This window comes from Clarias gariepinus, chromosome 7 (assembly GCF_024256425.1).
Source record: "Clarias gariepinus isolate MV-2021 ecotype Netherlands chromosome 7, CGAR_prim_01v2, whole genome shotgun sequence".
NCBI classification, from domain to species: domain Eukaryota; kingdom Metazoa; phylum Chordata; class Actinopteri; order Siluriformes; family Clariidae; genus Clarias; species Clarias gariepinus.
The window spans coordinates 20,327,680-20,569,262 of record NC_071106.1 but is presented as its reverse complement, the minus strand read 5'-3'; the positions used below and the strand labels follow the sequence as shown (position 1 = coordinate 20,569,262).

The 241,583-nt window shown below is 40.3% G+C and overlaps 1 protein-coding gene across 1 annotated transcript; it reads right to left on the bottom strand.

Annotated features, from left to right (window-relative positions):
* Positions 1-9,563: 9,563 nt before the first annotated feature.
* LOC128527483 (hydrocephalus-inducing protein-like) lies at positions 9,564-234,470 on the bottom strand. Its single transcript, XM_053499884.1, has 84 exons — positions 234,433-234,470; positions 224,886-225,029; positions 222,059-222,184; positions 221,636-221,755; positions 219,442-219,576; positions 217,376-217,575; positions 217,150-217,274; positions 213,158-213,359; positions 211,096-211,279; positions 209,643-209,742; positions 199,709-199,827; positions 196,547-196,770; positions 196,055-196,122; positions 195,717-195,952; positions 191,555-191,655; positions 191,325-191,460; positions 191,025-191,189; positions 190,691-190,843; positions 188,892-189,130; positions 188,202-188,469; positions 186,478-186,621; positions 186,073-186,216; positions 167,741-168,054; positions 125,544-125,811; positions 124,318-124,527; positions 124,096-124,236; positions 123,629-123,803; positions 117,765-117,874; positions 112,480-112,619; positions 112,267-112,403; positions 112,020-112,147; positions 93,804-93,995; positions 92,625-92,774; positions 88,891-89,130; positions 85,238-85,367; positions 82,363-82,527; positions 81,034-81,204; positions 80,676-80,869; positions 72,394-72,510; positions 72,036-72,219; positions 71,690-71,831; positions 71,463-71,607; positions 71,177-71,380; positions 66,242-66,643; positions 65,049-65,267; positions 64,778-64,914; positions 64,700-64,714; positions 64,189-64,371; positions 63,939-64,058; positions 62,394-62,553; positions 44,663-44,835; positions 41,608-41,806; positions 40,949-41,048; positions 40,745-40,844; positions 40,479-40,647; positions 40,141-40,382; positions 39,974-40,064; positions 37,780-37,984; positions 26,862-27,097; positions 26,625-26,776; positions 23,659-23,836; positions 23,465-23,570; positions 21,544-21,786; positions 20,989-21,350; positions 20,489-20,649; positions 19,834-19,928; positions 19,503-19,716; positions 18,439-18,660; positions 18,226-18,352; positions 17,941-18,106; positions 16,444-16,591; positions 16,130-16,337; positions 15,646-15,867; positions 15,377-15,546; positions 15,069-15,267; positions 14,287-14,445; positions 13,772-14,052; positions 12,922-13,141; positions 12,614-12,826; positions 12,082-12,245; positions 11,701-11,851; positions 11,265-11,495; positions 10,935-11,159; positions 9,564-10,573 (listed from the first exon to the last, which is right to left on the bottom strand). Exons 2-84 carry the CDS (start codon positions 225,015-225,017, stop codon positions 10,061-10,063), a joined length of 14,859 nt encoding a protein of 4,952 aa, XP_053355859.1. The 5' UTR covers positions 225,018-225,029; positions 234,433-234,470; the 3' UTR covers positions 9,564-10,060.
* Positions 234,471-241,583: the final 7,113 nt, after the last annotated feature.

Below are 241,583 nucleotides of genomic sequence, written 5' to 3'. Positions count from 1 at the left end.
TAGTCTCTATTATCAAATGAGATTATATCCTTAAACTTATTAAAACTTGTTTTCCTTCCTTTCTTTTTTGTAATACAGTAGGTGTATGCAGTGTCATACAGAGGCGATAATTATATTGTTGCAGGGGTGCTGTAAAACATGTTTCCAGCTTTATGAAAGCCCCTCATGATAATTATAAGCTTGCTGCCCAATAGAAAACAAATTTTTTTTTTTTACAAAATATTAATTGAGAACTTATTATATATTGAGATATTATTAACATATAATTGCAAGTATTGTCTTTTAAATGTATTACTGCATCATGTACATTGCTAACAGGTTGACAATTCGAAGTAAGTCTTTTTTGAGAAAATGCATTAAAAGATGAGACTTTTTTTTTATAAAGCCAACATGTTTGAAACAGAGATTTAAAAAATATATGTATTGAAAATATAAAAATGTCCTTAAAAAGTCCAAGCATTCACTGAGAATACTAATAGTAGCCATTGGGAATGTCATAATCTAAAAGCAGCAAGAGGAGACCAGAGCCAAATGACTTGGGCCATTCTAAGCCTTAAAGTACAGATTATTTTTAAATGGCAGGAGTTTTAAAACGTGTTGCAGTACTAACACCACCAACAGAAGTGTGTGAAAAAGATCCATGTAGGAACTAAAAAGCATGTAAATTGTAACAATCAGTGTTTTGAGATCCTGGTCACTAAATAATAAGCAGAATAAATCAGAAATGATTGCCACTTACTGCATGGGTGGAACATGTGACTATTCGAAAAAGGTCCAAAACAGCTTTTGAGCTATCAAGACTGCTTTACATGATAGTTATTAAAATGAAACCCTGCTGAGATTCATCACAGTGAAAAGACTGGAGACTCAGGAGATACATGGAAAGCTGTAACCACCTCCAACCATGCGAATAACAGCACAAGGGTAGAAATTAATTGTCAGGAGCACTATCAAGATGAAGTGGGGGGGCAAGTGAATTACTGTATGTATGAATCTAGAAAATGGGCCTAGAACTTTTCAACAACTCTAACAAACTATAAGAGACTTTTGGAGTGGGTGGGTGGAATTCCCATAGTAAATTTAACTCTGTAAACAGTGTTAAAAGTACTCAGATAAGAACAAAACTTTGGTGTGATTTTGGACAAGCAATCATATTTCACCCCACAGCAGCCACTTAGATGCATGTTCAGTGCCTTGACATTTTGAAAGTAACTACTGGATCTCACTCCTGGCAGATCTTTTCATGCATGCATGCATGGGCTGCAGTCATCTCCTTTATATAATATTAAATGTTAAGGTTAGTAATACTAGTTGATGAAAATTGCTACCTGTCATAGTCTGGTTATTCTACAGATAAATTATATATATATATACTAACTAATTAACTAATAAATCAGTGAGACTGGAGCAATTTATATAGCTCAACACAACTTTTACTGTTTACTATAACAAGTGCACTCTTTAAAAGGGGCCATTTGTGGTCAATTTGTAGAAACCAGTGGTTCTCCAAATTAAACACAAATGGCCCCTTTTAAAGATTACTGTTTTAGAATTATTCAACCCCCTCCCACCTTCCAACCTCTTGAATAAAATCCCACATTTCCAAAAATTCACAAATTTGTAGATCAAGTGTTGTATCAACCATTAGATGCCTCAGGGGTACTTGATTTAAAACACATCAAATACCTGGACTTTCTATAGATTTGTTTATGGAGATGTTTGACTGCATGTCAGAAATGGCTAAGTCAAGAGAGTTGTACATGAAGTTAGGAGAAGAAATTAGTGTCTTGTACATTTAGGCATTTGGCAGACGCTCTTATTCAGAGCGACTTACATTTTTATCTTATTATACATCTGAGCAGTTGAGGGCCTTGCTCAAGGGCCCAACAGTGGCAATTTGGTGGTTGTGGGGTTTGAACCTGAGATCTTCTGAACCGTAGTCCAATGCCTTATCCACTGAGCTACCCCTTGTACAAACAAGGGTATAAAAAATAGCAAAGGTACTATATGTTTCTATAAATACAGTAGGAAGTCCATTTTGCAAGTTCAATGGTAAAGTAACAGTGCCTACACTACCTGGAAATGGCAGAAAGAGTTATGTCTTTTCAAGTATCCTTAAAGAAAACATCAAGCCACCCGTGAGGTAGCTGAAACTTCTGTGTCATTGGATCTTCCAACAGGACAATGATCCCAAGCATACTTCAAAATCCACCAAAGCTTGGTTTCAAGTTTTTAAGTCCTGGAGGGTTCTAGAGTGGCCATCACAGTCGCCTGACTTCTTCTGACAAATAGGCCACAGCGGACCATTTGTCTCCATCTACCTCTGTCCACTATACCTTCTGCATTTCCTCCCTTCTCTTGAGGCCTTCCTCTTGTCCTTCTGCTTGGCAGCTCCATCTCTAACACTCTCCTCCTGATATGCCAGTCATCTTTCCTCTGTAAATGTCCAAACCATCTTAATCTGGCCTCTGTAACTTTGTCCCCAAACCATCCTACCTGCACTGTGACTCTAATATACTCATTCCTAATCCTTTCCATTCTTGTTACTCCCAAAGCAAATCGCAGCAATATTCTCACAACATTGATTCTACATCAACATTCTCAAAGTAAACACAGCATCTGTGGTGTTCTTTTTTGGCATGAAGCCATACTGCTGCCCACACATTGTCATCTCTCTTCTCACCCTAGCTTCCACTACTCTTTCCCATAACTTCATAGTGTGGCTTATCAGCTTTATACCTGAGTAGTTGCTGCAGCTCTGCACATCACCCTTGTTCTTTAAAATTGAAACAAAATTCTCTAACTTTCTAAGATTTTGTTAAGTAATCTAGTAAGCAACTTTACTACCATCTCCCCTACTTCCATGCCTTTACTGGAATGTCTCCTCTTTAGCCTGAAGGTGTGTCCATGATTTCCAACAAGAATGTCAAATTTGGAGTTATCTGATCATAGAGCACTGTTTCACTTGAAACAGTCCAATTTAAATGAGCCTTGGCTCACAGGACATGACAGTGCTTCTGGACCATGTTTACATATGGCTTCCATTTTGCATGATAGAGCTTTAGTTGGAACCACTGTTTACTGACAGTGGTTTTGAGACGTATACCTGGGACCATTTAATAATGTCAATGACACAGTCATGCTGATACTGTAAGTGATGCAGTTTTATCTCAGGGCCCGAAGACCACAAGGTCTTCGGCCTTGTCCTTGTCCCTTACACATAAAGGTTCCTTCAGTTTCTCCGAATCTTTTGATAATTTTATACACTGTTTTACTGATGTTATGGGTTTTACAAAGAATGTTTCATTTACTAATTTTTCCTTTTTTATTTGATTATATAAAACTTATGCTAATTGGATGTAAATGACTGGCCAATAAGATGGCATAAAAATCCTTTTTTTTCAAGTTCCCTGTCACTAAGTTAATTCTGAACAAATCTAGACGTATTTGGCTGATGAATTGTTTATGGAAAATGTATCTTTCTAAGGCTGTCTTTGTATCTAACTTAGCAGGTATAATAGCAGGAGCCTGAATTTTGCTGAAGCCACTTCATTTAGTACAGTATGTGTGTCAACCTGTTTCATTAATTAAATGAATTACCTAATCTAATCTCATCTAATATAGGTGGCATGGTGGTAGTCGTTAGCACTGCCACCTTGCACCTCAATGCCTCTGGTCTGTGCACATGGGAGTTTTCCTGCTCTATGCTTGGTGCATTTTCATCTAGGTACTCTGGATTCATTCCACATTCCACATGATCAGATGCCATCATCTTTGTGTAAATTACACACAAACGTAATTATATATTATATTATATTATATTATATTATATTATATTATATTATATTATATTATATTATATTATATTATATGCATCGTTATATAATTATGTAACTTAATTTAAAAAAATAATAATATAAGAGTGTTTCAAGAGCTTTACTGTTTAATTGTACGCTGGAGCTTTAAGAACAGCTGATTTGTATAAGAAGTGATTTTTTATTTTATTTTTAAAAATGTTCCAGGCTCTGCTGCTTGGCATCTGCTGGGTATAGGCAAAAATAACCTGACCACCAGCATCACCATAGAGATAACACATCGTATCTCGTTGTCTCATAGTCGGATGTCTAGCGTTGTCCAGAAAATGTTGACTGGTTGCTTATGCTGCTACTTAAGTTTGGAGACATGAATTTTTCATGTTTTTATACACATTCACATTTCATACAACCAATAATTCTTTTGTGTAAATTGTGTAAATCTGATTTGCGACAGTGTCAATTGTTAAAAGTGCTACACAAATGCAATTGAATTGAATTGGGAATTTGAGGTCATGTCAAATTATGCCTAAATTTAAACCATGAAAAGACCGACCCAGCCAATGATTTCTGCTGTGGTAAAGTATTTTAAATATAATATAATTAGCAGTAACATAACAAGCTGCATTTTACTTGTTGTGTAAACTTTACAAGAGAGAGAATTAGCATGAACTAACCTATTTTATTGATATTCTAAAACATTAAATGTGACTACACATTTATTAGGCTGTGTATTAATAAAATAAAAGAATGTTTCGAATGTTTGCTTTGGTATGAGAGAAACCATGCTTAATATACAGTGGTGTAAAAAAACTATTTGCCCCCTTCCTGATTTCTTATTCTTTTGCATGTTTGTCACACTTAAATGTTTCTGCTCATCAAAAACCGTTAACTATTAGTCAAAGATAACATAATTGAACACAAAATGCAGTTTTTAAATGAAGGTTTACGTTATTAAGGGAGAAAAAAAACTCCAAATCTACATGGCCCTGTGTGAAAAAGTGATTGCCCCCCCTTGTTAAAAAATAACTTAACTTAACTGTGGTTTATCACAACTGAGTTCAATTTCTGTAGTCACCCCCAGGCCTGATTACTGCCACACCTGTTTCAATCAAGAAATCACTTAAATAGGAGCTACCTGACACAGAGAAGTAGACCAAAAGCACCTCAAAAGCTAGACATCATGCCAAGATCCAAAGAAATTCAGGAACAAATGAGAACAAAAGTAATTGAGATCTATCAGTCTGGTAAAGGTTATAAAGCCATTTCTAAAGCTTTGGGCCTCCAGCGAACCACAGTGAGAGCCATTATCCACAAATGGCAAAAACATGTAACAGTGGTGAACCTTCCCAGGAGTGGCCGGCCGACCAAAATTACCCCAAGTGCGCAGAGACAACTCATCCGAGAGGCCACAAAAGACCCCAGGACAACATCTAAAGAACTGCAGGCCTCACTTGCCTCAATTAAGGTCAGTGTTCATGACTCCACCATAAGAAAGAGACTGGGCAAAAACGGCCTGCATGGCAGATTTCCAAGGCGCAAACCACTTTTAGGCAAAAAAAACATTAAGGCTTGTCTCAATTTTGCTAAAAAACATCTCAATGATTGCCAAGACTTTTGGGAAAATACCTTGTGGACCGACGAGACAAAAGTTGAACTTTTTGGAAGGTGCGTGTCCCGTTACATCTGGCGTGAATGTAACACAGCATTTCGGAAAAAGAACATCATACCAACAGTAAAATATGGTGGTGGTAGTGTGATGGTCTGGGGTTGTTTTGCTGCTTCAGGACCTGGAAGGCTTGCTGTGATAGATGGAACCATGAATTCTACTGTCTACCAAAAAATCCTGAAGGAGAATGTCCTGCCATCTGTTCGTCAACACAAGCTGAAGCGATCTTGGGTGCTGCAGCAGGACAATGACCCAAAACACACCAACAAATCCACCTCTGAATGGCTGAAGAAAAACAAAATGAAGACTTTGGAGTGGCCTAGTCAAAGTCCTGACCTGAATCCTATTGAGATGTTGTGGCATGACCTTAAAAAGGCGGTTCATGCTAGAAAACCCTCAAATAAAGCTGAATTACAACAATTCTGCAAAGATAAGTGGGCCAAAATTCCTCCAGAGCGCTGTAAAAGACTCGTTGCAAGTTATCGCAAACGCTTGATTGCAGTTATTGCTGCTAAGGGTGGCCCAACCAGTTATTAGGTTCAGGGGGCAATTACTTTTTCACACAGGGCCATGTAGGTTTGGATTTTTTTTTCTCCCTAAATAATAAAAACCATCATTTAAAAACTGCATTTTGTGTTTACTTGTGTTATTTTTGACTAATAGTTAAAATGTGTTTGATGATCAGAAACATTTTGTGTGACAAACATGCAAAAGAATAAGAAATCAGGAAGGGGGCAAATAGTTTTTCACACCACTGTTTATATATATATATATATATACATAATAGTGTGCATTATATATATTTATAAGGTAACTAGCTCAGGAAAACATACGGGAAGATAACACATCCAAACATGAGAGGAAAAAAATAAACAAAATAAACACAAATCAAACTAACAAACAAATAAGCAATATTCTGCAGAAGGTTAAAACATCCCGGTTTTTCCCTTTGATAAAGGTAATTAATATATTTGGGCTAAAAGGCCCAGTTATCTAATTGGAACTAGGTACAATTTTGCCACATGGACAGTTTGTGATCCTATAGTGAGGGATTGAAGAGAAAAATATGGCTACTACCTACAGTCTGATTGGCAGCAAAGATATTTCAGATTTTTCTCCTAAAGTTGGTCTTGGGTTTTTTGACAAGCAATAATCTCTTATATCTCTACATACTCTCCATCTGTTGTGGCTCAGTGGTGTACAGTACCTATGGAGACGAGAAACCTTTAACTGGAGTGGTTGCTCAGGATATTAGTGCTATAGGCTCATCACCCCCCTCCTGTGGCTTTGTCATGCTCTGTGAGGCATCTTCTGTGCTCACTAATAGATGAACGGGTTGGCATTCAGCCCCACTGGAGCTGCTGTATGACAGTACTTTCACCAAAATGCCACTTCATTTTGAATGTTCTCAAATTGGCTAATGAGCACAAACACAGGCTCATATACAGTAGATCCTTTAAATGTAAGTCAGGCTTCTCTGTCTATCTGCAGATCAGTGAAGGGTCTCAGACCTGATTAATGTAAACATACACATGCACTATTACCTTGTGAATATGATAAGAAACTGCGAAGCTGTCATCACGGCTGGATGTAGCTATTTTAGACAATCTAAAATATAAAACATATTCTACAGTAGATTGTTTAACACTTTTTTTATTTTCTACATAATTACATAATGCATCTTTCATAGTTTAGATGTCTTCAGTTTTACTGTCCAAAATAATATAAATAAAGAATAAACACTGAGGAAGAAGGTGTGTATAACCTTTTAAGGTGGTGTGTGTGTCTCTCTTTCTCTCTCTCGCTCTCTCAATCACACACACACACACACACACACACACACACACACACACACACACACACACGTTTGGATACACCTTCTAATTCACCTTTAAATTCTGTGATTTTTGTTTAGTGATTTATTTTTTATGTTATAGAATAACACTACTAGAAAACTATTAAATGACACAAATTGAGTTATGTACTTAAGTAACAACCACCACGACAACAGTTAATTGTTATTTTAAGACATGAAGGTCAGCTGTTCTGCAACAGTTCTTGCAAGAACAATATTGTTAAGTGCATTTGTAAAATCCATCAAGCACTATGATAAAACTGGCTCTTTTGAAGACCATTCCAGGGAAGCAAGAAGAATGAACCTCAAAGGAGTTATGCAGCAAAGGAGAAATTTAATGAGTTTCCAGCCTTGGAATTCACCAATTAACAGCAACTCAGATTATAGCCACATTTATGAAGGCTAAACATAGTATAAGTAGCAGACAGATCTCAAAATCAACTGCAACTGTTTAAAGGAGATTAAGTAGAGAAATAAAAATCAAGAAACACCATGGAATTAGAAGGTGTGTCCGAACTTTTGACTGGTACAGTATGTATGTATATATACTGTGTGTATGTACAGTGGTGTGAAAAACTATTTGCCCCCTTCCTGATTTCTTATTCTTTTGCATGTTTGTCACACAAAATGTTTCTGATCATCAAACACATTTAACTATTAGTCAAAGATAACACAAGTAAACACAAAATGCAGTTTTTAAATGATGGTTTTTATTATTTAGGGAGAAAAAAAATCCAAACCTACATGGCCCTGTGTGAAAAAGTAATTGCCCCCTGAACCTAATAACTGGTTGGGCCACCCTTAGCAGCAATAAATGCAATCGTTTGCGATAACTTGCAACGAGTCTTTTACAGCGCTCTGGAGGAATTTTGGCCCACTCATCTTTGCAGAATTGTTGTAATTCAGCTTTATTTGAGGGTTTTTTAGCATGAATCGCCTTTTTAAGGTCATGCCACAACATCTCAATAGGATTCAGGTCAGGACTTTGACTAGGCCACTCCAAAGTCTTCATTTTGTTTTTCTTCAGCCATTCAGAGGTGGATTTGCTGGTGTGTTATGGGTCATTGTCCTGCTGCAGCACCCAAGATCGCTTCAGCTTGAGTTGACGAACAGATGGCCGGACATTCTCCTTCAGGATTTTTTGGTAGACAGTAGAATTCATGGTTCCATCTATCACAGCAAGCCTTCCAGGTCCTGAAGCAGCAAAACAACCCCAGACCATCACACTACCACCACCATATTTTACTGTTGGTATGATGTTCTTTTTCTGAAATGCTGTGTTACTTTTACGCCAGATGTAACGGGACACGCACCTTCCAAAAAGTTCAACTTTTGTCTCTTCGGTCCACAAGGTATTTTCCCAAAAGTCTTGGCAATCATTGAGATGTTTTTTAGCAAAATTGAGACGAGCCTTAATGTTCTTTTTGCTTAAGTGGTTTGCGCCTTGGAAATCTGCCATGCAGGCCGTTTTTGCCCAGTCTCTTTCTTATGGTGGAGTCATGAACACTGACCTTAATTGAGGCAAGTGAGGCCTGCAGTTCTTTAGATGTTGTCCTGGGGTCTTTTGTGGCCTCTCGGATGAGTTGTCTCTGCGCACTTGGGGTAATTTTGGTTGGCCAGCCACTCCTGGGAAGGTTCACCACTGTTCCATGTTTTTGCCATTTGTGGATAATGGTTCTCACTGTGGTTCGCTGGAGTCCCAAAGCTTTAGAAATGGTTTTATAACCTTTACCAGACTGATAGATCTCAATTACTTTTGTTCTCATTTGTTCCTGAATTTCTTTGGATCTTGGCATGATGTCTAGCTTTTGAGGTGCTTTTGGTCTACTTCTCTGTGTCAGGTAGCTCCTATTTAAGTGATTTCTTGATTGAAACAGGTGTGGCAGTAATCAGGCCTGGGGGTGACTACAGAAATTGAACTCAGGTATGATAAACCACAGTTAAGTTATTTTTTAACAAGGGGGGCAATCACTTTTTCACACAGGGCCATGTAGGTTTGGATTTTTTTTCTCCCTAAATAATAAAAACCATCATTTAAAAACTGCATTTTGTGTTCAATTATGTTATCTTTGACTAATAGTTAAATGTGTTTGATGATCAGAAACATTTTGTGTGACAAGCATGCAAAAGAATAAGAAATCAGGAAGGGGGCAAATAGTTTTTCACACCACTGTATGTGACTGGAACTAAAGTATATATCATATTGCTAGTTGACCTACTGGAGCTTAAGAGAATATTTGTAAAAGAGCAATTGAAAAAAATAAGAGGCACTTTAAACTGTACACCTATGAGAACTGCAGCCTAATGTCATGCTGCCCTTGCTTTAACTTCTCGCCCACTCTCTCATTAAAGTACTCCTACACACTATGAAATGTCTTGCCAGACTATTAAAACCATAAAAATATTTCATATTGAATAAACTGGAAACAAGTCTTAATGTTTGTATTTAAATTTATATTGCATACAGTAAAAGCAAATAATTTATAAAGAAAGACACACATCATCTACCAGAGACGTCTACAGTTGAAATTAACTAATAACTTAAATCTAGTTATGCTTATATAACTGTAGGTAAAAATATTATTTAATCTTATAAGGGTTTGAAACAGCTGTGCAAGGCAAAAAAGTGACCATTGCAAAAATATAGTTTTATTAGGAAACTACAGCTGTGTGTGATTTTTAAGTGTGACACTAAAACTATGTCCTCTGGACCCTGGCAGCATTTCATGACATCTTTTCTCTCTGATGCTGCTCAGGGGAGATGCCCTTTAGATAATATACCCAGAAGAGACCCTGGCCTTGGCCCTCTGTGCGTGGACTGGAGATGACAAGTTTTCCTGTGCATGGTATCTTTGAGCTTGACTGTGGGCTCTCGAAGTTCACCAGGATTTGGTGAGTCTTCTTTGAGCGAAGGCTGTCCATCCCCTTTATGATGAAGGCCGGGTTGTCCACTTGGCAAGTGAAGGCTGTGGTCTCCATAAAGACATTCTTGAAGGGAATGGAGATGCTGGAGCCAGCACGAATCACCATGGGTCCCTGAGCTTTGGGAGGTGTGCATGTTCCATACAGAGGGAACACATAATCCCCTCCAGTACTGGATGAAACAGTCAACAGGCCTCGTACCTCACCTAATTGGCACGGCTCAAAATATACCTCCACACTGACATCAGTGCCTGCTTGGGAGCTTGCCGCTACGGGCATTGAATTTTTTTCCACAGTGAAGTCTGGATGGTCTATCTGAGGAGGAATTAATTAGATTACTAGGACCTGTTAAAATATGTTTAGTAACTACATTAGGTATATACTGCCCTTGAACTAACTTTCTTCCTATTTTATAGCTACTGTAAAAATATTAAAAACAATTTAATATACAGTATACAATACTTGTTCCTTTCAGTTATAATTAAAGTAAACAACATATGAAATTGACAAAACCTTGACCAAGCATAGGAAGAGTTCTGAAACTTTTATGTGAGTGACGTGAACTAAAGTAATCTTTTTGTCATGAAATTTTCAGGCATAACATTTTTAATGAAAGTTCTTCTGAAATGAATACGGGATACATAGTTTAAATATTGTAATTTCAATAAAGCTATACCTTGCAGGTGTATTCAGCCTTGACCCGGGAGTAGCTGGTGAACTTGGCTGTGAGGTATTGCCCACAGCCCAGTGGTGCTCTGAAGCATAGTGGTTTCTCAGGAGGAGCAGGAAGCGCACGGAGCAAAAGCTCATAGTGGAAATAACCCAGTTCATTGTTATACAGTATGAGCCGTGCTGTAGTCTCACCTGAACGCAAAGGCTGGTATTCAAACCTTAAAGTTTCCTGGGATATGAGAGAGAGAGAGAGAGAGAGAGAGAGAGAGAGATTAACAAGAACTTCTTTGAAAAAGACAACTTTTTTAAAAAAAATATCTGAAACAAGTAATACCGTGGAGAGTGCAGGCACTGAGAACTGAGGCTGCACATTTATGTCTGTACTGCGGCACTCAGTCGTGAACAAAAGGTTTGTGGGTAAAGGATTTTCCAAGCTCACAGAACCTAAAGTGATCTGTCTCACCACTGTCATCATCTCAATTGTGTTGATCACTCCAGGAGGTGTGGCTTTAAATGTCAGGTAGTAGAACTGGTATTCACCTGTGGCCTCATTTTTAAAGGTCAGCTGTGGACATTTATTCATAGGTATAAAGTTGCTTATGAAAATATTTAACAAAGTTTAAAACATGAATTTAATTATTATTAAATTATTATGAATAGTGATGGATGCCAGTTATTAGCATTAGCATAGATACAATTGTTGGGTATTGCATTAATTTGCATATTTCTAAGAAATTCATGTAAGTAGTAAAGAATGTAGATTGGACTACTTTGGCATTGCACTGGCACTCCTTGTAGCTGAAGAAGGAGATTTTGTAGTCTCGTTTAGTCAAAGCTGACACCTCCACATAATCAAGCCCCTTCAGTGAGACTGTGCTGTCAGGACGTTCAGGTTTAATCATCTCCACTATAGCACGGAATCTGCACAGCAGGAGAACAGTGTATATTACACAACTAGAGTGTATATTAAACAACAGCAATACAATCTAAAGGCAGCACGATACAATATTGTGAGTATATATAATATATAGAGTGTGCAACTTTTTTTGGCCAGACATTGTACATAAGAACATTCAGTTAGACCTACATTATGTATCTTATCTTGTGCAACTAATACAGTAAGTCTGTCTGTGAGAGTTTGTGTGTAGTACCTCTGAGGTTTGGGCAACCAGTTATGAACAGGCACAATTTCTGTGTAGGATGTCTTGCAAGGTACTTCACGGCTGATTGTGGTTAATGCTTTAGGTGGCTCTGCCGTACCCTGTAAGGTGTACAGCATCCCTGAGCCATCAGGGAGGGAGAAAAACACTGAGCCCTAGACCAAAAATAAAAGCACATTCACACTCGACATTTTGCATCAAGATCCATTAAAACAGAAGTCTTGGATGAAGGAAGTGCAATATTTTAGGATTTTTCTTACATACTTTTCAGTCTATACAAGTAAAATATGTATAGACTGAAGTGAATTTCAAAATGAAGTAAATTTAAAACTGTGTGATGATTTGTGCAAGGACTATGTAAAGACAATTGACATTAATTAATTCTCATTTAATATTAAACTCTCATTAATGTGAGAGTGATTAAAAATTAATCAAACTATCAAACAGAGATGTCACACTTGTTTATGTTCTATAAGGGTATTAAAACCAAACAAACTGATTTTTTAGTAAAAAAGAGATTTACCAAGTGCTTTTTGCCATCTATGGTCATAGCCATGGGCTTATAGGTGATCTCGTAGGCTTTATTTTGCTGGTAGGGCTCAATGATAAGGGACAGTAGAGCACTCCAATATTCACCCTCTATGACGGGTTTCAGGCACCAGCGCTGGTTAGTATTATTAGACAGAGTCACAGACTGAGTGCACTGACTACGAACATGGCACACAAAATTTAACACCTGTCGCAGGTGAAAGAGAAAGTATAAGCATAGAGGTCACAGAACAACAAAAGACAAGTAATACCTATGATAATCACACATAGATAATGTTTTACCTGACTAACAACTGGAAGAACAATGCAGGATCCAGCAAGGGTAAGCGTTACAGGCTTACCCCCCTCTATAGAGCAAATAAGATTATCATAGCACAGTTCCTGCTTGACCTCCACAGGAGCAAACGTTACCACCAAAGACACCTCCATCCCTGGGCAGATATAACCTTCAGCAGGACAGATACTGAAATCTGGAGCAAAAGCCTTTGTATCCCATTTAAATCTAATACAAAAATACACACAGGAGTTTTTAATAAGTATGCAAAGTAAGAATCCAAAATTCTTGAAACGCCAAGGCAGACTCATTTCTGTAATAAAAACATATAAAGCCCAATAATACAGAAAACAAATTATAAAGCTAGCTTGTACTTAACTAATAAATCAGGTAAATCATCATCTGTAAAGACAGAACTTTATTAAATATATTCAGATAATCGTAAAAGAACTATTATTTAATGGTTTATTCACGGGTGAAGGGAATTGTGAACAGGAACCAAAAGTACAGCAAACAAATAGTGGATCTTATTTAATTTTCAACAGTCACAGATTTCAGTACTATTTTTTTTCTTTTTTTTTTAAATGGGACAAATTCTGCATTATAATTAACAAAATGTGCTGATGCTGTTATGATTTTACTACTCCCAACAAATGTCTGTTAATTAAAATCTTGAACTGTGCAAAAGGGTTTATTAGCTGATGAGCTTAATCAGGCATGATAATAACATAGAATTCTGAGCATGTATCAATCTTGTCTTTCAAGATTAGAAAGTGACACCCCTGCTCTAGTGCACATATCATGTGTTTATGCACAAGATGATGGATATGAATACTGTATGTGTACATATATATTCACCTAGCCCCAATGTCTCCTGTATTTTGCAGCATAATATTGCGTGTGGTTTGGCAGTGCAGGGCCACAGCTCCAAAGGACAAGTAGTTCCGGTCCAGTGAGACCTCGACACCCTGGCAAGAACCTTTTAGTACTAGTAGGGGTCGGATGGTGCCCAAACATTTCAACTGCAACTCCTCGTTGAATGGAAGCATGCGTTCGAGTGGGCTGAAGAGCACCTCCACCACACACTTTCCCCCTCCACCCTTCAGTGTCACCTCCCTACTTGGATTCACTGACAGGACCTAAAGAACACATACAGGGGAGTGGCACCACATATTGTGAGAAGGGATAGATTGTTTACATAACTGATTTGTTTGTATGTGAGGTTGTGTGTGTTCATAAAAGCATAAATCAATCTTCAGTGCTTCGTGTATAATAAAGTCTATTATTCATTTATCATGGATAGAACAGTTTTATTATTATTATTATTATGTATTATAAATATTATATTATAAAGTGTATGTTATGTGTCCTACCTTAGAGTTTAGTAGTTTCTGAGTAGAGGGTGTAAAGAAGAAAGAGAAGGTCAGGGAAGATGAACTATTGTTGATCAGGGGGATGAGCTTTCTGTTCTTTTGGCCCACCTGCAGATTTCCGAGTTTCACAGTCCTTAATTTTGGATCCTCTACATCAATCTAGGAAAAGCAGAAGCTGATAAGAATACTTTACACAATCGTCTTAATGGGATGCATGATGTGTCATGCAATAGAACCAAAAAAAAAACAAAAAAACAAAAAGTGACATACTGTAACATCCTTTAAATTAGCTAAAAAGGTAAAAGTTCCCACAGTAAGTTACATTTTGAGCTACGTTCTCTTAATTCACAAATTAGATGACTTCTGCCTGCCCTGCACCTTTTGCTAGAAATGGATGCTTTAAATGAGGCTTCATTTGATCAGCACAAGTGAAAAAATTAAAAACTAGTCATTCAATTACTCATTCTTTATCTATATTGCTTAATGCCATGCTAATTACAAACTAATATCTACAGTATTGCACAATACTATACTAAGCTCAATGTTTGGCTTACTGCCGCATAATATTCTAAACATGATAAAACTTTTCATTAAGTCAGTCTAACTTTTGATTTAATGACTAATGAACATAAACTTGCCACTGTACAGTAGGAACAGGGTTTACATAGCCCTTACATAGGCCACAAATCCACTTTGGATGTGGACACATGAGCATCATAAGTGCGCTTCAGGACTTAAACAAACAGGACCACTTCTCTGATATTAGTTTTTTCCTTTCTCACCTTCATCTCAATTCCTTGCCCCATGATCTCCACTACCTGCATGGAGCACTGATTTATCTCAAAAGCCACCTTTTCGTGGTAGCGTATTGCTTCTCGAGGGTAGAATGTGATAGGCACCTCCACGCTACCACTAGGGGGCAACACATCAGGAATGAAGCTCACTTCCAGGAATGGGGTGTTGGAGAATAAACAGTTTACACTATAATAAATGAAAAATAAAAATATTATTTAAAATCTCAATAATATTTGCCAAAATATTAACCTAAAAATTTGACTTGAATTTATGTATGTTAAGCCCCACCATTTACCTGATTCCCCTTTCTCCTTTGTTGCTGATAAGCAGTGTGCATATTGCAGGCACCATGCCAGCAGAGTAAATAAATGTCTTGCCAAAGTTGTATTTAAGAAAGGAAAACTCCAGGCCCCCACTGGTGGTAGAACCCAGCAGACTGCAATGGAAAACTGGGCCATCCTTTACCTACAGAGTAGCATGAATCAAAATAATTAATCATAAGACCTCACAAATAAATGTAAATTCACAATTAAAAATGTGAAAAAGAGAAAAAAAAGAGAATGCCTTTATTAAGAAGCCCATATCTTTGAGGTCACACTTCTTCAGGGGTAAGAAGCTTAGAATGCAATAATTTTGTTGTCCTACTGGCACCATAGCTGTTTTGGGTTCCACCTGAAGGTGGCACTGCAGCTCCTCAGGCCCTGTTATCTCATACTGCACATCCACATTAAATCTCCCTAAGTTAGAAGCCACAAATGCACATGTGGACTTGCTGCTTAGCTCCACCTGTCCAAAAGAAAAGGACGAAAACAAAGTACACAGATAAACATTTTGTACTAACTGCTTTCTCAAACAAGCCAAGTCTAACCGTACTGCAATATAAGACAAACCAATTATAGAACAGATCTAAAAATTACTCAATATTTTCTCCCTGCTAAATGTAAATAATATTTAGGACATTTTACTAAAATTAATTATCTATCCAATTATATCTCAAAAACCTGTTTGAAGGTGACTTATAATGCACATAACTTGTATCATAGATCACCTGTTTGAAGTCTATAAGATGGACATTAGAAGCAGAGAGTTCAGTCATGGCCCCTTCTGGACTCTCATATTGGACACAAACATTAACACTGTAGCCATCTGCCTTCACATTCATTTTGAGTGGCTGAACTTTTCCTCTGATCACAATTCGTAGGTTAAATGTCACCACACCCTCCTGAGTGGGTATGTAGGATATAGCAACTGGGAACCTGATAGACAAATAACATGTCCATACCTAGTGACTGTTTTGTCCTCATTACTGGCAGTAGGATTTTTTTTCCTTTTATAAAAAATATGTTGCTGAGAGGGCCTTACTTGTCTCTGGGAGGTACTGTTCCTTGCATGGGCCTCAGTATCAGGCTATCTCTGGAAGTCTTTGAGTGTCGAGAGACCTCCTCAACGGCAAAGTGAAAAGGTTTGTCTTCTCTATTCACCACATACACAATTTTTTTGGCCTCACGACCTATATGTGTGCACATTCATGCATAGTACATACAGTAATATGAAAATTCCACATACTTACTAATTATTTTAGTATAATATGCATACGGCCGCTATAAATAATATGGAAAATATCATCATGTAGGGATGCCTCTAATTTTTACTGACTGGTTGTCTCTTAACTGGCTGATCACATAAACCAATATTATTGTGATGGCTCAAAATACTAATACTACATGTGGCATGTTGATGACAGCCACATTAACATGACAACACCAGTCTGGGAATATTACAAAGTCTCAAGAGATGTTACATTTTTAATACCTTCATGGAAAAGTTGAAAATGAAAAGTTGTCTGCAAAGGCAGCATCCAAATTTTGTAAATTCTTTAAAATCTTCGAAATCTTACCATTTCAGCATTTGAAAGCCCCTTGATGCTAGTTAAGGAAAGGATTTTTTTACTTCAAAAATAGTAAATAAATAAAACACACAATGAATAGAAATTGTGTAGTTTTATTTATTTACTACTTATATGGAAGATTTCAATAACCCTCACAAACCTGTGATCAGCAAATGGTGACTGGTGATATCTGTGATTTTGGTGATCAGCCCAAAATACCTTAATAGGAGCACCTCTACTATCATGTTTATATATATATACACGCACGTGTACACGCACACACACACTACCATTCAAAAGTTTGGGGTCACTTTATAACTCCATGATTTACATTGTAAAGGAATGCTGAAGGTGTTAAAAATGCATTAATCTCCTTTGAACAGTTAATAGAGAGATGTGTCTGCTACTTATGCTCTGTAAAAACTTCATAACGCCTCCAATCTGAGGTGCTGTTAATTAGTCATTTTTCAGGCTGATAAGTATATAATTGGTTAAAAAAAAAAAAAAAAAAAAAAAAAAATATATATATATATATATATATATATATATATATTTTTTTTTTAACAATTATTTATCAATGATAAAGCTATTCTTTTATTATGAATTTTCATTATAACTATGGTACCTGGTGTTTTTTTTTTTATTTTTATTATTGTACTGTATATTCCTTATTATTTTAATGCCTTGCCATATGTTAAAAAGTGGAACGATGGTATTCTAAAAAGAAAGTTGAGCCTCCTTTTGGATTTACTCAGTTTTTTTATGTAGCTGCTGATCAGACCTTTAAAACAGTGAGATTTAAATTTGAATTTGAAGTGTTTGTATTTCTTCCTAAACAACTATTTCAGCTTGGTGGGGGTCATTTAATATTTTTAGCATACAATTGACTGTCATACTTATTTTCACTTTATAAATTCTGTCAACTACTGTAACTTCTGCCAAAACTCAACTGGATTTTTTTCTGATCTTACCAATAAGTAGACCACCTAGATTAAGATGAGCAGTATCAATGTACACCACTGGATCTTTTGCTGTGCCCACCAGCAGAAAGGGCACAGAGAAGTTGTGCTCAGGGATTAAGAAGGTCCAGAAAGATTCCACCAAATCCAGCTCTTGCGCATGGTATTTAAATGAGACCTGAGGTGGATTTTTTTAAGGTTAATATGAATAATATTAACAGCAGGCTAATTTAAACATACCAATATTCGTCTACATAAAAAAAAAACATCTAATGAGTATTATATGCAGTTAGTTACCTCCACTTTCTTGCCAGGCTGAATGAAGTCCTTTGGTGTGAGGCAGGTAAAGGGTTTAACCTCGGAGTCTTCACATCTCCACAATAATGAGTATGCCTTGTTGGTGGGATTTACTACACTAAAGGTCCTGCAAAATCAATAAAGTATGCAAATGATTAACACAATTACGGCATAAATTATGATCACATTATATAAATATAATTGATTCCTCACCTGCAAATGTATGTACCAACCCCTGTGGATGTGAATTCTATAACTTTGGTGTTGGGATCCAGAGTTCCCCTGAGTTTGGCCCCCGGGGGGCTGGAGAGCTCAATGTTCCGTCTGTCATTAGGAAGATATTCTGAGTCTTCCAGGTGGAAATGGCAGTAAGGCATCACACTGCAACCATTCACTGCTATTATTGGACCTTGCTTGTCCTTCACATTAGGAATGCTGCCAACATATACAGGAAATTGCACAAAATGCAACATAAACTCAGAGGTTTGACCAGTACTAGGAGCATTCATTCAAAACTGAAAGACACACTTTAAAGTGAATTAGAAATAATTGCCTAACCAACAATAGGCCTCATTTATTGACTTGGATATGAATAGATTTTATGTAAACTGCAAGTATACCAGTTTACATAATGAATTTTTTAGTTCATTTATTTATTTTATTGAAGTTGTAAAAACATGGTATTCTACACCTGCTCGAGTGTGTGTGCGTGTGTGTACATTTAACATGTAAAAAGATAAACTAAAGCTCACAATTTTTCTGTATTTAAAGCTTTACCTTAATTGCTTGTTTCACAGTCCCAGCTGTTTGTGCACTTTATTTTAATTTTGAGCTATTTGTGCACAAAATAAAAATGCAAAATTCACACAAAACTTTTGTGTATTTGCACTTTTATAGAGTTTTTGTCATTATTTTATGCAAATGAGCTGCACTGGGAACAGACTTTGCTTGTTACAGGTGATCAACATATACCGTACACTTGAAGAAGACTAGTGCTTCCTAAACTTCGGTAAATCCAGTGGAAACATTCTGGTAATGTTTGGTTATTTATTATTTGTTTTTTTATTATTGAATAAATCATGAATAAATGAGACCCATTAAAAGAATAATTGTGAGAAGCCATAAACATGGTAAGTCTGGGTTCCTATTAACATATGTAACAAATGAAATGGATGCAAATCCGCATAAAAAAAGACTATTTTTCTTCGTAAAAATATTTTATATTGAGAAACAATATACTGAGCAAAAGAACGAGCAGATGTGTTTAATTTGCAGACCTGCAGACAAGCCTGGCCTCATACTGGGCTACTTCCAGAGGTGAGAAGCGAATATGAAATGTCTGATTGTTCCCAGGCAGGATGAGCCCCATACTAGGCTCCACAGTGAATGGAGGAATCTCTGGATCTCCTAACAGTAAAGTGGACAAGCTCCTTAAATTGCTGGCTGGTCTCAACCCTGTCTGACAGCCCTCGGAAGAATTAGGGATCCTGTCTGTAAACATAAATTTGCACTTAAATACACTTAATTTACATTCTTCTCAAAAGTAGCACTAGTAAGCAAATAAATAACATCCAAACTGCGGATGCTAGATTTTGTCATTACACATACCTCCATGAGTAAAGCACAGAGTCTTCTTAAAGGTCTCCATCATAACCTGCCAGGAGTACTCAAGCTTTACAGTGCCTTTGTTGTCCACCTGCAGTCTGAAAACATATACAGTACTGTGCAAATAACTGCAGTAGAGCAAAAACATTTATGTATGTTAAAAATACTGTAAATATCAATTTAAGAACAAAGTAAATAATAGTTGTGATGTTTTTTTTGCTTAAAAAAAATAGCCCCAGGAACAATATGTGCAGCTTTATAAGAAAATTAGATGTTTCGTTTTACAGAACATCCTGCAGAATTAGCCATATTCCTAAAGTTTTTGTCGCACCTGCTTCTTTTTTTTCCCCATAGAATTATTATTATTTTATTTATTTATTTTTTTGTGCCAGAATACTAAAGTTTGGAAAATGAAAAAATCTTATTTTGTACTAACTTAATAATGAAGTCATAAATTAAATATGTAAAACAAAGTTTGTACAATACGAAATATTTTTGCATTATATAATATATATTCTACTCACATTTTAACATAGGTATTAAATAAATATTCAGTATAGTATTAAAAATAAATAATACACAATTTATAGCTTTTAGTGAAACAAGAATTATGAGTACATATTACAAAATATGGAGGCAAAGAATCGATGATACATACTGGAAGACTCTGGTTTGAAAGAGCATGGTGTCTTTAAAATTGATAGGTTCAGCAACACACTCAAACTTGGCATAATCACACACAGCACTAATCCTTAGCTCTAGCTCCCTAAAAGAGTTTTCCACCAGTGAATAGACAGGCTCTGGATCAGTCTCTACCACCTAGACACAGGACACAACAGCAGTTACTTCTATTACATATTTCTGATGTGTATCTAATAAGAATTTAAAAAGTGTATTTTTTAACTATTTGCTATTATTGCTGTTATTACTATATTGCTAATTCATTTGAGTTATTAAAGTTGCCTATAAAGATTGTTACAATTGCATTAGTTTTCAATAAAACAAGATTAACTTGGTATAAATGCACATCTTGTACCAATGAGAATGTCACACATTAGCCATTGGCATTTTTGAAATGACAGAAGTACATTTTTTACATTCTTATTGATTTAGCATGTTTAGAAATGAACATTGTCTGCTTTACCACAGCCATCTGACCTTTTTCTTGGCTGGTCTCTGAGGTGAGAGTGGCTCTTCCACATCCACCCACTTGACTGTCCGATGACGGTCATCCCAATCTAGCACTTGGTCGACAGGGTGCTGGAAGGTTATCTGGCAGAGATTACATTTCACTATCTGTGCATTCATCATTATGGGTTGCTCTGAGCTGAAGCTTACTGTCACCTCCTTGGTGCACCCAGCATGGAGGTGGCCTACATGAGGTGAGAACTGCAGATGTGGCTCACTCTGAGGCCACTCAAAGCGCAGAGCCACTAAGTTGCTGTGATTGGTCATGGTGAAAGTTTTGTGGTAAAGATGACCCACGTGACAGTCTCCAAAATGCACAATATCTAATATAGCTGTAGGGGGTTGAGCAGAGGAGGACAGAGTTGCAAATTACATATTTTGCCTTTTTTTTTTTGGGCTAAAAATGTTAACAATGCTAAGAGACAATCCAATCAATTTATACACATTCTGGTTAGAATTAGTCAAGCAAAGTCTTTCAACCGCCAAAATTTTTTTTGTGTTTAGATACATAAGGTCTGTATTTACTTTCTGTAGTATCCTGGTCCTGAGGAACATTGCTGCTATCCAAAGAGATGTCCAAAGAGATGATGTCACGGTAGCCCTCTCCCAAGAGCTGTATTAGTGTCTTTTCATACTGGTTGTCTTTTATCAACAGCTGCATGGTGGCTTCAAAAATCTGAGGCACTGAGGGATGAAACTCTACCTCAAACTCTGCTTGCTGTCCAGACTTTAGAGTCAGGAATGCCAAATGAGCCATGTGGTTTTCTTCTGTAAAGAATTTAATATTTTATATTTTGAGGGATTATTTGAGATATTTTATATTTTGAAGGATAGTTTTTTTTACTAATCAAAATGACAGAATGCTTAAATATTACTTTTTTAATAATTAAGCTATGGCTAACACCACCTGTTATGTAGTTTTTCTTTTGCACAATGGCTACCAAACAGAAAGGAGGTAAAACGAACATAGTTCCTCAGACAAAATGTAAGCTTTCCACTGCATTGGTTAATGGTTTTTAATGTTTAATGAATAGACTATATACTCTTTGGTTGTTATCATTACTTATAAGGTATCCATTGTGGATTACTTATTCACAATTTGTCAGCTTTTGATACAGTAGGAGACCATTTCATGTGAATAGGTGTGTAGAATCTTTATCCACTGTACCATATTTAAATGTATTAAATCACTAATTGCAACTGGGTAACTCAACAACCTACACAGAATGAAACAATGGTACAGAGCAAGGAAAAAAAGTTTTCATGGTTATTCAAGTAAGTATAAAAACATTTATTATATTCACTAACCTGCAGATCAAATTATTGTGATGGTGTACTATAGTGTATATTCCAGCCTTATGCCCAGTGTTCCCAAATTAACTTGGGATTCAAAACTGATCAAGATAAAATGGGCTACCAAATATAAATCAAAGAATATTTTTAAGGAAAAAAAGACTTTTAAGTAAGGTTTGAATTGGGGGAGTTCATATGTGGTTGAAGTCTTTGCAGGAGCAATGGACTGTATTCAGATCTTGTCACTTGATAACCACTGAAATAAACATCTGATAGGATATATAGTGGAACCTTGGATTACAAGCATAATTCGTTCCGGAAGCGGGCACATATTCCAAAACACTACTAAAGCAAATCTAATTTTCCCAAAAGAAATAATGGAAACTCAAATTATTTGTTCCACAGCCCCAAAAAATAAATACATAAAAATAATTAACACAAAAAAATAAAGTAAAAATAAAACAAATAAACCTGCACTTTACCTTTAAAAAAAAGGTACAAATAAATCCCGACAGTTAAGTGTTTCATGCAGGCACTGTGTATGTGTGTGTGTATGTGTGTAAAGCTAAAGTAAGGAGCCCCTCCCCCTCTCCCCTTACACAGTTACCCTTCCTTCACTCTTTTCACACACACAACGGAAACACTGTTTTATCTGAAAAAAATAAACAAGAAATCTCTCTAATGACACTCGATTGAGCGACACACTAAGGGAATCACCGAATTTTAAAAAATTTTAAAAAAATTCGCGCCTGAGCAGTGTTTCTGTGTAGAGCAGAGAGAAGAGTGTGTGTGTGTCTGTGAAGACGAAAGTAGGAGGGGTCTGTGTATGTGTGTGGCACGGTGTCCAATGATGCGCGCACACACAGACACAAAGAGCAGGCTGATACAGAGAAAGAAAATGTATCTTTAACCTCTCTAATGAGACTTGCTTTTGCTTTACACGTGCGCTGTACACACACATGTACAGACACAAAATAAAATATGTTAAATGCACACACATGTGGTCACAATGTTATAGTAAACAGAGCATATGTGCACGGATGTTGATTATACCATTAAGAGATGCGCACTAAGACCCAGCAGGTAAGACGTTTACCCACAATTCCGCAGCGCAAGAGAGAGAAAAGAGAGAGAATCAGGCTTCAATACTGACCTGTTCCAGGTTCACTTGCTATGTGTGAAGAGGAGATGTTGCATACAGTCCCAGGAGCTGCCCTCAATGCAAATACTCCAATCTTGTCAAGCAGATCAATGCTAACCTGTAAAAGTAATAAAAGTAGATATACCTCTGATATGGTGAGATTACACCCCACAAACTAAACTTCTTACACTGTTTATTCATCTTACCTCTGCAGTTATGCTGCTAATGTTCTTCAAGACAAGAGGAAGGATTTGTCTCTTGTTTACCAGCAATCGCTTGAACTGCAGAACTAGCTGTCCATGGTTGGTCCTCTGGACTGGTTTTATAATATTTATACTGGGCAAATTACCCTCTCCAACCAAATCAAACACCAACAACTTGCTCCTACCCAAAGTGAACACATAACAATAAAGAAAATAAAAACAAAATACTACCTTTTACCTGTGTCTATAGTAAAAGGGGATCTTGAGAGATGGAAAAGCAAGGACATTGGTGGACCAAAGTAGGTAAAATAAACTTGTACATAACCAAAACAGGCCTGCATTAATAATAAGACTGGGGAGAGGGAAGTGCCAAAAGTGTCAAGTACACACAGTCAGTGATGGTCTGGGGTGCCATGTCAGCTGCTAGTGTTGGTCCACTGTGTTTTATCAAGGGCATGGTCAATGCAGCTAGCTATCAGGAGATTTTGGAGCACTTCATGCCTACATCTGCTGAAAAGCTTTATGGAGATGAAGATTTCATTTTTTAGCACGAACTGGCACCTGCTCACAGTGCCAAAACCACTGGTAAATGGTTTACTGACCATGGTACTACTGTGCTCAATTGGCCTGCCAACTCTCCTGACCTGAACCTCATAGAGAATCTGTGGGATATTGTAAAGAGAAATTTGAGAGACGCAAGACCCAACACTCTGGATGAGCTTAAGGCCGCTATCGAAGCATCCTGGGCCTCCATAACACCTCAGCAGTGCCACAGGCTGATTGCCTCCATGCCACGCCGCATTAAAGCAGTCATTTCTGCAAAAGGATTCCCGACCAAGTATTGAGTGCATAACTGAACATAATTATTTGAAGGTTGACTTTTTTTTGTATTAAAAACACTTTTCTTTTATTGGTCGGATGAAATATGCTAAGTTTTTCAATATTACATCAATATTAAAACAATAAAAGGCTTGAACTACTTCAGTTGTGTGTAATGAATCTAAACTATATGAAAGTCTAATGTTTATCAGTACATTACAGAAAATAATGAACTTTATCACAATATGCTATTTTTTTAAGAGACCTGTGTGTGTGTATATATATATATATATATAATTTATTTTTTAATAATCACTTGGATTAATCATTCATTCTGACAGCACTAATGTTTATTGTAGACAACCATACAAGGGTAATTGTTACTAAGCCTGCCCTGGGTACACTATTTTTCTTGTATGTTGCACACACAGATTTCTGCAGCTAAGCTTGGATGTACATTTACATTCCAGTAAAGGTTACTGATGACATGCCTCTGAAGTTTGACTTTTTGCACCATTAAAATACTTATAGGCAACTAGTTATCATATCTTCTTCTCTATAAAACATGTTAATGCTCAGTAGTACACATATATGATTCTTTAATGTATTTGCTTTGTACTAAAATGCATTCTTTTTCAATTGCTATATACAGTATCCCAAATCACTATGGCCGTTTAAAAAAACAACAAAAAACAACAAAAAACAAAATTTTTTTTAATTTATTTTTTTATGAGGTGTTAATGCAGTATATAGGCCCGTGGCACAGCCTAAGCTTTTATCCTTAATGCTTCCCCCCCCCTCCCCCCCCCGTTAAATTAAATTTTATTTTTTAAGTAGTTTTGAAATCAGTACTTTTACACTTTTACTTTTTGATACTTCAACTTCCAAAGAAGTCATTTTAAACCCTAGTATCTATACTTCTTCTCAAGTAATTAATGTGAACACTTTTGACACCACTGCCTGTACACAACTTTATGCCAGAGGCATAATAACAGTGACTGGCCACCTACAGTTAATTGGCTGCTTTAATTGCACTACCAGGAACTGAAATGCTCCAGCTTTTTAAATGATTACAGTAGCTCCACCTGATTGAGTTAATAAGTCATTTATAGCAGAGGGTGATCCTTTTCCAAATCAGCGATTCAGTTATTTCTCCTGACATGTTGATGTAACATCTTTCACTTATATGTTAAAAGTTGCACTGAGAATATACGGCTAGTTAAAACGAAACTGTCCCTTTTTTCAGGCTGCAAAGCAACAAAAAAAACGGGTTGATCCTTTTCTATACCCACTTTGTGTAATATATATACTGAACAAAAATATAAACGCAATACTTTAGTTTTTTTCATGAATATTGCACAGGTGTGCCTTAGACTGGCCACCTGTAAAAGGCCACTTTGAAAGGTTCAGTTGAATCACACAGCACAATGCCACAGATGTCACAAGTTTTGAGGGAGCGTGCAATTGGCATGCTGACAGCAGGAATGTCCACCAGAGCTGTTGCTCTTGAATTGAATGTTCATTTCTCTACCATAAGCCGTCTCCAAAGGTGTTTCAGAGGATTTGGCAGTACATCCAACCAGCCTCACAACCTCAGACGACGTGTAACCACACCAGCCCAGGTCCTCCACATCCCTCATGTTCACCTCCAAGATCGTCTGAGACCAGCCACTCAGACAGCTGCTGAAACAATCGGAGTGCATAACCAAAGAATGTTTGCACAAACTGTCAGAAACCGTCTCAGGGAAGCTTATCTGTATGCTTGTCGTCCTCATTGGGGTCTCGACTTGACTCCAGTTCTTCATCGTAACGGATTTGTGAACAATATTTGAGAGATATGGTTATTTTGTTTATGTAGAAAACGTTTCAGATCTTTAAGTTCATCTCATTCAAAATGGGAGCAAAAACAAAAGTGTTGCGTTTATATTTTTGTTCAGTATATATATATATATATATATATATATATATATATATATATATATATATATATATATATATATATATACTGTATATACACACACACACAAAATCACATGAAATTCACACTGACATGACCAAAATATTTTATTATTTGTGCTTTTTAACACTCTTGCAATCTGTCTATCCAACTTTATGTTCATCTATCTATCTATCTATCTGTTTATACTTACCCAGTTGCACCTTCCAGAGATGCCTCAAACACACCGTGGTAGGTCTGCATGATCTGAGGAGTAAATGTAATTGTAGCATAGGCATGTGAATGACTGGGGATACTCATGTGAGTAGGGCTCAGCTCAAACACCTCAGCGCTTCGCGTTGACACCTGAAACAGCCGTATTCCATAATTACAATTAAAATCTTTAAACATGGCATGTTTGCAGTAGCAGCAGTTACACACATGAGCACACCTTGCTGAGGACAGTTTTCACCTGCAAACTAAGTGTACAGGGTATTTTGCCAGGGTTGGTAAGACGGAAGCGGGCTTTGGCTGACTGGCCAACCAACACGTTGTTGAAGACAAATTTGTTCTCATCCTGGACATAGATACCCATAGCCTCCTGATACTGCTCACATTGTAGCATGTTACTATTCTTGCACAATCTGTGTTCTTCAAAGATGGAAGCAGTATCTTTATGTGCTATTCCTACACAGAAAAAAGTGAAATACACTGAAATTTTAATATACAATTTTTTTTCAGTGTTACTATTAGCTTTATAAATAATTTTTTTATTTACACAAAAAAAAACTGGTGACCGTGAGTCCACTGCAAATGTGTTTGGGATCCAATCATCAGCTAATAAGTGGAATGTGTTGCAGGACTGCTTAAAAACTGATCCTACCATCAAACATGTTTATTATTTATTCTATCCTTAGGATTCAATAAATAAACCAGTCGCAGTTTAAAACACATGATTATATTTAATGCTACAAAGGCATCATAGTAAATGTACTTAAAATAATTGTTATACTTTGTTGTTATGAAATGTCAACACTGAAAATCAGTGATTTTTTTTTTTTTCAAAACAGAACATCCCCATCTTCAGACCTATAGTAAATTATTCCCACAAAGCTGGGAGCATGTGGTTGTCCAAAATGTCTGTTTATGCTTGATTTATATATTTTCATGTTAACAATTGAAAAAAAAAAAAAAAACATTTTACAGGTAAAACTCGAAAAATTACAATATCCTGCAACAGTTCATTTATTTCAGTAATGCAACTTAAAAGGTTAAACTAATATATGAGATAGACTCATTACATGCAAAGCAAGATAGTTCGAGCTGTGATTTGTCATAATTGAGATGATCATGGCTTACTCAAAAAATTAGAATATTGTGAAAAAGGTCAATATTCTAGTCTTAAAGTGTCCCACTCTATTCAGCTAATTAAGCCACAACACCTGCAAAGGGTTCCTTAGCCTTTAAATGGTCTCTTTAGTTTGGTTCAGTAGGAAGCACAATCATGGGAAAGACTGCTGACCTAACAGAAAACCAACATTGACATCCTCCATAAGGAGGGAAAGCCTCAAAAGGTAATTGCAAAAGAAGTTGGATGTTCCCAAATTGCTGTATTAAAGCACATTAATAGAAAGTTATGTGGAAGGAAAAAGTGTGGGAAAAAAAGGATTACCGCAGCCTGGAGAGGATTATCAGGAAAAGGCCATTTAAAAGTGTTTCCTTTCACAAGGAGTGGACTGAGGCTGGAGTCATCAAGAGCATCAAGAGCCACCATACACAGACGGATCCTGGACATGGGCTTCAAATGTCGTATTCCTCTTGTCAAGCCTCTCCTGAACAACAAACAACGTCAGAAGCGTCTTACCTGGGCTAAAGAAAAAAATAACTGGTCTGTTGCTCAGTGGTCCAAAGTCCTCTTTTCTGATGAGAGCAACTTTTGCATCTCATTTAAAAACAAAGGACCCAGAGTCTGGAGGAAAAATGGAGAGGCACACATTGCAAGATGCTTGAAGTCCAGTGTAAAGTTTTTACAGTCTGCGTTGATTTTGGGAGCCATGTCATCTGCTGGTGTTGGTCCACTGTGCTTCATTAAGTCCAGGGTCAACGCAGCCGTCTTCCAGGAGATTTTGGAACACTTCATGCTTCCTTCCACAGACGAGCTTTTTGGGGATGCTGACTTCATTTTCCAGCAGGACTTGGCACCTGCCCACACTGCCAAAAGCACCAAAACCTGGTTCAATGACCGTGGGATTACTATGCTTGATTGGCCAGTAAACTTGCCTGACCTGAACCCGATAGAGAATCTATGGGGCTTTGCCAAGAGAAAGATAGACCAAACCAAGACATGAGACCGAACAATGCAGAAGAGCTATAAGCCGCTATTAAGGCATCCTGGTCTTTCATAATACCTCAGCAGTGCCACAGGCTGATAGCTTCTATGCCATGCCACATTAAGGCAGTAATTGCTGCAAAAGGCACCCAAACCAAGTACTGAGCTCATACTGTATGCATACTTATACTTTTAGGAGCTCCGATATGTTCTATGTACAATACTTGTTTTATTGATTGCATGTAATATTCAATTTCTTTTTAGGATTGTGGATTTAGGGTTTTCATGAGCTGTATGCCATAATAATCTCATTTATGATAAATTACGGGTTGAACTATCTTGCTTTGCATTTAATGAGTCTCTCTCATATATTAGTTTCACCTTTTAAGTTGCATTACTAAAATAAATGAACTTTAAAGTTGCATTAAAAAGTTAACATTTCAATATTAAAATTTTTCGAGTTCCTTCCTTTAGAAGTTTTGGCAAAACATGATGGCAAAAAAATGTCCAAAATGTTTTTGTATTCTTGGTATATAGTTTTCATTTTAACATACAAAACCCCACTATATAAAGATATGGATGGGCAAGTTTGGTGTGGAAGAACTTGACTGGCCTGACTTTTCACAATACGCAAAGATTCTCTGTGGGGTTAAGGTCTGGTGAGTTTGCTGGCCAATCAAGCAAAGAGATATCATGGTCCTTAAACTGGCAGTGCAGGTGCCAAGTCCTGCTGGAAAATGAAATCAGCATGACCATAAAGCTGGTCAGAAGAGGAAAGCATGAAGTGCTCTAAAACCTCCTGGTAGATGGGTGTGCTGACCTTGGACCTGAAAAAAGAAAACAGTGAACCAACACCAACAAGTGACATGGCTCCACTGACTGTGCAAACTTTATACTGGACCTCAAGCAACTTGGATTCTGTATCTCTTCTCTCTTCCTCCAGCCTCTCGGACCTTGAATTCCAAATAAATGGCAAAATTTACTTTCAACTGAAAAGAGGACTTTAGCCCACTGAGCAACAGTCCAGTCCTTTTTGTCCTAAACCCAGGTAAGACGCCTCTGACGTTGTCTCTCGTCCAGTATATGGTGACTCTCTTGAAACAATGACTCAAGCTGCAGTCTTGTGCAGTTGTGCACCTTTTTACTGTGCAGTGTGCCAATGATTGTCTCCTGGACAACTTTCAATTCAGGAGTCAGCATGATTGTGTAGGCCACTGAACCAGACTGAGAGACCATTTAAAGGGATAAGAAACCTTTGTGTTTGGATTTAATAAGCTGATTAGAGTGTGACACCACAAGCCTCCAATATTAAACTTATTATATATATTCTAATTTTTTAAACAATATTCTGATCTTTTGAGACATTGAATTTTGGGATTTCATTGGCTTTAAGTTTAATTTTTTAATTACTGAAATAATTTTTTTTTATGATTTTATTTAATGATATTCTAATTATTTAAAATGCACATATATATATATATATATATGTGTGTGTGTGTGTGTGTGTGTGTGTGTGTATGTGTGTACACTTCATATCAAAGCAAATTTCCCCACAAAGATTAATCAAAACTCAGATGTGTAGGATGACGTTCTCTCTTACAAACACACATACACTCACACTAATTGAATCCCTACTTTTTGACAGAGAGTCTCTGTCGGTAAACCTCTTTAACTAGGAGCCTCTCTCTAATAACACTTACTTTTACCTCATTTTTAGGATTCGTGGAAATGTGACATTTTGTAGCAATCTTTTTTTTCTTCACAGGGAAGTTGTTGCAGTACAGCTACTAAAGAACAGTCACTACACTCAAACAAAAAAAGTGCATTTAAAAAAGAACCCTTGCGCAAAGCAGATGCGTACTACTCGTATTCCAAGACCTTGCTGGTTTATCAAGATAAAATTTCTAAAGATTTTTTGCTTGTCTTGCAAAACACTTGCCGACCAAGTTACTCTCAATCCAAGATTCCACTGTGTATATATATATTTATATATATATTAGGGATGCACCGAAATTTCGGCCGCCGAAAATTTTTGGCCGAAATAGCATTATCGGTTTCGGCCGAAACAAAAGAAAGCGCGGAAAATAAAAGCCGAAATTGTTGCCACGCCTCTCCCATCCTCCCGTCTCGTTCGCGCTGTCATTACGCATCAAACACGGAGTATGTCGGCGGTTTGGAAGCACTTCAAAGTTTCAGATGAGGACAGCAAAGTTGCAATATGCAACATTTTTTTAATACAAACAAAAAAAAAATATTTTAAACGTTTTTTAATGAAGCCATTTTCGGTTTCGGTATCGGTTTTCGGCCAAGTGCATCCAAAAATTTCGGTTTCGTTTTCGGCCCAGAATTTTCATTTCGGTGCATCCCTAATATATATATATATATACACACACACATATATATATATATATACAGTGGTGTGAAAAACTATTTGCCCCCTTCCTGATTTCTTATTCTTTTGCATGTTTGTCACACTTAAATGTTTCTGCTCATCAAAAACCGTTAACTATTAGTCAAAGATAACATAATTGAACACAAAATGCAGTTTTTAAATGAAGATTATGTTAAGTGAGAAAAAAAACTCCAAATCTACATGGCCCTGTGTGAAAAAGTAATTGCCCCCCCTTGTTAAAAAATAACTTAACTGTGGTTTATCACAGTTAAAAGTTCAATTTCTGTAGTCACTCCCAGGCCTGATTACTGCCACACCTGTTTCAATCAAAAAATCACTTAAATAGGAGCTACCTGACACAGAGAAGTAGACCAAAAGCACCTCAAAAGCTAGACATTATGCCAAGATCCAAAGAAATTCAGAAAAAAATGAGAACAAAAGTAATTGAGATCTATCAGGCTGGTAAAGGTTATAAAGCCATTTCCAAAGCCTTGGGACTCCAGCGAACCACAGTGAGAGTCATTATCCACAAATGGCAAAAACATGAAACAGTGGTGAACCTTCCCAGGAGAGGCCGGCCGACCAAAATTACCCCAAGAGCGCAGAGACAACTCATCCGAGAGGCCACAAAAGACTCCAGGACAACATCTAAAGAACTGCAGGCCTCACTTGCCTCAATTAAGGTCAGTGTTCACGACTCCACCATAAGAAAGAGACTGGGCAAAAACGGCCTGCATGGCAGATTTCCAAGGCACAAACCACTTAAGCAAAAAGAACATTAAGGCTCGTCTCAATTTTGCTAAAAAACATCTCAATGATTGCCAAGACCTTTGGGAAAATACCCTGTGGACCGACGAGACAAAAGTTTAACTTTTTGGAAGGTGCGTGTCCCGTTACATCTGGCGTAAAAGTAACACAGCATTTCAGAAAAAGAACACCATACCAACAGTAAAATATGGGGGTGGTAGTGTGATGGTCTGGGGTTGTTTTGCTGCTTCAGGACCTGGAAGGCTTGCTGTGATAGATGGAACCATGAATTCTACTGTCTACCAAAAAATCCTGAAGGAGAATGTCCGGCCATCTGTTCGTCAACTCAAGCTGAAGCGATCTTGGGTGCTGCAGCAGGACAATGACCCAAAACACACCAGCAAATCCACCTCTGAATGGCTAAAGAAAAACAAAATGAAGACTTTGGAGTGGCCCAGTCAAAGTCCTGACCTGAATCCTATTGAGATGTTGTGGCATGACCTTAAAAAGGCGGTTCATGCTAGAAAACCCTCAAATAAAGCTGAATTACAACAATTCTGCAAAGATGAGTGGGCCAAAATTCCTCCAGAGCTCTGTAAAAGACTCGTTGCAAGTTATCGCAAACACTTGATTGCAGTTATTGCTGCTAAGGGTGGCCCAATCAGTTATTAGGTTCAGGGGGCAATTACTTTTTCACACAGGGCCATGTAAGTTTGGATTTTTTTTCTCCCTAAATAATAAAAACCATCATTTAAAAACTGCATTTTGTGTTTACTTGTGTTATCTTTGACTAATAGTTAAATGTGTTTGATGATCAGAAACATTTAAGTGTGACAAACATGCAAAAGAATAAGAAATCAGGAAGGGGGCAAATAGTTTTTCACACCACTGTATATATATATATACACACACATATATATACTGAATACACATTTATACATTTATTTCTACATGCATGACATTTAGGCAATTAGATGTGTCTGCTACTTAAAGCCTTCATAATGACTCTAGTCTAAGATGCTATATTTCTCCTCTGTTTTGGTCTTGCTTTCTGGGATGGTCTTTGTTACGGCGTGCACCTGTGATGGCGCTACTATCGCACTCCGCTTACTTTGTAAGCTCCTTAGATAGGCTTCTGCAGGTATGCAAAGGAATGGAGCTGCCTATTCGGGCCGGCTGGCGATAATTAACATTAATAGGATCTCGGGCTTGCTCCATGTTATAAACGCAAGGCGCAGAGTTTATTCCAAGGTCCGGGAAGTGTGTAATGCGGTGGTGTAGGAGAGAGTGGCAAGCAAGAGGGGCGCCCTGGGGACTTTAAAGAGGAGCCTGGAATTCTGTCCTTTAATCTGGTCGAGGACGACTGTGTTAGAGCCCACGATCCCAGCCGGGAAAGCCGCCCACCCGACGGACGTCAGCGAGGATTCCCGCCTGAGGCTGCACCCAGAGAGAGCTGAGAGGAGCCGATCTTGGCTCGTGACAGCAGGAGAACGGTTAAGGGAGCGTGCAGGAGCACTGCCTCCGCGTGCCTCGTTCTGCCACTCTGCCCACTGCCACCTATCGCCAGCTGTGTGCCTGCATGGTAGCGGGGCACTGCCCCCGGACCTGCACGTGCACCTTTCATGTCATTCCATACCTTTATTTCCATGCTCCCTCCTTTAACCCTTTCCTTCCCCATTTTTCCTAAATAAATTATCTTTTTTCCCGTAAGCCCTCGCCTCCTGTCCGTGCTTCATGGTGCCGCCCGTGCACATAGGCCGTTACAGTCTTCATGAGAATCCGTTTCATCATGGTGCTTCATGGGTTTTGCAAATGCACTTGCCAATACTGTTCTTTCAAGAACTATTCATGATCAGCTGACCTGCATTAAAATAACAACTTACTGTTGTCGTTACTTAATTACCTTGTGCTATATGTGTATTTTTCTCTGGAAAAAAAAACAAAAAAACAGTATTGCTGGAAAATAAATCAATTCAACATTTGACTGGTACCGTATACAGTATACTGTTAAAATAAATTGCAAGTGTCAAAAAATAACCCCCTTAGAACAGTTCACAGTGCCCTAATTCACCCTTTTGTTTAGATATTTTAAGCTTATTTACCAATAACCAATAGCCAATAGCACATTTGCCAAAACTGTGATGGTAAACAACAGCATTTTACAGCAAAATGAGTGCATAAATAAAGAGCCGATTACATTGTTTCTTTCATGAATATAATAGTTAAAGTAAAACGCTTGTCTGTTAAAAATGTCAGCTGCCACAATTAAATAAATGTGTTGATGGACATTTAAAGAATGTTGAAAACCTGTACAGCCAACGGAATTTTCCCAGCAGTCATGATACATATTACACAGTAATAATGTACGCACAGCGCCGCGGTACCGTATGAAACGTACATTCACATCAACTACCAAACAGAGTTTTATCAGTAATCTCCCAGAGTTCTCAACTTCGATTAGATCACCGTCTGACCCCACAGAACTCGATCAGGCGACTGAATATTTAGAGTCGACATTTTGCTATACCTTAGATAATGTAGCTCCAGTTAAAAAAAAAATTATTAGAGATAAGACACTTGCTCCCTGGTATAACGATCACACGCGCACTTTAAAACAGACCGCTCGGAAATTAGAACGTAAATGGCGTCAAACTAAATTGTTAGTATTTCAAATGGCATGAAAGGAGAGCATCCTGGACTATCGAAAAGCTCTTAGTGTAGCTAGATCAACATATCTCTCCACTCTTATAGAAAATAACAAAAATTATTCTAGATTTTTATTTAATGCTGTAGCCAAATTAACCAGAAATAAGACCACTGCAGAAATCTCCACAACAACATCATGCAATAGTGAGGACTTAGGCCTCATCACAGCACAGAGACAGCACTCACTAAAGTAGAAAATGACCTCCTATTGGCCTCTGATCAGGGTTGTGTAACTATGCTTGTATTACTTGACCTCAGTGCAGCTTTTGGCACCATTGATCATGCTATTCTTCTTCACAGATTAGAAAATGTGGTAGGAATTAAGGGTACAGTCCTCTCCTGGCTCAGATCCTATCTGACCCATCATTATCAGTATGTAGACTTAAATGGTGATTATTCTGCATGTTTTCTAGTGGAGTTTGGCATTCCACAGGGTTCAGTTTTAGGTCCACTGCTTTTTTCCCTTTACATGCTTTCTCTGGACAAAATAATCCGTAAGCATGGTATTAGTTTTCATTGTTATGCTGATGACACACAGTTATATGTCTCAGCAAAACCTGATGAGAAAAAACTGCTTACTTAAGTTGAGCAATGTGTGCAGGACATAAGAAATTGGATGCTAATTAACTTCCTTATGCTTAATCCAGATAAGACAGAAGTTCTAGTCATAGGACCGCATACAGCTAGGAGTAAAATTTTAGATCACACTGTAACTTTAGATGACCTTTCTGTTCCATCAAGTGCAACAGTGAAAGACCTTGGTGTGATTATAGATTCCAGCCTTTCATTTGAAGCTCATGTACATTATATTACCAGGATAGCATTCTTTCACCTCAGAAATATTGCCAGGATAAGAAATATATTGTCGCTAACCAATGCAGAAAAACTAGTTCATGCTTTTATTACCTCTAGGTTGAACTATTGTAATGCCTTACTGTCTGGTTGTTCAGCTAGGTGCATAAATAAGCTTCAGCTAGTCCAGAATGCAGCAGCGAGAGTCCTTACTAGAACCAGAAGATATGAGCACATCACCCCTATCTTATCTTCACATCTACATCTAAGCATTTGGCAGACGCCCTTATCCAGAGCAACTTACATTTTTATCTCATTACACATCTGAGCAGTTGAGGGTTAAGGACCTTGCTCAAGGGCCCAACAGTGGCAACATGGTGGTTGTGGGGTTTGAACCTGGGATCTTCTGAACCGTAGTCCAATGCCTTAACCACTGAGCTACCCTTGGCCCCCAAGTGCATTGGCTCCCTGTGAAATTTCGCATTGATTTTCAAATACTACTCTTGACATATAAAGCATTAAATGGTCTCGCGCCGCAGTACCTGAGCGAACTGCTAGTGTCTTACGACCGCCACGCCTACTTCGATCAAAGGATGCAGGCTGCTTGTCAGTACCGCGTATTATGAAAAATACACCTGGGGGCAGAGCTTTTTCTTACAAAGCCCCAAAATTATGGAATAGTCTTCCAAATAGTGTTCGGGACTCAAACACAGTCTTAGTGTTTAAATCCAGGCTAAAAACCTATTTATTTAGCGAAGCATTTTTATAAATAGATGTGCCTTAGGTAAAGGAGCAGATCTGGGGGACTCATGGACGTAGAGTATTATGGTGAACTGGTATGTTTAGATGCTGTCTTCCTCACTCTCATTGATCACTCAGGTTTGCTGATGGTGAGGTGATTGTTTGCTTTACATCTCAGGAAGCCCTCGTGTTTGTGTTTCCTTCTGGCTCTCCCTTTTAGTTATGCTGTCATAGTTAGTCCTGTCGGAGTCTCTGCTTGCACTCACAGTTACAGTTAATATACATTCACATTATACATTGTGTGACTGTGACCATACCTAACTGCCGTCTCTCCTCTTCTTCTCTTTCTCCCCCTCTTCCTCTTTCCTCCCTCCCCTGTCTCCCCCTTTCACTCTTTCTTTCTCTCTGTCGAGCTACACATGTCGTTCCTGAGTTGCCAGTGATCCAGACTCCCTTTGCCCTTCGGACCTGTCTGACCCATCCTGGTGCCCCGCTTCTGGTTGGAGATCTCATCACATGGATGCCCCGTGTGTCTCTTTGGAATGCGTCTGGTGTCTGGGGATGATTCTCTGTGTACCTAGAAGATGGTTCTGGCCTCAACTGGTGTTGGCAACTGTTCCTCTGGAGACTTGACAGTTCGATAGTTCAGGACTGGAACTTCCTACAAGTCTACCTGGGTCTTCAATAACTACCTGGACTCCATATTAACATAAATTAACATGCTACCTAACACACTGTATAAATGCAGATCATTTACTGCTTTCTGTTTCACCCAAATGAGGATGGGTTCCCTGTTGAGTCTGGTTCCGTTCTTTCTATTACCATCTCAGGGAGTTTTTCCTTGCCACTGTCGCCCTCGGCTTGCTCACCAGGGACAAACTGACCATTTTGATTCATAAACATTCACATTTCATACAAACTTAAATAATTCTTTTGATTGTGTAAAGCTGCTTTGCGGCAATGACAATTGCTAAAAGCGCTATACAAATAAAATTGAATTGAATTAAATGATATGATTAGGAATTATCAGCTTCAGAAGTGATAATAAAGTTAACTTAAAACTGGTATAGCAGGGGGCTGATATAAATCAGCATCATAAATAAAAGATTTTGTATTGTTTTTAATGTTTCTCATGATCCACAATTTTTGTCACTAAAACGTTTTTTTGAGTAGATCTCAACACTTTTTTCTTGTTCCAATTTGCTGTTTGACTCCCTAAAAAAACACAAAGCATGCATATAAAAAAATAAACTCTATCACCAGTGTTCATACTAAATTGCATAGTTACATTGCCACAAACACAATTTAAGGTTTATCAATTGTGACAAAACTGTGGAATGTGCGGTTATAGTGCAAAATCATTTTCAAAAATCAGACTGATATACCCACAGCAATTTTGAGATACTATTTTGTCATTTATACCTTTTAATACCCTTGTGACTCAAGGAAACCATGTAAAAACCATGAAAAAAATAATGTAATAATTACCCCATACCCTTATTTATGTTGAAGTTTTACAGGTAAAACTTCTCATGTACCTGATTGTTAAAAAAACATTGATTGGACAAACACAAATGATATTTCCTTAAATTAACATTCTTTAAAACAAAATTACTTTTTTGACTTTTCCTAGATTGTGAATGTTTTTAGAAACTCACAAACCTGGCATGCAAACTTCTGCAAGCAGATTGTAGAGAATTCCTTCTGGGCTATCAAAAGGATCTCGGTCAGTGATGTCCACCACCAGGGACTCTTGCCAACAGCCTACCTGTTCTGCCACACAGTCCACAGTTACCACCTGCTGGGCACCGGGGGGAAGGACGCCAAAGCATGGAGACAAGGAAAACAACCCCATAGGCAAACGTGTCTGCAAAATTGAGTAGGAAATATAAACAAACCAATTAATAAATAAATTAGGTACTTTTTTATTATTTGTTATTTTGGAACAAAGACAATTTTTTTTTGGCATTTGGCCTTTGTACACCACAACACAGCATTTGAAATAAAACACTCAAGATGTGAGCAAAGTCAAAATTTTCAGCTTTAATCCAGGTGGTTTGGCATTAACCATTTAGAAAATACAGCCATTTTCATACGCACACACCCATTTGTTTGGGGGTTATCAATAATGGAACAAATGGCTGACAAGCAGTTGTATGGCTAGGTGAAGCCTGTGTCTTTGTTACTTCATGACAAATAAACCACATAGAAAGCAGAAAGAACAACAAACAAGCAGCAAGTGAAGGCAGCTGCAGTAAAAGCCTGCAAGTGGCTGTCTTGTCATTAAATTTGCGAACGATACAGCTATTGTGTCCCTCTTCACTAGTGACAACCCCCTAAAATAGTCACGTATTCTTCAATTCTATTGATGCGTGTAAATCTCCCTTTTTAAAAAATTAATGTGTTGTAAATTAATGTTTTGATTTAATTAAAGACTAAGGGCTGTTTCCCCTGTGGAAAACAGGTACGTTTATCGTAAGCTTTAGAATTTAATGTTAGTTCTATGTTTATGAAATTGGTTTATATTTGTTTTATTGAATCTGATTTTACTTTTTCTTTTTTCTGCTGGTACGGGTTACTTTCTGTCAAACAGAAGAATCAGTTTCAGGATATTGTGAAGGTGTGGGTCAAAATCACTGGTATATCCTTAAAACCTGAAGAAAGCTTGATCAATATTGGTAATTGGTAACTGGTAATAAATATTTTTTTATTATAAACAGGTAAACCTCAGATTACAAGTAACGGGATTTGCGAGTGTTCCACAAGATTTTTAATACATTTTAAATTGAAAAATAAGCAAGTCTTGGTTTACGAGTGCCGAGTATCATGTATCACGCATGCGCTTCTTGTTTTGACGCCGAACGTCACATGATCACAACTGAGCCAGTGGTTTTTCTCTTTCTTGCGCTGTGGAATTGTGGTTAAATCGTCTCCCCTGCTGGGTCTTCATGCTTGTCTCTCAACATCCATGCACGCATGTACTGTTTACTGTAACACTGTGTCCACGTGTGTGTGTAAAACACATTTTATTTTGTGAGCGTGCGTGTACTGTTTTTTACTACACACGTGTTTGCGTGCGTGTAAAGCAAAAAAAAAAAAAAAGTTTCATTAGAGGTTAAAAAATCATTTTCTCTTCCAGCCTCTCTGTTTCAGCCTGCGTGAGCTTATGTGTGCGCGCGCGTAACTTGACACCGTGCCGGGTCTCTCTCTCACACTCTCTCTCTCGCACCTTAAGTGTGTGTGTGTGTGTGTATGTGGAAAGCACCCCCTCTCTGCTTCACACACACACACACAAACACACTCTCTGCTCTTCACAGAAACTCTGCTCTGTCGCGATTCTTTTCAAAGGTAAAGTGTCGGTTCATTTGTTTGTTTGTTTTAATTTACAGCAGTGATTCTGTTATTAGGCACTCACACGAGTGTGATTAGCGATGTTCCTTGCTAATTTTTCCGACAAAACTGAAAAGTCTTTTCGTGTGTTTATGTAAAATTTTAATAAGAAAGGTTAACTGTGTAATAAAGGTTTATTAGAAGTTGAAAAATCTATTTTCTCCCTCAGCCTCTGTTATGACACACACATACAGCGCACACACTTATCTGTCGGAATTTATTTTTAAATTTGTGCAGGTTAATTTGTTTTATTTTTACTTAATTTTTTGTGTTAATTATTTTTATGTATTTAGTTTTTTGGGGGGCTGTGAAATTAAATTGTGTTGACTGCAATACTGCAGTAAAATAAAAAGATCAGACATGCTTTATCTGGTTTACTTTTTTACATCTTAAAACAAGAAATTTGAAAAGGGATGAAACACATTGAAATGTCATAATAACATGAAAAGCAAAGGCTGTCTATTACCTGTGAAGGTATGGTGTCAGACTGGCGTTGTTTATTAGCAGAGGATATTCTTTTTGCAGAGTTACTCTCTGCTGAAGATTTTTTGCCTATGCTATAAGAAATAGAGTTTGCAATAAGAGAGGCTCATTTCTGAAGGAAAATAGTAAAGTTTTTAGCAATGTTTGTACCATTTCTTCTGTTCTGCCACTGGAGGATTTTTTGACATTCTGGATATGGTGAAACAGATCTCAAATTCACCCATATTTTCTAGAGTAATTGTCTCTGTTTTGCGGGAACCATGGGCAACTGAGCCAAAGTTAATATCTTTTGCAGGGTGGATGCTGTACTTGGAATAGAGACACTGTACAGACACTTTGATGGGTATAATCTTAATGGTTTCTTTATCATCAACAATATTTGGCTCAATGACCTAAAAAAAAAAAAGAAAGAAAAAGCAATCACCAAAATTATTTTGCACATGAAACAGAGCTTAAATAAAATTTACATGAGGGGGTTTGCTTCTGACCTGGCAGTGTAAAATGGGCTGCTGTCTAATAGACACCTGCTTGTTGCAGCAGAAGGTAACTTGAACACATGTGGGCCGGTCAGTGGGATGAAGATAGCCTTTTTGAGGTGAAATAGTAAAGACTGAGTTGAGATTAGGCATTTCAGTGTCAGTAGACTCCAGGATAAACCTTAAAGAGAAATATAATTGCACATTAACACTTCTATGCCTTAAATGATGATAAAATATATTGGATGCTTATGCAGCAAATGTGGGTGTGAACATACTTATAGACGATATCATGTTTTCCCTTGTTTTTTAAGTTAACTGATAACTTCACTTCTTCTGATACTTTAATTTTGCCAAAGTCCAGACTATTGTCCGTACCTAACATAGTTAATAGCAAGGAAAAATGCAAACAAATTATGATTTTTGAAAAAAAAAAAAAAAAAAAAAAGATTTGGTGAATATACATGAGGAATTACAACTACCTTTGGGAAATGTAATTTCCAGGGCCACATCATAAGCCTCTGCCACAATATTAATGTTTTCCGTATGGACCACACCAAGAATATTCTCCACATCCAACACCTGACCAGGGTACACACACACGCGCGCACACATACAAACTCACAATTTACAGTAGATGCAAATATAAATTTAAAAGCAAATCTCACTGATCTGAATACATTTTCACAACCATGAACCAAGGGCACCTCCCCAAAATGACACCATTTCAGAAGGTTTAAATTATTGGGCTGCATCTAGCAAATAAAACAATTAAGGACATTTGAAATTACTGAATCTGGGTTACGAACCCCTCAACACATTTTCAAAACCTGTAATGATAGTGCTGAACTGTTAACTTTGTAAAAGAATTGTGGTCAGGAAAAATGATGAAAGGAGATCACCAAAGCACTACGTGAAATTGCATGGTAAAAACTCAATAGTAAGAACCATAGCTATGTTTAAGAGTGTACACTTACAACTTACAGTGTGATGAGAACTGGAATGGGACTAAACAGCTGTTTGGTCATAAGAAAACTACTTGTCAGTGAGACTAATCAGAAAAAAAATGGCTGATCTGAATGTACTGTATTGAATGACTAGCTTATCTATCCTATAGTTGAGCTACTGGCCAGCACCTTACCTCCAATCTTATGATTTTCTTCAGGATAATAGGCTTCATTGCTTGAAAATGCATAAGCAAGGAAAACACAGAATGTGGCATGATGATGCCACGGTCTTGGGAAATGCTGAACTCCTCACCGAGCCCCTCAAGGCCACTCAGTCTCCAGGCAACTGGAAGTGCAGTGGGGTTACGCAAGCACAGACTGCGCGTTTCCCCCCTGAAGGACCACAGGCAAGGGAAAGATGAACACATTAGATGACCTTTAACACAGGGTAATAAAATTTGGAATACACTATATTAAAATATTTAATCAGCATGTTATATTTTTAGTAACAATTCTTGTCCTACAGACTGTTACGATATTGGATTTATTTGTTTTGTGTGTCTGGTTATGCTTGCTTTGTCCCTATGTCTCTGCTGGTGGTGGGATAGGGTGTGTCATCCCTTGTTGTTTCAGGGCCCACCCTCTTCAGTGTGCCTGTAAATCTACTGGTTGCTGCTCTGCCTGTTCTTTGTTGTTCCGGCCTCCTGCCAGATGATTGATCCACCAAGCAACTTAGAGGCCTACTTAAGGCCTACAGACTGCCATGCTACAGACTGTGTTTTTGCTCACTGTTTATCCTATGCTTGATCCTGAAAGCTATTCTGTGTATGACCCCTTTGCTACGTTTCTGACTACTCTTAGACTTTCCCCTTTTGATAGTTGCTTGGTTTTTGTTTGCCCATTCCGTGTATGACCCTTTTTGCTTGTTTTGACTACGCTTTTGTGGTTGCTCTCTTTACTTTGTTGGTTGGCTTGTAAATACTTTTGTATATATTTGTATTTAATTCATTATTGAGTGGCTTAGTAAGGAGTCTACGCCATTTTGTTTGCCCTTTTGTTTTTTCTTGGTTTGTGGTTAGTTAGGGAGTAAGGAAAGAATTTTGTATTTCTGTTTCTTTGTTTTTGTTTCACTTTGGTACTAGGTAGAGGGAATTTTGTTTATTGTTTTGGCCTTGTCGGCTTCTGAAGCTTACAGACATATTTTGGGGATTTGCTAATTCACCTTTTTGTAAAATAAACACTAAGCAAACGCACTTGGTCTCACCCCCTTTTTTTTTCCTTTTCACTCCTGTTACGGCCCGACCTAGACCGGGGCACCCAGTATTTGAAGATGAGAATTTGTCTTCCAGTCCACTTCTTTCACCGGAGGATACGGCCTCCTCCGTACAAGATGATGTCGCTACATGGGGCATTGGGCGAGAGCAGTTTGTTGCTGCTCAGAAATCTGACGCGTCTCTCTCTCTCGTTGTATTGCTGCAGCTGTAGGTAGTGCTGAGTTACCTCAACATTCAATGGCATATTTTTTGATAATGATGTTTTAATGCGAAAGGGGTCACCCTCTGATGTTAAGCATAAGTCAAGGGCTGTTTTCCAGGTTGTGGTTCCAAAACCATATAGAACACACGTTTTGCGTATTGCCCATGACCATGATCTTGCTGGTCACCTTGGTGTAAGGTAGACCTACCTCTGTGTTTTAAAACATTTCTTTTGGCCAGTCATTAAGTCTGATGTTGCTAAGTACTGTCGATCTTGTCATTTTTGTCAAATTGCAGGAAAACCTAATCAGGTTATTCCCCCTGCTCCACTTCAACCTATCCCTGTTCTGGGAGAGCCTTTTGAGAGACTTTTGTTAGATTGTTGGTCCCCTTCCTCGAACTAAGTCTGGTAATGTGTATATGCTAACCCTGATGTGTGCGGCTACTAGATATCCTGAAGCCAAACCTCTGCGTAGCATCAAATCTCGATGCCATGGTTATAATTGTGAACAGGATGTTCACTCTTAAGTAAGGGGGTGTTACGTTATTAGATTTATTTGTTTTGTGTGTCTGGTTATGCTTGCTTTGTCTCTATGTCTCTGCTGGTGGTGGGATAGGGTGTGTCACCTTATTGTTTCAGGTCCCACCCTCTTCAGTGTGCCTGTAAATCTACTGGTTGCTGCTCTGCCTGTTCTTTGTTGTTCCCGCCTCCTGCCAGATGATTGGTCCTCCCGGCAACCCAGAGGCCTACTTAAGGCCTTCAGACCACCATGCTACAGACCGTGTTTTTGCTCACTGTTTATCCTATGCTTGATCCTGAATGCTATTCTGTGTATGACCCCTTTGCTATGTTTCTGACTACTTTTAGACTTTCCCCTTTTGATGGTTGCTTGGTTTTTGTTTGCCCATTCCGTGTATGACCCTTTTTGCTTGTTTTGACTACGCTTTTGTGTTTGCCCTCTTTGTTTTGTTGTTTTGGCTTGTAAATACTTTTGTATATATATTTGTATTTAATTCGTTATTAAATGGCTTAGTAAGGAGTCGACGCCCTTTTGTTTGGTGAAGGTTAGTTGTTTCACTTTGGTACTAGTTAGAGGGAATTTTGTTTATTGTTTTGGCCTTGTCGGCTTCTGAAGCTGACAGCCACCTTTTGGGGATTTGGGGGGTAACAAGACTAATTAATGGCCAAAATTGAAAAAAGTATATATATTTAAAGAATAACACATGAACAAAACACATAATTATGCAACAAAGTTAGACTGCTGAAAATACTGCAGCACCCTTGATTTTTAGGATTCCTTTGGCTGTAACTTCTATAATAATAATAATAATAATAATAATAATAATAATGTAATAATAAAATCTGAATTTATTGAAAACAAATTAAATAGCTTGAAAACATTGAAAAAAAGTCTAATGAAAGTCTGACATACAAAAGTTGCAAAGCTAATAGGATACCACCTCATATTGCACATGGATATTGAGAAATAAGATTTTTCACACATGAATCTGGCCGAGCCAGTTACCTGGTCTCCACCCAACAGAGCAGGCTTTTCACTTACTGAGGGCAAGACTAAAAAGAGAAATGCCCACAAAACAAGCAGTAGTTGAAGGCAACTGCAGTAAATCTTGAGGGAGGAAACTCATTGGTCATCCAAGTATGAAAAACAATCCTTATGCTTATAAATATGCTAGTATTTTCTCATTATTTATGGTGTATTATTGTAGTAGTGTGTATGGTGTATGACATTAAGTAGTGCATAATTGTTCTGACCTGTCCAGAACAATCTTATCAAAATTAAGTTGCTTCCGCTCCACTTCCAGTTCTGGTCGGACTGCACTGCAAGAGATGTGGAAGATGGCAGGTTCTGGGTTCTCCTTAATACAGCACACCACACTGTCTTCTATAAAACCTGGAGTTGTGGGATATGCCCATACTCTGAGCTCCTGGGGAAAAAACAAAACAAAAAAAAAATACTTCATATGGGATCGCCACTGCTTTTCTTCCCCTCCCTTGTATGCATAGATGCCTATGCATATGTTCTGATCACGGTGATCTTTCTGGGGGATTATTTTACAGTCCTCCTGTTTTAGTGGTTGGTGTGAGTTGCTTTTCCCTTTTAATATATGGCTATAAATATTTTGTCATGGAACGTTAATGGGTTAAATAGCCCTGTTAAGCGAACCAAATGCTTAGATTACCTAAGACGCAAAAAGGTCTCTATTGCCCTTATCCAAGAGTCACATCTGAAATCCGTGGATGTGCATCGCTTTCAAAATAGATATTTTAAAATGATATCTGCCTCTTCGGTATTAACAAAACTAAAGGCGTGCTGATAGTTATTTAATTTAATAGTGGTTTTTTAATTATAAGAACCCGTGGAGATACAGAAGGCCGAATCACTTATGCTGTTGTTTCCTTAAATAATACTAATCATGCTTTTATGTCTGTATATGCACCCACCAAGAGTGATTCCTCTTTTTTCAAGAATTATTACGTTTAGTTGTGAGTTTAGAGGACTGTCTTGTGGTGCTGGATCTCCAGTTTGATAGATCTCATGTCTCTAAGTCTGATTTAGTAATCTCTGGATGTTTTAGTTAATTTTTGCGACACTCCAATATTGGTAAACGTTTGGCATTTACAAAATGACAGTGCTAGGGATTATACATTCTTTTCAGCTTGTCATAAGAGTTATTTAAGGATTGATTATCTACTTATCTCCCCTTCACTGATTCCATATATTAGTAAAGTTAATTTTCTACCAATTCTTTTATCTGATCATTCTCCGATAATTACATCTTTACCCCCGCATCATTGGGCACTAAATGCTTTTTGACAGAGTTTTTACAGATTAACAGAGATTCCACCTCTGACCCCCAAGTATTATTGGAAACCACCAAATGTTTTATTAGGGGTTAATGTATAAAATTTTCATCCTTTAATAAAAAGCGTAAAAAGAGCCGTAAATGTGAATTAGAAAACCAAATTGGTCTATTAGAAAATAAAATAAAAGATAACTTTTGTGAGATTAAAGCCAAAATAGCAAATGTCCATCCAAAATTCATATATTTACATAGATGCATAGACATGAGGGCTTAGTATATACTCAACCTAAAGATGTAAATAGGGTATTTGGAAACTACTACCAACATTTGTATACTTCAGAATCCAACTCTGACCCAAAAAATTTGTATCAATTCCTTAAACATTTAAATTTACCCAAATTAAGTGACTCTCAGCGCAACATATTAGATAGCCCTTTGACAATCAAGGAATTAAAATCCACCCTGGATTGCTTGAATAGTAATAAAGCCCCTGGGCTAGATGGGATTCTCCCAGAGTTACTGAAGATAATATGGGACATAATAGCACCTTTGATTCTCAATTCTCTTAACTTTGCGTTAGAAAAGGGGGCTTTACAAAAAGACCAAACTTCAGCTTTAATAAATTTGCTGCTAAAGAAAGGTAAGAAACCACTTGAATGCTCTAGTTACAGGCTAGATTGGTTACAGGCCAATTAGCCTTCTATTCACAGATTCAAAGCTTTTGGCAAAGGTCCTGGCCTTGAGATTGGATCGATGTATAGGAGACTTGATTACCTACTGTATGATCAATCAAGTTTTTTAAGGGGGAGATTCGCTGCAGACAATATACGTAGACTTCTGCATATTCATATACAGCTTCCTCAGGGCTGTAGTGGTGAAACATGAAGACATGGGGGGAGGGGGGTGGGTGGGCGACAGAAAAGGAATATGACTGTCTTTGGGGTAATTCTAATAAGGCTATGAAAGTCTTAAAAGATAAGCTAACGACTTATCTTCTCGCACGTCAACAAACTAGTCAGGTAGTCAGCTATCACAGGTAACTAATTGTAGACAAGAAATAAGTAAGACTAGGTCCAAGTTTCTCGAGAGGTTTCGAGAGACCTGGACCCTCTTGGGTGGTATGCCCCAACCTGAGGCAAACCCTAACCCATTTTTCCTTACCACCTTCTTAAATACTTGTGGACCAGAAATCATGAATTTTAAAGTTTAAATTGTCAGATCTTTCTGCAATGACTATTAATAGATTAGGCGAGCGTGCGAGAACAATGAAAGGGGATAGTATTTTAGAAATCAAACAGGGTTAAGGGCCTTGCTCAAGGGCCCAACAGTGGCAACTTGGTGGTTAGGGGGTTTGAACCTGGGATCTTCCAAATTGTAGTCCAATGCCTTAACCACTGAGCTACCACTTGCCCACAGAGGTGGAAAAAGTGGAGGTAGAGGAGGTTAAGAAGCTTGCAGGGTCAGAGTGCGGCCCGTAGATCTGGTAATTGTTATTATTGTATAAAAAAAGGACATTGGGCTTGTGCATTTCGCAAGGAGGCCTGATATGAGGGACGTGGTGAACAAAAAAATGTGTATGACCAGTTGAATGATGGTCAGTAGCATAATGCTAATGAAGTGTTTTCTCTTAATCCTCCCCAGCAGCTGCCGCAGCGAGAGCAACAAAAACAACATCCATAGGCCCAATCCTGTCTCAGAGCTGTGGCTGCCTGTGCGGTGATAGTACAAGATGCTAAGAGGATTGTTCTCTCTCATCCTTTAATTTTGTATTCATCAGGGTAAATAAGTGCTACCGTCAAACACAACATATGACGGCTCAGAAACGGTCTGGGTAATAGATTATCCAATGTTCTACAAGTAACTTAGAGATAAAATCCACCTCTTCTTTGACACCCTCGGATATGCTCTGGCACGCTTGATCAATGCACAGAATGACACGATAGTGGATAAAGATCATGACTCCAATACCCACACATTCTTTTAATGTGGGGGATACTGTTCTGATAAAATCTTTGACCCACAGAAAATTGGGAGATTGAAAAATATGATGCACCAGCAGAAATAATCGCAATCACTCGTACTCTTGTTTTAACTAATCTTTTTCCACAGTGGATCCATGCTACTAGGCTGAAGAGATGTCCTGTCGGCGTGAGATCAAAAGAGGAATAAATGCTTGTGTATTATTATTTCTCTCTGTGATTTCTTTGTTTCCTGGATGAAAGACGTGCTGCAGTGACGACCAACCCATGATGTGACACAGAGGGGGTGACGTGACAGAAGGAAATGTCTTGGGTTGTTATGCGACGACTTCAACTCTGCTATTAGTGTACTATCAAGAAAGGCAATAGTTCACCACTAGTAGTTATTTATGAGTCAGACCTGTTGTGTCTTTCTGGTCCATGCATTCTTCGTTGTGTGCAAAATCTTTGAATGAGTATGTTTCAGGTTATGTTCCTGTGCCACGTCCGATGACCTATTATCCGCCGGCGACTTCTGGAAAGCTCTGAGTTTGATTCAACGATGTTTCTTATGAATAAAAGGGGGAATTGTAGGGAATATTTTATTTAGTTTAGTGTGTTTCATGATATTATGTGTGCATGAGATCAGAGTGTTTCCTTTCCTTTTGACCTCGACACGCTGTGTTATCTGCAAACACATTCCTTAGTATAATCTATGTTCAGGGTCGTAAAACTCCTGAAGGCTGATAATTGCAAAACTGTTCCCAAGCTTCTGTTCTTCTCCCTGTATCTTTTATAAACATTCCAGACCAGCTGTACCCATTCCTGCACCCCTCCTTTTTGGTACTTTTTGTGTGTGTGCATATATATATATATATATATATATATATATATATATATATATATATACTCCTGTGTAGGAAATATTAAATTTCTAGTGTGTTTCATGATATTCTGTGAGCGTGAGAATAGATTGTCTTTCTTTTACCACGACACAAGCTGCACTTTCAATAAACAGATTCTATAGTAGTTTATGTTAAAGGTTGTAAAACTGTTGAATGCTCGTAAATGCAGAGCTACTCCTAAATTTATGTTCTTTCTTACCTTATCTTTTAAGAGCATTCCAGACTGGATGTAAACATTCCCACATCCACCTTTTCTTTGGTTCTTTGTGTGTGTGCGTATATATACTCCTGTCTCCCACAATAAACTTTGAACGTCTCACTGAACACTGACTTGTGTGCTTCATTGAGGGGTTCCCAGAGCTCAGGCGGGACAGCAGAATACAGGCGGAGCACTGAGTAGACCAAAGGGGGTCTACCAAAATTCAAGAAATCCTTACAATTTGGGGGCTCGTCCGGGATACCTCTAATCAGGTGAGTGCTGCTTTAAAAAAAAAAATTCTCTATAAGCATAGAGCAAGCACACTCCCTGGGTTTTTGGTATCTGGACCATATACAGTACGGGGGAGGATTGTCTTGGGGCTTTTACGCCTGTTTAGCGCGCGCTCGCTTCTGAAAGGTTCCTTGAACTGAAGCATAAGTGTGGAAGCTGTATTCTGTTGCCTGCTACTTGTCTTTGTGTGTTGTTTGTTGAAGATATTGGTTATTTCTGTCGCGGGTTAATTCACATTTATAAAATGGGTAATAAGACCACAACTATTTATCTGAAATCCTTTTGTGAGCTGCTCATCTGTGCCTGTCTTCCCCGTACCCACAAAACCATGCTCACCTTCGTCGGAAGTGTGTGCCTCAGGAAAGGGAAAGACTCCCAAGAAGGTGTCAGGACGAACTTCTGACAGCCCTCTATCGGATGATCCCGAGGATACTGATGGTGAGGATGATGATAATTCGGACGATGAAGGTCCGGAGGAGAGGTCTCGCCCCAAACCTCGACAAGAAAGCACTGTGTTTGTTTTCTCTATGGGACCAAAGCGTCCAAAAAATCCTTCCACCATCCGTAAGCACGCTGAAGGACATTATTAGGATGCTCCCTTCTCCCAACAAACCTTTGAATTTTGTTGATATGCTGATAAAGGCTTCTAGGCACTGTCAGCCCGTGGGTGCGGATTATCGCTTTATTTTGCAATCGGTTTTGGGAGATGGGTACGATGAGGCTGATTTGATAAAAACGGTAAAATGCTTAGACTCTAAAACAGACAAATTGGCTGTAGTGGAAAAAGAAGAAATATGACTTTCTTTGAGGTAATTCTAATGAGGCTATGAAACTCTTAAAAGATGAGCTAACTACTTATTTTCTTGCATGTCAGCAAGCTAGTCAAGATCTGTCACAGGTAACTAATTGTAGACAAGAAAAGAAAAAGTTTCTTGAGAGGTTTCGAGAGACCTGGACCCTTTTGGATGGTATGCCCCTGCCTGAAGAAAACCCTAACTCACTTTTCCTTACCACCTTCTTGAATAATTGTCGACCAGAAATCATGAAAATTTTAAAGTTTCAATTGTCAGATGGTTCTACAATGACTATTAAAAAATTAGGTGAGCGTGTAAGAACAAAGAAAGGAGATGGTATTTTAGAAAATAAACAAGTGGCATGTTTGTCTGTGGAGAGTGAAGGATACAGAGGTAGAGGAGGTCTGCAGGGTCAGAGTACAGCCCGTAGGTCTGGTAATTTTTATTACTGTCATAAATAAGGTCATTGGGCTTGTGAATGTTGCATAAAGGCCTGAGATGAGGAACGTAGTGGACAAAATATGTATAATCGATTAAATGATGGTCAGTGGCATGATGCCCAGCAGCCGCCGTAGAGAGTGCAAAAACAACAGCAATATAGACCCAATCCCTTGTCAGGGATGCAGGTAGGAGCATATGATGCATAGGGATGCCCTCAGAGTTCCAGCCCCGCGATGTTACTTCGTACTTTCGAGTTACCTCAGGAATAGATAAAATTTTAAGCTCACTGCTCAAGCAGGGTGTTGTTAAACCATGTGTAAGTTCTTATAACACACCTGTTAATCCAGTACTGAAACCTGATGGTATGTGGAGATTTACAAAAGATCTGAGAAAAATAAATGGCATAATTATCCCTGTTGCACCTGTTGTGCCTGATGTGCTGTCCATTGTTTTCTCTAGACCTTGTCATCATTTGCATTTTTCTGTTATTAACCTTTGTTCTGCCTTCTTCAGTGTTCCTGTGGAAGGGCAGACACAGCCATTGTTCGCCTTCACCCACAGAGGGCGTCAGTTCACCTGGTCTCGTCTTCTGCAGGGTTAATTGACTACCCAAATGTTTTTTCGGCTGTAGTAAGAGATGCACTTGGTGATCTAACTCTCTCCACTGATTCTGTTGTCCTATTGCACGCAGATGTTTTACTGGTGTCCGCCGCTGCGAAGAAGCCACCACTTGTCTCCTGAAACACCTGGCAAAGAAGGGTTTCAAGGTATCTAAGACTAAATTACAGTTTTGCAGAGACATTGTAAAATACCTGGGCTTTGAACTCTCCCAAGGTCAAAGAAGGCTCTTAAAGGAACGAATTCAGCTTATCATCGACACTAAACGTCCGAGCACTAAACATGCTTTCATGGCTTTTCCGGGACTGGTCAACTACTGTCGTCAGTGGGTTCCTGACTGCTTATTCTACGATAAATGCATCAGGAGTGTCATCTCACACAACGATCCGCTCCAACAGCCTCTGACATTGACTGCTGAACTGGAAAAGGCCCTATGTTCCGCTCCAGCACTGGGCCTGCCTAACTATCAGAAAACGTTCCATCTATATGCGTGTGAGCACGGGGGCACCGCTATTGCTGTATTGGCACAGGAACATGGGGGGGAGAGTGAGACCATGTGCTTTCTTATCTAAAACTTTAGATGCTGTGGCACAAGGTTTGCCTGCCTGTCTCAGGGCTGTGGCCACCTGTGCGGTGATGGTACAAGATGCTGAGAAGATTGTTCTCTCTCATCCTTTAATTTTGTATTCTCTATATCAGGTTAAACAAGTGCTACAGAACCTTCAAACACAACATATGAAGGCTTAGATCTGGGTATGAGATTATCCTTTGTCCTACAAGTAACTTAGAGATAAAATCCACCTCTTCTTTTGACACCCTCAGATATGCTCTAGCACGCTTGATCAATGCACAGGATGATAGGCTAGTAGAAAGAGATCATAACTGCTGCTTAGAGATTGTTCACTCCACTAGTATACGTCCTGATATGTCTTCTACATCAACAACTGGTGAATCTATGGATGTCCAAGGTAATACGCTAGCTTATAGTGTTGCTAAAGAAGCAGCCTGAAAAGAGATTTTCTTTCCTGACTCTGGTTCTGATTTGATCAATACATCCTTTCTTGCTAGCTCTTTGATTCCTGATGTAGATTTATTGTCTTTACAAGCTTCAGCCACGCTGAATGATTCCTCTTTTTGGCAAGCTCACGGTGCCTACGTTGTTTCTGATAGTTTATGGTATTGTGCTGATGGTCGTTTGTGCCTGCCATCTCATTGTCTTCCGTTTCTCGTGCGTGAGTTCTATGGTGTTACACATCGCGCGCGAAGGGGGGTTAAGGAAGATATGAAAAAACTCTTTTACATAGCTAACATGCTTGGAACAATTGATTCATTAATATCTAGATGTTTGGTGTGTGCTCAGAATAACGTGACAAAGGGTTTAAGTAAACACGAAAGTCTTCCATTACCTACTGCCCCATTTGCAAAGTGGCAAATTGATTTTACGCATATGCCTGCATGTGGCACATTCAAATATCTTTTGGTTTTGGTAGACAAGTTTTCTAGGTGGGTGGAAGCTTTTCCGTGTGCTCGAGAGAATGCAAAGGTGGAGTCCTAGTGAAAGAAATAATATCTCGTTATGGCGTGCCTTATGCTATTGACTCAGATAAAGGAACACCTTTTACATCACAGGTAACACAGAATTTGTGTAAATATCTTTCACTGTCCTGGTATTCTCACATTCCTTATCATCCACAGTGATCAGGTATAGTAGAAAGAACAAATAGGACACTGGAAAGAAAAATTGACTAAAGCAATGCGAACTGTGGGGAGTAAAAACTGGGTTGATCTGTTACCTGCTGTTCTAGCTGAAATAAGAATGACACCATTAAAAGACGTGCACATGTCACCATATGAAGTTATATTTGGCAGACCCTTTCCCGTGCCATGGAGGAAAGGTAAACCCGCGATAGGAACAACTGATCTTGATGTACATATTGCTGAATATTCTGCTGCTCTAATAGATACTCTAACTAAACATTATGAACAAATTGCTGATGTGACTTTAATACCCTCAACAAAACCCACACATCCTTTTAATGTGGGAGATACTGTTCTGGTAAAATCTTTGACCCCAGAAACTGGGAGATTGTAAATATGACGGACCAGCAGAAATAATCGCAATTACTCGTATTGCTATCCTAACTGATCTTTTTCCACAGTGGATTCATGCTACTAGGCTGAAGAGATGTCCTGTCGGCGTGAGACCAAAAGATGAATAAATGCGTGTGTATTATTATCTTTCTGTCTCTGTGATTTTTGTTTCCTAGACTAAAGACGTGCTGCAGTGATGTCCAACCCATGACGTGACCTTGATGGAGTGACGTGACACAGAGGGATCACCTTGGATTGCCACGGGTCGACTTTACTTTTGCTATTAGTGTACCATTCCTGGTGGTGTCTTAGCGCCTCGTGAGGTGGGACGAGTGCAGATTAGGCGTGCCCGCACTCTGAGCACTGTAGCGTCAAGAAAGGCAATAGTTCACCACTAGTAGTTATTTATGAATTTGACATTGTGAACAAGGTTTTTGACACACACGAGTTTGCACTCAACCTGTCATGTTTCTGTGTATTTTTCGCTGTGTGCAAAATTCTTTGTATGAGTATGTTTCAGGGTATGTTCCTGCGCCGCGTCCGATGGCCTATTATCCGCCGGCGACTTCTTAAAAGCTCTGAGTTTTATTCAACGATGTTTCTTATGAATAAAAGGCGGGAATTGTAGGAAATATTTAATTCTTAGTGTGTTTCATGATATTCTGTGTGCGTGAGAACAGATTGTCTTTCTTTTACCACGACACAAGCTGCACTTTCAATAAACAGATTCTATAGTAGTTTATGTTAAAGGTCGTAAAACTGTTGAACGCTCGTAAATGCAGAGCTACTCCTAAATTTATGTTCTTCCTTACCTTATCTTTTAAGAGCATTCCAGACTGGATGTAAACATTCCCACATCCACCTTTTCTTTGGTTCTTTGTGTGTGTGCGTATATATACTCCTGTCTCCCACAATAAACTTTGAACGTCTCACTGAACACTGACTTGTGTGCTTCATTGAGGGGTTCCCTGAGCTCAGGCGGGACAGCAGAATACAGGCGGAGCACTGAGTAGACCAAAGGGGGTCTACCAAAATTCAAGAAATCCTTACATCCTGTCTTCCACAATAACATTTCAAAGAGCACGAACTTGTGTGTTTCATTGAGGGCTTCCCTGGATCCAGGTGGGACATGCAGAATACAAGCTGAGCAGTGAGCAGATAAAAGGGGGTCTACCAAAATTCAAAAAGTCCTTACAACCATTTACTTTATTTCCAGCTGCAGAACAACCTTTCGCACTGGTCTATCAAGATAAACTGGCTTAGAAGTGTGTTTTCCCCTTTTATCTGAAGTTAAATCACTAATCAACGGTTTTACTTTCCTGACACTTCTATCAGCACTAGGATAAACTTCTGTAACTCTTGCTAGTCTCCATTGATTTCTAGGGGCACCATTCTCTTCAGAATGAAACATCATCAACCTTTGTATTTCTTTCATCCCTTTGCCAGATTTGTCTTTACTGAAGATTAAGTAAATACTCCATTTTCCACCTTGTCCAGAATTAATTTGCCAAGAACTGGACCTGATGCCATCTCATACGAAGGTACAGATCTTGACTTACAAACTGACCAAGGGGAGGTAAAATCACACTAGACTTCATCAGAAGAATGTAATTTGGCGTAAGAGGTTTGAGACTTGATGGGTCATTCAAAAGCTCTATTGTCAGAGGCCTGCTATTTATAATAGCCATGACTTCATACAAAAAGGTTCTTAGTGATGCACTGTCAAGTCTTTTAGCAGACCAATTGCTGTCAGAACACTTCTGATTGTCTTGATTTGTCTCTTCAATATGCCTCCCCTATGGCTTGATGATGGGACGTTCATTATGAACTCACAGCCATACTCTTTCCACTGTTCATGATTCAGATCTTTCACTGCATCCATAAACTCTCTTTTAGAGTTCACATCTTAACTGTCTTACATTTCCGCGTATTGCGATGAATGCACGCAATGCATTCATGAACGCATCTGATATAAGATCATCAAGCATTTAAATATGTATGGCTCTTGAACACATGTAGGTGAAAAGAATACCATACTTGTTTGGTTCCTTTTTTGCCTCCATTACACAGAATGGTTCGAAGCAAACTATGCCACAATATGTAAGCGGAGGTGTCATTTTCATTCTCTCTTCTGGCAAATCTGCCATTTTTGGATCTTGTGTGTTCTTTCTGTACTTTCTGCAACTTGTACACTTGTAGATGTGAAAGGCAACTGCATTGCTGCATCCTATGATCCATATTCTATCGGACTGTAGCTCATTTAGTCATACCTTCTTCTTGATGATGCACTTTCTCATGATAATGTTTTATAAGTAAAGTGGACACATGACTTGTCTTTGGCAAAATGGCAGGATGTTTAAAATGAGTATGAGGACCAGATCTTGTCAACCGTTCTCCTACTCTAAGCACACCACATTCATCTATAAATGGACTCAACTGGTATAGCTTGTTTCCCTTGTTTTTACATTTTATCTCTTTGTATTGGTATGTATTGTTTATTTTACTGCTAAAGCTTCTCTTTAAACCAACCTGATTATGAACAACTCTGCTTCTTGTCTTTCCTCAACAGTTAAAGCTTCATTTAGTTTAGCTTTAAGACCCTTGATTTGTTTAGCATAGGGCTTAATACAAGCAATGGCTTTAACTGCTCTTTTCCGGGCAGAAAATTTTGTCTGGCGGTCCACCAATGTTACCTCTTTTCTTGGACTATAGTGAAACACCTGGATTTTCCTAAGTCCAGGATCGTTTTCACTGATCTCTCCCACCTAGAACTTTGTTTTTGTACAGGTAATTCCCTTTCCTCTAAAAAGTCTGGGCCTGTAAACTAATTTAAAGCAACAAGTTGATCAGCTGTTAAACCCCCGGAGGGATGATCAGCAGGTGCCACTGCTTGGGATCTGTGGTAGATTTGATTTTTTGGATTATGTTTGCCACAAACATATAAAAAAACAACTGCCATCATTGTTTATGCATCCAAGAACTACCTTCGAGTCGGTCCAAAAATACTCCTGAAGATCATCTATTTTTAGCTCATTCCTTAGTACAGTACTTATCTTTGCTGCTATCACTGCTGCACACAGCTTAAGCCGTGGTACTGAGGTTACCTTAGTTGGGGCAACATAAGCCTTTACCACGACAAGTGAACAATGAACGTCACTATTGATGTTGACTACTCTGAGATAAGTACATTCTCCGTAACCCGTGACACTGGCATCTGAGAAGTGCTTATCCTGCTTGACATCTTTGAAGATTGTTGGTATGTAACATCTTTAGATTTTCACATCGGACAAGGATATTAGGTTATCTATCCATGTTTCCCACTGTGGTATTAATTCTTCTGGGAGTGGCTCATCCTAACCAATTTTATCTTGGCACAATTGTTGCAAGATTAGCTTTCCACAAAGAATAAAGGGTGCTAAAAAGCCCAAAGGGTCATGGATGGAAGCTACTGTGGACAGTACACCTCTTATGTTTAATGCATGTTTCTTGACAATAACTCTGAACTGAAAGTTATCAAAGGATACTGTATACACCACCTAACACCAACAGCTCTCTCCATAACTGGTTCCCCTTAACTGATATCCAGTTCTTTAACCCTTTCAGCACACTCTTCATCTGGTATTGTATCCAAAACTTTCTTGATGTTAGAAATGAACTTATTTAGTCTGAGCTTACCAGTAGCACACAGTTTTCTTGGTTCCTTAACAAGATGCTTCAGCATCAGATGTTACACTCACCAGTCCATCCAGATGGATGGAAATTCTGTTCAGTGCACGTTCCTTGACAAAGGAAGAGTCCATCATTGTTCCTGTCCTGAAGAAACCACATCCTGCTTCTCTCAATGACTATCACCCTGTAGCCCTCACCTCAATAGTGATGAAGTGCTTTGAACGCCTGGTCAAGGACTTTATCATTTCATCTCTATCAGACACACTGGACCCTCTACAGTTCGCTTACCATCCAAACCGTTCTACTGATGATGCCATCTCTCATCTCCTCCACACATCACTTACTCACTTGGACACTAGAAGGGGGAATTATGTTAAAATGCTCTTCATCGACTACAGCTCAGCATTTAATACCATAATTCTCTCCACACTCACCACCAAGCTGGAGCACCTGGGACTCAGCTCATCTCTGTGCCAGTGGATCTCTAATTTTCTAACTGGCAGACCACAGGCAGTAAGGATGGGCAGACATGTCTCAGCCTCCATCACTCTAAGCACTGGAGCCCCCCAGTGTTGTGAGCCCACTGCTGTACTCTTTGTACACATATGACTGTGCGGCCACTTCCAGCTTCACCACCATCATTAAGTTTGCTGATGACACAGTCGTGGTGGGCCTGATCTCTGACAATGGCGAGTCGGCCTTCCTGAAGAAGATTGGGAATCTGGAGAACTGGTGCCAGAGGAACAATCTCCTCCTGAACGTCACAAGACAAAGGAGCTGATGGTGGACTTCAGCGCTAAGCAGAAGGGGAACTACAAGACCCCCATCATCAACGAGAGCCCAGTGGAGAGAGTGATGAGCTTTAAATACCTCGGTGTTCACTTCACACAGGACCTGTAATTGTCCTGTCACATCAACACCGTGGTGAAAAAGGCCCGACAGTGTCTCTACCACCTCAGATGCTTGAGAGACCTCTGACTGCCCTCCAAGGTGCTCAGGAACTTTTACTCCTGCACCATAGAGAGCATCCTGACGGGAAGCATCTCAACCTGGTTCGGGAACAGCACCATACAGGACAGACGAGCTCTCCAGAGGGTGGTGCGATTAGCTGAGCGCATCATCCGCACCGAGCTCCCTGACCTGCACTTAAAGGTCCTACACATTATATTTTTCATTAAATGTTAATATGATCTTTAGGGCCCTAATGAAAAGTTTGTATTATACGTTAATTAAAAATTCAAAAGGATTGTGTAAAAAAACCACTACTTTTACCTGGTAAAAACTAGCTCTGTTCTCAGCAACCTGTTTCAGTACATGCTAATTTAAATGCTCATGACCTCTGCTGAGACCGCCCCCCCCCCCCGTTCTGTGGGGCGTGACACGTGGGGTATAGCGACGGAAGTGTAGTCCAGTGCGGGCAATGCTTTGGACTGCATTACCCACAAAGCATTGCCACAACGCAGTGCTTTGTGGGTAATGCAGTCCAAACTGGAAAACTATGGAATATGGAGCCCGAGTCTGTTTTCTTCAGGCGTTTTTGTTTTGATTTAAGTACGGAACCTACGCGGAAGTTTGTAAAATCGCTGGACAACGCAGAAATGATCGACTCGATTTCTCTTTCTCATCACTGCATGTGCATGAATTAACGGGCTGTTGCGCTGCCGCGAGCAACAACAACAACAAAAGCGGAGAAACTTACTGAGAGAGATACGGACGCGATGTGTTTACTGATGTGTTTACATGACTTCTTAATCTTCGACAGACATCGTTATAAACCATCTAACGTTACAAAGGTAAGCATAATATAGTTTTCCGACTACGTACACAGTTTGCAACTAGACAATCACCTCAATGCATTGTTTATTATAAACGGGCGATTAGGGATTATATAGGGACAGATGTACATAGAGAAGAAGCCATAACCATGTTCTATGAGAGTGTAAGTTAACTTACACTCCGCATTTATCGTGATTATTAGAAAAGGCGATCTGCAAAGAGTCATAGTAAAATAAATCACACTCACCGAGCCTGGTGAAGATGAAGCAGGAACACGAAGCGTTAGTACAGATCCGATTTTTAGGAGCAACTTCCTAGTAAAACCTGCTTTATATTGACCCGCATTTATAAAGCAGTCTGGTGAAAAATGAGTAGTGCAAACATGAACGCATTTAGGTAAATCAGCGGGGACGTTAGCTTTAAAAACTAAATTCAGCCACTGCGTCCTCAGCGGCTCAGATGTCGGTAGTAAATGCCGACTGCTGTGTTCGCTATTACACCCAACAACTGTACACAACACTCGCTTAGGCGTCATTTTGCTCCAGCAGCGAAAAAACAATGGCCGACAGCGTCTTCTCACTCGGGGCGGGTCTTTGCTAAAACACCAGTGTCAATTAACTTGTGTAGGAACGCCCTCTTGTGGTGTGGCGTCACAAGGCAAGGCTTTTGCGATTGGCCTGATTTCAGAAGGGGGATGTTACTGTAATAAACGAAAAGAAAACCACTGGGCGGCTCTTTATCATCGTAGAGTGGTTGTGTACGCACTCTCCTAACACACAGTTTAGTCCAAACAGCTTAAAATAGTGCATGTAGTGCTGTATGACCCCTTTAATCTACAGCAAGCGGTGCTGAACCAAGGCCAGGAAGATTGTGAAGGACCTCAGCCATCCCAACAATGGACTGTTCTCCCTGTTGAGGTCAGGAAAGCGATTCCGCTCCCTGAAGACCAACACAGAGAGACTGAGGAGGAGCTTCATCCCGCAGGCGATATGGTCTCTTAATCAGTACACCACACAGTACTGATCCATTTCGCACATCCACACACATGGTTTTTGCCCTAACCCTGACCATGGTTTTAACCCTAACCCTAACCCAAAATATTTGAACACCTCTTCTGTTGAAGACAGAGAACTTGCCATGTTCTATTTGGTATTGTGTGGCTTTTCGGTTCCAACCACTGGTACTTAACCAGTCAGGTAACTTGGCAGTAACCTTTTGATTCTCGATAGCATGATTGAGATCATGTAAACTCTCATTGTGAGCCATCGCACATTCACAACTGCATAAAAAATCTACAAACTTTCCTAAATCAGCACTCTCTCTAGCTGAAATGTTTGTCAGGAAAGTGGTTTGTCTCGAAAGCCTTTGGCGATTACAAAAGACTGGCCATATCGCTCATTCAGAAGATTCCAGGCTGCAGCATATGAATATTCACATATTGCACTTCACACTGCCCTCTCCCACCTGGACCAGAGGAACACATACGTGCGGATGCTGTTCATCGATTATAGCTCTGCTTTCAACACCATCATACCATCCAGACTGGTCATGAAACTCCGCGACCTGAGCATCACTTCCTCCCTGTGCAGCTGGATCCTGGACTTCCTGACAGACAGACCTCAGGTGGTTCGGATCGGCAACATCACCTTATCCTTACGAACACTCAGCATCGGTGTCCCTCAGGGATGTGTGCTTAGCCGCCTACTGTACACCCTGTTCTCCCACAACTGTACAGCAACATATAGCTCCAACACCATCATCAAATTGGCAGACGACACCACCATCATCGGCTGCATTTATGATGGAGATGAGGCGGCATACAGGGCAGAGGTGAGAGCCCTCACATCATGGTGCCACGACAACAACCTGCTACTCAATGTCAGCAAGACTAAGGAGCTCATTGTGGACTACAGGAGACTACAGGGAGGAAGCCACACCCCCATCCACATCGAGGGAGCAGTGGTGGAGAGAATCAGCTGCTTCAGATTCCTGGGCATAAATATCAGCGAGGATCTGAGTTGGTCACACCACATTGGTGTGATCACTAAAGTGGCAAGACAGCGGCTCTTCTTCCTGCGGCGCCTGAGGAGGATTGGCATGGACCCCTTTAGATCACAAAGCTCTGCAGAGGGTGGTGAGATCAGCACAGCGCATCACCAGGACTGAATTGCCAGCCATGCCGTACCTCTACAGTAAGCGCTGTAGGAGGAAGACGCGGCGGATCCTCTCTGACCCCAGCCACCCCAGCCACAGATTTTTCACGCTCCTGCCGTCGGGCAGGCGGTACAGGAGCATCAAGACCTGTACCAGCAGATACAGAGATATTTTCTATCCACAAGCCACCAGGCTTCTGAACTGCTGACATTCTGCACACACCAATATACTGTGCACTCACCACAACCACTGGACTCTTAACAATGTCACTTTAAACAATGCCACTTTAAATATATATTCAAAATACTTCATTGCATCTTGCACTGTTATATGTAAATACTAAATTATCTTTAGCTTACTTGCACATACACATACCTTTGAAATAATGTTTTTTTTTCACTCTTCTATATTTTTATATTTTTATGTTTATGTAAAGTTGGGGAACACGGATCTAAGAATTTCATTACGGTAATGATGCCTCATTGTTATCTGTATATGACAGTAGAAACTTGAATATTCAGAACCTATCATGACCTTCCAAAGCCTCTTTAGCAGCTCCTCCAACATTGTGAAGAAAAAATAATTTCTCTGAGGTTGGAATATTTTTCCTTTCGATTAATGTCTCAAAGGATGTCTTCCAATATTCAACCTAAGTCAATCCCCACTAAAGATTGTAGGTTCAGGAATCGATAGTCTGTTTGCTCACATAGCCCCAGCCAAGACTTTAACAAGCTCTTGTGGTTCACTAGGTGCATATGGGCATTGGTGCTCAGCATTTACCAGAGTGGCTGTCTGCATAACTGCAAATAGCTTAATGCACTGTGGAGCATGCTGCTGAACAGAAAGATGCTCTTTTCCACCATAAACCTAAATTTTTGTCCCAGCTGCATTTATTCTTTTCAATTCTTCCAAACGCTCAAGCTCTCTTTTCAGGTTTTCTATTGACTTTCTTCCTGCAGCACTTTCCCTTTGCTGTTTCTTAAGGTGAGCAGCCTCTTGTTTTTCTTCTTTCTAACATGCATTTTGTCTGTTCCCTTTTTTCTTGAACATGACGAGCTGTTGCAGCTGCTGCTTGGTCTGCAATTATATCATCCGTCTGACTGGATATTCCGCTGTGGCGACCCGTCGCCGAGTGCAGCCCGACCAACAGCAACCCCTGGTCTACACTAACAGCGATTTACTTCAGTGAAAACAAAGACCAACAGCAACCCCTGGTCTACACTAACAGTGATTTACTTCAGTGAAAACATTGGGGCCAGGCCCCCTGGTATACACTAACAGCGATTTACTTCAGTGAAAACATTGGGGCCAGGACGTGCTGCTTCTGATCCCGGGAGAAACAGGTCTACTCTGTACACTGCTCTGGCCCCAGGTTACACAACTTGCCTTGTTAAGGTTCTTTTTTTTCTTTTTTACACCTGTTAACCCTTTCTTTTGCTCAGTTCATATATTCCTTAAGTAAGTACCAAGCCACTAGGTCTTTGCCTTTATCTTACTAATAATTTAGCTTTGCTTTGAGTGATTAATAATGTTTGGACTTCATCTGTTTAATGGTTGAATTGTTAAAATTATGCCATTTGGCAGATAACCTTCTCCAGAACAGAAGTGCTTTAAGGTCTCTATAAATACATTCTTAAACTGGTTTATTAGGTCTTTGACTAAGAGTATTAACAGTCAAGCTATGTTAGGGATTGGAAAGCTTTTAAAAAAAATAAAAATAAGTACAACATTTTTCTATAATGAAACATTATTATGTTTTGAAATTTTGTGTTAAAAGACATACCTTTCTTTCATTCGGCTTAAGAACCATGCTGAGAGGGTCCAGGATGAATGTAGTGGATTTTGTGTCCCGATTAAGGTAGAAATTAACCTCTGCTTCCATGGGGGAGTTGTTGTGTATAACTAATCTTTCAGTATTTTCTGGGTACTTCTTTTCCTTGTTCCTATGTAAAGAGTTACAGCGTTACAACTTAGTAATTTATTATATATTTTAATTTGCAAAATTATGCTTTTCACATATTATTTAAATAATTTCAAAAGTTAGTGCCTGTGTTATTAGTTCTATGTTTTTTTGTGGGTAAACACATAATAACTCTAGATTGTAAACTGTCTCAGTATTAGGTAAATACAACCTCAGATAATATACAGTATAACGTTTTCAACCCATTACTTAAGTAATTTTTTTTTTTTGTATGAGTTTTAAGTCTCTCACACGGTTGGCGCATCCTTCTTTACAAGCTTCAGTTCATTAAGGTTTTGTCATTGAGGTTGCCACAGCATTTCAGTTGGAATGAGGTCTGAATTTTGACTAGGCCATTCCAAAACCTTGATTCTCATCAAGATTTACTAGTGTGCTTTAGATAATTGTCCTGTTGCGTGACCCAATTTTGTCCAAGCTTCAGATGTTGGGTAGATGGCCTCATATTTGCCTCTAGAATACTTTCGTATTATACAGAGAATAATACGAAATAATACCTTAATCGGGACACAAAATTATACAGAGAAGTTCATGGTTAGGTCAATGACTGCAAGGTGCCTTGGTGCTGTGACTGCAAAACAAGCCCAAATCATCTTACCCCCCCACTGCCATGCTTGACAATGGGTGTTTTTTTGCTAAAATGCTTTTTGTTTTTTGACAAACAAGGCGCTGAGCCTTAATGCAAAACAGCTCAACCTTGGGGTCATTTGTCTATAGGACATCGTTACAGAATCTTGTGGTTTGTTCAAATACAGTTTTGCAAACTGCAGTTATGCTTAGACAAAAGAGGTTTTCTCCTGACACCCTCAAAACAAACTGTATTTGTTCAGTCTTCTTTAAACTGTGCTGGCATGAAATTTATTTTAACATTTGTGCGCGCACGTGCACCTGTGTGTAAAAGTCATCCTACACAGTAGCCCCCTACCTCCTCCTCTCCTCGCTTGTTTTTTCGAAGTTTTCGAAGTTTTCAAAGTTTTATTTTTACTTTATATTTTGTATTGTTTTTTTTATATGAATATTTTTAGGTTGTGGAATGAATCATGGGAGTTGACAATATTTACTGTATTAAGGGGAAATTCACTTTGATATACGAGTGCTTTGATATACTGTACAAGCACGCTATAGAAACAAATTATGCTCACAATCCAAGGTTTAACAGTATTTCTCTTTGCATTGTATTGTCTAACCTTGGGGTAAAGATTAGCAACTGTCTTAAATACTTCCCACTTGTTGATAATCTTTCTTAATGTAAGAGGTTAACTTCCAAATTTTTGGGAAATGGTTTTGCAACCCTTGTAGATTTATTAGGTAATTTATATTTAAATTGTAAACTTAAGAAAACTACAACACCTGTCTCTAGCTTTTCCACAAAGTAGTGGCCCGAAGTCATATAGGCCTGAGTGGATGATGTATGTCTTCTGTAAGCCTTTGTCTTTTTCCATGGCCTTTTTGCAGTAAGCAAACACCACCCTATTGCAGAGACAAACAAACAAACAAAAGCAGAAAAACAACATATATAGGTAAACATATTTAATATGTCTAATCATGGGCTTACTGTCTGTTTTCCAGATCTTTAATGTAAAATGAGTAATATAATTACTTATGGTCTTTGTTGATGGATGGCAGAGCACAGATTCCTCTGCAGTTTAGCTGATAGCAGCGCCTGGTCCCCATCACTTCAAAACTCAAAGTCTGTTTAAAATCACCAGGCACAGACGAGTGAAACCATAGTTTCAGGGTCAGTTCTCCATTTGCCGGCACAACCCAGCGGAAATGAGTGAGCCTTCGCAAACATCAATAACAAAGCAAAATCAATATACATTACAAATGCAAGCATGAAAAACCTTGGCCGTTGTACTATTCATAATGAATGCACACATACTGTAAGTAATAAACAGAAAGCAGGTGATACAGATAAAAATTTCTACATCCTATTGTATTAGATGTTTGCAGTACTTCAATGCTTTTAATGCCACACCAAAATAGCATTAACTATTATTAAAATCATAATGTTCTTAATCTTAAATCCTAAACTGAGTATAGCACACAAAAGGAAAGGTTAAGATGGGTTATTTTTTCCTCAAAAAGCAAAACATAGAATGTGTGTTCACCTCTGATTGTGCTCTGTAAGACAATCCTCCAGAGATTTGTTATGGTCAGTTTCAGATAAGGAGGTGACCGTGTTTAATGGAGGTGAGCGAGAGTCTATGTTCTTGGTGGCTTTTTTCGTAGGAAATCTACGCTTATCTTTTGGGGTCCCTTTTACTGATTCCTCTTTCACTGGGGCCCTTTTCCCTTTCCCTTTGTTTAGGGATCCAACATCCTCCTAAGCACACAAAGCAACAATTAATGTAACAATTATTATGAAATTGGGATTTGAACTTGTAATCTCCCAAAAATAAGAAAAATATTTTCTGTTCTGCCATTTTGGAGCCCCATGTTGGAAAATAATCGATGTACCTTTGAAGAAACAGTGGGGCTTGGAGCTTCTGTCTCCACATCAACTTCCCGCTTCTCCTCAACTGGGTCTTCCAGAGTTGAGGGCATCAAGAAGGTGAAGCAGCCAGGAGTAAGGTTGGAGCTGGACACCACTCTCTTTTTGGGGTATGGGACTATTGAGAAAAGCATGGGAGGTGGAATGGGTGGACCTGTGGGACCAAGCCCTAATCCATCCAAAACCTAGGAATATTAAAGAATGTGTCATCAGTTTCTGGATATGCAGTGTGTATGTATGTATGTATGAACAGTATGTCAGTCTCTTAGACCTTTCCATCTCTTAGACCTTTCCACTGCAACCAGTGGCTGGGGTCTGGGCATTGGGTGGGAATTCAACCCGGGCCTTTCGTGTGTGTGTGTGTGTGTGTGTGTGTGTGTGTGTGTATGAGCCTATACAAAAGTCTTAGGTCCCCATGTTACTTTAAGATACAAACTCTACCTTGTCTGCATTATTATGTAAAAAAAAACATTCAAACAAATGTTTTCAAACCAAAAAACTAAGTTTTTCTGGCAACATTGTCATACTTGCTCCTTTCTATTTTTATGCAAAACCCATGAGCTTTCATTAGTTTTTGTTTCTACCTGAAAACTGGTCTGCCATGCAAATATATGCAAATATGCTTCTTTAATATTATTTATTTATTAATTAATTGAGGAGTTTGTCACACATGCTTCGTTTTGCATGCATGTAAAACCCAGAGGCTTTTTAAAAAATGGTACAGTATGCTGCTTACTTTTTTGGTCTACATATAGTTTCCTTTAAGATTATTATTATATTACTTCTGGAATACTAATGTTTGGAAATCCGATGTGTTCTGTTTCTGGAAATGACAGACACAAACACAAACACACACACTATTTTTTTTTAAATATATAATTTATATACTGTTGGTATATAAGGTGGTTTGAACATGTGAATGGTGGTGAATATATCATATATAATATAAAAGGATGCTGAGGTTTGAACTTCCAGGAAGGAGATCTAGAGGAAGACCAAAGAGGAGATTTATGGATGCAGTGAGAGAGGACATAAAGTTGGTGTGAGAGAAGAGGAGGCAGAGGATAGGGTTAGATGAAGGCAGATGATTCGCTGTGGCGACCCCTAAAAGGGAACAGCCGAAAGACAAAAAAGAAGACTGTAAACCATCCAGCAGTACCTCATTCAGTGATGGCAGCTTTAAATTCTCAATCAGTTCTCCTATGCTTGCATCCTTCTTTTTCCTAACAGAGATGCAGATGTGGGGGATAAATTTTATCGCCTGCTCATTTTCTGCACCCTCTGTGCCACTGGACAACAGATGAGTCTGGCTGGGGGTTGGAGAGAGCAGATTAGGATCAACAGTGTCTCTTTTCATCTTCTCTTTCTCCCGCTCCTTCTTGGTCCTCTTGCTGGGTATCTTATGTTGTTCTGTGGATTCCTCAGGCTGCTCCAATGAAGGAAGAGAATTTAGCAGGAGGCCCTGAGTCCTATCCCAGTTCTGCAGCATGTGCTGGATCAGTGTTTGGCTTTGCTCATACAGACGGAAACGGGAAAACAGCTGCCTTTGTGCCTCACTTATCTAGAAACATCACAATCAGAAAAATTTTGGAATTAGGCAAGAGTATTTGATGTTGCAAAATGTTACAAACTAAGAAGGTTTCAGCTTTCTTTTTTCGTATGAAAGAATGAAAATGTTGAATAAAAATGACAAAAACCATTCCCTCTGTAAAAAATCCTCTTCAGATTAATAATGCTGTGTATTATGTAATATTTCTCATGAAAATTTAATATTAACACTCTCTATGTATAATAATTTTTAAACTTATAACGGCGATTAGCCAATCAGAATTCAATATTGTAACGCACTGCTCACAAGCTTACGCGAGTTTGCGTCATTTTTTGCGTTGTCCGCATTTTCGTAATGGACAAGAAAACAGTTCAAGCACAGCTTTGGTATTTCAAAAAGAACAGAACTTGAAGGTATGATATATACGCACAAATCTTCTCAGCAGAGACACGATGAAAACAAAAAATTAAGTTTAACACAGAAGTTTTAAAAATAATTAACAGCTTTAATGATTATTGAAGACAAGTTCTTAAGCCAATTTGTGTCATTTTATTCACAATTTAAAGAAGAGCCTCATTAGACTCTGTGGCTTCACCTACAGTACATGCTTAGGTGCAAAGGGGGTCAAAAATAAAAAATTTTAATGCCATAATAATAATTAGATAATTTGTCTGCATGTGTATTGTGGCGTGGGCGGAGCGGCAGCTGACAACCATCATGCATTGCGGGAGGTTTCAATGTGTTCACCCTGTTGGGGAAGGGTGTTTGGGTTAGTGGCTTCGGCCATGTTGTGTGAGTTAAGTATGCATGTGACCTGTTGAATGTGCTCTGGTTCATGCTTAGGCTGAATTGGATGTGGTTTCATGTGAATGTGTTGCTCATGATATACAAGTGCTGTGTTAAATAAAGTACTCCCAGCCATTGCATTGGACAGCAATTAAGCTCCCTCATCTCTCCAACATCCTTTCCGGCAGTAAAACGCTACAGTATCTTTGTGTGTGTGTGTGAGAGAGAGAGAGGTGTGTAGTACACAACTACAATATTATTAAATTACACTCAACAAAAATATAAACGCAACACCTTTGTTTCTGCTCCGATTTTTCATGAGATGGACTTACAGATCTAAAACTCATTCCAGATACACAATATTACCATTTCTCTCAAACATTGTTCACAAATCAGTCTAAATGTGTGATAGTGAGCACTTCTGCTTTGCTGAGATAATCCATCCCACCTCACAGGTGTGCCACATCAAGATGCTGATCTGACATCATGAGTAGTGCACAGGTGTACCTTATACTGCCCACAATAAAAGGCCACCCTGGAATGTGCAGTTTTGTCTCACAGCAAAATGCCACAAGCATTGAGGGAGCGTGCAATTGGCATGCTGACAACAGGAATGTCAACCAGATCTGTTGCTCGTGCATTAAATGTTCATTTTCCCACCATAAGCCGTCTCCAAAGGCGTTTCAGAGAATATGGCAGTACATCCAACCGGCCTCACAACTGCAGACCACGTGTAACCACACCAGCCCAGGACCTCCACATCCAGCAGGTTCACCTCCAAGATCGTCTGAGACCAGCCACTCAGACAGCTGCTAAAACAATTGGTTTGCATAACCAAACAATTTCTGCACAAACTGTCAGAAACCGTCTCAGGGAAGCTCAACTGCATGCTCGTCGTCCACATTGGGGTCTTGACCTAACTCCAGCTCATCGCCGTAACAGACTTGAGTGGGCAAATGCTCACATTCGATGGCGTCTGGCACGTTGGAGAGGTGTTCTCTTCACGAATGAATCTTGGTTTACATTGTTCAGGGCAGATGGCAGACAGCGTGTGTGGCGTCGTGTGGGTAAGCGCTTTGCTGATGTCAATGTTGTGGATCGAGTGGCCCATGGTGGTGGTGGGGTTATGGTACAGTATGGGCAGGCATCTGTTATGGACGAAGAACACAGGAACATTTTATTGATGGCATTTTGAATGCACAGAGATACCGTGATGAGATCCTGAGGCCCATTGTTGTGCCATACATCCATGAACATCACCTCATGTTTCAGCAAGATAATGCACGGCCCCATGTTGCAAGGATCGGTACACAGTTCTTGGAAGCTGAAAATGTCCCAGTTCTTGCATTGCCAGCATACTCCCCGGACATGTCACCCGTTGAGCATGTTTGGGATGTGCTTGACCGGCGTATACGACAGCAAGGACCAGTTCCCACTAATATCCAACAACTTCGCACAGCCATTGAAGAGGAGTGGACCAACATTCCACAGGCCACAATTGACAATCTAATAAACTCTATGCGAAGATGTGTTGCACTGCATGAGGCAAATGGTGGTCACACCAGATACTGACCGGTTCTGAGTCCCCAGACCCCCAATAAAGCAAAAACTGCACATTCCATGGATTATCTCAGCAAAGCAGAAGTGCTCACTATCACACATTTAGTCTGATTTGTGAACAATGTTTGAGAGAAATGGTAATATTGTGTATCTGGAATGAATTTTAGATCTTTAAGTCCATCTCATGAAAAATCGGAGCAGAAACAAAGGTGTTGCGTTTATATTTGTGTTGAGTGTATTTTCATACTAATGTTTATGTAGATTTTTATTGCACTCTTATAATCATCCCCAGATTAAAGCCATGGAAAGGATCAAATGATAGTTTTGACAGTTGCATGTTTAAATGCATGTGTTCTGTTTTGATGGCTCCAAATTGATTTAATTAAACTTATATTTTTTTAATAAAACTGTTTGTAAAAATTTACATATTTTACAATCATTTTGTATGATTAGTTAGAGTCCCCCCACAACATACTTGACCACACCTCCCTCCTTGATTTTTTATTTTATTTTATTTTTTACAATTTGACCACTGTTTACAGTGGTGTGAAAAACTATTTGCCCCTTCCTGATTTCTTATTCTTTTGCATGTTTGTTACACTTAAATGTTTCTGCTCATCAATAACCGTTGACTATTAGTCAAAGATAACATAAATAAACACAAAATGCAGTTTTTAAATAAAGGTTTACGTTTTTAAGAGATTAAAAAAAAAACCTCCAAATCTACATGGCCCTGTGTGAAAAAGTGATTGCCCCCCTTGTTAAAAAATAACTTAACTGTGGTTTATCACACCTGAGTTCAATTTCTGTAGTCACCCCCAGGCCTGCCACACCTGTTTCAATCAAGAAATCACTTAAATAGGAGCTAGCTGACACAGAGAAGTAGACCAAAAGCACCTCAAAAGCTAGACATCATGCCAAGATCCAAAGAAATTCAGGAACAAATGAGAACAAAAGTAATTGAGATCTATCAGTCTGGTAAAGGTTATAAAGCCATTTCTAAAGCTTTGGGACCTCAGCGAACCACAGTGAGAGCCATTATCCAGAAATGGCAAAAACATGGAACAGTGGTGAACCTTCCCAGGAGTGGCCGGCCGACCAAAATTACCCCAAGAGCGCAGAGACAACTCATCCGAGAGGCCACAAAAGACCCCAGGACAACATCTAAAAAACTGCAGGCCTCACTTGCCTCAATTAAGGTCAATGTTCACGACTCCACCATAAGAAAGAGACTGGGCAAAAATGGCCTGCATGGCAGATTTCCAAGGCGCAAACCACTTTTAAGCAAAAAGAACATTAAGGCTTGTCTCAATTTTGCTAAAAAACATCTCAATGATTGGCAAGACTTTTGGAAAAATACCTTGTGGACCGACGAGACAAAAGTTGAAGGTGCGTGTCCCGTTACATCTGGCATAAAAGTAACACAGCATTTCAGAAAAAGAACATCATACCAACAGTAAAATATGGTGGTGGTAGTGTAATGGTCTGGGGTTGTTATGCTGCTTCAGGACCTGGAAGGCTTGCTGTGATAGATTTAACCATGAATTCTACTGTCTACCAAAAAATCCTGAAGGAGAATGTCCGGCCATCTGTTCGTCAACTCAAGCTGAAGCGATCTTGGGTGCTGCAGCAGGACAATAACCCAAAACACACCAGCAAATCCACCTCTGAATGGCTGAAGAAAAACAAAATGAAGACTTTTGGCCTAGTCAAAGTCCTGACCTGAATTCTATTGAGATGTTGTGGCATGACTTTAAAAATGCGGTTCATGCTAGAAAACCCTCAAATAAAGCTAAATTACAACAATTCTGCAAAGATGAGAGGGCCAAAATTCCTCTAGAGCGCTGTAAAAGACTCGTTGCAAGTTATCGCAAACGCTTGATTGCAGTTACTGCTGCTAAGGGTGGCCCAACCAGTTATTAGGTTCAGGGGGCAATTACTTTTTCACACAGGGCCATGTAGATTTGGATTTTTTTTCTCCCTAAAAAATAAAAAAAAACATCATTTAAAAAACTGCATTTTGTGTTTACTTGTGTTATCTTTGACTAATAGTCAAATGTGTTTGATGATAAGAAACATTTTGTGTGACAAACATGCAAAAGAATAAGAAATCAGGAAGGGGGCAAATAGTTTTTCACACCACTGTATACTTGATTTTATACAGTTAGTATAGATTTGAAAATGGCTTAAACTGCTGACCAGCTCTTCTTCCAGTTCATCCAGTGGCAGTGAGGAATTATCATGGCCAGTTGGCTTGCTGTCTTTGCCATCTTTCACTTTCGTTCCTTCCTCAAGTTCTCTGGCACTCTCTAAAAGTGAGTCTTTGGCTTCTGTGCAGGAAGACATCTTTCCACCCACTTTAGCCTGTTCCAGTCCAGTATCAGATTGTAGTGCTAAAACAGACTATATAGAGGAAGAATATCAGACCATATAAATAATGACGTTATTTCTAGCAATATAATAAGATGGTTTTGCAGCTCCTGACCTTGGCAACTTCCAACTGACTTCTTCTTTCACTTAAATCCTCTGTAAGTACTTCCTTTTTCCCTCTCTTGTTCTTTTTCTTCATCTCCTCCTCCTCTCTGAGCTTCTCCTCCTGCTGCCTCTTCTCCTGTTCCCTCTCTTGCTTGCTACAGTAATTCCATAATTAAATAAAACTGCATACCATTATTATTACATATTTTATGAAAATATCCATGGAGTTTAAGATACCTGTACATATGTTCCTTTAGCATCTCCAAGTGCTGAAGATCTACACGTGCTTTCTCTTCCTCAGATAGGGTTTCATATACATCCTCATCCATCTCCTGCACATGTAGCTTTTCTTTTTCAGTTTTTTCCCTTTGTAAGGCTTCTGATCACATACAAACAGGTTTTGGAAACTCTACTATTTACTATAACAGTTTACTGTTTTATTAATCTTTCCAATTCTGTACATGTACAGTACTGTATGTATTCATTAATATAACTTTTTTTTCACTTAACTTCCTTCTCTCTTTTTTATTTACACATTGTCATTATCTTCTTTTCTCTTGTTCCCTTTTTTCTAAACCATTACCTGTCATCTCCATTTGAGCTCGGTCTCTGGATTTGAATTCAAAGTAGCTGTCAGTGAGGTTGATAACATAGATGTACTGGCGGTTGTTGAAGGCTTTGATGATGATGTGTAATGCAGTGCTCGGAAAGCGGCAGTACAGTGTCTCCAAGCCATCAATCACGACTCCTCGCTTGCAATCACTAAGCTATAGCACATTGGAAATTCATAACTGGCATACATCAAAGTGAAGAAGCATTTTGTGCAATAAAAAAAGACATGTAACAGAAAAAAAGAATGATGAACACAAGGTATGTAAAATGATGCATTCAAATTTGTATGTGGATCATTTTACATTGGCCAAAATAGTATAGGTCCTTACCAGTAGTCTCTCTGACAGTATCTTTACCAGGAGATCATCAGGCAGTAATTCGTTCATGCTTGTCAGCTCAACCATCGGATTCACACTCTCACTTGGGAGCCCATGAGTCAGACCAGCCTGCACGTTACCAATAAACTGTAATTATTCAGGCTAATTCTCAGAGTCTCATAGGACTACAGCAGTCATGAATCCTTTCCAGTACAATCCAACGTGTAAATCATATTTTACAGTTTTACTTATTCAAGACAACATGATTTAGCCATGGTAATGTCAATGTGTTAAAATATGATACAATGCAATGCCATTAAATGTTTAAATATAATTACAGCAATTATATATATATATATATATATATATATATATATATATATATACAGTAATTTATCAGTGAAACAAGAACAGTTGAAACAGCCTAACACAACTAATATAACAGTGGTTTCTCCAAATTTAACACAAATGGTTAATTTTAATAATTAATAATAGAATAATAAAAATGATAACGATAAAATCCCTCATTAAAGCACAAATTTGCAAATCTGGTGTTGTCTTAATTACATATTAGATGCCTCAGGTGTACTTCATTTAGAATACATTAAATACGTAGTCTTTTTGGAGATCCAGATACCTGAACCTGGAGATTGATGGAGGTTTGTTGATGGAGATGTTAGGAATGCAGGACGAGATGGTTCCAAGTGCAGTGGCGCAACTCCTATGAATTTATTATGTTATAAACCGCCGGACGTGAGATTGGAAACTGGCTGGCAGCGAGGTTTCTTGACGACTGTGATTGTAGCTGTGGCGCTCGCTCCTCTGTGTCGGGAAGCTGCGTGTGCAAAGAGAGCGAGAGGCGCGGGAATGCGGAAGCCGGAGTGAGAGCTCTGTGTGTGACGTGAGCCTGGGAGGAATGCCGAAGTGCCGTGAGCCTGGGAGGAATGCGGAAGTTCCCGTGAGCCGGCGAGAGCGCCCTGTGTGTCCCGCGCAGGCATGCGGAAGTGCAAAGAGCCGGTGCAAAGGACTTTGTTTGTAGCGTGACTTGTGCCGGGATGCAAAGATGTGGAGAGCCGGTGAGAGAATGACGAAATCGCGCAGGTTGGTGGCCGGTTTCGTTGAGCTTACTCGTGGTCGAGGGAGAGTTCAGAGTCAAAAAGACGAGAGAAAAGTCCGTGATCCAAGTTCGTAGTCGTTGAAACAATCCCAATGGTCGGTAACAAAGTCCGTGAGCGTGGAAGTCCAATACGTGAGACAAAAAGAAAAACGAAGCGTGGTCGGTAGCGAAGAGTCAAGGCATGGAACAAACGCCGGAGAATTGGGCTATGGAAGGCACACAATAATCTGGCAATGAGGTGGTGTCAGTGTGTGGTTTAAATAGGTAAGGGGATGATTACAGATGCCGCACAGGTGTGTGGCGAGCGGAAGGTGAGGCAGTGAGATGTAAGGAGTGATTGGGAACGTGGAACAGGAGTGCCAACCGGACAGATCATGGGTTGATAACACAAGTAATTGTAAACGGACCAATGAACCTTGGCGAGAGCTTCCTAGAGGTGGTCTTGAGGGGAAGGTCGCGAGTGGATAACATGACCCTTTGGCCGACGTGATATCTGGGAGCTGCCAAACGGCGGCGGTTAGCCTGATGCTGGAAGGAGCTGACAGTGCGTTGAAATTGGACACGAGCCCGCTGCCAAGTTCTCTTGCAGCGGCGGATGAAGGCTTGGGCAGAGGGAACTGCAGCCTCCTCCTCCTGGGAGGGAAATAACGGTGGCTGATACCCAAGGCAGCAGTGGAACGGGGACAACCCTGTGGCAGATGTGGGGAGCGAGTTGTGTGCGTATTCCACCCAGGGTAGGAAGCGCCTCCAGGAAGCTGTGTCCCGAGAGGCCATGCACCTTAATGTCTTTTCCAGTTCCTGGTTCATGCGTTCGGTTTGTCCATTGGTCTGGGGGTGAAAACCAGATGAGAGGCTGGGGGTGGCGCCAATAAGGCCACAAAATGCCTTCCAGAAACGAGCTGAGAATTGAGGCCCTCTGTCAGAAACGATGTCCAGCGGAAGTCCATGGAGACGAAAAACATGGTCAACCAGAAGTTCGGCTGTTTCCTTGGCGGACAAAAGCTTGGGTAACGGAATGAAATGGGCTGATTTGGAAAACCGGTCTACAATGGTCAAGATGCATGTGTTATTGTCGGATGGTGGCAGTCCAGTGACAAAATCAATAGAGATGTGAGACCAGGGCCGATGGGGAATGGGTCTTAGGAGGCCCTCGGGGGGGGGGGGGGGGGGGTTGTCTTGTTTCTAGAACAGATGTCACAGGCAGCTACAAACTCCTTGACATCTTCTTTCATAGTAGACCACCAGAACCGTTGTTGTAGGAGTGAAAGTGTGCGTGTCACCCCAGGGTGACAAGCCAACCTAGAGCTGTGGGCCCAGTCAAGTACTTGAGGTCTCACTGATGCAGGGACAAAAAGCATCCTGGGGGGAACATTACTTGGGCCTGGGTGCTGGTCGAGGGTCCGCTGGACCAGGTTTTCTACTTCCAGCCGCATAGTAGCCACAAGACATGGAGGGGGAAGGATGGTTTCAGCAGTGGGAGTGTGCTGGGAAGTAGAGAATTGCCGAGAGAGGGCGTCGGGTTTATTGTTCTTAGAGCCTGGCCGATATGATAGTGTGAAACGAAAGCGAGAGAAGAAAAGTGACCACCGCGCCTGACGAGAATTAAGTCTCTTGGCTGACTTTAAATACTCGAGGTTTTTATGGTCCGTCCATACAAGAAAAGGGTGTTCCTGCCAGGGGGTTCCAGTGAAACGGGGTCTTCGTCGACGTGAGTGAGGTGAGTGGGGATGCCACCATACTGTAATTTTTAATAAAGCGGCGATAAAAATTGGCAAATCCCAGGAAGCGCTGAAGATCACGTCTGGAAGATGGTAGTGGCCAGTCAGTTACCGCCTTAACCTTGGTGGGGTCCATCTGGATGCCAGATGGTGAGATAAAAAAGCCAAGAAAAGAGGTGGAGGTGCAGTGGAATTCACACTTTTCTGCCTTGATATATAGCTTGTTTTCTAGCAGACGTTGCAGAACTTGACGGACGTGGAGCTTGTGTTCCTCTTCCGAACGTGAAAAGATTAAAATGTCGTCGAGGTAAGCGAACACGAAGACGTTGAGGAAGTCTCTCAGGACGTCATTGATGAGTGCCTGGAAAACTGCTGGGGCATTGGTTAGGCCAAACAGGACGACCAGGTATTCATAATGGCCAGTAGGGGTATTGAAGGCGGTCTTCCATTCATCGCCCTCCCTTATTCGAACCAGATGGTAGGCGTTCCTTAGGTCAAGCTTGGTAAACATGCGGGCATCCTGGAGCAGTTCAAAGGCAGACGACATTAGTGGAATGGGGTAGCGATTCTTGACCGTGATCTCGTTTAATCCCCTGTAATCGATGCAGGGCCTGAGGGACTTGTCTCTTTTCTCCACAAAAAAGAATCCTGCCCCTGCAGGTGAGGACGAGGAGCGAATTATGCCTGCTGCGAGTGACTCGCTAATATATTGCTCCATAGCTTCTCTCTCTGGACGAGAGAGAGAATATAATCGGCCCTTAGGAGGGGAAGTGCCAGGGAGAAGGTTAATAGCACAATCATAGGGGCGGTGAGGGGGTAGAGAGACAGTTTGTGATTTGCTAAAGACCTGTCGGAGATCATGATATTCAGTGGGTACTTTGTTCAGGTCAGGGATCTCCTCTTGGAAGGTGGGAGAGATTCGCCCCGTGGTAGCAGAGCGCAAACATGACGTGAGGCAGGTGGGACTCCAGCCCAGGATGCTTTGTTTCTGCCAATCTATGTGAGGGTTATGTAGTCCATTGAGAAAACAATCAAAAAGGGCCCTTTCATCCCAGCCACAGGAGGGCGCCAGCGTCCGAAAATCAATAGCGTAGTTGGAAACAGAGCTTGATCCCTGACGTAATAGACGTATCTGTCCTGCCGCCTGGTGTCCTGAGAACGAACGGTCGAAAACCCTCCTCATCTCATCAGTAAATGTCTTGTAAGTAAAGCAGCAAGGGACCTGGGCATCCCATAATGCTGTTCCCCACTCCCTTGCTTTCCCTGAGAGGAGCGTGATTATATAAGCCACCTTGGATCGTTCATTGGGGAATGAAGCGGCCTGCAGTTCAAGAACGAGGGAACACTGTGACAGGAAAGAGCGACAGGTAGAAGGGTCACCATTCAATTCAATTCAATTCAATTTTATTTGTATAGCGCTTTTAGCAATTTTCATTGCCGCAAAGCAGCTTTACATAGTCAAAAGAATTATTTAGGTTTGTATGAAATGTGAATTTGTATGAATCAAAATGGTCAGTTTGTCCCTGGTGAGCAAGCCGAGGGCGACAGTGGCAAGGAAAAACTTCCTGAGATGGTAAGAGGAAGAAACCTTGAGAGGAACCAGACTCAACAGGGAACCCATCCTCATTTGGGTGAAACAAAAAGCAGTAAATGATCTGCATTTATACAGTGTGTAGGGTGGGAGGCAGTTCAGCTATAATAGCTGATGTTAATTGATGTTAATATGGAGTCCAGGTAGTTATTGAAGACCCAGGTAGACTTGTAAGAAGTTCCAGTCATGAACTATCGAACTGTCAAGTCCCCAGAGAAACAGTTGCCAACACCAGTCAAGGCCAGAACCATTTTCTAGGTAGAGAGAATCATTCCCAGACACCAGACGCATCCCAGAGAGACACACGGGGCATCCATGTGACGAGATCTTCAGCCAGAAGCGGGGCACCAGGATGGGTCAGACAGGTCCGGAGGGCAGAGGGAGTCTGGATCACTGGCAGCTCAGGAACGACATGTGTAGCTCGACAGAGAGAGAGAGAAAGAGTGAAAGGGGGGGACAGGAGGAGAGAGGAAAAAGAAAGAGGGGGGGAAAGAGAAGAAGAGGAGAGATGGCAGTTAGGTATGGTATGACCATCATAAGTGGGTGAGGCAGGTAGGCGTGGTTCATGACCAGTGGCATGTGAAGGAAAAGAAGACTGAGGAATAGGTGCTGGGGGTGCTTGTGTTTGCTGTAGCAGAGTGGTAAGTGACGCTAAGGTTCCTGTGATGGTTTGAAGGGTGTAGGTGATCTGCCTGATCTCTTGTTGGTGATTGCCTAGGAGGACTCCCTGGCTCTCCAGTGCCCCCCTCAGGTGAACTGCCACTGCTGGATCCATATATGGCCAGATTATACTGTTAGGAATGCAGGACGAGATGGTTCCAAGTGCAGTGGCGCAACTCCTATGAATTTATTATGTTATAAACCGCCGGACGTGAGATTGGAAACTGGCTGGCAGCGAGGTTTCTTGACGACTGTGATTGTAGCTGGGGCGCTCGCTCCTCTGTGTCGGGAAGCTGCGTGTGCAGAGAGAGCGAGAGGCGCGGGAATGCGGAAGCCAGAGTGAGAGCTCTGTGTGTGACGTGAGCCTGGGAGGAATGCCGAAGTGCCGTGAGCCTGGGAGGAATGCGGAAGTGCCGTGAGCCGGCGAGAGCGCCCTGTGTGTCCCGCGCAGGAATGCGGAAGTGCAAAGAGCCGGTGCAAAAGACTTTGTTTGTAACGTGACTTGTGCCGGGATGCAAAGATGTGGAGAGCCGGTGAGAGAATGACGAAATCGCGCAGATTGGTGGTCGGTTTTGTTGAGCTTACTCGTGGTCGAGGGAGAGCAGAGTTCAGAGTCAAAAAGACGAGAGAAAAGTCCGTGATCCAAGTTCGTAGTCGTTGAAACAATCCCAATGGTCGGTAACAAAGTCCGTGAGCGTGGAAGTCCAATACGTGAGACAAAAAGAAAAACGAAGCGTGGTCGGTAGCGAAGAGTCAAGGCATGGAACAAACGCCGGAGAATTGGGCTATGGAAGGCACACAATAATCTGGCAATGAGGTGGTGTCAGTGTGTGGTTTAAATAGGTAAGGGGATGATTACAGATGCCGCACAGGTGTGTGGCGAGCGGAAGGTGAGGCAGTGAGATGTAAGGAGTGATTGGGAACGTGGAACAGGAGTGCTTCAGACATTATGGCAGTGCTGTGGCTTGGCGGTTCGTGACAGGAGATGTTTATTTGCACAACAGAAATGCCTAAAGTCAAAAAAGTTGTCCATAAAGTTAAGAGAAGGTATTATTGCTTTGCACAAACAAGGACAAGGACATACTATAGAAAAGGTACTAAATGTTAAAAAAAAAAAAAAAAAACAATAGAAAGCATATTTTGCAAATTCAAAGTTATAGGAATAGTGGCTACCCTCCCTGGATGTGGCAGAAATACATATACACCTGCTGCTGCCAGATTCCTGAGAAAGAAGAAGTGTTGACGATTGACTGGAAAGGACCTTTAGAAACATTTTGTGGTAACAGGCACTGAAGATTTACTTTGCACTATAAGACGCATACTGAGGGACACTGATGGTGATCCTGGTACTGATGGTACCCTGCTACTGGTCGTCAAACACAAGAAAAGTCAACGCAATATGGTAAAAAAAAAAATTTTTTTTAAGATACTGAAGTTTGGGAAGTGATGAAACCAACTTTTTGGGCCTATGAATCAGCAGTATGTTTGGAGGAAAAAGAATGAAGCATATGCAGAAAAGTGCACCCTGCCTACAGTGAAGCATGGTGATGGCTTGGTGATACTCTGGGGCTGTCCACGAAGGCTTGGTTTCACATAAAGTGCTGGGGGGGCTAGAGTGGTCATTACAGTCACCTGACTTAAATCCAATGAAAAAAATTCTATCAAGTACTGAAGATGTTTCTCATCAAGAGGTTGAATAATTTTGATAGTGTAGTAGTCATTAAAAATTTCATTTCATGTTGAGTTTGGAGAAACTACTTGTTATATTAGTTGTGTTGAGATATTTAAATTGCTCCTGTTTCACTGATTTACAGCTGCAAGTTATTAATTTGCCTGAAACAGCATGAAAGGAAAGAAACGTGACACAAAAAGAAATCTAGGATTGTATTTACAGTAATTGGTTATATTAGTATATTATATATAGTCTATAAGTATATTACTATTAGTAAGTTTCTATTGGCAAACACAAATAAATAATTTAAGATTCTCCTTCCCCCAGGTCTTTAACTCACTGTAATTTTTCAATTAGCATTTAGTTTAGTGCAGCAGATCAAATCAGTGATGGTTTATATACAGTCGTGCGTAAACGTTAGTGCCTGCATGTGTTAAAAAATTACCTGATTATAGCAAGTCTTAGTATTATGCAAATACAACTTCTGATGAACAACAATGTATAACTTTTTAACCATGCCATTATTTATTTATTTAACAAAAATGAAGCCAGAAATGAGGATACTAACTACTCCCATGATTCATTGCAATAACTTGAAGTGATAATTTCTTTTTCGAGTTTATCAGTCCCTCACATCATTGTGGAATAATTTTAGGCCATTCTTCTTCACAACACTGCTTAAGTTCATTAAGGCTTTTGGGCATTCACTTATGCACAGCTCTCTTAAAGTCCTGCCACAGCATTTCAGGAGGTTAAGGACTTAAACTTGGCCATTACAAAACCTTGATTTTTAAGTTTTTTTTTTTAATTTTTTTTTTTACAGCCATTCTGATGTAGATTTACCTGTGTGCTTTGGATTGTTGTATGACCCAATTTAGACAAAGCTTTAACAGTGGCACAGATGGCCTTACATCTGCCATGCTTGACAGTGGGTTGTTTTTGCTAAAATGCTGTTTGGTTTTCACCAAAAACGATGCTGGTCATTAAGGTAAAACAACTCCACTTCGGTTAAATTTTTCTATAGGAAACATGTTTTGTGTTTTTTTTTTTTTTATTCAGTTTTGCAAACCTCAGTCGTGCTTCCATGTTCTGTTTAGACAGAAGTAGCTTTGTCCTGAGATGTGGATAATTTTTTTCATTGCATGGTCTAACCTTGGCAAACTGCCAAAACTTAAACAGGTCTGCTTACCTGCTGATGATCAGTTAATCAAGGGCTGATGATTAGCAGCATCTTGCTACAATGTTCCCTTCTAAATCATGTGTAAGCAGTAAGGGTATACCTATTATTGTCCACATGTTTTTTGTTTTTTATTTAATTTTTATGAAATGAATAATGGCACAGCAAAAAAAAAAAATAAATTACACATTGTTTTTCATCTGAGGTTGTATTTTTCTAATACCAAGTATCCACACAACAATCAAAATTTTTATGTTTTTACACAAAACACAAATAATTAAAAGTAGGGGCACTATCTTTTACACATTACTGTAGTTGTGTGTATTATGCACTGTGGTTAACTATTTAAAAAAGAATACCACTGAAGCAGTGGGATTGGACCCATTATTTTTCTTGGCTCCCATGGTGCTGGTTTTATCAATTGTTGAAATAGTTCTATTGGGGGCTTTGGAGTCAGTCTCCTGAACACTCTCAGCAGTGTGATTGGCTAATGCCTCAACACTGAGAATGCCTACAGTCTGATCATCAGTCATCACATCCAATGCAGATGGGGCTAAAAACAATCAGACACACATACAAATATACTTAAAACATAAGAAACATAATATATTTATTTAAAAAAAAACTTTCAGTTCTTATGTAATACATTTTCATATAAAAGTTGGAAAACTGTAAAAAAAAAAAAAAAAAAAAAGTACCAGGAACCTGTATATTTACCAATATTATTTGCTGTTTCTGGCACAGATTCCATCGCAGCTCGAAAGAGGTCTTTGACCTGCTGGCTTGCAGGGAAAGTTTCAGACGACAAAGCCTCTTGGACCACTGAGTCTATGTTCAAACATGCAACTCCATAGTACCTTGCCAAGTTCACTGCCAAAGCTGTCTTACCTGCACAGACATCATGCACAGAATCATGTTACAAGTATCAAAGGTTAAACCAAGGACCATGGAAATTATGGATACAGTTTATGGCCATGCAGGCATGAATTAAAAAAAAAAATTCTTTATTTAAAAAATAGTTTTTATTATTTTTATTTATTTATTAATAAAGAGTTAAATTTTAGTGAAGTACAAATACCTTTAAACAACCATATCGCATAGCTTAATTCCATATTTCTACACAGTATATATCTTATTGGGTATTATTAGGAATGCTATCTGTGTTGTCCTAAATGATAATTTAAATTAAGTACAGTGAAACCTTGGATTGCAAGTAACTTGGTCTGCGAGTGTTCTTAAGTCGAGTGAAAATTCTAAATAAATTTTATAGTACGTACACGCTTTGTCTGCCGAGGATCACGTGATCAAAACTGAGTGGTTTTCCTCTCCCTCACGCTGCAGGATTGTGGGTCTTATCTCCCTTTTTTTTTTGCTCAGCTGCAGTGCGTAGCGTCACTCGTATACTGTAGTTGCGTGAGTGTACTGTTTACTATAACATTGTGACCATGTGTATGTGCATGTGCATGACGCTTTTTTTGTGTGTCCAAGTGTAGTGACTGTTCTTTCGTAACTGTGAAAAAAAAACATAAAAAGGCTATAGCAGTTCAGGAGATAAATCTATTTAACGACAATGCAATGTCACATTTAAGCGAAATCCCCAAAAGGGGAGGTTCCAGACAGACTCTGTTAGAAAGGATTGATTCCGTTTGTGTGTGTGTGTGTGTGTGTGTGTGTGGGTGCAAAAGCCCCCTCCTCCTCCCAACACCAGTTATGATTCTTTTGAAAGGTAAAGTGCAGGTTAATTTGTTTCATTTTCATTTTATATTTTGAATTAATTATTTTTAAATAAATCTTTTTGGCCTGTAAAAGAATCATTGGAGTTTCCATTATTTATTATGGAAAAAAAATTCGCTTTGATGTACTGTACAGTACAAGCACGCCTCCAGAATAATTTACGCTCGCAATCCAAGGTTTAACTGTATGTTGTTTCCTCTTAAGTTAGAGTAGTAACCGGATTGATAAATAGTATTTTTTAATACAACACATAATGTGGTTTGAAAGTGTCTTTTATTATTTAACCCAGACATTCAGAGATCAGCAGCCTACCTGAGAGTGGAGCACCATGAACTACAATGGCTATGCCTTTGCACTTGTAAGCAGTTTGGCTGGCTGAGGGCAAATCTATACCACTGTAAAGAGCAAAAGCACTAGAAACTGGGTTCACCTCCAGATCCCCTTTCCTGTTCGTCAAGATGTTGTCTTTGATCACATCTGCAAGGAAAACAAAGCTTCCTCATTTTTGACTGTCATTTGACCAATGTACTGTACATGATAATAAACTCATTAATAATAATAATAATAATAATAATAATAATAAATACTGCAGCATATTGAGCATTAAGTCATGCACAATCAATATTTAAGGAGATTATTTCATTAACACTGTGCACTTTCAAGCATTAACACTGTGCACTTTCAAGCATACCCGCACCCATGAATGTGTGATATTTAGATAGTATCTGCCTTACCCCTGTCTAGAGGGCATTCTTCAACCGAAGCATTGGACAAGTTTTCCTTCTGCCCTGCATACTTTTCCTTCTCCCTGGCTCCAGGAGACTCAACATCTTTGTGAGAGTCAGTGTTGAATGCTAAAGCACAGAGGGTGTGTGAATGTTGCACAGGTTTGGAACAACCTTGAAAGTTTCTTGAAGTAAAGAACAATTATAAACCTTTTTTTTTATAAATCTGAGAGCCTTGGTCAGCATGAGTCAAAACTTGTTATACAAAAAGACAGTTGTACATGGCAACCAAAGTCGAATCAGTACATCAAGGTGGAATGAGTACAACAAAGTGAAAATCAATGTTGATTAGTTTTACAAAAACAGAAACCACGCAATTATAATGTTTTTACAGAATATAACTGTCAAGGTCTAGCCCAAAAATACCATGCATAAAACGTTTCTGTCACACAGGTTTGGTATCAATCTTTCCACATTTCCGCTAGTGTTTTTTGAAAATTATTATTATTGTATTATCAGGCAGGAAGGCAGCTCTGCAGATGCAGAGACTTCACCATGGTACATGTTTTGCCTATGACTACGCTATAAAATTCTGCATGCTAGCATGCTAGCAGCCTCTTGTGTATTAGCCGATTGTGCCTTATTTAATACATCATTTCGAATGTAGTAAAGATTGATTTAGTCTTTCATGAATCCCCCATGAACTCCAGGATCTCATAGACCTAGCAGATTGTATTGACTCACGCATCTGATTTGGATGGTAGGAACAAGCTCAACTTTATGTGGAAACAAGACCATCTACCCCTCCATGAACCATTTTCAATCATATTTAGACCATATTCAACACTCCCACAGGCCACTATAACCTTGTGGTCCCATTCAGGATGACCAACGCTCCCGCTGTCTTTCAAGCCTTGATACTGTAAATGATGTCCTGGGAAACATTTTTTATATCTTTGTCTTCGTCTATTAAGAAAATAGATAAATTTTTTCTAAATCTCTAGAGGAGCCTAAGCCGCATGTGGAACAGGTCTTACAGAGGTTTCTAGAGGACAAATCATATATCAAGGTCAAAGAATGGGAATTCCATCGAGACTGTATCATTCATCAGGTTGTTACAAAGTTCACCCAACAATAACAAACTACACTCCTTTTTTTCTCCAATTATCACCCCAGCTCCTTTTTCTCTTTCACCTCTACCCTGCTATGCTATGGTCCAGAAGAGAGTTTCTGGGTACCTGCCAGGTTCATTGTAGATCCGACCTTTATCTCGGACTTTCATCGACAGCGCTTGGATGCACCAGCCATGATGTCCAGTAGGGCCCATAGAAGTGGGTACTGTTATAGTCTAGCCCAAAAATGCCTTGCCTTAAGATTCTATCACACAGGTTTGGTGAAAACCCCTACACATTCCACCCGTTTTTAAATTCTCTGCATCTGCATTACATTCATTCAGCTCCTACCTACCTAATTCCACCTTACCCAGTGAGCATGTTGGATTACATACAGTATGTATGCTCTATATTTATTCATCTTTGATCATTTACATTTCTGTGGATTACAAGACTCTAGAGAACTAGTGAACTTGATTTATGAACTTTTGATTTTCCACTTTTCCACTTCCAAACTTCCACTTTGTTCGATTAAATGTGCTGCTCTGCTCTAGATATATTAACCTTAGATCTTTCGTGGTCCTATAAATTACAAGGCTCTTTAGTGAGCTGGATCTACCGACAAGCACTCTTCATGAACTGTGTCTATGTGTATTACACCCAGTTGTTACACCCCCAGCATGCAATGTTTTTGACTTTTACTTTAGATGGATATTAAGACTTCATTTTCACAATAGTCCATCTGACGCTTGGTCGCTGATCCTTGTGAAGTTTAAGTCTTTATTATTAATTTGCGCTTGCTTGGACTTAATATCATGATCTCAGATGCCCACTGTATCTTATTAACTTTGAGTTTACTGTGTTTCATTGCTTTAAACAAAACATTGCTCACAATCAGCTCCCAGACGGTCTGGGAATTTGTCATTAAAGGAAGCAAATTTCATTTTATTGGTGTGTGTCTGCTTCTGGGTCCTATCAGTTTGCCCGGCTTGACCGGGCCCTAATAAGAACAGCTCCAATCAACAACAGACCAACCAATTTCTTTTAAAAATGTTTGTAAATGTTAAGTGTATTTTGATTAGAGTAATCTCTCTGAATAAAAACTACATTTTAGATTTCTTGGTGTATTTTTGTTTACTGTAATTGTCTGTAATAATCTGTGCATATTTTGGTGCAAACATAGCCTGACAACTCTATTGCATAGTACTTAGATAAATACACCAAAGCATGATCAGTATTGTGCGCTAAACCTCTGCAAACAAGGCAATGCTAACTGTTCTTAAACATTATTATTATTTCTTCGTTTTTTTTTAAACTATCCTTTATTGAAAGCAAGAGAGAAAATATTACCTGTTTCAGAATTCCAGGATCTGTGCTCATGGTAGGATTCCAAGAGTTCAACAGGCAGAGGCTCACCAGGGGCTCGAGGGGGCAGCAGCAATATATTATGCGCATCATATCCTTTTATCATCTGCAGGATCTGGAAAGACAGATGTATTAATTAAACAATATTACACAAAAGGGAATGCTGATTTGCATGAATATCAGCATAACTGTGATCGCCATAATAACCCAAATAGTGTTGAACAGAAACCTACTGCACTATGGTGTATAATCCTTTGTTCCACACACCAAGTAGTGAACTTGATCAGGGGTTAGAGCGGAAATTGGAATTCAGCCTTGTTTTAGGAGCTAGTTATCTTCGTAGACATAAATACCAGATGTATTTTCTTGCTGAAAATAATTCTGTAACTTGTTTTGAATAGGTTATGGCAGGCAGCTGCTCTGCACTATTCACCCACGATGGTGAGTGTTAGATTAATTAATAATTATTAGAACACCTGGAACACAGAGTGATACATATAAATAACTCAGTGTTGTTACCACCTATTACAGTATCAGCAACTGTGGAATTCAGCTCATCCAATCAGATTACTTGGTCAGAATTAACTGTTGTAAACACTGAAATGTCTAAAGATAGCTAACTGGTTCAAATAAATTAACATGGTGATGTGTTTGCTAAGATTCAAAAGGTTTGGTGCTGCCAGACCAGATGCCATTAACTCTTCTGATAACTAAACAAAATTAGCTAACTCAATTATATCCATTACTGTATATCCAATAACTGTGTATTCATTACAGATATTCCCTGTTTCGTTCTGGGCGCACGTTCGTGAGTCCAATTTGTTCATAAGTCCGACAAAGTCAATGACGAGTGGGAATTAGTTACAAATAAATTAGGGAGAAAATCTGAAAAAAAAGTATACCAATCCACTTGACTAAATCTGTCCCCTTTCCCCACACTGTCGTCATGTGTCTAAAAACCGTTATTGTGCCGGTTAATGGGTTTTCCACTGTATTGGCCTATAAATTCTGTTTTGTTGAGAGTTTTCCGAAATTAGGATTATTCACTATCAGGACAGCTTTACAGCTGACATTTTATATCATCGTGCTTCTGGACTAACTCATTACAACCAGTTAGGCCAACTCATTTCTCACGAACACACAAACAATATATATCCGGACTTTGAACATTTTATACATTTACTTACACACTGAAAATATTGTACAGTGGTGTGAAAAACTATTTGCCCCCTTCCTGATTTCTTATTCTTTTGCATGTTTGTCACACTTAAATGTTTCTGCTCATCAAAAACCGTTAACTATTAGTCAAAGATAACATAATTGAACACAAAATGCAGTTTTTAAATGAAGATTATGTTATTAAGGGAGAAAAAAAACTCCAAATCTACATGGCCCTGTGTGAAAAAGTAATTGCCCCCCCTTGTTAAAAAATAACTTAACTGTGGTTTATCACAGTTAAAAGTTCAATTTCTGTAGTCACCCCCAGGCCTGATTACTGCCACACCTGTTTCAATCAAAAAATCACTTAAATAGGAGCTACCTGACACAGAGAAGTAGACCAAAAGCACCTCAAAAGCTAGACATTATGCCAAGATCCAAAGAAATTCAGAAAAAAATGAGAACAAAAGTAATTGAGATCTATCAGGCTGGTAAAGGTTATAAAGCCATTTCCAAAGCCTTGGGACTCCAGCGAACCACAGTGAGAGCCATCATCCACAAATGGCAAAAACATGGAACAGTGGTGAACCTTCCCAGGAGTGGCCAGCCGACCAAAATTACCCCAAGAGCGCAGAGACAACTCATCCGAGAGGCCACAAAAGACCCCAGGACAACAACTAAAGAACTGCAGGCCTCACTTGCCTCAATTAAGGTCAGTGTTAACGACTCCACCAAAAGAAAGAGACTGGGCAAAAACGGCCTGCATGGCAGATTTCCAAGGCGCAAACCACTTAAGCAAAAAGAACATCAAGGCTCGTCTCAATTTTGCTAAAAAACATCTCAATGATTGCCAAGACTTTTGGGAAAATACCTTGTGGACCGACGAGACAAAAGTTGAACTTTTTGGAAGGTGCGTGTCCCGTTACATCTGGCGTAAAAGTAACACAGCATTTCAGAAAAAGAACATCATACCAACAGTAAAATATGGTGGTGGTAGTGTGATGGTCTGTGGTTGTTTTGCTGCTTCAGGACCTGGATGGCTTGCTGTGATAGATGGAACCATGAATTCTACTGTCTATCAAAAAATCCTGAAGGAGAATGTCCGGCCATCTGTTCGTCAACTCAAGCTGAAGCGATCTTGGGTGCTGCAGCAGGACAATGACCCAAAACACACCAGCAAATCCACCTCTGAATGGCTGAAGAAAAACAAAATGAAGACTTTGGAGTGGCCCAGTCAAAGTCCTGACCTGAATCCTATTGAGATGTTGTGGCATGACCTTAAAAAGGCGGTTCATGCTAGAAAACTCTCAAATAAAGCTGAATTACAACAATTCTGCAAAGATGAGTGGGCCAAAATTCCTCCAGAGCGCTGTAAAAGACTCGTTGCAAGTTATCGCAAACACTTGATTGCAGTTATTGCTGCTAAGGGTGGCCCAATCAGTTATTAGGTTCAGGGGGCAATTACTTTTTCACACAGGGCCATGTAAGTTTGGATTTTTTTTCTCCCTAAATAATAAAAACCATCATTTAAAAACTGCATTTTGTGTTTACTTGTGTTATCTTTGACTAATAGTTAAATGTGTTTGATGATCAGAAACATTTAAGTGTGACAAACATGCAAAAGAATAAGAAATCAGGAAGGGGGCAAATAGTTTTTCACACCACTGTATATAATTGTAAATGTTGGTATTTGGTGCACTGCAGTGTCTACTTTTGGTACAATACACGTGAGCTACTACCGTGATTGAACCATAAGTAGAAGCCTGATCTGTTTGTATCTGTGGAATCTCAAATGTTCGTAAGTCTGGGACTACTTATATATTATTACAGGCAGCTCCTGTGGGAACATGTGTGAGCACTCAGTTTGCCAGTAATGGTGGCAGACAGAGTAGACATGTGTGGGCAGTGGCTCGTGCAAGGTCCTTAATGCAGCTTCCCTCGCTGTCTCAGCCAACTGGCTGTGCCTAAATCTTCTTGGGTGCGGACACAGATGGAATCCAAAAGTGATGGCACCCAACATTGGCTGATTCTCCTCCGGTTACCCCAGCGGCGAGCCTGGCTGGGGAAAAGGGTCTTAATGTCAAGCGGAGCAGCCTTTTTCTCTTTGTTGGCAGGATCGCAAAGGCTGTCTCTTGGTGCACCCCCGTCACTGGCGTAAGGTGTGACATGTTAAAATCCTAGTAACAAGCCAGCTTCACTTACAGTATGTACTCCAATTATCCCTCTAAATTGTTTGTAACTGCAGAAGTATTATTTAGATTTGGTAAGGTATTAAACTTGATGGTATGTGGTTTAAAAAAAAAAATGGTTATAAACACTTTTTTTTTATTTATATTTTGCCCCCAGGCAGATGCGGCTAACAACAGATAGACAAACAGTTAGGATTCTATAATGGTTTATTCATCATAATTTAAAATAATGACTGTCAACTAATGAGAAATATCACACAGTAAACATGCACAATTAAAAAAAACATTCACCCTCTCTTCTTCCAGGTACTGCTGGTCAAAGTCAAGGGAGTAAAACTCAGTGGGGAAAGGGCAGGGGTTGCAGACCTGCAACTCAACCTCCTCTCCACTGCTGTATGGCAGCACAGGCCCTAGCTCGATTTCTGTGGTAGAAAACTTCAACTGCGGCTCCAGTCCCTGACCATGGGCTGAAAGTAGGATTTGGTGGGTGCTCTGGGCCACTGCTATCATCAGCCTCTCTTTGTACATTCTCTGCAAAAAAAAAAAAAAAAGTCACTTTTCTACAGTGCGTAGAGGTTAAAACATGCTATATTTGTGCGACAGCATTGTTGTACAAAGTAAATAGCGTTTAGGACTCACTAAACCCTCTGGGAAAACAAATATATTTTGTTAAGCCTTTTGTAAATAGATTTTTCCTAAATAAAGAAGCATATTTGGAGGATTTACAGGCATAAAGTTGTGCCATAAATCACATGAAGCCACATATCCTACATATCCACATATCACACAACTCTATAAAAACTCTATATATTGAATGAAAAGTCTAAATATATATACAGTATATATATATATATATATAAAGTACCTCTTATCCCTCCCCTCTGAGAGAGCTCGGCCAATCAGCTCTCTCTAGACCTCCCGCTGTGAGAGGTAACAGCATCACCTGGAGATCGAACCAGCGATCATTGGATGATAGGGCGAGCACTTTACCGCTTAACTCTAGTTTGTCTATTTCCATGAAATCATAATGTTCATAACTCGCAACGGTCCTGTTAGAGCCATAAGGAACCAAGTGATTTCTAATATTTTTCTACAGTATTATTTGTATTAAGAATGGCTGTTATTGTTATTTGATATATTTTACATATTCTGTTATTTTTGTATAGCATACTTTTCATAGGGTGTTCATTTAGTCCCATACGTAATACGTAATACGTATACGTAGGGTCCGTTGAAGAAGAAGGAAAAGGCTTGGTGTTAGACAGTCTTTTGACCGTTCTTTGAAACCACATTTAAATTGAAGCTTGAAGAAGTGTAAATAGTTCTAAAGTTTGATTGTGTTGTATCCTGACAAACGAAAAAGTAAACTTTTACAAGACAAGTTTGTGGTTTTACGCGTCAAATCTCTTGTGCCGATCCCCTATAGAAATGGAGGAGAACCGAAACGAGTAGATCGCCATTACAGGTCCTTTTGGGTAAAGTCCTCATTTATTATAAAGTCCTCATTTATTATAAATTTCAGGTGAAAACACAAAATAAACAGAGCTCCGCCGTCTATGTGAGAACGGACGAGATTCTGGAAACTAAAACAAAAAAAGATAAAGATCCCTTATGCCCTTACCGAGGATTTATAGAAAGAGAGAGTGTGAGCTTGTGCTTTGTGCACTTTAACCTGAAAGCGCGCTAAACTGATGCGTGTCGCTCTCTCTCACTTTCTCTCTTTCTCTCTCTCGCCGGCGTCTTAGACACACAGAGGCTTGGGCTTTGCCTGTGTCTGTTTTTTAGCGCGCTTTGTCTTTGGCCCTGACACCTTTTACCGGTGCGACCGAATAATCACACGAAGTGTCGCGGTATCACGACCCTTCATATAAACACGCTGGCAAGTGCGGCTCATTCAGGCTGATTGCCTGATGCGCCCTTGCCTGGCAACCGTGTGTATAAATGTCTGCACCTTTGCCCGTTCAAAACTGCGCGTGGTAACAGTCTGCGGCACTGCCCCTCGCGTGAGTCGCGTCGTTACATATATGTCCACAAATACTTTGACAACAAACACTGATCATAAATAATAAAGCTTAAGGTCATTACATTGTTTTAGCTATAATTTCACGGAAGCGAGTTCAGAACTAAATCGCTGCTCCTGCTCCATCTAAAGCACTGTCACACTAAACACACGAGAAGTTTCAAATAGAATGAACGAACTAATGAATATTCTCAAAACGTTATAAAATTAAGTAGAGCTTTTGTTTTTTGTTGTAGTACGAAGCCCCTAGATGGACAAAGGAGAAGAAAAATTAATCGCGTTAAAAGTAGGTGACACTGGCGCGGCGCTTCTAGTGTTAAATATGACAGGCTCATGACTTGTAAGACATGGCAAATGCAAATGGACTTTTCTTTTTCATTTGAAATTTGGCAGTCAGTGTGCGTTCGCAAGCGACAAAGCAAACGATAATGCAAAGTTTGCAATTGCATTTGAATTATGTCACACTTTATGCGTCCATATATGGAAAATGCAATTGCAAATGTAATTTGTTCGTACAAATGTAATTTGCAATTCCTTTTGAATAATGTCCGGGATATCACTCCATAGTCTGCTCAGTTTCATTTGCCAATGTTATAAACCCAAAAGACACTTACCAGAGAGTGCTGAAAATACTTTATAGTATAAATAGTATAGTATAAATGCTCACAACGGTCCAGAGCAACGGAGTGTTCAAAGGAGGTGAAGAGGCGGGTACAGGCAGGTTAAAATGGGTGGAGAAAAGTGTCAGGTGTGTTGTGCGATAAGAGTATCAGCGAGAATGAAAGGAAAGGTGTACAGGACAGTGGTGAGACCAGCGATGCTCTACGGCTTAGAGACAGTGGCACTGAAGAAAAGACAGGAGGCAGAGTTGGAGGTAGCAGAGCTGAAGATGTTGAGGTTCTCTTTGGGAGTGACAAATATGGATAGGATCAAGAATGAGTTCATCAGAGGGACAACCCACGTTGGATGTTTTGGTCAGAGAGGCCAGATTGAGGTGGTTTGGATATGTTCAGAGGAGAGATTGTAAATATATCGGTAGAAGGATGCTGAGGTTTGAACTGCCAGGCAGGAGGTCTAGAGGAAGACCAAAAAGGAGATTTATGGATGCAGTGAGAGAGGACATGAAGTTAGTTGGTGTCAGAGAAGAGTATGCAGAGGATAGGGTTAGATGGAGGCAGATGATTCGCTGTGGCGACCCCTGAAAGGGAACAGCCGTAAGACAAAGAAGAAATGCTCACAACACCATAGGCCACTTGTGTAGACTACAGGGTGGGCTGCATGTTGATATGATGCAAAAGCACTCCCCCGAACATTTACTCAGGTATGTTCCCGGAGTGCATTCATGTCCCTACTGCTAGCTTTAATTAAGTCATTGCGCTAATCCATTTTGTAACAGTGAGTAGACAATGAAGAGCTGACAACTGTGCAGAGAAAACTGAGAAAGAAGATCAGGGATGGAAAAGCATGCTACAAGAAGAAGTTGGAGGATCAGCTACAGCAGAATATTGTCAGCGGTGTGTAGAAGAGGTTTAAAACCATCACTGGTTATAAGGAGTCCAGCTCTCAGGCAGAGGGTGACCAAAAATGGGTAAATTATCTGAATATATTCTTTAACAGACTTGATCAGTCATTACACTTGGGCATTAAATAAAAAAGATGCTTTAAGTGTGTGCGCACACACACACGCACACACACACACACACACACACACACACACACATACACACACACACACACACGTGGTCACAATGTGTGAAATGAGACTGAGCATGGGAGATAATTATCCACATTCCCAAAGAGCGAGACAGAAAAGAAACATTGGCTCACTTGTGATCATGTGACACTCAGCAAACAAAGTCTATACATACTAGAGTTTGCTCGTCTTGCAAAATGGTCCCAGAGCAAGTTACTCACAATCCAAGGTTCCACTGTACAGTATATCTGAATCAAACGTAGACAAAAATTCTGGTAACTGGATCAAACAAAAACAGCTAATAATTCTTACCCCTTCAGCTGGACTGAATTTGACTTGGATGTTGACCCTGTCTCCAGGATACAGCATACCACTGGATGGACACATCGTAAAGATAATAGAAGATGTCAGCTTTTCTAAAAGAGCCTCCTGTCTCAGGTGAAGTGGGATGTGCTTCTCAGTCTTATCACACAAAAAAGGGAACACATATTGATGTTAGATTATTGTACGAAATAAAGCATTGAAACACAATTGTCTGAGATTTATATCTGGTACTTTTCAGCTAAAATTCAAAAGGGAAAACAAAAGTTATAAAAATGCATAACTGGAATTAAGGGTTTTCTTTTGTGCCATGTTTAATATTTAAACCATTACATAATGGTTAAAATCATGTGCAATGGAATTTCAAAGCTTTAAATCATTTTCCTAACACATCTACAGCAACAGTTTGCTGATCAGCAAAGTAGAACATTGGCCCAAAGTGTGTTCACAATTCCAACTATACCAAAAACTTTTAATGCATCAGTCCTTGTTGCACTGTACCTCTCACCTAAACACTGTCGCAGACCAAGTACAGTACAACCTTTATGACAAAAAGATTGTCTTATTACAGTGGGTTCTTTCAGCAAGATAATTTGCCCTACGTCACTGCAAACCTTTTTTAGGAATGGTTCAAAGAAAATGTCAAAATGTCATGGTGTTGACTTGACAAGACAAATTTCCCAGATCTCAATCTGATAGTGAGTTAGATGTGACATATGCTGGACAAACAGGTTTAATCCATGAAGGCTCCACCTCAAAACCTAAAGGATTTAAAGAAATTGCTGCTAATGTCAACTGTAGCTGCCAGATACCCCAAAACACCTGAAAAAATCTTGTGGAGTCTATGCCTCAGTAGAGCAGAGTTGTTTTGGTGGCACTATGGGGACCCACACAATGTTCTTTCTTTCTTTTTTTCTATCTGTCTGTCTGTGTTTGCGTGTGAGATTATCTGTCTTAAAATTGTGTACATTTACAGAATTTAATAAACGCTTGTATCAGAATCAGAATGTCCTTTATTACCTATAGTTTTATTAGGCACGTTTAAACATATAGGGAATTTGTTTGGGTGACAAAAGCTTCCAGAAATCACAAAATATCCAGGGCAAGCTGCAGACTGCACCCACATGTATATGCTACATGACCTAAAGCCATTTTTACTAGTACCTTTACCTTTCTCTTGGCATCCTCCTTTTTGATGCTCCACTTGCAGGGCACTGGCTCAGGGTTGTACAGCTGCATTGTAATGACTTTGCACATGCCACAGTGAACACTATCAAACTGTAACATGTCAGTGGTGGTGGTCAAGGAGGGCATTACAACCACTGCACATAGACGAACCTGAACTGTAGGACCCCCGGAAACCTGTAGATTACCAAAAGCAAGGTATTAAGGGAGTCACTACAATTAAGAATACCAACATGTCTTAAAGGGGAGAAATGCTATAATGAAATAAAAGTACAAGTTCTGTATATGTCATGTTTTTATTGCATTAATTTTCTTATTCTTAACCCATCATCGGGGTGGTTCTCTAATTTTCGAAAATATGCCCCCAACAATCCGAATAAGTACAACTTTCTGCATTGGTTTTATTTATCAGAGCCTAAATAACAATTGCGTGGATCCTACAGAACCAACCTCTGTAAACAAAAAAATAATCTCATGTTAAAACCAGAAAAAAACAACAACAAATTGCCAAACACAGGTGGAAATAAAAAAAAAAAAATAAGTATACCATAGAACTTTTCATATTGTTGCTACCTTTGCTTTGTTTTATGCACTCCATACTGCACATAATTGCCTTTTGCACAACATTCATTGCGGACATTCTTTATACATTTACAGTATACACAAGTAGACACACTCTCACAAACGTGTGTGTATGTGTATGTATAAATATGTGTGTATGTGTACTGTATATGTAGATATGTGTATTGTGGCGTGGGCGGAGCGGCAGCTGACGACTAGCATGCATTGCAGGGGGTTTTAATGTGTTCACCCTGTTGGGGAAGGGTGTTTGGGTTAGTGGCTTTGGCCAGGTTTGTGTGTTAGACTGTGTGTGACCTGTTGAATGTGCTCTGGTTTATGCTAAGGCTAAATTGGATGTGGTTCTCTTGTGAATGTGCTGCTCATGCTATACAAGTGCTGTATTAAATAAAGTACTCCCAGCATTGCACTCATCAGCAATTAAGCCCACTCGTCTTTCCAACATCCTTTCCGGCGGTAAAATGCTACATTGGTGTCAGAAGTGGGATGGAGAGTTACGAGTTAGATCGCACTATTGAGGACCTAAAAAAGATCCAAGCAGGCCGCCGAGTAGCAGAGCAATTAAGGAAGGAGAAAGAGTATCTTCCTGACCGGGCTAGCACAAGCAAACCAGGGCGATCAAAGCAAACCAGCGAAATAAAGATTCTGGCACTGGATCTCGGTAACGGACTCATCAAAAGTCCCAGCGCCAAAGCAAGCTACAACTCCATGCGCCGGCAGCCAGCGAGCTGCAGCTGCGCCTTCTCTCCTACAACGGCGCCGTCGAACCCTATGCATTCTTCGCCCAAGTGGAGCTAGCCGCCGACTTCGCGGGCTGGTCCCCAGCGGAAACCGGCATCAGAGTAGCACTCTCGCTGGAGGGTGACGAGCTCCGGGCGCTGGAAGACCTCCGGGCCGATGAGCCGAAGGACTGGGCAAAGCTTCGGGAGTCGCTTTACTTCCGGTTTGGTGCGGGTGATCGTAAGGAGGCAGCGTGTGAGGAGCTGGCGGTCCATGAACTCATAATGGCGGAACATCACGGCGAAAGAGCCCACAGCTCAGAGGCACTCGGTAGGTGAACCTAGCCGGGGACAGGGCTACCCGTCGTGGCTAGGCAATGAGCAAGTCTCAGAGGTTTCACGGCGATGCCGAGGCACAGGACCTCGAGACTACTGTTGCAACGTTCTCAGGCCCGAGAGACAGCGTACCCCAGTAGCCGGCTTTCTCTAAGGCGGCTTCCTAAGAGGAAGTGTTTGGGTTAGTGGCTTCGGCCAGGTTTGTGTTTTGGACTGTGTGTGACCTGTTGAATATGCTCCGGTTTATGCTAAGGCTAAATTGATGTGGCTCTCGTGTGAATGTGCTGTTCATGCTATACAAGTGCTGTGTTAAATAAAGTACTCCCAGCATTGCATCGGGCAGCAATTAAGCTCACTCGTCTCTCCAACATCCTTTCCGGCAGTAAAACGCTACAGTATGTATATATACTGTATGTGTGTCTGTGTGCGTCTGTCAAATTCAAATTTTATTTGTCACATACACAGTCATACACAGTACGATATGCATTGAAATACTTAGACAACTGCTAGTAACCTAAAAATAAAAGACTGAATAGGAATAGGAAATAAATATGAAAATTAAAATTAAGGGTAAATTTAACTAGGAAAGAATAAAATAAAATATAAAAATTTAAGTGAAAAATAAAACAACTGTACAAAAAAAAATACACAATATAGAAAATATATGAAGAATATATGAAGAAATATAGAACAATAAAAGGCTGTACGAGTAGGTATATATTTATGTAATTTTTGTGTGGAATGGAGTTAGAATAAGTGGTAATAAAAGAATGGTAATGTTCAGGGTTGTGCAATCCACATATTTAAAGTGTCTTGTGCAGTGCAAAATGCTTAAAAGTGATTTATTTAAAGTGACTTGTGATAGAGTGATTTGATGACCACGAAGTGTAGTTGTGCAGTGGCCACTAGTGTATATGAATGTCCAAAATGTCCAGTGTGTGTGTAAAAACCACATGTGTGGGTCAGTACTGTGTGGTGGTGTGGTTGAGAGACCATATCGCCTGCGAGAAGAAGCTTCTTCTCAGTCTCTCTGTGTTGGCCTTCAGGGAGCGGAATCGCTTTTCTGACCTCAAAAGAAAAAACAGTCCATTGTTGGGATGGCTGAGGTCCTTCAACTAATCTCAACTGATCGCACAACCCTTTGTAGAGCTCGTCTGTCCTGCATGGTATTTGAATCTTTCCACTCTCTCCACTGGGCTCTCGCTTTGTAGCCGTCCTTGACCGTTGTACAGCAGTGGTCCAGTGTCCTTTCGCCCCTGGTGGGGCAGGTGATGTGCTGATAAAAGTTCGGCGTCCCGGTGTTGTGTTTGGTGCTGTGTGAGTGCCTCATGCAGCTCACATAAGGCAGTGTCCGTGTCTGCTTGTGGTGGAATATAAACGGCACTTATTATGACCGATGTAAACCCCCTAGGTAGATAAAAGGGATGACACATGATGGACAGTAGTTTCAGATTTGGTGTGCAGGAGCGTGTAAGAGAAACAACTGAGAAGCACCAGCTGTAGTTCACCATTAAACACACGCCACATCCCCTTGACCTCCCCGAGTCTTGTGTCCTGTCCATGCGGTGAACCAAGAAGAACTCAGATCCAGAGTAAAAAACTTCGAATTTTGAGTACATTGTAAACCAATAGAAACAAAAGTGTCTCTATCATACCTAATGTACTCAATGGTGGTGATTTTGCCAATTTAAAACCGCTGAAAACTAACTTAAAAAACAAAAACAAAGAAAAGGTATATATATATACAGTGGTGTGAAAAACTATTTGCCCCCTTCCTGATTTCTTATTCTTTTGCATGTTTGTCACACTTAAATATTTCTGATCATCAAACACATTTAACTATTAGTCGAAGATAACACAAGTAAACACAAAATGCAGTTTTTAAATGATGGTTTTTATTATTTAGGGAGAAAAAAAATCCAAACTTACATGGCCCTGTGTGAAAAAGTAATTGCCCCCTGAACCTAATAACTGATTGGGCCACCCTTAGCAGCAATAACTGCAATCAAGTGTTTGCGATAACTTGCAACGAGTCTTTTACAGAGCTCTGGAGGAATTTTGGCCCACTCATCTTTGCAGAATTGTTGTAATTCAGCTTTATTTGAGAGTTTTCTAGCATGAACCGCCTTTTTAAGGTCATGCCACAACATCTCAATAGGATTCAGGTCAGGACTTTGACTGGGCCACTCCAAAGTCTTCATTTTGTTTTTCTTCAGCCATTCAGAGGTGGATTTGCTGGTGTGTTTTGGGTCATTGTCCTGCTGCAGCACCCAAGATCGCTTCAGCTTGAGTTGACGAACAGATGGCCGGACATTCTCCTTCAGGATTTTTTGGTAGACAGTAGAATTCATGGTTCCATCTATCACAGCAAGCCATCCAGGTCCTGAAGCAGCAAAACAACCCCAGACCATCACACTACCACCCCCATATTTTACTGTTGGTATGGTGTTCTTTTTCTGAAATGCTGTGTTACTTTTACGCCAGATGTAACGGGACACGCACCTTCCAAAAAGTTCAACTTTTGTCTCATCGGTCCACAAGGTATTTTCCCAAAAGTCTTGGCAATCATTGAGATGTTTTTTAGCAAAATTGAGACAAGCCTTGATGTTCTTTTTGCTTAAGTGGTTTGCGCCTTGGAAATCTGCCATGCAGGCCGTTTTTGCCCAGTCTCTTTCTTTTGGTGGAGTCGTGAACACTGACCTTAATTGAGGCAAGTGAGGCCTGCAGTTCTTTAGTTGTTGTCCTGGGGTCTTTTGTGGCCTCTCGGATGAGTTGTCTCTGCGCTCTTGGGGTAATTTTGGTCGGCTGGCCACTCCTGGGAAGGTTCACCACTGTTCCATGTTTTTGCCATTTGTGGATGATGGCTCTCACTGTGGTTCGCTGGAGTCCCAAGGCTTTGGAAATGGCTTTATAACCTTTACCAGCCTGATAGATCTCAATTACTTTTGTTCTCATTTTTTTCTGAATTTCTTTGGATCTTGGCATAATGTCTAGCTTTTGAGGTGCTTTTGGTCTACTTCTCTGTGTCAGGTAGCTCCTATTTAAGTGATTTTTTGATTGAAACAGGTGTGGCAGTAATCAGGCCTGGGGGTGACTACAGAAATTGAACTTTTAACTGTGATAAACCACAGTTAAGTTATTTTTTAACAAGGGGGGGCAATTACTTTTTCACACAGGGCCATGTAGATTTGGAGTTTTTTTTCTCCCTTAATAACATAATCTTCATTTAAAAACTGCATTTTGTGTTCAATTATGTTATCTTTGACTAATAGTTAACGGTTTTTGATGAGCAGAAACATTTAAGTGTGACAAACATGCAAAAGAATAAGAAATCAGGAAGGGGGCAAATAGTTTTTCACACCACTGTATATATATATATATATATATATATATATATATATATATATATATTCACATTAATTTGTATATATACTCAGCAAAAAAAGAAACGTCCTTTTTTCAGGACTGTGTATTTTAACAATAATGTTGTAAAAATCCAATTAACTTTACAGATCTTTATTGTAAAGGGTTTAAACAATGTTTTTTATGCATGTTCAATTAACCATAATCAATTAATTAACATGCACCTGTGGAATGGTCGTTAAGACCTTAACAGCTTACAGAAAGTAGGCATTTGAGGTCACAGTTCTAAAAACGCAGGACACTAAAGAGACTTGTCACCCAAAGAAAGATGCCCAGGGTCCCTGCTCATCTGTGTGAACGTGCATTAGGCATGCTGCAGGAAGGCATGAGGACTGCTGATGTGGCTAGGGCAATAAATTGCCATGTCCGCACTGTAAGACGCCTAAGACAGCGCTACAGGGAGACAGGAAGGACAGCTGATCATCCTCGCAGTGGAAGACCACGTGTAACAACACCTGCACAGGATCGGTACATCAGGATATCACACCTGCGTGACAGGTACAGGATGGCCACAACAACTGCCCGAGTGACACCAGGAACACACAATCCCTCCATCAGTGCTCAGACTGTCCGCAATAGGCAGTCCATGAGGAGGAGATGCACTGCAGTACTTCAAGCAGCTGGTGGCCACACCAGATACTGACTGGTACTATTTTGAGCCTCCCTTTATTCAGGGACACATTGTGAAACATTTTTAGTTTATGTCTTATGGTGTTGACAAATATTTACACATTAAGTTTGTTAAGAGTGTTTCGCAAGACGAGCAAAGATTTTTAATAAATTTTGACTTAAAAAACGAGCGTTGTCGTGGTTTACGAGCACAGAGTATCATGTATAACACATGCGCTTCTTGTTTTAACACTGAGCGTCGCGTCATCACAACTGAGCCAATGGTTTTTCTCTCTCTTGCGCAGCGGGTATTCATCCCCCCTGCTGGGTCTTAGTGCTCGTCTCTTACTGGTATAATCAATCCGTGTGTGTGTGTTTTTCTTTCTCTTGCGCTTCAGTGTGTGTGTGTGTTATATACGGTGGCCCTGAAGTGCAAAACAAATTAACAAAACTGAAAACAAAATAACAAAAGCAAAAAGAAAAAAAAAAATTCAAAACCAAATTAACAAAATGGAAAACAAAATAACTAATATCTGACTGGCCGAGAAGTGCAATACAATTTAACAAAATGGAAAACAAATTAAAAACCAAATAACAAAATAAAACTCCCCCCCTCCAAAAAAAAATAGTTTTGGGTTTTGTTATTTGGTTTTTAATTTGTTTTCCGTTTTGTTAAGTTGTATTGCACTCCTCGGTCAGATATTAGTTATTTTGTTTTCAGTTTTGTTAATTTGGTTTTGAATTTGTTATTCTGTTTTGGGTTTTGTTATTTTGTTTTCAGTTTTGTTAATTTGTTTTGCACTTCAGGGCCACCGTAGTTATATGTGTGCACGCGTAAATTGACACCGCGTCGGTTCACACACAAACACACACACATGCTCTCTTTCTCTCTCGCCTTTACTGTGTGTCAGTGTTTGAGTGTGTGTGTGTGTGTTTTTCTTTCTCTTGCACTGCAAAGTGTGTGTGTTATGTCTGTGCGCGTGTAATTTTACACCACGCAGGTTCACACACACACTCTCTCTCGTCGTTAGTGTGTCTCGGTGTTTGAGTGCATGTGTTATATGTGTGCGCATGTAATTTGACACCATGCCGGTTCACGCTCTCTCTCTCTAGCCTTTAATGTGTGTGTGTGTGTGTGTGTGTGTGTGTGTGTGTGTGTGTGTGAGTAAAACAGAGAGGGGGTGCTTCACTCACACACAACCGGCACTGTGTCAAATTACGCTCACGCACACACATAACACACACTCAGCAGCGCAGGAGAGAGAAAAAACACACACACACAGAGCGCCTGTGCGCATAAATGGAAACACTTACCTGTCAGGATTTATTTGTACTTTTTTTAAGGTAACGTGCAGGTTAATTTGTTTTATTTTTACTTTATATTTTGTGTTAATTATTTTTATGTATTTATTTTTGGGACTGTGGAACGAATAATTTTAATTTACATTATTTCTTATGGGAAAATGTGCTTTGATTTACGAATTATGCTCGTAATCCGAGGTTCCACTGTACTGTATTTATTCATATGCATATTTATTCTTAGAATTGTACACCACTATTGCTTGTGTAGCTTGCACATAAGAATTTCACTCACATGTACTGTACCAGCGTATCAGTAACGTGATGTGACAATAAAAGTGATTTGATTTGATTTTAGTCTTTTAATGCACTTACAGAAGGTTATAGGACACATGATGTGGCTCTTGGGGTTTTCTTTAGTCACCTCTTTCTGATAATCTATTGCATTTTTATGGTAACTTTAGGATGACAACACTTGCACAACGCGAGGCTCAGCATCTCACCGTTTTTTGCATTTTAAATTCAAATTCAAATTTTATTTGTCACATACACAAACATACACAGTACGAAATGTAGTGAAATGTATTATACGACTGCTATTGACCCTAAAAGAGAATTAAAGTTTACAAATAAGAAATAAATATAAATAAAAGAATACGATAAAAAAATTAAATAAAAAAATTAAATTAAACTAGGAAAAAATAGAACTAAAAATAAAAATAGAAATGTGCTAGTAAAAAAAATGGAACTAAAAATAAAAATAGAAATATGATATGCATAAAAATAGAAATATACTGTACATAGAAATATGATGTGCATAAAAATAGAAATATACTGTACAAATTGAAATATACTGTACTGGTGTGCAAATATGCATAGAAGAAAGTGTCTTTGTGCAGAGGTTATTAAAGTGTCTTTGTGCACTGGTCCAGGATGTAAACGTAAACATGTAGTGTAGTTGTGAAGGTAGGTGTGCAAAGTTATTAAAGTGTCTTTGTGCAATGGTCCAGGATGTAGATGTACAAAATGTAGTGTAGATATGAGGGAAGGTGAGCGTGTAATTGTCCATAGTGTTCATGGATGTAAAAGGATTGATAGATTTGATCAATTATGGAAAGATTGTGTTAGTTCGTGGTTGTGGTTGAGTGACCTTATCGCCTGTGGGAAGAAGCTCCTCCTTAGTCTCTCTGTGTTGGTCTTCAAGGAGCGGAATCGCTTCCCAGACCACAACAGAGTAAACAGTCCGTTATTGGGGTGACTGAGGTCCTTCACGATCTTCCTGGCCTTGGTCAAGCACCGCTTGCTGTAGATCGAGTGCAGGTCAGGGAGCTCGATGCGGATGATGCGTTTAGCTGATCGCACCACCCTCTGTAGAGCTCGTCTGTCCTGCATGGTGCTGTTCCCGAACCAGGTCGTGATATTTCCCGTCAGGATGCTCTCTATGGTGCAGGAGTAGAAATTCCTGAGCACCTTGGAGGGCAGTTCAAAGTCTGCCGGGCCTTTTTTACCACGGTGTTGATGTGACAGGACCATGCCAGGTCCTGCGTGATGTGAACACCGAGGTATCTGAAGCTGTCCACTCTCTCCACTGGGCTCCTGTTGATGACGGGGGTCTGGTAGTTCCTCACCTGCTTTGTACTGAAGTCCACTATCAGCTCCTTTGTCTTACTGACGTTCAGGAGGAGATTGTTTCTCTGGCACCAGTTCTCCAGATTTCCAACCTCCTCCAGGTAGGCCGTCTCATCGTTGTTCGTGATCAGGCCCACCACAACAGTGTCGTCAGCAAACTTGATGATGGTGGTGGAGCTGGTAGTGGCCACGCAGTCGTGGGTGTACAGAGAGTACAACAGGGGGCTCAGAACACAACCCTGGGGGGCTCCAGTGCTGAGAGTGAGGGAGGCTGAGACATGTCCGCCCATCCTTACTGCCTGTGGTCTGCCAGTCAGAAAATTGGAGATCCACTGACACATGGATGAGCTGAGTCCCAGGTGCTCCAGCTTGGTGGTAAGTGTGGAGGGAATTATGGTATTAAATGCAGAACTGTAGTCGATGAAGAGCATTTTCACATAATTCCCCCTCCGAGAGTCCAGGTGAGTGAGAGATGTATGGAGGAGATGAGAGATTGCATCGTCCGTGGAACGGTTTGGACGATAAGCAAACTGTAGTGGGTCGAGTGTGTCTGGTAGTGAAGAGATGATGAAGTCTCTGACCAGGCGTTCAAAGCACTTCATCACTACTGAAGTGAGGGCTACAGGGCGATAATCATTGAGGGAAGCAGGATGAGGTTTCTTTGGGACAGGAACAATGATGGATTCTTTGAAGCATGTGGGGATCACCGACTGAGATAAAGAGATGTTAAATATCTCAGTGAACACAGGTGCTAGCTGGTCTGCGCAGGCTCTGAGAATGCGGCCTGAGATGCCATCTGGTCCTGCTGCTTTCCTGGTGTTCACTCTCTTGAAGGCTCTCCTCACGTCATGCTCGGTGATGATGAACGCGCTTCCGGTGCTGGCAGTGACTTCCTGTCTGCAGCCGTTAGCGCCGCTAGCATTAGCATCGCTAGCGTCCTTAGCTGCAGCCTCGAAGCGAGCATAGAAAGTGTTCAACTCGTCTGCCAGAGACACGTCTGCGTTTATCATACCGGATGTTGGTGCTTTATAATCCGTTATTGTTCTTAATCCCTGCCACAGGCTCCTAGAGTCACTCTGTTGGAGTTGTGACTCTAGTTTCCTACCGTAGCGCTGCTTCGCCTCTTTCACCGCCTTCCGGACGCTGTATGACGCAGCCATGTCCCCCGACGCGAGTCCCGTGTTGTAGGCAGCGGTGCGAGATCTCAGAGCGTCGCGGATGGTTTTATCCACCCACGGCTTCTGGTTGGGAAACGTTTTAATAGTCTTTTTTTCTACGGTATCATCCGCTAGTTTCCCGATGAATCCCACAACCGCTTCCGTAAACACACTGACGTCATCGTCGGAGCTGTTTCTGAACATGTCCCAGTCTGCGTCATCGAGTGCGTCCTGTAACGCAGCCACCGATTGGTCCGTCCAGCGCGCGACCTCCCTCTGAACCGGAACTTCCTGTTTCAGCCTTTGTTTGTATTTTGGCATGAGGAAGATGGCGGCGTGGTCGGATTTACCAAACGGTGGACAAGATTGTGCCTTGTAGCCGTCCTTGACTGTAGTGTAACAGTGGTCCAGTGTCCTTTCGCCCCTGGTGGGGCAGGTGATGTGCTGATAAAAGTTCGGCGCTGCACGTTTGAGGTTGGCACTATTAAAGTCCCCCGCCACAATAAGCGCAGCGTCCCGGTGTTGTGTTTGTTGTTGTGTGAGTGCCTCATGCAGCTCGCATAAGGCAGAGTCCGTGTCCGCTTGTGGTGGAATATAAACGGCGCTGATTATGACCGATGTAAACTCCCGAGGAAGGTAAAAAGGACGACACATGATGGACAGTAGTTCCAGGTTTGGTGTGCAGGAGCGTGTGAGAGGAACAACGCTCGCGCTGTTGCACCAGCTGCTGTTCACCATTAAACACACGCCGCCTCCTCTTGACTTCCCCGAGTCCCGCGTCCTGTCCATGCGGTGAACCGAGAAGAACTCGGCCGGCTGGATGGCGTGGTCCGGCACCGCTGGGTTCAGCCATGTCTCGGTGAAGCAGAGGAGATTGCAGTCCCGAATGTCTCTCTGGAACTTTATCCTGGCCCTGAGGTCATCGAGCTTGTTCTCCAGTGACTGGACGTTGGCGAGCAGGATGCTAGGCAGAGGTGTGCGGTGTGCACGGGCTCTCAGCCTGTTCCTGACGCCGGCTCGTTTCCCTCGGGGCCGCCGCTTCGCGTCGCGTCCTTTGTTGTCCCTCAGGATCTCACTCGGCCAGCTCGGATCCGGAGTTAAAAACGTCGAATTGTGAGTACATTGTATACCAATAGAAACAAGAGTGTCTCTATCATAACTAATGTACCCCATGGTGGTAATTTTGCCGGTTTTAAAACGCTGTAAACTAACTTAAAGAACAAAAACAAAGAAAAGGTGGTCGGAGCAGTCGCGACGGCAGCCGACCTCACCGGCGCCATCTTGAATCTTGAATCTTTAGCAGTGATTTCTCTGCTCCTTTCCAGTTTGTTCACTCAGAAAAGCCTTGTTTTAACATCCTACAATGGGCAAAAACTATTAGACATTAGACTATGCCATTCTATGGCTCTAACTCTATAGCTGATTTCTGACTCATCCTAGAAATCTCCAAACACAGAAGGCTGTTTGCTCTGCCTGGTAGGGTGGAAGTGCCCACAGGCGGGGTTGAGACCAAGCAATTTTTTCACTAATGTTCAGTTACTTGTCAACAATATGGATGAGCTACAACTACGCATTTCCAGCAAAAAGAGGAATATGGACTCCAAAATCATGATTTTTACAGAAACATGGTTGAATAGCAGCATTCCGGAGAGTGCTGTTTGTGCTAACTGAATGCTACGTTTTTTGGGCAAACTGGCCGACAGATGACTCCGGAAAGACCAGAGGTGGAGAACTGTGTATTTAACAAATCTTGGTGTACAGACTCTGTTATCACTAGGAGACACTGCTCACCTAACATAGAACTTCTTATAGTTAAGTGTAGACCCTTTTATTTGGCCAAAGAATTCACATAAACTATTGTTACTGCTGTTAATATCCCACCAGATACTAATGCCAAGCTTGCAATGAAAGAACTACATGCAACCATTAGAAAACAGTCAACGCAAGCTGCAGGGCCTGATGGTATCCCTGGATGCGCCCTCAGAGCATGTTCTGGGGAGCTGGCAGGGGGTGTGGCGACATGTGTGGCCTGTTTAACGTGTGACCTGTGTCTTACTTATTTTTTCACAAACTATGAAATTAAATGGTCTGGAATTGATTCCAAGTATTGAATTTGTATTTATTAGCTTCTGTCAATATTCAGTCCTAATACCTCTATACCTGGTCTCTCGGTAAGGTCATATCATAGCATGGATTTTCATACCATTGTTATGCAGATGACAAATTATTCTCTTCTTTCCTCCCTCAGACACTTAGGTTTCCTCCTGGATCTTAGCATGTCTGGCAGACATCTCATCCTGAATAGCAGCTCATCAGCTAAAGCTTAATCTGAGTAAAACCAAACTGCTGTTCATCCCCAGGTCAAGACCTTGTGATATTCCTGGACAAAACCCATTTAGCCACAATCTTGAGGTAATTGTGGACAACCATCTGTTATTTTCCCCACACATCACTAACCTTACTCGGTCTTGTCAATTTCTTCTTTACAACATCATAAGAATCTGCCCATTTCTTCCTCCACAGACTATTCAAATGCTAGATTTGTCCCTCGATAAACACTGATGCTCGCCTCCAAAGCTAAAAATGGCCCAGCACCCACTTTACCTCTCTGCTCTAATCACACCATACACTACGTTCCCTCCGATTCTCCAGTACTGCTCGCCTCGTTCCACCATCTCTCAGGGATCAAGGAAGTCATTCATCTGGACTCTTTTCTGTTTGGCACCTAGATGGTGAAACAAACTCCCCCCCCCCCCTCAACGACCCACTTCCCACCGCCCCACTTGCCTAAATATAAATGTGAAGGATGCCAAAAAGAAGGTCCCTAAAAAAGGACCTTTGGACTGTTCCTAAAAAGCCCAGGCAGTCCCCTGACCTCAACCACCTTTTACTGTACTTTCTGAAGATAAATCTGGAAACATTTTATATTTATATTATTATAGCCCTCAATGGCTATAAAATGTTTGAGCAAGTATCAGGAAAAAAAATCCTAATATTTATGATTGTTAGTTTGTCCAATTTCATCTTCAATTTAATTTTTTGAATTAAAGCCAAGAGTCTTCATAAGACATAAATTATGTCTTTGTACAACTGTATATGAATTTGACTGTATGGAATATTTGGTGTAGTGACTGCTTTACATCTATATAAATAAAAGAAAGGTTTTGTCTGTAGTTTGTACATTGGACAGAACTCGCCAATGAATTATATCTGTATGTTTCATATGTTAGAGGACCCAAAACCAGTCTCAGAAAAAAATCTGTCTGTACAGTATGTCACTCTGTATGTCTGTCTTTATGTCTATCCAGCTGATTTCGGCTGGACAGAATTTTTTGGAACTTTTTCAGTCCTTCTGTATTTGTCTGTAGTTAAATCTGCACCATGAATGAAGCAAAATGTTGAGTAAAAACGACATTATGAGCAGTTATGTGTCTGATTACATCAAAGTATCCAGTGCATATTTGGACAGATGTGGCCATTAAGAATGCGTGTTTTTTCGCGAGATGTCGCAATTTGGCGCGCGGCGTGGCACGACTTGCCGCAAGCAACATTTGGGAATTTAAATAAATGTGTTGTGCTTCACTGAATATCCGCCAGATGGCGCATGAAAGTACCTTATCCAAAACCCAGACCAAGTACAATGAAGAATTGTGTATAATTAGTTAGCCTAAACAATTTTTTTTCCAATGCTGAAGCAAACATGAATTTTATTTTGTTGTACAACAGATCATTCATAATAAATGTGTGTATATGTGCTTTATATTATTATTATTATTATTATTATTATTATTATATCTGATAGTGTTAACTATGCGAATGTCCTGATTCGTAAATATGCCAACATATCTTACTTAAAACGTAAAAATGTGTCAACATCATCAAAAGACATGAATGAACTATATATATATAACTATACTCACTATATATATTCATATACCCAGCAAAAAAAGAAATGTCCTTTCCCTTTTAACTGTTTTTACTTTCAGTAAACTTAATGAGTAAATATTTGTATGAACACTAAAAGAGTCAACACAAAAAGACATAAACTAAAAATGTTTCACAATGTGTCCCTGAATGAAGGGAGGCTCGAAATCGAAAGTACCAGTCAGTATCTGGTGTGGCCACCAGCTGCTTGAAGTACTGCAGTGCATCTCCTCCTCATGGACTGCCTATTGCGGACAGTCCGAGCACTGATGGAGGGATTGTGTGTTCCTGGTGTGACTCGGGCAGTTGTTGTGGCCATCCTGTACCTGTCACGCAGGTGTGATATTCGGATGTACCGATCCTGTGCAGGTGTTGTTACACGTGGTCTTCCACTGCGAGGATGATCAGCTGTCCTTCGTGTCTCCCTGTAGTGCTGTCTTAGGCGTCTCACAGTGCGGACATGGCGATTTATTGCCCTAGCCACATCAGCAGTCCTCATGCCTCCCTGCAGCATGCCTAATGCATGTTCACGCAGACGAGCAGGGACCCTGGGCATCTTTCTGTGGATGTTTTTCACAGTCAGTAGACAAGTCTCTTTAGTGTCCTGCGTTTTTAGAACTGTGACATTAAATGCCTACTTTCTGTAAGCTGTTAAGGTCTTAACGACCATTCCACAGGTGCATGTTAATTAATTGATTATGGTTAATTGAACATGCATGGAAAACATTGTTTAAACCCTTTACAATAAAGATCTGTAAAGTTATTTAGATTTTTACAACATTATTGTTGAAATACACAGTTCTGAAAAAGGGACCTTTCTTTTTTTGCTGAGTATATATATATATATATATATATATATATATATTACTGGATACTGGATATTATTATATTAAGTAAATATTATTTTATGAACACAAATGCTTCAGGCTTTTTAATTATGTTTTTTGCTGTTTGTGTCCAGCATTAAATAATCATTTTATCCATTATTTAACCACGGCTGGTAATAATAGCTGAAATGTGATGTGATTGTGAATTTATGACTAAAATAAAGCTGTTCGTCTTTTGTAAAGTACTTTCACTTTACAAAAGACAGTGTTTTGATCAAAAGGCTGATAAATGCGTGATGCGTGTACAGTATATACAGCGCGACAGCAGTCTTGTTAAATCGTTTTAAACCCCTCAATTCTGCGAATTCCCCGATCAACGATACCGGTTTGATAACTTCACATCTATCGTAAATGAAAAGTAAGAAGAGGGATTACAGTAACTGTGGGTGACACCTCGGAGCGCGCTTTCGCGTTGTATTCAGCGTATAGACTAAAACAAAATCATGTTTGCTTCAGCATTTGAAATATTATTATATTAGGCTAATTTTATTAAAGATTATTCACTTATGTATTCTTTGTTGTATTTCATCTATTTGCAGACACGCGTGGGCATCTTTAAATTTGAACAGAAAACAATAGTGGGCAGGTAGGCACAATATTTTTTATATAACTTAAACGGCTGAATGAAGGTAAATATACACAATAGATTAATAATTGCGTTTGCTTTATATGTGAGCACTCATGTGTAAATAGCTTTTTCATTGCATATACTACCATATCATATATTTGTGTCTAATACTGTTTTCTTCATATTTTACATTACATGCAGTTACAGTGTACTGTAAGCATATTTAACTACTTTAGCAGTGAATAAGAAATTTGGTCTAGCATTTAGATAAAGTCCTTATTTAATATAATTTTATTATTTAATTAAGTATCTTATTATAAATACGATTCTTATTCTCTATATTCTTGTCGAGTATCGTCCTTCAGAGCAAGCATTGTGTCAGAAGATTCTGCAGAATCTCTTCTCACCTTTCATTCACGATAGTTGTGAATTTATTAAACTGTGTGTGCTGTTAGCAAATACTGTAGGGGGGTTTTAGATGAACTAACAAGACAAAGCGGACATCTCTGCCTAAAAAAGATAAAAAAATTTTTTTTGATTAAATCAGACTTAATACTTTTCTTTTTATTTACTATACAGCATAATACGAATGTCTTTCTCTATATAATTTTTCTATATTCTGTATATTCTCTAATATGGGTGATTTGAACAAATCGGCTTACACCGGAGCGCGCTGGCATGTTGGAAAAGCCAGCGTTTATCTAGCGAGTAGCCTATATAGTTGTTTGTTGTATTCATTTATGGTGGTTATGTCTGCATTTTTATTGCTAAATTGCACGCGTTTATCATCCTTTTGATCAAAACGCTGCCTTTTGTTAAGTGAAAGTGCGAGCCGCGGGTTTATACACGCCGATGAATGAATTTTAGATAAATTTTAAAGCATCTTTTTTAGGCCCAAATATTCATTTTTATTTATGGCCAGGTGTATTACGAAGTGAAGACCTGTTGTTCATTTGTTCCCTGCGCGGTGTATCTGCACGGAGAGATAGTGTGTGTTCGCCCGTGCGTCTCATACTCTAACTCATGTTAGGGTACTTTTACTCCGCTGAAGTACCATTTAAAGCTATTTATTCATTTATCTTTTATTTGCTTACTTACTTACTAACTAGCGAATGCTTTAGTAAAGGTCTCTAAAACAACGGCAATATAAATGACTGAATGATTCTGCATCCTGTCGCATTGTATTCAGCGAGTAGCACATATTTTTGTATTTGTTTCCTTTCATGTCTGTAGTTTTATTGATAAATCTGCTTATATCTGTCCGCGCGTTTATCAGCCTTTTGATCAAAAAGCTCACTTTCACTTAGTGTTTATTGTTTAGTGTATATTTAAAGCGCATAAACACAATAAAACATTAATGTTATGTTAATTAATGTAACTAATGGCTAACATATCATACATTTTTGTATTCTTTGTTGTACTTCGTCTTTTTGCACACACGTGCGGGTGCGTTACAATAATAATAAGAATAATAACAATAATAATAAATTCAGAGCACTACTACTACTAATAATAATAATAATAATAATACTGAATAGAGAAAGTGAAGTCAAAGAAGTATCATCATTAAAGGAGAGAAGAAAAAAAAATACATATCAGTATTTACAGTTTGAGCTTGACATGTTTATGAGCTCTGTCGCTTGCTGTCAATGGGCGCCTAAGAGAGATAACACATTTTTGGCTTCAGTAGACACACAATACTTTAGACTGAAACATGACTGCCCCCTAGGGTAATGTGGGGCATTTTTACAGCTTGCCGTGCACAGCCGCGACAAGTCGCGGGATCCCTTTTGTTTGCTGTCGGAATTCACCACAATTTTCATTATTGGTGTGTACATTCCACTTAAAGCTAATGCTAAGGAGGAGATCTGTAAACTGTATAGCAAGATCAGTGAACTGCAAACCCAAGGGTGGACTGTTTATTATCTCTGGAGATTTCAACAATGCAAATCTCAAGTCAGTGCTTCCTAAATTCCATCATTATATGGATCTTTTTACATAATCATCCCCGGTGCATGTCGGGCAGAGCCCCATCCCCACCTCACATACTCAGACCACATTTCTGTTATGCTAATTTCAGCACACAGACCACTGGCCAGGCATTCAAAACCGCTTCTAAAGCAGGTGAATGATGCCACTTTCTCCTAGAACACCTTCAAGAGCGGAGGTGCGTCCATTTTTAAAGACCCGAGACTCCAAAGCGGGGTACAAAGAGTGCTCAGAGTAGGTGCTGAACAGCTGACCGATGTTTTTACCGACATCAACATCTCTCTGAGCAGCACTATTGCTCCCTTGTTCTTCAAGACCACCAACATCGCGCCCATGTCGAAGAACTCTTTTATGTCCTGTCTTAATGACTACTGTCCTGTTGCACTTACACCTATCATCTTGAAGTGCTTTGAGCGGCTTGTCATGGGACACATCAAGACCCTACTGCGCCCCTCACTGGACCCACTGTAGTTTGCGTACTGTGCCAAACGTTCCATGGATGAAGCCATCTCCACCACACTCCATCTGGCCCTCACACACCAAGACAACAAGGACCCCTACTGTACGTTTGAATGCTGCTCATAGATTTCTGTTCAGCATTCAATACTATCATCTCCCAACACTCCAATTCAGGTTTCAAGAATTTTATTTGTCACATACATGGTTGTACAAGTACAACAGTAGTGAAATGCAATTGCAACAAACCACAGACAGTGAAGATTTTTAAGGAGAAGAAAAAAGACCTAAAGAATAAGTATTTACAAAATCCAAATTAGACTAAGAAGACTAATAATAATAAATATTATTATAAATATAAATTTATAAACAATTATGTAGTAAAATGTGATAACAGTGCAATGATGTATGTTAAAGTGACTGTGTGCTGAATTTGATTGAGAAGCTGAACCTGTTGAACAAACACCTCCCTCTGTAATTAGATTCTGGAACTTCCTACCAGAAGGCCTCAGTCAGTACAGACTGAAAACAGCACCTCCAGTATAATTGTGTATCACAGACTCCAGTCATGACAAGTCAATGGGTTCACCATTAGATATTAATGCTCTTTTGTATGGCAAACCCACCTGTATAGGCAGGACAGCACATATCTCTCCAAGCTCTAGATTTGCACCTTGTGGATCAAACTTCACCTCAAGTGTCTCTGTCTCACAGTAGGGTAGATTCTTGACCTTGTCCAACTCTGTGCTAAATCCTGTAAAAAATATAAACCTAATTTTGTGTGCACTGTTGTGTAAATGTCACTCTATCAGAAAATAGGTTCAGTTTCTGAGAACGTATACCCAAAAGCTATTGCATGGTGCACAGACCAACCTGTGCCTGCCAGAGAACGTCGATCTGCTCTGAAGGACACTGGGAGAGGCCCAGTGTTTGTCACTTTGACAATGTGAGTAGAGACAGTGCCTTGAATCACATAACCGAAGTCCAGAAGGTACTCAGGCAAAATAAACCTGTTAGGAAAGTATATTTAAAAAACATTTCCTTTTAATGAACACAGGGATCTTTAATGATGTTATGTAATGTTACCTGCTGAGCTTTTTGCGCCACATGCTGGAAATAGATCCAGGTGTTTCACTTTGCACAGAGTCTCTTTGGGATTTCTCAGTGGCTATAGAGTTTTCCTTGACTAGAAGCCTGTCAAGTTCCATCTGCAGCAGAACATCGTACTGCACAAATGCACAAAAAACATACATACTTGTATACAATTATTGGATAATAAAGATTAACCTTTTCCAATTTGGGGTATTATTAATATTTTTAATGTAACAATTGTGTGGTACATTCACATGTGGGAAAAAAATGCATAATAAATAAGAGAATAGGTGTTAATGTTGCAATGCACAAGATTATGTAATCTTTAAGAAGTGTTACAATCTATATAAAAACTTTTGGCAATTTGGTGGTCCTAAGCACTCCAGTACAAAAGTGACTTGCAAAAGTATTCGGCCCCCTTAAACTTTTCTACATTTTGTCACATTACAGCCACAAACATGATAAAGTTTTATTGGAATTCCACTTGAAAGACCAATACAAAGTGGTGTACACGTGAGAAGTGGAACGAAAATCATACATGATTTCAAACATTTTTTAAAATAAATAACTGAAAAGTGGGGTGTGCGTAATTATTCACCCCCCTTAGTCAATACTTAGAACGTAGAACTACCTTTTGCTGCAATTACAGCTGCCAGTCTTTTAGGGCATGTCTCTACCAGCTTTGCACATCTAGAGACTGAAATCCTTGCCCATTCTTCTTTGCAAAACAGCTCCAGCTCAGTCAGATTAGATGGACAGCGTTTGTAAACAGCAGTTTTCAGATCTTGCCACAGATTCTCGATTGGATTTAGATCTGGACTTTGACTGGGCCATTCTAACACATGGATATGTTTTGTTTTAAATCATTCCATTGTTGCCTTGGCTTTATGTTTAGGGTCGTTGTCCTGCTGGAAGGTGAACCTCCGCCCCAGTCTTAAGTCTTTTGCAGACTCCAAGAGGTTTTCTTCCAAGATTGCCCTGTATTTGGCTCTATCCATCTTCCCATCAACTCTGACCAGCTTCCTTGTCCCTGCTGAAGAAAAGCACCCCCAGAGCATGATGCTGCCACCACCATCTTTGACAGTGGGGATGGTGTGTTCAGAGTGATTTTTTTCGCCACACATAGCGTTTTGCATTTTGGCCCAAAAGTTCCATTTTGGTCTCATCTGACCAGAGCACCTTCTTCCACATGTTTGCTGTGTCCCCCACATGGCTTGTGGCAAACTGCAAATGGGACTTCTTATTGTTTTCTGTTAACAATGGCTTTCTTCTTGCCACTCTTCCATAAAGGCCAACTTTGTGCAGTGCATGACTAATAGTTTTCTCATGGACAGAATCCCCCACCTGAGCTGTAGATCTCTGTAGCTCGTCCAGAGTCACCATAGGCCTCTTGGCTGCATTTCTGATCAGCGCTCTCCTTGTTCGGCCTGTGAGTTTAGGTGGACGGCCTTGTCTTGGTAGGTTTACAGTTGTGCCATACTCCTTCCATTTCTGAATGATCGCTTGAACAGTGCTCCATGGGATGTTCAAGGCTTTGGAAATCTTTTTGTAGCCTAGGCCGCCTTTAAATTTCTCAATAACTTTCTATTTAGTCATTAGCACTCATCAGGCAATGTCTATGGGCAACTGACTGCACTCAGACTAAAGGGGGCTGAATAATTACGCACACCCCCACTTTTTAATTATTAATTAGAAAAAAAAATTGGGAATCATGTATAATTTTCGTTCCACTTCTCAAGTGTACACCACTTTGTATTGGTTTTCCACGTGGTAAAATTGATTCATGTTTGTGAATCAGTCATAACCTCGCAGATGAATTTGTTGAATTTTGTTAACAAGCTGGGAAGGCTATTTGCCAACAATTGGATTCACCATCTACAGCGAGGACCCTCCCACTTCTCTATTAGCCAAAATTTTCAACCTGACAACTGAAGAGATCCAGCATATTATCTCAGTCTCCAATCCTACCACATTGGACCTGATCCTTTCCACAATTACATACCATCTCACAAGACCTTTATCTTAATTATTATCAACCTTCCCATATCATCTTAGAATTTTCCTGCTGCATTTTATGAAGGCAAGGGTCACTCCCTGCCTTAATTCCACTGTGGGCTTCTCCACTGGTGTCCCACAAGGCAAGGCTCAGTACTTGTTCCTCTTCTATTCTCCCTCTATACCCAATCTCTTGGTAAACTCATATCCTTACATCGTATTTCAAATCATTATGATGTGGATGACACTCCACTCATTCCTATCTTTTCTCCCTTAGACACTAATGTTCTGAACTGGGTCACAGCGGCAACTCATCAACTGAAAGTTTATCTCAGCAATACCGGACTGGTGTGTGCTCAACAGCATCTCTCCAGTTTTTGCATTTTAGCAGTTATTTTTATGTTCCTTGCCGGGTTGTTCACTCAGAACAGCCTTACTTTAACATCCTACAGCAGGCGAGAACTATTAGACATCGGATTACAGTACGCCATTTTGCTACTTGTATTGCCGATCTTTAACTCATCCCAGAATACCACAGGCGTCTTGCTCTGCCCAGCCGGGTGAAAGTGCTCGCAGGCGGCATTAAGACTGAAAACAAAGGTGGGAGAAGCACAGCGAGATAAAAGCTAAGCTAAAGCTAACGCAGCATCAGCTATTTCTACCCAGCATTTTCAACAAATGAAACAAACTCAACTGTTTGACCCTCATGCTCATGGCCCTTTGACCCATGCTGCTGCTAATGTACAAGACACTTTACTGCAACAAATACTTTACACCGGGACAGTTACTCCAGCTATGAGTATAACTTGTGCAATATTTTCGTACCTCGGACAATCATGTTTGCACTTTTTTTGCACTCTATTGTTTGCAGTAAGATACTGGTCCTACTTCACTTCTATTTCACTTTATATACAGTGGTGTGAAAAACTATTTGCCCCCTTCCTGATTTCTTATTCTTTTGCATGTTTGTCACACTTAAATGTTTCTGCTCATCAAAAACCGTTAACTATTAGTCAAAGATAACATAATTGAACACAAAATGCAGTTTTTAAATGAAGATTATGTTATTAAGGGAGAAAAAAAACTCCAAATCTACATGGCCCTGTGTGAAAAAGTAATTGCCCCCCCCCCCTTGTTAAAAAATAACTTAACTGTGGTTTATCACAGTTAAAAGTTTAATTTCTGTAGTCACCCCCAGGCCTGATTACTGCCACACCTGTTTCAATCAAAAAATCACTTAAATAGGAGCTACCTGACACAGAGAAGTAGACCAAAAGCACCTCAAAAGCTAGACATTATGCCAAGATCCAAAGAAATTCAGAAAAAAATGAGAACAAAAGTAATTGAGATCTATCAGGCTGGTAAAGGTTATAAAGCCATTTTCAAAGCCTTGGGACTCCAGCGAAAAACATGGAACAGTGGTGAACCTTCCCAGGAGTGGCCAGCCGACCAAAATTACCCCAAGAGCGCAGAGACAACTCATCCGAGAGGCCACAAAAGACCCCAGGACAACAACTAAAGAACTGCAGGCCTCACTTGCCTCAATTAAGGTCAGTGTTCACGACTCCACCAAAAGAAAGAGACAAAAACGCAAAAACGGCCTGCATGGCAGATTTCCAAGGCGCAAACCACTTAAGCAAAAAGAACATCAAGGCTCGTCTCAATTTTGCTAAAAAACATCTCAATGATTGCCAAGACTTTTGGGAAAATACCTTGTGGACCGACGAGACAAAAGTTTAACTTTTTGGAAGGTGCGTGTCCCGTTACATCTGGCGTAAAAGTAACACAGCATTTCAGAAAAAGAACACCATACCAACAGTAAAATATGGTGGTGGTAGTGTGATGGTCTGGGGTTGTTTTGCTGCTTCAGGACCTGGATGGCTTGCTGTGATAGATGGAACCATGAATTCTACTGTATACCAAAAAATCCTGAAGGAGAATGTCCGGCCATCTGTTCGTCAACTCAAGCTGAAGCGATCTTGGGTGCTGCAGCAGGACAATGACCCAAAACACACCAGCAAATCCACCTCTGAATGGCTGAAGAAAAACAAAATGAAGACTTTGGAGTGGCCTAGTCAAAGTCCTGACCTGAATCCTATTGAGATGTTGTGGCATGACCTTAAAAAGGCGGTTCATGCTAGAAAACTCTCAAATAAAGCTGAATTACAACAATTCTGCAAAGATGAGTGGGCCAAAATTCCTCCAGAGCTCTGTAAAAGACTCGTTGCAAGTTATCGCAAACACTTGATTGCAGTTATTGCTGCTAAGGGTGGCCCAACCAGTTATTAGGTTCAGGGGGCAATTACTTTTTCACACAGGGCCATGTAAGTTTGGATTTTTTTTCTCCCTAAATAATAAAAACCATCATTTAAAAACTGCATTTTGTGTTTACTTGTGTTATCTTTGACTAATAGTTAAATGTGTTTGATGATCAGAAACATTTAAGTGTGACAAACATGCAAAAGAATAAGAAATCAGGAAGGGGGCAAATAGTTTTTCACACCACTGTATTGTTATATTTATATATTTTAGTGTAATTCCTTGTGTTTATTCTTTAGTTTATTCTTACGCTTACTATTGCTGCTGGTCTCTGAGAGCTACCAGACACATATAGCTGTATCACTACAATAACAATGAAGTCTCTTTATCTCTTTCTCTTTATCATATCTAATAATCCTTGAAAAAACAATGGAGCCCTTGCACACAATGACATCTACACTAGGAGACATCAACACCATCATAGCGAGGCGAGATGTCATCATGACATCAACAATAGGGCCCTTTACACACTATGATGTCATAGGGCAAATGTGATAGTGCTTGGGCCCTAATAATCCTTCAAAGAACAAAAGGGCCTTATATATAAATACTATAAGATAATATGGCTTATATCATATTGCTTGGACCCTAATAAAATTAAATCAGTAGTTTCACCTTTGGACATTAAAGCTGGGGATGAATAGTGGCTTTAGTTTTTGTAACAATACAAGTTTAATATTTTCAGCATTTCATTTCAGTCTCAGCTGCCTGAGGTCATATTTTAAACCATTAACACTTCTTGCAGTTTCCCAGGAGCAAAATCCACAGAAAAAAAAAGCTGTAAAAGCTAATAAATAATTAACAGAATCATCAACATAAAATAAAAGTTACTTCTATAGCAGTTGTGGAACCTGGGGGACCCCATGTGACTTATTTAGCAATTTTTAGCAAAAGTTTTTCAGTCCCAAGAGTTTTTAGGTCTTTATATGTGCTTTTTAAATCATTGAAATTAAAATTTCACTTACTGTTGGAATGTAGTTCTCTTCACACAGTTCACCAAACCCTGTCTCTCTTTGAGATTCACTTCCAACTGCCTCCTTTGCTTCATTTAGCAATGAGCTAATTTGTTCTTCATCTACAAAACAAAGGATAAAAAGCTTTACATTTTTTAGATTTATATAAGCTTTTGGCATTTACAAGCCATATCAGGAAATCTGTTCTGGACCACTTTATGTTAACGATAATAAAAGGAAATTCTAACCACAACCCTAATAAAGTTTCAAAGTTTATGCAGGCTGAGCACATCATCATTTCTACCTAATTCTAGCTTCTATAATACTGTAAAGTCAACAGTATGCCCATATGATGTTGTAACAATGTTATTATCATATGTAATGTTGTGACACAAATACAGTGAAACCTTGGATTACGAGCATAATTCGTTCCAGAAGAGTGCTTGCATATCAAAACACTTATATATCAAAGCAATTTTCCCCATAAGAAATAATGAAAACTTAAGATTATTGGTAATATATATATATATATACCCTAAACAAAAATATAAACGCAGCACCTTTGTTTCTGCTCCGATTTTTCATGAGATGGACTTAAAGATCTAAAATTCATTCCAGATACACAATATTACTATTTCTCTCAAACATTGTTCACAAATCAGACTAAATGTGTGATAGTGAGCACTTCTGCTTTGCTGAGATAATCCATGGAATGTGCAGTTTTTGCTTTATTGGGGGTCTGGGGACTCAGAACCGATCAGTATCTGGTGTGACCACCATTTGCCTCATGCAGTGCAACACATCTTCTTCGCATAGAGTTTATCAGATTGTCAATTGTGGCCTGTGGAATGTTGGTCCACTCCTCTTCAAGTTCAAGTTCAAGTAGGCTTTATTGTCATTACAACCATATACAGTTGGTACACAGTGAAACGAAACAACGTTCCTCCAGGACCAAGGTGCTACATGCAACATAAATTTACAACATAAATTAACAGAGACACTAAACTAGCTAACCAAGAGGCCTAGTTAACTGGCTAGCAGAGACAGGACAGAGAGACCTAACATAAATTACAACATAAATTAACAAAAACTAACTAGCTAAGTATAACTATTTTAACAGACAACATAAAGTGCACGTGCAAATGTGCAAACAAGAGCAACAACAAAGTGACAGTGCGCAACCACGACATAACAGAACATAAAATATGGTGTTGAGGTAGTGGGTAAACGTAAACGTAACAGTTACAGAACATAAAAATATGGTGTTGAGGTAGTGGGTAAACGTAAACATTTTTTAAAAACAGCAGCAAGAATTGAGGAATTAGTGCAAAAATTAGTCCAGTAATGATCATTGTGCAAAAGATAAACAGTGAAGCATTTACAGGTTGGTGTGTATGATAATTTGTTGGTGTAGGTCAGTGTGTCTGCACTTGTGTTGATTAGTCAGTCCAGTCCCAATATTTTGAGGTAGTTGAGTTAAGCTGTGTGATAATGTTTGTGTTAGTGTGTCTGTGTGTGTGTGTTTATCAGTCCAGTCCCTTTTTGTTGAGGAGACGGATGGCTTGTGGAAAAAAGCTGTTGCACAGTCTGGATGTGTGTGCCCGAATGCTTCGGTACCTTTTTCCAGATGGCAGGAGTGTGAAGTGTGTGTGAGAGGGGTGTGTCCGATCAGCCACAATGCTGGTGGCTTTGCGGATGCAGCGTGTGGTGTAGATGTCTTCAATAGAGGGGAGAGAGACCCCGATGATCTTCTCCGCTGTCCTCACTATCCGCTGTAGGGTTTTCCGATATGGCACAATTCCCAAACCAGACGCTCAGAATGCTCTCGATAGTTTCTCTATAGAAGGTGGTCAGGATCGGTGGTGGAAGCTGGGCCTTTCTCAGTCTTCTCAGAAAGAAGAGACGCTGCTGGGCTTTCTTGTGTAGGGAGCTGGTGTTGAGGGACCAGCTGAGGTCCTTCTCTAGGTGGACACCCAGGAATTTGATGTTTTCGACGATTCCCACAGAGGAGCCATTGATGCTCAGCGGAGAATGGTCGCCTCGTGTCCTCCTAAAGTCAACAACCATCTCCTTTGTCTTGTCAACATTTAGAGACAGGTTGTTGTCTTTACACCAGTCCATTAGCCTCTGCACTTCCTCTCTGTACGCTGACTCGTCGTTCTTGCTAATGAGACCCACCACGGTCGTGTCATCAGCGAACTTAATGATGTGGTTCGAACTGTGCGTTGCTACACAGTCGTGAGTCAGCAGTGTGAACAGCAGGGGACTGAGCACGCAGCCTTGTGGGGCCCCAGTGCTCAGTGTGGTGGTGCTGGAGGTGCAGTTTCCGATCCGTACTGACTGAGGCCTACCGGTCAGAAAGTCCAGGATCCAGTTGCAGAGGGAGGTGTTCAGGCCCAACAGGTTCAGCTTCCCAATCAGTTGTTGGGGGATGATAGTGTTGAATGCTGAGCTGAAATCTATGTACAGCATTCAATGGCTGTGCGAAGTTGTTGGATATTAGAGGGAACTGGTACACGCTTTTATATACGTCAGTCAAGCACATCCCAAACATGCTCAACGGGTGACATGTCCGGTGAGTATGCTGGCCATGCAAGAACTGGGGCATTTTCAGCTTCCAAGAACTATGTACAGATCCTTGCAACATGGGGCCGTGCATTATCTTGCTGAAACATGAGGTGATGTTAATGAATGTATGGCACAACAATGGGCCTCAGGATCTCATTACGGTGCATTCAAAATGCCATCAATAAAATGTACCTGTGTTCTTCTTCCATAACAGATGCCTGCCCATACCATAACCCCACCACCACCATGGGCCACTCGATCCACAACATTGACATCAGCAAAGCGCTCACCCACACAACGCCTCACACGCTGTCTGCCATCTGCCCTGAACAATGTAAACCGTGATTCATCCGTGAAGAGAACACCTCTCCAATGTGCCAGACGCCAACGAATGTGAGCATTTGCCCACTCAAGTCTGTTACGGCGACGAGCTGGAGTCAGGTCAAGACCCTGATGAGGACGACGAGCATGCAGTTGAGCTTCCCTGAGACGGTTTCTGACAGTTTGTGCAGAAATTGTTTGGTTATGCAAACCAATTGTTTCAGCAGCTGTCTAAGTGGCTGGTCTCAGATGATCTTGGAGGTGAACCTGCTGGATGCGGAGGTCCTGGGCTGGTGTGGTTACACGTGGTCTGCGGTTGTGAGGCCGGTTGGATGTACTGCCATATTCTCTAAAACGCCTTTGGAGACGGCTTATGGTGGTGAAATGAACATTCAATGCATGAGCACAGATCTGGTTGGCATTCCTGCTGTCAGCATGCCAACTGCACGCTCCCTCAATGCTTGTGGCATCTGTGGCATTTTGCTGTGAGACAAAACTGCACATTCCAGGGTGGCCTTTTATTGTGGGCAGTATAAGGTACACCTGTGCACTACTCATGATGTCAGATCAGCATCTTGATGTGGCACACCTGTGAGGTGGGATGGATTATCTCAGCAAAGCAGAAGTGCTCACTATCACACATTTAGACTGATTTGTGAACAATTTGAGAGAAATGGTAATATTGTGTATCTGGAATGAATTTTAGATCTTTAAGTCCATTTCATGAAAAATCGGAGCAGAAACAAAGGTGTTGCGTTTATATTTTTGTTGAGTGTATATATATATATATATATATATATATATATATATATATATATATTTAAGAACTGTATAAAAAAAGTACAAATTAACCCTGACAGTTTTACACACACACACACACACGCACACACACTGATGGAAACACTGCTTTATCAGGAAACTTAGCAAGGAACCCCTCTATTGACACTCAAGCGAGCACACACTAACGGAATCAGTGCTGTAAAGTAAAAATAAAACAAATCAACCGGCATTTTACTTTTGAAAAGAATCGTGACAGAGCAGTGTTTTCATTAGCAGTGTTTGGGGACGTTACTTTTTAAAGTAACTAATTACATTACAAAATTACTGTCATTAAAAAGTAATCAGTTACATTACAGCATTACTTTCTAATAAAAGTAACTAGTTAGAGTACTTTTCTATTGCAGAAAATTAAAACTCCTTTGTGGTTCCTTATGCATGTTGTTATAGCCAAGACCTTTATAATTATTCTACCATCATTATTCAGCGAAGTTTGGCTCATAATCTACTAAGAGCCAAATCAAAACCTATGTGGTTTTGTTCGGTGGCCGTAAGTACGGTACATCATGTTTCACTGTGAGGTTTGGTACGTTTCCATCTTTTGCGCTTTGGTCCTCACGGAAGCTTGCGGACCTTGCAAAACTTCATGGAACATCGGGCGGTCACTTGTGGCGGCTCATGGTGCCTAACACCACTTCTCATCGCGAGTCAAACCGCATAGGTGAAATAGAAGTATAACAGCAGGAACAATAGAGAGGGTGGGTTATCGAAGGTGGGGCTTGTAGGACAACTTTCACATACACACACACACACACACACACACTAATGGATTACACTTCACTGCTGTCTTCACTGCTGTAACTGGGTCTTTAACAAGGAACCTCTTTAATGACACTTGCTGTATCAAGACTTTTACATACACAACACACAACTTTTACACACACAAACACAGATGCACAAATACAAAATAAAAGTTGCTTTACGACCACGTAGTTTCCCTAACATAGTATGCCCCCATGTTAGTGTACTTACCACCTTGCTAATCTTATCCATTATTTATTTTCCTGTCATAAAATAGAATACGGTGAAACCATACATTGCGAATAACATGGTTTTTAAACGAACAAGTCTTGGTTTACGAGTACAGGGTATCATGTATCACACATCTTTTTCTTGTTTTGACGCCGAGGTCACTTGATCAAAACTGAGCCAATGGTTTTTCTCTTTCTTGCACTACGGAATTGTGGGTAATCGAGACCCCTGCTGGGTCTTAGTGCGCTTCTTTTACTGGTATAATCAACATCCGTGCACGCGTGTACTGTTTATTATAACACTGCGACCGTGTGTGCGCGTAAAGCATGTTTTATTATGTGTCTGTATGCGTGTGTATAGCGCGTGTTTACAGCAAAAGCAAGTCTCATTAAAGAGGTTAAAGATCCACTTTCTCTCTCTGCTTAAGGCTCAGCTTCCTCTTTGTTTCTGTGTGTGCAGGTGTCATTGGACACCGTGCCACACACACACACACACACACACACACACAGACCCCTCCTACGTTCTCCTTCATACACACACACTCTTTCTCTCTGCCCTACACAGAAACACTGCTCTGTCGCGATTTTTTTTAAACGTAAAGTGCAGGTAATTATTATTTATTTTTTACTTTACAGCAATGATTCTGTTTGTGTGTCGCTCAATCGAGTGTCATTAGAGAGATTTCTGGTTTATTTTGTAGAAGAAAACAGTGTTTCCGTTGTGTGCGGGCATGTGTAAAAAGAGTGGAGGAAGTAACTGTGTAAGACGAGAAGGGGGAGAGGGGAGGGGCTCCTTTAGCTTTACACACAAACACACACCGCCTGCACGCAAAAACGGAAACACTTATCTGTCAGGATTTATTTTTACTTTTAAAGTAAAAGTTCAGGTTAATTTGTTTTATTTTTACTTTATATTTTTTCGCGTAATTATTTTTATGTATTTATTTTGGGGGGCTGTAGAATGAATAATTTGAGTTTCTATTATTTCTTATGGGAAAATTCAATTTGGTTTACAAGTATTTTGAAACAAGCCCACTTCTGGAACAAATTATGCTCCTACTCCAAGGTTCCACTGTATATAGACTATAATATAATAGGATATGGTATCTTTTTAGGAATATCAGTCAATTTCATTAATGTTCAGCATTTTTCATTTTGGCGTATTCAGTGAGCTCTTACCGATGTTTCTGGGCAGGTCCAGGCACACTTTGGGAAAGATTCCCTCTCCCCTAAGAATAATGCTTTTTGGCTCAAAGAATGCTACCTGTAGTTTGAACACCTTCTCAAAAACCTCCGGGATTCCAGGAAGGTAGTACACAGAGGCTCTCATCTCCTCATGTGCCTTCACGTGGCCCTTTAAACAAGATACACAAACAGGTATTATTTCCAGTTCAAATCATAAAATACAACACAGAATGTTTGGACACATCCTTTATAGCACTTGCACATTGTCAGTTTATGCTATGATTTACATTGACATGCTCTAAATCTAACAATTTATCTATAAGAATCTACTAATTAATAGAGTGTTTTCTCAAAGGGTCCGTGGTGTTAAAACTGCATTAATATTCATGCTAGTCTTCCAGTGAATTAGAATTTTAGGACATGCCCTGGTCTAAACATAATAACATAATGCAGTGACTTACCTTGCTGGGAATAACTAGGGGTTGTCCAGGTAAAGCATCTTTAGGGGACACATGCTGATCTTCAAGTAGAAAAATGAAGTCAAAGCCCACCTTTCCTGTGTTTCTCAGAATAATCTCTGCTTCTGCCACATGATCAAATAACTAAAGAAAATGTTTAATGAATTTTACTTGTTTACTTCATATAGCATTAAAAAGCAATTTTATATTATAAAGCATATCTACCCGAGGGCCAAAGTTGATCTCAGTTGTGTCCACAGTGTAGGTGATCACTGAAGCCTCTCCTTTGAGGGCAATCTTGTATGTTGGGCCTTCCTCTAACATGCACACTGCCTGAACTTGAGCATGGATATCAGTATGGCCAAAGAATGAAAAGGTGACCTGCTGAATCTCACCAGGCTGCAGAACTCCATAAATTGGCATTATGTTAAATATCTGAGAGACAACAAGAAACCGCAAGAAAAGCAAAAGACAAAAACAGACCATGAACAGCATTTCATGACCACAAAACTTTGTAACTGTCAGAGATTAAACTGTTCTTTTAGTTTTCGCCTTTTTTTTTTAAGTCTTCGGGACAAAGGATCTTGTGTTCACTTAACAAGCTGCATTTTCTTTGTCTTATTAACATCAAAGTAAAATAGAAATAAGAGTTTACAGCAGCTGCAATGTGCAGTAAATAATAACAGGAACTAATTTATTTTCCAAGCATCTCACTACACACTGATAATCTTAATAAATTAATGTTAGCAAAATTATGTTGGTTTGGGCCTGGAGGGTTGGAAAGCTATAATGGCATGGTATGCAATGACATCAGCAGAGACCAAATTAAGGCTTTTGACTTAATTAACAAGGTCTCTGCCCCAACACAGACCTGCCAAGACAGCACCTTAGAGAAGAGGAACTGTCAGTTAAATGCCAGGGTGGTGACTATATGTTACTGATCAAATACATATGTCCCTTTTTTCGTTGATCTGTTACTTGTTATGTCAAACACCCGAGTCCTGTAATGGCCTTGTTTGGCTATTTAATGTGTGTGTTTTCAGTTTGTCTTTGCCTACTAACTGTTTTGTTGTCCCTTAGTTATTATAGTAACTCCCACTCGTGTTCCTCTTTCTAGTTATGGTATTATCACAATGTTTAATTCAAGGGAAGCTTGCACAAACTCTTCTCACCTTATCATGACAAATAAAATAAAAAAATAAATCCACAATGCCAGCCTGTAAGAAATATCATAATTTTTTAACCTTGCGCTAAAGACCCAAAAGTACTGTTTGACCATCGTTTTTGGGATAATAAGAAGTCCTGAAAGGTGGTAAAATAAGTGCAAGTTTGGACCAAAACTTGGTTAAAAATAGTACATGTGGATAACACTCAAATAACCTAAGAGCTCATAGGCTTTGGAACACTAACATACTGGATGCATCAAAATATTTAATAAAAATACATCATACCTCCTCAATACTAATACGTGGTGTTTCTCTGTCGCTCAGGCTGGCTAGGCTGCATTGTAATCTTGTGGAATTTTGTGCTGTAGATGCTCTACTGTTCTGTCTCAGTGGAGGAGTATTGCACATAAGTAGCCCGTCTGGTTCAAGAACATTTAGCCCATATGTTGACAGTGGCTCTTTTGATCCTCTTCCTTTTTTAGTACCAGAATTTGCTTTGATCATCTTATTGACCTCCTTATCATTTTGCTGAGTTGTAGAGATCTCACTATGACTGAAAATGGATATAAAATAGGGAGAATTTTAATGACTAATAAAAACATTTATACATCGGAATAAAATTGCCCGGCCTTCTAGCTAACACGGCAGCTATCAACTGGGGCAGGTTGAAAACTAGTACAGTGGAACCTTGGATTACGAGCATAATTTGTTCCAGAAGCGGGCTCATATTCCAAAACACTCATAAACCAAATGTAATTTTCTTCTTTTCTATAAGAAAAAATAGAAACTCAAATAATTCGTTCCACAGCAATAAAAAAATTAACCTGCACTTTACCTTTAAAAAAAAGTTAAAATAAATCCCGACAGATACTGTGTTTGCGTTTATGCACGCAGGCACAAGTGTGCGTGCTTGTATGTGTGTTAAGCTAAAGTAAGAGGAGACTCTTACTTTCAGTCCCTCCCATCTCCCCCTTCTCATCTTACAAAGTAAACCTTTCTCCTCTCTTATTTGAATTTCACACAAACACACACACATACACAGACATTAATTAAAAGACTGTTTTGTCCGAATTAGCAAGGAACATCTTTAATGACACTCGTGTGAGCGCAGCACACACACACACACACACACACACACTGATCTACACAAAAACACTGCTCTGTCGCAATTTTTTTCAGAGGTAAAGTGCAGGTTCATTTGTTTGTTTGTTTTACTTTACAGCAGTGTTTCCATTGGTATGCTCACACACACACGCACACACACACACACTAAAGGCAAAAAAGAGAGAGCGAGAAAGAGAGAGAGAGAGAGAGAGAAAGAGAGTAAACCGGCATGGTGTCAAATTACGCGCGCACACACATAATGGCTGAGGGAGAAAATGGATTTTTAACCTTTTAATGAGCCTTACCTTTGCTTTACACGCGCACACACACGTGCTTACAAACACAAAATAAAATATGTTTTACGCACATGGTCACAGTGTTATAGTAAACAGTACATGCGTGCACGGATGTTGATTATACCAGTAAGAGACGCGCACTAAGACCCAGCAGGGGAGACGATTAACCAAAATTTCGCAGAACAAGAGAGAGAAAAAACGTTGGCTCAGTTGTGATCACGTGACGCTCGGCGTGATACATGATACTTGGCACTCAAAAACCAAGACTAGCTCGTTTTTCAAGTTAAAATGTATTAAAAATATTTGCTTGTCTTGCGGAACACTCACTCGCAAACCGCATAACTCGAAATCCACGGTTTCACTGTATATACAGTACACGTAAATAAAAAATATATATAATTTTTTATATTTTTACATATATAAAAAATGCACAAATAAAAGCTTCACCGACTTATTATGAGAGTTTAAATGTACATGATTGCAGTGTGTCCACAATGCAGCAAGCCTAACCAAAAAAAAAAAAAGATTTTACCTTATTCTTTTACTACCTTTTTCACCATAATCCCCAGGATGCTAAGGCTAGCACAGCCATGAAGGAACTCAGTGCTGCTATTAACAATTTGCAGACAGGGCATCCTGACAGAGTCTTTATCGTCACTAGGGATTTTAATCACAAAAATTTAAGATCAGTTCTGCTAAAATTTCAACAGCATGTTTCCTGCTACACTAGGCAGACCCAAAACCCTGCATCATGTGTACAGAAGTATGGCTGATAAGTCACGCCCCTCCCCCACCTTAAACAATCTGACCATCTCTTATTGTTTCTGCAGCCCAAGTACTCTTCACTCATCAAACGTGTGAAACTTACAAATAGGAGTGTTAAAGTCTGTTGGGGCTGACGCTGCTCTCCAGCGTCAGTTCTCACGTACAGACTAGTGAATTTGCTGCACATGCCAGCACTGACTCAGTCACCATCAACACCTTCACCAACTCTGTTCTGGATCATATTAACAGCTGTGTAAATCAGGACCAGACAATCAGAAGCCCTGGATGAACTGGGAGGCCTACAGCGTCGCTAGAGCTAATATACAGTGGTGTGAAAAACTATTTGCCCCCTTCCTGATTTCTTATTCTTTTGCATGTTTGTCACACTTAAATGTTTCTGCTCATTAAAAACCGTTAACTATTAATCAAAGATAACATAATTGAACACAAAATGCAGTTTTTAAATTATGGGTTTTATTATTTAGGGAGAAAAAAATCCAAACCTACATGGCCCTGTGTGAAAAAGTGATTGCCCCCTGAACCTAATAACTGGTTGGGCCACCCTTAGCAGCAATAACTGCAATCAAGCGTTTGCGATAACTTGCACCGAGTCTTTTACAGTGCTCTGGAGGAATTTTGGCCCACTTATCTTTGCAGAATTGTTGTAATTTAGCTTTATTTGAGGGTTTTCTAGCATGAACCGACTTTTTAAGGTCATGCCACAACTAATAGTTAAATGTGTTTGATGATCAGAAACATTTTGTGTGACAAACATGCAAAAAAATAAGAAATCAGGAAGGAGCAAATAGTTTTTCACACCACTGTAAGGAGGGGACTTTGTGAAGCCTGTATGGCGTTATATAAGAGTAAGTATATGTAAGTATGGCGTTATATTCCTGCCACAATTCTGAGCGCCGGGTTTGACATTTTGAGAGCAGACAAAGCACTCTATGCTCGTGCAGTGTCTCCACTGCACGCTCAACAGCTCGATTTTGCGCGTGTAGTTTCTCCACTGCTCTCTCAACATGTTCTCCGCACGCTCGACTCTGCCTGCATGCGCATGCAACATTTATTTTCTATGCGCGCTCGACTCTGTCTGTACGCTCGCATGACTTTGTCCAGTGTTACAAAACTGCCACAAAACTAGCCAATCACAGACATCCACACACTACTTCTGATTGGCTGTTCCTTCTCTATCGATGTCGAGCGTGCACAGAAGTCGCGTGTGCGCGGAGAACATGTTGAGCGAGCAGGGGAGACACTGCATGCGCAGAATCGAGCTGTTGAGCGTGCAGTGGAGACACTGCACACGCATAGAGTGCTTTGTCTGCTTTCAAAATGTCAAACCCCGCGCTCAGAATTGTGCCAGGTGTATAGAAACAGCAGATTGAGGAGCACTTCAACTCTGCTGATTCCTGAAGCACATGGCAAAGGATTCAGGGTATTACTGACCTCTAACAACCTCGAACAAGCTCGACCATATCTACACCCTGGCAGCATGTCTGGTTGAGTAATCAGAGCATTTGCTGAGCAGCTGGTTTCACCGACATCTTTAATCTGTCCTTGACCCAGGCAACTGTCCTCACCTGCTTTACGTTTGCTAACATTGTGCCAGTGCCAAAGCACTCCCGTGCAACACCACTTAGTGACTTACGTCACATTAAAACTCACCTGTCATAGTAAAGTGCTTCCATCCTGGTCCTCACCCTCCTTAAAGCCTGTTTGCTACACACTCTTGATCCATATGCACTAAATAGTTTATCGTAGAGTGTTAACATGTACACCATTTCTGTCATTTTCTGTCTATATTGCACTGCTTCATTCATTATGCATCTTTGCACCATCCATAACTTATGTTTATCCTTACCCGGGGTCTTAAGGTTACATCAGAGTGCATCATCACCAGGGCATTGGGGGAAACCACACCTCAGGTGCTTTTGGTTGTTATATGTGGTTTTCCCACCCTGAGCATGCACATCGTTGATAAATTAGGGAAAAACTAAATGGATGTTAGTAAAAAAGTGTGAAAGGATATTAATCCTACGTTTGGTGGTGGTACACTCTAAGAGGCGGAGCCTTTTACACATAATGGCATCATCTGCTGATGCTAGGGAGAGGGTTTTTGATTAGAGTAGAGTGCTGTTAAGCTAGTTTTCGTGGAAGGTAAGAGCCGAGTTGGACAGACTGTAAATTTTTGTATTTATTTAAATAATAACATATTTGAATGTTATTTAAATAATAGTTTTTTTCTTTATGCACTATTCTTACTTTTTCCTTACTTTTGTTGCACTGTTTGGATCACTTGAGCACCTTTTTCCAAATAAACCCCTCTCAGCACTGATGTGCTATTGTGGTTGGGCCATCAGTGGATGTTTTGTCAAGATTTTTCATAAAAAGAAGACCCCAAGATAAGGCGGTGACCTAAGCACTGCACTGTCTTTATCTTCAACCTTTTCTCACCAGCTGCAAGAATAGGTCAGTGACCAAGCACCGTACAAGACTGAGGTCCCAAGTGAAGTCTGCCTTGCAGAAAGAGGATGCAGCATGGGACACAGTTGAGAAGGAGGAAAATTTAGAGGCAAGTGAAGCCAAAGGAAGGACACCTGAGGCAGAGATGGTGGCGCTGCTAAAGAGCTTCCTGGTGGCACAGCAGCAATCCAGAGAGAAAAAGCTGCTCTGAGGTTTGAGGGAAACCGTCGCAGTGCTAGGCGGCATTTGGTTTTGTGCGTTTGCTGGCTTTTACCACTGAGTGGCGTTATATAACTGCAGACTGATGCCTTAGTTCATTCTCTGCAGGATTAATAAACCATAGCTCCTTTAGAGCTGCACGTAGTAGCGCATAAAATCAAGTAAAAAATTTAGTTAAACGAATTCATAATCACAGTACTAAAATTACAGTACAAATGTAGAATTCAAATAAAATTAAATCTTATTAGGATCAAATTTAAGCGAAATAAATGTTAACACAGTGAGCCTTTAGATTTTGAAATGCAGTAGGCTGTTATGATCTGTAACGTGTTCGATCCATGTTGCATGGGCGGCAACATAAAGCACAGACACGAGGTGAGGTCTTACGGGGAAAAGGGTAATTTATTTAGGTAAAATGGGGAAGAAAAGGGTTGAAGGAGGGAGAATGGAAAGAAAGGGAAAGGGATTAAGGTTGTGCATGTGCAGGTCCGGGGGCACTGCCACGCTGGTATGCAGGCACACAGCTGGCGATAAGTGACTGTGGGCGGAGTGGCAGAGCGGGGGCAGAGCGGGGGCACGCAGAGGCAGCGCTCCAGCACGCTCCCTAGTGACGGAGCGTCTCCCGCTGTCAATGCAAACGCAAAAACTTAACACAAACGTCCTCGCGGTCTTTTCCTCTTTGGCGGCAGGGCTGCAAAGGCGGGCTCGGTGCTGCCCTCAGCGCGGGGATCAAAGGGGGGAATTTCAGTGTCCTTGTTTAAAGTACACTGGCGCGTCACATCACCCGACTCACATGCCACTCTCCTATTCTCTACCACATCACGTACTTCCCGTACTTGGTTTTATAATGCGGAGCAAGCCCAAGATCATATTAATGTTAATTATCGCTAGCCGGCACGAATAGGCGCCTCCGTCCCTATGGAGTGAGTGAGTAGCGATAGTAGATTTGGGCGCACTCCCATCACAGGGATACGCCGTGACAGATCATCATAATTTTCTATAATAGTAAATAATGACCCCTAGTGCGCTGTACCACCGCTGGCAAAACCCTTATGAAATACAAGTTAAACATTAAACGGATTTACAAAACTTTATGCGTGTGGTTAAGCGCTGATTAGACTACGTAGGAAAGTAAAGAGGAGGATCATGATGCTCAACATCACGGAGCCCAAACCCCATTTAAATTAAATGAACAAATATTGTAAGTAAATAACAATAGCCCACGTTCAGATAAGCATTTTTATTTAGATTATAAAAATAATCCTGCATCTGTATTTCCTGCATTAGTTGTTCCAGCTGCCACTGTTCTTATGGCTCTGTCAGAGTAAATCATTTAGTAAAAAGCCTGTAAATTTCCATGTAAAACAGGTACAGTACATCTGTATAAATAAGTTTACATTTAGGCATTTGGCAGACGCTCTTATCCAGAGTAACTTACATTTTTATCTCATTATACATCTGAGCAGTTGAGGGTTAAGGGCCTTGCTCAAAGGCCCAACAGTGGCAACTTGGTAGTTGTGGGGTTTGAACCTGGGATCTTCCGAACCATAATCCAATGCCCTAACCACAGAGCCACCCCCGGCCCCCGGCCCTCATATGATATGATGCGCTATTGATCAGTGACTTATGTAAACGACTCAGTTCAGATGTAAGTAAATGCTCATTGCTGCGCTGTTTGGGGGAGGGATGTGCTAATGATGATTTGGTCATGTGTGTGTGTGTGTGTGTGTGTGTGTGTGTGAGGGGTGTCAAGAGGGTTTACATACTCATAAAAAGTCGTGGATTATTCAGAGAAACAGAGTCTCTGCTGAAAAAAGTTAGGCACATCAGTCACTTAACCCCAAATGAAAGGTCTTTCTGAGTGTTATGATATAGTTGTGAAATAACAGATGAACAAACGGTACGCACTGAATACTAAACCTTAACCAGGCACGAGAATTAAGAATAAACCAAGATAGCCTCATACCCGTTTATATATATATTTTTAAATAAAAATACCAAAGAATATTATTGTGTATAGAGTGATTAAAAACAATGCAGTTTATGCTATGATAAGGAAAATCTCTTTCATTTTAAGGATTAAAAATGGTAACAATGTCAACTTTAGAATCTAGAATCCAGAAGATAAAATGTACACAAATTTAAAAAGAGGCCTTAATCACTGAAAGTCTTCAGAAGATCCAAGAGGTTTTTAAAGTGTGGAGAGGTGGATCTTAGTTCCTCTAAATGTATAGGAAAGAACAGCAGATTCACACCTGGGGAGGGTGAATAATTTGCATTTGAATGTTGTCTGGCATGGTAAAGCACACACAGTGACACTAAAAAAACAACAACCCAGGATTAATAGAATTAAGAGGCCCTGATTATACTGCACAAATATTATTTAGTACAACAAAATTCCTCCTCGCTCTGGAAAACTTTATGCGTGCGGTTGAGCGCTGATTAGACTACGTAGGAAATTAAAGGGGAGGATTTTTATTTAGACTATAAAAAAGTAACCTGCATCTATTTTTAGGCGTGCCAGCTGCCACTTTTTAGTTAGAAGTTTTCAATACAAATCTTATAATGCCCACATGACATCAAACATTCCCCTTGTTGATATTTTAACTATTGATTTTACTATTTTAGCTATTACTGTTTTATTTACTATAAAATAAAATTAAAACAAGAACAATAAAATTTTTTTTAAATATTTTTGACTACATTTGGGCCGTGTAACAGGTTCGACCCTAAGTGCACGGGCGACACCATGAAGCACGGACTTGAGGGGAGGTTTTACGGGAAAAATTGGAAGGAAAGGGTTAAAGGAGTGAGAATGGAAAGGAAGGAATGTGCACGTGCAGGTTGGGTTGGCAGTGCCCCGCTGGCATGCGGGCACAGGCTGGTGAGCAGCGGACAGAGTGGCAGCATGGGCCCGTGAGGACAGCAGCTCCTGCCACCGTCTGCTCGCGCTGACTCTGATCTTCGCGAATGGCCGGACTGGCCTCTTCCAGCTCTCGCTTCTTTTAAGTCCCTGGGGCGTGTTCCATTTGCCCCGCTTGCATGCCGCACTTCCGCGTTGTTGCACGCACATTGCACTCGCACTGCATAGTAAAATTCACTGCAACCCAACGGACCCCTAGTATTTTATAGCACGGGGTGCAAGCCCAGGATCATTAGCAAGGATAGCTCACCAGCCGTGCCTAATTCCGCGGCCCTGCTCCTTTACATAACTGAAGGGGATGACACTTAACTAGTGAGCGAGGAGCAATATTGATTTGGGCACACGCCGTGACAGGCTAAAAAAACTATTGTCCCCAAAAATGTAACAGATGAGGACTCAGATTAAGGTGCAAAAACTATATAATAAGACTATATAAGACTATATAGCCTTTATAAGACTCAACTTTTATTTAAGTGCACTCACAATAACGACAAAACGTTATAATTTTGTAAATGTTTGAAAGCAAACAAGGTGCGCTGTTCTGTATTGTTTTTGGTGAACTTGAGTGCGTCAGAAAATGAACCGAAACTCCATGTATACTCGCCTCACAAACATGAAAAAATATATCTGCTTGCTGTTTTTCCTGACACATTCATAATCATTAGTCTACTTCTGCTGGTGCACTCTGGAAATCTTTATGCGTGCGGTTAAGCGCCGATTAAACTACGTAGGAAATTAAAGAGGCCTGAGACCAAACCTCATTTAAATTAAATTAACAAATATTATAAGTAAAAAAAAAACAATAGCCCACGTTTAGAAAACGTTTATAAATTCTTTCTGACATGAGTTGGCCCGGTGTTATGCGCAGAGTGCCGGGAGATTTCCTGAAGCTCCGGTGGATAAACCATAAATAATGGTTTATTCATTATTCTTTCATTTCGGAGAAAACAAAAGAATAATGAATAAACTAGTTGTTGGGTCAAAATAACCCAACCAGGTGTTCATTTGTAAATGACCCAGTAAGTCTCATATGACCCAACATGAGCAACCAATGTGTTTAAAGTACCTGAAATAACCCAGAACTTAAATAACAATAAACAGATACAGAGATACGCTATATAACAGTTTATACTTTGTACAAATAAAATTGTCAGCTAGTGAACTTGATCTAAACAACATTTAACCAATGTTTTTTTTTTACTCATTATTGTACTGTAGATATCAATAGCTCTGGATCAGATTGCGAGCGCGGTGAGCGACGGTAATACCCATTCCAATTGTGTACCTACTGTAAATGAAGATAACAGAATTGGCAGAGTTAAGCTTAAAATTACTTAAATTAAACTTGGCAGAATGCAGGTCGACACTTTTTGGTCAGACCTGTTGGGGCAGGTCTACTCTGGTGAGGGCTCCCTCTGGTGGAAGGGATGACTAGTTCAAGGATTGAGAGACTCCAGGAGCACAAAAGCCACTGCATTCTCTGTCTATACAGATGTGGTCATTAAGACTGCGCGTGTTTTCCCGCGGGATGCCTCAATTTAGCGCGCGGGGCGCCGCAACTTGCCGTAAGCAACATTCGGGAATTTAAATAAATGTGTTGTGCTTCACTGAATATCCGCCAGATGGCGCATGGAAGGACTTTATTTAAACGCCGGACCAAGTACTGTACAACGAAGAATTGTGTATAATTACTTAGTCTAAAACAATATTGTTCCCAATGCTGAAGCAAACATGAATTTTATTTTGCTTTACAACAGCTCTTTCATGATAAATGTGTGTATATGTGCTTCATATTATTTTCATAATGATGAAATGAGCTGCCCAAATTCGTGCTTTAAAATTCTTAATAAGTTTCTTATATATTTTTTGTAATGTTTTAACAGGGACAAAACAGTGAAAGGCATGGCAATGTCTCGGTTTACATGGTGTTGAAATTAATTTTTTTATTTCCTGATAGTAGGCAATCTGATAGTCTTAACTATGCGAATGTCCTGATTCGTGAATATGCCAACATATCTTATTTAAATTGTAAAAAATGTGTCGACATCATCAGAAGACATGAATGAACTATATATATATATATATATATATATATTATATTATTAAGTAAATATTATCTTATGACCACAAACTTTTTCGGGCTTTTTATAATAATCATCATATTTGCTGTTTGTGTCCAACATTTAATAATTATTTCATACATTATTTAACCACGGCTGGAAATAATAGCTGGAATGTGATGTGATTGTGAATTCATGACTAAAATAAAGCAGTTTGTCTTTTGTAAAGTACTTTCACTTTACAAAAGGCAGCGTTTTTATCAAAAGGTTGATAAACGCGTGTTGTACAGTATATACACCGCGACAGCGCGCGCAGTTACTCACTTCTCACCTTTCATGTAGGTCTGCTCGGACTAATTCGTTTTAAACCCCTCAAAACTGCGTGTGTATACAGCTCAAAACCTCCATCAGTTATTGAAGATAGCATCTATTTAGAAAAAATGCCCCAGTGATTTCGGAGCTTCAGGAAATCTCCCGGCGCTCTGCGCATAACACCGGGCCAACTCATGTCGAAAAGAATTTATAAACGGTTTCTAAACGTGGGCTATTGTTTTATTTTTACTTATAGTATTTGTTAATTTAATTTAAATGAGGTTTGGGCTCAGGACTTTGATTCGGCATCGTGATTCTCCTCTTTAATTTACTCCATAGTTTTATGCATGGAGTTTTCCAGAGCGCACCGGCAGAAGTAGACTAATGATTATGAACGCGTCGGGAAAACAGCAAGCAGACTGACTCTGACCATTTAAAAAAACGTTTGCGTTCATTTTCTGATGCGCTCAAGTTCACCAAAAACAATACAGAGCAGCGCACCTTATTTGCTTTCAAACATTTATAAAATCACGTTTTTTTCGTTATTGTGAGTGCGCTTAAATAAAAGTTGAGTCTTATAAAGGCATGTAGTCTTATATAGTTTTATTATATAGTTTTTGCACATTAATCAGAGTCCTCATCTGTTACATTTTTGAGGACAATAGTTTTTTTTTCAGCCTGTCACGGCGTGCGCCCAAATCAATATCGCTTCTCGCTCACTAGTTAGGCGGCCTCTCCTTCAAATATGCGAAGAAGCGGGGCTGCAGAATTAGGCACGAATAATGAAGAAGAGCTCTCCTTGCTAATGATCCCGGGTTCATCCGCGCTATAAAATACTCGGGGTTTGTTGGTTTACAGTGGATTTTACTACGCGGTGTGAATGAGACGCGCGCACACAACGCGGAAGTGCGGCATGCAAACGGGGCAAATGGAACGCGCCCCAGAGACTTCAAAGAATAGCAAGCGCGAGCGGACGGAGGCAGGAGCTGCTGTCTGCGGATGGCCGTCGTACTCGTATTTTATAGCGCAGGGTGCAAACCCGGGAATATTGGCATGGATGAGCTATGTCCACCTCTGTACCAGCATGTCATGTGGGCATTATAAGACTAAAAAGTGGCAGCTGGTACGCCTAAAAATAGACGCAGGTTAATTTTTTTATAGTCTAAATTAAAATCCTCCTCTTTAGTGCCTCCTATTCCTATTAATCCAATTGTTCTTTTAGTGTCACTGCGTGTGCTTACAATGCCAGACAACATTCAAATGCAAATTATTCACTCTCCCCAAGTGTGAATCAGCTGTTCTCACCTATACATATTAACCTATACGTTCTCACCTAAAGTATTTAGGTAAAATTCCACCTATACAAGTGTGACAAATATGCAAAGAAAAAAAATAGGAAGGGCCAAATACTTTTTCATGGCACTTCACGTGTAGTCAGATTGTTCCACTGGGCTGAAACTGTAGCAGGTGGAGTTATAGCACTTTTCAAATCACACTTACTATACACTGATATGAATAACTTTGAATGATGAATGCTACGTTAATATGATCTCGGGCTTGCTCCACATTATAAAAGCAAAGCGCGGAGTTTAGTCCGAGATCAGGGAAGTACGTGATGTGGTGGAAAATAGGCAGTGGCGGTTCTACACTGAATTGCTCCGCAGGCGAGACTCCCTCCCGCCCCCCCGTCAGCGCCACTTCTAACCAACCAAACCCCCTGTCTGAAGTCTGCTCGGTCTTGTTAATTTGTTTTAAACCCCCCAATTCTGTGAATTCCCCCAGCAGCGAAACCGGTTTGATGACTTCACACCTGTTGTAAAGGTGAGATGGGGGATTACAGTAACTGTGGGTGCGCTTCACCTTGGAGCGCGCTGTCGCGTTGTATTCAATGAATAGACTAAAACAAAATCATATTTGCTTCAGCATTGAAAACAACATTGTAATAGATTAACTTTATTAAAGATTATACACTTTTGTATTCTTTGTCCACACACGTGGGCAATTTTTAGATATTGATCCTTTCTCGATGCAGCAAATTTTCTGAGCAAATTAATAATAATTTCCATGAATGAAAAGCAGGAAGAAGAAAAGGTTACGCGAAAATAAGAAAAAGCTTTAGAGGTAAATGCTGTGAAATGCTTCAAATGAACAGAATCTGCCTATAACAGGTCAGGGACAGTGAGGCTGGACCCAGCAGCGCACCACATCCCACATCATAATACATGCTGATGATGACCAACACGTCTCCCCTCATCCACCAGAGCCAAGTAAAAAGAATGGCAATCAAACAGAATAAAATTAGTACCAGCACAAACTCGTGCTAGTTATTATGATGGTGGTCAATACTAATTGAAATAATGTTTCTCAGCATTATTTCGTGTTAATATTGACTACCATAATAATTAAAGAATAAAATAAAAAATATTGTCTTTATAGATTTATATGTTGTTTGTCTTGATGTTCTTTTTTTTGTTTGATTCTTTGACCCAATATATGTTCAGTGATACTTCAAATAACATGTTTAAATAGCATTGATTTCTGTATTGTGTTATATTTTTATACTAGTAACTGGTGTTAAAAATGTATCTCTACATTAATGAGCCAATGTATTATGGTGTGGGCTGCTGTGGGCTAGGAAGTCCAGGGCCACTTTTTGGTCCCAGTCCGCCCCTGTAATAACGAATGGAGAAAGCGCAATCGAAGCCCGGAGATTCTGTGTCTCGCGGGGGCCAGTCGTGAATGTAGCCAATGAAATTGAAGCATTTTTGCCGCTTTCCACGTGGTGTGGCGTTGCTTAAATAATATCCGTATAATATCTGTATATCCTATAAAATCGTCCAGACCCTGGTTCGAATCCCGCTCTGGGTGAAAATGTAATAAATGTGAATCCTTTGTTTTACACTTTTTGCTTATGATAATCATTAAATTACAGCAACTGTGAGGGGAGTGCTAATGTGTTTCATAGCTTAAGCAAAAAAAAATTCTCAATTGCAAACATGCATTTAGTACTGAAGCATAAGTTGATAATGTAATGGCTATATCTATGGCATTTCAGCGAATAGCACCAGCATATTGAGCACTGGCTGGGAATCGAACCCGGGTCTCCCGCATGGCGGGCGAATCACCTACCACTGAGCCACCAGTACCCGTCTGCGTTTAAAGCGCATAAATACTGTTATAGGCTGACGTCATACATCTTTGTAGTCCTTTTGCACACGCGCGGGTGCGTTACAATAATAATAATAATAATAAATTCGGAGAACTACTACTACTACTAATAATAATTCTGAATGAAAATGATGAATAAATACATAACAGTTTGAGCTTGACACGTTTATGAGCTCTGTCGCTTGCCGTCAATGGGCGCCTAAGAGACATAACATTTTTCGGCTTCAGTAGACACACAATACTTTAGACTGAAACACGACTGCCCCCTACAGGTATTGAAGGGCATTTTCACAGCTTGCCGCGCGCACTCGCGGCAAGTCGTGGGATCCCTTTTCCGAAAACGTGCGTTTTTAAAGGCCAGATCTGTATATTTGCCCTATATCCATACTGCTAATGGTCCAGTATGGATGGTATTGCATCCTTGATGCACTTAATCATCAACTTCCCAAACATTTTGCATGTATACGTGTGAGTGGAACTGGTCAATAAATTATTGTAAAAAGTTAATGCGAGATCTTTTAAGAATCTTTTTTTTTTTTTTTTTTAAGCATGCTGGTACCCATGATGTGGACAGGGATTGATTAATGAGGGTGGCCAGTTCAGCTGCATAATCCGTAAGCATCCGACCCAGCACACCATCAGGTCTGGTAGCCCCCCTGGGATTGATGTTGCTAAAACAACATGATACTTCATGGCTGCTCAAGACTGGGGCAGTATCACTAGAAGAAGAATGTGGCAGTGGTGGGTCTCTGTTAATCCTGTCAAAGCAGGCATAAAAGTTATTCAGAACCTCTGCTCAGGTGCCACAGCTGTTAAAAATCAAAGGTGTTGTCCTCTTATAGTCTGTTATGACCATAATTCCCACACCTGCCGGGAGTTGGTAGAGTTGTTAAAATGAGTCTCAATGGACCATTTATATTGCATTTTGGTCGATTTTATGCCCCTACCAAGCATCCTGGCAATACTATATGCTGTCCCATCCCCAGATTTAAACGCTACATCCCTGGCTCTAATCAACAATTGCACCTTGTGAGTCATCTGTTTCTGTATCAAGGTTTCTTATTTGAAGATGCACAAACTTGCAGAATGTCAGATTGTCTAGCAGTGATTGATGTGGACTGATAAAAGAACTGATGTGGTGTATACATCCACAGACTTAAATGTGAGGCCCTGAATATGTGGGCCCTGAATATGTCCCAGTCTGTGGAGGAGAAGCAGTCCTGGAGCCTAGCGATGGCATTATTAGGCCATGATCTTACAGTCCTTACAGTGACCCCAGCAGTTTTATTCCAGATGGTCAGACAGGCCAAGGTGGGAATAAACCTGTACCTTATAGGCATCTGCTGCATTAGTACATTAGTGGTCCGACATGTTATCTTCCCTGGTTTGCATTCTACATTGCAATGGAATTTGTGAAGGACAGTCTTCAAGTCAGCATGACTGTCCAGATGCGCAACCAGGCCGTTATTTATATTATATTGTAGCTGTGTGTCTACACTTAGACAGCATGAATTCCATGTCAGGACAACAAAGTGTATGCAACAATTGTGTGCACGAAAACTTAATCTGGATAATATAGATGCACAGATGCCCGCCGGTCTACTTACCAGAGTCTGCCGTCCAATCAGTTTGGTGCATGGTAAAGAAGAAAAATTAATGAGTGAAATAAAGCTGCTCACATTACTGCATGCTTTCACTTTCCAAAAGTGAAAAGTGTTTATTTCGCATGTATATATGTGTGCTATTGTTTTTTTTCTGGGGTACTGATTTTACATTTTATTTGCAAAAGTTACCACTCTTTGTGATCCGAGTATTGTGACGGCAGGCTTGAAGACAGTACTCCTTATTAATCTATGGCTTTTGGCCTGAAGGAAAGACAGAGCGCGTTTAGGCCGCACCGAACACGCCACCCCTAAACCCTTAGCGGAGAAGCTGATTCCCTGGCTCTGCAGCCTCCCCAGCCCACTTGCTCCATCTGACCGAATTTTGATCAAAAGGCAGATGAACATGTGCACTGATGATATGAGAAGATTTCTTCTTTTTTTTTTTTTTAATTGGGGGATTTTCCTTGATTTTCTCCCCAATTTAGTAGTGTCCAATTCCTCCCCGTCACTAGGGGCCTCCCACATTAAGGCTACTCCTGCCAGTCAGTCGGGAGGTCCGAAGACTCTCCACGTAAGGCCAGCTGACCACTTTTTTTTAACTGCTTTTTTGAAAATGCAGATATAATCCCCCAAGAACACAACAAACACAAATATATAATCGCTAAAAATAAACGCTAGCTTTGCAACAATGAAACACACACCGATGTGAGATGCTTTATTTCAGTCATACTATACTATAACACTTTTGCTGTGTGCATAAGATTTGCAATTAAATGCAATCTGAGTGTATATGTGTGAACAGCAAAGACATCACTAGGAGTACTGGGAAAACCTGGTGTCACCTGAGCCAGGAGTTAATAGGTCTTACATATTCATGAAATGTTTTAGATTAGTCAGTAAAACAAAGGCTCTGCTGAAAGTTAGTCACTTTCCCCCAAATAAAAGGTCTTTCTCTCTCACTTACTCATTCATCGACCCCATACCGCTTTATCCTGTATCCATATGCACACCGAGCCGGGAATCAGACACGGACCCTGGAGGTGCGAGGCAACAGTGCTAACCACTACAACACCATGCTGCCTTAAAAGGTCTTTCTGAGTGTAATACTGTAATTAAGTTGTTTTTGAACTCAACTCTCTGTTCAAAACAGTCCGCCAGGTTTTCTCTGTTTTTTTTGCTAAAGTTTGAAAGTGGATTTTTTTGTATGTGTACATTGACACAATCTTAAAAGTTGCACATGGCCAAGGCCTTGGCTCGTCGTTTGGAGATAATTCTCCTGAATATAATACATCAGTTGAATACAGATGGTGACCCAGCCAATATAATATCTCTGGATGCAGAAAAAGCGTTCGATAGGGTCGAGTGGAGATTTTTGTTTCAAATATTGGACAAATTCAATTTGGGCTCTAATTTCATTGGACTAGTCAAACATCTTTACACTAATTCAACAGCTGTGGTTAACACTAATAGTTTGTTATCAGGTAAGTTTTCAATTCATAGACGCTGCCGTCAGGGATGCCCCCTGTCGCCGCTCCTGTTTGCCTTGCTCATCAAACCCTTGGCAGAAGGTATTCGCTTGCATGGGGGCGTCCGGGTAAAGATTTTAAATTTACACATTTAGGAAGAGGGTTAAATCAACTGTACGTCTTTAGAAAGACCTCAGACCCCTAGGGGTTATTAATAGCTGCATATAGGACTGTGGTATCTAGCCAGGTAAAAAGTAAGTCACAGTAAAAAAAATCTTGTAGCAGATCAACCAAGCATTAAAGAAAAAAAGATTTTTAAAAAGGGGTTAACCTTTAGCCTAGCCTTCATGCTTGCTTGCCTCTTTTCCGCCTCTGCTCACAGCGTCTCCTCCTCTAGTTCACTGCTGCAGGAGTTACTGGTAGTGATCTAATGATCTCAGGAGGGATGAAAACAAGGGCTGAGGTGGTATACACTAGAAGCGCCGTGCCAGTGTCACCCACTTTTAACGCAGTTCACCGGTCATTTGACCGCCTATTGTTTTGAATGGAAAGCTGTTGCTGACACACAATGATCCAAGATGGCGCTTTCACCCAAAGCAAATAGTTCAGCTCCAAGATAAACTTGCACTTAGGCAATGCGCTATTCATTCGCGTGTTGATAATCAGCAGTATTTTCTTTTTATATTCAACTGAAAAAAAAACCTACAGAGTCTCTAAGGGGATTCACTAAGTCTCTACTTATAAGATAAATAATTTTATAACGTTTTGAGAAAATTCATTAGTTTGTTCATTCTATTTGAAGCTTCTGAAGTGTCTGAGGTTTTTTTTTTTAGTGTGACAGTGCTTTAGATGGAGCAGATCTAAGCTAAAACAATGTAATGACCCCTCCTGAGGATATAAAGCTTTATTATTGGGTTTGAATAAATTAGATCTACCACAGCAGATAGATAAACTATGCTATGTCATAACCGAAGCAAACACCACGATTATGCCTTGTTTCATTCGGTGTTGCAGGGCAACGGACCACGCGCCTATTTAGGAATGTGGAAATATGGAAGTGATTTGAACTAAACCAAAGATTTCGGTAACTACACTGGGTGTAACATCTGCATAGTGACACCAAACAGCTGAACAACTTTACTTTTCCGTTTACCTATTTGCCCCCTTCCTGATTTCTTATTCTTTTGCATGTTTGACCGTTAACTATTAGTCAAAGATAACATAATTGAACACAAAATGCAGTTTTTAAATGAAGGTTTACGTTATTAAGGGAGAAAAAAAACTCCAAATCTACATGGGCCTGTGTGAAAAAGTGATTGTCCCCCTTGTTAAAAAATAACTTAACTGTGGTTTATCACACCTGAGTTCAATTTCTGTAGTCACCCCCAGGCCTGATTACTGCCACACCTGTTTCAATCAAGAAATCACTTAAATAGGAGTTACCTGACACAGAGAAGTAGACCAAAAGCACCTCAAAAGCTAGACATCATGCCAAGATCCAAAGAAATTCAGAAACAAATGAGAACAAAAGTAATTTCTAAAGCTTTGGGACCTCAGCGAACCACAGTGAGAGCCATTATCCACCAATGGCAAAAACATGGAACAGTGGTAAACCTTCCCAGGAGTGGCCAGCCGACCAAAATTACCCCAAGAGCGCAGAGACAACTCATCCGAGGGGCCACAAAAGACCCCAGGACAACATCTAAAGAACTGCAGGCCTCACTTGCCTCAATTAAGGTCAGTGTTCACGACTCCACCATAAGAAAGAGACTGGGCAAAAACGGCCTGCATGGCAGATTTTCAAGGCGCAAACCACTTTTAAGCAAAAAGAACATTAAGGCTCGTCGCAATTTTGCTAAAAAACATCTCAATGATTGCCAAGACTTTTGGGGAAATACCTTGTGGACCGACGAGACAAAAGTTGAACTTTTTGGAAGGTGCATGTCCCGTTACATCTGGCGTAAAAGTAACACAGCATTCCAGAAAAAGAACATCATACCAACAGTAAAATATGGTGGTGGTAGTGTGATGGTCTGGGGTTGTTTTGCTGCTTCAGGACCTGGAAGGCTTGCTGTGATAGATGGAACCATGAATTCTACTGTCTACCAAAAAAATCCTGAAGGAGAATATCCGGCCATCTGTTCGTCAACTCAAGCTGAAGCGATCTTGGGTGCTGCAGCAGGACAATGACCCAAAACACACCAGCAAATCCACCTCTGAATGGCTGAAGAAAAACAAAATGAAGACTTTGGAGTGGCCTAGTCAAAGTCCTGACCTAAATCCTATTGAGATGTTGTGGCATGACCTTAAAAAGGCCGTTCATGCTAGAAAACCCTCAAATAAAGCTGAATTACAACAATTCTGCAAAGATGAGTGGGCCAAAATTCCTCCAGAGCGCTGTAAAAGACTCGTTGCAAGTTATCGCAAACGCTTGATTGCAGTTATTGCTGCTAAGGGTGGCCCAACCAGTTATTAGGTTCAGGGGGCAATTACTTTTTCACACAGGGCCATGTAGGTTTGGATTTTTTTTCTCCCTAAATAATAAAAACCATCATTTAAAAACTGCATTTTGTGTTTACTTGTGTTATCTTTGACTAATGTTTAAATGTGTTTGATGATCAGAAACATTTTGTGTGACAAACATGCAAAAGAATAAGAAATCAGGAAGGGGGCAAATAGTTTTTCACACCACTGTATATATATATATATATATATATATATATATATATATATATATATAAAATAGCATGCATATTTATACATTTGGAATCTGCAAATATATATACTACGTTCCAAATTATTACGCAAATGATATCTTTTTCTGATTTTCATAATTAGTCAATGCAGTCAGTATAATTTTCTAGTTATCAACCATAAGTGTATAATTTAAATTTTATTGAACAAACGTCCTATTGATAACAATATTTATTTTAAGAATAAAAAACTGAAAATGCATTACAATTATTTTTTTTCAAATTATTATGCACAACAGAGTTAAAACATTTTATATGCTGTAAAAAGCTTTAGGGGGTCATATTTACTGAAATTTAAAGCTATTTTAATTAAAAACATCCTAACAGGGCATGTTGCATGTTGACATAGGACCCCTTCTTTAATATCACCTTCACAATCCTTGCATCCATTGAACTTGTGAGTTTTTGGACAGTTTCTGCTTGAATTTTTTTGCAGGATGTCAGAATAGCTTCCTAGAGCTGCTGTTTTGATGCAAACCACCTCCCACCCTCATTGATCTTTTGCTTGAGGATGCTCCAAAGGTTTTGGGTTTGAGGTGAGGGGAGGATGGTGGCCACACCATGATCTTTTATGCCCATAGCAGCCAATGACACAGAAGTATTCTTTGCAGCATTAGATGGTGCATTGTCGTGCATGAAGATGATTTTGTTACAGAGGGCACGGTTCTTCTTTTATTACCATGGAAGAAAGTGGTTAGTTAATATACTTTGCAGAGGTCATTTTTACACCTTCAGGGACCCTACAGGTGCCTACTGTACCAGCTCTCTCCCCATGATTCCGGCCCAAAACATGACTCTGGCACCTCCTTGCTGATGTCGCAGCCTACTCACTCCTACTCACTACTCCATCCATCTGGACCATCCAGGGTTGCACGACACTCATCAGTAACCAAGACTGTTTAAAAATTAGTCTTCATGTATGCCTGGGCCCACTGCAACCGTTTCTGCTTGTGAGCATTGGTTAGGGGTGGCTGAATAGTAGGTTTATGCACAACTGCAAGCCTCTGAAGGATCCTACACCTTGAGTTTCGTGGGACTCTCTCTTAGTCCGATGAATTTGTCTGGCAGAAACCTTGTTCATTCTGCCTTTATCTGCACGAAACTGTCTGTACACTGAATCAGCCACAAATGTCTTTACAGTATGAAGATACAGTCTTTACTTTTTTTGATACGATTCAAAATAGGTTCTGTGATTTAAAGTTGGTTTTAAATATTGACAAAACAAAGTGTATGCTATTTTCAAATTCTAGAACCTCAGAGAAATCTATTGTACTTCAAACTTATCAGGGGAGCCAAGTTACATCGGTGTTGGAATAAAAAAATTTGGGCATTATTATTGACAACACATTGCGTTTTAGTTCACATATCAAGTATTTGCAAAATAAATTAAAGAAGCAGCTTGGTTTTTATTTTAGAAATAAGTCATGTTTTTCATTTAAGGTTAAGAAAGAAATAGTTTCTGCTATGTTTTTACCAGTTCTTAATTATGGGGATGTAGTTTATCAGCATGCCCCTTCTTATCTTCTTTCATCATTGGATGCTCTGTATCATGGAGCTCTAAGATTTATAACTGGATGTAAATTTTCAACACATCATTGTGAATTATATAATAGAGTTGCATGGCCTTCTTTGAGTATCCGTAGAAAAATGCATTGGGATTTGTTGATATATAAAGTAATTTTGGGTTGTTTACCAATTTATCTCTGCTGTCTTATACAAAGGACTTCGTTTAGGAGTTACTCACTACGTTCTCAATCAAATTACAATCTTTGTGTGCCTTTTGTTAGGACTGAACTTGGTAAAAATTCTTTTAAATATGCTGCTACTTCAGATTGGAATCTTCTTCAAAAGGAGATAAAGTTACAGAACTTAGTGTCACTTAAAATTTTTAAGTCCTTATTGTGTAACTTAGAGAGAAATCAAATTGCGTGTGATTGTTTTAAATATGTAAACTGTCTTCTTTGTAATGTCTGTTGTTATTTGGCTGCCTATTGTAGGATTACAAATTTATAAAATGTTAAATCTAGCTTCCAACGTAATAGTATATAAACTGAACAAGTTATGTACATTGGGTTTTACATTTTAAGGTAAAGATGGTGACATTCTAAAAAGATCAAGTCTTGTACCCCAGGTGTCAGAGACATTAACCTTTTGTCTTTATGTACTTCCTGACCACTGGGTAGGGTCCCAAAGTCAATGTGAATGCTAATCTCAAGGCCAGGCTATGCCTTTTGTCTCTATGAGAATGTAAAGGTTTGGGGGATACTGTCAGGCTGATTAGATTAGCACCTATGCATTTGAAAGCCACTGTTATGCTAATGAGATCAGGGCTGGGGAACTTCCGTTACCAGGCTGACTCCTGTACTAGACTATGCTTTGTTTAGATTGTCTCCACCTCTTTGTATCCCTCCCTCTTGTAAAGTATAAACTCTTCAGAGCTACGTTTTTTCGGTCAGACTTGGATGACTACAGCGACGCTCGGCGAGTTCTCAATAAAGAGTAACTTCTGCTTGAATGATATCCCAACGTCTCCTGGTCTCTGAAAAAGTTCCCAACACTATCTTGGCCAGGACACTCATGAAAAAGAGATGTTTGTCACGCTCTCAGCGTGCCGCGCTGATCAAAGACCGCCCTCGTCTGCTGACATTTCCCTTCTCACACTGTCATGCTCTCCACCACGCTGGTTAGTTTTCCCACGTGTCATCTCTCCTTCACACACCCCCGAACCGCCCCGCCGACACACCGGCTTCTCATCTGGCGCTGATTTCTTCTGGTTTATAAGGAGGCGGAGGCTGGATTATTGTGTGTTTTTTGCCGCAGTTCTCTCGCGTTTAAGTTCATGATTTCTTTTTCACGTTACCGACCACGCTTTGTCCCTGTTTTTGCCTCTCGCCTCACGCTTAGGATTTATTATCACACTCGGATTTAACGGCTTTGAACTTTCGCTTTCGTTTTTCGACTACGGCTCTGCTTAGTGTTTGTTTTGGCTCGTCGCCCCCGCTGACGGATTACACGGCTTTGGACTTCTGCTCTCGCCCCTCGACTACGACCCAGATTCGCCCTTCTACTGCTACACTGCTCCTCATCTCTTTGCTATGCTCGCCCAACGCCTCACAGAACCACCTGCCTCTCAGCACCTGGATCCATCTCTCCGCCTGCTCGTTCTCATCCCGTGACAGAATAATCCAGCCAGTTATGGATCCAGCAGAGTACGACAGGATAAGAGTGGCTCTGGAGAACCAGGGCACTCTGCTCGGGAAGCAGCAGCAAGAGCTCCTCACCACCAGGCAGACTGTCGCCAACATCACCACGGAGATGCAACATCTCCGATTAGACTCGGCACGGTCCACAAGCACTGAAGCCCAGCGCAAACCACACTTGCCAGCCCCACCCACCTACGCAGGGGAGCCAGGTACATGCAGTTCTTTTCTCTTTCAGTGCTCACTGGTTTTTGAGCTACAAGCCCTCACCTTCTCCTCAGAACGATCGCGGGTGGCTTACGTCATCACCCTCCTTACAGGCAGAGCCCGAGAGTTGGGCACGGCCCCCTGTGAAGTTTGCGATCAATGTTGCTATGTCTTTGGTGCCTTCTCCAAGGAGATGAAGATGGTTTTTGACCGTTCTCATATTGGCAGGGAAGCTGGGAGCAGGCTGTTGAGGCTCCGCCAGGGAGCCCGCTCTACTTATGATTACGCCATTGAATTTCGGACCCTCGCTGTCACCAGTGGGTGGAACAACAGGGCCCTATCTGACACCTTCCTCGAAGGTTTGTCAGAGGCAGTCAAGGACCAGCTGGTTTCTTAGGAGCTTCCCATGGACCTCGCCGGCCAGGTCGACGCGCGTCTCCGTTCAAGGCAAGCCTCCAAAGGATTACTCTCTGCTCGGAGACCCTCATTTCCCAGAACATCTCAAGAACCTCCTTCTCCGAGAGAGCCCAAGCAGGAAGGGCCTATGCGGCTAGATAGGACCCATATCTCCGAGGAGGAAAGACGGCGCCGCCGCCAGGAGGGAGCCTGCTTCTATTGCGGGTCCTCAGGACATGCACTCAAGACCTGCCCATTAAAGAAGAGACGTCCTCTAGTCAGACTGGGAGCACTAGGAGGCGCTCCTCCAGATAGACTCCCAGAACCTCGTCCCCTACTCCCTGCTACGCTAATCGTCGGCGGCAAAGCTCACGGGATTCAGGCGCTCATCGACTCCGGTTCTGACCGTAACCTTATCAGCACCGCTACAGTCAGGAAGCTAGAGGTTCCCTGCGCTCCTGTTGAACCTCCACTCTCCGTTCAGGCCCTAGATGGCACTCCCCTACCCGCTATCACACGACGCACCCTCCCACTTACCCTAAGGACCTCGGGTAACCATTTTGAGGAGATCAGTCTGCTGGTCATTGATAGATCCCATGCCGCCGTGGTTCTTGGTCTGCCCTGGCTTGCCCTTCACTGTCCCCAGATTGACTGGACTAAGCAGACCATCACGGGCTGGGGCTCCTCATGTTCCAAGTCTTGTCTTCTCTCTGCTCTTCCTTCTGCTCCAGCTAAGCCCTCCGGACATGACCCTCCGGACATCTCAAATGTTCCTGCTGAATACCACGATCTCAAGTTAGTCTTCAACAAGGCTCGGGCTACCTCACTCCCTCCTCACCAACCCTATGACTGTCCTATTGACCTCCATCCCGGCACCTTCCCTCCAAAGGGTCGTCTCTACTCCGTGACGCGCCAAGAGCAAGGAGCCATGAACGAGTACATCACGGGGGCCCTCGCCGCTGGCATCATCCGCCCGTCCTCCTCACCCGCAAGTGCAGGGTTCTTCTTCGTCAAAAAGAAAGACGGGTCCCTGCGCCCATGCATAGATTACAGAGGGCTCAATGAGATAACCGTCAGGAATCGTTACCCCTTACCACTTATGTCCACAGCCTTCGAGCCTCTTCAGGGAGCCACAATCTTTACTAAGCTAGACCTACGCAATGCATATCATCTCGTCCGTATTAGGGAGGGTGACGAGTAAAAGACTGCCTTCAATACCCCGACTGGGCATTATGAATACTTGGTAGTGCCTTTTGGACTCACCAATGCCCCCGCCGTTTTCCAGAGCCTGATTAACGACGTACTCAGAGACTTTTTGAACCTCCATGTATTTGTCTATCTAGATGACATCCTAATCTTTTCTCACGACCTGGAGGAGCACCGGCGCCACGTTCCAACACGATGGTCTGTTCCAAAGGTCGCCACAGGATAACAAGCTGCACCCCTGTTCCTTTTTTTCCCATCGCCTATCCCCGGCTGAGAGGAACTACGATGTGGGCGATCGGGAGCTACTAGCCATCAAGCTAGCACTAGAGGAGTGGAGGCACTGGCTGGAGGGAACCGAGCTCCCGTTTCTAGTATGGACTGATCACAGGAACCTCGAATACCTACATAAGGCCAAGAGGCTTAATGCCAAACAGGCTCGCTGGTCCCTTTTCTTCTCCCGGTTCAACTTTGTCCTGTCCTACCGACCAGGCTCCAAGAACACCAAGCCTGATGCTCTATCACGCCAGTTTTCGTTTCCCCATGACCCTACGCCGCCCGACACTATCCTACCCTCGCGTTGTCTGATAGCAGCCGTAGAACTGGACATTGAGGCTACGGTTAAGCAGGCACTGACTCAGGAGCCTGGCCCAAGCAATGTCCCCCCAGATCGTCTCTTCGTTCCCCCTCGTCTATGCTCCCAAGTCCTGGAATGGGGCCATGGCTCCAAGCTGTCCTGTCATCCAGGCTCTGCTCGGACACTCTTTATTCTTCAACAGCGCTTCTGGTGGCCCACAATGGGGAGGGACGTATCCAGCTTTGTGGCAGCCTGCGACATCTGCACCCGCTGCAAACCCAACAACTGCCCACCGGCCGGCCTTCTCAGACCCTTACCCATACCTCACCGACCCTGGTCGCACATCTCGCTGGATTTCGTTACGGGCCTACCCTCATCTGATGGGAACACATGTATCATGACCATCGTTGACCGTTTTTCCAAATCCGTCCACCTGGTTCCACTCCCCAAGCTTCCCTCCACCAAGGAGACTGCTGAACAGCTAATCCTTCATGTTTTCCGTCTCCACGGTCTCCCCTCTGACATAGTATCAGATTGTGGCCCTCAGTTCACCTCACGCTTTTGGAGAGGCTTTTGTAAACTCATCGGGGCCACCCCTAGCCTGTCTTCCGGCTTCCATCCCCAGTCCAATGGCCGGACAGAATGCAAGAACCAAGCTATGGAGATCGCCCTCCGGTGTATGACCACCCAGGATGCCACTACCTGGAGCAAGTTCTTACCATGGATCAAGTACGCTCACAACTCTCTGCCGTCTGCCGCCACAGGGCTCTCCCCATTCCAGTGCTGTTTGGGCTACCAACCACCGCTGTTTCCCTCTCAGGAGGAGGAGGTAGAGGTCCCCTCGGCGCAACATTTTGTCCGCCGCTGCAAGCGGACGTGGTTACGAGCCAGACGATCCCTACTGCAAGCGTCCAGATCGTACAAAAGACAGGCTGACCGCCACCGCTCCAAGACTCCCAGGTATCATGTGGGAGACAGAGTCATGCTCGCTACCAGGGACATTCTGCTCGGGAAGCAGAAGCAAGAGCTCCCTAAGGACACTTTCACGCAAGCTCTCTACACGTTTCATTGGCCCATTCACAATAACCAAGCTAATCAATCCATGCGCTGTCCGACTTTTACTCCCTTCATCCATGCAACGCATTCATCCCACCTTCCACGTGTCCCAGCTACGACGCATCGCAAACTGTCCTCTAAACACAACACCATCCATGAGTTTAATTTAACTAAATTTAACTAAACATTTATTGTTTATGACACTTACATCCAATTTGCATAATAATTTGGAACACTATAATATTTATTCTCTACAAGGGCTCTAACTGCACAGACCAAACTGTTATGTTCTTGTACTGTTATAAAAATTCTAAATATAAATCTTTTTTTTTCTCAGAAGTAAATGTAAAAGTGAAGTTGTTCAGCTGTCTAGTGTCACTATGCAGATGTTACACCCAGTGTAGTTACTGAAATCTTTGGTTTAGTTCTCATTGAGGGGCCACACATCTTTTCCACATTTCCACATTCCAGAATACGCGCGTTGTCTGTTGCCTAGCAACAGCAAACGAAACGAGGCATAATTAGGGTGTTTGCTTTGGTTATGACATAGCATAGTTTATTATCTGCTGTGGTAGATCTGATTTATTCAAACCCAATAATAAAGCTTTATATCCTCAGGAGCATAGATCTGTTTCATCTAAAGCACTGTCACACTAAAAAAACATCCGACACTTCAGAAGCTTCAAATAGAATGAACGAACTAATGAATTTTTTAAAAACGTTATGAATTAAGTAGAGCTAAATCCCTTAATCCCTTAATAAAATATCGCTGATTATCAGTGCAGAAATGAACGTCATTCATTCCTGCACTGAAAATATATATATAAACTGCATATATGGAATGAAACCTGAGATAGTTACATATACACACTGAATGATGCATAGAAAGTATGCACGATCTCTTGCGCCATCTGCTGAGAGAAATGAGAATCGCAGGTCGGAAAAGGCAGGAAACGGCATGACCGGCGCGCAGCTGTCAGGAAATTCACGTAAATAAGAGCAAAATAGCTTTATACTGGCTTTTACTGGTGTGATTTTGAAAATGTAAGCATGCAGGGTGATCTCACACAGATCTAGAACAGATCTAGGAAAAGTCATGAAAGGAGGGTCCTGGAATTCGATCGAGTGTGAAGTATTTTTTTTCCCCCCATAGCGGTCAAATGACCACTGCTCGGCGCTTCCAGTGTTAAATATACATCTCTCTTTCTCTTCTCTCTCCCTTTTCATCTCTTTCTATCGAGGGACACATGTGGCTTCAGAGATGCCAGTGATCCAGTGCCCCTCTGCCCTCTTGACCTGTCTGACTCAGCCCAGTACCCCACTTCTGTTTGGAGATCTCATCACTCATCAATAGTTCAGGACTAGAATTTCCCAATGTTTTGTACCTGAGCCTCCAATAATAAACGAGACTCCATATTAATTTAAAAACATAATCTTTAAAGTTGAACTTTTAAAAGCCTAACAGTGTGTATGACTACAAAACAATTCCTACTATCCGTTATTACCTAAATAAGGATAGGTTCCCTGTTGAGTGTGGTACCTTTCAAGGTTTTTTCCTATAGGCATCTCAAGGAGTTTTTCCTTACCACTGCTGCCCATGATTTGCTCATCAGGGACAATCTGATCATTCTGATTCATAAACATTTTCTAACATTTCACACACACTTCCATCATTTTCTTTGGATTTTGTAAAGCTGCTTTACAACAATGAAAATTGTTAAAAGCGGTATACGAATAAAATGAAATTAATTGAATTGAACTATTAAGAGCATCTTAAACAGCTGCATCACTGTCAGGTTTGGGAATTGTGCCATCTTCAACCACAAAACTCTACAGCAGATAGTGTGGACAGCTGGGAAGATTATTTGGGTTTCTCTTTCCTCTGTCATGGACACATACCCAATATGTTGCATCCGCAAAGCCACCAGCATTGTGGCTGATCATACATACATACTCCTCACACACTTCACCTTCCTGCCATCTTGAAAACGTACTGAAGAATTTGAACACACAGACAAACACACAGTACTGTTACTTTGCAAATGAACCTAAATCCTTGAAATATCTTTAAAACCTGAAACATGGATCTTTGCTGCTATTACAACAAAAAATGCTGACCACGTTTACCATATTGTGGACAATTTATTTGCACAATTTGCAAATAAAAAAATTAAATTGTGAGATCTAAAGTAGCCTGTGAAGCCTAGAACATAGGTAGGCTCAGGAAGATTCTTTTCTTGACCACTACCTCAGACCCTGCCTCAAACATTCTTCCAGATCCATCAATTTCCCCAGAAATTTTGACAAACCACACATTGCACCTATATGTAGTGTGTTCTGACAAATGTAATTGATTTTATTTGATGCATGAATGAAAGCATCAAATGCATTCCAGGGCACCCAATACATTTGCATATGAATAAATGTAACCCTTTTATCAGTAATAGATAATGAATGTAAGTTTCATTTTATTTCCTCATATGGGAAACAGAGACACACATCAGTGGAATGACATCTGCGGTACATTTACAGCTGCTTTAATTACCTCTAGGCTTTTAATTAGCAGGTAGCTTAATGCACACTGAAAGCTTTCCAGTATTTATAGGAAAGGTCAGGCCAATATTAGATGGCTTGCTGCTGGGTGGCTGAGGAGAGGTGCGAGAGTGATTAATTTTCACTACCCAGCAATCTAGTCCCTTGAAGCATCCTGTTGATTTACATTTAAAAAAATATATAAAAACTGTAGTTCTTGCAGCCTGAATTTGTCCCTCCATTGACAGCTGAGATTTAACACAACACTTTGTACTTACCATATTGTTGTGGGCAGCTACTGTACATGAGTGTGTGTAAGAGTAATGACACTGCAGAGCTCTGTAAGTTTGCATCAGTTGTTCTGCAACTAACAAAAAAACTAAATTTTCTGTCCTACACTGACCAAATGTTTGTATGATAAGTAGCTTTCTGCCAGATGAAAATTGAGGTAACCAATAAATGCAACTGAACATCAGCAGAGGAGAGGCTGCTGACAGCTTTATTTTTTTTTGCCAATTCATTAAAAACATCGATGGCAGTTTTCCCAAACTTTACTAATAGAATGTAAGACTTGACTGCTGATTCTGGCTCTTATTAAGAGTCATGAACATAGAAATGCAAACTCAGTCGAATCTTTGCTCAGCATTGCACTGGGATTTAGTCCTAGCTGTGCCAAGGGTCATTAAGAATGTAGTCCTTTGACTATAATGAGAAATGTGATTATGCTTTGCTGGCAGAAGTAAGATTGCATGTCCTATAATGAATGAGATGTACTACACCGATAACTGTTAGTGACTAGGCTGTCAAAAATATTTCTTATTGTAAGAATGCATGCATATTGGACTATGAAATGGTTTCAGACAGAAAAAGGTTCAAAAGCTAAAAGCCTTGGCCATGTATAAAAGACAAGAACAAACAAGTACTATAGTTTTAAATTTCTACATTTCCAGTGTCATATCTGCTTGGTTGTCATTGCGTGTCCCTGCATGTTTTTGGCACTGAGTATATTGTACTGTATGTCAGTGGCAGCTAGCTTTTAAAGAAAGGATAAAATGTGCCAATTGCTGATTGAATTGTTTGCTTACAATGACACCTGCCATTTTTTTGAAGGCATGTGGGCATTTATTGAAAAAGAAAAAAGAAAAAAAACTACAGTTGAACCTCGGATTACAAGCATAATTCGTTCCGGAAGCAGGCTCGTATTTCAACAATTAAATTAAAGGCACGTAAATTAAGGCACATTTTCCCATAAGAAATAATAGAAATTAAAATGAATCGTTCCACAGCCCAAAAAAATAAATACATAAAAATAATTAACACATAATATAAAATAAAAATAAAACAAGTTAACCTGCATGTTATCTTAAAAAAGTAAAAATAAATCCTGACAGATAAATGTTTCCATTTATGCGCACAGGCGCTGCTGAGTGTGTGTTATGTGTGAGCGTGTGCGTAATTTGACACCGTGCCGGTTGTGTGTGAGTGAATCACCCCCTCTCTGTTTCACACATACACACACACACACACACACACACACACACACACACATAAACACATTAAAGGCGAGAGAGAGAGAGAGAGAGAGAGAGAGAGAGAGTGTGTGAACCGGCACGGTGTCAAATTATGCGCGCACACACATAACACACACACTTAAAAACTGACACACACTAACGACGAGAGAGAGTGTGTGTGCGCGAACACATAACACACACACACACACACACTTTGCAGTGCAAGAGAAAGAAAAACGCACACACACACTCAAACACTGACACAGAGTAAAGGCGAGAGAGAAAGAGAGCGTGTGTGTTTGTGTTTGAACAGACGTGTGTCAAATTATGCACGCACACACATAACACACACACACACTCTGCAGCGCAAGAGAAAGAAAACACACACACATAACACACACACTCAAACACTGACACACAGTAAAGGCGAGAGAGAAAGAGAGCGTGTGTGTGTATGTGTGTTTGTGTGTGAACCGGCGGTGTCAAATTATGCGCACACACATAACACACACTCTGCAGCACAAGAGAAAGAAAAACACACACACACACGGATGTTGATTATACCAGTAAGAGACGAGCATTAAGACCCAGCAGGGGAGATGATTTCCCGGCAGCGCCACAGAGGGAAAAACCATTAGCTCAGTTGTGATGACGCAACGCTTTGTGTCAAAACAAGAAGCGCATGTGTTATACATGATACTCTGTGCTCGTAAACCACAACAACGCTCGTTTTTTAAATCAAAATTTATTAAAATCTTTGCTCGTCTTCCGGAACACTCGTAAACCATGTTACTCGTAATCCGAGGCTCCACTGTACACTCTTCTGGCTGTCTGTGTGGTAAACACAGACATGTCTAAAACTCTTTCCTACCAGTAAGGATCTCGCTTTCTATCTAAATCATTACTTAACTTTTCAGTCTGTCTTGTCCCATCGGGTTCCTGTTGAAACTTTTTATTTTACTTTATCCCAGTGGCAATTATATACACAACAGGCTTACACAACAATAAACAACAGACAGCTCAAGCTCAATAGACTACAGTCACGGCTTCATACACATAAAGATGACATTATGAACTCTCTTTTAAAAGAGTACAAGTTGTCCCCTACTTACAAATGAGTTCCGTTCCAGGAGCATGTTTGTAAGTCGGATTTGTTTGTTTATCCAACAAAGTGAGTCTTATATGCCTTTACACGAATATACAATATAAAGTATACCAATCCACTTAACTAAATCTGTCCTCCTTTTCAACACTGCCATTATGTGTCCAAAAGCTATAACCACACCTAAGGAAATTAATCTCACAGTAAAATGTTGTCTGTAAATCGCAAGGTTAAATCCTGGACGCCATTTTGTTTCAGTGCGAATTTCTCCATGAGAAATAAGGGAAACCCCAAATAGTTCGTTCCACAACCCAAAAATATAATTCACCACAGGGCACACACATACACTTAATCACTACGGGCCAATCCGCCTAATCTGCAGGTCTTTGGACTGTGGAAGGAAACCCACTACGCATGGGGAGAACATGCGAACTCCATACACACAGAGACGGAAATCGAGCCTGGCGATGCAAGGCAACAGTGCTAACCACTATACCACCCATGCCGCCTCCAAAATGATACATATAAAAATATTTAATTGAAAACTCTACTTAGACCGCAAACTAAGTTACTCGACAGTGTTGTCTCTGCGCCTTTAAATCGCAATACAGTGAAACCTCGGATTGCGAGTAACGTGGTTTGGGAGTGTTCTGCAAGACAAGCAAAGATTTAAAATAAATTTTGATTTGGTTTACAAGTACCGAGTATCATGTATCACCCATCCGCTTCTTGTTTTGATGCCAACGTCACGTGATCACAACTGAGCCAACGGTTTTCTCTCTCTTGTGCTGCAGAATTGTGGGTAATCGTCTCCCCTGCTGGGTATTAGTGCGCATCTCTTACTTGTATAATCAACATCCATGCACGTGTGTACTGTTTACTATAACACCGTGACCACGTGTTTGTGCGTAAAACATATTTTATTTTGTGTCTGCGTGTGTGTACAGCGTGCATGTAAAGCAAAAGCAAGTCTCATTAGATAGGTTAAAGATCCATTTTCTCTCTCTTCTCAAGGCTCAGACTGCTCTTTTTGTCTGTGTGGGCGTGCGTCATTGGACACTGTGCCCCACACACACACACACACACTCGCATGCACGCACGCGCGCACACGCACACACAGACCCCTCCTACTTTCGCCTTCACAGACACACACTCTTTCTCTCTGCTCTACACAGAAACATTGCTCTTTCGCGATTCTTTTTTTATTGTAAAGTGCAGGGTAATTTGTTTTATTTTTACTTTATACCAGTAATTCCATTAGTGTGTCGCTCAATCAATGAGTGACAGAGAGATTTCTTGTTTATTTTTCTGATAAAACAGTGTTTTCGTTGTGTGTGCGCGTGTGCATGAAATAAGTGGTAAAAGGGTAACTGTGTAAGATGAGAAGTGGGAGAAGGGAGCTTACTTTAGATTCACACACACACACGCACACACACGCACACACACACACACACACACACACACACACACACACACACACACACACACAGCACCTGCACGCACAAACAAACAAAAACTGTTGGATGTCAGGATTTATTTTTACTTTTTTTTTAAGTAAAGTGCAGGGTATTTTTTTTATTTTTACTTAATATTTTGTGCTAATTGTTTTTTGTATTTATTTTTTTTTGGGCTGTAAAATGAATAATTTGAGTTTCCATTATTTCTTTTGGGAAAATTCAATTTGGTTTACGAGTGTTTTAAAATATGAGCCACTTCTGGAACAAATTATGCTTGTAATCCAAGGTTCCATTGTATTGGTATATTTTGGTATCTGGTGCACTGCAGTGTTTTTTGTTATTTGTACACACCAAAAAACCCTGGGTTGTTTTTTCTACCTAAACGCTGGGTTGCCTCTGTTGAGTAATTTTTCTGGGTTATTTACAGAGAGTTGGGTAGTTTTTGTGTAACCTAGCTGCTGGGTTAGAGTTTGGTGGCCCCTCCCCCAAAGTTCACCGGTGTATTCAGCGGCTGTCAGTCAGAGCTTGAGCTCCCACACCACTGATGACAGTTCATTTAAGGGAAAATGACGTTAAATACAAGGTCTGTATACACATGTTTACTCACCTTAGTCACATATGACTAAAAAAAATATTACTATACCTGTATGTAACATTTATTACTGTTATTGTGTTAAGGTTACACTCAAACTTTCAGGCTGGTCTGAGGTAAGATAATTTAGCTGACAATAGCTGCTATAGTTAGCCAAAGAACCCCACCTGTGTATGAAAGAAACGGATAAGATGTCTGAGCTTTTTAGCTTTCTCTGTAGAATGTTACCTATACCCTAGCTTTGTATTTTTTTTTATTTACTATAAATCCTATTACACATTAAATTGATAGTCTTATTCAGTTTAATCTTTGTTATTCAACAAATTTTTTACTTTCTTTTATTTCTTTCTAAGGTTGGCACCAACATGGTGAAATACCTCCAGCAGGCTGAAGTGTCAAGGCCGTACCCTACATCCTGACGTTGGGAGATGATGACCAGCGCTGCTCTCAGGCATTCGTCATTCTGGTGGGACAGGCTCTGGAGCAATGCACACTACTTGAGGCGGTTGATGTGTGCTTCAAAGCATTTTATATTTTTGACATTAACAATTCAAAGCAGTGTGCTCCTGTAGAGGACTTTTTGTAATGTTGCTATGAAATAGCGAGGCCTACTTGAAAAGTCATAGACAGAGTTTGTATGTTAAAACTGGACCAGGGCTGGGTAGTTTTGTTCTGCAGAAAAGATGTCTAATGTCACAGAGAGATCCTGCTCTGTAGAAGCTGCCTCAGCCTATTTGTGTTATTACTCCATTCTGCCCTGTGAGTAATAGTATAGTAATGATGTCGCTGTTGATTATCTGCTCTTGTGCTTTTGAAAAATAAATGTTTTTTATGAACATTTAATAGGATGTTGTTTATTGCATATATGTATGGTTTGCAAAACTTTTAAGTTTTTTTTTTGTAATAAACCAGTCTATCAAAGTAATTTAACTGTTTAATAGACATAAGTAGTTATTATTATTATTATTTTTTTTTTTTTACAGATTCACTGTAAAACAAGAAAATAAAAATAACCTATTTGTGTCGTATAATTAACCCAACATTACAGTTAAAATCTGGATAGAACATTTTGAACAATTTATGTGGTAGAATTAACCCAGCATTATAGTTAAATATGACCCAGCATTTGGGTTGAATATTTAACGCATTTTGCTGGGTTAAAAAAAATAACCCATTTTGCTGGGTTAAATTAACCCAGCATGTAGTTAGTCCAATATTTACCCAGCAGCTGGGTTAAAAAACAACCCAGATTGGGTTGTTTTTAACCCAGCATTTTTTAGGGTGTACAATACACATGACCTACATCCGTGATTTGTTTGCATCTACTGTATTAATGGTCATAGAACTGCAATCCGTTTGTATTTGTGGAAATTCATAACTTGAATGTTTGTAATTCCAAGACTACCTGTACATTTTTTTTTTTTAACTTGAGGATCCATGAAATGTACAGGTAAAAATGTTAAAATCATCAAGCGACTTTGGCCCTATAGTTGGCCAGTCATATAGTTATGAATGGCGTCATACAGTGTTTTATAGACCTACTGGCCCTGAATGAAATTTAAACTGCATAACTGTCTCTAACGTAAACTTATCTACTGTACTATTTGAACAATGTTTTATATGTACTGTGTGCAAAGGAAACATCAATTTGATTAATATATCAAAGATAAGATCAGTAAAATAAAATAATAAGTCTGATGAGTCACTTCTGTAACTTTCACTAGGATTTGAGGCAATCATTAAATAGATAGATGGCTTGATGGATGGCTGGATGGATAGATAGATATACAGTACACACATACAGGCAGTTAAAAGTATGAAAATTCAATGGACTTTTCTGATTTTTATTACTTGCTACATTGTACAATGTTGTAGGCATCCAAATTATGCAATAATCTCCTTCGAAAAGCTGATATTTAGATGACTGCTATTTATGCTTTGTAAAGCATAGTCAAATAGCTACACTTACAGATTCCTATTTTAATGGCACCTGGGATGGAATATTTTATGGTGCATTGGAAGGATAAAAAGGGCAAGCATAAGGATGTAAATGACTTTTAAAAAGGCAAAAACTGCAGGTCTTATATTCTAGTAGTGTCATCCCTTTTATTAATACTGTATGATACAGGTGCATTTCAATAAATTAGAATATTATTAAAATGTTGATTTATTTCTGTAATTCAATTAAAAAAGTAAAACTCATATATATTCATTACACACAAACTCATATATTTCAAGTGTTTTTTTTTAAACACTTTAAATTTTGATGATTATGGCTTATAGCTAATGAAAACTCAAAATTCAGTATCACGGAAAACTAGAATAATCTGAAAAAGGTAAATATTGGGGATTTAAGGTGTTTCACTCTAATAATCTAATTAACTATTAATTAATACACACCCTACACATGGAGGTTTAGACACAAAAGGGAAATTTCTAAAAAAAAAAAAAAAAAACAACTCAGTGCTGTATCCAAGCAAATTAATGAAAAATTGAACGGAATTAAAAAATGTGGTAGAAAAAGGTGCACAAGCAACAAGAATACCCACAGCCTTAAGAGAATTGGGAAATGAAGCCCATTCAAGAATTTGGGGGAGATTCATAAGGAATCACAAAGTCAGTGCTTCAAAAGCCACCACACACAGATCATCCAGGACATGAGCTACAACTGTCGCATTTCTTGTGTCAAGCCACTCTTAAACCAGAGATTGCATCAGAGGGGTCTTACCTGGGAAGAGGACAAAAAGGTCTGGACTGTTACTCAGTGGGCCAAAGTCCCTTTTTCAGATAAAACTGAAGTTTGCATTTCACTTGGAAATCAAGATCCCAGAGTCTGGAGAAAGAGAGGAGAGGCACAGAATCCAAGTTGCTTGAGGTTGCTTGTAAAGTTTGCACAGTTAGTGGTAGTTTGGGGTCCCATGTCCTCTGTTTTGGACCTGGGTTTTATTAGGTCCAAGGTCAGCACAGACATCTACCAGAAGTTTCAGAGCACTTCACTGTGCCGATCAGCTTTATGGAGTAAACACTGCCAAAAGTACTGATACCTGTGTATAGTACTTATAGTACATGGTACCTGTATTCCTGTGCTTAATTGGCCAGCAAACTTACCCTATGTAAAACACATAGAAAATCTATAAGGTATTGTGGAGAGGAAGATGTGAGACACCAGACCGTACAATGCAGAAGAGCTGAAGGCCGCTTGTAACCTGGGTTTCCATAATACCTCAGCAGTGCCACAGATTGATCGCCTACAAATGTTTTATTTTATTTATATTCTAATTTTCTAAGATACTCAATGTTGGGTTTTTATTATCTGTAAGCCATAATCTTCAAAATTAAAAGAAATACATACTGGCATCTGTCCAAAGTTTTACAAAAGGTTTTGGAAAAGGAAGCTAAAGTGATATTCCATGAACCAGTGATGTCTGTAAAAAATGAAACCACAGGGGGGCACAATCCAGTGTCTTCTTGTGCCAGTCCCAAGTCTGGATAAATGCAATGGGTTATGGAAGGAGGGGCATTCGACGTAAAACATTTTCCAAATCAAATGATGCGAATCACTAAAAGGACTCCTGTACCAGATCGGTCATGGCCCGGGTTAACAACGAGCACCACCGGTGCTGTTGACATAAAGGGTGCTGGTGGAAATTGGGCTACTGCTGGTCGAAAAAGGAGAGGAGGTAAGCATGTTCATAGGCAGAAAGAGAAGAGAAAAGCCAAGAGTTTAAGAGTGACAGTAGGGATTTTGAATGTTGGGCCTATGACAGGGAAGGCAGGAGAGTTGGTTGACATGATGCAGAGAAGGAAGGTGGATATACTGTGTGTCCAGGAGACCAGGTGAAAAGGTGGCAAGGCTAGAAGCTTAGGAGCAGGGTTTAAGTTGTTTTATCATGGTGTGGCTAGGAAAAGAAATGGGGTAGGAGTTATCCTGGAAGAGGAGTTTGTAAGGAATGTTCTAGAGGTGAAAAGAGTATCAGACAGGTTGATGAGTCTAAAGCTGGAAATTGATGGTGTGATGTGCAATGTTGTTAGTGGTTATGCCCCACAGGTAGGATGTGAGTTAGAAGAGAAGGAGAAATTCTGGAGTGAGTTAGATGAAGTGATGCAGAGCATCCCCAGAGATGAAAGAGTGTGATTGGTGCAGATTTTAATGTACATGTTGGGAAAGGGAACAGAGGTGATGAGAATGTGATGGGTAGGTTTGGTCTTCAGGACAGGAATGTAGAAGGACAGATGGTGGTGGACTTTGCAAAGAGGATGGAAATGACAGTAGTAAATTGTTTTTTTTCCAGAAGAGTCAGGAATATAGGATAACATATAAGAGTGGAGGCAGAAGCACTCAGGTGGACTTCATCTTGTGTCGACGTTGTAATCTGAAGGAAATCAGTGACTGTAAAGTATTGGTAGGGGAAAGTGTAGCCAAACAACACAGGATGGTAGTGTGTAAAATGACCCTGGTGGTAAGGTAGGTAAACAGGACAAAGGCAGAGCAGAGGACAAAGTGGTGGAAGTTAAAAAAGGAAGAATGTTGGGCAGTTTTCAGGGTGGAGTTAAGACAGGCTCTGAATTGTTAGAAGGTGCTTTCAGTTGACTGGACAATTACAGCTAAGGTGATCAGGAAGACAGGTAGGAGGGTACTTGGTGTATCATTAGGAAAGGTAAAAAGTAGACAAGAAGACTTGGGGGTGGAACAAGGAAGTCCAGGAGTGTATACAGGGAAAGAGGCTAGCTAAGTAGAAGTGGGACACTAAGAGGACTGAAGAGAGTAGACAGGAGTACTGGGAGATGCAGCGTAAGTTGAAGGTACGTAGAGGTGGCAAAGGCCAAACAAAAAGCATATGAGGACTTCTATGCTGGGTTGGACAGTAAGGAGGGGGAGGTAGATCTGTACAGGTTGGCAAAGCAAAGGGATAGAGATGGGAAGGATGTACAGCATGTTAGAGTGAAATATACTGACAGGTGCCATGAGGGTGATGGGAAGATGGAAGGAGTACTTTAAAGAGTTGATGAATGAGGAAAATGAATGAAAACAAAGAGTAGAATACATGACTTGTGAAGCAGGAAGTAGCAAAAAATAAGTAAGAATGAGGTGAGGAGGTCATTTAAGAGGATGAAGAGTGGAAAGGCAGTTGGTCCTGATGACATACACTACCGTTCAAAAGTTTGGGGTCACTTGCAAATTTTTTTGCTTTTGTTTAGTGATTTATTTCCTACATTCTACAACAATACTGGGGATTTCAAAACTATAAAATAACATATGGAATTAGGTAATTATGTAACAACAACAAAAACAACACTTAGTTGTCATTTTGAGACACAGAGGTCAGCCTTTCTGTAATAGTTCTTGCAAGAACAGTATTGTCAAGTGCATTTGCAAAATCCGTCAAGCACCACAATGAAACTGGCTCTCATAAAAGCCATCCCAGGAGGGCGAGACCAAAATCTACCTTTGCTGCAGACGAGTAGTTCATTTAGAGTTATAAACCTGAAAAATGACCAATTAACAGCATTTCAGATTAGAGGTGTTATGAAGTCTTTACAGAGCATAAGTAGCAGACACATCTCACCATTAACTGTTCATAGGAGATTAATGCCTTTTTTGCATGTCTTTAGCATTCCTTTACAATGTAGAAAGAAATAAAAATCAGGAACTATCATGGAGTTAGATTGCAGTTAGAGAGATTGCAGTAGAGTTTCTGACTAGTCTTTTTAACAAGATTTTGGGGAGTGAAAGAATCCCAGAGAAATGGAGGAGAAATGTATTAGTGCTGGTCTTCAAGAACAAGGGGGATGTGTAGAGCTGTGGCAACTACAAGGAATATAGCTGATAAGCCATACAATGAAGCTTTGGGAAAGAATTGTGCAAGCTAGGTTAAAGGCAGGGGTGCTAAGACAGTGGTGGTACATTACATTTTTAATATATGTACATTCCTATTATATTTCATTTTACATTTTTTATTTTACATTTTTCTATTTTTATTATATATTCTTTAACTTCTTTATATTTCTATCTTATTCTAATATTTTATATTCCTTTTTATTCTATTATTATTGCTGTATAATGTAAATTTAAAAGTTTTTTTCTTAATTCTCTTATTTTTTTTGTAATAGTGAGGTTAACAGCAGTCGTATAAGCATTTACTTTATATCATACTGTGTATGTCTGTGTATGTGACTAATAAAATTTGAATTTGAAGACAGAATACATGTGTGTGAATAAGAGAAACCTAAGTGGAATGTTAAGGCTACAGGGAGCAGAGGTAAAGAGGGTGCAGGACTTTAAGTACTTAGGGTCAACGGTCCAGAGCAATGGAGAGTGTGAAAAGGAGGTGAAGAGAAGGGTACAAGCAGGTTGGAATGGGTGGAGAAAAGTGTCAGGTGTGTTATGTGACAAAAAAGTTTCAGCGAGAGTAAAAGGAAAGGTGTTCAAGACAGTAGTGAGACCAGCGATACTTAACGGCTTAGAGACAGTGGCACTGAAGAAAAGACAGGAAGAAGAGTTGGAGATAGCAGAGATGAAGATGTTGAGGTTCTCTTTGGGAGTGACAAGGATAGATAGGATCAAGAATGAGTTCATCAGCGGGACAACCTATGCCTTAACCACTGAGATATCCCAATGCTATCTAGCTACACTATCCCTTGCAACATCCTTACAGTCTCTAATCTTCTTCATATTGCATCTCCTACACAGCAGATAGTCCACCTAAGTACATCTTCCATGTTACATTCCATAGTACATTCTTATGTGTCACCCTGTGTTCCTCTTTTTTCTTAAAATATGTTTCCGCCACTGCCATTTTCATCCTGTTTGCAAAATCTACAATCTGTATTTTTCTATTCCTTTTTTGGACCCCATCCCTATACCATCATCTACACATCACCCTTATTCCTTTCTCCAACATACCCATTAAGGTCAGCTACAATCACCAATCTTTCTTTTATGGGGACACTCACTACCACTTTGTTTAACTTACTCCAGACATCTTATTTTTCCTTCACATCTACTCTTCCCCTTAGTTTAAGATTGACACTATTTCTCTGATTATACAGTATACACCATAGTAAAGCAGTCTGAACCCACCTTCAATGTTCTTAGTCTTACTTCCACTTGGTCTCTTTTACACAAAGTATATCTACCTTTCTCAGGATCATCATATCAGCTAGCTCTCTTCCTTTACCAGTCATAGTGCCAACATTCAAAGTAGAAGAAAATTAGCCCAAGGCTCGAAGAAACAGATATGCCTTAAGTCTTTGTTTAAAGATTGCCAGAGAAACAGCTGTGCGGACATTTAGAGGAAGTTCATTCCACCTCTTAAGTGCAAGAACAGAAAAGAGTTTAGATGCAAGAGTTTAGATGTTTAGATTAAATTAGTGAAGATTGTGGATTTTTTTTTTTTATTTTGTAATGTGTATTGCAGTCATTTCTGTGTCTTCCACAGACTGTGTGAATACACTATAAACCAGCACGTTAATTTGCTTGTTAAATGATGACACATTTTTCTGAGACTGATTTTAGGTCTTCCAAATATATGAAATGTAAAGATATTATTGAAAGAGCAAGATCTGACCAATGTACAGACAAAACCTTTTTGAAATGTAGAAATGTATATTTGTGGGTATGTTTTATATAGTGCATATTTTATACTTTAAAAAATACTTTTTATAATATACTGTATTGTAGATACCCTAACACACATGCGTGCACACACACACATTAGTGGCACCTCGCTATATGCATTTAATCCGTTCCAGGGTCAAGTTCTTTAGGTTATAATTTGTTCTTAAAGTGATAAAAACAATAAAACATATTTATTAAAGACATTCAAATTAAGTAAAATATTAAATAAATAGACATAAAACCTCATTTAACTTTAATTAACTATCCCTCTTGGCACCAGCCACTTTAAAAACTAAACTGAATGTGGCTCCCTTTTCTTCAACCATGGGTTGCCAACATTTTTGGGACCAATGGTGCTATGTCTTCCATACATCTTGCACAAAATGCAAAAAAAAAAAAAAAAAACTACAAAAAATACATGAACTCGCTTTCCTTGGTTTTCCACTGGCGCAAACTGGTTTTGAACAGGTCCTGGACGTACAAGCAACTAGGGTTGTGCCGATAGACGATACTATTGTCTATCGACGATAGTCTCGTCTATCGACGATAGTCAGCTATATGGACGATACAGATGTCGCCATTAAAAACCCACGTTTCAAGAAAAGGAATCCCGTGACTTGCCACGGCTGCGCACGGCAAGCTGTGAAAATGCCCTTCATTACCTGTAGGGGGCAGTCGTGTTTCAGTCTGAAGTATTGTGTGTCTACTGAAGCCGAAAATGTGTTCTCTCTCCTAGTCACCCATTGACAGCAAGCGACAGAGCTCATAAACATGTCGAGCTCAAACTGTAAATACTGATAAGTATTAATTCTTCATTTTCTTCTCTCCTTCAATGATGATACTTCTTCGACGGCGCTTTCTTCATTCAGTATAATTATTATTAGTAGTACTGCTCCGAATTTATTATTGTGATTTTTCCTTATTATTATTGTAACGCACCCGCGCGTGTGTGCAAAAAAACTACAATGAGGTATGATATGTTAGCCTAAAACAATTGTTTTATTGTGTTTATGTGCCTCTAAATATACACTAAACAATAAACACTGCCTTGTGCAAAGTGAAAGTGAGTTGCGCGTGCAACTTTTTGATCAAAAGGCTGATAAACGCGTGCGCAGATATGAGCAGATTTATCGATAAAACAACAGACATGAAATGAAAAAAATAACCACAAAAATATGTACTACTCTCTGAATACAACGCGACAGCACGCAGAATCCCTGGGCTTTGACTACTATCGTGTATCGGCGATCTTACAGGCTGACGATAGGACGATATGACAATGGGCATATCGCGCAACCCTACAAGCAACACTCCCTGTTTACACTGGTTAATCTACTCTTATGCCCAAAATGCTTCATATGCGGAGGCAAATTTCTTGCAAAACTTCAGTTCTTAAGGTGAAACTTAGTTGGGGTTTGTATGCCGATGTACCCCTGTATATACATACAAACACACACAGACACAGACAGATACACGCACATGATCCAAGAGAAAGTATATAAAAACATAAATCAAGCTGTTAAATATTAAATTACCTTATAAAACTCAACATTTTACGGATAGAGGAGCAGCTAGCTTTTTGTTTAATATGGTTTCTTGGAAGAATAGTTGCCACACATAGCATAAGGTCAAACAAATGCTAATGTGGCCAACACTGATTAAAAATGTTTAGACACAAGTAACTACACTGTCTAATTTACATAACAATGTGGTGCATAAAGTAAGCACTTTTAAAATTTCAATATTTATGGGCAATCATAAGCATGGCATATCTCCTGCAACATGTTAAAATTATTTTGATTCATGTTTATTGAAGGGTTCTTACCCAAATTTGAGTAATATTAGCCATTTTTACTGCAAAATTTTTTTATAACCAGGAAAGATGTCTTTACCAGAAGCAGCAATGCTGTTGATCCAGCAGGAAAGCCCAGCGGTAGATCACGGGGAGTGGGCTGGTGTTTGTCATGATAAGCTGCTGCTGGGCCTCTGTGCAGTTCAGAATGCAGCCGAAGTTCAACACATGGCTGGAGAAAAGCAAGTTGGGAAAGTGTACTTCTCCTCGCAGAGCCACAGTGTCCCGCTGAGGGTGCCCACTGTAGCTCACCTCCAGCACTTTCTCAGCGACACGGCTCACCAAATCTAGCTGGTACATAGGGTCGAAGCACACCCACAGTTCCACTTCAGCACCAACACCCATCACCAGACTCTAAGTACACCAACACAGAAAAAACAAGTGATGGTGACTGATAATGCCTTTCAAGTAAATTATCACCAAGTACAAAGAAGGGTCTTTATTTAAAACACTAAATTCTAAACTAAGGGATATTTATAGATCATATACATATAAAATAAAATTACACATATTTGTTAAATTTGACCTGGAATATAATCACTACCTCACTCATACAGTACACACACTCTAGAGGCAATTTGGACAACCAATGAGTCTAAACTGCTTGTCTTTAAAATGTGGGAGGAAACCGGTATACACACTCAAAAAAATGAACATGGCTACCTGTTACATGTACTAAAATGTAATATGTGTTTTGTACATAATAATTTCATGTTTCCAAGATGAACATGAATAAATTATGTTGTATTTACATGAAATTCAACAACTTAACATGTATTAGATTTAATCATGTTGCGATAAACCAAAGAGATCTTGTCACTATGAAAACCGGAAATAGCAAAACCGGAAATATCGCGAGAAGAGAACACAGCGTGTTGAGAAGACAAACGTTTGGCGGGCATGTGGAAAAGGTAAGCAGGAATTAATTCCCATCTTTCTAAATAGAAACGAAATACGGTACATAAATGTCACCTGCTGTTTAGCGATGTTTAGTCACGTTATTTTGGTTTAAGCTATTTCTTGTATTTTTAATCACACTTAAAATACCGACGGTTATATGCGCGTGCTTAATCTGTGGTTCGGTTCTGGTTTCGGTCTGTTCTCATGAGTTGTGAAGCGAGAGGAAGAAAGTATAAATATTGTTTATTTGATAAATTAAGTATCATGAATTTTAATTGAATCTATCTCTGTATTTTTCCACAGGAGTTTGTGAGTAAAAGTGTCCTGTCTGCATCTGACTTCAGGAGTTTCCTGACCAACCATCTCTAACGGTCATATTTAAAAGTCATAACGGACAGTTATAAAGTACAAAACGCTTCTGTTGATGTTAATTTTTTTTCTATAATTAATACTTATTTGTGGTGTTTTATGTTTTGTACATCTTTTCAAATTGAGACCTCATTTGTAAGTTGCTGCTGGTGTAAAATAAAAATCTCAGTTTTATCCCGTTTGTCTTATGCTTCCTTCCTTCCTTCACAGAATTCTGTTGACCAGGGCTTGAAATTTAAATTTACTTGAATTAGATCAACTTAATTTACAACTGAAAAATGTGTTGTACCAACGCTATTCATTTATGTTAACAGTATTAAATTATGTTGGACGCAGCTGTAGTAAATAAGTTAAATGAACCTAATAAAATTAATTTGACTGAACCTAAGAACATTAAGTTGGGCCAACAAAATTGCTTAATGTTGAAAGAAAGCCATTAAATCAGGTGGAAATTCTTTCCATAATTTAATTACATTCATTCAACAAGTTATTTTTTTGAGTGCAGTGGAACCTTGGACTGCGAGTAACGAGTAACTGCGAGTGTTCCGCAGGACAAGCAAAGACTTTTGATAAATTTTGACTTGAAAAACGACCAAGTCAAAGTTTTACGAGTACCATGTATCACGCATGCGCTTCTTGTTTTGACGCCGAGCGTCACGTGATCACGACTGAGCCAGCATTTTTTCTTTCTCTTGCGCTGCGGAATTGTGGGTAATCGTCTCCCCTGCTGGGTCTTAGTGCGCATCTCTCACTGGTATAATCAACATCCGTGCAGGCCTGTTCTATTTACTATAACACTGTGACCATCGCACACACCATACAGCGCGCGTGTTTCTTATAACACACGTATAAAGCAAAAAGGAAGTCTCATTAGAGGGTAAAGATCCATTTTTTCTCTCACCTTTGTATCAGCCTATCGTTAGTCATTATGTGTGGCGTGCACGTAATTTGACACCGAGCTCCTTCACACACACACACACACACTCTCGCCTTTACAGATCCCCTCCCACCCCCTTCTCATCCTGGCTTCCCACACACATACAGACGCACACTCTCTGCTCTACACAGAAAGTCTGCTCTGGCACGATTTTTTTCAAAGGTAATGTGTGCAGGTTCATTGTTTTGTTTTGTTTTGTTTCCGTTATTATGTGCTTACGCAAGTGTCATTAGCGATGTTTTTTTGCTATTTCTTCTGATAAAACAGTCTTTCCATTTATGTTTGTGTGTGTGCGCACACACACACACACATACACAAACACACACACAGCGCCTGCGGGCATAAACAAAAAGACTTATCTGTTGGGATTTTTTTTTTACTTTTTTAAAGGTAAAGTGCAGGTTAATTTGTTTTATTTTTACTTTATATTTTGTATTAATTATTTTTATGTATTTATTTTTTGGGCTGTGAAATGAATAATTTGAGTTTTCATTATTTCTTATGTCCTGTGGTGACTAGGGATGTTTCCACTTTACCATAAAGACAGTCTTGGAATCTGAGAGCTGCTGTCGCTCAATGGTTTAGGACTGGAATTGCCTACAGTCTACCTAAGCCTCCAGTAATGAACTGAACTTCATATTCATATAATTCACATAAGACATAAACTGTTATATTGAACTTCCACACAGTATAACCTAACACACAGTATGCCTGTAGATCAATCTCTGCTATCCACTATCACCCAAATGAGGAAGGAGGATGGGTTCCCTGTTGAGTCTGGTTCCTCTCAAGGTTTCTTCCTTTAGCCATTTCCGGGAGTTGTTCCTTGCCACTGTCGCCCTCGGCTTACTCATCAGGGACTATCTAATCATTTTGAATTATACAAATTTACATTTCATATAAACTTTCATAATTTATTTTGATTGTATAAAGCTGCATTGCGTCATTTGTTAAAATCGCTTTACCAATTAAGTAGAATTGATTTGAATTGAATTATGTAGCCGGCCTCCCCTCCTGCAGGTGTGCAAGTGGTAATGTAATGCGCCCCAGGGACTTCAAAGGCCACTGCACAGAAATCAGCTGTTTGATCTCTGTATGAAGGACAGTCGTGAAAAAACTGCACAAGCTCCCGCGGCACTCACACTCTCGCATAGAGCCAGCCTTTGAAAAACTGCCACCAAAGAATAAAAAAAACGCAGCTGTGCTCCATGTTAAGGCCCCCGGTTCAAAGCCGGAAAAGCAACCCCAGCCACTGGACGTTACAAGGAACTCCCGTCTGAGGCTTCACCAAAAGAAGAGCTGGGAATGGCTGGTTGGCCAAGACAGTGGGCCTCTGAGTGGCGCAGTGCTCGCCCTATCATCCGGAGATCGCTGGTTCGAACCCCGGGTAATACTGTTTTCCTCTCACAGCCGGAGGTCTAGAGAGAGCTGATTGGCCCGGGGTCTCTCAGGGGGGAGGGATGAGAAGTACTCGCGCTCCCACAATAATTACGGCTCTACAGCCAATCAGGGGCGTCTGTGAGCTCGCGCACGTGGAAGGAGCGGCTAGCGCTTTCCTCTAAGTGTGTTACTCCGCCCCTAATGGTGCGTGAGCAAGCAGTTCGAAAAGATGCGGTCGTCACGCGGTTCGGAGGAAACACGTGAAAGTTTTCAGCCCTCCCAGGCAAGGGTAGCCCCCTAGTGACAGGGAGGAATTGGGTATGACTAAATTAGGGGAGAAAACTGCTGCCAACGTGGGCCCACTCTGCCCGCCGCCATCGCTTGCCAGTCCCGTGCCCGGATGCCAGTTGTGAACTGCCTCCAAACACGTACATGTACACCCTGACAACTTTCCTACCCTTTTTTTGTCCTCCCTCCTTAAACCCTTTCTTCTCCTTTTCCTAAATATAATGACCCTTCTTAGCCTCATGTATCTGTAAAGCAACCCCTGCATTAACCATTTTGAATTTAAAATTTTAGTTTAATTAAAACACTTGTATTATGAAAACTAAAACAGGGGGCAGAGCTGTTGTTGTTATGAAATAGCCTTACAATTAATATCTGGGGCTCAAACACAGTCTCAGGTTTAAGACCTATATATTAGGCCTTTAAGAGTTTTGTGAATGGATTTGTGTTGTGTTAAAGATGCAGATCTGGGGTACGCATTAATGTAGAGTATTATGGAGATCTGGTGTGTTTAGATGTTGTCTTTCCCCACTGTCATTGATCACTCAGGTTTGTTGACGGTGAAGTGATTGGTAGCTTTACTTCACAAGAAGCCCTCATGTCGGTTTCTTTTGGCTCTCCCTTTTGGTTAGTCCTTCCAAAGTCTCTGCTTGCACTCTGCACCTGTCTGACTCCCCACTTCTGGTTGGAGATCTTGTCCCATGGAGGCGACATGTGGTCTGCTTGAGATGTGTGGGAACTGGGGACGGTTTTACTTGACCATGAAGACTTAGGTAATGCAGCTGTTCTCTGATGGCTTGTGACTGCAGTCACTTAATACTTCAAGAAATAACAATTTATATATTTGTACAGAGCAACAAAACACCACAACAAATGTAAAGATCACATCTGTGCTGCTGTTAGATTAAAACTGTTGAGCAGGATGCTAATCAATCAATTTTTGTCATTTGTTTGTTCACACACTGCACAACTTAAAGTGCTTTTAAAAAAATTTCTTTCATGCAGTGTGTCATGTAGCTGTATGTGAACATAAACTATCTGCACTATCTGTGATGCTGACAGTGCACGATAAATGAAGTTTTTGTGTCACGGTTTGTAGTTGCCGTGGTAGACCCAAGTGCAGATGAGGAGCAGGAAGTGGTGCTTTTAGACTTGTTATGGCAAGACAGGCTTAAATCTGTGCACAAGACAGACGTGACTGTTAGATTGGGAACCTGCTTGTGCTGACGCTTGTACTGGATGTGGAAGCAAGGCGCTGCCGTGAGGTGAATGACCTCCATGTAGAGAGCCGGCGTGTGTAACTTGAGCTCGCATAGAATGCGGAAGCGGAGCGCCGGCGCGAGGTGAATGAGCCGTGTAGAGAGCCGGCGTGTGTGAATTGAGGTCGGGCTGGCTAGCAGATGACGCAGACGCATGGGAATTACTTGTGGTTGAGAAACAGACAGAGGTTGAAGCCGGAGGGCAGGGGAAAGGTCCATAATCCAGCCTCATGGTCGAGAAACAGTTCCAAAGGTCAGTACCGGGAGAGTCGGAGATTCAATTCAATTCAATTCAATTTTATTTGTATAGCACTTTAAACGATTTACATCATCACAAAGCAGCTTTACACAATCAAAAGAATTAAGTTTGTATGAAATGTGAATGTGTATGAATCAAAATTATATGATTGTCCCTGATGAGCAAGCCTAGGACGACGGCGACAGTGGCAAGGAAAAACTCCCTGAGATGGTAATAGGAAGAAACCTTGAGAGGAACCAGACTTAACAGGGAACCCATCCTCATCTGGGTGAAACAGATAGCAGGGATTGATGTGCATAATAATATGCGAGACTGGAAGTTCAGTATAAGAGGAGATGTGTAAGAATAAAGTTCAGTTTGTTCCTGGAGGCTCAGGTAGACTGTGAAAAATTTCAGTCCTGAACTATTGAGCGACTGAAGTCACAGGTCCTCAGAGAACAGCTGTCTGCATCAGTCGAGGACAGGACCACCTTCATGGAAAAGTGGAACCAACCCCAGTCACCACACGCATTCCAGGCAGACCACACGGGGGCATCCATGTGATGAGATCTCCGACCAGAAGCAGGACTCCAGGATGAGTTAGAGAGGTCCAGCGGGCAGAGGGGGTCTGGATCACTGGCAGCTCAAGAGCGACATGTATAGCTCGACAGAGAGATAGGTAGAGGAAAAGGGAGAGAGGGAGAGAGAGAGAGAGAGGAGAGAGCAGAAAAGGAGAGAGCAAAGAGATGGCGAATGATCCGTGACGTGAGGCGAAGACGTGGTCATTGAAACGAAGCGAAGTCAGAAACGAGAAGGCAAGACAGAACGCTGGAATATTGGACATGGTGAGTGCACAATAATCTGGCGAGGAAGTGTAGTTTGAGTACGAGTTAAGTAGGGAGGAGAGGTGATTATAGATTGAGTACAGGTGTGCAGAGTGGAGAATGAGGTGGTGAAAAGAAAGCAGTGGGATGGATCATGAAACTGGAGTGTGCAGGTGATTCATGACAGGGCTGTGACTTGGCGGGTCATGACAGTACCCCCCCCCTTCTATGAACGCCTCCAGGCGTTCTAGCAGGCGCCTCGGGGTGAAGTCTGTGGAACTCAGTAATCAGAGATCGGTCAAGTATAAATCTGGCTGGTACCCAACTTCTTTCTTCAGGGCCATAGCCCTCCCAGTCCACCAAGTACTGAAGACCGCGTCCGCGTCCGCGAGACTTAAGAAGCCGGCGAACTGTAAAGCCCTTCCCCCCCATCTATGAGTCTGGGTGGTGGAGGGGGATGGGAGGGTGGAGCTAAGGGACACGCAGCCAACCCACGAATCTGGGGGACGTGGAAGGTGGGATTAATTCGGCGCATGGACAATGGCAGGGCCAGTCTGACGGAACATGGGTTGATGATGAGGGTGATGGTGAATGGGCCGATGAACCTTGGTGAGAGCTTCTTGGAAGTTGTGTTGAGTGGAAGATCGCGAGCAGAGAGCATGACCCTTTGGCCGATGTGGTACCTGGGAGCAGCTAAACAATGCCTGTTAGCTTTGTGCTGGAAGATGCTGACCGAATGTTGTAGTCGGGTATGAGCACGTTGCCATGTCCTTTTGCAGCGGCGAACAAAGGCTTGAGCTGAGGGGACCGCAGCTTCTTCCTCCTGGGAGGGGAACAGTGGTGGTTGGTAACCGAGACAACACTGGAAAGGGGACATTCCAGTGGCGGAGGTCAAGAGCGAGTTATGAGCATACTCGATCCATGGTAGAAATCAGCTCCAAGAAGAAGTGTCGTGAGACGCCATGCACCTCAGTGATTTCTCGAGTTCCTGGTTCATCCGCTCAGTGTGACCGTTGCTTTCAGGGTGAAAGCCAGACGAGAGACTAGGTGTGGCCCCGATAAGACCACAGAAGGCCTTCCAAAATTGTGCTGAGAACTGAGGGCCTCTGTCTGAGACGATGTCTGTAGGCAGTCCGTGAAGTCGAAAGACATGAGTAATTAGAAGTTCAGCTGTCTCCTTGGCAGAGGGAAGCTTGGGTAATGGAATGAAGTGGACAGACTTTGAGAACCAGTCGACCACGGTTAAAATACAGGTGTTGTTGTCTAAAGATGGTAATCCGGTAACAAAGTCAACGGAGATGTGAGACCAGGGGCGGTGGGGAATCTGGAGCGGTCTTAGGAGACCCTCGGGGGACCGATGTGTAGTCTTATTTCTGGAACATGTATCGCAGGATGCCACAAAGTTTCCGACGTCTTCCTTGATAGTGGGCCACCAAAAGCGTTGTTGCGTCAAAAACCGGGTACGGGTCACCCCTGGGTGGCAGGCTAGTCTGGAGCAGTGTGCCCAATCCAAAACTTGGGGGCGTAGATGTGCTGGTACGAAAAGTAGCCCAGGTGGGACATTGCTTGGGCCCGGCTCTTGTTCAAGGGACTGAAGGACTGCGTTCTCCACTTCCAGTCGTGTAGTGGCCACAAGACAGTGAGGTGGAAGGATGGTCTCTATTGAGGGTGCATCCTGAGGAGTGGAGAACTGCCGGGAGAGGGCATCGGGCTTGACATTCTTGGAACCTGGACGATAGGACAGCGTAAAGTGGAAGCGTGAGAAGAACAATGACCAGCGTGCTTGCCGTGAGTTGAGTCTTTTGGCTGATCTTAAGTATTCAAGGTTCTTGTGGTCAGTCCAGACTAAAAACGGGTGTTCCGCCCCCTCCAGACCAGTGTCTCCATTCCTGAAGGGCGAGCTTGATTGCCAGTAATTCACGGTCTCCGATGTCATAGTTGCGCTCCGGGGCCGTGAGTCGACGGAAAAAGAAGGAGCAGGGGTGAAGTTTGTTATCCTTGGGTGACCTCTGAGAAAGAACGGCCCGACTCCCGTCTCAGAAGCGTCAACTTCGACAACGAATTGAAGGGAGGGGTCTGGGAAAGTAAGTATGGGTGCCGTGGTAAAACGTGCTTAAGTTCAGCTAGGGCTTTCTCTGCCAGGGGATTCCATTTAAATGGGGTTTTAGTGGAGGTGAGTGTTGTGAGCGGGGCCGCCACCGTGCTGTAACTCCTAATGAAACGGCGATAAAATTTGGCGAACCCCAGAAAGCGTTGAAACTCTCATCTACAAGATGTTACTGGCCAGTCTGTGACTACCTTGACCTTGGTCCGGTCCGTTTGAATGCCCGCAGGTGAGATAGAGAATCCCAGGAAGGAGGTGGAGTCAACGTGAAACTCGCATTTTTCAGCCTTGACATAAGGTTTGTTTTCCAATAACTGTTGTAGAACCTGATGTACGTAGATCTTGTGTTCCCTTAGTGAACGAGAAAAGACCAAGATATCATTAAGATATGCAAACACAAAGATGTTGAGGAAGTCTCTGAGGACATCATTAATGAGTGCCTGGAAAACTGCTGGTGCGTTGGTTAAATCGAATGGAACCACCAGGTATTCATAGTGACCAGTAGGGGTGTTAAAGGCGGTCTTCCACTCATCACCTTCCCTTATTTTGACCACGTGGTAAGCATTTCTCAGGTCTAGCTTGGTGAAAATGCGGGCATCCTGGAGCAGCTCAAAGGCAGTAGACATTAAGGGAAGTGGATAGCGGTTTTTAATGGTGATTTCGTTCAATCCTCTGTAATCGATGCAGGGTCTGAGGGACTTGTCTTTCTTTTCCACAAAAAAAATCCCGCACCAGCAGGGGAGGACGAGGGGCGGATGATCCCTGCCGCAAGCGATTCGGTAATATATTGTTCCATGGCCTCTCTTTCACGGCGAGAGAGGGAGTAGAGTCGTCCTTTGGGTGGGGTGGTGCCTGGAAGGAAAGAAAAAGGACAGTCGTAGGGTCGGTGAGGTGGTAGTGAGACAGCCCGTGACTTGCTGAAGATCTAGGTAATCTACCGGGACCTTGGATAAACTGGGGATCTCCTCCTGTGGCTATGTCTGGGTTATGGCCGCGGAGCGTAGACACGAAGAGTGGCAAGTTGAGTGCCAATCGAGAATGCTCATTCTTACCTAATCGATGTGGGGGTTATGTATCCTTAACCATGGCAGCCCCAAAATGATTGGGGCGTGTGCATTTCTCAGGATGAGGAAGGTGATGGTTTCTGTATGTTTGCCAGAGAAGCATAGCGTAACGGGGGAAGTGCGGTGAGTGATCTGAGAAAGTTTGCTTCCATCGAGTGCCTGAACATTGAACGGTTGACTGACTCGTACAAGCGGAATCTCCAATTGAGAGGCCGTGGCTGAGGACATTAGGTTTTGGTCGGCTCCAGAGTCCACCAGGGCATATGTAATATGAGACTGCTCTTTTTGGGTTAGTGTAACAGCAAAGCATGATCGTTTATCTGAGAAAGAGGTAAACCTGGAGTTCCCTATGGTCCCCAGCATAACCGGGGGGTTCTGGCCCTTTAATGGGCAGTTACATACGGCATGGCCAATCCTTCTGCAGTAAAAACAGGCCCCGTCATCCCTTCGCCGTTGCCGTTCCTTTGGCGAGATGCGTGCGCGGGCAACCTGCATTAGTTCAGGAGATGAATTCGGTGTGTCTGAGGTGGTGGCCGCAGTGTATGGCTTAGGAGTTTGATAATGTTCCTCTTGCCGGGTCCGTTTATGGGCGTCAATACGGGTCGCTAGGTCAGATAGCCCCTGCAGATCTGATGGAAGCTCACGGGCTGCGAGCTCATCCTTGATTAAATCGGAAAGTCCATGAAAAAATGCATCAAAGAGTGCCTGCTCACTCCAGCCACTAGAGGGAGCCAAAGTACGAAAATCAATGGCATAGTCAGAGACGGAGCGGGCCCCCTGGCGTAGCTGGAGTATTTGGTTCGCTGCCTGGTGTCCCAAAAATGAACGGTCGAAAACTCTCCTCATTTCATCAGCGAAAGCTTTGAGGGTCAAACAGCAGGGAACCTGTGCTGAGGACGGGTGCGTTTGCTGCACTTGGTTGGTGAGTAACGTCAGGGTCTCTGTGAGAGTTTGGAGAGTGTTCGTTATCTGTTGAATTTCCTGCTGGTGAGTATCCAAGAGAGTTTCTTGACTCTTTAATGCCCCCTCCAGGTGAGTAATCTCTGCTGGGTCCATATTTGGCCAGATTATACTGTCACGGTTCGTAGTTGCCATGGTAGACCCAAGTGCAGATGAGGAGCAGGAAGTGGACTTGTTATGGCAAGACAGGCTTAAATCCGTGCACAAGACAGACGTGACCGTTAGATTGGGAACCTGCTTGTGCTGACGCGTGCACTTTAAGCTTGTACTGGATGTGGAAGCGGAGCGCCGGTGTGTGGTGAATGAGCTCCGTGTATAGAGCCGGCGTGTGTGAATTGAGGTCGGGCTGGCTCGCAGATGAAGCAGACGCATGGGAATTACTTGTGGTCGAGAAACAGACAGAGGTCGAAGCCGGAGGGCAGGGAAAAGGTCCATAATCCAGCCTCGTGGTCGAGAAACAGTTCCAAAGGTCAGTACCGGGAGAGTCCAAGATGGCGAATGATCCGTGACGTGAGGTGAAGACGTGGTCATTGAAACAAAGCGAGGTCGGAAACAAGAAGGCAAGAAGAGACAGAACGCTGGAATATTGGACATGGTGAGTGCACAATAATCTGCCGAGGAAGTGTAGTTTGAGTTAAAGTTAAGTAGGAAGGAGAGGTGATTATAGATTGAGTACAGGTGTGCAGAGTGGAGAATGAGGCGGTGAAAAGAAAGCAGTGGGATGGATCATGAAACTGGAGTGTGCAGGTGATTCATGACAGGGCTGTGACTTGGCGGGTCATGACATTTTGTCTATTAAAAAAAAGTCGGCTCACATTCGCCTAAACAAGTCATTAGCAAATCTATTTTTACTCTGTTACGTCACTCAGTAAATATGCACACAGTAAAATATTTGCATAATGTCTGCTCACGTTCTACGTCGTGAACAACTTGCCCATCCACGTTCTACGTTGCAAACAACTTGCCCACCCACGTTCTACGTCACAAAAAACTTGCCCGCCATGTTACAATTAACGTTACCACACTCTTGTTAATGCGACCGAGCATTCTTGCCGGGTTCGCTTAAACACTTTGTTATATAAAAAAAAACTATAAAAAACAAGAGCACACGAAATCCTTTTTAACTGTTTATTCTCCACCATTCACCAAAACTGAACTAAACACTCGCAAAGTGGCAAGGCCCATGCGCACTTCACGTGTGCGGATGCATTTTTCCCTCGGGGCTTGCCGTAGCTTTTACGAGGGAAAAAATGCATCCGCACACATGAAGTGCGCATGCGCGAGGATTTTGTGTGCTCCGTTTTTTATTGTTTTTTTTATATTACAAAGTGTTTTAAGATGGCGGGCAAGTTGTTCGCGACGTAAACATGGCTTCAAAGGAACAGCCGGGAAGGGGGGGGGGGTATTAATGTGGACCAGCTGGTATTTGTTTGGACGAGAGAAGGAGAGATTGCTGTGGATCATTTTCTTTCAAAGATTTTTTAAACGGATTATCTTTGACTGGACATATTCACTCGCACACATACACATTCCTTTTATTATATATAGTTTGTAAATATTGTTTATATCTTTGTTTGGTTGTGGTGCACCTTTTTCATTAACTTGTTTGTGTTTGTCCTTTTTGCTCTTTTTTGGTATGTACACACATACAATAAACACGGACTTCGGACATTTTCCACTTACTGGCGTTCACGCACACATACAGTTTATTATATGTAGTTTGTAAATATTGTTTATATCTTTGGTTGTGGTGCACCTTTTTCGTTTACTTTATTTAGTTTTGTATAATACACGTTTGCTTTATCTACTTGTTTGTGTTGGTCCTTTTTGCTCGCGGCCCTTTAACGCAACACCGACACAAAGATAAAAGACCTCTCGATTGTTGTAGCACAGTTAATATAAAATTAGCTGGTCGTTACACGGTAAAACCGACACTAACTTTTCTATGTATTGACAGGTCTCCAGAGTCATCGTTCAGTTATGGGCATTTCGTTTTCCGACACACGCTGTAGCGGTAGACCAATCATAGCCGGCCGCACCATCTGACCAATCACAGCAGTGAGGGCTCACGGAAAGGAGGGGTTAAGACAGACTAAATCTTTTAACCCTAACCCTAACTGCTTCACACGAGTAGTTTACGAATCATTTAGAAATGGGGTAAAATGAAATCTATTTTTCAAGAAAACTAAAGTGTTTTTTGACCTTGCATACATGTAAACCTGTTTTAAGAGACTCATTAAGCAATATTAGCAACCTTTAATGGGGTCATACAGGCCTACATGCACTTTTTAAAGCTGTTTGGACTGAATTGTCTGTTAGGGGAGTGCGTACACAACCACTCTACGATGATAAAGAGCTGCCCAGTGGTTTTCTTTTCATTTATTACAATAACATGCCCCTTCTGAAATCAGGCCATTCTCAAATGCCTTGCAGTGTGACGCCACACCAAAAGAGGCCGCTCCTACACTAGTTGATTGACACTGGTGTTTTAGCAAAGACCCGCCCAGAGTGAGAAGAAGCTGTCTGCCATTGTTTTTCACCGCTGGAGCAAAATGTCGCCTAAGCAAGTGTGGTGTACAGTTGTTGGGTGTAATAGCGAACACAGCAGTCGTCATTCACTACCGACATCTGAGCTGCTGAGGACGCAGTGGCTGAATTTTGTTTTTGAAACTAACGTCCCCGCCGATTTACCTAAATGCGTTCATGTTTGCACTAATCATTTTTTACCAGACTGCTTTATAAACGCGGGTCAATATAAAGCAGGTTTTGCCATGAAGCTGCTGCTAAAAATGGATCTGTACTAACGCTTCGTGTTTCTGCTTCATCTTCACCAGGCTTGGTGAGTGTAATTCCTTTTTCTATGAATCTTTGCAGATCGCCTTTTTAATAATCACGATGAATGCGGAGTGTAAGTTAACTTACACTCTCATAGAACATGGTTATGGCTTTTTCTCTGTATACATCCGTCTCTATATAATTCCTAATCACACTTTTATAATAAACAATGCATTAAGGTGATTGTCTAGTTGCAAACTGTGTACGTAGTCGGAAAACTATATTATGCTTACCTTTGTAACGTTAGATGGTTTATAACGATGTCTGTTGAAGATTAAGAAGTCATGTAAACACATCAGTAAACACATCGCGTCTGTATCTCTCTCAGTAAGTTTCTCCGCTTTTGTTGTTGTTGCTCGCGGCAGCGTAACAGCGCGTTAATTCATGCCCATGCAGTAATGAGAAAGACAAATCGAGTCGATGCATGTCCATTCTTTTAATTTCTGCATTGTCAGGCGATATTACAAACTTTCGCGTAGGTTCCGTACTTAAATTAAACCAAAAACTACTTAAGAAAACAGGCTCAGGCTCTATATTCCAGCGTTTTTCAGTTTGGACTGCATTACCCACAAAGCATTGCTCGCACTGTGTTGTGGGCAATGCTTTGTGGGTAATGCAGTCCAAAGCATTGCCCGCACTGGACTACACTCCCGTGGCTATACCCCATGTGTGTTGTGAAGCCACGCCCCACAGAACTGGGGGGGGCGGGCTCAGCAGAGATCATAAGCATTTACAGGAACATGGTTACATGGTAAAGGAAACAGGTTGCTGAGAACAGAGCTAGTTTTTACCAGTTAAAAGTAGTGTTTTTTTACACAACCATTGAGAATTTTTAATTAAATATATTACAAACTTTTCATTAGGACCCTAAAGATCATATTAACATTTAATAAAAAATGTGTCTGGATGACCCCTTTAAAATGGCATAATTGGGGCACTTTAATGAAGTTGGTCATAATACTGATGTTCTCTTTCAAAAGCTACACTCAATGCTGCGTGACAGCGCTATGGGAAACGATTCCTCGTGACCCGTTGTAAAGCACGTGTGTGTCAAACACGTCAAATATTTTGGCATGTATAATCTCAGGCAGGTGATGTCAACCGATGAGGTGCACCTGGAGGTTATAAATAGGCATGAACCAGAAACACCCTCAGATCATTTTCTCTGCAGGATCCATGTTGTGTGTGTGCGTGTGTGCAAGCATTTTTTAACAGAAAGCGAAAATAGAAAGTGTCTTAATACTCACCAGAAAGATGGCAGAGTTAGACACGAGTCCGTCCCTCTGTGTAGAAGAATATCTCGCTGAGGGCGATCTCCACGTTTTCTGTTTGAGTGTTTGGGGGAAGAGCACGTTATCCTCGGGCTTCAGGGAGCAGGTAAGTATTGCGATTTTCTCCCTATTAAAGTCCCGCGCGCTCGGGTTTGCCGTCTTAAAGCGGAACCGCGACCCGCAGCGCATTTCTGGCGTGCAAATCTGGCGGAGGCGCACGAGACAGTTTTTTCTTTTTCTCTCGCTCTCTCGCCGGATCATGAGTCTTTTACCTTCTCCAGCGCGCTTCGGCACTTCTTGCGAAGGGGGGAAGAACTTTCTCTCTCGCTTCCGCGGAGATGGAAACTATCACTCCAGAGCGCTCCTTTAGTGATGAGCCAGTGTGTTAGTTGGTGTTAGAGGTGGTGATGCGCGGTCTAACGCGTACACCCCGATTCGCCGTAAAAATAAATAAATTAAATAAATCCCCCAAACGCGCAAGGTCAGCCGACAGGTGCCTGTCGGGTGTCCGGAGGAGGAGGGGCCTCAATAATGGCCCGTCCCCCTCCTGGCGACCTCCATGAGTTAACTCTTTCATGGAATAAGCCGTATTTATCCGTATGTGTTTTTGTGCTATTGACATTTGATTTGTTCCAATGTCATGGATGGAAGTGCGGTCCTTTATGATGATGTCCCAGATTAGAGAGATGCTCACGGGCTATCTCTCTCCTGGGAGCTCATCCAAAAAAAATCAAAAATCCACACTCCCCACCAAGCGTGAAGACTAACATCTTCGTTGGTGGGAGAAGATTTTTCAGGCAGCGAGTCAGCCTGGTGCAGCCCTGCATACAATGGCTTTGCAGGCATACCAGACTGACCTACTAAGAGCTGCACATTTTAGAGAGGCCGCAGCGGGGATCAGCAACCTTAGGAGGCCGTAGTTCAATCTCCGCCACCACTGGTGTTTCGGAGAGCAGCGGTCTCCAGTGAATCGTTTAACCCATCTAGCCGAGGTGTCAAAGTTCGTGCACCTTTAGAGAGGCTGGCAGCGGGGAAGCTACTGCCAGCTATGTCTCCTTAAGCTTGAAGCACTGTGGAAAACCAGTATCCTCAGGACAAAGTGTTAGGTGTGCGGGTTCCTCCTGCCATGTTTCAGGACACCGAAAACCTAACAGCTACCACCATCACCACCCCTCCGTCGGCGTCAACACGTCGCCCTAGCTCACCTCACTTCTTAGGGTGGAGCCATAACGCCACAAAGCATTTTCCTTCCTACACAAGGTCTGAAGTTAAGTGTCATGCGGAATCCAAGCGCAATGTGGGCACAGCTGTCTCCTGCGCGCGCCAAATTCATTATAGCATACTCTAAAGGAGTATAATCTAGGCGAGGTGGTAACGTCACCGCTCCCACAGTCGTTTCAGTGGTGGCTTAGTGCCGGGGGATTTCATTCAAGGAGGCAACAAGGGTTACACGCCGGGAGCTTAGTACCCTTTCTATGTGGTTCAGACCCTCGTCCTTGACTCTGGGTCCCACTCTAGGTCCGTGCTGTCATCGCAACTTGCTAACGGCAGACGTTTTTCCCTTAGGGGCCGGAGCGCGACCTTAGATGGCCGCCCAGCCCAAGGGAGCTGGAGAGGTCATCTTCTCGTGTGGCACATCAATTGCCCCGAAACAATGACTCTATTTCTGGCCCTGAAATACTCCCTCCAGCAGTCAAGAGGTTATCATGTCCTAGCACAGACACTACGGCAGTCTTGTAAATATTGCCTGGGCAGACTAAGCTCGCGCCGCTAAGAAGATTAACGCACTAGGTTCTGCTTTGAGGACAGGACAAATTCTGTCCCTCAGGATCATTTACATTCTAGGACATGGCGAAACATGCAGACCCAGTTCATTGCCAAACCGCTTCAGTGCTGGAGCTTCTGCAAGAAAGTTGACCTCTGGCTTTTGCCCTAGTACACTCAGAACATATGTAGCCGCTTCTCGCCTACATCCTGACTGATGGGGCTGGTGAAAAGCACCCCTTAGTGTGCTTAGGCTTGGCCAACTGGCTAGGAAAAGCTGTTCTGCATTCTTACCCAACTATCTTCCACAGTTGAAGCCTTCTGTCCTCCGCCGTTAGCTCCGCTGTGCCCAACTCATGCTCTTCAATTTACAGTGCACCTCCGCATTAGCCAGGGCCCTAAATTAGAGCAGGGCTTCATACGTCTTGGGGCTGCGGCCGAAGGGCAGCCGCCATTAGACAAGTTGGGTTAGAGATGCTAGTGCCCTAGCCTAGGAGGACAGGACAAATTCTGTCCTTCAGGATCTTTTACATTCCAGGACATAAAACATGTAGACCCAGTCCACTGCCAAACTGTTCCAGTGCTGGAAGTTTCTGCAAAAAAAAGCCGTTCTGCATTCTTACCCAACTATCTCCCACAGTCGAAGCCTTCTGTCCTCCGCCGTAAGCTCCGGAACAGTAAGTCTTCATTCGCTCATCCAGCTCATGCTCTTCAATTTACAGCGCACCTCTGCATTGAGCCAGGGCCGTAAATTAGAGCAGGGTTTCATATGTCGGGGGGCCGCAGCCCAAGGGCGGCCGCCATTAGACGAGTCGGGTTAAAGATGCTAGTGCTCTAGCCTATGAGGCGCGTGGCATACTTCGCCTCTAGTGATTAGGGCCGTTCGACCAGGAAGCTTGCCTCATCTATTGCTCCAGCAAGAGGGGCTTCCAAGCATGGTATGCGGCAGGCTGCCTTTCCGCAAGACATCGGTCAGGCTTCATAAGGGGATGCCAGGCTTGCGGGTCCTCGAGTCAGCATCCCAGGATTGTCTAGGACTCCTTGGGGGTACTGTGCGCACACTACATAACCCTGGGGGTCCAGACACTTGCAGTGCGGCGGAGTGGGTATTCTCGTTCCCATAGCGCTGTCGCGCAGCATTGAGTGTAGCTTTTGAAAGGGAACGTCTCAGGTTACTTTGCTGTAACCCTGTTCCCTGAAAAAGCGGAAACGAGATGCTGCGCTCCAATGCCGCACTGCATGCGTGACTGGACATCCTTCAGACAAAATCGACCTGAGGGTGTTTCCGGTTCATGCCTATTTATAACCTCATCGGTTGATGTCACCTGCCTGAGGTTATACATGCCAAAATATTTGGCGTGTTTGACACACACGTGCTTCACAACCGGTCACGAAGAATCGTTTCCCATAGCGCTGTCGCGCAGCATCTCGTTCCCGCTTTTTCAGGGAACAGGGTTACAGCAAAGTAACCCCAGAAGTTCTGAAATGACTGACTGATGCAGCTCCTTACTTCTCTTAACTCTGTAGTTTGCTGTCAGATACTATGTAGACCATAAGGACATTGTTTTTTTCTGATGTATCAGGGAGGCAAAATTTGCCGTTATTGTTTGTGTGCTTGCAGGCTAAGATGTGCAGGTATAATTTCATGATAAAATTTACTGCCCAAACATATACCGGCACTATAGCTTTGTTCTGAATTAACGGAGTAAGTGGACAGAGGCAGCCATGAGTGTGCAATTAAATTTCATGCAAAAAAAGTTGTGGGCATAAATAAATAGTCATAAATAAATGCTGACATTTTTTCCCTTGAGCCACTTCTCTTTCTCAGGGTCTACACATCAGATTATACAATTCATTACAATCCATTATCCATTAAGATGTCCTTCCTGGTGCAAACCCATTTCTGACGATGCCCTGCAATTAGGTGACTGTTGGATGATAAATGTTATCATGTTCATATAATAGTGACTATTGAAAAGACATCACATATCACCAAAGATATGTGATGACTCACATCAATAAACTTTTTAACAATAATGGTCATGTGCATCTTTTACTTTTGAGTTCTCAATTCATGATGATGCAATATTATTTTTTTTCTAATAATAGATGCTCCCTAATCTGCCAAATCTTTCCTGCAAGTCGGCATCCCTGCTAAAGAACACTTTTTCAAGAATTGTACCTTAGTGAAGGTCAATGAGTCATCCCCCATATGGTCACAGAGCCCAAAAGGCTCAGCGAGGGTGAGCTCTAGAGAGAGCGCCAACTTGGAGACATTCTTTAGATGAAGCTTCTCATACAGAGGCACAAGTGGCATGTCTGGTACCTAAAGGTTATAAAACAAGCCCATCAAAAGACACAAAAACAATGTGACCCACACCACCCAGTGGACTACTTAAAATTGACATATATATTTTCAACAATTTCAAAAATGTAGTTAGTTTTTTTTCATATGATACTGATATTTGGCTTTGCCATGTGCCAAGTGTTTACATATTTTTATGACATAAGGCCAGAAAAATGCAGAAGACTACTAAAGGAAGGTGTTTACTTAGTAGCATACTGTACACAAGCTTGAGACACAAACCTTTTCGACACAGAAGTTGAGCTGCTGAGGGTAGATATTCAAGACTGGGGCAATGAATTGACAAGTGATATCCACTGTCATGATATGCTCCTTTCCATTCTGTTTACCCACAATGGCATGACATACCAGCCTTTCTCTTACGACCTACACACACACACACACACACACACACACAATGAAAAAAAAAAAAATTAACTTCAAATTCAAAGCCCGGTGGTGCATTTTCCAAGGTGTATTCTGCCTCGTGCCCCTAAGCCTCCTGGGATAGGCTCCAAGTCCCCGCGACCCTGAATACAGGATAAAGCGCTATAGAAGATAAGTTAGTGAGATGGGTGAGAGCTGTGAGATGTGCCCTTATTCATATGCACCTTATTTATATTCTTAAACATGTCTGGCAGTACTGATCAGAAATACAGTAATGCTCTTTCGGGACTGAGCTTCAGCATACTGATATAAACCATAAGTGAACTGAGTTTATCTATGCTCTTCCATTCCATCCTTTATAGCTGAATGATGCATATTTATTTACAACTAAATAACTGAAAGCAGCATTCTGGGCCCATCAAAAATCTCTGAGCAAGATAACTTACATAATATGTAGAATTTTTTTTTTTCAAATTCTATGTTGTTTAAGCAGGACAAATCAAGTGAATGCTGTACGAGGTATTAAAAATTATATTAAATAAGTAAAATTAATAAGGTAGAATTCAATTAATTATGTGTTATTGATTATATTCTATAACTATAACATACTGTAGTACAGTGAAAATCTCGATTGCAAGTAACGCGGTTTGCGAGTTTTCTGCAAGACGAGCAAAAATTTAAAATAAAATTTGGCTTGAAAAACGAGCAAATCTTGGTTTACAAGTCCTAACTATCATGTATCACGCATGTACTTCTTGTTTTGACGGCGAGTGTCACGTGATCACAACTGAGCCAATGTTTTTTCTCTCTCTTGCGCTGCGAAATTGTGGGTAATCATCTCCCCTGCTGGGTCTAAGTGCACGTCTTGCACTGGTATAATCAACATCCATGCAGGCCTGTACTGTTTACTATACCACTGTGACCTCGTGTGTGTACGCAAAATATCTTTTATTTTGTGTTTGTAAGCGCGTGTGTTTCAGCTTGGCGTTATGTACACACACACACACACACATACACACACACACATACTCTCTCTCTCTCTCTTGCCTTTATAACCCATCCCCTATCTGCTTCACACACTCCATGCTCTACACAGAAACACTGCTCTGTCGCGATTTTTTTCAAAGGTAAAGTGCAGATTCATTTTTTTTAGTTTTACTTTACAGCATTGATTCCGTTAGTATGCGCTCAGACGAGTGTCTTTTACAATGTTCCTTGCTAATTGTTCCGACAAAACAATCTTTCCGTTAATGTCTATGTGTGTGTGTGTGTGTGTGTGTGTGTGTGTGTGTGTGTGTTTGTGTGAAATTCAAATACGAGAGGAGAAGTGTTTACTGGGTTTACTTTATTTTTTTAAAGGTAAAGTGCAGGTTAATTTTTTCATTTTTACTTTATATTTTGTATTCATTATTTCTATGCATTTTTTGGCTGTGGAATGAATAATTTGAGTTGTCATTATTTCGTATAGGCAAATTTTATTTGGTTTGTGAGTGTTTTGGAACATGAGCCTAGTTCTGGAACGAATTATGCTCGCAATCCAAGGTTCCACTGTATATTGTAAGACAAAATGTTTATTTTACTTTGGGTATATCACAGGAGCCCTCCAGCAGCATGTTGGCTGAGTGACCTGGTCCAAGCTCCAATCGTGTAGGTGTCAGGGAAAAGACAGGATCACTTGAGGTGACAGGTGCCAGTGGATTTGTTGTTTTGCCTTCTCGGGAAATAGTAAGTGGTCTCTGTTTTGTGGTTGGTGGGCCTCTGTGTGGAAAGCCTTCAGTGGTCCAGAAAAGCTTGTGAAAGCGCTGACCTCTGTTGGTGACCCTGAAGTGATACTGGTATGGACCTGAGCTGCAGAGTAGAGACAGAAAGGTGCTATTTCAAATATTTATTAATTGAGCATAATTTTGCTGAAACATCAATGTAAAAAGATAATTAATTTAGCCTAAGTACTAATTGTTGATTTAACAGTACATTGGTTACTATATATATATATATATATATATATATATATATATATATATATATTATACAGGTTCGGCTGCTGTGGATTGTGATAAAATAATATATGTTTAATGATCAAAAAAAAATTTCACATTAAAATTTGTTTTGTGTTTGCAACATCTACAAAAAAGATTTCTTTGGAATTCTAATAAAAAGTGGCACATCCACGGGGCTGAGCAAATAGAATAAGCACACAAAGGCCACAACTCACCCAAGTGATTTAATTAAACAAAAAATTGAACAAATAGGGGTTGCAATTTACACTGTACCTAAAATGGGTTCCAAGGTCCAGATGGGGAGCAAAGGGCCGGTCAGTGATGATGGTGGTGCCCTTTCCTATAGCCCACAAGGGTACTGTATGGGTTTGGCTGCTGCGAATGGCAACCTTCAAATTATCATGAAAGGGCAGTGCATCATCTAAATGGGCCACCAGTGTCAGTTCTAGCTGCCCCTCTGGTGGAATCTCTCCTTCTGCTGGTTCCACCCGCCATTGAGTGGTACTGTTAGCCTGCCATCAAACAAATGTGTGTTAATATAAAGTAAAAAAAAACAACTTTTTATTTAAATTCTCAAATGTACTATGTGCAGAATTTGTAATATGGTTACTGAAAGCATAAAGCATTCACTATTAACAGATGCCTTAATTTTCAGGCAACTAAATTAAAACTTAGCCAGATTACTAACTGTAAATGCAGATTACTAATCATAAGACTGGTCCCCATAAGACAGACCCTGCTAACAATTAAGTCCACTTAATTATGTTTACCCTGCAAAAAAGAGGAACTCTTTAAGCTAGTTTTGCATAATGCAGTGACTATGTCATCTGGACAGACATTCAGATACACAGACACATATTGCCTGTATTACAGTACTTAAAAGTTAATTATTTCAAAAATGTATGTGCGCAAGTTATAAATCCAGTAGCAACTTCCTCGACCTTCTTAAAGTTTCTGTGTTTAAATTTCAATTCTACAAACAGCCCTCAAGACATTAACTGTCATTTACAGTCTACCTACTCTTATTGGGACTCAGCTTTGTAAACAATGAATGGAGGGCTTTCAAAGCAAAACCCAGAACTTAAACCATTCGCTACAGTTTAAATCAAACTTTGCACAAAGTAACAAATGTTCTTGTAATACAATACAGTAGCAGAGACTGCCTTTGGAGCACAGGAAAATGGCAAGCACACTGTTTTCTAAAAGATTTTCCATTTTCTGAAGATGGCACTCAGTAGAGAAGACAAACCATTTTAGCCATTTAAGTATACAAAGGACTTATCAGCACCTCTGTATATCCTTGTGCAGTTGCCTATATACATTAAAAAGTACATGAGCTTTATTATTTCCTATATCTTATTTAATGTACATATTAAACATTAGTATGAGGAAAAAAATGCAATGTTTGGCCATTCACCTCAAACCTCGCTGAACAAGACATTTCCCAACACAGCTTTTCACTGCATTTAAACACTATAGACAGTGCACTAAATGGTTTTGATATACAGTATTTTAACCAGCCCATGTGCCACTAACAATAAAGATATGGTCGAAATGGCCTTTTTTTTCCTTTATTTTATGTATTGTGTATTCTGTAAATTTAATAAGGCTGTTGACCTTATCCATGTGATTTCAATCAGCTTGATTGGCTAATAAATAAGCAGTGCCACTGGTATTCCTATTTAAGTGGCCAACAAGTGTATATACATTTCAAGGGACTGATTATAGTTGGTTTTATCTTCCAGGTGTTGGTAGATTAGACTCACCCCTAAACATCCGATTTAAATAACATTTTTTGTAGACGTATAGACAATAAGGAAAACTATTAAGAGATTGTGGCCCGGTACAACTGTTCTGTATAATTGAAAAGGAATGACAAAGTAATGTTTAATGTGCAATTGTCTGGCACCAATTAACAACAAAGCCAACAAACAAGTCCAAACACCTACAGTAATTTATTACATACTTAATTTAGTAGCATGTGGGCCAAAGGGGAAAAAAAAGCATAGCCTAGAACAAAGTATTAAATAATTGTCACATTTTGACTATAATCAAAATAGAGTGAGACCAACCATTTGTGCCAAGAACTGGGCTGGAATTGGGGAATGGTTGAATAACTGCAGTGTCCTTGAGATGTCAGTGAGCACTGGGATGGTGCCAAAGTGTAGCTCAGTGGCAGAGAGAGATACAGTTGGACCTTTCCCAATGCAGGACAAAAGCAACTTCTAAAGAAGACAGATTAACTGTATCAGCAAAAGTAATTAAATAAAATTACACCTGGGTTTTTTTTAAACACTGTTAAAATAATAAAATAGACTGAAAGAACTGCACTGAAAAAATGCACTGGTCACATCTCTTTGTTCATATCTCTGTCTAATACATGTATACACATACAGACATACTCACCAGTGGAGGACCCTGCTGGCCTAAAATTGCAATGAGAGCCGTGAGTTGGACTTGGCCCACTGTTTTAGCCTGAAGAACAAGAGGAATCTCCTCAGTACTGCATGGGTGAATCACACCTCTTGGATGAGCAGTAGAGTACAGTAGAGATGGTTTCTCTTCATACTCCTGTATATAAACACAGTGTTGCTCACATCATTGTCAGAGACAGAGAACATACAGTAAAACCTATTTAATTGTGTCAAGTTTATATTAAGATTTTGTATTTATAACCACAGGATAATAAAGTTCTAGACATTTTACCTGGGCTAGAAGGCCATAGCATGCAGGGAGGTTTGTGTTATTAATCAGCCTGATGGGTTGCTCATAGCGATAACCCAGGTAGCAGTGCTGGAAATCAAGCACACAACTCTCCAGGTGCACTTCCGGAACAACACAACTGCAGAGAGAGTTGCCGGCATAGAGATAACTATTATGTACTGTACAGCTTGAAAGTATAAACAGACTTGGGAATGTCACCATGAGAGTCCTACCTAGCCTTAATTGGAAGAGCTAATACCTCCTCCCCAACTCCATGCACATCCACCACCAATGCCAGACTATATTGGTGGACTGTATTGGAGCACAAGGTCACCTTCAAGAGACACACACTCAAAGTTTCATATTATATGCAGTAGATATTATATCACTCTTTAGGACTTGACTTACCTTCAGATGTATCTAATAGAAAAAGGAATCAGTAAACAATAGCAAGACTGTTGGCTTTGTTTAGATAATTGTGAATATAATTGCTGAAATTATCTCAGAAATCATTTTAAATGGGGACATTTTTTGGGACATTTGTGCAGTTCATACCGCTTATCTGCTATGAAGTCTTGATCACAGTACAAGTAATTTACTGTACACTAGTCATGGCTGTTGGTGTTCTTGCTTCGCCACCACTGGTGTTTCGGACAACACCGGTCTCCAAGAAATGTTAATTTTTCGGTTTTCTGGCAGTTTGATCTAAAATGTTTTTTTGTTTTTTTTTATTGTGCAGCCCCAAACAGAAGGGGCCTATTTCAATACATTTCTTCCTGACTTGCTCATTGTTTAGGCAATATTAAATCAACTGCTTATGTATAAGAGAAAGAGGACAATTAAACTGGCAGCATGGAAGCTACTGCCAAGTATATCTCCTTGGGTACTGAGCACTGTAGTGAGAGCTACAGGATCCAGTTCTTACATCTCCCCCCGCATTTCAACAGCGTGGTCTCCACTTCCATAAAACCAGAAAGGGTGCATCTGCTGACTCTGAAGTTACAAGACGTTCCTGGAAATAGAGAAAAGGGGGGGCTGCCCCACGGGGGGGGCAGCGTCTGATTTTGGATCTTCGCGGTCTAAACTGCTATTCAAAAGAAGGATTTTGAAAGAAAAATTTTGACTGTCAAAGTGGTTGCTCTCAAATCCAACCAAGGGATTGGTTTGTGACAATCGATCTATAGGACGCATATTTTCACGGAAATATTGCCACAACACAGGAAGTTCCTGAAGTTCGCTTTCAGGGGAGGGGGAGCTTACCAGTATCGGGTCATTCTATTTGGTCTAGTTAACCCGCACATTAGACAACTAGCTGATGCTGGCTCAGTCTCAGGAGCTAGCGCTTCGACATCAGGATGTCGTCCTAGCTCATCTCCGTTCCTAGGATTAAGACTCAACAACATAAAGCGTTCTCTTTCCTGCTCAGAACACAACATATTTGGGTGTCAAGTAGGATTTGGCACAGGGGTCTCCTGCACGTGTCGAATCCATTTCCAACACCCTGAAGGAAACCAAGCTAGGCCAGAAAGTGACTGTTTATCACTTTCAGAGATTTTTAGGTCTCATGACATCTGTGTCCACAGTGATACCTTTGGGCCTCTGCACATGAGATCGTTTCAGTTGTGGCTAAAAGCAAGGGGATTGTACTCAGGGCCAATCCCCAGAGGCAAATAAGGGTTACGCGCCAGGTGCTTCATACCCTTTCTATGTGGTTCAGACCCCGGTTTTTGACTTTGGGTCCCACCCTACGTGCGTCTTTTGTCGTCGCAGGTGCTAATGACAGACGCTTCCCTCACGGGCTGGGTTGCGGTCTTGGATGACCGTCCAGCCCAAGGTAGCTGGAGAGGCCATCTTCTCGTGTGGCACATCAATTGCCCCGAATGATGGCTTTATTTTGCCCTGAAACAGTTAAGGCTACCATGTCCAAGTGCGGATGGACAACACTATGGTAGTCTCGTACATAATTGCCAGGGCGGACTGTGCTCGCGCCACTTGAATATCTAGCGCACCAGGTTCTCCTTGGGGCACAGGATGAGTTCCTGTCCCACAGGGCGATGTACATTATAGCTAATGCCAGGGGATTACTCAAGGGCCAATCCCCGGAGGCAAATACGGGATACGCGCCAGGTGGCTTCATACCCTTTCTATGTGGTTCAGACCCCGGTTTCTGACTTTGGGTCCCCCTCTACGTGCGTTTTGTCATCGCTAAGGACAGAGGCTTCCCTCACGGGCTGGGGTGCAGTCTTAGATGGCCGTCCAGCCCAAGGGAGCTGGAGAGACCATCTTCTTGCGTGGCACATTAATTGCCCCGATGCCACTAATGGCTTTATTTTGGCCCTTAAACACCTCCTCCAGCAGTTTATAGGCTACCATGCCCTAGTGCGAGTGGACGACATTAGGGTAGTCTCGTACATTATCGCCGGGGCAAACTGTGCTCGCGCCACTTGAATAAGCTAGCGCACCAGTTTCTGCTTTGGGCACAGAGCGAGTCCCTGTCCCTCAGGGCGATGTACATTCTGGCTCATGATCGCCAGAGCGGACTGTGCTGCGCCGCTTTAATAAGCTAGCGCACCAGGTTCTGCTCTGGGCACAGGATGAGTTTCTGTCCCTCAAGGCGATTTACACTCCAGGGCACATGGAGTTGGAGCCCTGGAACCTTTACCCACTAGAAGAACTTATGCCCTCAAGGAGAGGGTATTTGAAAGTGGTGCATGGTGAAACCTGTAGACCCAGTCCACTGCTGAATAGTTTCAGTGCTGAAGTTCTGCAAGAAGTTTCCTTGGGCTTATGCCCTAGTACCCTCAGAATGTACCTAGCCGCTATTTTGGCTTGTTATGTTCTGACTGATGGGGTCCAAACCACTAGAGTCAGCGCCTGTCTGGCTTCTGCCCTTCAAGATGTTTTTTCTTAAAATTACTTTTGGAGAACTGCAGGCTTCCCATCCTGCCTAGACTTTGCCCCTGGGCTAGTCAGAGCTATTCAGCATCCTCACCCAAACCTGACCATGCACCCAGTTTTCCTCAAAGCCTTCTGGCCTCCGCCTTTTACAGCTCCGGAGCAGGATAGGTTTTGTCAGAGCAGCCTTTTTATCATATTGGTGAAAGATGCTATTGCCCTAGCCTACAAGGTGCGTGGTCACACTTCGCCTCGAGGAATCAGGGCTCACCCGACCAGGGGGATTGCCTCATCTATTGCGCTGGCTAAAGGTGTTTCCCTGCAGCAAGTGTGTGATGCGGCAGGTTGGTCCTCTCCGCACACATTTGTGAGATTCTATAGTCTAGATGTTCATGCTATTTCGGGCTCACGGGCCCTCGAGTCAGCCTCAAAGAGATAGTTTTGAGACCTCCTTGGCCTTTGTGTGCACGCGCTACACAACCTTGGGGTCCAGACACTTGCAGTGCGGCGGCGTTGGTATTCTGGTTCCCATAGCGTTTTCACGCAGCATCGAGTGTAGCCTTTGAAAGGGAACGTCTCGGGTTACTTTTCTGTAAAGGCGGGAACGAGATGCTGCGTGAAATGCCGCACTGCCTGCGTGACTGGACGTCCTTTCAGACAAAACTGATCTGAGGAATGTTTCCGGTTCACTCCTATTTATAACCTGCAGGTGCGCTTCATCAGATGACGTCACCTGACGGAGGTTATATATGCCAAAATTTGGCGTGTTTGATACACACATGCTTCACAACCGGCAACACAGAAAGATGTTCCCAGAGCGTTTTCACGCAGCATCTCGTTCCCGCCTTTTCAGGAAACAGGGTTACAGCAAAGTAACCCGAGAAATTTGTTATGTACAATCTATAATGATGGTTGCCAGATCTGTGTGAAAAAAAGCAGCCCAATGAATAAACAGAATTTTTAAGCAGAGTTTTTCTGTTTGTTTTTGCCTTTTTTATGCACAATTAACAAAAATGGGTGCAACAATTTTTGGCTGTCAGGCAGGTAAATGATTTTGATTGCTAGATCAAACTTTTCTAAATTACCAGTCCACATTTAAATTTACACAGTTGACAAAACTATTAAGAAATTAAACCAGTACATCCTGCATACTGACCCAAGACACCCTGGTCTCAGAGAAGTCCACAGACAGAGAGAAGTCCATAGACAGGCCGACACACAGAGCAGAGAGAAAAAACTATCTTGCATGTTCTTAAAGTATAGAGATTTGTTCTGTCTTCAGCATATTACAAATTTGGGATCTGCCCAGTCAATTTTGGAAACAAAAATGTAGAGTTGTTTTCTGAAGAATACATTGTTGAAAATGACAGACAAGACAGTCTAGCTAAAGTCATTCACACTAACCTTTGCATTATGGAAACAATAAATTTTTTTATAATCTTTGCAGTGGGAGCATACACTAAAGGAGAAAAGGAAGATCTATAAAATAAAGAGTCCTACCATGATGTCCATTTTGCTTTGAGCCCGGATGGTGCCTGAACAAGGTGTCACTATAAATTCTCGAGGACTCTCAGATGCCCTGTCTCCTGGCTTCCAGTCATTCCTGTCCAGCTCTTTTACCTGCTCTGTGCTGGTCACACTTTCCCTCCCTGACCCATCTCCTGGGACCCGCAGGCCAAAACTCATAGAAACCAATGAGGTATTGGTAACTGAGCAGGTCAGTGTGTGAGGAAAGCCTTTTGGGGTCAAAAAGAGAAAATAATCAGGAAAATAAAAAATGGTATTAGATTTTGTTAAGTAGGTGATTATATTTATTGATAATAAAAAAGTAATTTTACCAAAGGATACCTCTCCAAAGTTAAGCTCAGGAATGTTAAAATGAAACGTTGGGCCCATTACACACCCCCTGCCGTAAACAACAGGACAAAGAGTTGTTCATATATATACTTACCCCATACTGCAAATTGAAAAGTGAAATTTACTGGTCATCCAACAAAAAATAATAATAAATAATAACAAATCTATTCATTCCTCATTTAATTAGCCAACTAATTAGTTATCAAAAGGCTCATAAAATATAAAAGTAAGAAGTTGCAAGAATGACAAGTAAAAAGTCATTCTTGATTTACAGAATGTTCACCAAACTGTGGTACAAAACCTATATACTGTGGGTAAAGCAATTATGTATTGAGTTTATCTGCAAAGGAGAAGACTAGAAACTACTTGGGAAGACAGGTGAATTATTATAACAGTTGTATGGTGTATCCTTGAAAAACAGTGGGCTACAGAAACAGCAACACATTATCAAAATTAGTCAACAAGACACTTACCTAAATGTGAGGATGAGAGGCTGCGGATTCCCTAAAACAGTAAAACAAAACTCCTCGGAAAAGGTGCCCAATTTGTCAGAGGAGAAGTGGACCTCCAAGACATGGCAGGCCCCAGGTGGCACCAAACCCTCCGGAGGGCTGAAGGAAAAACATAAACCCATACCTGTAGTGGGAGGCATGAGACTATACGGGGCATCTATAAGTCCCTTATTGCTTACAAGCACCTTGGGGAAAGGTCAAAGAAGATAAATTTAGTTATGGTGAACTGAAGTTAGATTTTGATATCATTCACTATGCTTGGAATGTACTCAATGCAATTGATCACCATGCAGTGGCTATATACTAAATGTTATAATTAGATTACAATCAGTGCAACTGAAAAACAAACAAACAAAAGATGCATCCACATACTGATTTATTTTTAATTTATGAATGTATTTTTGTCACTTCCCAATACAAATTAGCTTCAAATCTTTTTATTAAAATAAAAAAAATAAAATGCATAGCTTTCTATACATGCAGTCGAAGGTCTAAGTTTTTTTTTTACATTTGGCCTATGTACACAACCACATTGGATTTTAAATGAAACACTCAAGCTGTAAATTAAATTAAGACTTTAATTCAAGGGGTCTGACAAAAGTATAGCATTAACCATTCAGGAATTACAGCCATTTTCTAATACACACAACAAATAGCTGACAAGCAGTTGCACTTCCAGGTTTGGCCTGTTACCTTGTTACGAAGTGAAAGAAGAAGTGTCTTTGCAAAGTAAAAGTGTCTATTATTAGGTTAAAGAATTGATTTATTCTTTAATCTAATAATGTACACCTTTACTTTGCAAAGACCCTTGTTTGGACCTTATGTAGGTCATAGTGCACATGATCAGCCAAGAAATGCAAATATAACACTTTAAACCAACTCGAGGCCTTTTAGCTGCTTGATTAGCAATTGCGTAACAAGGGAACAGGCCAAACCTGGAAATACAACTGCTTGTCAGCCATGTACGTGTGTGTTAGAAAATGGCTTTATTGGCTGAATAATGGTTGTACAGTCAAGACATGACTTTATGAATGAAATACAGACACTTGAATTTGCTCATATCTTGGGTCTTTCATTTCCAGTGTTGGGGGACGTTACTTTTTAAAGTAACTAATTACATTACAAAATTACTGTAACTAAAAAGTAATCAGTTACATTATAGCATTACAGTACTTTCTGATAAAAGTAACTAGTTAGAGTACTTTTCCATTGCAGAAAATTTAAACTCCTTTGCTCCTCATGAATGTTTTAGTCAAGGCCTTTATAATTGTTCTACCTTTATCACTCAGCGAAGTTTGGCCCATAATCTCCTACGCGGTTTCGTCATGATTCACTGTAAGTTTTGGCGCTGTGATAACGTTTCCATCTTTCCGCGGAAGCTCGCAGATCTTGCAGAACTTTGCGGAAGGTCGGGTGGTCATTCGTGGCGGCTCATAACACCACTTCTCACCACGAGTTAAATCGCATAGATGAGATAGGGGTATAACTAGGGTTGGGTATGGTTTGGTTTTTTTTCCGATACCAGTGCCAAATCGATACTTTTAAAGTGGTATCAATGCCAAAACGGTGCCTGAACCGATACTTTACAAAAGCCACAAAATGATGGTGAATGACTCAAGAATAAATTTTTTATAAACAAACTTTTTTTTTTTTTTTTTTTGTCAAATTGGCAGACTTTGCAATGGTAAATAGGGTCACTGTTATAGTACTACTAGTACTAGCTGGAAAGCCATAATTATAAACAGAATCCATGTTACATTAGTATTTTACAAATCATTTGTTAGCATAAATGCAAGATTTGCATTTTGAAATTAACATTACATTAGCCTTCTACTAACCTGCGGAAAGGCTGCTGTCGTTATCATAATCGGTGGACCCCTTTTTGCTACGGTTGGTATGGTTGGGGCTGGGGTCATCCACACCGATAGTGCCAACTGTTATCCGCAAGCTGTCAAACACTCGTTTTTTCCCCATTACACGCAACCGATGTAAAACATTTGCTGCACGTCGCAGTGTCTGAATCCTTTCTTGTGAAATAAAGCCACACTTTCGACCGTTTAGTTTTAAGCATTTTAACGAAAGTTGTTTAATTAAGCGAGCTAAGATAGCAGTAGACCACCTGCTGCAAACTCCGATGGTCTCATTTCCTGATGAGACGTGCTTTTATTTTTTTAAATCTAATTTAATAAACTTTTAATCTACAAAAATAAAATGGACAATAACATTACTGCAACAATGTTTTGGATTTGTATTATCAAAGCTTTCCGAAGTTCTCGAGATTTTTCTAAGGAAATAATTATTTTTTCTGATAATTTCTGACACCCCATGAATGCAATATTTAAATTTTACTAGCGATCATATGTGTTGATGAATCTGATGCTTATTACAACAGCGTCATTCAATCGACAGTTCAGGCATTTAAGTGGCACCAAAATGAGACTGTTTCAGTCCGGTACATACCGGTTATATACCAGTGCTGTATTGGCACCGGTTTTCGGTACCCAACCCTAGGTATAACAGCAGGAACAACAGAGAGGGTCAAGTTTTCGGAGGCGGGGCTTGTAGGAGGACTTTCACACATAGACACTAACGGATTACACTTCACTCCTGTCTGGCTCACGGATTACATAAATTGTCTGAATTATGGATAACATTTTTGAAAATATAACTAAATAACTAAGTACTTAAATGGCGGACCTAACACATTAGATTACTTGTTACATCAAAAAAGTAATCCAGTTACTCTAACGGGTTACTTTGTAATGCGTTACACCCAGTACTGTTCCTTTCACATTCAGTGTGCTGTTGTACAGAGGACAAATGCCTAAAAACTTAAAAAATTGTGGGCCCAACTACTCCACCTAATTTTGTTTAGTAAATGTGTAGACAGGCTAAAATCAAGTTGGACAATATCAAATGCAATATAGTAATAATAATAATAATAACAACAATTACAATAGTCAATATTAATATTATTGTGGTATGTGTTTTTATATGTTTTAAATTCAGAAGAAAAATGCATTTTTTGCCATACTGTTCATATTATACGATGTTTTAGAAGTTTAATATGATTAAATGACCTCCAGTGCTATTGCTAGAGATGACTTTTGTGCTTACTCATACCTCATAGCTGTGCTTAGAGCCAACAAAAATGTTTCCAATGTCAACCAGATCAACATTAAACTGCAGTTTGGGTCCCTGGCCTTCTCCTTTTATTTGCAGTGTCAAACGTGCCTCTCTGCCTGCGTGAGGACAATCATGATACATCGTTGGCCTCATAAGTTGAAGCAATAGAGTAGTTTAGCAACAATTTTTAAGTAGCTATATAAAGCTTGGTTCAAAAGTTAGTACTCCCTCTGTTAATTCTACATGTTTTTGTGTAAAAAACATAAAATGCATCTAATTATAGTGGGTCTTATATACTCAGCAAAAAAAGAAACGTCCTCTGACTTTCAACTGTTTTTACTTTCAGTAAACTTAACGTGTAAATATTTGTATGAACACTAAAAGAGTAAACACCATAAGACATAAACTAAAAATGTTTCACAACGTGTCCCTGAATGAAGGGAGGCTTAAAATCAAAAGTACCAGTCAGTATCTGGTGTGGCCACCAGCTGCTTGAAGTACTGCAGTGCATCTCCTCCTCATGGACTGCCTATTGCGGACAGTCTGAGCACTGATGGAGGGATTGTGTGTTCCTGGTGTGACTCGGGCAGTTGTTGTGGCCATCCTGTACCTGTCACGCAGGTGTGATATTCGGATGTACCGATCATGTGCAGGTGTTGTTGCACGTGGTCTTCCACTGCGAGGATGATCAGCTGTCCTTCCTGTCACCCTGTAGCGCTGTCTTAGGCGTCTCACAGTGCGGACATGGCAATTTATTGCCCTAGCCACATCAGCAGTCCTCATGCCTCCCTGTAGCATGCCTAATGCACGTTTACGCAGACGAGCAGGGACCCTGGGCATCTTTCTTTGGGTGTTTTTCACAGTCGGTAGACAAGTCTCTTTAGTGTCCTGCATTTTTAAAACTGTGACCTAAAATGCCTACTTTCTGTAAGCTGTTAAGGTCTTAACGACCATTCCACAGGTGCATGGTAATTATTTGATTATGGTTAATTGAACATGCATGGAAAACATTGTTTAAACCCCTTTACAATGAAGATCTGTAAAGTTATTTGGATTTTTACAACATTATTGTTGAAATACACAATCCTGAAAAAGGGGCGTTTCTTTTTTTGCTGAGTATATATAAAATGCAAATATAACCTCAGATGGATAACAACGCATACCTTGTTTTTTATCATGCAATTATTTATTAAACAAAAATGTTAATAGATAAAAATAGGAATATGTGGGCAATCCTAAGTCTGCTCCATGATTTAACAGCTTGTAGATCCACTTGTAGCAGCAATAACTTGAAGGAATCATTTCCTGTATGACTTCATCAGTCTTTTCCCTCCCAGGAATTTTGAACATTCCTCTTTACAACATTCTTTCATTTCATTAAGGGTTTGGGATATCAGCTCTGTCAAGGTTCCGCAAAAGCTTTTCAATTAGGTTAAGGTCTGGACTTTGACTAGACCATTCCATAGCAATGATTACAATCAATAATTAATCTTTACAGCCTTTTGATGTAGATTTACTCATATTGCAAAACCCAATTTCTCCAATGATTTTGACACCAAACTGTCAGACAGATAGCCTCAGATTTGCCTCTAGAATACTCTGGTATACAGAGGAGGTCATGCAAGAATGACCTTCTCTGTATACCAGAGTATTCTAGAGGCAAATCTGAGGCAATCTGTCCACTATTGGGCGGTTATTGGCTCAATAACTGCAAGGTGCCAAGAGGCTGTGGCTGCAAAACAAGCATCATCGAATCATTACCAAATTATCACCCCTCTACCGCTGTGCTTGACCATGGGTATAATAATTCACTGTAATTCACTGAGCTCCTGAGAGCTCATTTCAGTGATTGTGGAAGCGGTCTGCATGCCTAGGTGCTTCTTTACATCTACATACACCTGTAACTATAAAAATGATTGGAACACCTGAATTCAATTATTTGGATGGGTGAGTAAATTATTTTGCAAATATAGTCTTCTTCTTTGTCTTTCACTGTTCCCTTTCAGGGGTCGCCACAGCGAATCATCCATCTAACCCTATCCTCTGCATCCTCTTCTCTCACACCAACTAACTTCATGTCCTCCCTCACTGCATCCATAAATCTCCTCTTTGGTCTTCCTCTAGACCTCCTGCCTGGCAGTTCCAACCTCAGCATCCTTCTACCGATATATTCACCATCTCTCCTCTGAACATGTCCAAACCACCTCAATCTGGCCTTTCTGACTTTATCTCCAAAACATCTAACATGGGTTGTCCCTCTGATGAACTCATTCTTGATCCTATCCATCCTTGTCACTCCCAAGGAGAACCTCAACATTTTCAGCTCTGCTACCTCCAACTCTTCCTCCTGTCTTTTCTTCAGTGCCACTGTCTCTAAGCCATAGAGCATCGCTGGTCTCACCACTGTCCTGTACACCTTTCCTTTCATTCTCGCTGATACTCTTTTATTGCACAACACACCTAAAAATTATCTCTACCCACTCCAACCTGCCTGTACCCACCTCTTCACCTTCTTTCCACACTCTCTGTTGCTCTGGACCGTTGACCCTAAGTACTTAAAGTCCTGCACCTTCTTTACCTCTGCTCCCTGTATACTCATCGTTCCTCTTGAGTTCCTCTCATTTACACACATGTATTCTGTCTTACTGCAGCTAACCTTCATTCCTCTTCTTTTCAGAGCATACCTCCACCTCTCCAAATTTTCTTCCACCTGTTCCCTGCTCTCGCTACAAAGCACAATGTCATCTGCAAACATCATAGTCCATGGAGACTCCTGTCTAACCTCTTCTGTCATCCTGTCCATCACCAGAGCAAACAAAAAGGAGCTTAGAGCCGATCCTTGATGCAGACCTACCTCCACCTTGAACTTTTCTGTCACACTTACAGCTCTCTTACAGTACATGTCCTGCACCACTCTAACATACTTTTCTGCCACTCCAGACTTCATACAACACCACAGCTCCTCTCTCGGCACCCTGTCGTACGCCTTCTCTAAATCAACTAAGACACAATGCAACTCTTTATTACCTTCTCTGTACTTCTCCACCAGCATCCTCAAAGCAAATACTGACTTTGATGTACTCTTTCTAGGCATAAAACCATATTGCTGCTCACAAATGCTCACCTGTGCCCTTAATCTAGCTTTCACCACTCTTCCCCACAGCTTCATTGCTTTATGCCTCTGTAATTGCCACATCTACCTTGTTCTTAAAAATCAGCACCAATACACTTCTTCTCCATTCTTTTGGAATCCTCTCACTCTCCAAGATCTTGTTAAACAAACTAGTTAAAAACTCTACTGCTACCTCTCCTAAGCACTTTTATACCTCCACAGGTATGTCATCAGGACCAACAGCCTTTCCACTCTTCAACGCCCTTCTCACCTCACTTTTACTAATATTTGCTACTTCCTGCTCCACAACAGTCACCTCTTCTACTCTTTGTTCTCTTTCGTTTTCTTCATTCATCAAATCTTTAAAGTAATCCTTCCATCTTCCCATTACCTCTCCTGGCATCTGTCAGTACATTTCCATCCCTATCTTTAATCACTCTAACATGCTGCACATCCCTCCCATCTCTATCTTTCTGCCTCGCCAACCTGTACAGATTCACCTCACCCTCCTTACTATCCAATCTAGCATACAAGTCCTCATATGCTCTTTGTTTGGCCTTTGCCATCTCTACCTTCACCTTACGCTGCATCTCCCTGTACTCCTGTCTACTGTCTTCAGTCCTCTCAGAGAACTTCTTCTCAGCTAGCCTCTTTCCCTGTATTCACTCCTGGACTTCCTCGTTCCACCACCATGTCTCCTTGTCCACTTTTGCCTTACCTGATGATACACCAAGTATCCTTCTACCTGTCTCCCTGATCATATTGGCTGTAGTTGTCCAGTCAACTGAAAGCACCTCCTGACCACCCATAGCCTGTCTCAACTTCTCCCTGAGAACTACACAACATTCTTCCTTTCTCAACTTCCACCACTTTGACCTTTGCTCTGCCTTTGTCCTCTTCGCCTTCCTCACAACCAGGGTTATTTTACACACCACCATTCTGTGGTGTCTGGCTACACTTTCCCCTGCCAACACTTTGCAGTCACTAATTTCTTTCAGATTACAACGTCGACACAAAATGTAGTCTACCTGAGTGCTTCTGCCTTCATTCTTATATGTTACCCTATGTTTCTGCCTCTTCTGGAAGAAAGTATTTACTACTGCCATTTCTATCCTCTTTGCAAAGTCCACCACCATCTGTCCTTCTACATTCCTGTCCTGAAGACCAAACCTGCCCATCTCAAATTCAAATTCAAAGTTTATTTGTCACATACACAGTCATACACAGTACGATATGCAGTGAAATGCTTGTACGACCGTCAGTGACCTTAAAAAGAAAATAAAAGCCATATATAAGGTATAAATATTAATAAATTTAACTAGTAAAATAAACTATACAAATTATAGAAATATAGGAATAAAAATAATAAAATAAACAATTAAAAAAGTATACAGTGGTGTGAAAAACTATTTGCCCCTTTCCTGATTTTTTATTCTTTTGCATGTTTGTCACACTTAAATGTTTCTGCTCATCAAAAACCGTTAACTATTAGTCAAAGATAACATAATTGAACACAAAATGCAGTTTTAAATGAAGGTTTACGTTATTAAGGGAGAAAAAAAACTCCAAATCTACATGGCCCTGGGTGAAAAAGTGATAGCCCCCCTTGTTAAAAAATAACTTAACTGTGGTTTATTACACCTGAGTTCAATTTCTGTAGTTACCCCCAGGCCTGATTACTTCCACACCTGTTTCAATCAAGAAATCACTTAAATAGAAGCTACCTGACACAGAGAAGTAGACCAAAAGCACCTCAAAAGCTAGACATCATGCCAAGATCCAAAGAAATTCAGGAACAAATGAGAACAAAAGTAATTGAGATCTATCAGTCTGGTAAAGGTTATAAAGCCATTTCTAAAGCTTTGGGACTCCAGCGAACCACAGTGAGAGCCATTATCCACAAATGGCAAAGACATGGAACAGTGGTGAACCTTCCCAGGAGTGGCCGGCCGACCAAAATTACCCCAAGAGCGCAGAGACAACTCATCCAAGAGGCCACAAAAGACCCCAGGACAACATCTAAAGAACTGCAGGCCTCACTTGCCTCAATTAAGGTCAGTGTTCACGACTCCACCATAAGAAAGAGACTGGGAAAAAACGGCCTGCATGGCAGATTTCCAAGGCGCAAACCACTTTTAAGCAAAAAGAACATTAAGGCTCGTCTCAATTTTGCTAAAAAACATCTCAATGATTGCCAAGACTTTTGGGAAAATACCTTGTGGACCGACGAGACAAAAGTTGAACTTTTTGGAAGGTGCGTGTCCCGTTACATCTGACGTAAAAGTAACACAGCATTTCAGAAAAAGAACATCATACCAACAGTAAAATATGGTGGTGGTAGTGTGATGGTCTGGGGTTGTTTTGCTGCTTCAGGACCTGGAAGGCTTGCTGTGATAGATGGAACCATGAATTCTACTATCTACCAAAAAATCCTGAAGGAGAATGTCCGGCCATCTGTTTTTCAAGTCAAGCTGAAGCGATCTTGGGTGCTGCAGCAGGACAATGACCCAAAACACACCAGCAAATCCACCTCTGAATGGCTGAAGAAAAAAAAAGACTTTGGAGTGGCCTAGTCTAAGTCCTGACTGAATCCTATTGAGATGTTGTGGCATGACCTTAAAAAGGCGGTTCATGCTAGAAAACCCTCAAATAAAGCTGAATTACAACAATTCTGCAAAGATGAGTGGGCCAAAATTCCTCCAGAGCGCTGTAAAAGACTCGTTGCAAGTTATCGCAAACGCTGGATTGCAGTTATTGCTGCTAAGGGTGGCCCAACCAGTTATTAGGTTCAGGGGGCAATTACTTTTTCACACAGGGCCATGTAGGATTTTTTTCCTCCCTAAATAATGAAAACCATCATTTAAAAACTGCATTTTGTGTTTACTTGTGTTATCTTTGACTAATAGTTAAATGTGTTTGATGATCAGAAACATTTTGTGTGACAAACATGCAAAAGAATAAGAAATCAGAATATTTATGAAAGATATATGAAATAGTTTTTCACACCACTGTATATAAAAATTTTAAAGTGACAATGGCTGTGCAAATATGCATGAAAAGTGACTAAAGAAAGTGTCATGTGCAATGATCAGATATATAAATATGTAGTGCATGAATGTGTCCATGATTGTCCAGTCAATGTCAATGTTTAAAAAGATATTACTCCTGTGAAGTGGTGTGATTGAGAGACCTTATCGCCTGCTGGTAGAAGCTCCACCTCAGTCTCTCTGTGTTGGCCTTCCCAGACCGCAACAGAGAGAACAGTCCATTGTTGGGTTGGCTAAGGTCCTTTACGATCTTCCTGGCCTTGGTCCAGCACCGCTTGCTGTTGATCGAGTGCAGGTCAGGGAGCTCGGTGCGGATGATGCGCTCAGCTGATCGCACCACCCTCTGTAGAGCCAGTCTGTCCTGCATGGTGCTGTTTCCAAACCAGGTCGAGATGTTTCCCGTCAGGATGCTCTCTATAGTACAGGAGAAGAAATTCCTAAGCACCTTAGAGGGCAGTCTGAAGTCTTTCAAGCGTCTGAGGTGGTCGAGACACTGCCGGGCCATTTTCACCACATTGTTGATGTGACAGGACCAAGACAGGTCCTGCGTGATGTGAACACCAAGGTATCGAAAGCTGTCCACTCTCTCCACTCCTGTTGATGATGGGGGTCTGGTAGTTCCTCTCCTGCTTTTTACTAAAGTCCACTATCAGCTCCTTTGTCTTGCTGACGTTCAGGAGGAGATTGTTCCTCTGGCACCAGTTCTCCAGATTTCCAATCTCCTCTGGGTAGGCCGACTCATCATTGTTGGTGATCAGGCCCACCACGACAGTGTCATGAGCAAACTTGATGATGACGGTGGAGTTGGTAGTGGCCACGCAGTCGTGGGTGTACAAAGAGTACAGCGGGGGCTCAGAACACAACCCTGGGGGGGCTCCAGTGCTGAGAGCAAGTGAAGCTAAGAGATGTCCGCCCATCCTTACTGCCTGTGGTCTGCCAGTCAGAAAATTGGAGATCCACTTTGATGAGCTGATGAGCTGAGTCCCAGGTGCTCCAGCTTGGTGGTGAGTGTGGAGGGAATTATGGTATTAAATGCAGAGCTGTAGTCGATGAAGAACATGTTAACATAATTCCCTTTCCTAGTGTCCAGGTGAGTGAGTGATGTGTGGGGGAGATGTGAGATTGCATCGTCTGTGAAACGGTTCAGGCGGTATGCAAACTGTAGTGGGCCGAGTGTGTTCGGTAGTGAAGAAATGATGAAGTCTCTGACCAGGCGTTCAAAGCACTTCATTACTACTGAGGTAAGGGGCTACAGGGCGATAGACATTGAGAGAAGCATGATGAGGTTTCTTTGGGACAGGAACAATGATGGACTCTTTGAAGCATGTGGGGATCACCGACTGAGATAAAGAGATGTTGAATATCTCTTTGAACACAGGTGCTGGCTGGTATGCGCAGGCTCTGAGAATACGACCTAAGATTCCGTCTGGTCCTGCTGCTTTCCTGGTGTTTACTCTTTTGAAGGCTTTCCTCACGTCATGCTCGGTGATGATAAGCGCCCCTTGACTTCCCAGAGTCCCGCGTCTTGTCCATGCGGTGAACCGAGAAGAACTCAGCTGGCTCCATCCATCTTGGCAATTCCCCAAGAAAAACATCTGTTCCCTTCCCCAGCATGTCCATTGAAGTGGACCAATCACCACTCTTTCACCTCTGCATCACTTCATCTAACTCACTCCAGAATGTCTCCTTCTCTTCTAACTCACATTCTATCTGTGGGGCATAGCCACTAACAACATATAACATCACCCCTTTAAAATCCAGCTTCATACTCATCAACCTGTCTGATACTCTTTTCACCTCTAGAACATTCCTAACAAACTCCTCTTTCAGGATAACTCCTACTCCATTTCTTTTTCTATCCACACCATGGTAAAACATTTTGAACCCTGATCCTAAGCTTCTAGGCATGCTACCTTTCCACCTGGTCTCCTGGACGCACAGTATATCCACTTTCCTTCTCTGCATCATATCAACCAACTCTCTTGCCTTCCCTGTCATGGTCCCAACATTCAAAGTCCCTACTATCACTCCTAAACTCTTGCCTTTCCTTTTCTCTTTCTGCTTTCGAACACGCCTTCCTCCTCTCCTTTTTCGACCAACAGTAGCCCAATTTCCACCGGCACCCTGTAGGCCAACAGCACCGGTGGCGGTCGTTGTTAACCCGGGCCGCGACCGATCCGGTATGGAAATGCTATTTGTGATTCGCATCATTGATTTGGCAAATGTTTTTAAGTCGGATGCCCTTCCTGACACAACCCTCTGCATTTATCCAGACTTGGGACTGGCACAAGAAGACACTCCATCCATCCATGGACGGTCTTCATTAAAAGAAAATATATTTCATTCACCCTGCAACTGCGTTCACTCTCTCTCAGCATGGAATCCATGACAGATGAACAGACCTTATTAAACGCAGCAGGGACGCCCTTTGTGACGGATCTGGCCGTGTCAAAAGGCTACACAACCATTTTGGTAGTAATCGATCGCTTCTCTAAGGGATGTCGATTTATCCCGTTTGGTCCCTTCCATTCCACAAAAAAAACTCTTAAAATTTTTTAAGTTCTGTGGGCCTCTTCTATGAACTCTAATCTTTAGTTCCTTTAATAGATTTTCGATTAGATTCAATCAGATGATTGGCTGGGCCATTCGAGCAGCTTTATTTTCTTTCTCTGAAACCAATTGAGAGTTTCATTGGCTATGCATTTGGGATCATTGTCTTGCTTAAATGTCCACCCATCATACGATGTTTCTTGTGTGACACCCTGGTAATGAAACACTTTTATATAGGCCATCACTTGGGCCTGAACCAGCTGATAATAATTTTGGGCAGGATTGGGCAGGATTTATTTCTAATTACTGATTGATTTCAGCTGTCATTCTTCCCTGTGTCATTTCACATTATTACCCATAACTTAATTCATGGGCATCTGATTTAATGCATTGGTTGTTACCATCATCTGGGGAAAATCCCATGTCAATAGCATCTTTATGATCTTATAGAGTATCCTATGAAATCAGTCATTGAAATTTCATCTCTCACTGGTATAATCAACATTTGTGCACGCGTGTTCTGTTTACTATGACACTGTGACCACGTGTGTGAAACATATTTAATTTTGTGTTTGTTAGCGTGTTTGTACAGCGCACATATAAAGCAAAAGCAAGTCTTATAGAGGGTAAAGATCCATTTTTCCTCTCCTCTTGTGTTTCGCAACAGAGCGGAGTTTGTGTGTAAGGCAGAGAGTGTGTGTCTATGTGTGTGCGAAGCCGAAAGGAGTTGGGTGGGGTCTGTGTGTGTGTGCGCACGCTTCACACACACAGACACATACTCTCCTTTACCCGAAATGAGTTGGGGGTGGGTGGGGGCTGTAAAGCCGAGTGTGTATGTGTGTGCGTGTTTGTGTGTGTGTGTGTGTGTGTGTGTGCGCACACGCTTCTGCTAATTCTTCTAATAAGCTGAGTCTGAAAGTTTAAATTTTTTGTACTGTTTATAATGTTTTCAGACATCCATTGTGTGTGTCGTCGGCAGTTTTTTCCTGAGGCTTTTTAATATTGTCCATATCGATATCAGAATTATATCGTATCAACCAAAATTAAGAAATATATCGTGATATAACTTTTGCCATATCGTCCAGCCCTAGATGGGCTTAAAAATTAAAGTTCATATTACTAAACAACTGGCTTTAAAAGAAAAAGGCAACTTAATGTTATTTGTTACACAGTAAAAAAAAGATTTTTATTTTAACTACAGCAATAGTAGGCTAACCAGTACCTGTGACATCACAGTATATGGTGTGTTGGTAAAGTTTGGCTTCAAGAGGCTTGAAGATGATGCTAATTTCAGCTGTGCAGTTTGGCCAGATGTCCCCCTCCTGTAAGCAATACAGACATACAGTAACTCAACCATAGTGTTATTTTAACTCTGCTTCACTAAAAACTGCAAACCAAGCACTTAAGCTGTTTGAAAACAACCTGGTATTTTCCTAATCTTTAATTATCTACTTTTAAAGTGGCCAGATATATGAACAGTAAAAGCAGTCTGTTTTTTTTTTTTTTAGGAGTACAACATTTTACAACTTGTTACAGAACATTTTGTGAAAGTTATCTTTAACATGAAAGGGTGTTAAATGGCACAAATGCCAAAATATCAGGTCTTTTTTATTTTGATTCCGCAAAACACTATAATTCCACCTCCCACAGTTGTGTCACAATGGACAAATCAGCCTGCAGTTGTATGAAAAGTTAATATAAAGTTTAGTCAAAGTGAGATATGCTAAACATGTTTTTAATTGTGTTTTTGTCACAAGTCACAAATTGAGCTTTGTTGCACACCAAAATTTTAATTACAAAGATTGTAGATTGTGAGAAATGTTTAACAACATAATGACAATTGTGAATTGCACCATCTGCTTTCTCATCTATCGGTTTCAATTCAGTAGTTAATGACAGCAAGCTAGCATAGGACAGGTTATGCACAACATAACTTTGGTTAAGGCATTGATCAATAACATATACAACCTTGGTCGCATTAGGTTATAAGCAAGTCCAGAAATCTAATTTGGAAAGCGGGATGTAGTGGGCGCTTGTACAATGTGGCAGAAACACAGAGCAAATTGAACATAGTATTGTCTTCCTTGACATGCAGCTGACCTGCTTTTTTTTTGGACATGTTCCGAAAAAGCCTATTTCGGATCTGATATCAAAGCAAAATGGAGTAAGAACTTATTAATAAGGATGTATTAACAATGGGTGTTGTCTGGTTAACAATAACCATATACAGTAACTAACGCCTACACAGCTATGTATAAAGAGATATACAAGAGATATTTGTCCAAACAGGAGAGTGATAGAGTGCTGCATCAGATGACCTTTCCTCCACAATCACCCGATCTAAATCAAATAGAGATTGTCTGTGATGATTTGGACAGTATAGTGAAGAAAAACTAGCTAAAAAGTATTCAACACCATTGAGAACTCCTTCAAGCAAATGGCAAGACTGTGTAAAGCTTTTATTAGAGCAAAAGGTGTCTACTTTAAAGAATCAGCAATATAAAATAAATTCTGGGTTATTTAAGACATTTCTGTTGACTACATGATTTCATATTGTTTTGTTATAATTTTAACGTTGAAAACACACACACGTTTTTCTGCCACTGGTCTTTTTGTGTGTATGTGTGTGTATATGTGTGTGTGTATGAGGTTGTGAGTGTGTGCTCATTAGACACCTGTGGTTCTATGATGATATTCTGGTCACTGAAAGCCAGGCTGTCCTGATGAAGCTGTTTGCGTCTTTGCTGGAAGGTGCGTGACAGCAAAGAGAGGCGGTCTCGAAGAGTGGGGTCAGCACCACATTCTGTTAAAAACTGCTGCATCTCATCATTTTCCTCTTGTTGAAGTTCAGAAAAGAACCTAGATATAAAATAAAAGGTAGAGAGGTAGAGAACAGAAAAAGGAGTAACTGATTCAGATTCAAATTGAACTGCTTCTCTGAGGTACACATCTCAGGCCCATTTCAGTTTTCATTGGCAGTATTTTAATAGGTTGGCAGTTTTCTGATAGAATAATTAAAATGTAACCAGTCAGTATACAGTAACATGTTTTTAGGGTAGGTCAATCTACAAACTCCAATTTAACCCAAATCTACTGGTGGGTTCAGAGTTTCAGAGATTAAACTACATGTATTTCATATAAGATTTTTTGTAGCTCCTGAAGAATCAAAGGCACTTATTACATAAATATTTTTTACTAAGAACTGAACAATCTGGAGGTTGCATGCATTTGTACCACACACACACACACACACACACACACACACACGCCCACACACACACACACGCCCACACACACACACACACACACGCCCACACACACACACATGCCCACACACACACACATGCCCACACACACACACATGCCCACACACACACATGCTGTGGACATTTGACTATTACGTATGTATGATTCTAGTTCAGAGAATAACCTTATCTAGAAAACACAGACCATCACTTTTGAGATCTGTTGTTTTAACCATTCTTTTATGACTGGCCTATGCTACGTACTGTAATTCACACTTACAGTCATGAGTAAAAGCAAGTGCCCCCTCTTTTAATTCCAGTTTTTTTTCTGTAAAAACATAATAAAAATCATCTGAATGCAGAAGGTATTGGTATTAGGCAAAAATAACCTCTATGATGAAGATCATATAAAAAAAAATTCACCAGCTATTATTTATTTAACAAAAATTAAGTCAAAATGAAAATGCATGTGGGCAATACTAAGTACCCCCTTACTGCTTCCACAGGCTTTAAGTTTAAGTTTAAGTTGCAGCCAAGTACTGCTTGCTAATTATAGGCCCTTGATTAATTGATTATCAGCAAGTGTTCTGTCCCCTATAAAAGCTGAAGTTTTGGCAGTTTGTCTGGAGCATTCCGGTGTGTGTTAAAACAATTCGGAAAGGGTTATAAAACCATTTTCAGACAATTTGGAGTTTAAAGTGGAAAGCATTTAAGATACCCAGACCCTACAGGGATTTACTGAGTATGCCAAATGTCACAGTACATGACAGTACATTTAGAAGAATATTTACATAACAAATATGGTTTCCTTAGAAAAGTTGCCAGGAGAAACCTATTCTTTCTAAAAAAGTAATATGAAGGCACAAGTAAGGTTTTGATTTTCACCTGAACAAACCACAAAATTTCCTATGGACAGATAAGACCAATGTGCAGTTGTTTGGCCTTAATGCCCAGCATTATGTTTTGCAAAAACCAAGCAGCATTTCAGCAGACTATTCTGTATACCAGTAGAATAAAGTATTCTAGAGACAAATGTGAAACCATCTGTCCTCAGCTGAAGCTTGGTCCTGTGTGGCAGGACCTTCAACTTATTGATGCTAACGGTGGATCCACAAGAATATTGAATTATGGCAGTACTTAGTATTGCCCACATGATTTTTTTTTTTTTTTTAAATAAATAATAGTGGTGACAAAATGTATACGCTGTTGTTCATCTGAGGTTGTATTAGACCAATACTTAGACCCCCTACAATTAAGTTTTTACATAAAAAAAGAATTAACTGAGGGAGTACTAACTTTTACAAATTCTTGTGTGATCATACCAAATATTATGTATTCTTTCTAAACATGTAATAAACGTAAGCTGTTTGTTGTTTTTAATGATAATCTAGCGATTTAAGGGGTGAACCTAAACTGACAGGAAGACTCCCGAGTTGTCCCGAGAGAGAGTCCCGAGAACCTATTAACATTGCTTTAGTCCATCTAATTAGACCTTAGTCTATGTTGTTCCTCCTCCACCTCAGTGGCAAAGCTTTTCCACTGGAAATGCACGATGGAATCACTTCTGTTCAGTATAGCCACTGCACGCTGGTTCGCCATATTGATGTAGGTCTTCTCCATCAACAGTGAGTTTTTATCCAGCCTTACATTGATATCTGTCGAAGCTCCATACAAATTGATATAAACATCTTCTCCTATAAATGAACAAACAGATAATTTATGCACATTGAACTTAGCAAAAAATTCACTGAAGTTTTACACAGTTTTTGCTAAGTGTGAATTAATCAAAAATACACTGGAGTTTTACATGTATTGACTAAAATTAGGGTAGATTAACTTTAATACATATCATGTGAACTCAGCAGAGTTTGCTAATGTAAAAATCAAATGCTTTAAAGAGACAAGAGACTAAGCTTATGACAACCTTAAATATTCATGCTCGAACAGATACCCTGACCTAGAAAAACAATAACTGAAAACACACAACACAGAAAGTGTTCATATGGACAACAAAGATTAAGGTTTCAGTTTTGTACTAACAGCTGGTGAAAGGATTCATAAAAAATAAACACTCAAATGTCTCCTTAAAGTTTCCAAAGAGCTAATATAGTGTACATAGTGTAGATGGTTTTTATTTTTTACATTGTTAATTTTTTCGCCTGCAGTAAGTAGTATCCATGAACAAAATTCAGCCTTTCAAGGACCCAATTGACTGACACTCAGAGGCCCCTTTCCAAAAAAAAAAATGCAAATAAAAGCTTCAATATATCATGAGGAATTTTACATATCAATATATCAGGAGAAATGTACTTTTTGACTAACTGTAATCTGAGAATCCCTCAGGAATTCTATACAGTATTTTACACTGTCCAATTTCTTTGCCAACATACAGGCCAATCAGGAGTACTACAGGGTTTTCTGCTTTAAAATGATTGCATTTACAGAGGGTATAGAAACAACCCCCCCCCCTTAAAATAACAGATTTTGTTGCTTTGAAACCTAAAATGAAGACAGACTGTTTTTGTTTAATCCAGCTGTATTCACTCAGTGAACTTTTAACATCCATGTGTAAGATATAACACCAGCGTGTCAAAAAAAAAAATCAACACCGTAAATCCAATCAGGTGAAGCCTTTTCAATGGCACACGAAGCCCACTTTCATTTCTAAAGCAGACGAAAACTAATCAAAGAGGCCTACAGCAACTCTGAAGCAGTTACAAGAATTTAGGACAAAGAGTGGTCATTCTGTTATTTTGCAAAAAATAAAAAATAAAAAATACTTTTCATCTGTTCCACAATTATTGGCACCACTAACAATTCCCATAAAATAAATGGCATTGAAACATTTTTTAAAAAATTACTATAGTTTTTAAAGTTGATCAGAGTATCTATAAACTTTTTATTAATAATTCATGACTGTGGTATAAATATGACATGACACAGAGGCCTATTTCTCTTATCCACTCTTCAACATGGGAAAGATAAGAGAACACCACATTCGAGTAAGGCATAAGTGTGTCGACCTTAATAAGTCAGGCAATGGCTACAAGAAAATAGCCACTTGCCTAAACTTGCCCATGTCTACAGTCAAGGGAATCGTTAAGAAGTTTAAAACAACTGGAGCAGTGATGCCACCATGCACAGTAAGGAGGATGGTAAGAGAAGTTTAAAAAAAATTTTGCAAAGCTTTCCGTTAGAAAACTGCATTAAAGAGTGGCATTTTGGGGTCACAAAATCTCCATAACAAGCATCAGACACTATCTACTGTACATGCCAACAAGCTGTTTGGGAGGCATGCAAGGAAAAAGCCTTTTCCCAACTTCAATTACAAACATAAATGTCTGGAGTTTGACCTAGTGCGGGTGTTGTGAGACTAAGATAGAAGCAACAAACACTGTCTGGTTCTGGCGTAAAACAAAAGAAGAGTATGCGGATAAAGCACCTCATGCCCACTGTAAAGTATACTGGAGGATCTGTGATGCTGTGGGCCTGTTTTTCTTTCAAAGGCTCTGAGAACCTTATTAAAGTGCATGGCATCATGACTTCTTTGAAATACCAGGACATTTTAAATCAAAACCAGATGGCCTCTGGCAAAAAAAGGTGAAGATGGGTCGTCATTGGATCTTTAATCAAGATAATGGCGCAAAACATAAGGTGTAATCTACACAAAAATGGTTCAGTTGAATTGTGGTTCTATATATTTACAAAAATATATATCTTTATTAGATGCCTAAGAACACATCTTAACTAGGGGTGCCAATAGCACCGTAACCCTGGGTGGCTACATACACACACACACACACACACACACACACACACACACACTACACTACACTACACTACACTACACTACACTACACTACACTACACTACACTACACTACACAGTTTAACCTTAGATTGCGAGCATAATGCGTTCCAGAAGTGTGCTTGCAATCCAAAGCACTTATTTGTACAATATTTACTTGTATTACATTTACAGTACTTGTTATTTACCAATAAGAAGTAATGAAAACTCAGATGATTCGTTCCACAACCCAAAAATATTCATGTAAACATGAATAATACAAAGTATAAAGTTAAAATAAAAAAAATTACTTGCACTTTACCTTTGAAAAGAATCATAGCTAGAGTAATACAAGTGAGGAGAGGAAGAGGAGGGACTGTGTATGGAAGTATCTAATTATTCACAATTATTCACATTTACACTCTAAAGGCAAAACTTATTTCAATGATCAACTTGCAGAAAAGTAAATAGCAAGCAAACCGCAACCATCTTATTTGTCTGATAATAGATTGATATAAAATGCAAGTCGCCATGAAAGAAGCATATTTTCTCTGTATCGCACGTCTCTGTCTGACCAGATAGTCAGATGATGGGGAAAGATTCTTGTGAAAAAAGACAAAGAAAAAACATGGGGTTGTGAAAAATAAGAACACAAATTACACTGTCAGCAAAGAGCTGATACTTCAGGTAAATATCAAAGACTGCAAAGCCATGCACATTGCTCAGTTGTAAAGATCTGAGACCCAACATGCATTAGAATTGTAAATGCAGGATGATAGTGGAGCCTATACTGTGGAGCATATACTAGTGCTTTGCTAGTGTAAAAATCTAATTCTTTAAAGAGACAAAAGACTAAGTTTATGACAGCCTTAATTATCTATTTTAAAGCTTAATTATCTATTTAAACTAGTTCTCTTTAGGGGCATTCAGTCAAATGGTCCCAAAGCAAGCAATAACAGTTTTTTTTTTTTTTTAATCTAACATTTTGACAGATTTGGCTACATTCAAAGCAGCAGATTCATACTCGAACAGATACCCTGACCTAGGAATACTAGTTATGCAATACTCTTTACTATCAAGTCATGCTGAATGTCCAAGGGCAAAGACACACTGAACATCCATAGTGTATACACACTTATGCACATGCAAGTGCACAGACAGAGATAGAAATCCCTACAATTAAAGAAATATCATTTAGATCTTAAGCTGATCTTTGTGCCTAGACCTCGCACCAGCTGTTCATCCTTTTTATAAGCGCCATCTAAAATGATCATGTTGTTTTAGAACAGAGTGTCTGTTCTTTAAGCAGTCCATTAAAATCAACTTGTACCAAACATTTTTACAATAAGAAATCAAATAACAGGCCAAAAAGTGTCAATGCTGTGTTTTTTCTCCTGGCTGCAGAAGTAATTAAATATGTTTGACTGTGTTAGCCACAGGGGTGAGTTTAAGAGAAAAACCTCTGTAATGGCATGTTAATAACCAAAAACACTCCATTTGAAGGTGCATATTTACAAATAACTTTTTCAAACTTATTTCATTTTATTTAAATTAGATTATGTGTTTGCCAAAAATATGTTTCACATTTGTGGTAATATATTTGACTAGCCATAAACTAAAAACTATGTGACTGTGGTGTTCAATTCACTGTAATCGAGCAGCATTAATGGAAGCACAGTACAGATGTAAGTACTGAACCTGTGTGATAGTGGAGAAGTAATTGTTGGCTGTGGTCTCCAGTAGTTCTGGGAAGAAATTCAACAGTCACTTGCATGCTATCTCCAACACTAAGGGTCCCTACTGATGGTTCCACAGAAAATGGTCTACGAGGAGGAAAAAATAGATGCAAAAATAAACACATATGCATATGCAAATAAAAAGCATTGAGCAACCATTCTCTCACTTTACCATAGTGTGTACTTACTTCTGACAGCTGAGCTGAAATTTGGCCTCAACTATTCCAATATTGCGTACCAGGAGGGTTTTTTGAGATAAAAATTTGACAGGACAAAGAGAAAAGTGTAGCTCATCTGGAAAGTCTAGGATGGCACGTGGCCCTATTGCCCGGATGGGCACCTCAAATTTCTCCCTCTCCGTCATACAAATTATCCGGTAGCTATAGTCCTATCAAAAACACCATACATGGAAGAGACAAATGTTAAAAAGTTACATGACATCAAAATACCTATAAATTACATATGACTGATTTATAGCAATGTACTTGACGAGACAAAAATAGAATGCACTTATATACAAGTTTCTCTTACATGATACAAAAATGTATAACACAAAGGCAATTTTTTTTTATTAAAACTACAAAATTGCACAGGTATTGAATGGCTGTATATTCCAGTTGAATAACTTTGTCAGCTTTGTTTAAGATAAGGTGCCATCATTTACAGTATTTTCTTATATTATTTTTAAAATGTATGGTGCAAGTTTTCTCTGTGAAAACTACTGTAATCTGACTCTTGCCTAGGCATGGGCTAGTGTCCTAGTCACAGTCTATGTTGCCCAATGTTGCCGGTGCAGGCTCAGAACCTACCAAGACCCTGATCAGGCAAAAAGTGGCAAAAAGTGGACATAAACATTTGACTGAATGCTTTCAGTCAGTGGCTCATGTCATCTACCAGCTCCTCACTTGATTAAGGAAAAAATAATGTGCGTGCATTCAGTTCCCTGGCCAGCTCCACTGGGAGGGGTAAACTATCCTAGCCCACCACGCCTGGTAGAGGATTATTATCTACTGTCCTGCTGTCATCAGCGCCCATCCAATGCCAGGCCAGAAAGTGAGATGTTCTTTGTGCCTTTACTCACAAGATTTCTCTCTCCTTTCTTCACAGACTCTGAACTCTCTTGAGATTACCCATCATCAAACCACCAAGAAAAGACTCTTGTCACCTCCTCTGCATCCTCATCATTAGCATTCACCATCCATCTTGTCTGAACACTGCTGCTGCTGTAGGCATAATGAAATCACCTCCTTCACCTGCCTCCTACCATTCCTATCCTTGCCTCACCAAGTGACGATTTTTGTTGTTAAATTTTGTAGTCATATCGGCAGATGTGTGGCCTTGGGAACCTCTCCTCATCACATGTGTGAATGGAGATCACCACGTATCACCAGCGAGGACTGATAGGAACACTCAATTGCAGCCATAGTGAGATCCAACCCGCCTGTCACGCTTTTGCTAGTGAGACTAGCCAGGACTGTGCACAAAGAAGATGAAGGAAAAAAATTTAAAAAAGTTCATTTTGTCACCTCTAGTGCAAGAAGAAAACCACCCAGCATGCATGGCACAGACCAAGGACAACAGCGTGGACATGGTGGCTGAAGGTGAGAAACATCCTCCCTCTTAGTGGCAGTGGCACGCAGCAGCCGCTCTGAATCCAAAATGGTGCTACTTTAGTTTATTTCGTGTTGTAGCCCATCCTTACATGGCATATAAACAACCGGTGTCCGTACATACCAGTGGCAGACACGTTTGCTATTCAGATACTCATAAATAACATACAGGATAAGCTGCGGGAAAAGCTGCTTGACCTCAACTTGCTGCAGGGACCATGTCTTTAGCAGTGCCTGGTGCCGGTGGCCAGAGGAGGGGACTTCAAAAGGGGTGCGCGAGGAAGCGCACCAACAGAAATGCAGCTCTGTGCGGCAAGACTCGTAGCGGTAGCTTGTGTGTTTACGGAATGATGTGAGAATTCTCAATTTCTGTGCTAGATTTTAGCTCATTGTTGGTGGAGTTTGTAACTGTTATATGTAGACCTTTTTGTCATTAGTCATGAGTTCATAAGTTCCACCACACAAAATTAAGCAGAAGATTTGATTAGGCAAAGCAGAAAAGTCTTCATGTTAAAGATTAACTGCCATGCTACCTGCCATCCATGGATTATTTAAAATGAGGCTTTTCATGTGTAAATTTCAGTGTGGTTTAATTACATGTTCACATAGGTACATGGCAATATAAACACAAACAACAACTATACCTTTTTCTCTTGCGGAGTGAATAAAACTGTAAAAGTGGATGTCATGCCTGGGGCCACTTTGTTGCATACATCTACTGGGCTCACCACCTTGAAATACAGGGAGTCATCTTCAACTATCTTCACCAGGTGAGGGATCTGCAGAAAGTAGGAAAAAGAATATATTTGTTTTGCGTACAACAGGAGAATGCTCCTTCATGTTTTTTTTTTTTGTTTTTTTATCACCAGTGACGAGGCAGCTTTGAAAAAATGATGATTTGGGTTTGTCATAGCCAACGTCCGAAATAACAAATTAAACTTTGATCAAACAGGTCATCCGCAGTTTTTTTTTTCGCAGCATGTTAATATATACATAAGATATTAAATAAAGATATTTATACAGTGGAACCTCGGATTACGAGTAACGTGGTTTACGAGTGTTTCGCAAGACGAGCAACAATTTTTAATAATTTTTGCCTTTAAAAACGAGCATTGTCTTAGTTTACGAGCACCGAGTATCATGTTTCACGCATGCGCTTCTTGTTTTAACAACGAGCGTTACATCATCACAAGTGAGCCAACGGTTTTTCTCTCTCTTGCAGCAGAATTGTAGGTAATTGCCTCTCCTGCTGAGTGAATACACACACGCACTGTGTGTGTGTGTGTGTGTGTGATGTACGTGCGCGCGCACACACACGCATTAACGGAGAGACCATTTTTAAAACCGTTTAAAAATTAGCAAGGAACATTCCTAGTCACACTCACGTGAGCGCATACTAACAGGATCACTGCTGTAAGTAAAACAACAACAAAAAACAAATTAAACAGCTCCTCACCTTTGAAAACAATCGCGACAGAGTTTGTGTGTTTATTTGGCAACCTGAGAGAAGGGGAGCTGTAAAGCCGAGACCTATCGTCTCCCCTGCTGGGTCTTAGTGCTTGCAGTGTTTTTGAGTGCGCGTGTGTGTTTGTGTCTGTGTTAGGCAGAGAGTTTGTGTGTTTGTTTGGCAACCTGAGAGAAGGAGGCTGTAAACGCGAGCGAGCCCCCATTCAGCCCCCTCTTCTTAGGTTGCCAAATAAACACACAAACTTCTCTTTGTCGCGATTGTTTTCAAAGGTGAGGAGCTGTTTAATTTTTTTTTGTTGTTGTTGTTTTACTTACAGCAGTGATCCTGTTAGTATGCGCTCACGTGAGTGTGACTAGGAATGTTCCTTGCTAATTTTTAAACGGTTTCAAAAACGGTCTACCCGTTAATGTGTGTGTGTGTGTGTGTGTGTGTGTGTGTGTGTGTGTGCGTGCACATTTTACACACATACACCCTGCGTGCACAAACGAAAACCCTTATCTGTCGGGATTTATTAAAAAAAAAATTTAAGGTGAAGTACAGGTTAATTTGTTTTATTTTTACTTTATATTTTGTGTTAATTATATTTATGTATTTATTTTTTGGGGCTGTAGAACGAATAATTTAAGTTTTCATTATTTCCTATGGGTAAATTAAATTTGGTTTACGAGTGTTTTGGAATACGAGCCTGCTTCCGGAACGAATTGAGCTCGTAATCCGAGGTTCCACTGTATTTAAATAGGAGTGATTCTGAGATGTTTAGTAAATATTGGCCATGAAATTTTTAAAATGGTTAACAGCACACTAGCAGTACACATACTGTATACTATTAAGCTTAGTTTGTGGTTAAATATGCAAAAATTTTAATGAAGGCAGAAGGGTAGGCCATTGTAGCTTGAGCATATTCAGGGAATAAAATTTAAATAGAAAAATTTTAGGTAGAAAAAAATGTAGGTCTTTACATCCGGGATATCACAAGAAGAGCACTGATTTGCCAATTGATTGTTCCGCAATGTACTTTAAAGTGTGCCCTTCTTGCTCAATGTGCAGGCTACCTCACAGGAACTTGTTTTGGAAGACATTTTATACTTCCATACAGAGTGAAGGTAGTCTGCGAGAAAATCTTTACAGATGCTGAATTTCAGATAGGATAGTGGCTCTCGGTAGCACAATACATTTAACATGTTATATAACTATTTTCAAGAAGAAGCAATTCATTAAATATTTCTGGCACTTTAAATGTATGTTATGTTATTCATTTTAAACCCATTTCAAAAGATATAACAAGTGTTTATCTTATTAGAAACTCTGGGTATCCACACAATAGTCAATTTATATGCAGACCTAAATAACTGATAACTTGTTGAAGTCACCTTGTCATTATTGCGCAACACCAGTGGCACTTCATATGTCTCAGAGGGCAGGTAGTTCTGGAACACAATCTCAGAGGGGTAAGGCTGAAAAAAAGGCTGGTCCACATCTACAGCAGAAAACTGGGAACACAACAGAAAGACTCCACTTACTGAAATGTGAACATCAAATTGTAATTTTTAAAACCTCCATTACCTCAAACCCATACAACTGATATGACTTATTTTACATCAATTACATACTAAGTGACACCAAAAAGGACAAAAAATTGTCCTGATTAAATACAACACTCAGTCAATATCCTATTCACAATATCCATACAGCCAAAATCGTTCCATACATTAGAAAAAAAATAAAGGTACGATTGCAACCAGGTTTTACAACATGAAAACATTTGAATGGTTAAAACAGTTTCATCCATTTACCTTGTGGTCTGCTGTCTCACTCACGTCCAAAAGTTCCAAAATGCGAGCTGGGTAATTCTTATATGTGTTGGTCAATCTCTCCTCTGTAGTCTGGGACATTTCATGGGCATATACAGACGGAGATAGCTATAATGACATAAGTCACAGTGAGTTCCTCTATGAACCCTTACTACATTCATTCATGTTAGTATCATTTTAAACATTACCTACTTTAAAGGCTTCTTGGCAAACATTAGCTGTGCATTTACATTACTTGATATTACTGCATAACGCATACAGTATAAGGTCTTCAAAGCACACGTGTTCTTAAATACATGCAGGGTACATTATTGGATTACAGCAGACTGTATCTAATAGTCTACAACACCATAACTGAAAAATTTGCTGTAACAATTAAACATTGCTTAATTGCTTATATGGTTCATGTACACCATTATGGTTGGGTCTAATTTATTATTGGGTCTTTTAGTAAAGTTATGTATATAATTTTTGACTGGATATAAAAAATATTTTTTTAATTATTTTTATTATACTTGGGTGCATAATTCAATTACAAATAATTGCAAAACAGCTCTTTTCATTGAATGATCTGAGCACAGAATGAACTGTAGGGTAGAGGCAATAAGAGGGTAAAAAAATATTTTAACTCACTATGCCAATTAAAATATTTAATATTCTATTATTTTGATAAGTATAAGTGGGATCTAAATATTTAATTGTGTCTTTTGCTAAGTTAAGTCTTTATTTGAAGAATGGCTCAAAATCCCTCTGGCCACTGTGCAGGACTTGAATCTGTCTTTTTCAAGACGAATTGATGCTGTATACATACATACATTTTATATATTTATCAAGATGCTTATCTGACATCATGAGTAGTGCACAGGTGTACCTTGAAATGCCCACAATAAAAGACCCTGGAATGTGCAGTTTTTTTGCTTTATTGGGGGTCTGGGGACTCAGAACCGGTAAGTATCTGGTGTGACCACCATTTGCCTAATGCAGTGCAACACATCTTCTTCACATAGAGTTTATCAGATTGTCAATTGTGGCCTGTGGAATGTTGGTCCACTCCTCTTCAATGGCTGTGCGAAGTTGTTGGATATTAGTGGGAACTGGTACACGCTGTCGTATACGCAGGTCAAGCACATCCCAAACATGCTCAACGGGTGACATGTCCGGTGAGTATGCTGGCCATGCAAGAACTGGGACATTTTCAGCTTCCAAGAACTGTGTACAGATCCTTGCAACATGGGGCTGTGCATTATCTTGCTGAAACATGAGGTGATGTTCATGGATGTATGGCACAACAATGAGCCTCAGGATCTCATCACGGTATCTCTGTGCATTCAAAATGCCATCAATAAAATGTACCTGTGCTCTTCGTCCATAACAGATGCCTGCCCATACTGTACCATAACCCCACCACCACCATGGGCCACTCGATCCACAACATTGACATCAGCAAAGCGCTCACCCACACGACGCCACACACGCTGTCTGCCATCTGCCCTGAACAATGTAAACCGAGATTCATCCGTGAAGAGAACACCTCTCCAATGTGCCAGACGCCATCGAATGTGAGCATTTGCCCCCTCAAGTCTGTTACGACGACGAGCTGGAGTCAGGTCAAGACCCCGATGAGGACAACGAGCATGCAGTTGAGCTTCCTTGAGAGGGTTTCTGACAGTTTGTGCAGAAATTGTTTGGTTATGCAAACCAATTGTTTCAGCAGCTGTCTGAGTGGCTGGTCTCAGACGATCTTGAAGGTGAACCTGCTGGATGTGGAGGTCCTGGGCTGGTGTGGTCTGCGGTTGTGAGGCCGGTTGGATGTACTGCCATATTCTCTGAAACGCCTTTGGAGACGGCTTATGGAGGAAAAATGAACATTCAATGCACGAGCAACAGATCTGGTTGACATTCCTGCTGTCAGCATGCCAATTGCACGCTCCCTCAATGCTTGTGGCATCTGTGGCATTTTGCTGTGAGACAAAACTGCACATTCCAGGGTGGCCTTTTATTGTGGGCAGTATAAGGTACACCTGTGCACTACTTATGATGTCAGATCAGCATCTTGATGTGGCACACCTGTGAGGTGGAATGGATTATCTCAGCAAAGCAGAAGTGCTCACTATCACACATTTAGACTGATTTGTGAACAATGTTTGAGAGAAATGGTAATATTGTGTATCTGGAATGAACTTTAGATCTTTAAGTCCATCTCATGAAAAATCGGAGCAGAAACAAAGGTGTTGCGTTTATATTTTTGTTGAGTATATATATATATATATATATATATATATATATATATATATATATATATATACAGGAGGAATTACAATATGGGCAACTGCAAAGGGTGATATAGTTAGCAGGGTACTGATTTAGACTTATCACATTCATACTGGGAAAATGTCACAGCCATAACGGCAGTTTATTCAAAATCATGTTTTCCAAAAACAAACATTTTCAAATCTACATTTTTGTGTCTATGCAAGTCTCTTTCATGGTACAATTGTAATGTTTTTTTTTTACAGAGCTGTTTAAAATTCACAGAATCTGAAAGACCAATAACATTTATAAAATAGTATATACATTTTCTTGATGTAAATGAATAAATGAATTTTAAGGATTTGTTTGTGTTGAGCTGAAGAGATTAAAATAAAATTAATTAATTGATACAAAGGCTTTCCATGCTCTAAGGTTTTTTGTTTAACAATAGGAGTGCAAATGTCACATTCATAATGCTGGAACTACCCCTGAGTTTTTCTTTTTCTCTGTTAACACTGCTGTCACTGGAGACATTCACATAGTTACATAGTATACACACCTTTCTGGCTTTGTCCTCATGATTAGCCATCTTGGGATTTCTTGGTGCTGCTATTTTAGTCTTTAATCCTTCTGGCATCTTCAGAGGCAAATTTTGCAAAGCTGAGTGGGACATTTTTTTAGTGCGCAGCATCTTAAAGTCTTGCTGTTCACATGATTTTAGAGATGCATACAGAGAGGACAGGATTAAATACATGTTTTTATAAAGATGATTCCAAAAAATGTTTGTACATTTATAAAAAAATATCATAAAAAAATAACAGTTTCATTAGGAAATTAACTGCTTATAAAACAACGTGGCTAAAACTTTTGGACAGTGCTGTGCATACAGTATGTGTATGTATATAAAGACACACATACAAACGGTGTGGAACGTTGCTCCGGGCCGTTTTTAGCTTTGTAGCCAAGCATCAGTGTTTTTAAATTTAATGCTAGGAGAAACAGGAAGCCAATGAAGAAAGTAGATGAGTGGAGTGGAGTGAAACTTACTAAAGGGTGTGCAACTACATGCTGGATCAGTTACAGAGGACAAATGGTGCACAGAGACAGACCTGCCAGGAATGTGTTGCAGTAGTCAGGTCTTAAAATAACAGGGAACTGAACAACCTTAGTGGCCTGTTTGGAGAGAAATTAATAAATTCTTCTAATGTTATAAAGAAGAAATCAACAAGAGTGTGTACGGTTAGCAATGTGAGGGGGAAATGTCAATTTATTGACAGAGGACAAATGGTGATTTGAGTGTTGTCCACTGTGATTATAAGATCCTGAAAGGGGGATAAATCCTCCTGGAATGAACAACATTTTGGTTTTACTAAGAATTAGTTTCAGTTGAGCTGCTGCCAAGAATAAGATGTTTGCCGGACATGATAAGATCCAGGTGGAAATTGTCTCAGGGTGGAAAAAAAAGAATGAATGACATGTCATCCGCATAATAACAGTATGAAAAGCCATGCGAGGACATAATCGCACCAAGAGATTGGGTACAAGAGGGAGAACAGAAGAGGACCAAGTGCTAAGCCTTGTGGGACACCAGTGTAGAATCTGTGTGGGGCAGATGTGGATCATATGACTGATTGAGATAACTATTGCCATGGTGTGCCACAGATTCCAAGGCTTGCAAAGATAGATGAAGGGATCTTGCCTTCTTAAATTAAGCAGGAACATGACCAGATGTTATGTAAGTAATGGTCGATGATATGAAAAGGTTAATGAAGGGGAGGGGGTCCTGTGAGATGGCCTGGAACATTGTAGAAGGGTTTGGGTTTCATCAACAGGTGGTGGGATTAGAGGATAGGATTAAATCTCTTCGGTTGTCAGGCTGGAAAATTGTAAGTAGAGGAGAAGGAGGGTCCTGAAATTGTACTTTAGAGGTTGTGGTGGGAAAAGGTCTGGCAGATTTTTGCTTTTTTAACATCATAACAGATGGCAACTGTCATCAGCAGTCAAAGAGGTTGGAGCAGGTGAAGATGGTGGGTTAAGTAACAAAGAGAAGATATTGTGGAGCTTGCAAGGATCACTGAATAGATGAGTTTGCACGACAAAGGATGTTCTCAACATGCAACAAATGTCTTTCATCAATTGATTAAATAATTCAATAGATTGTAGATCCACTTGTAGCAGCCATAACATGAAGTAATCATTTCCTGTATGACTATCAGTGTCTACATCATTGTGGAGGATTTTTGGCCTATTTTTCTTTACAACATTGCTTCAGTTCATTAGGGGTTTTAGGCATTTGCTTATGCACAGCTCTCTTAAGATGCCAAGGTCCTGTGACTACAAGCCCAAATCATCAGACCTCCCCCGCTATGCTTGACAGTGGGTATCAGGTGTTTCTGCTGAAATGCTGTTTTGTTTTTGCCAGACCTGGTGCTGGGCATTAAGGCCAAACATTTGTCTTGTGGTTTGTTCAGATGCAATTTCGTAAACTTCAGTCGTGCGGTCATGTTGTTTTAAGAGAGAAGCGGCTAAAGATAGAAGAAGCGGCTTTAAGAGAGAAGCGGTTAAATTCGCAGATGACACAGCAGTAGTGGAACGCATCACTGACAATGATGAATCCTATTACAGAGAGAAGTTGGAACAACTGGTACAGTGGTGTAGGCATAACAACCTCTGCATCATTATAAAAAAAGACCAAAGAGATGGTGGTGGACTTCAGGAAGGACAAGCAAACTCCTCTCCTCCTACACATTGATGGAGCTGCTGTGGAAGTGGTCCCCAAGTTTAAGTATCTGGGCTTCCACATAGCTAAGGACTTAACTTGGAGCGTTAACACCTCGGCCTGATTAAAAAGGCCCACCAGCACCTCTACTTCCTCAGGAAGCTAAAATGAGCTGGGCTTGGGAGCCTGGTTCTGAAGAGTTTCTATCGAGGACCGGTAGAAAGCATCATCAGCTCCTGTGTGGCACGGCCAAAGCACCGCAGCTGAGGGGAAAGATGAAATGATTCAAGCTTTGTGACATGGTGCATTATCCTGCTGGAAGTAGCCATCAGAGGATGGGTACATGGTGGTCATAAGGGAATGGACATGGTCAGAAACAATGCTCAGGTAGCATTGTGGCATTTAAACGATGCCCAATTGGCACTAAGCCACATACTGTAAATAACAGGGTGATATAAATATAAGGTTGTATATATGTATATACATGAATATAAATAAGAGCAGTCAGAGATATATTATGCCAGAATTTGATGTAAGCTATACATAGTGTATTGCACGTTTACAGGAACTATATTGCTTACTTTGTACATTGGGCTAGTAGAGTTATATATGTATTGCACCATAGGATTATACACTCACCTAAAGAATCCTTGAATCCTTTTTCTAGTCAACCATTCAAAAAAAAACAAAAAAAACATACTGTACTTGTTTAGTCTTCTTTGAACTGCACTGCCATGCACTTTCACATTTAATATGCTTAGTGAGCTGTGGGATCTGAAACGTAGCTCATGTTTGTCTTTGTGTGTATTTCTTTGAACATTGCATGGTCTGATCTTGGGGAGAATATGCTGGGATGTCCACTCTTGGAAAGATTGTCAACTGTCTTGAATGCTTTCCACATATCTGTCACTGTCTTAAATAATCTTTCCAACAGTGGAATATTTAGTTTGGAAATTGTTTTATAACCCTCGCCAGACTGATGTGCAGCAGTTGTTTCTCTAAGACCACTGCTTATGTCTTTTCCTTTTATTGTTGTGTTAACATACACAAATTATGTTAAATTGTGGTATTTTGTTAACACACATGCTGCTCCAGACCAGAAAACTGCCAAAACGTGTGCTTTTGCTGATGATCAATTAATCAAGGGCTGATTATTAGCAACAAGTGGCTACCACTCTTAATAATGGCACACTGAGAAAAGTAACATGCTGGTTACTTTAGCTGGTTACCTCTGTAATAGGATTCAACTGCGTCCAGTTTTTACACAAAAAAGACTGCAGCTCCGTAATATCATTATATTGGCTCCAACAACACATGTGCAGCTCTGGTGAATTCCAATTTTATCTTACCTTTTCAGTGGGCAGAGACATCAGCTCTGTGATGGAGCTTTTAAAAAAAATTCTTTTTGTCAATATCAATATAAGCTGTGTGGAACCAAGCGAGGACATGTTCAACAGTTCATCATGCCCAGGAGGATTAAGGCTGTGCTGGATAACAATGGTGCTCACACAAAATATTGACACTTTGGACATGTTCACTTCGGGTGTACTCATTTTGGTTGGCAGTTATTTAGACAAGAGTCTGCTGACAAGAGTTGTTGATCTATTGTTGGTGTCGGTCTTTTGGCTGCTTCCGGCAGGGGGTCGCCACGGCGGAACATCCAGTCCAGTGTAAAACCGGAAGGACATCGTTTTACACCAGATGCCCTTCCTGACACAACCCTCCCATTTATCTGGGCTTGGGACCAGGACTGCGTCCAGTGGCTGGGGGGTTTGGGCACTGGCTGGGAATTGAACCAAGGCCTCCCGCTTGGCATGCGAAACACCTACCACTGAGCCACCAGTGCCCTGCATGTTGAGCTATTGTTGAAGGACAGTAATTCTCTACGGCTATAAAAACTGCACATTGACTACTCTAAGGTATATCCAATTCTCATTTTTATAGCATTGTCTCTAAAGAAATGAGAGACAATGATTGCACTTGCAATGAGTACACTTAGGTGTACTTATTTTTGTGAGGGTGTACCATAGGGCTGCAACAACTAATCGATAAAATCAATAAAAATCGATAAATAAAATCGTTGCCAACGAATTTCATAATCGATTCGTTGTGTCACGCAACGCGGAGACATTTGATTATAAAAAATAAAAACTTTAGAGTGCCGAGCGGAGTAAACACACTCAGTTTCGTGCACTAATGCTAGCAGAGTTCGCGCGTCATAGACAGACGGAGCAAAAAAATTAAAAATACAAGTGGAGGTAAGGGAAAGATACATAGCGGAGGCTGCTGGGTCTTAGTGCACATCTCTTAGTATAATTAACATCCGTGCACGCGTGTACTGTTTACTATAACACTGTGACCACAAGTGTGCGCGCGTAAAACATATTTTATTTTGTGTCTGTATGCGTGTGTGTACAGCGCGTATGTAAAGCAAAAGCAAGTCTCATTAGAGACGTTAAAAATCCATGTTCTCTCTCTGCTTAAGGCGTAGCTTGCTCTTTGCCTGATGTGTGCGTGCGTCATTGGACACCGTGCCTCACCCACACAGACCCCGCCTACTTTTGCCTTCACAAACACACACACTCACACACACTCTTTCTCTCAGCTCTACACAGAAACACTGCTCTGTCGTGATTCTTTTCAAATGTAAAGTGCAGGTTAATTTGTTTTATTTTTACTTTACAGCAGTGATTCCGTTAGTTAAAAAAATTAATTTGGTTTTCGAGTGTTTTGGAATACGAGCCGCTTCCGGAACGAATTACTTAAGGTTTCACTATATCTATTTGGCAGAAGTAAAGCATACATGTGTATGTTTTTTGTGTTAGTCCATTTTTATTTGATTTGATTATTATTATAACACCTCAAGGAGCAACCTGTTTGTGCACTTTCTAAAGATTTCAGTTTTGTTCTTAAATAAAGGGTTGGAAGTGAATGCTTTTCTTGGGTTTTTGGCTTGTATCCGATCAATCGATTAATTGGAAAAAAAAATCGATTATTTAAATAATCGTTAGTTGCAGCCCCAGTGTACCATACTGTGATTAAGTAGGAGGAGAGTGAAGAGTCACTGGAATGGGTAAGAGAGACCTTCATGTCTTTAAATACCAAGGGACTGTGGTGAATGTATTAATACCCCTTAAACCTTTCCACATTTTGTTACATTACAGTACAATGACAAAAGGATCGTTGTCTGCTGGAGGGTAAACCTCCGATCCAGTCTCAAGTCTTTTGCAGAAACAGCTTTTCTTCTAGGATTGCTTTAAATTTAGCTTCATCTATCTTCCCATCAACTCTGACCAACACATCCCCACAACATGATGCTGCCATCACCATGCACAGTGTTAGTTTTCCACCACATGTAGCGTTTTGCATTTAGGCCAAAAAGTTACATTTTGGTCTCACCTTCTTCCACATGTTTGCTGTGTCAGCCACATTGATTGTCACAAACTGCAAATAGGACTTCTAATGGTTATCTATCAACAATGGCCCTTTTCTTGACACAATGTATTGGAAGGGCCGGAAGGGACACATGTATTGGAAGGGCCAGATTTGTTAAGTGCATGACTAATGATTGTCCTGTGGACAGATTATCCCATCTGAGCAGTATTCAGAGATACTGTTAACCTTGGCCAGCAGGTTAGTTAAGGTGGTTGGCCATGTCGTGGTAAATTTGCAGTAGAGCTAAGCGATATGCCCTATAAATCGAAGGTCTGATTTTTTTGAGCAATTTAATTTTTTGATTTTAAAAGGATTTTTTTTTTATAATAAAATTGCAAAATGCAAACTTAATTTCACTAACAAGTTTTTCTTTTATTGTAGGAAAACAATAATCAACACAAAAATATATGAATGTCTTTTGGGGATTAATAAAGTCCAAACCTTTACCAGTCTTTAGTTCTGGTTACTCTAGCATAATGAAGCAATATAATAAACTATGAGGGATTTGTAAAGTGCAAAATTCAGACTTAACTTTGCTAATTTTTAATAAAATAAATAATTGTCACCTAAAAAAACATCCCCTGAAGAAATACAATTTTGTAAATCAGTCCAAAATGCATCTTCAGGCTGAATAAAATCAAGCAGGTGCCCAACAGTCCTCATATTGCTTCCACCACTAAAGTGGATCACTGTCATTGTCTTCTAACTGGGGACAAGAAGTAGGATGTCAGCGCAGTTTCAATTTTGTATGCTTCTGACTATAGGGAAAGAGACACTTTCTTTGTGAAGAAGCTTCCTAGAGTTTTTTTTTACTCTTTAGCTCAGGCTAAGCTACCTCCTGGTGCAGCATTACACTTGACCCAGGTGGTGGTATGTTTTGTTTTTTTTTTAGTGGGCAGAGACACCAGCTTTGTGATGGAGCTTTTCTCATTTTTTTTTTATTTTGTCAATATCAATATAAGCTGTATGGAACCAAGAGATCCATCAGCGAGGACATGTTCAACAGTTCATCAGTAATAGGATGACATTATTTGTCACTGAGGTACGGCAATCTGTTTTTTATTTTTGGTGAACTCAGTATCTTCCTCCTTTGGCTGAAGGAGACAAGGTTTGATGCACAAAACACTTACATAATCTTTTGCAGACCAGAAACCAGTAAAATCCTGCACTGTTTTTATGGCTTTTTTTTTTTTTTTTACAGACTCACATTTATGTCTGGCCACGTTCTATAATTTTTTGCCTTGATCCCCACCAGGTTGGGCATCAATGGGCAGTCTGAACTCAGTCTATGCTTCAGCCAAATCTCATATTTTTTTCCATCTAAAGGAAAAAGCACCAACAACCATCTTGCAAATCTTCTTTAAATTAATTTTTTCAGTATGAACAAAAGAATAAAAAATCTGAGCTTGACATGGACTATATTCACACATTAGTATTTGTACTATTATGTTAACATTTGTGGAATTCATGTAAATGTATTTGATTATGACATAAATAAAAAAATATATATATACAACTATAAAAATGATTTTGTAAATAAATAATTGTATTATATAAAATAAAAATATGCAAATAAAAACTATTATTCATGATTTTAGTAATTTATAAATAACTCTGTTCAGACAAATAAATAAAATTGTGCATTGCCATTTAGAACTCACCGATACTTTCAGTTTGGAAGCTCACATCGGGGTTTAATTATTTTCCAGTAGGGATAACTGCAGCCTGGAGCAATAGGCGTGCCGAAAGGTCGGGGCGTGCCGAAGGGTAGAGGGCATGTCGATAAAAAATGGTGGGTGAATGGAGCTTTTGCGTTGGCCAATCAGCATGCTGAAAGGTAGGGGGCGTATCGAAAGGTAGGGGGCGTGTCAAAAGGTAGGGGGCGTGTCGAAAGGTTTCTCATTGGTGAATGGAGCTTCTGCATTGGCCAATCAGCGTGCCGAAAGGTAGGGGGCGTGCCGAAAGGTAGGGGCGTGCCGAAAGGTAGGGGTGTGCCGAAAGGTTTCTCATTGGTGAATGGAGCTTTTCATTGGTGAATGAAGCTTTCGACACGCCCCATACCTTTCGGCACGATGATTGGCCAACGCAGAAGCTCCATTCACCAATGAGAAAGAAGGTAAGGCTTGGTGTGGTTAGACAATATAAATAATTTTTTTCTTTATTTTCGTCATTTAATTGTTCGTTTAATTGTTGTCGACAGACACATTTTACTGTGACATCAAACACGGACAGGTTTTCCTTCGAAGTAGGGGTTGGCAGTTTGTATCGGTGTCTGTTTTGCGCTACAGATGTTTTTAGGCCTCGTGAAATGTTTTAGGCCTCGTGAAATGTTTTAGGCCTTGTCATTTTATTCTGACCGAGATTTTGAAGCCTCTAAATAAAATGTTTTATTGGCTAAAATTGTGTCTGTTTACTGAATTAATGCCACTTTAAAGGTTACTAAACTGTACTCCTCCTCCTCAATTCATTTCATTGTTAGTTTCCGGTCGGAGCTATATATCCCTTTTAGCCACGACCATTTAGCCGACTCAAACGCGCGAGGATGACGTCAGTAACCCATGGCAACGCAGTAGAATGTTTGGAAAAGGAATATTTGTAATATTGATATTTTACAGGAAAAGAATGGAATTTTAATATAGGGGATTATGTTGGCTGCATTACTTAAACGCATTAAAAAGAACAATAGCGTTTAAAATAAGCCTTTAAACAGGCAACTTGTGCAACCAATCATGAAGAGCTTTCGGCACGCCCCAACCTTTCGACACGCCCATTACTCCGATCTGCAGCTACCCCTGTCTCATTATTTTAAACATATGAAGAAATCCAGGCTTTTCTACTGTATATATGGGCACAATGTCTTTAGCGACGTAACATGCCGCAGCATCAGTAATATCTTTCCGTTGAGGCTTCTGCTTATTCAATTCAATTCAATTAAATTTTATTTGTATAGCGCTTTTAACGATTTACATCATCACAAAGCAGCTTTACACAATCAAAATAACTAAGTTTGTATGAAATGTGAATGTGTATGAATCAAAATGATATGATTGTCCCTGATTGTCCCTGATGAGCAAGCCTAGGACGACGGCGACAGTGGCAAGGAAAAACTCCCTGAGATGGTAATAGGAAGAAACCTTGAGAGGAACCAGACTCAACAGGGAACCCATCCTCATCTGGGATACAGTGGAAAAATTAGGCCAGTACTGTTAGCTGCTTTTTATTCAGTGTTTTAGTCTTGTTTAGCTCACAGTGTCACTCAGGTCACCAATTCAACAGTGTGGTTCTGTTTGAGGTAATGTAATAAAATAGTTGTGCTGCTTCCTTTAGTTGCCACAAACATCAGACAAACTTTAGAGCGGGGTTCAACGTCTGCACGTTCAAAGTTGCAAACATGAACTATTTCCATATGACTGAAGGAACTGCGTCTCTCTTGGAAACAAACTCTTTGGTTTTGTCAGAGCATGCTGCATGTTGTAAAATTTATCATTTCCCCTAGACTTCACATAAAAGCATATTATTGGGATTGTATTTAATAAACTGGCACACAAAGTGGCACATAACTTTGTGTGCCAGTTTATTACATACAATCCCAATAATATGCTTTTATGTTTGTGGTTGTAATGTAACAAAATTTGGAAAAGTGTAAGGGTGTAAATATTTTTGCAAGGTAATGTAATTACCTAATTTCATGTGTTATTTTATAGGTTTGAAATATCCAGCATTGTTGTAGAATGTAGAAAATAAAACACAAAACAAAACATTGAATTAGGTGTATACAAACTTTTTACTGGTACTGTGTGCGTCTGTATACAGTACACTATATAAAAACACGCGCGCGCACGCACACACACACACAATGTGTATTTTACATTGTTATACGCTTATTCATTTTTAAAAGATAACAGAAAACAGAATAGATGTTACATTTTTTCAAATAAAGTTAATTACTTACGAGTACACCTTGTTTAAACTGGACTCGGTTCTCACAACACGCTCAGTTTGGTGGTTGCCATGACGCCACGTTCGCATCCTACAACGGACCACCTGATTTGTTTAAGATTACAGCGACGGAGGCGATTGGACACCGGGTTTCATTAGCGGCAAAAGGCGAGGCGCATGCAGAGCCGCGTCCCTGTCCTGGCAACACAACAACACAGAACATTTGGCCGAAGGGAGGGGAAGGGGTCTTGCGCATGCTCTGTAGTTACGGAGGGAATTCTCAAAAAGATCCCTAGGTAGTCCAGTTTGTTTAATAAAGATTTTCATACTTTTAGCGCACGTTCATATCGTGAAATTACTTTTAAAGAGGAACAGTCGCATAATAACTCTGTATATGCAATTTCTTAATAAGGTTCAGGGCAAGGTATCCCTTTGACATTACAAATTCAATGGTCTCCCTTAGACTTTTTTTTACATATTCGATTTAAATAGTTTCTTTAAACTTTTAAATATTTTTTTATTATAAATAAATTCTGTGGACCTTCTGTGGTGGCACAGTGGTTAGGACGGTTGCTTTTGCTTTGGTTCGATTCTTGTTTCCGGTCTGTAGGCATGGAGTTTGCATGTTCTTCCCATGTTTGGTGGATTTCCTTCCACAGTCCAAAGATATGCAGATTAGGCTAATTGGCATTTGCAAATTGCCCATAGCGTATGAGCACGTGTATGTGTGTGTGCCCTGCGATGAATTGGCACCCTGACCATGGTATTCCCTGTCTAAGCCTCCTGGGATAGGCTTCAGGCCCCCGTGACCCTGTACTGTATACAGGATAAAGTGGTATAGATAAACACATGCGCTTATTCACACACTACGGGCTATTCGGGAACACCGATTAATCTAATGTGCATGTCTTTGGACTGTGGGACGTAACCGGAGTACCCAGTACCTGGAGTACACATCCTCCAGGGCAAACTGAAATGAATATGTGATAGCACAACTCATGCCATGTTTTAACCCAGATGGTGTGAGCAAAGACATATTGATGTGTGTCTGCTTGCCATTACAGAGGAAAGGTGCATCCACATTAGAGTCACTTTTAATTATGAATGTGAACTATCATGACATACAAATCTGATCTGACAAAAAAAAAATCTGAATTGAACAATTTGGCTTGTAATGTAAATGAAGTCACAGAGGCACAGCTTTCACAGATTGATGCTCTGTTTTTTAGTCATGTTGACTAACAGCTTAGGCTGCAGCACTTGAATCAGAGACCACTGCTATATAGCATTATATAGCATGCAATACAACTGCCAATGCATTGCCTCTTAAATTTATCACTGCAACATGCGTGCATAGTACATTGCCAACAGGTTAACAATTCCAAGTAAGGTCTTTCTTAAACAAAATGCATAAACAGATAAGATAATAATAATAAAAAAAAATGGGCAGATGTTTAAGAAAAAAATTTAAAAAGTACCTGAATTGGAGAAAAATGTCTGTAAAAAGGCTAAGTTTTCAGGGAGAATATTGATAGTAGCCATTGAGAATGTTATAATCTAAAAGCAGCAGCAAGAGGAGACCTAAAAAAAAAAAAAAAAACCTGGAAGTACATAGCCACAGGATAAAATTATCTCCTCTATTAGTTTTGCTTCTTTATTTTATTATTTATTTATTTTTAATTTGCTATTGGTTTTTATTTGTAGAATAACTTATTCTACTAATTGTTGGTCGAAACTCAATGATCATATAACATAGCATTATTAAAGTTATTAAAGTAAAATGATCCTTTTGCCCTGTTCAGATGCTACTTCTGAACAGGTGTGTGAAAAGGTCCTATTTGGTAACTATGAAGCATATACTGTAAATTTTAATAAAGAGCGTTTCGAGAACCTGGTCACTACATAATAAACATAAATACAGTACCATATATGGGCCAATGAATGCCACAGACAGACAGACAGACAGACAGACAGACAGATAGATAGATAGATAGATAGATAGATAGATAGATAGATACAGTACTTTATTTAGCCCAAAGGGAAATTGTATTTCTGTATACTGTAAAAATGCTTTACAGAACATGAGAAGCAAAGTAGCAGACACAACTCAACATAAACTGTTCAAAGAATGTTATAAAAAATTTTGAATGCCTTCAGCATTGTTCTAAAAAGTACAAATAAATAAATAACCAGGTAAGGCCACTAAGAGTTTGCATGTGCTTGGTGGGTTTCCTCCAGATACTCTTGTTTCCTCCCACAGTTGAAAGACCTGCAGATTAGGCTAATTGGCGTTCACAAATTGCCCATAGTGTGTAAATGAGTGTGTAAGTGAGTATATGTGTGTGTGCCCTGCAATGGATTGGCACCCTGTCCAGGGTGTACCCTGCCTCTTGCCCTAAGTCCCCTGAGATAGGTTCCAGGCCCCCCGCTACCCTGAATACAGGATAAAGCGGTATAGACAATGAGTGAGTGATGAGAGTGAATAAGGCCACCGAATTAGAAGGTGTGTCCAAACATTTGACTGGCACTGTACAGTATATGTACATATATACAGGACCTGAGGTATATTTTTATATACAAAGGGAAATTGTTTGCATAATTGGTTTGTGTGTGTGTGTGTGTGTGTGAGCGCGAACGTGTGTGTGTCCATTGCTAAGTTTGTAACAGTCTTTGTAAAAGCATGCCCCTTGATAATGCACACTATCAATCAATCTGAAAGTTTAATCTTCAGTGCTTCATTTATAATAAAGTCTATTATTCACTAACGATTGTGACTTACTGTGAACCACAATGAAACTAATAGGACATGTAGGAAATTATGCATTTTGTTTGTACATGTTTGTATGTTCTGTACATACAGTAGGAGAGGTATATCAATTTTGTCCTGTATTGTTAAATGTTAGAATACCACATGTAATCTAAAGACTGCTATGTGGCTCTGAATTTCTACCTATACGTCTAACCCTCTTTTATTTGTGCTTGGGACCGTCTGCAAGACTGCGAGTTAAATGTTGCCAATGATTTATTTTAAAGTGACAGTCCTGAAACTTTTACATCTACATCCCACTCTGAATACCAAGGTGGGCTCAGTGGCGACTTTGCACATGCACAATCTATTTGCAGTGTGGACACACTGGTGGAAAGTTTGGATAATTTTACCGACTCGGATCTTTGACTCTTGTTTAGCAAAATGAACGAATCTTTTTGAGTCATTTTGTTCATGTTATATGTTTTTTCCCTAACATCTACTAACATCTAACATTGATCACACAACAAACAAGATAAAAATATAATGTTATCTCAAGTCAACTTTATTTGTACAGTATAGCATTTTAACAACAAGAATGCCCCAAAGTTTTTCACATAAATAATAAAATAATATAAAAAGACATAAATAAATTCACATCACACACATTTCTAATTTAAACACAATAAATAAAATCAACATCTTATTTAGCTTTAAACGGCAAAGAAAACATATACGTTTTTAGATGAGACTTGAACACCCTCAATAATGTGGCCTCACAAATAGTCACGGGTAGGTCATATTGGATATTGGGTTCTGCCACAGAGAACGCCCAATTACCTCTGAGCTTGCATTTGAAATTAATTCGGTACTATACTGTGAGCTAATGAAGGGAAGCCAGGCCTTTTTTTTTTTTTTTTTTATAAGAAAAAGAAAAAATTAATTCATTAACTCAGTTAAGCTTATGGGGCTGTCATGTGATGAACGAATGACTTGGGAAACAACTCGTTCTTCCTGAGTCACACTTAAGATTTGTTCGACATGAACGAATCGTTCAAGAACAACCCATAACTAGTGTGGGTCTCCTCTCTGCTCTGACTGCAGCTGGCACTGCTGCGGGAGGCTACAGTGAGACTGGCCACCTGTGAATCCTTTGGGACGGGATGGCAGCACCTGCTTGTTGAGGACAGTAACTGCAGAACGATATGCGCTTTCACGTCACTCTCTAAAAGTTCGAAGTCTCCATGTGAGCAGAGTCAATGAAGGTCTTTCCAAGGCTGTATTTGAGGAAAACGAATCATAATACCTCACAAAGTCAATAAATATACAAAAAAAATCAAAATGTTTAAAAGAAAACAGATAGGATGACTTTACTAAAAAGCTGTAAAGTTTTTAAAGTTGCATAGTAGAAGAAGCGAGTTGCTCGGTCTGTCCGCTGTGCTTTGGTAAGCTTTTCTGGCGCCAGGAGAGACTCAGTCAAACACACACACACACATGTTGTCTGACAGAAAGGTCTCTGTTTATTAACAGCAAAAGATGGGGTTTTTATAGGTTTGACCAAACGCCTGTGCCATCGACATACTGTATATTACTACAAAAAACATGACCCATTGTAAATGTCCTGGTGAGATCCTGAAGATTCAAAGGAGAGGAAGATAAAGAGGTGTCCGTCCAGAGATGGATCACAAGATGTTGGCTCGAATTAGGGGGAAAGGGGAAAGGAGACAGATGGACATGGAGAGAGAGAGAGGGAGAGAGAGAGAGAGACATAAAGAGAGTATGGGAAGGTAAACGTGGGAGCATTCACACTTTTAAGAGCAGATGCAAGAGGAGACAGGAAGATAGCAGCAGGGAAGATTTAACACATTAATATCAGCTCTATGAGGAAGAGAGCAAGAGTAAAAATACCTCCTTTGTAATAAAATAATTCTAACAGAAGCCCTTTGCAGTCACACTTCTTCAGAGCGAAGAAGCTTAGAATGCAATCATTTTGTTGTCCTACTGGCACCATAGCTTTTTTGGTTCCACCTGCAAGTGGCACTGCAGGTTCTCTTAAGCCCTCATACTGCACGTCCACGTTGAACCTCCCTGAGTTAGACACCACAAAGGCACATGAGGACTTACTGCTCAGCTCGGACTGTCCTAAAGAAGAAAAAATTACGATACAGTATTTTTCCCAACTATATGTAAACGGTGTAAAATCATATTCATATTGTCTCATTTAGGCTAATGATATATAACGATTTTAAATGTTTTATAAAATCCTTTACAAAAGTATTAACTTTAATATATAATTGAATACATATCATAATGTTCAAGCACTGGTACTATCTGATATTTTAAACATATTGTAGAATTTCCTGTTATACTCATTTTCCCATGGTATAAATTCTGCAAGACATAATAATATTGATAAACTTCTGTCAAACCTCCACAGGAATTAATCTTAAACAGACTCCATTTAGAATTTTTAGCAATTTAAAGTTAGATTTATTTATTTATTTATTTATTTATTTTGCAAAAATGTTAAGCTTTTGAGTATTTGAACTTTTAGAGAATTTTGTCTCACTAAATGCAAATGAACCGCATCGGGAACACACTTATGGGTGACCAATATATGCATACCAATACAAAGAAAACCAGTGTTTCCTAAACATCTGTAAATCGAGTAAAAACATTTGTTTTAGGTTCAATTATGCAAAAACTGAATACCAAACACAACTTTACTATTGGATTATAAATCTATACAGATAATAAATCTGACATGGTTGTGAGAAGCCATAAAAACAAAAAAGTTTAGATATGGATATTAACCCATTAAAGTACATAGTAAATGAAAAGAGACTTCACCATAAGGATACAGTACATTACACTGGGAAATTAAGAACAAGCAGATGTGGTGTTTCATTTGCAGACCTGCAGTCTAGACTGGCCCCATACCGCTACTTCTAGAGGTAAGACGCGAATATGAAATGTCTGGTTGGTCCCAGTCTAGATAAGCCCATGCTAGGCTCCACGGTGAATGGAGGAAGCTCTTGGTCTCCAGTAACAGTAAGGTTAAGAAACTCCTCAAATTGCTGGCTGGCCTCAGCCTTGTCTGACTGCCCCTGGAAGAACTAGAGGTCTTGTCTGTACACATAAATTTGTAAGTAAAACGTACACCTTTTTAAGTACAGATTAGATCAGTACTCAACTACCACAATCTTAGTCACTAGGAAAATTATAGTTTTATGTAAGGTAGCAAATTATAACTAGTAAGCAAATATCTAACATAAAAATGCTGATGCAAACACATATTTATTGCTATTGTTAGATAGGGGCAAGAGTTACCGCCATGAGTAAAGCAGTAAAAGTAAACCTTTTTAAAGGTCATCATAATCTGCCAGCAATACTCAAGTTCCACATTGCCTTTCTTGTTTATCTGCAGTCTGGACACATACAGTAAACATATATTATATTACTGTATTACATATCATTGTATGATACATTATGTATTATATACATATATACACATACTGTATTATATATTATATTATATCATACACTGCTTAGCCAAAAGAGGTGCACACACTAAAATTTCATTGGACTGCCTTTTGCATACAGATGGTATTCAACCAGAATAATAGTTCTGCCATTTCTCCTGTGGCGAATACATTAGGGGTGTGTGCTTTCTGGCTTTAATCACAGTACTAAAAATACAGTACGAATTTAGAATTTAAATTAAATGTAGGCGTTTCTTATGTGCATTAAATTCACATTAAGCTAAGTAAACGTTATCACAATTAAAGGAAATTAAATTCAAGAGGAGACTCACAATGCCGGATCCCTAACCTTATTTAAATAAAAAAAATTAATTAACAAATATTGTATATAATATAAGTAAACAACAATAAACCCTGTCTGGAAAAAACATTTTTATTTAGACTATAAAAAATTATTCTGCACATATTTTTAGGTATGCCAGCTGCCACTGTTCTTATATGGCTCTTTATCAGGGTAAATTGTTCATTAACAACTCTGTTAATTTTTTATGTAAAACAGGTACGTCTGCATAAATAAATTGTTTAAATGTATGTATCATGAGCTATTGATCATTGATTTTTGTAAACGACTGTTTGCTGCGCTGTTTGGGGGGGTGACGTGCTAATACATGCCTGTGTCCAACAACACAACAAGAGCTTAAATGAGGGAAAAAAATGTATCGCTGTTGTTTTTCTGGGGTACTGTTGTTGATTTAGCGTTTGGTCTGCTTTACAGGAGTTGCCACTCTTTGTGATCTGAGTGTGTTGTAATTGAGGTGGGGCTACTCACATTGGTGGGATGTGCACAGCTTTGTTTCAGTCACGCTTTTGCGGGGTGAACGAAGTGTGGAATCAGTGGAAAAACAACAAATACCTGTATATACTCGTTAAATAGGC

Bases quoted from the DNA above. Each gene is read 5' to 3' on its own strand.
- LOC128527483 (XM_053499884.1), bottom strand. From the start codon at position 225,017: ATGCTGCGCACTAAAAAAATGTCCCACTCAGCTTTGCAAAATTTGCCT. The intron at 82,528-85,237 runs GTAATATTTTCT...TTTTCCTTGCAG, and splicing joins ATCCTGGAATTCTGAAACAG to ATGTGATCAAAGACAACATC. The intron at 40,648-40,744 runs GTATGTTCACAC...TTTCTCTTTAAG, and splicing joins AAACATGATATCGTCTATAA to GTTTATCCTGGAGTCTACTG.